We start from the raw sequence: 285,361 nt of genomic DNA on the forward strand, positions 1-285,361 counted from the left end.
GAGCCCCTTGCCAATTCCTCTTTCCTCTCAAGTACAATGGTCCCAAATACCTCTTTCCCCTATAAGTGCTGAACAAGTCTCAGTTCACTCACTATTTACACTTCCAAGTCCTCAATTTAGATTCAGCCCTGGCTCAGGTTTCAGCTCCTAGCTTTGGATTACTGGAGTTGCAGCAACTACGTGCTTGCTCTTAAAAAATTCCCATGAACAACTTTAACCCTCTTCTGCATAAGCAACCAATTCCTATCAGCATCTGTAACCCAATCCATCACAGAGTAAAATCTGCCTGTTCCTCTCACCCCTCACGCCCCAAATGTTCTTTCGACTTACAAATAGGAAACCGGGGAGAAAAGCAAGTGTCTATAAAACTGAAGCACACAAAAACAGAATGACAAGGTACTGCAGAACTCCAGATAATAAAAAGACTGGAAAGCAAAACCATTTTAAAAGATGAAATTTATTTAATTCTTACCCCATAGTATCAATAAAATGCTCTAGATTGGTTTTTTTGCCCTGATGTTTTTGTAAGCTAACCTCCACTTCACACAACCAATTAAAGTAAACTGAAACTGCAACCACTTTTAAAAAAAACAATCCTGAACAGGCAAAAATCAAAGGAGGGATATAAGAAATCTCTGAAGGCTTTAAGAAATAATTATGTCTGCACTGCTATGACATTTCTGAGCCTCTAGAACCCGAGGTAAACAGTTTCTTGGGCCACAGCTTGAGACAGATCTGCTATGCCTCATACTCCTGATCTTATCACATGCAAACAGGCATTCAAAGTTACTCTTCTTCCATGGATCTAGAGAAACCAGAAGTTCCCATGAGGCTGAAGTTGGTTCAGGAACAGACAACACATTTTACCTCATCCTTCTGCTGAAATGTATTTGGCACCTTGTGACCGAATTGTAATACCCTTACATTAATCAGTGGGAGAAAAATTGTGCACCTGGATGGTACAGAGGATTGGGGGTTGAGAATCGGGAAGGAGTGGAAAGGAATTGCCATGGATAATCAAATTACTCCCAGATTCTTGCATTTATATTCATAGACAAGAAGCAGCTATCCTTACCTTTTACAGGATATCCACTACATTTTGCACAACAGCAGCCATGGGGTAAGAACAAGATTGAGGTTCCAATGTATTTTAATGACACATTATGAAAATAAAAACTTTACTTCTACAAAAATTTGTTGCACACTTCAAACCTAATAAAATCATTTCAGGTGGACATTTTTCTACTTCATGTTTGCAAACAAGAATCAATGCCTACTAAGCCTTTTAAAGTCAAAAATTTAAGCCTATATAGGTTTATATACTTAATGCAATAATAATGTACAATACAAGAAGAGACACTCCTATGCATAGGTAAAAACACACACAAAAGCACAATAAAGAATTCTTAATATTTTGAAGCATTTCATTCTATTTTACAACAAATTCCAATCTATAGCAAAATACAATCCTCCACACAGAAATAACTTTGTCAGGTTCATGTATGGAAAATGAGAAGCATCTGTACAAGACCACATGGGAAGAACAAGAACTGTGACACTGTTCCATGGAAACTACATGAAATAGTGACAGAGTGAATTAAACCATGTACTTATATTTCTCCCATGGAAACCAAAGGGGCTTGAACAGACTTCAAACTGGTTGGATTAGACAATGTAGCAAATTAGTTACAACTAATTTCCATTAATTTTAAAATAACTAAGTTGAATACTAGTTTAAAATGGATCAGGCCCGTAGTATTTTATTTTTTAAAATGTTTCTGACGTGTCTTAGAGATCGAGCTATATAGTACACAAAACAAAAGGCAACCTTATAAAATATGCTCATTTGTAAGTTATGCCATACTGCCCTCTTCTGATACACACAGGATACGGTCTCTGAAAGAGAAAATGTGATACATTACTTTGTTTCTAGAAAGAAACATGATGCCCATTTAAAAGTTTAAAAATGCTACAGAAGAATAAAATATACGGAATGAAAGGGCAATGGGATTCAACTATATAGCATGCTGAGTCTTTTCAGCTTTCTTGTTATCCTTGGCTAGCAGGGGTTACAAGGACCTATTCTCTCTTGAGCTGTCAGATGTTGCCACAAACACCAACAAGGCAAAAGGCACAAAACTGACTAACGCACTCCTAGACAATGATGAAACTGACAAGCAGAGGGTCCTTATGAAGGACTGGACATCAGCACTCCTGGTAAAAGTGAAGGTATTTGCAGAGCTATTCGCTGAAAGCACAAATACTGCTTGGAGAGCACTGTAATTACGTCTGGATAACCAAGAATATGTCTGGAGAGATCGGATTATGAATGGAGCAAGGTTTAGAAGAAACTTCCTGTGAAGTCAGTATCTGTTTGAATTCAAGAGGCCACACTTAAGGTTTTATTTAGGTGGCAATGGAAAGCTTTCCCACTTGGTGAGCATGGGACTCTTTTATATCTATTGTGCGAGTGTGCCTTAGGAAGGATCCATCCAAAATGGAATAAATGAAAAAGGCTTGGGATATGGTGTTCTCTGAGTATTTAACAAAACATAGGAATGTGGTTAGAGGACAGGTTAAACATGATCAATTTGTTATCACCCAATAATGGGTCCAACAGTTAAAGTGGTTACGGCACGTGCTGTAGAGGGGGAAATCTTTGGGAAAAGACAGGAGTTAAACTCTACACAAATATGGAGCAGAGCCCCTAAGATAGTTGGATGGCATATTGTACGCCTCCTTCTGATAACTACTGCAGCCATTTGCCAAAAGGCCTAGGAGCTGCTCCTGGAGCATAGACGGCCACAAGATTGAGCAGGTCTCCTGCTTCAAATACCTGGGGGGTAGTCTTCCATTCTGGGGACTATGCTGCTGAAATTGCTCAGAGAAGCTCATCAGAAATTCTTAATTTTTAAAAAAACAAGAGGTGGTCATTATATACCAGCAGCACTTAAATTATTTGAAGCCAAGCCAATAGCACTACTTCTCTATGGTGCCCAGGTGGGTCCCTTTTCCAATTCTGCAACACTAGAACTTGTGCAATCCACATTTCTAAGGTCAGTCCTTCAAGTCCCAAAATGGGTCTCTAATGCTACTCTGAGACTAGAGACAGGCTTCACTAAAGTGGAGGCAAGAGTGTGGGTGACCATACTCAATTATTGGCTTAAGCTAGCTTTATTTTCCCGTGGCCTTGCCCCACTAACTATGAACGATGATTTTCAATCCACGTGGAAATAGGCAGTGGCAACTAAAATCTTTTATATATCAGCCTTTTTATGCTCTTCCACACCCATCCAATGCTCCTATCCCTTTTTAGTTTCTTTTAGCTGCTTCTAATTTCTTATAGACTTTTATATTCAACTTCTGTTTTAATACCTTTTACCTTTCCAAAACGCTTTTCAGATTTTAAATGACTGTATCCCACCCTTTTATGCTGGTTAATGATCGTAATAAAGATTTGGATTGTAAATACAATGAAGCTTAAGTTCACTAGTCCTCCCAATGCCTTCTTAGCCTACAACTCAGTCCACTAATGCTTGGCAGTAAGCTCAATTAAAACACAGCAGGAGTAAACATGCATAGGATTGCACTGTAAATGTCATAAATGAAACTATGTTGGTTTCAACGCTTCCATCATCGTCCACCATCACTAGCCAAGGAGGTCAGCTTTCTGGCTGTGCCCCAGTGGGCAGTCTGACATTGAGGGACTCCAAAAGCCAACAGCGGGTGGGGTTTACAAGCTTTATGCTGTCATAAACCATATCTTTATATTTCCAATTACTTCTGAAAAGAACCTCCATCATTTGAATTTCCCTATTTTTGATTTTACTTCAACCCACCCCCCTCAAAGTTCTCTATCGTATTGTTTTTAAATTGTATTTGTATTAGGTTAATTTATAGTAATTTATCACATTATAATTTGAATTCCATGGAAAGCTAATTGTAATGCACTATAAAAAATAATAGCAAGAAAATACAATTAAATATAATATAGCATCTAGCATAGTGCATTAGAATTGCTACAACTTGCAGAAAAATTGGTAAGTGGTCCACAAAGACCATCAGCAGTTTTCAAGTGGTCCATGGGGGAAAAGTTTGGGAACCACTGATGTAAATCAACCAGCACATATAAACACTGTTTTGGCTTATATTCACTGAAGTGAAATCATAAATGTTCACCTTTCTAAAGGCACTTTAGTCTGACTCTCAAATAATTTTCTGATTTATGAGATCCTTTTGGTAGCAGCGATCACTTTTGTAGCCAAGGCTTCTTCTTCTGTTTCTCTGGTTGCGCAAGGTGGCATTTTGGTTTCCTTCAAGACTCGGCACACTGATGCTCTTCCTCCTGGATTCAGAAGGGCCCATTGCAACATGGGTTTTCTTTTGCCCTTCCTTCATTGGCAAGAGCATTTGGTCCCCAGTCCCTTGCTTTGGATGAAGTGGCTCCACTTCTGGACAATGGGAGGTGGACTTTCGTTTCCGGGCTTTGCCAGCAGAACCCAGGATAGCTTGGCCTAGGACATTATCATCAGGCATCTGAATCCAGGCAAGCCCATCATTTTCCGCATCTTTAAGCAGTCTCATGCTACGTCTCACCCTTTTTTTATTACTTCTGGTTACACTCATGAAAGATTCCTCTATAGAACACTGTAAATTATCTAGGAGTTCAGAGTCATTTACTGTCCAAGGAGGCAGTTTGTTCACATTATCTCTAGGAACACTGGGGTTGTTTCCAGGTGTTTTAGACTCAAAATCCTCAACACTTGGGAAATAGCAGCTCTTCGGTTTCTCAGGAGAGCTCTTTTCAAGTGGGTTCCAAGGAAGAGTATCTTTCATATCATTTGTAGCCGTGTCAAGAAGCTGCGAGGATGAGCCAGATACATTATCAGGTAAAGCATCTTCCGTCACAAGATTGAGGCTGGAATGCAGACAGCTGTTGTCCTTACTACTACTATCTTGTATGTTAGGTTGGTTTTCTGCATTCAGGACACTAGAGCTGGAATTATCTAAGATAATAAAGTTTCAATTAGAAAAGAAAGTTGTTTCTGTTTTAATCATCAGGTGTAAGGCAAAGACATAATACCAAACGGCTAAAAATACATAAAGTATGGTTAAGGGATGGTTTGGCATGAGAAATCAGAGGCATGGTTTTGCACTGCCTCTGGAGGTGACTGCACAAAACCATGCAGTTCTAAACTATGGACAGCACAAACAGTAGCTCTGCATGATGTCTGAACAGTAAAGCGCTTTTCACAGGTCTTACTATTTTGAAGTCAGTGATAATGCATTTTGTTCTAATCTTCATGAAATGAAGTACTAACAAGATTTTTTTCAATGCGTTATTTCTATCATGCAACAGCAAGTTATCACTCTGCTTTGGAACACATTTTTAAAAGAAAAGGCTGACTAGCTTTTCAGGTACCTTTTAACTGAATAACTTTTAAAAGAAATGCCTGCAGCAAATGATATTATAGTTTTAAGTCTTGTTTATTCTGTTATATTTTGCGCCAAGAAAATCCTAAATAGGATTATCCTAAATAGAACCCAGTAAGGCAGACATGTCTGTACAATATAAATAATGTGATCCCATTGAAATCCCAAGATGAAATTTTGCAGGTAGCTCTTAGAAATATTAAGTAATCAACACAATTTTTGAACTTTTTAAACATATTTTTTAAAATTTTCAATTTTGTAACTTACATTTAAAATTTAAAGTAAGTCCATCATGTTACATATCATCCCAATCCAATCCATATCATATTAAAGCCCATGAAATTCTGAAGAGATTGGTGTTTTTAGTTTTGATGTATCTCAATTCTGGGCTGAGCTTTAAGGTTTTGTGTAGTTCGGTAAGGCCAAAGTTGTCATTTTTTTTACATTTCAAATCCTCATTAACTCACAAACAAGATGAGATAAAAAATAAAATTTTAGATTTAAATCAGTTCTGATCTTTCAACAAGTGTACAAAATACTAAGAAAATTAGATGACATGAGATAAAAAAGTTGGATCACTTGATATGGAATGACCCGAAAGTAAAATAGTGGCCAATTTGTGTAGGATTTATTTTTGGTCTTCCAAAAGACTTCCAACTTCTCTCCTGAAATATTCTCTTTGACCAATTTCTCTGCTTACCCTACCTCTTACTTAGCTGCTTTGATGCCACAGAAAAGGGCCAGGCTATTAAATGCTAAATGAGACTTAGATTCAAATGTCAAGGTCTGCTAGTAATTTTTGGCCTAGCCATTAAGAAGATTTTAAGTGACACCTTCAGCAGACTGAGCCGTTTCAAAACCTGCTGATAGAAACAAAAAACCCTGCTGTCAGCATGCAAAACTAATTAAAATGAACTCTAAATCAGCTACTAATTACAGAAAACAGAAAATCAAACAACAGTTTTACATACCGAAGATAGAAACTTCTGACTTTGGTGTGCTTTGATAAGATGATATAAAAGAGAAATCTTCTGTCATCTCCGGAATTGGGCTCAAGAGAGGTTTCTTTGAAACAGTTTGTCGCTCCCCATACAATGCTTTTTCCTTCTTTTTCCTTCTTCTCCTCTTTCCAAAAACCTTGCTTCTGACAGCCTGGTGATATTTAGAAGACACAATGGAACACTCCTTCTCCTGACAGATAATCATTCACCTTTAACTTTACCTTAAGGGACGTGGGTGGCGCTGTGGTCTAAACCCATGAGTCTCTTGGGCTTGCCAATCAGAAGGTCGGTAGTTTGAATCCCCGCAACGGGGTGAGCTCCCATTGCTCTGTCCCAGCTCCTGCCAACCTAGCAGTTTGAAAGCGGCGGGAAGGTAAATGGCGTTTCCGTGTGCTGCTCCAGTTTTGGGATTTGGTTGCGCCAGAAGCGGCTTAGTCATGCTGGCCACATGACCCGGAAAAAGTGTCTGAGGACAAATGCCAACTCCCTCAGCCTGTAAAGCGAGACGAGCACCGCAACCTCAGAGTCGTCTGCAACTGGACTTAAGTGTCAGTGGTGCTTTACCTTTTAGTGTACTAGTGACAATTACACTGAACGAGGGTCGACAACACAGCACCCATGAAAATCATTAATAACCCTGACACTGAAAATAAAATAAATAACTACCCTTGGAAAGTGAACAATAACATTTGAAAATTCTGCTAGAAACTAGGCTTCTAATTTTTTTGCTGGACCACATGTAGGCTGAGCAAACTCCCTTTCCAACATTAATCCTGATTGGATACCAGCTTCCCTCCCTTTCATTCAGGGCACAGGAGTGAAGAGGGGACAGTGGTGACAAAGTGCACAGTGGCTAAAACATTTTCTTATTTTCTTTGTGTGTGTAGGAGAATACTGAGAAACACTGAGTTCACGCCTTCACAGCTGGGCTAGGATTCCACCAATGCAAGGAATGCTGCTTATAGGACACACTTACAGTAAGTGGCTTAAAAGTCTGTTTTTAAAAACAAACAATCTGTAGCCTATTTTTAAAGCATATGGGAGCGGTTAGCTTTAAACCTGTGTAACTTACTGTTCTCTTTTCAGTCGATTTCGTTGCCGCTTCTGCCTTTTGGAATTTGGTGGATTTTGGGAGGGTTTTTTTTGTAGGGTTAAGAGCCATTTCTTCTGCTTTGTTGATAGACTGGAAGAGAAACACCAATTTTAAAAAGTCAAGAGGCTGCTATAGTACAAAAATTACATATGGTAAAGTGTATTTAAAAAATGCAAAGTAGTATTATGCAGCTACAAAACTTCAAAGAAAATTCTCATTTCACTGATAATTTTCTCTGCCAGTTTTTTTTTATTATGCAAGAGATATTAATTTATTACAAATTCTAAAAGTAACTAGCATGTACAAAATAGCTGATGGAAGACTGAAAAACGTTTCTGTGTAAATTCACAGGTGTGAGTATATCAAATCTAAACAAAGTATTTTACACATATTTCTCTATGTATACATTTCTAAACTGTTCAACATTAAAATATACCTGAGTGATGTATGATATACAACAAATTATGAAATCATCATGCAAATAATAAAAAAGCAATATATTCACTTACTGCAATGTTAGTTCTTAAGAAAGAGTAACTCTGTGCTGATAAAGGAATAAACCCACCTTCCTTTTAGCAGATGACCTGGTGGTTCTAGTGGAAGTTGCCTGGAATGCCGGATTACTATTTTTTGTTTCTAAAAATGAGAACAAGACTCAAATTACATCTGCAGGTTTGACACTATAGCTCAGCCACACTGATAGCTTGCTGCATATGCAGCAATGGGCTCCTTCCAAAAATTTTAACGAGTAATTCAAACCTTTTCCGTTAGAATCCTTCCAGTGCTCATGCATTTATTATACACAAGGACTATGTGCTTAGGCATTTATTTTCTACTGAAAATATCCCAAGTCTATATCAACACGGTAATATACACTCAGGAAGTGTTGCATTAAATATTGGTGGGTCAGAACTAACTGGTGATCTCCAGTGTTTATCAGACTCAAGAGCAGATCAAATGAAAACAATTAATTTCAGTGGATCCATTCTGAGTATGACTTAGTTGGATATTCCCAATAATCTGGCAGCCTCACATTGTTTTTTAGTTTACCATTTATTGTCAAGACTGTCATGGTGTGGAAAATGCTTCACCCTACTTGTGTCCCACACCCCTGTAAATGGAAACCTCACGAACCTATCAAATTACATAATTCCTTCACATAACAGTATTGCTCCTCTCCATGAGCCAGCAACATGGCATGAGGTTCATATTTAACATTCTGCTGTAACACAAAACCACAGAGTGGCAACTCTTAAATTTCAGTGGTAATGTGTAATACATGAATTAACTCATGATGGTGAATAATTCAACTGTAAGAATACAGGAACAGAACTTCACCTTCCAGATCAGAGTTTACAGCATATTCAGAAGTGGATACATCAGGTGATTGTTGAAGAAGCTCCTGTAATACAAAAGTAAAATTACAAACATGCTTTACAATAAAATGCAAATGTGTACAGTGTTAAATATGGCAAGAGAAGGGTTAATCCAGACAGATATCTGAACATTCCTGCTTCAAATATATAAAAATGGCACAACACAAAAAAAAGTGTGAAGCCAACTTACATCAAGATAATCAAAGTTTGGCTGGGACGAGGGCTGCTTGTCAGGACTTTTGATAGAACTTTTTTCTCTTGAACCTGATGCACTGAACATGGCTTCTCTTCGTCTACGTAACGGACGATCTACAGAAAGGTGTCAAATATGTCAGATTCTAGATCATTGCTGCATATCTTCATTTCAGCTATTGGTCCGGTACTTCTTTCTGTAATATTACTTGTACAAGATGAACGTTCAAGCTGTGTTGACAGATTCCTATATAGTTTCATGCAACCAAGTTCAATTCATGTCTAAGGACTTAGGAATAAGTTTGAGTTCATGGTAGAGGGGTGGGAAGAGAGAAAGCATTTCAAACCTATTTGCAGTGTTTCAAAGTTTTCGCAATCTGGGAGCACTTCACTTCCTTCCTCCGTTCTTTTATCAAGATGTCCCTATAAAAGAGTAGTGTTATCAATCTTCAGCTGCTGAATGGGTTTTCGTAGGTGGTCTGTTCTGTTTATGAAATCTAAACAAATGTTGACTTTCAAATATGTTTAGGTTTTCCCAATTTTAATGATTTTGCTACACACACAAAGCTTATACTACACAAATGATGGTCATATAACCAACCTTCATGTCTTCTGTGAACGTAGTTACTGGCGTTTTCTTCAAAGCAGAATGAAGAGAATTAGAAGGCAATTGTTCTTTTTGTATGGGGGTAATGGGTGGCTTGTTTCCATCAAATATTTCCAAGCTCTGTTTTTCTGCAAATCTAACTTTCTTACAGCTTTGATTAGATGTAGCATTGCTGCTTAATTCTGCACAGGTAGTTAAAAAAAAAAGTGGGGAGGAGATGAGTAAGCTACAAACTATTTGTATTGCTAAAATATATTCAATAATTCTACCGTGTACATGTGTATGTGGCCATGTGAAAAATTCTCTCTAGGATATACTAGTAGAACATTGGGCGTGAGGGAAAGAGAGCATGTTTCTTACAAATCTAGTAATATCACATTACTAGAGTCAACAGCAACACTGAAGTAGTATTTTCATGAAAGGCTATCCAACCCACACCAAAGGATCTTTCTTCACATCAGTGAAATTGACAAGTTTGATTTTGGTTCAGGGGGACGATATAGATCCAATTCTATGCTTGCCAGAAAGACTTTCCAAGGGGTGTGTGGCAGCATTAAGCCAATGATTTTTCAAGGCCTTCCTGTACTATGTACAGTATTGATAAAATATTGTGAGCATTTGTTATGTGCTAAAATTGCCTACAATTTTCTTGTGTACTTCCCTATTTTATAAAGGATTAAGCCTGCAATCCTTTACATGTAAGTGTCACTGAACTAAATGAGACTTTCTTTCCATGCATAAGGGAGCAAGGAAAGATAACTGATTTTTACTTTATCAAGAACCATCATATTTTTATTTTTATGTGAAAACAATACTTAGTGACTTGTGATTTTAGCTGGACTAATTTTAGTTTTCAACTACCAACACTGTATCAAACCATCACAAAACAGATGGGAATCTTATGTAAAAACACCCCTCAAGTGGCTTTTTGTTCCATATTTCAAAAGCTTCCCAAAATTTTTATAAAACCATCTATTTGATAAGCATAGTTGTTAAGCATCATTTCCTGGTAACGTACACTACTATCTTTCAAAACATCGCTTAATACACTTACTTGCATATTTGATCAGAAATAACAGTTTTAGATTACAATTTAAGAATTACATCCCACCCTTCTTTTTTAGGATTATGATTATTATTAATCAGGGCAGCTTAAAGTAAGCTATTAAACCTTCCACTGCACTATTGCTATTGTCTTGTACAATATATATCAAAGTTACGATTTTAGTTCTATTTTCAAACATCACATTCAAAAAGAAAACACTTACACGTTTTTGTTTTAATAAAGCCTTAATAACATGGATGTTAGTACTCACCACACACAGCCTTTGACTTATCTGGCGTTGCTTCCAAAGGGATGCATCCAGATTCCCTAGTATCTGCCTGCAAGACTGGAATAACCTAGGAACAGCAGGGGTTATTTGAAATGTCAATTTTTAAAGGACACATCACTTAGTTTACACAAGCCTCATAGTGTAAACTTGGTTTACCATGCCTCATACTTGGCATTGTTTAGGAATTCTAAGAAACCAAAATCAGGCTTCCTGTTCTGGTCTGTGGCAATGGCAACGCCCCTCCCACTTGTGGGAGAGATTCTGGCAGAGATGGAGGGGAGTAACCTGAGGCAGAGTTGCTTTCTGGACCCAGTCAAGGGTATCAAGAGGAAAGAAAAAAGTCGGAAAAAGGTTGAGAAACACTGTAGATGACCAAATACTGACAACATTCAAAAGCTTGGGATACAAGCCGCCCAGAGTGGCTGGGGAAACTCAGCCAGATGGGCGGGGTATAAATAATAATAATAACAATTATACATGCATACCAAAAAATGCTTTAGAAGGAAAATGGGGGTGAAATGGAGGTGGGACACAGACCATGGAGACTGCTGAGGCATCAACCAAACCACTGGTTTTGTCCAAGCATGAGCTAGTTTTCAGCAAAACACATCAAAAGCTGGAAGAGGAGTTATGGAGAAGGCATCATTACCTCCACTCCTGTGAAGAATAATGTGCCTTTTATCTAGCTTCAGTAGGGGAGAGGAGCCAGATCTTGCTGCTTTTGTGGAGTCCACAAAAGGAAAAATGCAGAATTTTCATGCTCTCTGGCAAAATTCCACATGAAAGAAACAGATTACAGCTGCTACAGCGGCAAAACCCATGAGACAGAGAAGGTTCCCCAAAATCCAGGGTCTCAGAAGCTTCTTCACAGCAAACAAAGAAAACTCTCTCTTTGGCTTTGAGAAGGTAAGAGACAATGCAATTTTTACAAAGCAGCTATCATCTTCTCTGCTCTGAGAAAAATTGTGGTAGAATGGTTTGGAAGAAAACAAGATCTTTTTCTGGCTGGTTTATATTGTGGCTTTCACCCCACCAGAAATTCCAAGTTCAGATAATTGGAATTGAAGCTATCAGTATACAAGTTGAAAAAGAACTTCAGAGATAAATGTTTCTAAAAACATCTGGACACTACTCCAAAATATTTTCTTCTCTTGTCAGTAGAAGTTCAAAGAAAATACTTACTTCCTAGTATTTTATGGGAAATATTGTGAATAGCCTGAGGCTCTTGATAGTGCTTTCAATTTTATTTATTTCGAACGAGAGACATAGCTAGAGAGGGAATTTAATGTCACCAGTTTCAACACACACACAAACAGAGAGAGAAAGAATACCTTAGAAACAGCAGTAGTGCTGATGAGATGTTTCTGTAATGAAGATACAGTACTGTCAACTTGAATATCAGCTGGGGTTCTTCCTCTACTGACAGATTTCCAGTGTCGATTTCCCTCAAAATCCTTACATTCTGATAGGCCCACTTTAGATTGCTCATGAAGACTTGTTTCAGTTTTCATAGCTGTATTTAATTCATTTATATTATTTATTTAAAAGCATTTCTTTACTGTTTTCCAGGTATATATCATATTTTTCCGTGTATAACACGCTCCCGTGTATAAGATGCCCCCTATTCTTGGGGACTCAAAATTAAGAAAATACACTCAGCACTATCTGTGTATAAGATGACCCCATTTTTTAAACATTAACATAAAAAACCCTAGTCTTATAAATGAAAAAGTACAGTAACCTCCCAAAGTGGTTTACAAGATTTCTGGCAGTTATTTCAAGCAGATGAGATAAAATATTGATGAAGACACTAGATACATCCTACTGAAAACTATCTAAAAAGTACCGTATTAGCCTGAATATAAACCTCATTTTTTTTCCAAATTCTGACCATGAAAAGCTAAAGTGTGACTTAAATTTGTGACCTTACAAAAATTGGCTTTTATGATATCGCTGCTGAAACACATACGGTAAAAAGGGGGGAAGCAATGTTTTCTTGCCGATTTGTGAGCTTGATACTGTTCATTTGCCATTTACGGGTGTGAGCGCCTGTGAAATTGTAGCAATTGAAGAGCAATTTGCGATTTTAGTGACTGTACAGTAACTTTTGCAGGCTTGCAAGATCAAAGGCTTAAATTGACTTGGAGTTACAATTACAGTGGTACCTCGGGCTAAGTACTTAATTCATTCTGGAGGCCCGTTCTTAACCTAAAACTGTTCTTAACCTGAAGCACCACTTTAGCTAATGGGGCCTCCTGCTGCTGCCACGCCGCCGGAGCACAATTTCTGTTCTCATCCTGAAGCAAATTTCTTAACCTGAAGCACTATTTCTGGGTTAGCAGAGTCTGTAACCTGAAGCGTATGTAACCGGAGGTACCACTGTATACCAACCACAGTGATTTTCAGCCTGTAACCCAATTTTAAGGGAGCGGCTTATATTCAGGTATTGTCTTTTTTTCTTTTTCCCCCTTTAATTTTTAAGGTGCGGCTTATTTGCAGGTGCGGCTTATATTCAGGCCAATATGGTATTCAGTTTGAATTACGGAATTTAAGTTGCTTTCTTGGACTTGTTTGTTACGTTCAATAGCAAATATACATAATATAGGCTGAGCTTCGATTTTCCTTACTTACAGCTGCCAGTTATATGGATTGCACTCTCCTTTGATTCCTCAAGTGGTTTAAAGGAAAACTGGAAGGCAGCTATCTTGTCCTTTAGCCAAGTGTTTCGACATTGAAGAGGACTAGCCTGTTCAAAGATACCAGAAAAAAATCCAAACAATTTCACCATAAAAACAAATGACTGTCTCACAGAACAGCCTTGCTTTTCTTCCATATCAATCATAAAGGAAATGTCAAGTTTAATTGCACCTAAAGTATATTTCCTACATTGATTACCAGTTCTGACAATCCAAAGGTTTTTATCATGTTGCACATGAAGTGTACTTTGCACATTGTTTTCATTGTACTTGTTTTATAATTTTTAAAGTGAATGTAAGTATTTTAAGAAATGGTTATTCAATTATGGCTTCCACCAGAAGAAGGGTGTGTGTGTCTTATTTGTAACCACCCATGCAATTTAACCCAATTTCCTCTGTCACCCCCTCTAAAAAAAACCAACAAAACTAATTTAGAAAGGCAAATCATAATTTAATTTTGTTGTGCTTCATTATATCTGACCTGGATATGGTCACTTTTTGTTCTCAGATTTTTAAAATCTCTTTGTTTAAACCCATAGGCCACAACAATTCAGTAACATACTTAAAAAATAATAAACATGATTTCCATACAGGAACACTGACCCTCCCTATGCATTAGTGCCTCCAAGACTCAAGGTGACAGTGAGGAGTCCAAGCTCAACTTGGACCTGGGAAGGAGGCAGAGGCAGGATGGGTGCTGAGCAAAAGTTTGAGCTGATTATCAAAGCTATACTTTTGGCCCCTGCTATGGGCATCCATCAAAACTCTATAGAACCCAGCACCCTCTTTGTTTGGTCCCAGAGGCAGCATCTACTTCACTGCTGTAAAGCAGACTTTAGAAATGGATGTACATTCTTTGCAAACATCTGCAATTAACTGCTTCCATGTCCACATTACAGATTACAACACACCTACCAGAGTATCTTGCTTCTTTATTCTCTTTTGGTGAGCAATGTATTGGATAAGAGAATTATTTTCTGGAGAACCCCGCACTCCAATCGTAGACCGCCGTCTAAATTTTTTTAACAGGTTTTCTGAGTCCCCTAAAACAAAATGCAATCTATATTGAACATTCAATGAATAGAGAAGGAAGCGCAAGTGTCAAGTCAGTGGTTCCCACATCTTTCTGTTCCATAGATAAAAATTGCTGAGGGTCTTGGCAGACAAATTCATCCCCCCCCCCCGCCTGTTGCAGTAATTTTAATTCCCTATCTTACTTGGTGTCTCTCAACAATATCATGTCAGGGCTGTTGAAGAGGAATGGCTTCTATTGCTTCAAGGGGTGGTCATTCAAGGGAGCACCATGCACCTGATTCTATGGAGAGGTAAGCCTCACCAAAATCAGTGGTAGACATGCATAGGGCTGCAGTCTCGGAAGCTTGATCCCACGCACTTAGATCAAAAGGTAGTCTGTATTTTATATGGTACTTACTTGCAAGCATTGTGGTTCACAGCCTGGAAAACTTTATTGGTTTTATCCCTACTTACCTGGTGTCTCTCAACAATACCACTCACATTGAGAATTTCCAGGCTGTTGAGGAGGAAAGGAGGCTTCTACTTCTAGGGTGGGGGACATTAAGGATGGAGGGAAGGAAAGGAAGCGTGACGGGTATTAAGAGGGGAATGACAGCACTTGTGATAGAAACGAAGGTCTGTCAAGCCCTCACTTGTCTGACTGGCTCCACACCTGGACAGACCCTTGGCATGCATGCACAAACAGCCAGAGATAGCACAGGAAAGGCCCTCAGAAATGACATCAAGAACATTGGCTACCTGCCTTCTGTATCTGGGTAAAATACAGCAAAAGGACAACAGAAATGCTGATTGCTTTGCTATATGGAAGAGAAACAACATATAGTGCATAGCCCAGGCTTAGATAACAATAGAGCAGCACAGCCACTGTCTCTTCAAAGACACGTCACCAGTATAAAGCTCACAAACCACTGCTTTGGGAACCTCTGCTCCAAGTCTTTCTAAGCAACAATGCCGGTGTACTGTACCTTCATTTCCAGAGCCGCTTAAAAGTTGAAGACTGCCTTCTTTACAAGTAAACGTCCTCTTTCAAAAAACAAAACAAAAAAACCCCCAATTTTCTTTATTTATATCTCTACCGAAAAAACAGTAGATAAAATAACACATTACAGAAAAAAATGCAAATTTTTACTGGCCTTGGCAGCCATAACAAAACCTGTCATTCTAGATTCATGTTGCTCTGACGCTGTTGAAATAAATAATAAAAAAATTGTCCAGTAGCACCTTATAGACCAACTAAGTTTGTTCAGGTATAAGCTTTCATGTGCATGCACACTTCTTCAGATTACCCTGTGATTATCACGGATACTGCTCTTTTTCTGAAGGGGAGGGCTCTTTCCTATGGTATCACCTTGTGTTTGGAGTACTTCCATAACTCTGTTGTGGGAGAAAATTTCAGTGCAATTACAGGAGTAGGTATCACCTGCAACTGGTAGTGGGAAAGGGGCTTGACCCTGCTCCAAGGTTTAGTGCGGAAGAGCAGCAAGAGAATCTTTGAGCACATTGGCTCAAATTATTTGTTAGAACATAGGAACCCAGCTAAATCATGCTCATCATGGCAGAGAAGGACGCCCACCGTGAGATAACAAGTTTGTTTATAGACTCCTGGCATGTGTGTGCATGCATGCATACACGCACAGTTCCAAAGAATTTTTGTGACAAATGACTGTCACCTGAACCTTTTCAGACCCAGTACCCATCCTTCAACCTAGACATGCATTTATGGATCATTTTTTTAAAGTTCTTACCTTATAACTGAATGGTAGCAGTGCTGCTGTTGCAACCAACCTTAGAGCAGGCCATGGCAAAAACTGGGTCCTGACCCACCAGAAGACGGCCAATGTCCTAACAATTCATGCCTACCATTTACATATTTCTTGTAGTGTAAATGATTCAGAATGCTACATGTACAAGGAACATTGCATAAAAATATTTCTGACCTCCTCAATCCTTACCTTTATTTTGTTTCGTAAATGACTTTGGTGTGATTCCAAAATCAGCTGCTGTAAGAGCAGAAAAGTCTACAGGAGGTGAAGCATAGCTGCTTGATATTCCATAAGTTGAATCAAAACCATTCTTGTTTGGTGTCAAATAGTCTGTATCCCCCAAGGTCGTGGGGTGATCCTCTACCAGATGGCTTCCTGCATTGCTGTACATGGTAGACATGTCTACTGTTAGAGCATCTGATGAACAACTGTCTGCCTTCTTTGTACTGTCAATGCAGTTTTCAAGCCCCAAATGTAGGTTGGTTTGCACATTAGAACATTCAGAAAGCACCTTCCTATTACTCCGAGTTTCCATTGGAAAAGTCTTTACGGCCTTTGATTTATAGGTGATGCAAATCATTCCGTTGCTGGGAACACAGCTTCTGTCTCCAAACCACAACTTCTGCACCAAGATACCATTGCAAAGCCGGAGCTCTCCTGTTTTTGAGACAAAAGCAAGATATTAGCCAATTCCATGCTGGAATGAGGACTCAAAATAGTGTCTGATGTGAGAGAGGGCTCAGAGACTGGGGTGGCGGATGAGATTCAGACCTTGATGAGGAATCCGATACAACAACAGATGTCTCTAGCAGAAAAGCCTCATTCAGTGCCCCAACCCAGCCAAACAAGTGCCTGTTTGCTTGCCCAATCCCAGGACTCTTAACTGCTTGTGAAGCACCTGCCCCACTCTTCAAAAGGAAGGCCTAGCTGTGAGTGTGCCATGTGTTGGATGCTTAGCCATGTATCTTACCTAGTATTTTATCTGCTAAATCTTGTAATATAGTTTGCCTTATGTAGCAATCTGATCTGAGCATTAAAGACTTTGGTAGAACAAGAACTGGAGTTCTTTGTCTGGTGGGTAGGGGTTCAGGATACAGATACATGCATGCCTCTTCAAAAGTCAGTCGAGAATTTAAGGCTTACCCCCCAACCAAATGTGAAAAGAATAGTGGCCTTTATAAATTACAGCTGTGAATATATGCACACTTCTCTGGGAGTAAGCCCCACTGAATGCATAGAGCTCAGAACTAAAACACACATTCAAAGCACACAATCACAATTCCACATGCATATTACTTACACAGAAATAAATCCCACTGACAATCATAAGGTTTACTTCAGAGTGAAGTAAACCTGCAGGCTTACTTTCCTGGGTGCAAACCCCATTTGAATACTGTGGTACTTACTTCAGAGTAATTACATACTAACCCTTCATCCCCAAGAAGTGTGGAAAGAAAACCAGCTTCTAATGCATCTGTTAAAAGCTGCAGTCCTGGGAGTAAGCCCCACTGAGTTTTCTGAATGCTTTAGTTCATATAATCCTAGGCAAGGCTTATAATACATAACTGCAACCCTTGAATTTTGTTTCTTTGTCAGTAAAATCTACTTAAGCTAATGGAAAAATATAGTTATAGATGGGGGGGCCACTAAACCCTAGAAATAAATGGTAGGATTTTGATGATTTGGGATGTGAAGGGAGAAATGCAAACTGAAGAGGAATTCCTGGGCTAGCCTAGACAAAACCTGGCCAAGCTAGGGCCATTAAGAAACAAAACACAGCCACTGAAAATGCAAGAGAACTGTCCCGTCCCCCGTCCCCCCAAAGTAAGTACAGAGACAGGGGTTTGGAAGGTTGCCAGGGTAACTGTGTGTTTGAGGTGACAGGAACAGGGAGCTTGGTAGCAAGGGGTTCTGGGAAGGAGAAAGAAGGTCTGGGATCCATATCTATGCAGGCTGGCTGCAGAGGTGATGCACTGCTGTGGGGTACCAGCCCCTCTTGAAATGACTGTGCTGTAAGATATGGACTCCCTTCATGCAGACCAAAGATGTAAATAGGTGAATAAACCATATTTCTTAAAGCTACAACAGTCTCTGCCTCAAACTAGGTCCAGAGGCTCTGGGTGAATGCCTAGAACCCCATGGGCTCTTGCCATCATGTGGCGGAGGCACATAACTTTTGTAACAGTATATTGTTGAATGCCACCCTAATCTCCAAGTAGTGCAAGATTCCAGGTGCTTACGCAGGATTTGATTTCCTCAGAATGAGGGACAGCGAAGACTGTGGTGTATTTTGGGTATATGGTTTATTTACGCACACAGGCAGCAACAATTTTGCATTTGAGTTCTGTTCCTAGCACCCACGTGCATCAACAGTGTGCATATAAGTGGAGCACAGAACAGTGTCTCCTGCCCCGTTCTTCTAGGTCCAAACGGACCCACCCATCACCAATCATGCCTCAGTTGGATGTGCCTAAAATGTTTGATGCCTGTACTGTATATACAACCTGAGCCTCCAATGGAGGGGCTGATAGCATTAACACCCTGAGAGGGTCTTGCTTCTCTCATAGCCTCAGCCTTGGATTCCAGCAGAAATCAGGCATGGTGTTGTGTCCCAGCCTTGCTTCTAGCTTCTACCTCCCACACACCTCAATTCTGGCCTTTACTCTTTCTAGCCACCAGCGAGTTGAGGTAGGGAGGCCTGCCCATTTGCTATCTGGCAAAGAGTAACTTCCTTTGTTACCTTAATAAACCATACTGGAGAGGGCCATTACCTCCCCAGGAAACGAGAATTGAATCCGTCCTGGATCCAGGAATCAGAAGGGGACTCGGACACACTGCCTGTCTCCCCACAGTCATAACCAGTGCTTTTCTTCTAGAAAATACGGCGCCGGTACTGCATACCACTGAGTACCCCCAGAAAGAAAGGGAAAGAAAGAAAGGGAAAACTGATCATAACTAGAACTATATATACATATACATACCATGTATCCGCCAAGAAGCAAAACTTCAGGACTATTTTGTTTCTGACCAGATCCCAGAGATCCACCAACCACAGCTTCGAATTAAAGAATCGGGAGCCAGGGAATTTTGTTTGTTGGGAGTCTGACAGGTCTCCTGCACAGAAATCAACTCCTGGTTCCCCCCTTTGCTTGGAGCTATATAATGGGGGGCGGAAAGTGGGGCGTAGAGAGGATCGTTTAGCTGCTGCCACTGAAACAATTTGGGAATGACACATCGACTGCAGTCACCCAGTAGATCCCGATCACCCCAGTAGATCTCGATCTTGCTCCCCACCCCGCCAAAATTCAAAACTACTCAAGGAGCTCCATTTGCAGCCCCATAGCAGAGACGCGTTGCTCCGGATTAATTAATTGGGAGAGTTAATAAGGGGCCCCTGCATTTCCCGGTCCCTTTACCTCCACTTCCCCTCAACTGCTGCCCAGTTCGAGGCAGGCCGAGCTGCCTCAGTGGCGCCTCAGCGGCTCCTCAACGACCGACCTGCTCTTGCCTCGCGCGCCCCATTCAAACCGGCGACCACGGCGAACGACGTATCCCTCCGCCGTCACCACACACTCTCCGCCTCCTTTTCTCTTCCGTCTCGGGTGGCAGCCGCGCTCCAGCCTCAGGCGAGAGGACGTAAGGAGCTGCCTGAGGGTCTCCTCAGCCACCGCAGGCCAGAAACCTTTCGCATCTCGGGAACTATTTTCTTCCCCCTCCCCTCCGCCGCGCGGCGGAAGCTTTAAACGTTTAGTAAAGTTAATGGTGGAAAACTAGGTACGGTCGTGTTTGCACACCACGTGGTACTAGCTTTGCCAATCGGAAGCCACGTTCGCATCTCTTGTATATGAAAAGCTAAAAATCCTGAGGCCTCCTGCTCAGGGCGTGGTGCCCCGCCCCTCTCGTCCTCTCCCGCCTTTGATAGGTTCCTCCTCGAGACTCCGCCCCGCTCGTTCTGAGGAGAGCAGCCGGGTGCCTTTGCTCAGACGAGAAGATCCGCCCATCGCGTCGGCTTTGGTTCCCATTGGGTGAAAGAAGGGGAAGACAGGGGAAAAAATTCAGAATGAGTGGCGTGGATTGGTGGGTGGGCGTGCCAGTTGGAGAAGTGCTGCTTCCGGGTTTGTCGCTGGGCTGGCAAGAAGTCCCGGGCGCGGCTTGAGGCGCCTCAGTCCCTGCGGGTGGGGGAGGCGATGAAGAGAGTCACCCTGTTTGTCAATGGCAGCCCCAGGAATGGAAAGGTGAGTGAGGGCCTTTTTCAGAAGGGGCTTGAATCATGAGGAGATTTACTTTAATTTCCACCATCCCAGTCAAGAGGCACATAAAGCGACAGAGCCAAGTCTCTGCTCCCAAGCAGCTTACAATCGAAAACAGGCAGTGAAGTTGCTAGATCTCAAGGTCTGATTAGAAGTTTACGGGTTTGGGGTCCCCTCCCCACTCTCCCTACTGTCCTATACCAGTTTACCTGGGAGTAAGCCCCGTTGCGACTCACTTCTATGGAGACTTTCAATTTTAGTCATCTGATTTATATGGCATCTTTTAGAAACGTTTCTAGGGCGAATTTACCCCCGCCCCGCCCCAAGATAATATACACAGATTAAAATTATACTGAACAGTAGCATTTATTTATTAAAAAATAATAATAGAGGTCACTGAGCAGGTAGATTCCAGCAGTGGGGTGCCACTTCTGAGAAGACATATTGGTGATCTTCTTTCTTAGAATGTCACACGGAATAAGTACTGTAAATCCTTTAAAAAAAAAAGTTAAGGAATTTATGCCCTGCCTATTTAACTATAAAAGCCTTAAAGCAAGAAGGCTCGCCATATATATTTACTGATTAAAATGAAATTAATCATGTAATTATATTCAATAAAATCAATCACCCAAGATTGATCAGCTTGGAAAACTGGCAACAACTCTGTTTGACCCAAATATTTAAAATGAGTATTTGTTTAAGCAAGGCACATGTGTATTAGAATGTAATTTTATTTTATAGTGTATATTTTTAAAACTCTGAATCTTATTTTGAAAAGAATTAGGCTATCTTGTTCTTGACATTTGATTTTATTGATAATATATACATAAATATATAATATACACATACACAAATTTATGTAAATTGTTTTGAGAATTTTATTATTTAAGGGATATCCAAATAAAATAAATGCAATAAATATATGTGGGAGAGACAAAGGAAAGAGTGGGTGGGTGGGTGGGTGGGTAGGAAGTAGATAATAATTACTATGGAAAAAACAAGCTGGCAGAACGGACTTTGCTGGGTTGTGGAAAGAGAGCAATAACGTTACCAGGTGAAAGTGCCTAGGGAAGCTGTTGGATTTGAGACTAATAAAAGCCCTGCTGGATCAGACCAAAGGCCCGTCTAGTCCAGCATCCTGTTTTGCACAGTGGCCACACAGATGCGTAGCAACCCCCACCAGCACCTGGAATGGAGAGATGACCCAAAGTTGCTGAGTTTCTTTTGGGAGATAGCCCTGCAGTCCCCGTCCCATGTCACGTCTCTGCCTCCAAAGGCTTGCACAGCTGTTTGTTGCAGCAGCCCTGGCTATAAGCACCTCCCTTTGGGGGCAGCTCAGAGACCAGGGATGGTAGTAGCAGCAGCTGACCGGAGGACTCTCAAGAGAGGAGGCTGAGGAAACACTCCACAAAGGAGGGTGTTCAAAAATGGGTGAGAAGGCTCTGCACCCTCTGCAGGCAAGGGGTGCCACAGAAAGAACTTGGTTGGTTGAAAACGTCTGCCCTAAAGCAAAAAGGTTTCACCTGGTACCTAAGAGTGAGTCAGAAATTAACAACAGCTTAATATATAATAATTTATTATTTAGACCCCACCCATTTGGCTGGGTTTCCCCAGCCACTCTGGGCGGCTCCCAACAGAATATTTAAAACACGATAAAACATCAAACATTAAGAACTTCCCTAAACAGGGCTTCCTTCAGTAGTGATTCTGGGTGGAGGGCAGGGATTTCTGCATTACCCCCAAGTGTGATGATGGGTTGCAAGTTGTGTACAAAACAAAAGGTCGAGTACCGGTAGCTTATTGCCCATCATAATTAAAAATAATAACACTAATAACATGACATCCTTCCAGTAATTACCGCCATCCTTTCTGAACTGGATGTATGCAAACAGCTGAATTTTCCAGTTTTCTTTTTTTCATGTTCGTAAATTTCACTCGGAGGTTTGTTTGTCTCTGAGACCTGTTCTTTAAAAAAAATCCTTGATAACTGTACATGTAAATTGGTTCTGAAGACATAGCCATTAGCTGTAGACATAGCCGTTAAAAGCTCTAGGTGGCTTTGGAATTTAGTGAAACATAGGTAAACATGGCATTCCAAAAATGGTTTTATTTATTGCCTTTGGAAATACTGAACAAGTTTAGAGATGGAGCAGATGAGTCATACAGGGCGGAAATTGTTATTTGAAGTAGTTGTCTGTGAAACTAGTAAATACAGTAAAAATGGACCTTGACTGTGTCTCATGGTTTGTAAGGGGAGAGCTAAACCACAAGTCAGTTAAGATGGCATGCTCAGCCAAACCTTGACTTAGCTAAGCATGGCTTGGTAGTAGAAAGGACCAGGGGGGAGCAAAGCAGCTGTGAGCTTTTCTCTGAGCCCACTTGCTTGCATGGTCTGGCAAAGGCATAGTTCGACTGACCATGTCATGTGAATCAGATCAGTCAGTTTTGAAGTTGTAACTTTTTTTGCAGGCAACTATACCCAAGAAAACCACATGCATAAAACGCTTGCTCTCTTAGTAAGCTAAAATTAGAATGCAGTGCCTTCATTCTTTTTGTTTAATGTTTTTAATACTGTATAAGGAAGTGTACACTATTGAATTGTATCTGGAAACATTTACAAATGTCTTCCTAAAAAAAGCTCAGGGTGTCCTGGCTTTTACTTTTTGAAATATATCAGTACTATAATACAAAGCGGACTTTGTTTTTGTTGTTTTGTCTTAAGCAGTGCAGAAAGTTTGGCTATTGAGCAGAGGCTCAGGTGACTTTGTACATGTTAAAACCTACAATGGCACACACTGTTTTGTTGACTAAACTGAAGACAACCATGGAAAACCTGGTCTATTTTAGGGTTTTGGGTGGGAAAGTCTAAAAAGCTTTCTAATTCAAAATATTCCAGAAAAGCCACTTTGCTGGCTTTCTGGCCGTCATACATCCACAGAGGGACAGAATAGAAATAGCAGCATTAAGCATAAATTTAGCAGGTGCTCTTCCTGTTGCTGTTTCTGCTCATAATCAACAACAGGCAGCCAAGCTCTGATTAGGAACAAGTACAGGAACCATAAATAACAAATTGTGTGTTTGGGGCAAAGCATCTTTCCCCCCTTTTCATTCACTGGAACCCCATGCACCTGTAGCTTGTGTTTTGTGAAGCTGCTGACTATTCAAGATCTTGTTTGAGTTATGAATGAAAACACATGACAGCTACATTTGAATGTGCCATAATTCAAATGGTGCTGAGGTTTCTGGCATTTCCCATCTATGTATGCTATTCAGGTTGGACAAGGAATGTAGGTTCATAAAACAAAAGTGGGGGCCCTAAAACATTAACCACTGTTGGGCTAAATACTCCCCTTCTCTTTTTATAGGTTGTGGCTGTTTATGGGACACTGTCTGATTTGCTGTCTGTAGCCAGTAATAAGCTTGGAATAAAAGCAACCAGCGTGTACAATGGGAGAGGTGGGCTCATTGACGACATTGCTTTGATAAGGTAAGTTGGGCCTGGATTTAACGTTCACATGATTGGAACTTTCTTGCAGAAACTAAAAGGAACCAACAGCTGCTTGGAGGGAAGGGGGTGACTGTCAACTGTCTGTAAGAATACAGTGACTTCATTGCACTGGAATGTGCCATTGCTTTCTGACCTTCCAAAAGTGGGGTAGCTGCTCATGAGGACCAGTTCAAAACTGCTGGCCAAACTACACCATGGTTTTGTGGAGCATGTTGTGGACTCCCTCCTTTTCCTTCCCTCCATTTCCTGGTTTGGAGGAATCGGAGTTTGTCGTAAAGAGCACAATCTGCCTGTAGACCAGAAATAAACATCCATTTTAAAACAGTTTTCAGTTCTAGTAGGGTGGTGAGCCAGGGTTTGTAGTAATCATAGTTTGCCTGATTCAGAGATTATTGTGGACTCTGATTCAGCGTTCGAAATTACCAGGCACTAAGTGCATTTTGCAACTGGATGGAGCTGTGCAGGCACTTAGCACCTCCACTTGCCTGGCTGCAGTCAGCTAGTCTGCCGGGCACTGCGGAAGCAAAAGACACCAGGTGATTTACCCAGCAGCAAACTGTGTCTCTTTATATATAATTATTAATATTTACTGTCAGACAAATCACCTGGTCTGCGGAGTAGTGTGGCAGCAAAAAAAAAAAAAAAAAGGCACACAGACATTTTTCACTCCTCTGATATAATTATTACCTTAAATAGTTATTGTTATATGTCGGTTTTGTCTGATTTCTTCAGAGGCTGGAATTAATTTGTTGGGAAATAGACCTCAAACAAATTCTCATTCAGATTTTCTTGCAAAAATCTGGATATATCTTGAACTTTCTCCAGTGCCCCCAGTTGTGACTGTTGTTGCATTTTTTTGGTGACTGGATCAAAATGAGGTGTACAAGTTTTGGATTGCAAAATTGAACACTTAACTGTTTACTGAAAGTTAACTTTTAGAAAATACATTCTGCTATCAGTTTTTGAAGACAATTGCAACAACTGTTCCATATTTGTCATTAACAAAATATTACTCTGCTCATAGAGTAATTGTGGATTGTATTGCACCAGTGACTATGACGTGGCTGGGTGTGCCCAAATAACTTTTCCTGTGAGCCCAGAAAGCCTTCCTTGTTTATGGGAAGTAGTTACTCAGAGACACATGCAAAGGAGAGGGAAGAGCATAACATACTTGAGGGCGGGATCAGAAGGGGGTGCCAGGTTTCTAAGAGAGGGTCTACACATTCAGAAAAGCATCATGGTGCAACCCCCTTAGGATAGGGCCCGAATGCAGGTAGGAAATAGCATGCCCAAATGCTCCCCTGCATCCCTGGTAGGTTAGCTCATGTGCACAGTGAGTTTTTGATGGAACACATTCAGACATGCAGTCTTCTGCCTGCATTCTGTAGTAACACAGTCTTAGAAGGGCTTAACCAAATTATTCATTCCTTTATTTCATAAAATTTATATACCATTTGATCGTAGAAAACCTCAAAGCAGTTTACAAAAAATATTATTACATAAAATTATCTCTAAAATATTTACAACCATACTTTAAAGCATGCATAATTTAAAACATGATGGTGATTGTTTTCCACCCTCAATTATTTACTGCCTCCCTGGCACCCAGCCAGTTATCCTGGAACAGTTCCTTAGCTTTTAACGCCCCTTAGTTTAAATTGAAAACCTTGGAGATTGCAGTTATGCTTCTGGTCACTATTGCCCTAAACCGAGTTATATACCGTCTCCTTGCACATGGAAACATTTGACACTCTTTCTCTCTTCCCATTTCAGGGATGATGATGTCCTCTTTGTATGTGAAGGGGAGCCGTTCATTGGTAAGAATCCAGAATTTTGCTCTGTTGCTTTTTGTCTTGTGAAATGAACAAGTTCACGACGGCACTAAAAGTGTTCATGTACATTCCGTGCTTACAGATCCCCAGAATGATGTAAACCCTCCTGAAGCATTAACAGGCTCTCACTCAGACTGGATAACTCTCAACGTTGGAGGGCGGTACTTCACAACTACCCGGTAAGAGCCTGTCACTTTGTTGCCACAAGGTTATTTATTTTTGCAAAATGCTTCAACGAACTCAATGAGTCAGCAGACAAAATCATTACCAACACTGCAGAAAATTACTCCATCCCACTAAAACACAGGCTCCAAATTCTAGCCAGTAACTATCGGCTCCAACCCTCTACAGTCGAATGCCCTTTTAAAGTAAATAAATTGTGCTTGTTGGTTTTCTAAATGATGATTTTGCTATTGGAGCAAAGGGAAGGAACGGCATAGGAAAAATAGGAAGGTCATTGGTCCATCTACCTCACGGTTGTCTACAAGGACTGGCAATGGCTCTCCAGGGCTTCAGCCCTCCCTGGGGATGTGGGGAATTGAATCTGTGGCACATGATGTGCAAAGCATAAGCTCATCCACTGAGCTCCTGCCCTCTTGCATAAGGTTTACAGTTAAAAGTACCAAACACAGAGGGAAATATCTCTGCAAAACAAAACAAAAATCTACGCAAAACCTGAACATCATTCTAAAAATCAAAGCCTTGAACTTATTTGTTAATACTTCTGCTTTTTCCCCCTAGGACCACATTAGTTAGTAAAGAACCTGATAGCATGCTGGCTCGCATGTTTAAAGATAAAGGTCAGTATGGACTAAAATTATTCTAAGTCAATCCCCCATTTTTTAGGCTTTGTTATGGGAGCCTCTCTCAAAGCAGACAAATAGTTTATCGAAAGGTGCATTGCACAGCTTCATTGGCAGCTGCCCCATTGCATGACAAGTTGGTTGTTTCTGCAAGCAAATAAGCTTTGTGTCTTGTTGTTGGATTATTGTTCATGTTTTGTGATTCTCCATTTTTGCTTCTTCCCTGTATGAGTGAGAAGAAGAACCTAAGAAGCCAGATTCAAGCCTGGCTTCCTCTAACAAATGAACTTGATTTTTTCCCTGTACAGCAACAGAAAAAGATGCCTAATTAATCAGTCTTACAATACAGAAGAATAATCAGGATTGCAATCTTAATTACGCTTTAAATCACCGGCATGAATTCAGGTTGGCAAGACAAAGGTTAATTGCCCACCTTGAGTCATTGTGACATCAATTGATTGACAAGTGGGCAGTCCCACCCACCCTTCAAAAATGGCCCACAGGGGCTGTTGGAGCTCAGGATCTGGCCCAGCAGGTGGATTCTGTTTCACACCCCTGTACTATAGGAAAGCTCAGAGCAGTATTTGAAGTTAGCCCAGGCGCCAGGTAGAGGGCCTTCTCGGTAGTAGCCCCCTCCCTGTGGAACACCCTCCCTTCAGATGTCAAGGAGATAAGCAACTATCTGACTTAGAAGACATCTGAAGGCAGTCCTGTCTTAGGAAAGCTTTTAAGGACTGGTGTTTTTACTATGTTGCTAGATATGTTGTAAGCCACCCAGAATGGCTGGGGAAACCCAGCCAGATGGGTGGGGTTTTATTCATTCATTCATTCATTCATTCATTCATTTATTTATTTATTTATTTATTTATTTATTTATTTATTTATTTATTTATTTATTTTGCAACTGGTGCAGGTCCCATTGTGACCCTGTGGAGAGCTCTGGATGCCAGGTTGGCAACTGGGGAAAGCAGAATGTCACTTAGAGAAGTGTCTGAAATATTTTCCTTGAAACTTGAATTACCGTATTTTTCGCCCTATAGGACGCACTTTTTCCCCTCCAAAAATGAAGGGGAAATGTGTGTGCGTCCTATGGGGCGAATGCAGGCTTCAGGAAGCTATCCGCAAGCCGTGGGAGAGCTGCACAACTTTGCGCAGCTCTCCCACGGCTTGGGGAGAGCTGCCCGCACCCCGAAGCTGAGCTCAGCGCCCCCCCCCCAGGCTTCGGGCTTAGTGCAGCTCTCTGCAAGCCGTGGGAGGGCTGCGCGAAGTCGCGCAGCTCTCCCACGGCTAGCGGAGAGCTTGCCTGCACCCAGAAGCTTGGGGTGCTCTGAGCTCAGCACACCCCAAGCTTCGGGATAGCTGCCCGATGCCCGGAGCACGGGGCGCACTGAAGCAGAGCGCCCCGCGCTTCGGGCAGACATCCGCTGCCTAGGGAGCCCTGCGGGAGTTCCCGCAGGGCTCCTTAGGCTGCGGATAGCAGCCTGTTGCCTGGAGCGCGGGGCGCGCTGATGCCGCGGCTGGGGGGGGGGAAATAATTTTTTTTCTTTATTCCCCCCCCCAAAAAAACCTAGGTGCATCCTTTGGGCCGGTGCATCCTATAGGGCGAAAAATGCGGTAGTTTTATTCTGGATTGTTTTATTTGATGTTTTAGTGTGTTGTAAACCGTGTTGTGATTTTTTCTTTAAAATATAAAGTGGTATAGAAATGGAATGATAATTAATAATAATAATAATAATAATAATATCACATCGGGCAAGGGGGAATGGCGCCGAGACATTCCATTGTGGCAACCATAGCCCAGGTTTAAGGTGCCGTTTGCCAATTAGATTATATAGTCAGAGACTTCTCTAGAACCCTTAGTCCAGAATTTGAACTCTGGTCTAGCTGAAAGGCCATGACTAATCTGTATCTCACCAATTCTCTTTTAAGTAGGATGGAACTGTTAGAACAGCCCCTATATTTGGTCTTTGGCTTGCTTTTTCCTTTATAACATTTTGAGTTGAAACTCTTAAGAGGACTTTTGAAAATTGCTCCCTCTCCCAAGCTGTCTGTTTTTAAATAACTTCCTTGAGCTAGTTCACAACTGGGTTATTACAATAATAAATCTGATTTTTGAAGGCTTTCTTTTTTTGTGCACTGAATTTTTGTGTGATATTTCCTGTTGGAAACAGATGCCTGGGGGAATAAGCGAGATCACAGGGGAGCCTTCCTAGTCGACCGTAGTCCTGAGTACTTTGAACCAATTTTGAACTTTCTGCGTCATGGACAGCTTATTGTAAATGAAGGCATTAATTTGTTAGGTATGTATTATTGGGGTACCAGCCATGTTATCATTTTCTTGTTGTTTGCTGCCGAACACTTGTTCTTAGATGAGCATAAAGAGGCTAGTGGATGGTGCTGTCAAAACACTAATTGTTTCTTAGTTTGGTTTTCCTTAGCAGGGGTGGGGAGGAGTGCATCCTGCAGACTTAAGAGCCAGACCTATATGGGATTCAGAAGATTGATTATTGAAGTATTAAAACAAAATGGAACAAAAATAAATTGCAGCTGAGAGAGGTGGACTCTAGCTTGGGACATATCCAACTAAGATCTACTCAGAGGAAATCCATTGAAATTAGTAGACCAAAGTTAGCTGTGTCTACCTATTGTTAGTGGGTCTACTCTCTGCAGGACTAGCATATTAGAATGCAAACATCTTGCCACTGAGAGAAGGGTTGCTTATCCTCTTTTCCCCTCACACTGTTTTCACACTCCAAATGCCGCTCCTGAAGCTGTTAAATCATTTGGGTGGGAGTGTGGAGGTCTCTTTCCCAGTGGTCTCCTGGCAGCTTTGGAGGAGAAAAGGAAGAAAGCCAATCTTCTTTCTTTCTTTTTTGAAGGAAAATAATGATAGAAAAAAGGGGTCAAGTCTTCTTCCCTGACCTAATTCAGGGCCACTTTGGTTAATTCTTAGCTTTAAAAAAGAGGAAACATGTCAGAATATATTATCGTAGAGCTCACACTTTACATCCTAGCTCTTAATTGATTGGAGCTAGAGAAACTATAACTAACACAGAATACATTCTCAGTATAGCATGTCAAAACTCCCCTTGGCTCAAGTGGGAGAAATACTTCACCCTAAATATATTTGTTGCTGTCAGCTTATTAAAGGCTGGAATAATCGCCGTTTTATTAATCAGAAGTGTGTGAGAGGAATTTGGGGACATTGCATCCTGTGCTCTTAAATTTTATTCACCTCTTTGCATCCCCCATGGAAAAAACAGTACTTGTTTTGGAAGCATACGCTTCCGAAATTGGATAACCATGGGGCCCTTTGGGCTGGAAATCTAATTCTCCTTTCCTCCGTCCCCAATTACATCCAATATAAGATGTGTACGACCGACAGTTTTATTGGTGTGTGCTGCTCATAGGAGAGAGTTTAAAACTTTTAAGCAACCTTGTTCTCTTGCCAAGAGAAGAGGTAACCTCAACGGGTATGAAGCTTAAACACACAGTCTGAGTTGCTGCAGTCACAGGACTGGACTGGGCCCTGTGCACACGTAATAGTCCAGTGCTTTGGCTGCAGAGAGACCTGAGTTCAAATCCTCCCCCAGCCATGAAGCTATTCTGTGCCATTATGAGCTCAACAGAAGAAAGGGGGATAGAATTGTGTATTCTAATAATAATAATAATAATAATTAATAATAATTAATAATGTTGATCTAATCAGGATTTCACCTAATCATAGTTAATGAACCTTTGCAGGATTTTGTGTGCTCGCTGTCACTCACTCACTCACACCCCAATGCTGCCCAGGTTTAACCCCTTATAATTTCAGTTAGTACTGATTAGAAATACTGTAGGGTTTTGGTTGTTTCTTTACCTTTTACTACTTATGACACTTCTTTTAAGAGTAATAGTTAAAATAACAACTTAAAAACACCTGCCCCACACCAATGGTGGTGGGTATGGGTGTTGTTTAAGTTAACGCTAACCGTGGTGTGTTGTGGACCAGTTTTGAAACTGTCTTCAAACCCATATTTCAAGCCCTGCTTAACTGCAACTATGGTTAATTCTCATAATGGTTAAAATGGGTAGAAACGTCTTCCCACTGGTGCGAGGGTTCCGTTACTGGATGCTGTGCAGTGTGCATGTTAGTGGGAGCCCAAGTGCTGATCAAGTGGGGAGTTGCTTGTCCTGACATAAGCTAGTTAGAGCATTCACTTTGGGGAAGAAGAATTTGTGCACAATCTTGTGACTGGCCCCGCAACCCCGTTTAAGGGAACAGGATGCTGAGCATGTCATTTCTGTGCAGCTTTTCACCATTGTCATTTTAGCTGTTTTTATTATACAACCTTGGTTGTTGAACGCCTTGGTACTCGTATGTTTTGGCTCCCGAACGACATGAACTTGGAAGTGAGTGTTCTGGTTTGCAACCATTCTTTGGAAGCCGAATGTCCAGTGAGGCTTCTGCAGCTTCCGATTGGCCGCAGGACCTTCCTGCAGCCAATCAGAAGCCACACCTTGGTTTCCGAATATTTTGGAAGTCGGATGGACTTCCAGAGTGGATTCCGTTTGACTTCTGAGGTACCACTGTATTGCATAGATTGTCTTGAGACATATATAGTGGTACCTCGGGTTACATACGCTTCAGATTACAGACTCCGCTAACCCAGAAATATTACCTTGGGTTAAGAACTTTGCTTCAGGATGAGAACAGAAATCGTGCAGTGGCAGCACAGCGGCAGCAGGAGGCCCCATTAGCTAAAGTGGTGCTTCAGGTTATGAACAGTTTCAGGTTAAGAACGGACCTCCAGAATGAATTAAGTTATTAACCTGAGATACCACTGTATGTGGAAGGTAATTAATTAAGAATAATGATAATTGTAATTTATAGCAAGGATACCGGTACATTCATGTTCTTTTCTCTTGTGCTAGGGGTCTTAGAAGAAGCCAGGTTTTTTGGGGTTGACTCACTCATTGAACACCTAGAAGCAGCTATTAAGGTAATTACAGTTTTTGCAACCACCTCATTTTCTTGCCCAATAAAAATGTCAGTGGGCTTTCTATTCATGTCTACTCAGAAGCAAGCGTTATAAAGGCTGGAAATTAACTGGAGCACATCTCACTGAAAACAACAGAAATTCTGGGTAGACACATAGGATTGCACTGTAAGGGGGGTTTATTAGAAAAATGTTGAAATAACTATGTGGTATGTTAGATTAATATAGACATTTTATTATTATTATTATTATTATTATTATTATTATTATTATTGTTGTTGTTGTTGTTATTATTATTGTTATTATTATTTCTCTTGGATTACAAAACAGCTGTAAAATAAATGTGCTAAATCACAATCCATATGCATCAGAAATTTTCTCCCAGTTCAGAATTTTTCCAAAATCCCAACATCACTGAAAACTCAACTAGTAGTTGAATGTCATTTCTTGCTGCTCTTCTTCTTTCCCTACAGAATTCACAACCAGCTGAAGATCATTCGCCAATCTCCCGAAAGGAATTTGTTAGGTTCCTACTTGCGACTTCAACCAAATCTGAGCTACGCTGTCAGGTATCAAGAACAAATATTGTTCTTTGTTAGTTAGGGTTATTCTATAGGTTATCATATAACTCCTAAGGCAAGGTGGGGGATCTGTTTCAGCCTGAGGGTCAGGGCCAGAACTGGCCTATCTTTTTGGGGACATTTCAGGCCAATGGGCAGAGCCCACCCACCCAGTTTAATGTGGTATGGTCTATTCTCCAACCACATTCTACTGAATGTGTAAAGGAAGGGTGTGACTACTACCTACCGTTCCGGTAACTTAACGAAACAAAAATAAAGAAATCATGATCCAGCCATATCCCACAATGAATTGGAATAATTTGATCTTTTACCAATGAAAATCCCTCTATAGAAAATCCCCCCATCTTTCTACAAAGCAGATAATTTGTCTGTTCTCTTGATCAGTATAATGCCAATACAGTCAACAATTACACAGAGTTGATGAATTCATGTTCAGTGATGCTCTTTTTTGTTCATGGCCATGCAACAGCCAGTATTGTTAACTCGGTAGTTCCAAAATTAAACCCCATCTCATCCCCACACACAGTCTGTGGCTTAAGGCTCCGGACACGTTTCTTAGCACCAGTGCTGCATCTACAGTGTGGGGGTACCACCATCCTCCCCAATGGGCTTCGTTGTAAGGGATTCTTGAGATCATGTAGGCAAAGTTTGTTGAGTGCTCTGAAGTGCTATACAGGCAGCAAGTCTTTCCCCCCTCCCTTCTCCCAATTTTTCAGGGTTTAAATTTCAGCGGGGCAGATCTCTCTCGTTTAGATCTCCGATATATCAACTTCAAGATGGCCAACTTGAGCCGATGCAACCTGGCCCATGCCAACCTGTGCTGTGCAAACCTTGAACGAGCAGATCTCTCTGGATCAGTTCTAGATGTGAGTGTTGTTTTGAGTGGGGCTGAAAACCAGCATACATTTGTCTTTAGAACAAAGTGGGTACATTTATGCAGCTGTCCTGATTAATTGAATAAGATTTCTTTAATAGCATGACAACTTTGCCCTGAGTCCAGGAGTGGCAGACCTCAGGCCTGGAGGCCAAATACAGCCCTCCAGTCCTTCCTAGCAAGCCCTTGGGACTCCTGCAGGCCACACTCCCTTCCCAGCCACACCCCTTGCCCAGTACTTCGTCCTATTTGCATGGCAAGAATGTGTCCTTGAGCTCTGATAATGCCTTGCCTGCCTGCCTGGAGAATAGAGAGGGATGTGTGAGTATGTATGGAATGGAAACTAGCCTAAGGATAACAGCTCCATTAGTTTTCCTGAAACCCTGGAGAGCTGTTGCCAGTCAGTATAGACCATAATGAGCTAGATGAACCGGTGGTCTGGCTTGATATAAGGGCAGCTTCCTAATTTCCTAGAATGCCCATCCTATACATTCTTCAGTACCTCTCTCCACCATCTGGATTCACCTGCAACAAAATACACAAGAGGCAGCGGAGCTGGAACAGAAGTGTCCTTGAACCATTGCTTGAAGAGAATTGCAGGGATTTTTACCCATCCACTGGGACAAGACCAAAACCAATGCTTTTGGAACACTAGAGGGTAGATGTAGGAAAGACTTTCGGAAAATAAGAGCATTGTGACAATTAAATAGGCTACCAATGGGGGCTGTGGAATTTCCATAAGCAAAGGCTGGTCAGGCATGTCTCAAACATAGAATATTCACATCTGGACCAGTTAATACGTTGCACATCTTCTGACTGATTCATTTTAGCTCTCCCTCTCTCTCTCCATCAGTGTGCCAACCTCCAAGGAGTAAAGATGCTTTGTTCTAACGCAGAAGGAGCATCCCTGAAAGGGTGCAATTTTGAGGACCCCTCTGGCCTTAAAGCTAACCTAGAAGGTAAAAACAAAAACTTGGTGCCTTTCCGTCTTTATATGACACATGCTGTAGTGACAGGGAAATACTGAAATGTCTTGGAGGATTACAGGCATCTCCCCACTTATGTGGGGGTTACATTCAGATGCCCTGCATGCATAAGTGAAATTGCATAATATGGGGAGCATTCTTTAAATGCCCTCTCTGACACTCTTCAATTCATACAAAAAATACTGTATCCAAGAGTATCCACAACTAGAATTGAAGCTCTGGGGCTGGCAGGAGGCTGGAGGACGCATGGGAAAGTGGCTGTGGCTGCTGCTGCCCTACCCTGCAAATCAGCTGTTAGGTGGGGAGGCTGAGCAATGTAAACAAATCACCACTGTGCCTCTGGCCTCTTTGGGGCTTCCTCCGCGCTCACTGACATCCTCTTTGGGCTCCAGGGAAAGCCTCCTCATGAGCCACAAGGACTCAGCTCTCCTGCCATTTCCAGGTTGAATTGTATTATTTAAATATTTCCCAGCTCCATGAGTATATGCAGTCACACGCAAGTCATTCATGTGTAAGTGTGGGAGGACGGGGCACCTGTACTAAAGCCAAAATGAGCTCATCTGCTGAACTTACAGTTATGGAGATATTACTCTTGGATAATTCTGAAGATGGATTGCTTCATAAGTGTGTTGGTTTGGAGTGGGGAGGCATAGACGATGACACCTCCATATTAGGCAGCTGACGATGGGAAAGAGCCTTGTCTGAGACCTTTAACCGCATTTCATTAACAAACCAGAGCATCAAGCTGCAGAACTAGTGTGGTTGTTCTCAATAAGAAGGTCAAGAGCAGGCGATGAGAATGAACTCGTTCACATTTTTAAGCTGGACTTAAAATGTTATTTCCTACTTCAGGTGCTAACTTGAAAGGAGTTGATATGGAAGGTAGTCAGATGACTGGAATAAATCTGAGAGTTGCAACTTTGAAAAATGCAAAGCTAAAGAACTGCAACCTGAGAGGAGCAACTCTTGCAGGAACTGACTTGGAGGTAAGTTACATTTTCAGCTTTTGATCAACAGCTGAGCATTTATAGGGTTTCTGTTAACACTTTTCACAAATCTCAGGTGGCTTTTCATTTAAAAGGGTTCTCGATGCTACTGAATACATTTTTGTATCTTTCCATGGCTAGCTACCTTTTGGTTCACTGTTGGCTCCAACAGCCTTGCATTTGTAATAAATTATCAAAAGTGTTTGCCCATGAAGGTGACTCAGAAACTACAACTAATCCAGAACGCGGCAGCTGTCAGACTGGTGACTGGGAACGGTCGATGGAACTATATAACACCGGTCCTGAAAAGCCTTTAAATGGCCTCAGCCCTGCATACCTGAAGGAGCATCTCCACCCCCATTGTTCAGCCCAGACACTGTGGTCCAGCTCTGAGGGCCTTCTGGTGGTTCCTTCACTGTGAGAAGTGAGGTTACAGGGAACCAAGCAGAGGGCCTTCTTGGCAGTGGCGCCCGCCCTGTGGCACACTCTCCCTTCAGATGTCAAGGAAATAAACAACTATCTGACTTTTAGAAGACATCTGAAGGCAACCCTGTATAGGGAAGTTTTTAAATGTTTAATTTTTTATTATGTTTTTATATATGTTGGAAACCACCCAGAGTGGCTGGGGCACAGATAGGTGGGGTGCAATTATTATTATTATTATTATTATTATTATTATTATTATTATTATTAATATTATTATTTTATTATATAAAAACACAATTAACAACTAAAAGGAGCATCCTCTTTAATATCAAAATAAACATTGCACATAAAAGGCAGCTACAAAACACAAAGAAAATTCACAAGCATAGTAAATGAATGTACAAAATATCCTCTGAGCATCAGGAAGTAAAATGCTGCAAATGGAAATCAACTAAGGTGAATAAATTCAACCTAACTTAACAAGATGGAAGCTGTTAGCTTTGCGTGTGCGTGTTTTAAACATATAAAAAGAGGAGACTTTAGTTTCCAACGTCTCTCTGCCATTTCAGAATTGTGACCTGTCGGGCTGTGACCTGCAAGAAGCCAATCTGAGAGGGTCAAACGTGAAAGGAGCCATCTTCGAAGAGATGCTGACACCGCTACACATGTCTCAGAGTGTCAGATAGGCTGTCCAGAAGAATGGGAGCTTCTTGCTGCAGATCACCTTCGTTCCACCCTTTATCCTTAATAACGTAGGAGCAACAATTCTTCCATGGCTTTGAGTTTCTCTGTGGTTGACTAAGGAACTGCCTCAGATCACACATATGTGGGAATTTCCCTTTCATAGAGGTAGAAGTAGCTGTTGAACCAAACCAGGAAAGTTGGAGGGCTTTGGAAGCAGAGATGTTGCTGTTTGCTCTGAATACGTTGGCACTTGTGCACCACCTCAATCACTCCAGAATGCATTTTAAGAGATTTGTTAATTTATTAAAGCACAATATATGCAATTTATATTTATTAAATGTCTAGTAGCAGTATGGATCATACACAGTAGCCAAAAAATGAAGTTTTGATTTGTTCATGTTGCATATTAAATAGCCCACTTGCCCCCTTTCAGGTACCACTTTTGTTATGACCAAATAGGTCCTTTTAATCTGTTTAGGTGTTTAGCATAAATAAGACCCAGTACACTCCAGGGAAGGTGCAAGTAAACCTCAGACAACAAATGTTGGATTTTCTCTGTAACATTGCTTTATTGATTAACAAACGTGACAAGACAGGGAACAAGCACTCAGTCATACACACATCCATACTCCCCACTCTACACTGGATTGATCAGACCCAGTAAGAGTCATGGGTGGCAAACGACAGCTGTCAATGCACACAACTGAGGCTGGAGGGCTTTGATATTTATACACCTTGTTCGTTCATCTGATGCCTGGCAACTCCTGATGCTTACACAACTCCTTGTTGTTGGCATGTTTTCGGCATCTCACATCCTTGTCCTTGGCATCGTCTCACAACTCTTATCTTATCTGACTGTTTTATAAAGCTGTGCATATACCAAGCCACCTTGTGCTGTTCCATTCCCGCACACACTGTTTTTGCCAAAACATCAAGATGTTTTCCACATTCCATTAGCACTTATACAACACAGTTCATGAGCAGTTCACTGACAGTTCAAAGACATTGCATCCATTTTGTGGTGGTGGTCCGCCTTTCAGGCCCACACAAACTATACCATTCGCTACACTTTCAAAGTCATCTTTGTAGAACGAGAATGGCTGCTAACTAGAGTATCTACGTGTAAGATAGGAGTGAATCCTGTGAGCTCAGATTAATTTATTCAGCCCCCATCCCTTAACTGAGAGTGGTGGGTGTAGCAAGAACTTCCTTCCATGGTGCAGACGCATTCATCAGTCACATTTGGAACCAGCAGCAGGTAGAGAAGTTGTGTGCTCTGGTCCGAACATCCCCTGCTGCTTATTATAGCACACTTAGAAATTGGATACACTCAGGGTAGAAGCTGTCAGCCCCAGATCCCAGAGGTTTATCCATTAGGAACCTGTTGATAATACGGTAGACCCATTAGTCCATCTATCTCTGTAATGTCTGCATATGTCGTATATGATACCAGGTGTGGGACAGATGGGTGTGGTTTGGAGAAAACTGCTTTGCCGTTCAAATTGGGACCAATGCTGGGCTGAATTTTGACCACAGGCCCAGCTGCTCCCCAGAGTTTCAGAGGGGATTGAACCTGGTACCTTTTGTAGGCAAACCATGTGCTCTGTCACTAGGCTATTACAAATGTAGCTGCTTCAAATGTTATGGAAGAAAGATAATTTACAATTCCCATCTGCCCCCAGCAGCAACTGAAGTGAGGCACGCAGGGTCTTCTTGTTCTCCACTATTGCTCCTAGAGGAGGGGTAGCCATTGCACTGCTCTCCAGATCTTTTGGACTAAAACTCTCATCATCCCTGACCAATGCCCATGCTGGCTGGGCCTAATGGGAGTTGAAATCTGCAACAGTTGGAGGCCAGCAGGTTGGCTTTCCCTGTGCGGCAGTTACATGTTCCAACTGTAACCTATGCAACTATCTAGCTCATTTATGAAAGTGGGGAGCTAAGGCATCTTCCTTTGCGGGTGACCAAAATAGCTCTGGTTAAACCAGCATGGCAAATGTTGCAGAGCCCTTTCTCCCTCCTCATTGAGCTACCTGGGCTGAGGGATGTTGTGGTCCAAAATACCTGGAGGACAGCAGGTTGGCAAAGTGTCTTGTACCGAGAAGGACATCATGGACTGTAGGCAGCATGAGTACTGAGCAATTCTTCCCACCAGCACGACTTTATCCCAATGAGACTTTGTTCCACTGTAATGACAATGCAAACACTTTTTCTCTGTATGTCTTTGTGTTTTCTGTACCTACAATTAGTACAGGCACATGTAGAAACTTTCAATACCAAATAAAAGCTGGGTGCCAGCAAAAATGGATACCTCAGATGCTGACTTCTATGCAACTCAAAAGACAGAAATCAAAGGGGTGGACGCTGCCCAAAGGAGGTGGTGATCAACAACATGCATCTTTCCCACCTCGGTGAGACTAAACAACTGTGCAGACTAGTCTTTGTATAATGAAGACGGCATGGTAGGAAGCCAGTTTTACACAGGCTCATTTATTCCGTGTGGGAATGCTTCTGTCCGCCATGTGATACAAATACTCACTTATATTCCTATATGCACACTTCTTCACAAGTGAAAATGTCATATGCTGTTTTCTGTCATGGTGACTGTCCCAGTAGGAAATAGCGTGTCTGAAACACCTGTAATGAATTTTAAGTTAATGTACCCACCCAAGCAAACAGACTCCAAGTGAACTCTGGTTTTAATGGTGAACTGGTTTCATGGATGAGGGTTTGAAGTTTCTCTTTAACATGATAATTTGAACCACATGCTGTAAGTGTAATGAAACCTTTGGCCTTCATTTTTGAAATTCATTTCCTTCTGCCGTTCACAAATAAAGTGCAACCACTCTTTGCTGTTTCACACAGTTGCAGTTTCAAGTTCAGTAGATTATTTGCTTCTCCTCAATTCCACTCTTAACCAGGGAAATTGGGACCTTCAGCCACCTGGATGAGGTATGACAGGTAGAGTGCAAGTACATTGATGTGGGGTTGGGGCACCATGAAATTCTACTCTAGGAACAGGAAGCAATATTCTTCTGTACCGATCTGGATTCTAAATCTAAGAACAGAAGTGGGGAACCTGGGCCCCTGCCCAGATGTTGCCATGCTTCAGTTCCCATCATCCCTGGCCTTGTTGACTGGGGCTGATGGGAGTTAGTGCCCATCAGCATCTGGAGACACACAAATGATTGAGAATATTGAAGAACACCAGAGGTGATTTCAACCAAATATTGGCACAGAGGTTGGAGCAGAGCTACTTCATAGAAAGTGATGCTTCTTTCAGGGTGCCAAGCCAAGGACTTCCACGTGGTCTTTCAGGTCTGAAGAAATCAGTTTAGCTTCTCCCCTCCAACCTTGTGTCTTAACGTGTTTGTATCAGACAGTAGCAGTAAGACGTCGTGCTGGAGAATTCTATTTTCCTAACTGTATAAATGATACTCATTTCGCTGAAGTCATATTTCTTGAGAAATCACAGCATGGTTCATTTGCATAGAAAAGACCTCCAGTGCTGCAGGTGAGGCACATCTGGCCTTGTCAGAGTGTGGATCACACACTGCTGTACAGCTGCACCAATAAAGAATATTCAAAGCTTGCAAGAGTCCTGCCTCTGAATTGGAAAAACGAACCATGCAATGTCATTAACACTGGGAATCTTGATTTGTTATCTAAGCAAGGGACATCTAGTGTGGCAAGGTAGAAAGCCATATGAATGTGCCTCTGGCTCATGTGCCCACCCCCTGGTACACATGCATGCACTCCTCCAGCACTGTTTGCTCATGCAATGCCACTGGCCCTGTTGCCTCTTCAGCTTCTGACACCTCCTCTTCTCAGTCTTTGTTGTCCCACCACCACTCCCCAGGCTCTGACCTTTCTTCTCTTGGTGGTTCCCCACCTGGTTCCTCCCACCGTTTCTTCATATCCAAACAGTCCATGACAAGTACTATTGTGCCAAAGTGGTTTTGCTTGGGATAGAGAATACAGAACAGAGGGGGGATTTTAAGGAATCTCTGAAATGATATACAAGAACCTGTGCGGAACATAGGAAGCTGCTTTATAGCATGTCAGACCATCTAGCTCAGAATTGTCTACAATGACTGGCAGCATCTCTCTCAAGGTTTCAGGCAGGAATCTTTGATCCGGGGACCTGCATGCAAAGCAGGTGCTCTAGGGCATAGGAAGCATTACAGCAGGCTTCCTCAACCTCGGCCTACAACTCCCATGATCCCTAGCTAACAGGACCAGTGGTCAGGGATGATGGGAATTGTCTCAAAACACCTGGAGGACCAAGTTTGAGGAAGCCTGCACTACAGGAAGGGGAAATTGGAGCCATACCATGTCCTGTCATGACTGCAAAAGTCCACTCACTTACTCAGCCAGTTTTTCAGTGTACACTGTGGCAATGATGACTTAATTTCACCTGCCTTGGAACATCCAGTCACCTTCCCCATTAACAATTGCTAATAAAAGTGCAGATCAGCTTGATTCCTGGCCATCTCTGCAGGAGGTTCACATTGTTCCTTACCTCCAAGGCTGTTGCAACCGAGGAGACAAAAGCACCTAACCTTTTTAATTATCCTTGATTATTTTTAGCTTTAGCAAATGCTTTAGTTCACTAATATGCAGGGGAAGTGGGGAAGAGAATGTGAATAACGTAACAGAAAGCTGTGTACACAGGAATGTATTCCATGTAAGCTCCTGTACACCATTTTTATACAGCTGTCTAATATTTGAGCAACCTTCTAATAGCTGAGGGTCAATAGAATCATCAGATACTGTTGTTGTTGTTGTTATATCCTGCCCAACTGGCTGGGTTGCTCCAGCTACTCCCCTTTCCCCCTCCCCTGCCCATTATAACTGCCACTCAGCAGCTTCTAGTCCTGAATAGATTCAGTTTGGATCGCATTTAATGTGAACTCAGCCAATTCATACTTCCTGAAAAAATGTGCAAACCAAAATACAGCTATCCTTCAAAATTTGATTTCTCTGAATTTCTCAATTCAATTCTCCAACCAAAAATTGTGTTAAACTTGTATATATGGAGAAAGTGTGAATGAATAGAGAGAGAGAGAGAGAGAGAGAGAGAGAGAGAGTGGTGAAAATTACACGCTGCTTTGCATTGCTTTCTTTGCAAAACACTGTACGTTAGGCAAAACTGCACACAAAAACCTACAGTGGTGTACACTAAGATGTTGAAGACTTTTTATGAATACTTTTTAAAAAGTGCTAACTCATGTGGAAATGTGCAGAACTGAATTTAAGATTGGAACAATGAGAAATTGAGAAAAACTTGTCTATAAAATTATAGTAATACCCTCCTTGAAATTAGGGAGATTATTAGCCCTGAGTGCTCACTGGAAGGACAGATCCTGAAGCTGAGGCTCCAATACTTTGGCCACCTCATGAGAAGAGAAGACTTCCTGGAAAAGACCCTGATGTTGGGAAAGATGGAGGGCGCAAGGAGAAGGGGACGACAGGATGAGATGGTTCGACGGTGTTCTCGAAGCTACCAACATGAGTTTGACGAAACTGCGGGAGGCAGTGGAAGACGACTAAATGACTAAACAACAAAAATGCTTAATTCTATAGTGATCTGCTGCTCAAAATACCCAGATTGAACTTTGTGTTGTTTTTAGCAGCAAAAGAGATTGATATTCAAGACCTGAATACGCCACCCTATGCTTTTTAGAGTTCACCAGTCTTCACTGTCACAGGCACTTGCAGTTCGGAAATCAGAAGCCAAATTACCGGTAAATCTAAAAGCTTGTTCCAAATAAGAATATTTCAAAGCCATTAAAATTAGACAAAAGATTTCAATTCCTCCCCGCCCTCCCTGAACATAGCAGAGTCACCTGGATCTTAATCTGCTTGTTTTTAATTTCCTCTTTCTAAAAAAGACCTGCTGCTACCTCTGAGGCTTTCAAAGGGAGGAAGATCAGCTGTGTTTATCCATCAGAGAGGAAGGCGCTCCAATTCCTTCCTTCCTTCCTCTCACTCATTATGACTTAAGACTGCAATTACAGTCAGCATGAGAGAGAGGGTTTGCGTGGTCACCTGGAGGAGATGCTTCAGTGGGGAAAATGGGCATCTATAAAAGGTGAGAAAGTACGACTCAAAGGAGGCGCTAGAGGCAAATGCTCTTCCTTTCCTTTCTTCTGCTGTCAATCAGGTAATGTACTTAAACAATAATTGTAGTGCATTTTGCATGCACAGGACTATTCTAGGTAGATTACTCCATTTTTAATTTAATTTTTATTTTGGATTTTTGCAGAACAGAGAAGATTGGGATGCTGTTTGCCAGTTCCTTCCTGTTGGTCATATCCTTGACAATCTGCTCTGCCCAGCACTGGTCCTACGGCCTTCAACCTGGAGGAAAAAGGGATGCTGAAAATCTGATAGAATCCTTCCAAGAGGTAAGCATGCTTCAGAAATGTGCGTTACCGGTTGAAGATAAGGTCAGGTCCTCTGTAACTGTTTTTGTGTGTGTGTGCATGTGTGCACATGTACAATGCTTCCAAAATAAACACGTAAATCAGAATTCCGCACCCAGGTCACAGAAATTCTGCAGTAACAAATAGCCAAATTCTGCAAGCTGAATAAGGCTACAGTCAGATACATACTTCTATGGGAGTAAATCCTATAGAATTCAGTGGGATTGTTTATAAGATGTCTACATATAATTTCTGGGTGGATTAGTATAGGATTGTGCTGTAAAATTATGCACCCCAAGAAAACTGCCATGCTTGTTTTTACCCAGCTGAAGCCAATAAAGCTTACTACTCAGTGGACATGCATAGGATTGTGCTGTTGATATATATTAGATCCATACTTTGTCATTGCTAGAGTACACCAACTGACATCAATGGGACTTGTCAGTCATGACTTATTAGTAGTGGTTAGAGTATTGGACTACAACCTAGCAGACCAGGATTCAAATTCTCACTTAATCATGAAGCTAAGTGGGTGACCTTGGGCCCAGGAGTGCCAACTTGGTCCTGTGGGTGCCTGGGGCCGTGGGTCCCATGCAGTGCCACCACTAGCTGCTTTTCCATCCCCTGAAGGTGGTGGCAAATAGAGAATGGTCCCCAGCAAAGAGCCCTAGAACTGCATGCTGTGATGCTCTGAGTCTCCCTGCCTGGGGCTCCTGCTAGCTGGGGATGATGAGAGTTGGAGTCCATCTGGATGGCCACAGGTTCCCCATCCTTGGAGCGGACAATACTGGCTCACACAGAGTCCAGGGCCCCCAACAAGAAAGCTCCCATGAGGTCCTGCTCCAGGAGATTGCCCCTCCCCATGTTCCATTCCATTCTTTTTCCTTTTCTGCGACACAGATCACAAACGAGCTGAGTAAACTTGGAAAGCGGCAGCATTTTTATTGTAATGTGCTGCGTCAGCGCCCAATATTCAGAAGCCTAAAAGCTGCCCTTGTAAGTATATTTCCCCCTCCTTTTCTCTCTTTCCCAGGGGTGCTGGCTGCTAGTACTGACAAACGATTTCTCTTGCTAGCTAATCCTAACACTAATAATGGGTTGTCTCCAGGGCTAGACATACTTAGAAGAGACTCAATGAAATTAATGGACACGGCTGAGTTCCATTGGGTTACATCCAATACTAGTCCTACTCAGAGTAGAGCCTTTGAAGTAAATGACCATGGTGACTTAGGTTCTTTCATTTCAATGGGTCTGTTCTAAGTAGAACATATTTGATTTCAACCCATTAATTCCAATGGGTCTACTTTGAGTAGAGCATATTTGGCTGCAACCCAATGCCAAAAAGCAATAAAACATAAATAAATGATGCAGCCTGGAGCTTAAAAGCCTGTCTCTATGTCATCTAGCCTGGTGAGAGGGCACCTCCCCTCTAATCCAGGCTCTTTGGAGTGCAGGAAACCAGTATCAGAAACTTTATTGTCCGTGAACTCTTGTTTTGCTTTGTATCTATGTACTTAAACCTTGATACTGAATTTGTATGTGTTGGTTTTTGTTATTTTTGAATTTACTGAATTTTCATTGTGGAAAAGTAGGCTATAAATAAACTTAATCCACCTATTCTGTAAATTTATACATTGCAGATCTTCCTAGTCTGCACAATGAACTTAAAAAAAATAAATTAAAGCATTTTTACTGTAATACAAATAATGCAATACAATAATCATGTAACAAGACAGGTAAACCTCAAAACAATTAAATAAAGGAAAACAGAGAAAACAGAGGAGGTAAAAGAAAGAAAAAGCACAGACAAGTTGACAAATAACCTAAAGGTTGGACAGGGGAGAAGGGATGGAGGGATATCTGGAGGAGCAGAATGCAACACTGCATTTTGAGTTTGTTGCTGAACAGTCTTTCCAGAGGCTCATACAAGATGATGAAAGAAGCTGTTTCTCTATGGCGTCATTGATGAGAGAAAGAAGAACCAAGCTGCAGCAAAAGCTTTGGCACAGTCTGTAGCAAGCTGGATGGCGTGATTCAGTTTCTCAAAGCAAAGCTGTGTACCAAAAGTGCCTATTAGCCCTCAAGGGTAAAGTCTGAGGCCAACAGCCCATTACTCCTACTGTAAATACAAGGTGTTTGTGGTAAGGGAGCCTAAGGGCACACTGGGTGCTTGCAAGTCTTATAAAATCTAGAAAACAAATAAGGTATCGACAGAGTGCTGGGCTATGATCTGGGAGACCAGGGTTCAAATCCCCAGTCAGCCATGAAGCTCCCTGGGTGACTTTGGGTGAGACACTGCCTCTCGGCCAAACCTACCTGACAGGGTCATTGTGGGGATTAAATGTGTGTGTGTGTACACCGCATGTACGCCACCTTGAACCCCTTGGAAGAAAAGGTGGTATAGAGATGAAATCAATTCAGTATATCCATTATAATGTGAGGCGGGGACTGCCTTATCTTTTAATATCTGTAGAGTGTTTAAAAATGATGTGTGTTGCCAGGCTACCTAGCCTAGTAAGTAGAGCAAGGAGCAGACAATAGGTTCTTTGGGGCATCCAGTAAATGGAGGCCGACAGGCTCTTAAACTAAGGTTACCAGACGTCCCCGTTTTCCGGGGACAGTCCCTGGATTTACAAATCAGTCCCCTGACAAATTCCTGTCATTCCTACTGAAGTTGAAGTGTGTTCCCGGATTCATTGAAAAAAAAAATCTGGTCACCTTATCTTAAAGGAACAGGCAGAAGCTTTTATTACTTTAAGCAGAAACAAGATGAGCACAATAAGCAATAAGCAAAATAAGCAGTCTAACGTCTATGTTCCATACTCACTAACAAGTGGCACTTAAGATACAAGATCAAAAGGATATTAGGGACATAACAGCGAAGGTGAAGTTCATGGTTCATCTCATTTGCTGCGGAGTCCCTGGGAGAGGCAGATTCTTCGCTCAGTTGACAGGACCGACGCTGACATTGACCGGTAGGACTTAGTGTGAAGACTCAGAAAACTGCTGTTTCCCAGCCCTTATATAGGGGCTTGTAAGCATGATCTAATAGCCAGTGTGCTCATTAAGTTCTGTCTTATCTCTTCAGTTGGCAGTGTGTCCACCCTCCCTCTATTCCCAGCAATGAATCAAAGTTAATTGTCAGTTCCAACTTGGCTGGGCCAAGAGGGACATGTCCACTAGTTGACTCCTCTTCTCAGTTTGGCTGTCTAGACCTTCTGATGGGTGCCATGTCTTAATTATTTTGACAGATGCAAGGTGTTAATCATATATAGCTTTGATTATATTGACATATTTATGGCTGCAGCTAGCTCATTATAACTGCTCATTATAAGTTATATATAACAAAGCTGCGTTGAAACCATGAAGCAACAGCCATATCTGGCCTGGCAATGCATGATGGTGATCTGAACATTTTTATAAGTTCCTTAAAAGAAAAGCAGTTGCAAACTTATTGTGTCACACAGGCACGTCTGACTGAAGGAGAGAATGGGCCAAAGAGTCTTCACCAAGAAAAGATGAAACCACCAAATCTGATGTGGGCTTCACTCTGTTGCAGAACATAAAGAAGTATCAAACCGGGGTCTTGGGAGTGGGGGAAAGCACACCTGCCAACATTAATGGAGCCACTGCATTGCTGAAACACCAATTAAAAACAAAAACAAAAACTTAATTGCTTGAAAATAGCCTCATATGTCACATTGTTTCACGCTGATAGGATGCAAAAAGAAAAGTGTGTTTTTGCTGGTTAGATTACTTTAACTATTGTAGCTTCCAAAAAAGCTAGATTTTCGGGGGGGGGGGGAAGCAATCCTGAACAGACTTTTGCAAACATACATAAAACTATTCCCTTTGCTTTTGTGTCTTATTGCTGTTTTGATCTAAGAGCCACACTCAGCAATGGGTGAGCGTTCTGGAATCTTATCTTCTCAGATTAAACACAACAAGCCAACCAAATCTGATAGAACTTGGTTGCCAAAACCTCTCAGCATCCTACTCACCCTTCTCTGACTTGCAAGTGATTCTGGTAATAATAATCTGGCATAAAAAGGAAGAAACAGCAACCCATGCAGAAGTAAAAGGGGGTGCTGCTAGGCCGTTTTTATTGTGTGCATGTGGGGGGGGGGAGAACAGTAGATGGGGCACGGAGGAGCAGAGGGTGCTTCCAGATAACCTGTTTATTGGGCACTCATACCTATTTTTTGTAGGGAAATTAGACAACTTTGGCTATTTATTGAGCATTCATTCTGATTTGTTGACAGTGAGGTTAGATGAAGCCAAAGCAGGTGTTCTCTTTCTCCCTTTCTTCCTGTCTCCTTCTAAGAAAATGTTCAATCTTTTGCAGAGGCAGGTTTGTTGCATATAACCTCTCAACCAGCAATAATTATGGAAACTGAATTTGCCAGTATGTGATTGAACCCCACCCTTAAAAAGTAAGTCTGGAAGCTGCCATAGACCATGCAGCTTTCAAACATATAAGGATACAATTTCTTCTGGAAAAATATATTATTTTCAGAACTGATGTGGAAAACTAATAACCTGCCCTGGGCTTGGGGATACTGTGGGGGGGGGGATCTACCTGTTAATGAGACATAGAATGGGATAGAATTCAGTGGAGTTCCAGCTTTGTTCCATCTAAGAACAAGATTGTTCCACCTTTCTTTTTACCTTCTGGAGGTCAGCAAGACCATTTTGCATGGATGTCAGGGCTGATTTGCCTGGCTGACTTTCCTCTCTTGCCTTTGGCATGCACTGCAAAGGGGGTGAAAGGACCAAGTGAAAAGCAATGCACTGGTTTCACCTGTGATTGCTTCCTCCTTCAAATGAATTCTGGAGCATGCCCCCTGACAGAGGACTGGCTCCACATGTCTATGTTTCCCACCATCCAACAAAAAGTACAAAGAAAAGAGAGGCAACACTTCAACATATAGATAATCATGGTTTTCTCTTTTAATATTTTCATTTACAGTTATAAAAATAAATAAGGCAGGTCAGTCTGGTGCAATAATTCCTGTACTGAAAATAAAGTTTTAACTGAACAATACTTCTACAGGTGTGATGATGTGGGGCGTGGTGGGTGGGCAAACAAAAATAGGAACGGCATTTAGCAGTCATTAACAAATCTGTGGGTGTACCCTTTGCACTATAAAACATCTCTCAAAGGAAGTCCTCTCAACTCAAGTTGCCTTCATACACACTGCTTAAATGGAATAACAATTTGCTGGTGTACATATAACTGTGCAGAGAGAGAAACCACCTTTAGCAATAACATGATCATTCTGCAGTGTGGAATGCAAGATGTGCCACCTGCTGCTTTCCCAAAGATTCCTTCCACTGCGTTAACACAGCAAAACCTAACTCACAGAAGATAATAAAACAGAGCCAACTCTGGCGTGCCCAAAACTCCAAGTGTATCCCTGGAGAGCACTGCCTATTTATTGATACCCTGCACTTATTCCACGATGGGCCTGGAGTACATTAGGTTCCCAGGTGGTCTTCAATTCAGACCCAAACTTGATGCAGCATCTTCAGAGCACAAGCCCTGCTTTATTCTTTTCATCATGTTCTATATCGCACATGAGAAGCTAGTCAGCAGGCAGTGCTGCAGTGAAACTGATGCAGGTGATGCATCAACACTGTTTTCTTTAGCTTGTATTTCTTTTTAGAGGGACGGAGATAGAGTGAATTGGTTCAATGGAGTAATGGTTTAATGGGTTCTTTGTTTTTAATGCTCTTAAAAACAAAGGAGCTATGTGGTTCCTAAAAGGAGAGAAGGAAAACAGGCACAACGGATAAAAGATTCCAAGTAAGTTCATGAGAATGCAGAGAAGAGGGCTGCATCTTTGAGTCTGGGCTACAGTTTGATAAGGACATGTTTTGTGTGCTGAAGACCCGAAATTCAATTCCCAGCATATCCAGTTAAGGTGGTGAGGGGGACACACACACACTCTGCTTTGATCTCTGGAGAGCCACTGTTGTTGCAGGCAAATACTGAGCTACAAAGACCAATTGACTGATTCAGTATAATGCAGTTTTGTGTGTGAAATGTTACAGTTTGGGATTAAGTATAGAATCCTGGGACTGAAAAAGATGCAGACTAAAAGTTGCCACAGAGGACAAACCTTAAACCATGAAAGGCAATATTGCACATTTAATGAAATAGAACCTTGCAGACAAAAAATGCTTTTCAAAGCTAGCAGTAAATTTCAGTTGGTGAAGGTGGCTCAGGACTCTGAGCTTTTTCTGCCTTGTCCAGGGAAGACAGCAGTCAATAGGATCCAGGTTTCCAATTCAAGAACTATATATATCTAGGCACATTAACACAGAGCTGGCGCCATCTGTCATGCACCCTAAAAGGGGAGTGAAACATGGCCAGGATGTCCCCAGGAAGATGCACCAAGCTTTCCCCATGGGGCTGGTGAGGGGGGCTCTTAAGACACTTCCATGTAACCAGCACAGCTGGAGCCTTATGCAGTGTGCCTTTGAAAACATCCAACACTTGCTTTGTGATGAGAATCTGCTATGAACCCTCCCATCCCCCAGCCAGCATATGCAATCTGTTTCCTGGAGGCACCTGGGCAGTAAAAGGAAGGCAGCCTTTATCTAAAGTCAGACAGAAGTTGGAGAAATTCGCTGGGAAAAGATTAGATGTGGCAAGCTCAGTCAGTGAGAAGAAGAAGATGCAAAAAGATTGCCACCTTATGGCCTTGGAAGGGTAACAGCTTTGCAGAATACACCAGCTGCATTTGCACCTGATGTGAGAAGCAGCCTGCTTCTACTTTAGGCACAGTAAAAAGAAAAGATCCAGTTATGCAAATGGATGCAGGTGCCCAATTTGCATATCAGGCATAAATCTTAATCTGGTGACTGAATAGAGAATCAGACTTACATGAGGCATTATACCTGGTCAAACCTCAAGCTCGGTTGGACAATTGGTCCATCTGGCCTTCGGCATCATCTATCCTGATTAACAGCTGAGTCTCAAGCAGCAATTCTTCCAGTCACCTTCCAAATATATTTTTAAAAAGCTGAAGAGATACTGCGGAGAAAACCTGGGACCTCATGCTTGCAAGGTGTGTGCTGTGCCACTGAGCTATGGCTCCTTTGCCCGGTTGCTGTGGCTCTTAAAAGAGGGAAGCTCCTTGGAGGAAAGGCGGGAAAACCAAAGGCAGAATGAAGGCTACATCTTGAAAAATGGAAAAATCATTATGTATAACCCTAAAGTCCCCACCTCAGCTGTGTAGCCACTTTTCCCAGGGTGGATACATGGACTTGAGCCACTGAGGCTGAAGCAAACGCAAAGTGGCTTTTTGTGTTTGTGGGGAGAGATGCTGAACACAGGACACCAAGTTAGTCTTTAGAAGCAGAGCATCTTAACTAACTGCTTCTGGTTTCTTGAACACACAATACAAAACTTAGGAATGAAAACTGATGCTGTAAGCACACAAGCACGCGCCACTCCTTCCCAATTTGGATCCAAAACCCAATCATCATGCTTTTAGTGTCTGGAGTGACATCTGACAGTTCCAATTTGTTAATTACATGGATGTGCCCCCTGATCAATCAAGGGCACGCATCTGTGGTCTTCTATCACAGACATTTTGAATTCTTACTCTTTCCTTAATTATTTTATACAATCTCTGCTTTGAAGGGCAAAGCGCAATCTTGGGCTTGACTATATGAGAAAGCCTTATGTCATATTCCTGGAAGTGGGAACTACACAGAGATCAATGCAACCAAATGATTAGGAGATCAGATTAAGGCTGCCCAAATGCACATAAAATAGAAAATGACCACTTACACCTTTGTTTACCCTGTGACTACAGGGTAAAGCTAAAGTGGACGAACATTAAAACTTTATTTGGACTTTCAATTCCTTCACACAATTAGAATTGCACAAGGGAGAAGAGAAGGGGGCTGATGACTGACCCTTCCCCCTCCAACCTGCCCTACGCTCACCCCAGTCAGTGCAAGGCGACCTCTGCCAGCAATGGGAAGAGGACTTACCCTCACTGCCATCTTCAGCATTTCCCTTTGGTTCTCTCCCCTGGAGACGACAAGGAGCAACAAGCTGTAAGCCATCTAGCCAGGTGAGAGGACCTCTTCCCTCCAAACTGTTTTTGCTAAGGCTCCTTGCAATGAAAGAAGACCTGCATAAGCAGGTAGGACTTTATTGTTGATTTTCTTTTTGCTCTGTACTTACTTGTTTACATCAACATTATTTCTTTTGTAATATTAAATTTATTCTGTGTTTGCTAAATTTATGGTTTTTGCCCTATTTTAATTTATTGATGTTTTGTAAACAGACTTCTCTCCTTCACCCCAATGCTTTGTTCTTGAACGTTTATTGCAAGCCACTTTGGGCAAAGCTCACTGTGGAAATGGAGCATGCAAATAAACTCAATCAATCTATCAATCAATCAATCAATCAATCAACCCCCACGTATTGGAAGAGCCTGCAGCGGAGAGCCTGCTATATCCTGTGTGATTTAGGATCTTGCTTGTCATGAATGGTCACCCTCCAGCACAGGATGTGAAAGAGAGAAGTGGTGTTAGCCAGCACCTACTCAACTCACCCTCTTGTAATTCTAGTTGCCTGGGGGAACGGAAAGTCTGAATATGACTAATCCAACAATTTGGATTAGTTCTGGAATATATCTGAGTCTCTCTCTCTCTCTCTCTCTCTCTCTCTCTCTCTCTCTCGGGTTAGGCGATGAGCCTCTGGTACAAAACAAGGAAACACGGAAGCATTATTTTACAAAATGCAAACAAAAAACCCATGAGTGTAAATACATTACAGGCCTAGACACGTGGCTATACATACACTTGCAGCTTAGCAAAGAGTTCAGTTGCTAACAGGTCTTCATTTACAAATCTTGCTTTGGGAGACCAGGAAGCACCATTGTCCACAATCTGTCCTCTGAATTCTCAAGGATAATTACATCTTCAAGCCAGTCTTAAAGGTAACAAGCTATTCGACAGAGGAACCAAAAAATGTACACCAACAATTTCGGTAAAAGTAAGAAAAGAAGTTGTAGTAGTGTACTTAACCGTTTGTGTGCAAAAACTGGATAAGTTAAGACAAAATGAGGAACTGACAGTATAAATGACAGCACTGGCAAAGTCCTGAGAGAAAGAAGTACTGAGAATTTCTGCTCTATACCAGAACTGTACATAGTGGAACAAAATGGGTCATGGGGATGGTGGCCTCTCTTCATCGACAAAAATCTTCTGAATAATATCCATGTACTTGACCAAGTAAAGCATCTAGGAAAGGTCACTTGAACTTGTGGAGCTTGTGTGGAAGGCTGCAGCTTGCTCTGTGGATACACCGTCTGTTCCAGCATCGTCTTTGCCTGGGTGCAGATGAACTCCTCATGAGAATCCATTGCAGCCTTGATGGACGTCAAAGGACGCCTTCCATGCTACAGTGCTTCCCTCTGGCTTTAAAGAGGATTAGACAAAGTCACGGAAGAGAAGGCTATAAGCGGCTGTGTTCTATCCTCCACTGCTGGAGGCAGCAGGATTCTTAAAACAGGTTGCAGGAAATCTCAGGGGGTGGGGAGAAGATGCTGTTGCACTCAGGTCCTGGCTGTGGGTTTCCCACAGGCAACTGGTTGGCCACTGTGAGAACAGGATGCTTTGGCCTGATACTGCAGGGAGCTTCTTATAATCTGTTTAAAGACCAACAATCACCAATAAAGTGCAGAACTCCACAAAGGAAAACAGCTTTAACACAGCTGCTGCCTTACAGGCATCAGAAGAAGAGGGTTGGAACAGACAGATCATTGGCCGGCTGAACCTGTCAAAGCTCAGAAGCAGGCTGAAGGCCAACATGTTAATGCTTGGAGCCTTGATGTGCCATTGGGAAAATCAGAAGCTTGGGAATCAAAGAGCAAATCACTGACACAGATTAAACGGCTTATTTTTGTATGGCTGAAGAGGGTGCAGCTGTTTGTCCGGAAAGAGAAGAAAAACATATACATGAAACAAGACAGCAGACATTTCATTCAACGGGGGGGGGGGTCTGGCCTGGAGTTTTCATTGCAGTCCTGGATCAGAAGAAATGACACTGGATTTCCTTGCTTTTGGAGGAGGAGGGGGAGGCCTGACTTCCCGCCTGTTGGGCAAAGGTGGAGCGACCTGTAACCACACAAACACACACACAGATTGGCAAGTAAACAACAAGCAAACCCATTCTCTGTATTGCTTCCCAAGGTTAATAGGACCCTGCTGGATGTCAGGAACTCCTGGATTTGCATGCAGCTGCCCCATGTGGTGAAATCATTGAACTGCAGCCAGCAGCCTTCTGGGTAAAGAGCCTTTGGGACTGACTCCACCCACCCAGTCTGGCCACTGGATCCTTCTAGGAAGGAAGCAGGGGGACCAACTTGAATAAAAAAGGGGGGGCAGATAAGCCCTGCCCCCACATAATCAATCACATGACAGAGTGCACCTACACCATTTGAATGGAAATGGCCATTAACTTTTTGGGGGGCCCACCCCCTCAAATATTTTATTGGGGGGGGAACCTAAGGGACCTCAGAGCCTCTAGGAGCTGGCTGCTATGGCAGGAAAGAATATCAAGGTCTTCCTGTTCCAGCTTCCTGTTCCAACTTGAGCTATGCTAAGATATTTGCCCAAACACACAAAGGGTTAAACTGTGGACACATGTCCCACCCCCAACTGCTCTTCAGTTCTTCATGCAAGCTGAGTTTCAAAAAGAGTTTTAAAGCATGTTCAATACAACACACTTAGAAAGGTCCCCTCAAACAGAAACCCTGGCTCATCAAGGTTTCCAGTCACAGGGAGAGGTTCCAAGTGTGTTCATTTAAATGTGCTTTAAAACTCTTTTGAGGCTTTGATGTTTATTGTGCACAAGGGTTTCAGGAGCAGCTAGTGCACCAGGAAGCATTGGGAGCTGGACCCTCCCCCATTTGACTGTTTGTGGGTTCAGGTAAATGACTATTGTCTGCACCGACCGATAGCAGCTTTCCAGGGTCTCAGGTCGAGGTTTTTCCTCATTACCTACTATCTCAGGAACTTGTGCTGCTTCAGATATTGTTAGGTTGCATCTCCCACCACACTGTCTGTTGGCATGCAAGGGGGATAAGGCTATCAATGGTTACTAGTCATGAAAGCTATATATTACCTCCAGGATCAGAGGCAGTTTGACTCTGGATACTAGTTGCTGTGGAATGTAAGAGCCCTGATGGGTTAGACCACAGGCCCCTCTGTCCAGCATCCTCTTCTCCCAGGGGCCAGCCAGATGCCCATATGGGCAGCCTGCAAACAGGTCCTGAGTGCAACAGCTCTTTCCTCACTTATGATTCCCAGCAACCGGTATCCTGATACCTGCTGCCTCTGAGGCCAGAGGGAGAACATGTCCTTCAGGAATTTGCCCAATCCACTTTTGCAGCTGCCCAAGGGGGTGGCTATCCCTACGTCTTATGGGAGCGAATTCTATAGCTGGACTGCACTGTGCAAAGATGTACTTCCTTTGGCCTGTCCTGAATCTTCCAACATTCAGCTTCACTGGATGTCTAACACTGGATGAAGAAGAGCAGAAGAAGAGGAGGGGTACTGCACAGGTGCCCTTGCTTGTGGATTTCCCAGAGGAATCTGGCTGGCCATAGTGAGAACAGAATCCTGGACTTGATCAGCACTAAACTGGCGGGGTGGGGGTGGGGGAGAGACTCAACCCAGGGCTGCAATTTTCAGCAGCAACCCCACATCTTTGCAACATTCAGTGCCCAGTGAGAGCAGATATTCCCTAGGCAAAAAAGAAAAAGAGAGAACTCTATACTACCATTCCCTTTCTGAGCAGAATATTTCCAGCCACTCTGGTGGTTCCAGGAAATGAGCCAATGGCCTAGCCAAAGACACCTTTTCATGCAGTACCACCCTAAGAAGCCCCTGGGGAAATCTGCACTGCTGCCACTATATCACATAACTCAATCCAAAGTATGTCACTTTCCATTTCCTTACCTCTGCGGAGTTCCTTGAGCTGCTGTTGCATTTGGGTGGAGGTGGGGGTGGAGTGCTCTGCAAGTTAAGAGTCGCTAATCCATCTGCCTGCAAAGAAGGAAAGCCTAGAGACAGAGAAAAGAACAAGACAGACGGGTTTAAAAAAAGGCAGTGGGCGAAAGACAGGAAACTGCCTTGTGCTTTTACACACACACACACACACACACACACACACACATACTTTAGCAGGTGATTCTGGACAGATGTGTCAATTTGGAATCCCACTTGCAATTCCCCAGCCCTAAATGTCTCAGAAGTTTTGTCTGTGCTCGTCAAATGAATTTAAGCGCATGTGAAAAATGCACACCTGGGACAATGGGAAAGGAAATCCAGAATGACACCAGAAATGTCCAGTGGGGGTTCCTTTCTCATTGGACTTCATCCCTCACAGTTTCCTGAACTCTAACACCTAGTGATGGAATGAGAATGTCATCCAAACTTCAGAAAGAAATTATGAACATCGTCTCAGTATTTGCAGCAGAGGGTAAATTGAATCAAGTCTGGGCTGGCCTTTTGAGTTTATGGTTCATTTTAAGAACCATGGGATTAGGAAGGGCTGGGTGGTCCCTCTTCTATTTAGCTTTGGAAGACCTAGGTTTGCTGGTGGGGGAGGAAGCAGTTTCTAGCCCTAGTGGCTAGAGAAACATGTTTGAATTTGTGATGGTAAGACCATTCCAAAGTGGTTCCCAGTGTTGAGCAACTTGGTCTGCAGACAGGGATGGGGGACATATGGCCCTCCATGTGTGGCTGGACTACAACTCCTATAATCTTGGACTACTGGCCATGCTGGCTGGAGCTGATGGAAGATGGAGTCCAACATCTTGGGGGCCACAGGTTCCCCATCTCTGGTACAAAGAGAAGAAATGTATAAACCCCTTGAGGGGGAAAACTCATTTTACCAACACTCTGCAAAATAAAACACAGATGTGATCTGCACAACGTACTTTGGGTTCTTGGCGTTTTGGGAGTAGTTGGCAGTGGGCTGAGAGGTGTGGCCTGCTGCAGTGATGAGCCCTGAAGTAGCGACAGTCTGCTCTCCCCCAGCTGGAGACTCTTTGGCCTTGGTGCTTTTCCTGATGCATTCTGCAGTGGCGGAAACAGACCAAACAAAAGAAATTGTTGAAGGTGCTGGTGGCGACACTATGGGCATCATGACGTTAGCTACTCCCTGTCAGGAAGGCTTTGCAATGGTCTAGGCAGGCTCAGTGCACAAAAACGGGCTACTGAGGGGCAATATATCTTCAATAGGCTAATGATTTGCAGCCTATTAATCAGTGATGGGGAAACCTTTTTAGCCCAAAGTCCACATTCCCTTCTGGGCAATGTGTCATTGGTGGGTGAGGTTCAGTGTCAAAAAGTTGGTGCGGCAACTTATTTAAATTTTTTCATTTGTAGGGTAGACTACAGTCTACACCAGTGTTTCTCAAATGTGGGTCTCCAGTTTTTGTTGGACAACAACTCCCATCATTCCTAGCTAGGAGAACCAATGGTCATGAATGACAAGTTTGAGAAACACTGGTCTAGCCATATTAAAGTGAGAAGTTTCTATACCCACCACTTTCCATCCTCTACTCAAGTAAGCAAGAAGGACTATCATAGTTCAAGGACACATTCCCATCAGGCAAAAGCACTTGAGTGGGACACAGAACAGGCCTGGTGAAGGAGTGGGGGTGATCCGGGGAGAGTCCTAAGGGCCAGACAGAAATGCCCCCACACCTGAAGTTGCCCACCTGCCATCCTACAGTATATTCACAGTAGACAGTAACAGGTCTTCAGAACATTCAAAGCCAGGCAACTGAGGAACTAGGAACAATGGAGCTATGGTCCTACAGATGTTTTTGGACTTCAACTCCCAGAGGCCCCAGCCAGCTTGACCCATGATCAGGGATGATGAGAGTTGTAGTCCGGCATCATCTGGAAGGGCCACAGGTTCTCCATCCTTGGACTGCACCAAAGGGGAGAAACACACAGAAACCACAACTGAGAAATTCAGTTGTGCTGTCCGGATGACTGAAGATCCAGTGCAAATACCAGTGGTGCAAATTAGGTTTCCATGATCATCCAGTTAGTGATTGTATCCACAGAAGTCTTGCCTGGGAGTTCAGTACATGCGATCAACCTCGTGAGAGGCAGGAAAGGTTCACTGCTACGCCCCAGGCCTCCCCAACACTATAAATGCATTTGGGAAGATGTCTTCAGCATGGCAGCCTGCCAACCAACAGGTTCTTCCTGTGAGTTGAGAGTCTGAGTGCTCAGGGTTCCAAGCTTACACTGGACAAATTACTTGCAATCCAGCAGGGTTTCCCACTATAAATACACCCCCCACAAAGTGCAGACAACACTGGAGAGGTTCTGGCTCAGCGTGACACTTTTCAGCATCACATGATGTTAAACCTGGGGTAAAGGCAAAATTACAGAGTATGACTTTTAACAAAAGTTTACATGGTTTTTCTTTTAACTCAGTGATATGACAGAGAGCAGCTCTGCGTGCTGTAGGAAGTAAGGAGTGGGTGTTCTTCATGGGTAACACATAAATGGCCAAAACTATATACTTCTAAGTGGGTACCACTTGTGCAGCTTCCCACATTTCCATGTGAAATTTCATCTTAATCTCAGAAGCTAGAAAGGCAGAGGTGTGATTCATTTGCACCTGCCTTTTGGGCACTTCCTGTCACACCTAAAAGCTACAGCCAGAGAGCTGGATTCTGATTGGGATTTGCACATCAGAGAGAAGGATGCTAACTTGTCCATCTCCCTGATGTACCAGAGTTCTGTGTGCAGAGATTTTTATTATTGTGCTTTTGTATGGAAGAACATTCAAGCATGCAAATTTCCCATCTGCAGTCTAAAGTGGTATAGTGCAATGTTAGTGAGAACTGATCCTGAGTTAAGACTGCTGAAATTGTAATGGCGCTGCTTGATACTTAAGAGTGGCATCTGAGCACAGGTCATGGTAATGTAATTTGCAGCCGTGTGCTCAGAGTGGCCAGCACAATGTAACCAAATGGAAAGCCCTCCTTAATGTGATCATCAAATCTTCCACTATCTGAGCCTCTCCCGGTTTTTAACCATGACATAAGCAGCATGCACAGCTAACAGAAAATGACAGAAGCTCCCAGGGGGAATTTCATCATAATTATCACTCATTTATTTACCATGTTGGAAGTCAGCTCAGCCTCTGGCTCCTTCTCTGCAATGACCTGAGATTTGCTGAGGCTCCAGTCCTTCCGCCTGAATTTATTAGTCCGGTTCTCGCCATCATCCTTGGCCGGGAGCTCCTCCATCCTGGAGGATGTCAAATTCCTCCTTTCCACCAGTGGTTCAAGAATAGATCTATAGCCCAAATAGGAAAAACAAGCACAAATTATCCCATCTCCTCTTGTCAGCCTGAGAAAACATCACAACTGTCCCCTGGAGACATGAAGCACTGGCAGTTTTGCCCTCCTACAGCCTAGACGGCAGATTTGCCAAAATTCCTTTCAAGGACAGAGGCTGTCCTTGCAACCACTTACAGCAAAAGTTGCTAATGTGGTGCCCATGGGTTTAATGGGACCCTTGAGGTCTTCCCCTGGTGCTACCTGACTCCCTGCCAATTCAATGCACTCTTTGTCACGAGGTGGCGAGAGGAAGGCAGCCCTGTTTAGGGAAGTTTTTAATATTTGATGTTTTATTGTATGTTTAACTTTTTGTTGGAAGCTGCCCAAGGTGGCTGGAGAAAATCAGCCAGATGGGCGTGGTATAAATAATAAATAATAATTAATATTTATCTATTTCTCCCTCTTAAAATATAGAACTGATAGACGAAGTTTGGAAGAGTGTAGCTCTTCCCTGCTTCCTTTTCCTTTGCTTTCCAATGCTCTAATTCTGTTGAATCCTACTTTAATGAAGATCCCTTGGGAAAGTGAATTGTGTGCGCGCACACTATATTCCCGCCCCCCGGGGGGCTGATCCTGGGGAAGGGGTGAAAGAAGTGACCAGAGAGGTGGTACCCATAGTAGTCCTAGAAAATCCAAATTTGCCCATGAGCCTAAACTTGTTGGTGAACCATGACTTAGTGTACTAAACAGCATCTCAAGTGTTCGTCTGTCAAAAGATAGGAGAACACTTATTTTATCCTCTTATGAGGTGGTTTCCTGGTCGTCTTAGATACCTTTTTGAGTTTCTTCCTTGAGGATAATAATAAATATATTACTAAATAGGTGAGTAAATATCTCACAATTGTTTATTCCAAGCTGTTCATTAATAAAATATTACAATTCTGAAGCTGTTAATTTTGTATTTTATCTATTGGTGGATTGACCCTAATAAATACTAGATTGGATTGATTTCCTACAAGTTCACTCACCCATCTGATCCTGGTCTGGAGGAAGTACTGTCTGATGAGGTAGAGGATGTTGATCCCACAGAGGAAGTCACAGAGGTAACCGAGAGCCTCCTCAAAGTGGAGGACATGATGTAGGGCAAAACCACTGACCCAGACCTGCTCTGCTTTCTCTCCGTCAGCGAAGAAGGCTGTGGTTGGAATATAAAGAGGAAAAGTGCTGATTGGGCTTTGGAAAGGAGGGAGGAAGGTGTCCTCCTGGCTCAGTGGCCTCTGAGGGGGAACTGGTTGCACTGCCCTAAATCTACCTCTGTTGGAAAAACAAGTCAAGTCCTAAGCACAGGAGAGAACTTAATTGCTCTTTTTGTGCTGGCTCCACTTGGGGCTAACTGGTATAAAAAGAGCTTTTAAACATTCTGCCTTGCTTGCCAGGCAAGACCTGCTCAGGCCGACTCTGGAATGCTCTTCAACTTCCTGCAAGACTTTGTCCAAGCATCTTGAGCCTTAGCTGCCCTGTGCTCCTGTAGGAGGAAGGGTGAAATATAAACATGGTAAGCAGCTCTGCTTGAAAGGTCAGCTCCATTGGGCCTCCTATTCCTTGACTGTCATTTGGTCACAGCTATTCCTTAGGCTGCCTCGGGGGAGAGATGAAAAGCACGGCCTCTTCCACCAGCATGACTGAAAGACCAGCTCAATCAAGCACTTCCTGTCCCTGAACTATTTCCATTCCAGCTGGTTATTATAAGAACAACTATTTGACTTTTCAACATTGATGTCTGAGTTTGGTTTTTCCCTTTTCACTCTCTGGCCCTTTCCCCTTGTGTTTCATGTCTTTTAGACGGAAAGCCTGCAGGCATGGGGTTGTCTTATTTTGACTGGTTGTGTGTTACCAGCCCTGCAAGCCTTTTTTGGCTAGAGAATGGGGTGCAAATTTTCTAAAAATAAATAGTTAATAAAAATAATAAAGAAATAAAATAATCCTGTTTTGGAATTACAGTGGTACCTCAGGTTACAGATGCTTCAGGTTACAGACTCTGCTAACCCAGAAATAGTACCTTGGGTTAAGAACTTTCCTTCAGGATGAGAACAGAAATCGTGTGGCGGTGCAGCGGCAGCAGGAGGCCCCATTGGCTAAAGCGGTGCTTCAGGTTAAGAACAGTTTCAGGTTAAGAACAGACCTCCGGAACGAATTAAGTTCTTAACCTGAGGTACCACTGTACAGCTTATTTGTACATCCCTCCAGGGGTAACTGAGCTATCTGGCTGAAGGCCTTTTAGCTGCACTTTTCTAGAACTAAATTAAAAACAAACTGGTAGCTAGGCACTGGGATGGTGACTGCTTTCCAGGCAGACAGGTTTAAAGGTTGCCTTAATAAAACAGGACGCAACAGTTACCAGAGTTATCACACCATAGAGCTTCTCCACTTTCTCCCTCAGCTCCTTGAAGCAGGAGGTCAGTCTGTCATGAAGAGGCTTCAGCTGTTCTGTCAGTTTCTTCCCATGAATCCGAATCCCTTCAGCCAGCAAAGGCATCTGAAAGAGGGAACCAAACGCATTGGATGCCCACATTTTGATGTCAGGAAGGCCACTCTCATTTCTCAGCCCATACCTTTAAGCATATACCAAGTCAGCCCATTAGACTGGCAGTGACTCTCTAAGGTCTTCTCCAGCCTTAGGAAGCCTGGGCTGTAGATCAGTGGTAGAACATCTGCTTTACATGCAGAAGGTCTCAAATTCAATTCTAGATGTCTGCAAGTGGGACAGGTGTCCTCAGCCTGAAATCTTGGGACAGCCAGTTCCAGGCAGTGTAGACAATCCTGAACCAGATGGCCTGACTCAGTCTAAGTCAGCTTCCTATGTTCCCAAGGTTCCAGGTTCAATCCCTGACATCTTCAGGTGGGGCTGGGAAAGAACTCTGTCTGAAACTTTGGAGAACCCCTACCAGTCAGTCCTGACCTGGGGTGAAGAACCTTTTTCTTATAAAGGGCCACTGATCTCCAGGGAGGACTGTGGAGCTTTCCCTCTCTTTGTGCCCCTACATCCCTTCTTTTAAAGCAATGACAAACATAGACAGCATCTTAAAAAGTAGAGACATCACCTTGCCAACAAAGGTCTGTATAGTAAAAGCTATGGTTTTCCCAGTAGTGATGTATGGAAGTGAAAACTGGACCATAATGAAGGCTGATCGCCGAAGAATTGATGCTTTTGAATTCTGGTGCTGGAGGAGACTCTTGAGAGTCCCATGGACTGCAAGAAGATCAAACCTATTCATTCTGAAGGAAATCAGCCCTGAGTGCTCACTGGAAGGACAGATCCTGAAGCTGAGTACTTTGGCCACCTCATGAGAAGAGAAGACTCCCTGGAAAAGACCCTGATGTTGGGAAAGATGGAGGGCACAAGGAGAAGGGGACGACAGAGGACGAGATGGTGGGACAGTGTTCTCAAAGCTACCAGCATGAGTTTGACCAAACTGCGGGAGGCAGTGGAAGACAGAAGTGCCTGGCATGCTCTGGTCCATGGGGTCACGAAGAGTCGGACACGACTAAACGACTAAACAACAACAACAACAATCCCTTCTTTTTATCTTACACACACACACACTTGCGCAAAGCAGAAGAGGAAGAGATTCCATGAAGGCCCAGACAACAAGTGTGTAGGAGAACCAAATTTTGCTTAGGACTGCATAAAATCAGGTCTAGGGGATTATGCAGCCCTTGGGCTGAAGAGACTCCATCCGATACATAGACAATACTGAGCTAGACAGACCAATGTCCATGACTTGCTATAAAGCAGCTCCCTAACTGCTTCCCAGCAGGTACCTGTAAAGCAATCAGTTGCTTGAGCAGTTCAATCTTATCTTGATCTTCAGGGTGTTCTTGAATATATTTCTCTGTGAAAAAGGCCTGAAGGGAGAAAAACAAAGAACAATTGAGATGTGAATCTTAATCTTTTTTCCTTGGTGTAAGGCAACAGGCTTTCAACCTTTTTGAGTCCATGGCTCCATTGACCAACTACATTCTTTCTGCAGCAACCCTGTGGGGAAACACGCTCCAAGCCTCAGAAGCCCGGTTATGTCACCCCTTGCCCCATACCTCTTAGAACACCCTCCCTGTGCAGTGTTCCCTCAGCCTCCTCTCCTCTCCCCTCTCATTGGGAGTCCTCTGGGCAGCACCCTTCCCCCTGCCCCAGAGAGAGCTGCCTCCTCATGCCACCCCACAGGGGCCTGGAAAGAGGATGCTGCATAAAGAAATAAGTTTCATGCCTTCATAGGGATCTCATCCCCAGTTATCACTAATAGAAAAGCATTAGTTTTTGGAAATGTAATTTAAGAATTCTTTTGAGCTCATCATAGACCATCTCCCAGTATCTTGGGGCATGTTTGCAGTGCGATCACATATGTATGAAAGTTCCCTCAACCTCCAAACATTTGCAATACAGTTTGGACCGACTTTTGTACATTTTAACAAGTATACTGGGCATCAAATACCACCTGTAAAGCCTTTTTTGTATATTTTCCTTTATCAAATAGCAAGCCAAAAAGTTGATATTTTTGTTCCATACTTTTGTCTCCCAAACTGAAATTTCAATGTTGTGTCCAATGTCTATAGCCCAGTGTCTCATTACGGCCTTGACCATTTCGTTTTTGGTTTCCCATTCTAGTAAAATTGTATAAAGTTTGGATATTATTATTATTAATTGTTTCCCAATTTCGTTTCCAAAGATTCTGATCCTCATTCCAAAAATCATTTTTCTTTATCTTTTCTGAAAACCTCATTTAATTGAAAATACTGAAACCAATCTGAGATCCAGTTTTATACCTCTTCTTTAATTAGTTCTATAGTGTCCTCTCTAAGCTCAAGGAGGTCCTTGTATGTACCTGTTCTTATTCATGTTTAATTTTTTTTAACTGCCACTGCCCCAATGGGGGATATCCACCGGGGGGGTCTTCCTTTCTAGGTGGTCTTCATATCTTGCCCAAACGCTGCATAGGTTCTTTCTTATCACGAGGTTGTGGAATCACTTGTACACTTTAGTTTAGCTATAATATAGGTAAGCAAGCCATCCATACACCATATCAAATCCTTCTAAGTCCACAGTATTTACGTTTTTCAGGTCCACCCAGTCTTTCATCCAATACAAGCAAACTGCCTCGTAGTACATTTTCAGGTCTGGGAGCCCAACCCCCTCTTATTTGCATCTATCAAGATTTTGCATTTGATCTGGGGCTTTCCCCCCTCCACTAGGTAAGTGCTTATTGCTATAACACAGAGCCTGAACACGGAGAGGCAGTCTGCAGACATGCTTAGAGAAATGTGTCCAGAGGAAGTGTGGTAACAACAGGGACCCTCGTGAATTTGCATTAGCAAAAGGATAGAAACTAGTTCTACTAGTGCCTTCTGTTGCTCCACCCATCAGTATATCCCTGCTTTTTTTTAACCCTCTTGATCCAGGGTTATTGCAAGCCAGTCTAGAACAAAGTCCAGGAAGATCTAAAGTGATCTCTCACAGAGATACCAGGGTCCCACAGCAAGAAGCAGCAGCTTAGCTCTTACTCCAAATGTACCCCTTTGAGTCCTCATAGATATGGGGAAAATTTGCAATTTTCTCCTAGATAGAACAGTAAAGTATAATGTTTTGGGGCAATGTTGTCAAGGGTAAAGCCTGGAAGATTCCACTGACTATAAACCCAAATTGGGGGCACGACAATGAACAATCCATCTTTAGACATGCATGTGATGAAAAAACTGCTTTTTGCTATCGTTTAATGGTGAGCAAGGAGGGTGATCTGCTCCAATGGTTGATTCCTTGTCCCCAACATTAAACAAAGGGTTTAGATTATGATGATTATGGCAGCCCACAAAAACCGCACTCCCTCCACAGAGCGAGCCGAGAATAGGAAACTGTGAGCAAACACCCTGACGACTTCCAGATGTGGCCACAGCATTTCAAAGCCTTAACGGCTTTTCCACTTCTGCAAATCTAACTTCCACGCCTAAAATAGAGTAGAGCCAGCTCAAAATACTCCTTGGTTGAAAATGGATTTTAATCCCATTTTAAGCATCTGAAGACTGTGTCTTGCAGCATTCGTATCAGAGGACATCTGTATTGAGCTGTACTGACTCCAGCACATTGTAACTAGAAATAGCTATAGCTCTCATTGGGGACTATGGACTTTCACAATCTATGCAGCATCATCACTGCGACTTTTGATCCCTACAGTGGCACCTTGGGTAACAAACACCTTGGGTGACAAACACTTTGGGTTACAGACTCCACTAACCCGGAAGTAGTACCTTGGATTAAGAACTTTACCTCAGGATGAGAACAGAAAAAGTGCACACTTTACCCTAGTATATGCATTTTTGTACTCATTGCCTGGAGATCTGCACTGCAAAAACTGAAAAAGTGCAAGTCAAAGGCAGCTATAATATAAGAGAGAACAGGAAAGTGCAAATTAGGTAAGTTTGCATTTGAATTTTAACTGAATTAAATTTCTTCACCGTCCTACCCATGACTAATCTCTACACCTTTCTACCTTCCATTATTTTTATGTCAAAATATTCAGAAAAACCTACAATACTCTATACTTATAGCCCACAAAGTTATTTTTATACTAAAGTATATGAGCTCTTTTGCTCTCCAAAGTGTAAATCTCATCCCTTGATTCTCACTCTAAGTTTTTTGGTAGTTTACACCATGGTCCCTTTCAAGTTAAATAGCTTTTTATCTTTTCTGTATTAATCTAATCATTCTCTCAATTTTCAGATGTTCAGGTTGTAAGTGCCATTACTTATATAGCCAGAGGGCAAAAGGTGAAGTAATCCCAAGGTGTGCAGAAACACACAAAAACGCTTTAGGAAAGGACTCTTAAAGGGGAGCAGAAGACAAACAACCCAAAGAGGACTAAAGATGCTCAGGAGCCACATAATGTTGTTTGTTAGGGGTGGGGGGTTTTTGGGGGGGGTGGCATTGCAAAATGTGGGGAGAATTGAATGCAGCAGCTAGAATTCTGAACGGCAACATTCTATACTGCAACATTGTTGTTGTTACCCACAATAAGTGTGCATAGAACAAAAATACTATTTCTTCTCTCGGTTTTTCTTCTTTCAATCAGACAGCGACATGGACAGATTCACCCATTCCTGCTGCAAGGAGTGGGCAATTTTGGTTTCTCTCACCTTCTCATTTTTTTAAATCTTAAATTCAGTTCCCCACATTTTCACACCTCTTTACTAGACAAATGAAAGCCTTTATGGAAAATGCACCAGCATTTTAATGCGAATTTCTTCTTGCATATTTGTATGCAATCTTCCCTGCTGCACATTTCTGCAAAGCCAATCCCTCTGGATTAATGTGCTTTTGTAGACATTAACTGGGTGAAGAACTGCAGTGCAAATTTGGGGAAAGTGCAAATTTTGAAGGATAGCTGTTTCAGTTTGTGCATTGTTTCAGAAACTGCAAGCTAGGTATGTTGGCTTTTAAATGCAAAATGCACTTCACACTAATCTCTACTCTGCAGCGACAGCTGACCTTCTCATAATTGGTGTATCCACCCATGACGGCCGGATCGACAATGCCATTCAAGAGCATAGAGAGAGGGTGAACGGGCAGGGTGCGGTCCCAGGCATGCTGCTGAACACAGTTGCTGATTTTCTCATTCGTCAGCTCCATCGTTTCAATGGCATTCTCCAAGGGACTTATTTCCTCCTGAGAAATGCAAATACAGGAGAATTAAGGCCACATCTAAAATGAACTCTTCAGTGCAGGTCAATGTGTGCCCAACTTTCCAGATCCATATAATACGCCATGACTTTTTCCTGAGTGATGTTGTCCACACTATGGACCATAACCGAACCTCTTTGACATGATACAGTGATCCATACGGGAAATCATCCCAAAGTAAAAACTGCAAAAATTATCACAAGAGGGCAGTATTTTCAAGCCCAGTCTTTGGCATGGGGTTTTTGTTTTGTTTTGCACTTGTCACAAAAGGTTTCAGTATCAGGAGAGGAAACATCTAATAATGTGAAACTTAGGCAGCATAGTTTCAGCTTACGGACTGTATCATCTCAGGAGGACATGCATGCACTGGGTCTTAAATGCGGTGGAAGGGCGGGACTCAGGGTTGACACCTTTCCCAGCCCAGTTCCCTCACTCAGAGTGGTAGCCAGAATGCCAGATTATGGAGATGTGAATTCAAGTCCCTTCTTAGACATGAAGCCCACAGCGTGATCTAGGGGCAGGCATGCTCTCTTTCTGCAATTCTCTTCTCTTTATCAGAGCCTACCTCACAGACTTGTTGCATTACTAAAAATGAGGGGGAAACCACTTTGAAGAGCAGTGCACAGGAGGTTCTGCTCCTAGTGCAGAGCTTTTTGCTGCATTCTGCAAGATATGGCTTTGACTTTGACCACTAATCCTATGAAATCCTAGGTACAAAAATTGAACAAAGGTCCTGCAGAATGTATTAGAAATCTGATGTGGCAATTCTCTGCAGGCCACCTTATTTCCCTCACTTATTGAGTAGGATGGAACAATTGATCCATCATGACCATGATAAACTTTATGTATACACAGAAGGCAGGGCTGACCCAAGACATTTTGGTACCTGAGGTGGGCCCTAAAATGGCACTCCTCCTCCCCATCAGAGAAGAAGGGGTAAGGGTAAGAAGATCTACATCAGGAGCAGGGGAAGAAAGACACTGGGATCTGCTGCCCCTGGGGATCCTGCTCCTTAGGCGGTCACCTCACTTTGCCTCATGGGTGGCCTGGCCCCTGATAGGGGAGATTAATTAAACATACAGCCAGGGAGAGGGGAGTTCCTTGTAATTTTCAGGGCAGCTGCCTAAGTTGCTGAGGACAATGACACAAACAGCAGGAACAAATGACAGGGGGCCTGATCTAGACCAAGACCACAGTGGGAGTGGGACAAAAGATTTAAGCCATCTAAATCACCATGCCAGGGTTCCCATTCAGATCCAACTCACTCACCCCTTTCTGTGCCTACAATTCACTTTCAAAACATCTGACTGCAATTGCCAACTGTGTGAATAGTTTGGCCCTCGGATGAAGAGGGATGAAGAGGGATGAAATCTTCCCTTCAGTTGCTGGTTGTGTCAACTGTCTATTCAGATCTTGAGTGCCAGGATGGCACAATGGCTTAGCTTTGGACTTGGTGCCTGGGAAACTAAGAGCCTGGGCCAGTCATTAAGCTTTCCATCCTTATCCACTTCACTTAATTGTCACAAAGAGGATGAAGGTGGGGAGAAATCATGTGTGCTACCCTGAACCCCATGAAGAGGAAGGATAAAAATGCAGTGAGGGGAAAAATTAACATGCATCCTCTCAAAAGCTCACCACTGCAACCTGTTTGACTTCAAACCACTTGAGGATTCCTGGGAAGGAATAGGCAGTTGTGTAGGTGGTCCTCTCAATCCACATAGTCTGGAAAAAAGCGAAAGTCAAAGTGGAGGCAGTTACAACTTCTAGCTGGGTTTTTTTGGAAAGGAATGTAGCTCAGGGGTAGAACATGCAGTTTGCATTCAAAGCACTCTAGGCTCAATCCCTGGCATCTCCAGGTGGGCTGGAAACCCTCTCCAAGGGTAGAGTCATTTGTAAGCACTGTGGACCTGGGGTGGACAACCTTTATTCTGTTGGGGGCTGTATGCTGGCTGTGAGTATGGCGAGAGGTGGGTCCAGGTATCCCTTCCCTTCCCTCCTCTCTGTGATATCCTTATTCTTCTCTTTCCCTCTCTCCCCATCCAGCAAACTGCTGGGGAAGGGACAGGTGGCTTTTGCCAGAGGTCTTTAGTTGATCACTTGCATAGGGCTTTGGAAGATGACATTAAGCTGAGAGCCACAGGCAAACCAGGGTTGCAGCTGGCCACCCCTGGCGAAGACAGCACTGAGCTAGATGGACTCAGCATGGTCTGCCACAGAATCACAAAATTTTAGAGTTGGAAGGGACTGTGAGGATCATCTAGTTCCACCCCTTGCAATGCAATGCTGAATATGCAGCTGTCTCACATGGGGACTGAACCTGCAACCTTAGCATTATCAGCACCATGCTCCACACTTTCGCTTGTCCCATGCCTAGAAACCATGAGTCCAAACTTCTTTTCCATTTGCCCCACCACTTCCCCTGAGAAAACCCAGAGTTTTCCTCAGAAAAACTGACAGACGTTTGTTCTGATTCAGCAGTAAACAGTGGGTTTTCCAGGGAAAGCAGTGGGGCAAGTGGAAGTGTGGATGAGAACTGCAAGGTAACAAAACCCAGAGAGAGAAGCAGAACCTCAAAGATTGCTCCAAAGGATGAAGGACTTACTGCAAATTCATTCTCAGGATCTTTTTCTCCTTTTCTGAATGGCCGGGAGTATCTGAATTGTTGCACTTCATTGGATCTATAGAAGCTAAAGCAGTAAACAAGCAGATCAGCTCAAATCAAACCACAAGCTGCATTTCCAGTCACCATCCAAAATCAGGAAGTCTGACACTATTATTTATTTTCATTATTGTAACAATTTATTTCTACATTATTATTCTGTTTATTTATATCCAGCCTTTTTCCGTGACAGGGACTCAAGACAGTTTACAGCATAAAATAAAAACAGTTAATGGCAACAACTTGGTACCAGGTTACCTCCAGTAACCTTATATACTCCTGCTGGGTCACTTCAATCATCATGAAGGACACTCTTAGCTGTGCCATATGCTCCAAAGTTTCACCTTATGTCCACTAAGATCAGGGTGTTTGCTGTGATAGCCACAGAGCAGGTCTGGATTAGCCCTAAAGCAGTGGTGCATTTGAACCAGGATTGGGGGAATGGAGGCATATAGCTCCACAGGTAAGAAGAGTTGGTGCAAGCTGGAGCTTTACACAGCATCACAATATGGCACGGGTCTTCTAAAACTGACACAACAGTAAGTATTGAGCTGTTGCTGTTCTTCAGAAAGAAATTCAAAGTACAGGCAAGCCAACCCATGACTGAAGTCCAGCAATAGTACTTGTTTCTAGATGTGCAGAAAGGGTTGATTAGTCAGGAGAAAGTGGTTACTTTAGAATCTGCTCTGGAACAGGCTTGTCCTTGTAGTTTGGTGGGAGGTTCATTACAGGTTTCACTATGAAGCACTGGACATCTGTGTGGTGTGCGTTAAGGACAAGAAATAAGAGGAAACATTTGCTGAGAGCAAGGGTGCGTAAAAATGATTGCTGCATTTTCAGCTGCTAATGTGTACATAGCCGAAGACTCCTACCTAACTCCTATCCCTACCCACTACTTTATATCCAGCTTAGTCTCTAACCAGACTCCCCACAAAAGATACACTGCTTAAGAGACGTTTTGATCTCTTCTGTGGGTGGAGCAGTGCTGCTCAGCTTCTCAGCATTTGGAAACTGGGTCAGTAATTTCAGGTTGAAGTCTTCCCTCCTTTCATATTCCTTGCCACGGTAGATGAAGATCTTGTTCTGTGACAAGGATCAGACAGGAAATACAGCAGTGCTATTAAAGTTGCTAGTCTGGACAAATTCCCATGGCTCTAAATTGAGAACAGAACATACCTGGCAAGCCAACAAAATGGACACAAACATAAGCAATACTGCAGAAGGTCCAGATTTAAAGGACTTATTGATTCTGGTTTCATAGTGCATGGTCTATTTCAGTTGCTCCAATTTAAAAGAAGGGACCTTGGATCCAGCCCCCATCCCTACATCACCACTGGAACGCTCCTTTTCAGGGTCCCTCCACCAGCTAATGGTATCAAAAAGCCACCAGTAGTAGATCTACATCTGCAGATGTATCTGCAGGCATAGCAGAAGCCTTTGTTGTGGACATGCCATTCCACTGGTGAAGTTCTTCTCTGTCAGGGAGATGCACCCCCTCAATTCCAGCTCCTTCCAGCCAGGGGACCTGAGGGTTAAGTCTGCTCTGCTCATTGTAATCTAGTTTGCAGTCAGCAATTCAGATATCTGACATATTTTAAAGGGTTATTATGGGTCCATCATTGGGACCCCCATATCATTCTTACCCGCAAAAAGGAGGGGAATCCATGGCCAAAATACCCAACAGCAAAATACTCTGGTTGGGGTCTCATTGCCTTCATGATGTTCTCATAGAATGTGGCCCGTTTTTTCTGTGTATTAAAAAGAAGAAGGGTGGGTGGGTGCTGTTATACAAAAAAGTAACCCGATCAAGGAAAAGTGTTCAACCACATTTCAAGTTTTAAAAGCCACAGCCCACAAAGCTGAAAAGATCACCTGCTCCTCTGTGAAGCTGCCTGTCTTAACATAATCACAGGGGCTACTGGCATGAACATTTAGGAGGGTGGCAACCAAGGTAAAGTTAACGGTATCCCAACTTTGAAATACTCTCCACTGGGTTGTCTGCCTGGCACCTAGTTTAACGACTTTGAGGTGCTAGGTTAAGGCATTTCATTCATTCACCCAACTTTTAGTGATTAAGAGGTATATGCTGCATGCTCTTCTGCTCTTTCTTATAAATTTATGGGATTAAAAAACACAAAAACCCAAACCCATCAGAACAGGTTAAGCAAATAGGACTAATTCTCAAAATGCCAGTTGCCAAAATGCACAATATTCACAGCAGGGGAGAGAAACCTCTGGTCCAGGGTACAAATTTGGCTCTCCAATACTCTTTGTCTGGTCCTTTGGACTTTCCCTGGGCCACACCCCTTTAGAGGTCTCACCCTCTTTCCAGATGTGTTTCACACCCTTCTTTAGTATTTTCCTTTGGCTGGAATGTATCCAAATGCCTCTTGCTATTGTGCAGCCCTCAGAGGCTTGCCCAGAAGGGAGCGTAGGTTTGCCATCCCTATGCTAAAGAATGCATAGGGATACGCACAAGCATTTTAGCTCTCTCTCTCTCTTAAAGCCTCAATTACACTGAAGCTTCCTGTGCCCTTAATCTGCAGCTGTTGTACTCAGTCAGGAGGACAAGAACTCTCCCAGATCTCCACCCCCCCCCAAAAAAAATAGCCCACAGCAATCCTCCCAACCCAGCAGAGGACAAAAACCCAGCCATCTTACCAAGAGATTGCCAAGGCCCTCATAATCGAAAACTTTGTTCTCATACATGTCAGCAAGTTCCTTGCTTAGCTGGATTGCTTTCTCCCACATCTTCAGGAAAGATTTTTTTTAAATGAGAAGAAATATCTATTAGCACAGATGATACCCAATGGACCAAACTTAATTCTGAGAAGTTAGGCTTCTAACAGATGCCAAGGATGCTAATAAGAACTAAAACCATAACACACACCTTTCTCACACTTAACCAAGTTAATGTGCATGTTCAACTAGTCATATCCAGCAGCTAAATTCTCTGCATGGAAGCAGAGGTTCATGATTAGCAGGCCAGAAGAAGGCAAATTATATGCTTTGGGTTTCCCAGTGATAAGAGTATGCAAAAGGAGCAGGAGCAACCAGCTCCCAGCTAAATTCTACTCAGAAATTAACAGATGCAAGTTTGCTCCCTCTAGCTCTTCTGGCTTCTGGGGTAGCCCACAAAGCCTCCGCAGGACAGCAGGGAGCCTTCATCCTGCTGCCCTGCAGAGGCTTCGCGGGCTACCCCAAAGCTGCTCAGGAGCTTGGCGGGGCTGGCGGGGGAAGCCCGGGTCCCAAAGAGCAGCGCAGCCTGTCCGCTTCTCCCAGAGCTTTTCGGGGCTGGCGGGGGAAGCCCGGGAGGTGGGAGTATTCCCCACCTCCTGCAAAAGCCCACAGGAGCCGTGAACCCTCTAAGGAGCGCACGGCTCCTGCGGGCTTTTCTACGAGGTGGGAGAAGGGACTGACGCGGCCAGTCAGTCCCTTCTCCCTCCTGGGGAAAAGCCCGCCAGAGCCGCACGGAGCTTGTGTGCAGCTCTTGGGGCTTTTCCTGCCTGCCTCCCCCCTGCATTCGCTCCATAAGACGCACACACATTTCCCCTGACTTTTTAGGAGGGAAAAGGTGCGTCTTATGGAGCAAAAAATACGGTAATTGTAATGGATCTACTCGGAAAAATATGGTAATTGTAATGGATCTACTCGGAGTATGACTACCATTGGATATAAGCCTCAAAGAGGATCTTACACAATTTTTAAATAGTCAGAACTGGTGAAACAGTCCACCACATAGATGAGCAACAATTCTCATTAAATTGCTCTTATAAATCCGGTAGCAGCTAAGAAGTTAAAGCTACATGCTATGTTGGGAGTTGGAGTTAAAAGGTGAGTCCTGGATTAGAAAATACTTAAGGCTTGGTTCAGACAAGCACCTAAACCACTCTCTCCTGCTGCTTTCCATACAAGACCTCTGCTTTCACTTTGGAGCAAACCAGAGTTTTGGAAACCCTGGTTTGTTCCAATTTTAGTCAAGTTAACAAGCCAGGATCTGAAAACATAGTTTGGCTAGACTAGTGATGGGAAGCCTCAGGTCATATGTGGATCCCCAGGTCCCTGTATCTGGGTCTCGTGACTCTCCCAGGCCAGGGGTGTACTGCGGGTTGCCAGTGCCCATGGCAAGGCAAGTATTGTGCCCAGTAAACCATGGCCAAGCACTACTGGGGCGCATGCTGGGGGAGTGAGGAGAGCAGTTGGATTGGAGCAGAGGCAGGCAGGTGGTTGGTGACCAAGTGGTGGCGGAGGGAGCTAGCAAGGAGTGGTGCCATAGCTCTGTATCTCTCTCTTGTTCCACAATCTGCTTTTCCTTCTCCCTCTCTTCTCTTTTTCTTCCCTCTTCCCCCTTCCCCCCATCCTGCTTCCCTTCTCTCGTTCTCCTCCTGGAAACGGCAGCCATAGTGGCTCAGATGGTTGGTGCTGGGGCTCGGAGCCACAGCCCAATGGGTAAACAGTAGAATGTAGAATGAACTGATGGGAGTGATGCTCGCGGAAACTGGGTGGCAGCAAGCTGCTGGGGGCGCGTGCAGTGACACAGATCTGGCACCAAGGAGATAAGGAAGCATGTGTGCATGTATCCCGGATGGACTGAGGGAACTAACGTCAGGGCAGCCTCAAGCCCTGCTCACCCTCAGGACCCGAGCTTGCTCTTTCTCCCTGTCTCCCTTCTCTTCCCCTTCTCCCTTCAGGCCCAGCCGCCTCCCCCACCCCTTTCCTCCCCACCCCTCTCAGAGGTGCAAGCCAAAGAGCCCTGCAAAGCTTTCAAGTCAGCTGCCTCAGCCTGTCTGCCTGCCCAGTCCCTTGGTTTGAGAAGGGTACAGCACTCATTGGTGGGGGACAGGACAGACGGAGAGAAGGAAAGCCTCGCTGTGGACATGGAGTTGCTGTCACCATTTGTACTGGAATGCTGCCATTTGAGCAAGAGGGAAAGAGAGCACGGCAGTGGTGGTTCCTCTCTCTCATCTCCCCCCCAGGCCTGGCACATCGTGCAGTGCACAAGGGCGAGCTGGCCCAACCCTGCCTCTTGGCTGGCCATGGGGTGGGAAGTGCATGGGCATCCCTGAGCTGGCCACAAGGAGAAGGGGGGCTGGGGTGCCTGGCTGTGCCTTCCCAGAATTTTGTGCCTGGCACAACTGTTCCCCCAGCTCCCTCCCCATGCTATGCCACTGTCAGGGCCACACGCCTCACTGGTCTGCTTCACACTCTATTGAAGAGGACTTTTTGCTTGGCTTGAATGTGTCCTGGAAGTATAAAAATTACTCTTGCTTGCCTAGGTGAAGAGGCCTTCTTCCACCTGCCTTGCCCCACCCTCCAGTCTCTGCTTCTCAATTTGTATTGTATTATTTTATGCACTGTGGCTTGCCGTTGTTTTATTGATTGTAGTTTAGAAATTATTTATTGAAATTGTTAAGAGTGAATTTCTGTTTAATTTTTATATGCTGATATTATTATTATATACTATTCTAGTGATTGTTGAATGTTACATTTTTTATGTAGGATGCTTATTTTAAAGTTATGTTTTATTATCACGTTTTTGTATTGCATTGATTGTTATAAGATGTACATTCCTTGTTTCTGCAGCTTGTAAACCGCCTTGAGTATTGTAAGATAGAAAGACGGTATACAAATTAAAAATGATGAGGATGATATATGTGTGCACATCTATCTATCTGGCTTTTGTGTGGTTTGCACACAAGAGGCAAGTCATATAAAGGTGAGAGTCACATCCATCATTCTGCACTTCTTGAGCCACACCCACCACGACCATGAGGCCAGTTAGAAAACTGTCCTGGAAATTGTCTGCCTCATCCTGCTGTGACAGACTCACCTTGCCTTTGTCAAAGAACACAATGATTTCTTGATAGAGTTTCTCTTTCAATTCCTGCTGCGAATAGACATAGTAACTGTCCCTCTGAAGCAGATGTGGAGCACATGGCTTATCAGACCACTAGGATAAAGGAAACAACAAATCAAAGAGTTAACATATTCATTCTGAGAAGGGTACCTGAGGGATGATATGACAGCATTCTTTAAAATACCAAGAGGTATGTCATACAAGGCTTGTTCAAAAGTTACACTGAACACAGGTACAAGCTGTTGCTACCAATGTACAACTGTTGTTGTTTTTTGTATGAAAGGGTGTACAGTTTATAAATTCAGCTGTTATGTATGCAGACGGTACACTTGCTGAATGTAATGCTTGAAGGAGTTGGATATGTTTAGCCTGGAAAAGAGGAGACTGAGAGGAGATATGATAGCCATCTTCAAATATCTCAAGGAAGAGGGAACAAGCTTGTTTTCTCCTGTTCTTGAGGGTAGGATTCATACCAATGACCTCAAGTTACAGGAAAGGAGATTCCAAATAACATACAGGAAAAGCTGACAGTAGGAGTTGTTCAACAGTGGAAGAGTCTCCCTGGGGAGCTAGTGGACTCTCCATTCCTTGGAGGTTTTAAAGCAGAGGTTGGATGGCCATCTGTCATGGATGCTTGAGCTGAGATTCTTGCATTGCAGGGGGTTGGACTAGATGACCCTTGGATTCCTTCCAACTCTACAATTCTATGGTTCTATGAATGTTGCATGTAAATAACTGTGCAAGTGTACAGCTCTACAGTTGTGTATACAGGTTGTACACTTGTTAAATAGGAGGGCAGAGTTCTTATTTGCTGCCCCAGAAAGCAGAACTAGATCTAAAGGGTTTAAATTACAGGACAGTAGACTTGAACATTAGAAGAACATTTTGGTGGTCGGAACACTTTGAGAATGGAAACAATTAATGGATGTCTTCAGCAGAGCTATTCGGGATGCTGAATCTCTGGATCTTCTGCACAGTGAAAGGGGCAAGGCTAGATGGTCAGCAAGATCTTGCCTAATTCTATCATTCTTCTTGGGAAGCAATTCCACAACATGATTCTTCTAAGCAATGAGAAGTTCTCTTCTGAAAGCTATAGATACAGCCATATCTCCAAAACATTCCATTCATTGACACACATCCCACATAGAAATCCCAGACAAGATGAGCAGTGAGTTTTGGGGAACTCACTACTTCAACAAGGAGGCAGGGTTCAATCTGCTATGGATTGGGTTACACTTCCCTTAAGGATCAGGTTTCCAGTTTAGGGTGCTTTTAAGATCTCACTATTACTTGAGGCACCCAGGTGTCTTTGGACAGAGGTAGCTGGATTATCCGTGCTAAAAACAATCCTGACTTGGCTACTGCTACGATGCCACCCTTTAGCACCTAAGACACTTACCTGGAGCAACTCTGCGTGAAGGAGAAGTGTGTATGCTGCCTCGGTGTAGTTTTCAGAGCCTGTGTGTAGGTCCCGGAGTTTATACAGGTATCTAGAAAGGGAGGAGAAAACAGATTATCATGGAATCACATGCACAGAAGATGTTCAAATATCATTTAACTCAGCCTGTTGATCTAAGGCAGAATTCTCTACACAATGATGCTTCATACCAAAAAGCAGTGAAGCCTAAAGGTAACATGGCCTACCTGATGTAGATATCCTCTCTCTTCTTTTCTTTATAGAAATTCTACAAAAGTAAAAAAGTATGGTTGTGAATAACTGAACTGATTTTTACAAATAAGAATAATGCAAACCAAAAGGTATATACCAGCACATTGACAGTGCAGCTCATGCGGTTTTCTTTACTCCCGTCATGCATGATGGCCCGGTAATCCAAGAGGTTTTCTAGCAGGCTGCTAACCAAGAGAGCAAACACTTCGCCTGAGCTTGAGAGGTATTTGTGCTTCCGACAGTGCTCCAGCAGGCTGCAGGGTCATGTGTGTGGTACAAGGGAAGTGGGAGACAAAGAGAGAGAAAATCAGTAGTTTATAATTAAGTTTTACAACAAATAAACAAAACATTATGGGTTCTATCCAATGTTGGTTATACCCTGAGTAGACCTCTTGAAATTAATAGAAATTGCTAACTTGGCTCCATTACTTCCAAGGGCCCAGTCTACTCTGAGTAGAGGTTAGTTGGATTCAACCCTATGTTGTGTTAGGGCCAAAGTTGCACTAGCGGAAGTCTGCAGCGGGGAGGCACTTTGCTAGAAGCCTTCCAGTCATGCAACTTTTGGATCCAATCAATTGAAGCACAAAAATAAAATGTCACATCTTGGTGGTACATTAGTATTGTTAATAATACCAATGGCAGACACCGCAACTGCAGAACATTTTCAAAAAATATCAATGAAAAAGCAGCTTTTAAAGCTCTTTAAAAGTTTTTTAAAATAATAATAAAACTTTTTTAAACATTCACAATCATTGATCTCAGGGTCTCCAGGAACAGTGCCTTTCAGCCATGAAATGCTGGGGTAAAAAGGGAAATATCTCCTGAAGGTTAATACCAAGAGAGACAGAGTCACCTCACCAGGGAGAAAAGGGGTTCTAGAAAGGCAAGCAAAAACACTCACACACTTACAGTTTCTCCAGCAAAATCTTGTATTGTTCATCCCCACGACCACCTTCAACTTCCTGATCCAGTTTTGTTATCAGCTCATTTTCAAACTACAAGTTGACAGACAAAAAAAGCAAAAACACGCACAGAGAGAATGATCGGTTGTTGTTCTACTGCAGGAGTGGACAGAGGATAGATTGAGATCTATTAGCAGATTACTGGGTGATTTGCAAGATATTGGCAAGGATTTCTGACTCCGAAATGTTTAACAATAGTAGCAGGAAAATGCCTTGTTTTCACCTCAATTAGGCAGCTGAAATAAAGAAAGCTAACTAGGACTGGACTTGTGTGTGAAAAAAGGCCTACGAGTTCAGTTCTGTTCAGGTGACGGTGAAGGGACCACTGACCATTAGGTCCAGTCGTGACTGACTTTGGGGTTGCAGTGCTCATCTTGCTTTATTGGCCAAGGGAGCCGGCGTACAGCTTCCGGGTCATGTGGCCCACATGACTAAGCTGCTTCTGGTGAACCAAAGCAGCGCACGGAAATGCCATTTATCTTCCCGCCGGAGCGGTACCTATTTATCTACTTGCACTTTGACGTGCTTTCGAACTGCTAGGTTGGCAGGAGCAGGGACCGAGCAACGGGAGCTCACCCTATCGCGGGGATTCGAACGGCTGACCTTCTGATCGGCAAGCCCTAGGCTCTGTGGTTTAACCCACAGCGCCACCCTAATCTGTTCAGGTACTGAAAACAAATATCTAGGCTTGGAATGTGGCTCAAAAGGCACCCTGTTCTTTACTTCCAACAGGATGCCAGATGCAACCTGACTCAGGTAGATTCTGGGTTCTAGTAGAAAATGAAGCAAATCTGACAAGCCAGAAATCTGCCAATCCTGTTCCAACGCACACTTTTGCAACTAACAAACAATGGCAAATATGGAAGGCATTTCTGAACTTCCTACATTAAAATAGGTTTGCCTAACAAGAATATTTCCAAATAATTCAATCAAAACACAAAATGATGCGTATTAAGGTATGTGTGATGCGAAACATTAACATTACAAAGAATAACTAATTCTGTTTTGTCTGTCTGTTATTATTATTCCCAATATAATTTCCAACCCATTTGCTTAAGCTCGTCTCTCTTTGCTCTGAAGTAGAACCACACATTTCCTGCTGGTCCCCATGCGACTTTAGACCAGGAAGATGAAGGTTAATGCTGGATCTGTGCCACAACTGAGGGTGAACTATGACACCATCATACAGAATAGACCCAATGATGTCATTCCAGTATGTTGCCAGGTATGCAAGGAGACCTAGAGCCTCTCAAAACATAAATGTCTGGAACACACCAAGATGAGAGTGGAGGAGGTCCTGCAGAGACCACAAGATGATCCCAGCCACCTAGTCTCTGCTGGGAGAGTTGGGCGCCCCTAAATACAATATCATCTACTCTTGCCAACAAGCTCACTGTGTAGCTTCTTTACACATATCAAACAAGTAAGGGGCTAAAGAAGTCAGAGTAGAGAGCACTGGGCTAGATAGACAAAATATTATGACCTGCTTTAGAGAACTTCCTATTTACTGAAATCCCTGCTAGGAACCTACAAGGGGAAACTCTTTCTTTCCTCTCCTCAATAATCCCACTTAGATCAACCTTCTGCTAGAAACCAGGCAGCCACCCAGTTGAGACAACCAGCTGAACCGTGGTTTGATGCTGGTTTGTTTATCAACTCTATCCTTTGTTCTAGAAACTCTGCTTCGAAGTGCCCAAATCCAAATTCTCAATTTTCCATTGCCTCCACCTTCCCTTATTTTGCCTCCCCCTTACAAGCTGGTCCATACCATATGGAAGTTTCTGCTCCCGCTGAAGTTAAATTCACATTGCATCATGTCAAAAAATATAGGGATGGTTGCTTTTCGCAATTCGGGCTCAGGTGTCAAGGTCACCTCCAGGATTGAGCCTACCATAGAGGGGATGAACTTGATCTTGTGAGGCCCTGAGAACAGAAAAAAGGGATTAGGGGCAAAGCAGATGGCTGCGTTGCCTGCTACAAGTCTCCAGGGCAAACATAGGCAGCTGCTTCCCAACCACTAATCGGCTCCTAGTCTTTCATATGCAAAACACACAATGGAAGCATCTGCTGCTTGACCACTCCCTTTCCACCTCCCCTAGTTCCTGCAGAGGACTCTAGGATTAAATTCTTCTCTGGCACAGATGCACAAGATGGGTGGGTGGGAGAAGGGGAAGGGGAAACACTAGGGGAAGCTGACCCCTGGAGACTGGATTACTTCTACAATTGCACTGATATCAGAATTAGTTAACTGGGCTTTATTTCAATTATTTGGAGAAGTGCTGCAACTGCTTTGTCTTCAGAAGGTCCCATGGTCAATCATTGGCACCCCCAGGTAGAGCTGGGAAGGGATTCCTGGCATGAAATCCTGGAGAGGATGCCAGTGTTATAATGATATGAGAAGAGCCTGCTGGATCAGGCCAATGGCCCATCTAGACCAGTATCCTGTTCTTACAGTGGCCAACCAGAGAAACCCTCAAAGCAGTATTGGAGCACAAGAGCCCTCTCCCTGCCTGTCATTTGCAACAACTAGTATTCAGAAGCATCGCTGCCTCTCAATTGTAGAGGCACAGCACAGCCATCCTGCTCTGTAGCCTTCAGCAGCCCTCTCCTCCATGAATTTGTCTAAACTGTCCATGTGGATAATACTGAAAAAACCTCTGCAAACTCTCTGCAGTTGGTCTCTGAGATTCTCACAGCTGCTTCCCCAGGTCCTTAGGTGGTGCATGAAACTTACCTAGATTGTACCACATGTCCCTTATTTTGAAGCCAATGTCCTTCCTCATGTCCCCATATCTACAAGGAAAGTGTGTGTGAAAGAGTGAAGGAAACATCCAGGGAAAATCAGTCAATTAATATATATTCAGAGAGCACATCATTCTCCTGCGCTGAGGAAAGCCATGCCATAGTATGTTGTCTGAACTCATGCTTGTGTTATAGCTCTCTCCAGACTACTACTATTAATAGACTTATTATTACTACCACTACCCCTCCCCTTCACAATAAGGCAGGTTACACCAGTATAAAAGACAGTTTTAAAAACAGTTTGAAACAAATTGCAATCACAGCTACAGTGGGGCCCAAAAATACATATTTGAAGTATCAAACGCCAGGGTGAAAAGGTATGTTGTTGGCATATGATGAAAGCTGTACAAGGAAGGTGCCAGGTGCACCTGTGAGGGGAGGGAATGCCACAATTGCCACATAGAATGGCTTCTCCTGGGTCACCACTGCCTAAACCTCTGAGGGCAGTAGAATTACCAAGAGGGGCCTCCTTCTGCTGATCTTAAGAGCCAAGAGGGTCTGCAGCGAAGTTTTTCAGACTGTAGTCAAGATTCTTCCTGTGGTTTTGGCTGGGCTAAGCCCCAAGCCCAGGTTTGGATGGCACACTAAGCCAAACTGTAACTAAGGGCAGCAGCAAAAGAACCATTGGAGGAGCAGAGTGGTCTTGATCTCACCAGGAACCCAAGCATATATATCAAAACATGCTTACACCAGTGTGGTATAGTGGTTAGAGTGTCGGACTAGGACCTGGAAGACCAGGGTTCAAAATATGCACCCCTCCACAAATCTCACTGCATGACCTTTGGCCAGTTAGTGCCTCTCAGCTTAAATTGGGCTTAAATGAAGACAGGGAGAACCATGTGCACCACCTCAAGCTCCTTGGAGAAAAAGCGAGGTCCAAAGCAACAAATACAATAACCAGGCCACATTCACTTTCCAGAAGTTGCTGGACTCTGATATCCATCAGCCCCTGCTATCACAGCCAATGGTCAGCATCGATGGGAAGGCTAATCCAGCAACATCAGGAAGGCCACATGTTTCCCTCCCTGCCATGAAGCACAGATCTTCAGCTTGTGGGCAATGAGCCCATTGCTAGGCTGTGCTCCTACTAAGTGTGATGCACCATGGTCTTGCTTTTACTTGTTGTTAAAAAAAGGGTGAGTAGAAAGAGAGCGGAAAGATTAAAGGAGAAACGCTCCACACATCTGATGGAGGCAGATTCTAAGGGATAAGCTTGATATGATGCCAAGAGTCTCACTTGATAGGGACAAAGAATAATTAATAGGAAAGGTGTGAGTGGTGGAGGGAGATATTTCCATTAGGACTGTGGTGCATGGGGTGTTTAATCTCTTCCTTGCCTGCTGTGGCTCTGAGACACCCGACTCCACCCTATATAGCTTTCCTGGCCACACCATCTAGTTATTCCCTGATATTTGAAAGCTCACCCTGCAATAATTAGATAATCTTAAAGTGTCACGAGACACTTTGCTGTATCTTGTATTGATTTTTTTTTTTTAAGCTAAAAGTGAACCCCAGGTAGCAGTTTGGAGTTAAAGGTAGGACTCCAGTTGTTGTTGGTCCCAACTCAGTCTCAGCTAGAATGGTCAATGGTCAGGCATGAAGGGAGGTGTTGCTCAGGAACATCTGGAGGACCCCAATCTGGTTGGGGAAGGTGGAGTTAATCAAATACCCCCCCACCCCCCCGTTTTTGGATCAATTCAGATATGTACTATCTGCAGACAAGCCATTTCTAAAAACAAACAAACACTGTTTTTACTTGTAAAAACTGCAAGTGGCAGGTGGCATTTTAGAAGAAATGTTACCCCTACTTCTACAAACACAGGAAGAGAATGCCTCTTCTAAGATGGCGCTTGCTTCAACATAGGCAGACACCAAAAGCAAAGTGAGCATGTGTTTTTTCTTCAAAACTATTGCAGTCATATGCAAATGTGTTGTTGTTGTTGTTTAGTCGTTTAGTCGTGTCTGCCTCTTCGTGACCCCATGGACCAGAGCACGCCAGGCACTTCTGTCTTCCACTGCCTCTCGCAGTTTGATCAAACTCATACTGGTAGCTTCGAGAACACCATCCAACCACCTCGTTCTCTGTCGTCCCCTTCTCCTTGTGCCCTCCATCTTTCCCAACATCAGGGTCTTTTCCAGGGAGTCTTCTCTTCTCATGAGGTGGCCAAAGTCTTGGAGCCTCAGCTTCAGGATCTGTCCTTCCAGTGAGCACTCAGGGCTGATTTCCTTAAGAATGCATACATTTGATCTTCTTGCAGTCCATGGGACTCTCAAGAGTCTCCTCCAGCACCATAAATGTAGACAGATTTAATCAGTGGTGGCTGGTTCATTAGAAGAAATGGGGCAGTGTCCCATCAACCTCAGCCTGTTCTCAGCCAGCCCCTTGCCCGAGTTCCTTCTGCCAACCAGGACAGCGGGTGGCCCTGCCTGGCAGCTTGCTCCTCATTCTCAGTTTTGCCCATTGTAAAACTCAGAAGGGAGGAGAATGGGGACAAAATGACACTGCCTGTCAGTGGCCCAGGCTCCACCTACTGTTGCTCTCCCTGTCCTAAAAGTCCTAGTGAGCACCGGTCACTGCTGGATTTAATTTTTAAAACTGATTTGATGAAGTAAGATTTGTGTATCCTGGATCCAGAGAGAGAGGAGTGGTAGAAAGAGGAAGGCAATTGCCATAAAGCCTGAAGACATGACTTGTGCTTATAAAAACCACAGCGGATGCACACTGGAGAGTGACAATTGGACAAAGCTCCCTAGGACATATTTGCCACACGTTTACAGATACATCTGTCTCCTTCAATACATGCAGCTGAAAGTGCAAAATGTGTCCCCAGTAAGTTCAACAGTGGGGAGAAACTCACATGAAAACTTACTTCTTGACTATCTTGCTCCGTTTAGCCTGGGAGAAGCTCTCCAACTGGAGAGATTCGTGGGTAAGAAAGGCCACTGCCAAGTGAAAGTAATTATTCCACAGCTGTGGAGGAGAGGAAGAACATGGTTGAAACACTGCACAGGACAGATGTCACAAGTCTCAGACCTTGAGCAGCGATGAGGAAACTGTCAGGGCAGCCATATGCCGCTTAAGCACAGCTCCCATCATTCCCAACCAGCGGTCATGCTGTTTGAGTATATTGGTTTATAGCTGGTTGCAAGTGTGCTGATAATGTAAGGACATGCTTGAGTGGAACTGAGCAGCATTTTAGTTGTAATTAAATTGTGTTTATTGTTGTGTTGGGGCTTGGAAATATAAAGGGATTGGCTTGTTCAGCTGAGTGATTGATTGGTGCAAGTTATTCTTTTCCTTTTGCCTAGTTGTTAATGGCATTATTTTAAAAAGTTGATATTTCAGTTGTTATTCTTTTGTGGATTTGTTATTTACATTGTGCTAAAATGTGGGACTTCCACTGTATTTCTTTAGAATCAATTCTCATGTATATTCAGAGGTGGATTTAGGGTAGTGCGACTGGTTTCCCCACACAGGGCGCAGGGGCCATGGGGCACCTTCCCGTCTCCTTCCTAAAGCCTAGTTAGCACTTACTCAGCTTTGGGAAAGAGGCAAGGGGGCTCTAGCACCCTGCCAGAGCCTCACACCTCCTTCCCAAAGCATGGTGCTTCCCTTAGTTTTGGAGAGGGGAGGGCTGGAGGGCATCAGATTTTGGCCTTGCACAGGGGGCCATATTACCAAGGTCCGGCCTTGTGTATATTGATTTTTTCCTGATGTTTACGAGGATACCCCATTTAGCTGTTATTTAGTTAAGAGTCAGTGTGGTGTAGTGGTTAGATTGCTGGACCTCTGAGAAAAGAGTTCAAATCTCCACTTGGTCATAAAGCTCACTAGGTGGCCTTGGACCAGTCGCTGTCTCTCAGCTTAACCTGCCACATGGGACTGTTCTGCTAATAATATGAGGAGGGGTGGAACCATGCACACCATCCTGAGCCCCTTGGAGGAAAGAAGGGGTATAAATGTAATAATAATAAATAAAATAATCATGGTTTTCCATTATGCAGACTTTTCCTGGTATTTTTTTATATTAGATCTTTAAATTTATGAAGTTTTAAAATAAGTTATATCCTGCTTTAAACACACACACACACACACACACACACACACAGATGTATATGCATAGAAACTGTCTAAATAAATACAATATAAAAATACACATTTTGCTATGTTTTTGAGCTGAAAACTGTATGACAAAAGTTAGAGGTATGAAATCAGAACTAGAATTGTAGAGTTGAAAGGGACCACAAGGGTCATCCAGTCCAGTGTTTCCCAACCTTGGGTATTCAGCTGTTTTCGGACTACAATTCCCATCATCCCTGACCACTTGCTAGCTAGGGATGATGGGAGACCCAAGGTTAGTCTAACTCCCTGCAATGCAGGAATCTTTTGCCCAATGTGGGGTTGAACCCACAACCCTAAAATTAGGGTACCAGCTGTTCAAAGTCATGTATTGGTCTGGGAGGTGTGAATTAGGTCAGTCCCATTTAAAGATCTGGACAAATAAAAGTTTTCCTCCATCCCTACCTTCAGTCAGGTGTTTCTTTCTGAGCCAAACAGCTAAATACCATCCAACCTTTCAACCTTGACACCTTTTTTTGATTGAGAATCCAATTTCAAATGGCCATCGCCAACATCTTTTACAAGAGGTGTTTGCAGGTTCAGACTTTTAGCATTCATGATCAAAGCAGGACTGCATTTCATCCTTACCTGTAGTTCAAAGCTTGCCTGATCGAGAAAGAAACGGTTGAGCACAGAGGTGTATTGGTTTATGGCTCGGAGGAAAATCCTGGAAAAGTAAATTCCGTACAGATGAGAAAATGTCAAAAAGAGAGGCTCAAATCTCTCGCCCATCCTGGTAAAAAAAATAATAGGTGGTGGCCCACATGGCACTTGCAAGATATTTGATGTGATTTGCCTCACACATTTTCCCAAGTAATGGTGTCAATCAGTCATTTTTATTTATTTATTAAAGGATTCATATACTCTTATAAAATATCAGTGTAGCATGCACACCCTGCTCACATTGCTCACCAACCCCACCTACCCCCCACCCTCCAGCTGAACATCTAACCCCCCTGCGGCAATTCCACCTCCACCACCAAGTGCTGCAAACCCCCTCTGCACACTCCATAATCACCATGGGTCAACTTGTAGTTTTTGTGTGAGGTAAAACTTTGATACCTGGGACACTCAGGCAGATGAACATGTAACAAAGATTTATTATGTAGAACAAAGCTGGAAAAACAAATGCTGTTTCAGGAGATAAAATTATTTCAGGGAACAGTTAACTTACTAATAATTATACCAAATCTAGTGGATACTACAGGCTTCTAAATAAGGTAGTAAATACAGCGGAGTGTGTAACCTGAAGCGTATGTAACCTGGAGCGTATGTAACCCGATGTACCACTGTACACAACTTCTTTTAAACTTCAGTTGCTTATTTTAAGTTATTACTCCTCAGATGTTACGGGTTTCTAGACTAGATGGTAAATACTCTGCATATTTCCAGTTATTTCACTTCAGTTTTTAACTTAGTTGTTGTGTAGATGTTACAGCGTAATACGTTGGTTCTTAAAGAAGGTGGAACTTTCTGTCTGTTTCCCAAACTCTTCTCACTCCCACTCCTGAGGTACCTCTAGAAGTATAACAGACCCAGGACCTCCCCCCCCCCCCTTGTGACTGGATTTCGATTCTTCTCTTCCTAGAAGATCTCTCCCCTCCTGACTGACATGAGACCCAAGGAGACGGTGTCCTCACAGCTTCTCCTCCCCCAACTCAGCCCCCCAGTTCACTCCTCTCTGAATACTCTCCCAAGACACCACACAATGTCTTCCTGTCTAAGTTATGAGGCTCCTTTCTCTAGCTGGAGATATTTTCCTCAGAGTGGCTGTCGCACACAGACCAGAACTGAACTATCCCTGACTCTCCTTCTCTCCCTCAATCCACCTCCCCATCTGAATCCTTTCTCAGAATCGGCTCCTTTTATTCTCCCTCCCAAAGCGCTGGCTCCACCCCCCTCTTGGTAGCCAATCAGAGAGAGGCTCCAGCCCTCTGGTGGAATTCTGAGGCACTGCATCACCAGACTCTGGTCTGGCTCAGCTGTCCGTCACCCCCCTTGCCAAGCCCCACCCACTCCCTTTTCACCTCACCCCCCATCCCACTGGCTCACAGCTCCTTCAAGCCCCACATATCCTCACAGCTCTTCTATGCCCCTCCATCCCTGTCTTATTCAAACCTCTGTGAGCGGCAAAATGGCGACATGTGGCAGAGATATATGAGAGTATTCTTAAGTTCAGGTTAAATCTTTAAGCATTTCTAACACGGCTTCTATGAATGTGAAAAAAGTCACAGCTTTATGCGCTGCGCTAAATGAATAAATTAAACCCCCATGTTCCCATCTTGGGGGGGGGAGGGGACACAACGTCTAAATCAAGTATGGGAACAGACTTTTTACCTGCTCTGTGTCATGGTCATGACCATCCAGTCATTTGCATAGACATTCTTGCCAATCAGATCCTTAAACATGATGAAGGTTTCCATCAAGAAATCCTATAAAGCAAGGAAAACAATTAAAAAGGGAGAAGGGAGTTATATAAGCCCAGAATCTATACCAGCGGGCAAATTCCTGTACATCTCAAAAGAATGGGGATGAGTCCAAATCCAGGAAATGACATCTTGATAGCAAATCTAGGGAAATATGTCCTGTAAATCTCTAGGTTTTATTCCACAGACCTGTCTTTCGGTCGAAAATAACCAAATTACTTTTTAATAGTAGTGACATGCTTGTTGTTATGATGGGCTGGTCAATGTGCAGGAAAAAGAGCTTGTGTACTTCAAGGGCCCCCAAGGAGATGCAGTGTGTGGGCTTTGTGGATACATTTATGTGTACTTAGGTAGTGGGGCCTGCAGCAAAATGTTGCAGCATGGAGTGCTTCTGTTCAGTATTCTGGTCAGCTGCCCATGCTCTTATACAGGATAGTCTATTTTATTTCTCAACCCCAAGGACCTCAGAACAGCCAGTCCCTCTCAGCCAAAACTACACAAGAGTGTTGTGAGGGTAAAGGGAATGGGACCCTATACACTACCCTCAGCCATTTGCCACAAAAGAAGATTTTTAAAAAGTCAAAGATTTTGCACTGCAAACTAAACTGGATTTCATGCCATTAGGAAAGGTGACTGTCTTCAAAATAAGTTCTGCTTAGAGTAGCCTCACTAAAACGAATGAACCTAAGTAAGTCACATCCATTAATTGCAAGGGGCCTGTTCTGAGTATGACTAACACTGGATACTACCCAGAGACTCCAACAGTGGTAGGGACACTCCCTGTAGTAAACTGTCAATTTTGAAATAAATCAAAAGACAGCTGGCTGCCTTTGCCTACTCCGTGCCAACACAGGAAGATCACAAAAAGTCTCCATTGCGTTCCTTAAGATCCCCAGAGCAAGGGCACACCAAGCAGGATGCCTGTAAAAAAGGGAGGGTTGTCTCCCAACACTGCCAAGCGCCACACATTTGCAAAGGTCACACAGCTGTGTTCCAGCATGCTCCCCTGGGCACCATCAACGCCAAACATGGGACCAGAAGGTGCCCGCCTCCTGCCAAGCAATTTCCCAATATTCCTTGGTCCGAGAACCAAGGAGGAAAGAGGAAATTGCCGCCCTTATCTGTGGCACTGCACATCTGGGGGTCAAAACTCTTCAGTCAGGTCAGAGTCAAACATCTGCACTGCCACTGGGAAATTGTGGTGCATTGGGGAAATGTTTGCTTGGTTTTAAAAATGCAGCAGAGGAAGACACAAGATTTACCCACCCTGGAAGAGTGGCAGATGAAGGTGATGGACTATATGGAACTGGCGGAAATGACTGGCAGAATCCGAGACCAGGGAGAAGAGTTGGTGGAAGAAGATTGGAAGAAATTTAAAGACTATCTACAGAAATATTGTAAAATTAATGAATGTTAAAATGATGATTGGATTGAATAGGGGGTATTAGCAACAAAGTTAATAAGAATATGCAAAAATGAATTGATAATGGATGAAAATATAGAGTTATAATATGTTAAGATATAGAGTTAAGATAAATGAAAGAGGGTAAGGATTTGCTGATTTGATTATGTAAATGGGAATACAAAAAGGGGAGGTGTGAGGAGGTCAAGGAAACAAGTTAATGAGCATAAAGTTATAAAAAATGGATTTGTTTTTAATTCTCTTTTACCTATTCGTTTTTGTATATTGTATTTTTATTTGTATTTTTTCTTTTTTATGTATTTTTTTTAGGTTTTCTTTTTTTTTGTTCTTTTCATATGTTCTTATTTGTATTTTGTAAACTGATGTTTTTGTTAAATTCCAATAAATATTATATTTAAAAAAAAATGCAGCGGAGGTGGGGCTGTGCATTGGTCCATAACAGGAGAACCTCAGCCAATTTCCCAGCCCTGACTCCTCTCCCCTCGGGTATGTGGGCATAGGCACTTGGGCAGGCACCATGCCAGGCCATTAGAGGAATGTCAGGCCTGTGTGCGCCTCCCTTAGATGTGTGCATCTAGCCAGCACAATCTGAGAGCTTATATTCCTTGACTGGAGAGAAGGACTGCATGGGAAGGCAAGAGGCCCCCACAAGCCCCTCACCCCCAATTCTCTCAAACAGCCTGGCATATGTATATGGAGTGAGCATGTGGGGGGTGGGAAGAGAAAGGTTCTACTAGGCCCTATAGCATAGGGATGTGTGTGTGAGGTGTGCATGCATGGGGGGGGGGCAATGCAGTTTCTACCTGACCTGATCAAGATATGATTCCTGACATCTTTAGAAATCTGAAGGGCTGTCATATGAAAGATGGAGCAAACTTGCTTTCTCCTGCTCTGGAGGGTAATAACTGAAGCAATGGATTTAAGTACAGGAAAGGTGATTCCGACTAAACATCAGGAAGAACTCTTTGACAGCAAGAGCTAGTTACAGATAGGTAGCCGTGTTGGTCTGCCATAGTCAAAACAAAAATTTTTTTTCCTTCCAGTAGCACCTTAAAGACCACGTGCATGCACACGAAAAGCTCATACCAAGAACTAACTTAGTTGGTCTTTAAGGTGCTACTGGAAGGAAAAAGGTATCTGAAGAAGTGTGCATGCACACGAAAGCTCATACCAAGAACTAACTTAGTTGGTCTTTAAGGTGCTACTGGAAGGAAACAATTTTTTTGTTTTGACAGCAAGAGCTGATTGACAGTGGAACGGACTCCCTCACTGGATGTTTTTAAGCAGGGGTTGGATGGCCCTCTGTCACGGATGCATTACCTGAGATTCCTGCATTGCAGCGGGTTGGTCTAGATGACCCTCAGGGTCCCTTCCAACTCTACAACTCTATGATTCTATGGTCATCCCTCCTCCCCAAGCTACACCATTCACAGGTTCTGAACTGCATCCTCCTCCAGTGCTTTTGCCTGGCTGGGAAAAGTCCTTGAACTGTGACAATGCTTTCTGCTTGCCTGGATGGAGGATGGGGAGTATTCAGTGCAGAAATCTTGCACTTTTGCAGCACTGCAATGTAGCCTACTGTTCAAAGTTAAGGGTCACACCAGCAGTTTTTTCCAGCCCCCTCCCCGGCTGCACTCACAACTGCATTCAGCCCCTGGAAAGCTGCCTATGAGAGAATGCAGCAACTCTGATGGAGAAAAGTTCCTTTGCATACAGGGTACCTGTGTGTGGCTGGACCGAGCACACAGTGTCTGCTGTCAACATGCAGATCAACTGAAGGCCAGTCAACACAGTATGTTAAAAACATGACTACGTCCAACGCGTTGGTTGGCTCATTTTTAAAGAGCAGCCCAACAATAAGGCTGTTGTCAGTGTTTGAGAGAGACACAGTGGCTGGGAACTGTTTCTATATATTCTATATAAACAAATGTAAGATATTCTGTTTTAATATCTTACATTTGTTAATTTTTTTGTTACTGTAGTCATGCTGATTTACCTTATGATTGGATCATGACATTGTTGTTCATTGGACCTGTTTAGATGATTTTCTATACTGTTTTTCTCTGCTTATTACTTTGTTCCCCACTCTAGTATTGAAAATATTTAGTAAAGTTCAAGCTATAAATACTGTAAATAAACAATAAATAAGCAAGACCATAGAGCCCAAGACAAGACACAGGGACCCTCATAAGGCGGTCATTCATTAAAAAGGTATATGGCTGGGACCAAAGCACTGCTACAGAACTGGAAAATGAAACTGTTTCAGAAGGATTAATGGGGATGGCTGCTTGCTAAGGGAAGTATTGCTAAGCCTTATCAAATCAATGCTTGATGTACAGAATTCCAGGAGACGCAGGGCACCACAGAGATAAGAATTAACAGACTAATAATGTTAACTCGAAGATGTGGGGAACCCATGTCTGGACTAGAAGGCCTACAAGTGAATGGTTGTTAATTTTACATAGGAATGAAATTTTCCCAGAGATTTAAAAAAACCCCACTGTGTGTATATTGACTTGGTTACTATTATTTTACTGTGTCCAAGCTTGATTTGGAGAGTCAGCAAAGTGCGTCTTGTCTTCCTGATAGAGTGAATTTCTTTCCCTGTCACATTGCCAGCAAAACAGCTTTTTTCAGAAAGCTGAGCTCAAAGCAACTAACAAAATCAAAAGTTAAAAGCAAGTGTAAAAATGATATTAGAATCTGCATAAAATGCTCAATAACATATAGAAAAGAATAGATCCAGTCCAGCCCCACTAAAAGATAAGCAGAAAAAGGAAGATCAAGAGGCCTGGGTGAATTCAAAGGAAGGTTAAGAGGCCTGGTGATGGTGACACTCATGCTTGCCTGGGGAGAGAATTCACAAAGAGGGAGCCACCACTGAGAAGGTCTGTTCTTGTGTTGTTACCCTCTGGGCCTCCCTTGGAGGTGGCACACAGATTAGGGCTTCAGCTTTTTAATGAAGGATCTGGGTTAATGTGAGGAGAGCCAATCCTTGGGGTACTTGGTTCCTGAGTTGCATAATGTTTTATAGGTCAAAGCCAGCTTTGAATTTGGCTCAGAAACTAAATGGTTGCTAGTGCTGACTTTAAAGGCAGCCCCACATAAAACACATTGCAGTAATCTAATCTGGAGGCTACCAGAATGCAGACAACAGAAATTAGGCTCATATAGGGTCACAGCTGAGCCATTAGTCAAAGTGGATGGAAAGCACTCCATACCACCAAAGCAATCTGAGTCCTAACTAACAGTAATCACGAAGTGCCCGTAGTACACACACACCTATTCCTTTGTAAGCTATTATTATTGTTTTTATTATTGCTAAAAATGGATTGTGAACGAAGTAGACTGGACCTGGTGCCCGCCAGATGTTTTGGACTCAAAACGTTTCTTTCGAAATGGCCAACATTTAGTGGCTTGAGTTCAACTTTCCCCAACCTGATCCTCTCCAGCTGGACTCCAACTGCCACCAGACCCAGCTAGCAGGGATGATGGGAGTTGGAGTCCAACTCATCTGGAGGGCACCAGGTTCCAGAAATCTGCTCTAGAATCATCACAGCTATTTAAGTCATGACTGGACACATGGCTGATTTAATGAACCATTCCCAGGTTCAAGACATGCCATGTATTGGCACTTCCAAAATGGTGACATCAATCAATGATCCTTCGGCCTTTCTTCAAAAGAAAATTGACCCAAGGAACTAAAGATTTATCACCTTGCTTAAGTGCAAAAGGATGAGCTAGACATTGGCCTCTCTGATCACTGATGAAAGACAGCTGCTTGGAAAAGGTAGCTCTGCAAAACTTGCTTGGAGAGAATTTCTTAATCTGTAGTCACAATCCTATGCACACTGGCGAGGGAATAAGTCCCACTGGACTCAGTGAGGTTTTCCTGCTCAGGAAAGATGGGCTTGTAGCCAACTGATTTCTACTCAGAGTAGACTCATTGAAATTAATGGCCTAACTGAACCAGATCTATTCATTTCAATGAGTCTACTCTGAGTAGGAAGGACTGGAATCGGATACAACCCATGGGTAGGATCTGGATGCTACGCTGTTGATTTTTGTCTGTTCACCTGATCAGCACATGTACACAAACACCACACAGCTCAAACATTCAGGAATTCCTGCTTCCTGCAGATGGCAACATTTCTCAGCAGATCTGGGGTGCTGGAATCAAAGGAACAACTGCCGAATGTTAACAGCTCCTCTTGACCAATATGCAATTGTTATAAATACCCATTAAGGAACCACCCGTGCCCCAACAGAACAAATGTAATCTGAGCTATTGCTAAAAGAAAGAGGCATATAAACATTTTAAGCAACTACGAACATTCCAAGAAGAAAAGTGACTAATGGAAACAGAGAGAGGTGTGGCAAGTGTGACAACCTAGGTGCAAATTTTGGTTGTCAATCAAGACTGAAGCCTTGCAGGGGGTCTTCAGCTGATGATGCAAGAAATGGCAGAAGGGGATTTAGGCTTTGCACCAGTAACCCTGCTCTGGCTAAATAAGGAACTACAGGGAGAAAAGCAACATCAGCCAAGGAAACCTCCTTCTATCAATGGTCAGCACAGGTCAGACATACTTGACCAGCGAATGAAGGCTTCTGGGCAAGATTTGCTTGCTAGTCTGAGCAACAGGGAGACCTGCTTTGGTTGAAGACTTGGTTGCAAATTAGTCTGCACACTCTGGCCAGGTCTGGAAGCAGGGCTATAAAAACAGTAATTCCAAAAGCGACTCTGCACTTGTCCTTGGTTGATTCCCCACCCTTCCCTTATTACTCCATTTTTTTAAAAATAAAATAAAATCCTAACCTGTGTGAGAATAATGGGTGGGTGACCTGGAATTAGAATCATAGAATCATTGAATTGGAAGGGACCCTGAGGATCATCTAGTCCAACCCCCACAATGCAGGAATATCCAGCTGTCCCTTACGGGGATCAAACCTGCAACCTTGGCTTTATCACCACCAGGCTCTATCCAACTGAGCTATGGACATGTTTGTCTGATACCTTTTATAATATTGAGATTTGTAACTGGATTTTGTTGGTAACATGACCCGTATATTGACTGTGGCAACTGTATGTTACTGCCACTGTGAGAAGTAATTTGCATCAAGTTACTTTTCTTTTTTGGGACGCAGGTCGTGCTGTGGGTTAAACCACAGAGCTTAGGGCTTGCCGATCAGAAGGTTGGCGGTTCGAATCCCCACGATGGGGCGAGCTCCCGTTGCTCGGTCCCTGCTCCTGCCAACCTAGCAGTCCGAAAGCACGTCAAAGTGCAAGTAGATAAATAGGTACTGCTCTGGCGGGAAGGTAAACGGCGTTTCCATGCGCTGCTCTGGTTCGCCAGAAGCGGCTTAGTCATGCTGGCCACATGAAGCTGTACGCCGGCTCCCTCGGCCAATAAAGCAAGATGAGCGCCACAAACCCAGAGTCGGCAACGACTAGACCTTACAGCTTGACTTGATGGCAAGTCCTGGGGCTACTAAAAAGATTTCAATTGTTAAGGTTATGTGAGATTAAGTATGAAACTGGCTTACAGTGTGGTATAGTAGTTGTTCATCGAGGACCAGGGTTCCAGTCCCTACTTAGCCATGATCTCACTGGCTCAGTCTCTCAGCCTAACCGACTGCATAGGGTTGTTGGAATGGTAAAATAGGGAGGTGGAGAACAGCATATACCACTTTGAGCTCCTTGGAAGAAAGGTGGGATATAAATTCAATGCTAAACAAATAAAAAGGGCGCCAACGAATTTTAAAAACTGGTTTCTTGGCCAAAATACTTATATATGGTATATACAGTCATGCTGGCTGTGTCTGATGGGAGTGGTAGTGCAAAACAGCTGGAGGGCACCATGTTGGGGAAGAGCGATATAAGGCAACTTTTAATAGTGCCTGATGGGAAAGTGAACCCAAACATTGCAGTTGACTTGAAGGGCAAATGTTGGGAGCCAAACTCATCAGATATATTTGTAAATGGTTGCAATAAAACCCTCCTCGGCAGCCTTTGAGTTTTCCCAAGTGAGCTTCCCACACGGTTTTCTAAGACCTTCTACACTAAAGGAGCTTTTGAGTAACTCGAGCTGAATGCGGAAATTCTGAAATGAAAACCTCAACAGACACAGCTTTTAAGATCTGAATGGCCTGGGGATTTGGTTGCAAACGGATCACATGGCCTGACAGTAATAAACACACAACTTCATTTTCTGGAAGCCAACCCCGATGGCTCAAAATCTGCCAGCTTCCCATCAGACCAAATAAAGTCAAAGCCCTTCGAGCTCTTGGCAGAGCTCCACGGTGTAAGAGACAGAACGCCACTCCCAGTTTCTCCCCCCCCCCCCACCCAGTGAACATAAACATATGCCAATCTCCAAACTGCTCTCCTTACTGGTTTTTCCATGCCACAGTGCTCAGGCCCTGAGCCAGCCAAAGACTGAATGAAAGATACCCCAAAGGATCAGGAGGCAGGAAAGGAAAGGAAGACCAGTATTAAACCAGAGAATGAAATCAGTCATATTTACGCAAAGCATTTTGCATAGTTTATTTTGTTTCTGCTAGTTGTGCAAGAGGGGCTAGGAACACAAGAAGCTGCCTCATGCAGGCTATTTGTCCATCTAGCTCAGTACTGTCTGTTCTGACTGGCAGCGTCTGTCTAAGGTCTTTCCAATCAGGGCTGAGTCTGGTACCTTCTGTTATTGCCGACCCCGTTCTAGGCCTTGAGAAATCTTATTCAGCTATGCCTCCTGGTTACTGCAATTTCAACAGGTGTGACTCACATACTTTCAAAGCATATTTACATAACTTTAATGGATTAGAAACCTGACTTTAATCTTTTTTCTATTTGTTTAAAGAAACCTGAGATTCTTAAGCAGTTAAACTCAACCAACCACCACACTGTGTATCTCTTAGAAAATATGCACCTCTGATCACAACTCAGGGCGCTGCACAAAGGAAAAGGACCCAGTTTTCAAAAGACAAAGATTAGAGACCCACTAGGCATGAGCTTCGTAACATCCTCCTCTCACATCAAAATGCAGTCAGACTTACAATAAGATCTTGTCTGGTTTTGAACGTGCTGATGTAGTGGGTATAATGGGAGTCATCCATTTGTCTCAGGATGGCCGTCATGCAGGCGACAAAGCTACCCTGCAAACAAAAACAAACCCTTTGTCAAATGAGCACATGTGAGCAGATGAAGTGACTGAAAACGGTATGAGGTTCTGCTTGTGGGCTTCACAAAAGTATCAAGTTGCTGGTTAAGATGGAGCTTTCATTTGATCCAGCAGAGCTCTTTTTAAGATGTGGAGCGATACAAGTCAGTTCTTAAAGCTGATTGGGGGGAAAGATGGGGTGGGGGAAGAAAATGCAAACCACTCACCACCCCAAACACTTGGTCAACATCGGCCTTCACCACCCTGGGGCCCTATGGATGTTTGGACTAGAATTCTCCATCAACTCTGGCCAGCACTGTGCTAGCAGGGGCTGATGAGAGTTGAAGCTCAAACGTCTGTATGGGGCCTGGCTGGTGAAGCTGCTCTGCAGACATATAGAACATCCCCAGCAGTTTCTGTTCTGCCAAGGCTTACTTTTGTAGCCACTTTTAGGTTTGTTGTTTTTTTTTCCAGCATGTGTTGTAACTTTGCTTCTTGAAAACTCAAAACTGTTGTCCAGGCCCCACAACTGTGTTATGAGAAGTTACCTGAGACATTTGGTCTCTTGGAAATCCAGCAACTTACTTAGTTTTGCGGGGTGTGGGGAGATAAGTATACATGGGAGGAATGCAGTTTACCTGGTACTGGGGCTGAATACCTGCGCTCAGATGTCTCAAAGAACAATGGTTTATCGTAATGGAAACAAGTGGACTCACCTGCTCCCCCAGCCTCCTTGGAGAAGGTCAGACAAACTGTTTAGTACTAAATATGGTTTGTTTGAAACAGCCAACTTCAACAATGGCTTGTGAGGTGTGTTTTTTTTTAAATAAAACAAAACATAGTTAAGATTAACCACAGTTTAGGGTTAAGCTGCAATGCAAGGACAGGTTTCTCTCCATGATAAACCACAGCTTATTGTGACATCTGAATGCAGCCGCCAGTTCCAGGCTCAGTATCATGGTTTAGCCACGGGGGCTATGACTCACATATGTCGCTCCCCCTGCCCTCTTCACATGCTCTGATTCTCTCACACAGTTAGTCTAAAAGAACTGTAACTTGTCACAAAACCTGAAATTGGTAAACTAAGCTTACCATGAACCATAGGTTTCCTCCTACCCAGGATTGGGAACCCATGTCAAACTATAGATTCCAATTCCGTTCTGGAACAACTGTGCTTTGTGCCGACCAATTTGCAGTTGCAATCGAAATTATTCAACCCTCATTGCAAATTGGGTTTATTACCAAAATTTACAGACTGTCAGCTGTTTGCAATGAGCAAATCAAACAAAAGCAATTCAAAAAGCTCAACATAACGGATGCTTCAAGTGGTTCCCCCAAATTCAGCTGAAAATGCAACTCTAGTCTCACTATTATTTAACCCCTTCATGGCAAACATCTTTAGTACTTAGCAGAGTAGCCTTTAGCTGCTATGACCTGCTGCAAACGAGACAGCGGCTTCCGGTAGCGTTCCTGAGGAATATGAGCCCATTCCTCATGAGCAATGGCCTCCAGTTCAGCAACATTCTTGGGTCTGCATGCTGGAACCACCTTCTTCAAATCCCACCAGAGATTTTTCTATGGGGCTCAAGTCAGGTGACTGTGATGGCTACTGTAGAACCTTCCAGGACTTCTTCTGCAACCAAGCCTTGCTGGAATTTGAGGGATGCTTGGGATCATTGTCCTGTTGGAAGGTCCAATGACACCCAAGCTTCAGCTTCCTCACAGATGGCATTACATTTCCTCCTAGGATTTCCTGACACTTCAATGAATCCATCCTGCCTTCCACATGCTGCAAGTTTCCAGTGCCAGAGGATGCAAAGCAGTGCCAGAGCATCATCGAGCCACCACCACGCTTCACCGAAGGCTGAGTGTTCTCTTCTGCATAGGCTTCATTCTTCTTCCTCCAGATATAGTGCTGATTCATGGGACAGAAATATTCCAATTTTGTTTCATTGCTCCACAGAACAGAAATTCTGTGGTTTCTGTGGCTTATTTATCTGATTTTGAGCATACTGGAGCCGACTTTTCTTGTGCTTTTGGGTCAGTGGTGGTGCACATCTTGGAAACTATCTGCATTTAGTACGCACCTCCCTGTGCTCACTGAAACCTCAGTGCCTGCTGCCATCAAATCTTGCTGCAGTTCTTTTGCAGTCACGTGAGGGTTTTTCCCAGCCTGCCTTCTCAGAAGTTTGGTTGCTGCCGCAGATAACTTCCTTTTTCTGCCTCATCCAAGTAGTGTAACCACTATTCCTTTAACTTTGAACTTGCAAACTATGCTTCCAACGGTGTCTCTAGGAACATTCAGTGCCTTTGCTATCTTCTTGTATCCTGCTCCTTGTTTGTGAAGGGCGATGATCTCTTCTCTTACCTTCTTGGACCATTCTCTTGACTTAGCCATATTTCTAACATGCAGCCAAATCTGACACTTAGCAAACCCCTAGCCACCTCAGGTATCTCACGTGTTCCAGCTCAAGCACATCAGGTATGCTTGAGAAAACACCTGTTGTATTTGTGCTGTTGTGAGAAATTCTATTTAGGGGGTTGAATAATAGTGAGACTGGAGAAGTCAGCATAAGTTGAATTTTCAGCTGAATTTGGAGAAACCACTTAAAGCATGCATTGTGTTGAACTATTTCAATTGCTTTTGTTTGATTTGCTCATTGCAAACATCTGAAAGTCTGCAAATTTTGATAATAAACCTGATTTGCAATGGGGTTGAATGATTTCAATTGCAACAATATATGCCACAGGAAACTCTACCAGAAAGGGAAGGAAGGTAGGGAGAGTGTGAGCCCAAGGTATGTTTGGCCATCACGTCTGAACCAGTGATGGCCAACATGCATGATTGCCATGGGTTCATCAGAAAAGGCCACTTCATGAGAGCACAGGTGTGGGCCAACCATCACTACATCACAACAGGACAGCCACACATTGAGTAAAAGGTCTGCCCAGAGGGTAGGCTCCAGACTGCTGAAGTTCCAAAACATGGAACGTGCACATCAAAACAAAAGAAAACAAAAGCCACAGAGTCAAGAGAACTGCTCTCACAATGTGAGGAGACTGTCTGCTCATTCCAATCACTGTCCGGTTTATTCTCCTCAGCAGGCGCTCCATAATCAGCTGGATGTGAGCTGCTGTGGGTCCCTGAGGATATTAAACAAGCACAAACTGTTTAGGCAGAATCTTGGCACAACACCTTCCACAGGGATTCTCCTTGCAGAGAAACAGACTGGCTGGACATTCATCACAAGAGGTTCTAGAGAAGTCTTCAGCCACCAGCAGAGATGGATGAATCAGACAATTTCATTCAGTTTCTCAATTTGAGATTTATTCATTCTTTTCAAAAGTCCTCATGAAAATTCATCAACAGTTTAGTGACAGTTTCTCCAAATATACACATTTTTTGCATGTGATTTTGCCCAATGCACACATATTTGCAAGCAAATCCTCCAAATGCAACACATTTCACATGTTATTCATTTCCACCAGTGTATGTACCAAGCATATGCACCTTCCCCTAACAGAAAAACTTTCACACAGGTTACTTGGTTGAAGAACTGTACTGCAAAATCCAGAGAAGTGCAAATTTCAAAGGACAGGTGTGCTTCGGTTCACACAGTGTTTTAGAAAGTGCAAATCAGGCAGATTCACATGAAAATCCTAACTGAGTATCTCCCACATCCCTAAGGGACAAGACAAACAACCTGTGCTCCTGTCCTCTTCTCTCTTATCCTCTCCTGTGACTTACCTGAAATGGGACTGAGGGAGAGTCCAGATCACACTGACAAAGGAAGTTAACTTTTTTTTAAAGCCACATCTACACTGTATATTTAAAACACTATTATATCACTTTACACAGCCATGGCCCTCTCACCCCAAAGAGTTCTGGGAAGACTAGTTTGTTAAGGGTGCCAAGAGTTGTTAGGAGACACCCTCCCCCATCACCCTCACAGAGCTACAGTTCCCAGAGTACTTTAACAATCAATCATTTTTCCCCAGGGAACTCTCGGAATTGTAGCTCTGAGAGGGGAATAGGGGTTTCCTAACATCTCTCAGCATCCTTAATGAACTACACTTCCAGCATTCTTTGGGGTAAGCCATAACTGTTAAAGTGATACAATAGCACTTTAAATATATAGTGCTGATGGGTCGGTCCTTGATTGCTATAGTTTAATCTCATTTTTCAAATTGTGCGTGTTGGCCTAATCCAGTGATGGGGAACCTCTTGCCCAGGGGCCTAAATTGGCCCACCAGATGACTTAAGCAAGATCCTGTTCCCTCTCCATAGTCTTGAGTTGACTTCTCTTCCCTGTGATCTTCTGCCCTTCCCTGCTGCACTGCTCAGCCATTCAGTGATTATAGCTAAGATGCATAGAAGAACCTGTTCTATTAAGCTGTGGGCTCCCTTCAGTATTGCTTTGGGACAACAGTCCTTCTTCTGAAAAATAAAGAAATCACAGTCATTCAGATACTCACCACCTCCTTCCGATCCAAAACCTCCAGAATATTGCTAAGGAGCTGTGAACAAGCTTCATGATCAGGTTTGTTGGAATTATCATCCAGCTGACCACTTAACTGGTCCACGAGCAGAGGCAGGAGAACATCTCGGCATTCTGTGAAACACAATAGGGAAATATAATAGAGGATCCACACATCAGGTGGTGTGTGTTTGAACTTATGAATGTATTAACTTTCCAGAAAAACATACACTTGTTGAGAAACAGAAAAGGGACCCATAAGGGTTATATCCCATCAACTTCTACTGATAATAGATCCATTTTAATTAAGTTAGTCTTGCCCATTAATTGAGCATTAACTTCAGTGGCTTAACTCGAGTATAACCAATGCTGGATGCAACCCTATGATAACATTAACCTGCTCCGAGTCCACTCCAGAAAGCCTAATAAATGCAAGACAATTTGATATAGTCCATTATGCATCACACCTCACCACACACATACCTTGACACTCATTATAAAAAGCCCCCCCAAAGCCCTCATGCTGGACAAATTACATTTCATTTTTTGATGGAGTTAAGCGCTTGGTAGATCAGGGAAATGCTGTGGATATAGTGTATCTTGATTTCAGCAAGGCTTTTGACAAAGTCCCCCATGACATTCTTGTGAAGAAACTGGTAAAATGTGGGTTGAATGAGGTAACATTTAGGTGGATTTGTAGCTGGCTGGCTGACCAAATGCCCAAAGTACTCATTAATGGTTCCTCGTCATCCTGGGGAAAAGTTGGCAAGTGGGGTGCTTCAGGGTTCTGTCCTGGGCCCGTTGTTGTTCAATGTCTTCATAAAAGACTTGGATTGAAGAACTGAGGGGATGCTCATCAAATCTGCAGATGACTCCAAACTGGGAGGGGTAGATAATGCTACAGAAGACAGAATCGGGATTCAAAATGACCTTAACATATTGGAAACATGGGGCCAAACTAACAATTTCAATAGGCACAAATGTAAGATTCTGTGGTTAAGTGGGAAGAACCAGATGCACAAATATAAGATGGGGAACACCTGGCTTACTAGCAGTACATGTGTAAAGGATCTTGGGGTCTTAGTGGACCACAAGCTTAACACAAGTTAACAGTGTGATGCAGCAGCAAAAAAGCTAGTGCTGCAACAACAGAAGTCTAGTGTCCAAATCAAGGGAAGTAATAGTGCCACTCTATTCTGCCTTGGTCAGACCACACTTGGAATACTGTGTCTAATTCTGGGCACCATAATTGATGAAGGATGTTGACAAGCTGGAATGTGTGCAGAGGAGGGCAACCAAGATGATCAAGGGTCTGGAAACTAAGCCTTATGAGGAGTGTTTGAAGGAGATGGGTATGTTTAGACTGGAAAAGAGGAGACTCAGAGAAGATATGATAGCCATCTATCTGTCAAATGGAAGATGGAGAAGCTTATTTTCTCCTGCTCTGGAGGGTGTAGGACTTGAACCAATGGATTCATGTTACAAGAAAGGAGAGTTCGACTAAACATCAGGAAGAACTTTCTGACAGTAAGAGCTGTTCAGCAGTGGAATGGTCTCTCTTGGCCCTCCTTCCTTGGAGGTTTATAACCAGAGGTTGGATAGCCATCTGTCATGGATGCCTTAGCCAAGATTCCTGCATAGCAGGGGGTTGGACTAGATGAACCTTGGGTTCCCTCCAACTCAACAATTCTATGATTCGATGAGATGTTTTAGACCACAAACCCCAACATCCCCATCCAGTATGGCCAATGGCTAACAGGATCTGGAGGGCATCAGATTGGGGAAGGCTGCTTTATAACAATTACATAACCAGTGCAATGCACCAGCATCTGCATAACTCAGCCCAGTTTTCACAAATTTCTACTCAGTGCCTTGAGCTGTTCTGCATAGGATCTGCTAGCTTTTGTGTAACTGCAATGTGTCAATATTTACCAAAGTGTGGTTTTGACTACTTGCCTACATTTCAGAACTTTATAGGTCTATTCTGTTTTTGATAGGCTAAGAGTTAATTCGTGATCTGAAATGGCTCTGAGTTTTGCAAAGCAATTGCTCAAACCAATAGGCTACTCACAAATCTGAGTTTACTCACAGAAGACTCAAAGGCAATATAGTTTCTATGAGCAAAAATTCCTGCAATTCCTGGCTAATGGAAACTGTCTCCATTATCACACGACTCATGCAAACAGACCACTGCCATGAGCCATTCATGTATCGCAGATGTGATTCATAACCTAATCATCAGTTAAAATAGAGCCTTCGTTAACAAAATAAGAAACCAGACCACCAAACTACACAGGATTCATTAATTCTGTATGAACAAAAAATCCAAACGGCAGAATATAAATGCTATGAATGTACCATTAAATATGAACAACAGAGCATTTTGAAATAAAACAATGTGTGACAAATTACTATTGTTTGCGAGAATATGAGTCAGGCTGCAACAGGGAATATTTTTCTTTTTCATCAATTTACCAGCACTGAACCATCAAAATGCTTTGTTTTCAGGCAAGCAAATAGATAAACTTTATTAGCTGGGAGGCATAATCCAGCATTGTGGTCTGCTCTGCAAGGCAAAGTAAATAGATGCAAGGTCATCCCAGGTGCTGCAAGGGAAAGGTTAATCTTGTTCCATTTAGATGTTATCAGGGAGAGGGCATTGCAACACCAAGGGCAATCAGATCACCAAGAAAAAACTCACTCTGTCCCCTAGTGTGGTTGGTGCCTATTGGGACTGGTGGGGCTTCAGAAGGCACAGAGCACAACAGAAGGTGGAGTCAGAGCCAATGACAGGAAGAGCCAGCCAAGGCCACATCTAAGGCTACATCTAAATGCATTCATCCTAACCCTTATTTGAGCATCTCAACACTGCATAACATGCCAACCAACTGAACATCAGGAATGAAAATGTATCAACAAAATGGCAAGAGGGCCGAAGGCAGGAGGGGAATCAGGTAGGGCAGGGAATACAAGGCTGTACTGTTTTACTGTCACAATGTGCAAACCCCAATAAACTATAGATAAAAAGTGCCACAATATCACATGGAGATCCTGGGGATTGAACCTTCTGCATGCAAAGCAGGTGCTCTACTTTCCCTCCAAGGAGTTCTGCAATGCTCCCTACATGAACTGGTCCCCTGGGTCTCAATGCGTTAGCCAAAAAACCCTAAAAACATCTTATGTGGCATCTATACTGTTGTCTCCAGAGCCAAGTTCTACATACCCAGGCTTTCCAGACAGATAGGGAGACACATAAATGCTTAGTGCTTTTCAGTATCTTTTGCACTGTTGTTATCTTCTACTATGAGCTTTAATCTGTTTTTATCCCCCCCCCCCGGCTTTATATTGTAAGTTTTATGTCCCTTTTTTACACCTCATGGTCTTTGTTTTTATTTGTGATATGCCCAGAAAACTGCATAGAAATGTTGCAGATAAAAATAAAGGAGTACCTGAAAACTGGGTGGGAAGTGAGAAAAAGAGACTCACCGGATTGACGGAATAGGTCACTGTCCACAACCTTCGTCATGCAGTTGAGCTTCTGTCTGACGAGCTGGTTATCTGGGATGCTTTGGATGAACTTGCTAAAGAGGACACTGAGAAGCAGAGGGGGGGGGGAACAGTTTTGGTCCCATTAACATTGTAAGCACTCCCTTCAGCTGCAGATTTGCTTATTTATTACAAGGATTTCTATCACATCCGTCAAACCTGGTGGTCTTGCATAAATGAAAATCAGAACACACAGTAAAGACAATTTTAAACCAACATACATGTAATAAAAGCAGCAAGATGGTCTCAGATTAAGATTTTTGTGTACTGTTTGTTTTGTTTTTAGAAAAATATTTAGACATTCTGACAAGTAACAGAAAATATTGTGATGCACAGATTTACAAAGAAAAAAGAATGCACATGGTTTTACATTTCCATTTTTTTTAAGGTACATGGTGTTTTTACAACGTCCTGGACAGTGTACATTATTCCGCATTTTTGCATGATTTTTTTGCCTCAGGGGGCTCCCTCTTTCAATAAAATCGTTATCAGCTCGTCTTCCCTCTCTTATCCTAATAATATTTGCCAATTTTACTATTTGGACACATTCACAGATTCTTATGTTCTAGCCATCTAGTGTACAGTTAATGCTAGTGCATTGTGTCTTCTATGTACCATTAAGCAGACCACCATCAGACCAGCAACAGTTAACCTAGAATGTTTGAACTGTTGAGCTGTATATATGGGAGTTGGGGGCACTTCTCCCCCTTCTTGGAGGGATGTTTCATTCTATACTTGGGGTTTCAAGAAGCTACTCTTTTGCTAAACCAAAAATTGACGTTTACGTTGGTCAGATTGACTGGCAACCTTGAAGGGTTTCTGCCTTCTCATTTAACATCAGGCTTGGCTAAGCTGCTTGAAACATCTGCTTTTAATGAATTTTCTATTCTTCTTCTTCTTTAATAAATTAATTACATTACATTAGTGCCCTTCATCCAAAGATCACAAAGCAGTTTACAATAGAATATCTGCTTATGGACATGTTTCACTTCTGTTTACTGTTAATTTGTGCTGGACATGCATAACATGGGATGTGTATATCCCACAATTTCTGCAATCACAGAATTCAGTAACCTCATATTCAGCTACCATTTCAAAAAATAAGATCACCCTTCTAGTCCTCAAGGTGGTGAAAACAGGCTTGCAAATATGTGATGCTTGGGGAAGCATCAGAAGGGAGAAGAGGGGAATGGGCTCTGCTGCCTTGCATAGCTCCTGCCCCTTTCTGATGACCACAAATGCAAAATTAGGCAGCATAAAGCCACACATGTAAAACTGCATCTATGTCACAGAGTACATTCAACCCATGGTGATTATGGTTGCTGAAGAGCTATAGCTTAGTGGTAAGTGCTTTGAACACAGAAGATTCCAGGTTCCATCTCCAGCATTTTCAGTGAGATAAGAAACCTGGGGAAAGCTGGATTAGATGGACCAATAGTCTGACTCACTACAAGAAAGCAAAGAGTGAATGAACAAGCAGGTGCTGCAACATTATGTTGCAGTGTATTGTCCTCCCCCTAAAAGGAGTGCTCAGGATTTTTCAGGATTCCACACAGCCATCCCACCAATTAAGGCACCCCACTATTTCCTACCTGTTCTGTTGCCCCCCCCCTTCAACATACACTTGCATGCCCAAGGGGCCATTTTGTTTCAGTGGGATTGTTTGTTTCCAGAGTGGCTGGAGCAACCCAGTCAGATGGGTGGGGTATGATAATGAGGAGGATTCCTTACTAATTTACTAAAACATGGGGGGACTGGACATGTCTTTTAAAACATTTCTTGTGCTTTTGCAAGCCTGCATCCTTTCACCGCAAATATGTGGATATCTCTTCCTTCTCAGGGGCACCATTTTAACTCTCCCATTGCCACTCACCACATGTGTTCACCATCGGCGGGAGGGAGTGTCTGAAGGCAAATCCCCAGGAGAATTCTATTCTGCATAATTCCAGCTACAGAGTGCTATGAAGCCAATCCTATAAGGGCTCATTAACAACAGAACAGGGCCAAAAACTGTTTCATCAACACACACACACACTCTTTGGTTTTTAGAAAGTCTCTTGACAACTTTGGTGGATTTTCCATCCAATAGATTTTTTTTTTTAAAAAAAATCCTATAATGCATGGCTATCACTTTGTCCATCTGCAACTACTAATCCATCTTGTTTGGCCGACAGCAGGAAGAGGAAAAGAGGAAAAGAAAATGTTTTATAGCTACCTGAGTTCAACAGGATCAAATACCAGTTTCACATCATTGATGATGTTTGGTAAATACTTCAAGGCAGCACCCTGCAAGATATAAGAAGGAAGTGGGGAAAGGCAGTTAATCCCTTCACTCTAAAAACTAGACACAGGAACACAGGAAGCTGCCCTACACTGAGTCTGACCACTGATCTATCTTGCTCACTTACCTACACAGACAGGCCCCTTTCCCCAAGTCCTACCTGCAGACGCCAGGGACAAAACCTGGAGCCTTCTTCACGCAAAGCAGATGCTCTAACCCTGAGCGACACCTCTTTCCCATTCTCCAGGTCTTAATGTGGACCACAAGGCAGTTTTCCCTATGCCACTACCCCTGATGTCATGCATGATGTCAGTTGCGGGCAAGTAAGGACAGCTCTGCAAATGTGCTCCCAACAAGTGTCTGCCAGCATTCTGAGAAGTGAGCATGCTCAGTTCTCATTCAGCTGTTTGGGGCCATGATGACGCCTTCTCTCTTGTGTAGAGATGGTGTCATTTTGGCTAAAGCAGCAGCGGCACTCTGGTGCCTCATCCCAGAAGCACCAAAACTGTGGCTGCCTCCATTTGATTTCCATGGGCAGCTCTCACTATTATCCCAGGAGGCATTTAAAAATCATTCCTCAGCGTGAACCAAGAAATAGCCTGCCTACACAATATAACTCATCCTCCTTTCCAGACATTCCACTCAGTTCCCCTTCTCTTACCTTGTTTCCAGGAACGCAATTCCATTACCCCTTCTACCCAGTTTCTAATTTTTCCCCTTTTTCATCGATCAGTTAGTATTCCATGGGCACTCAGCATGTTCAGTACTGCCAAGGCTGGCCTTTTTTTGGGGGGGAGTACCCCTTAAGTTTTTATTTCCTTAAACTTCTGAAAATGTCACATTTATTCAGAAGCTGCTGCTATCTTCCCTGTCCTGTGTGAATATTGCTCCATTTTGGCTCCACAAGCAATGCCACTTGATAAACCGAATCAGATCTTTACCTATAAAAGCCCTAAACAGTTTGGGACTTGTTTATGTACAGAAATGCCTCTACCCATGACGATCTGCTGGAGAGGCCATGCTGGTGGTTCCAAATGGAAAATAAATATGTGGGTTACTTAGACTGATGCCAACAGTGTATAGCTTCTGGTAGCAGCTGAAAAACAGCCTTTTTGTTCAGTTTTCTTTAGTAAAGTAGTCATAATGATCTGTATAGTGCAAATTCACTGATAATCGAACATCATATGTTTGATACAATCTGCCATTGCGTCTTGCAACAAAGAGTGGGATGTAAATTGAAAAAATGAATAAACATGTTTTCAAAATAGAGGGGAGGGGGGAGATAAACTGAATCAGAATACACCAGGGGTGGCTAACCTGTGGCCATCCAGATTTTGTTGGACTACAACTCCCATCATGATTGTCCATGCGCCATGCTGGCTGGGGCTGATGGGAGTTGCAGTTCAGCAACACTGGTATGGCCACAGGCGAGCCACTCCTGGAATGCAGGAACTGAAGCCCACGCCTGTTTCAGAGAATGGCAACAGACTCCGGCTAACCTTGATCTTGACAGCCTCCTCAAGAGGCCTGTCCATCAGGATGTTAAAAGAGAGGAACAACTTGCGGATGGCATTGTTAAACTCATCTCCATCTTCGCTTTTCCCGTAAAACCTAGAAGAGAGAGAAAGAAAATTGCCCTAATTATTCCATTGCGGATTATAGTTAAAAAATAACATTACAACAAAAGTGTCTCTTTCTATACATTATGTGCTTTTAGGCTGCAGACCTATGCAACCTTACATGACAGTAAGCCCCATTGAACACCACAGGATTTACTTCTGAGTAAACACGCAAACCACACACTGTGCTGTTAACTGTTAATTAGGATTACAGCCTAAGAGAAGCACAAGAGGGAAGTAGAAAAATATGATTCTATATTTAGTGTTGGTTTGAAGCAAAGAGCTTCTTATTTCCACTCACTTGACTGTGAACACAACTGGGCTTTCCTGAAATATGGCAATGATTCTCTGGAAATAAATTATGCAAAAATAACATGGGGAATTCCTGTAAGCTCAGCTGTGTTGTTCCAGAAAGAAATCACTGTGTGCTGTTCCTTGAACATTAAAACATAGAATCTCTTGGAATGATTACATTTCTTGATTAATAAATAGAGTATATACCAAGCAACTCAATTCTTCAGCAGCTATGACTTTATATGCTCAGAATAAAATCTTGAGCCTGAAATAGATGTTTGATGGCTGAGAACCTTTTTTGGTTTTTTTTGTTAGCAGGCCTCATGGCTGTGTAACTTATTTATTTTTTATTAAGGTGGGTTGGGGATGCTAAGCTCGCAGAGGTAACAAGCAGCCATTTTGAATGGTATGCAGTCATCCTAACTGAAGGCAATAGCAGAATCCAAATAGTAACAGGATAATAAGATCCTAATAATTACAGAGAGGCTAATAACGTGCCTAGGTGCACAGAGAGTCAGCGTGTTGTAGCAATTATATTGACTCTCCCCCTTGGACTCAGAATTGGAAGTGGCACCATGATGGTTTGGTTTTTTTAAAACATTTTACTGATGAAGTCAGTGCAGCATCCCCATACGGGTTCACAGGTTACAAGCAAGTAAAGCACAGCATAGCTAGGCTTAGCTAAGATGCTGTTCCAACACTTGACACACACACACCGCACTCTCCTTTTGAAGAGAAGGGCAGGCACAGCTGATTTACATAGTTGACACCTCAGGACTGAGCAAGCACACAGGGGCTGAGCATGCATGGCCTGCCCATCACAATCGCACAGCCCAACCTACTCACAGGGTTGTTGGTGAGGATAAAATGGGGAGAGGAAGATGCATTATTCCACCTCAAGCTCCTTGGAGGAAAGGTGGAGCACACATTTATGAATAAGTAAATAGTAGTAGCTGAACTGGAGAAGCACAAATTATGCCCATGTTTTCCAGTCATTAAGGGACACGGGTGGTGCTGTGGTCTAAACCACTGAGCCAAGGGCTTGCAGATCGGAAGGTTGGCAGTTTGAATTCCTGCGATGGGGTGAGCTCCCGTTGCTCGGTCCCAGCTCCTGCCAACCTAGCAGTTTGAAAGCATGCCAAAAAGTGCAAGTAGATAAATAGGTACCGCTACGGCAGGAAGGTAAACGGTGTTTCCATGCGCTGCTCTGGTTTGCCGGAAGTGGCTTAGTCATGCTGGCCACGTGACCCGGAAGCTGTCTGCGGACAAATGCCTGCTCCCTCGGCCTATAGAGCGAGATAAGTGCCGCAACCCCAGAGTCGTCTGCGACTGGACCTAATGGTTAGGGGTACCCTTACCTTTACCTTTCCAGCCATTGCTTACCCTAGGTACAGAACTCGCGATTGAACTATGAACCGGAACAGGTACTTCAAGGCTTTTAGAGCGGCAAAGAGCAATTCTGTCTTGCTGGAGTCATCCGCATTTCCAACGTAATAGTTTAGAACCTTGGTAAGTTTTCTGGGGCAAGAGAAAATAAGTAAGTGGGGGGCTATGTAGGGATGGACAGATCTGTCAGTTTAGGTTTCTCCCCCCCAAAAAAAATTTCTTAAATTCAGTTCTCTACATTTCTGCACTAATTTGTGCAGACCTTAAAAAAAAAGTCCCCATGACAATGTCCAGTCATTGCAATGCACTTTTTCCTCATAAATACAATTCTGCAAACATTCCCCTGTAATAAAATGCAAATTGCATTGCATTTCCACTGATAAAGGCATCTTCATGTGCACTTACTGCTAATATATACATTTTTGTACACATTGGTTGGGGAACTGCATTGCAAATCCCCATTCTTCTATCAGCCTCCAGGTGGCAAGTGAGTGTGAGAGTTTCACGTGGCCTTCCATTCACACACAGACTAGCTTAGTGTCAGCAATATTGCTGCATCAGGTGTCTTCAGGCCCTGGGTTGTGTCCAACACCATTCCTACTCAGAACAGACCACTGAGGTTAATGAAGCTAAGTCTTGACCATTAACTTCAATTGGTCTATTCTGAATAGAACTAGTATTGCTAAGCCACTGAGTAAGTAGTCTTATTTAGTCATTATATTCCCAACATGATTAAAACTGCATGTAGAAAGCATGAGGGGGGGCCACATATACTAGTGTCCTACCCCCCACTGTCCGTGGACTAGGGCCATGAAGACGCATAGGCTGTTCCTGTGAGCGGGAACCAATAGGCCAGGGGTGGGAATCCTTAGCCTTAGGGACTGAATGTGGCTCTCACTCCCCCCTACTTTACACTCCCCCCCCCCGCCGCCTGACTTAAATGTGACTTTGAACTCTAATAATGCCTTTTGCTTGTCTGGGTGAAGGCTAGAGAGGGATGTGTGTGAACAGGTGTGGGAAACCTTTGTCCCTCCCAATGTTGCTGAACTGCAACATCCATTCTCTTTGGAATTGGCCATGATGTCTGGAGCTGATGGGAGATGTGGTTCAGGAACATCCTTCCACCTGGTGCAGAGGACTATCCTATGTTTATTCCTCTGCCCAGTTTCACCTCTACCCCTGCTCATCACCGGCATGGGACTCTTCAAAACTTGTCCAGAAGGGAATGTGGCAAACAAGTGAACAAATAAATATTGAGGTCCCCAAGCCATTTCCTTCATATCAAGGACCCAACTGCAATATACATTTAAAGTAGTATCATGCCATTTTAAACAGCCATGGCTTTCAGAAAAGAATGCTGCTAAGTGTAGTTTGCTAAGAGAGTTATTAGGAGCTCCCTCTGTTCCACAGAGCTACAATTCCTAAGATTCCCTGGGAAGAGAAATTGATTGTTAAACCACCCTGGCAGCTGTAGCTCTATAAGAGGAATAGGGGGTCCCGTTAGAACTCTCAGCACCCTAAAACTATACTTCCCAAGATTCTTAGTTATGGCAGTTTCAAGTGGTATGATACTGATATACATGTACAGTGCAGATGGTGTCATGGATTTCCACCTGCCTCCAGTAGGCTAAATGCAATTATAACACCCACCCCCACTGAATGTACTAACACATGAGGTTGAAATTCATAACCCTCTTCTTCCAAATAAAGGCTCACTATGCTGGGTTATACATTAGGGACTATTTTTAAGCAGAACTCTTGCTACCTTAACGTGTCAAGAGCAGAGACAAACCACACAACTGGACCAAGTGACAAGCATGTAATACCGTATTTTTCACTCTATAGGACGCACTTTTCCCCCTTCAAAAATGAAGGGGAAATGTGTGTGCGTCCTATGGAGCGAAGACACCATAGCCCCGCAACCTTCTCCAGGCTGGAGAGGTGACACGCAGCTATGGCAGGAGCCTCTTTAGCCTCGTGCCATCTCTCCAGCTATGAGAGCGCGTGCGGGGCTAAAGAAGCCATAGCCCCGCGACCCTCTCCCAGCTGGAGAGGTGACGTGCGACTATGGCAGCAGCCTCTCCACTGCGCGCCTTTCCACTGCTCCCCAGCCTGCTCTTTGGGGCTGGTGGTGGGCTTCCTCCCGCCAGCCCCAAAGAGCAGGTTGAAAGGAACCTGAAGCCTGGAGACTGACCCCTCTCGCTCTCCAGGCTTCCAAGGTAGCCGCCTGAAGGCGACTGAACGCACCTTAAACGGCACCTTGTTTTAGAGGGGGAAAACAAGAGGGGGGAAATTCTCCCCCCTCTAAAACAAGGTGCATCCTATGGTGCGAAAAATACGGTAAGTCATCCCATGACAAAAATGCACAAGTCCGCAATGTAACAAAAGTGTATACTTACACATAGGCCAAGGTGGCACTGAAGTGTTTGTAAATGTAAGTTTCGAGTACTGGGTTAAAATGCTGGAATTTGATGTCTCCAATCAGTGAAATAATAAATACCTATTTAAAGAGGAAATATGCAAGATGTAAACACCATGACCTGGCTGGACTTTTGTTTTCAGTTTTCAACCATGTTGCGCTTTTGCAGCTAAAGCAGGAAGAACAGGAGGGACTGCCAACCTTCCTAAAAGGAAGGTTTTTAAACACCTGTCAAGGATTCTTTAGCAGTGATTCCTGCATTGCAGTGTGTTAGACTATATTACCCCTGAGGTCCCTTCCAACTCTACAATTCTATATAATTCTATACAATTCTATATAATGGGAGCATTTTAGAACAGGTGATCAATTCTTCTTTTTTCCCAGTCATGATCATGAGGGCTAGGAATCTCCTTTTAAAAAGTATTTAAATCCTAATAATTCTGTTGGGCATACAGGCTTATACAATAAACACCAGCTCAAAACAATTTACGGCCCTGAGCTACTGGTCATCTTCCTCATTAATTCTTATAATAAATTCACCCGCTCAGCAACAACTTCCTGAAGCTTGAAACCATAAAAGCTGTCATAAAAGTCTCTCAAATATTTGTTTTAGAAGGAGAAGAGACTCAGGAACCTGAACCCAAATCTAACTGGAAATAAAGCCTGTTCCGTTATGTAAAAAAAAAGGGGGGGATCCCTCCCAGCCTTTGGGCCATCCCAGGTGAGCCGAATTTGACAGATGGAAAGCCCTGCCCACTTGTCAATCACCGAATGTTACTATGATGTCAGGTGAAGCTGAGCTTTGAAGCCCTGGTTATTGGGGACTGTCCAAAATGGCCTGGTGGGCTTAAATGGGAAAGGCTGCTGGGCCAAGCCTGGCCTGCAGGCCAGAGACCACCCACACTCTAAAAATCATCATCATCATCATCATCATCATCATCAGCAGCAGCAACTCTCCATTTGGGGGCTGTTGTTTACACACCAGCCTGTCACTGGGAAGAAGCTGTAACCAGCCTGATCTGGAATTGTAACCAGCTTTCTTTTTGGTGACAGGGTTAATGAAGAGCTAAGGAGGGATAAATGGTCAGAACAACTTACTAGTGCATCAAAAACAAGGAAGTCATAGGTTTCATTGTCAGACATCTCCATCATTATGCTGAAAAGTGCATCAAGTGTATCTTGTAAGAACTAGAGATGGAGGAGAAACAGAAATGGGTTGTAATTAATAAGGCTCTTGTGTTATAGCTCCATTTCCTTTTATCTACAGGTCTTTTAGCAACAGAGTTTCTCAAAGTCATACAAATTAGCATGACAGGAAATGGTTCATTGCCAGAGTCCCTCCTTCTGCAAACAGGGAAGGGCACTATTCAAGCATGCTGGAAGAAATGGGCAAATCTAGGGCAAATCTACTGCTGCAGTTTTGAGGCTGGTCCTCAGCATGAAGTGTTAAGTCTATCCCACAATTCTGTATTTCAGCCCTGCAAACAGATATTTTTAAAAATTGAAAAATTCATAGTTGGGCAGTCGAGTATTTGTTTCTCTCAACACTGCACAAAACTGGATGATTTGATTATAAAATTGCAAAAAGACACATAGGCCTCATCTGCACTATGCCTTTAAAGTTCAATTATACCACTTTAAACATCCATGCCTACTCCTGCCTGAGAATCCTGGGGACTTATCGCCAGTTTTATATATTTTTTCCAGTTTTACGGGCGTTATGTACCACCTGTACATCATTTTATACATATTTTCCCTGAGTGTTGTACATGCCGAGAATCTCATACCTTTATTCCATAATGCCTGCCATTTATCAAACTCTATGTTATATCCGAAGTCCATTGCCCATCTCACTATTACCTCCTTTACTTCTTCATCCTTGGTGTCCCATTCAAGCAACAGGCTATACATTTTCGATAGGAGTTTTGTTTTGCTTTCTAGTATTTCAATCTGGAATCTAGATTTTTTCTCACTTATCCCATTTTTTTTATCCTCGGTCCATATAGAATTAATTTGGTGAAATTGGATCCAACCTGTCAATTTGTTCTTTATTTCTTCATATGGCCTAATCCTCCAACCGGTCTCTGTTTTTACTAATAAATCTTTGTAGGTCCATCTTTCTCCTTCGATGTTTGTTTTTTTTATTGTCAGGATATCAATTGGCGATAGCCACCAAGGAGTATTCTGTTCCAATAATTTTTTGTTTCTTTCCCACACCTCCAGCAGTGGCCCTCTAAAAATGTGGTTAGAAAATCCTTTATATATAAAACTGGTGATAAATCATGTTGGAAGTGTAAGATCAAGGAGGGCGATTTTTATCATATGTGGTGGTTGTGTGAGCCTATCAGAAAATTCTGGGAATCTATTTACAACGAACTAAAAAAAAATCTTTAAATATACCTTTATAAAAAAAAACCCCGAAGCCTTTTTGCTGGGGATAATTGGAGAGGAAATGAAAAAGGAAGATCAAACACTTTTTCAGTACGCGACAGTGGCTGCTAGAACTCTAATAGCGCAGAATTGGAAGACACCAAAAATCCCAACCATAATTGAGTGGCAATCCAAACTATTTGATTATTTAGAATTGGCAAAAATGACACAGAAAATAAGAAATCAAAAAGACATAAAGTTTAATAAAGAATGGAATAAATTTTTGGCATACATGGAAACAGAGGTAAAAAATCTAAAAATTACAGTTGGTGCGATATAACACTTGTGATGTAAAGAGTTTTTTGAGGAAAAGAAACTGCAGATAGAAAATTTTTATAACATATTCCGAAACCGAGATGAAGGGAAGTCAGTCAGTGTTGTGTGTTATGTAGTTAATGTAGTCAATTTGTTGTTGTCTTATGTCAGGAGATTTTTTTCCCCTTTTGTCCTTTTTATTATTATTTCTTTCTTTTATTTTTTTATGTATTCTTTTGTGTGTGTATGTGTTATGCATGTCTCTTTTGTTTGTTTTAATGTACGATGTCACAAAATGAATTAAAACCAATAAAAAAAGGGGGGGAGAGAATCCTGGGGACTTGTTATGGTTTCTGAAATTTGTTAGGAAACCCCTATTTTCCTAATAGAGCTACAATTGCCAGAGTTGACTGGGATAAGGGATTGACTGTTAAATCCCTCTGACAGTTGCTACTCTGTGAGTGGAATATGAGTTTTCTAACAATGCCAAACATCCTTAATGAATGACAATTCCCAGGATAGTTTAGTGGACACCAACAGCTGTTAAAGAGGTACTGTAGTGCTTTAAATGTATAGTGCAGATATGGTGATAGATGAAAACAGTATAAAACATAATATGGACACTAACCATGCTAACTGTGCTGCTGCTGTAGCAACACTATGACAGATTAAAATTATCAGCTCCCTGATCCAGCACATCAATGAGAACAAAATTTAAGCAGACATTCTGTTCCAATGAAACTCTCCGGATGATAAGATAGATGCATGCACAAATTGTTTGCAAGCCTGTATGATCAATCTTGTTATACCTTGACGATTTCTCCTCCTTCCACCTCCATCAGCTTCTTCAAGTTGTGTCCTATGTTTTGGGAGTTTGAACGCCAATTCAGCAACCCCAGTAGGTCAACTGGCAAGGACAAAATGAGGGTGGGGGAGTAAGATCACTATAAGCAATGCAGCTCATTTCCTTTAGTGGTCACGGTACAAGACAAATATGGAAGCAATGTTTTATTTCTGGCATCAAACGATATGAAAAACAACTTCTCTGCAGTTCTAGAGAACGCAGCACCTTGGCTGCATACTCTTTGGCATCCTGTTTCAACCTTAGTTTGCTCTGCCTGCCTCCCTGCTCATTTGCTGAACTGTCAGCAACCACATGATGGCAGATTTGATGTGTTTGATCAGCTTTGTTAGAAAGTGCTGGTGGGGAAATTTGAAAATTACAGCACAATTCTACACTTGTTTACACAGAAGTAAGCCCTACCGAGCCAGTTTTCAGCATCCTGTAAATCACAGCTTCAGTTATTTTGAAAAGCAAGTTTCTAATCCTTAAGGGCTGTGAAGATGGGCATGGAAGCAAATGGGCACTGCCAGGCAAAGTCTCAGAAGCCAGTAGGAAGGTCAAGCACATTTCCCAAAATTGGGGAAAATCTTCAGTGCACTGCAAGTGTGTTTTTTTTACTCCTCCCCACAACTGGAAAAAAGCAAAGTAACAGAGCAGAAAGCCAGCATAATTTACACCAGTGTAATTTATGCTTATTCCAAATTCTATTCAGGAGGAATTTGACTTGCACCACCCTCTTCATCTGCTTAAGTTCCACTGGATTGCTAGATCACATGGCTGAGCTGAAAGGGATTTGGAATAGGCGTAAGACTCTCCTGGCATCCCATCCCCCAGAACATGTGCTGGTGTGAATTACACCGACTTAAGATATGCCAGCTGAGCCCGGACTGAGGGGTTTACACTAGCATATCTTAGGTTCAGCTAGGCTGAGGAACATAGGCCAGTGTAACCTCGGCTAAGGCAGGAAAGCCTGGATTGTACCAGCAGTCAAACATACCATTCTGTGTCAGCTTTGTGGAGCAGATGAGAGTTGCAATCTGAAAGCTATCCTTGGTACTGTCTTTGGTTGGGGTAAAGTTGGCTACATGATGTTTGGCTGGAAGACCATCTCTGTCCTCCATCTCCACTTTGGTGCCAGGCAGAGTTAGGTAAAACTTAGCATCTTCCATTTTCTTGTTTTCTCCCTATGAATCACATAAAATATAACTTCAGACATCTACACTGCTGTAATATTAGCTACAAACCATCCAGATTCTATTCTTTCTTCCTATACATTGGTGAGCTAGTTAGGGCAAGAGAAAACTGGCTGGATTTGAACATCATGCTAAACCATAGTTAAGTGTTATAGGAATGATCGTAGCCTCTCCCCACCATAGACTTCCTCTCACCTCTCTCAGCTTAAACCGTAGTTTGTCACGTCCAAACCTATTGCATCATCTTGATTACTCTTTCCTTGAAACCAGCCATGTTAACAGGGGTCAAAGTTCAGGGTTTAGATGAAATGTTAATCTGTGATTAATCTAAATCAAGCCCTTCCAGTGCCCTCTTCAAATCCACATCTAAGAAGGAAGAAGCTCACGAGCCCAGGGTTCACCACAGCTCATTCTTGTCACACTAAACTATGGGTTAGTGTGTTGTCTGGACAGAGCCACTGTGTCAGGAAGAAATTCTGACAGGTTCACCAATATCACCGAGGTTTAAAAAGGAAAAAGAAAGGAGTACCTTGTAGACTATTAAGTTATGTCTGCCATCCTGCAGAGTGGTACCGTCCGCATTCATCAGCTTCACAAAAGCCATTCCAAAAGCTTTTTCTGATTTATCTCGCGCTGAAGCAGAAGGAAGGAAGGAGAACGTATTGCTTGCTGGTCTCAGATGAAGTACACCCAGAAGCCACTGCAAAGTGCTGGACTGACCTGGGAGACCCAGGCTCAAATCCCCTCAGTCAGGAAGCTCACTGGGTGACCTTCCTCTCAGCCTAACCTATTTCACAGGGTTATCGTGGGGATTAAATGGGACCAGTATCTTGAGCTCCTTGGAGAAAAATGTGGTATATCAATGCAGATAGTATAAGGACTTTTCTGTGCAACCCCCCCCCCCGGCTGAATCATGTCAATTCCAATAATAATCATTACAGTAATAACCATCTCAACGTTTATATTGAGTTGAAACAATTAAAATTTCAGCAGTTTTTTCTGGGGCAGCGGAGGATGGCAATTTTTAGGCAATTTTAATGATTTCAAGAGGAGGTGGTAAAATTCACCACCAATATGGGTGAGGGGAAGGATACCTTTAGCAGCAGCAATGATGGCAAAAGTTCCCACCTTGGTGGCCCAGTTACCATTTTCTTCTCCTAAATGCCCCATCATTCAGGGCATATTGGGGAATTACCCCACAGGAGTGGTGGTTTTTTTTAATTCATGAAGTCATCACTGCTTAGGGTGGGCCACCCTGCCATAAACCTGAAAAATTTCACACTCCCCCACCCCAGATAAAAGATATGTTAAATCCTTCCTGATTTGGAAAGGGGAGGCATCAGAAAAAGGCTGATCAGGCCTATTCCACGTCCTGGTTCCCCATTAGAGCGTGCACACTGCAAGCCACTTCTTTCTTTTACACCAACCTCAATGGGTTCAAGGGACATTTTTACCCTTCTGTGTTTAAGAGACAGCAGGGGCGCCATGGGGCGGGCAAGGGACCACCAACATTTTCAAGGAGGGGCCGGGCCCCCTCAATATTGTGTGGCGATATGTGCACATCACTCGCGCCTACCGTGTGACGTGTCCGGGTCACTCGTGCATGCTGCGTGACACGCCCACGTCACACATTCAAGCTGTGTGGCGTGTTGCATGGCCAGCACACATAACATGAGCACATCGCTGGGCGTGCACGTGTGACATGAGCATGTTGCATAGCGCTGGCCCCCTTAATCGGGGAAGGAAGCCCGCATGCCTGAGGGACAGGCAGTTGCTCATCTCCCAAGTACTCACATTCCTGTGATGATCGGTGACGAAATGTAAACCTTAAGTGGTAGCGGCTGACCTCTTTTATTTCTATGGACACCTGCATGAATGACAGCTTGTTATAAAATATGCACATCAGAAACCAAGTTTACAGAACAAATATGGGATTCCTCTGTCCATTAAAAGGATTTACTGATTCCACCTGCAAACCTTCCCATTCATTGTGACCCCCACCTTAGGGTATTTGGGAATACCCAACAAGATTGACAGGAGGATTCCATAAAACTAGCAATTTATTGCTGATTGAAACCCTCTACCCATATGTTTTTAAGTAAGATATAATGTAGCCTAGTTTACTTGGCCAAACTCACGTCATTAATCACAGTCTCTGTAACGCCATCTAGGATTAGCTTTTTCTTCCATTACAAAACATTTTAGACATCAATGGAAATAAATATTATTTTAAGGGGGGGATTGGTCTGTTATTTCCATCTTAAACATAAACACTATGATTTAAAAACACATTATGCAAATTCTAAGTCTTGAAATGTGTATAAAGATTGAGTTTAAGTTTCCTTGGCAAGATGTTTTATTCAACCACATTCAGAATCTGCATTCTGCTTTTAGTCAAGAATGGACAGCACAGAGTATTATTTAAGTTCAGTTCCAAGCAAAAGTGACACCTGCTCTTTAAGAATCTTAACCATTGGGATTTACACACCATATTCCCCACTCTGAAGACAAAATATACAAATTTCACTTTTAGACTTCTTTCATACTTGGGATTTCTAGGTGGTATGGGCAATACCTGCCACAAATCATTGCTGCATTGAGTGCTCCTGTTCTGAGTTCTAGCTGGCCAGCCATTTTCTTTTCTGGGATATGAGGTCAACCTTCTGATGCTGGCCTTGCTGCAGCTCAACTAGGTGGGTCTGAGTCAGGAAAGGCTCTGTGGATTGCAGAGTGCCACACTGGCCATTGTAGCCAATGTGGCACTCCTGCTGGTATATCTGCCTACTCCTGGCCAGGTATGCTGCAGCAATACCAATGTCTTGAGGGTGACTCCTGGCTCCACCCCACCAACCCAGCATTTACTGCTGCAAAGCTTGTGGCTTCCCAAGCCTGCCCATGCCTTTCTCTTATGACTAGGTGGTGCCAATTTGGCTACCCAAAGGACCACACACAGGGAACTGAGTTCATTTTTAGCAGTGAATTACAAGTTTGCAGCTCAGGGAAAGAACTCTAGCAATGGTGCACAATCTCACCTTGACAGTTTCATACCAGCAAGGCTGCTTGACTTGGTAGTAGACAACTGATTTGTATTCAGAGATACCTTCATAACCAGCACCTGGATGGATAGCTTTCTTTGGATGACACGAGAAACAAATTAAAAAGCAGAACCAAATCAAAGAATGTGACAATCTTTGAAGGGAATGACCATTTTTAACCCTGGATATAAGGAAACTCTTCACTACATGCAGATGATTTGCACAGACAGGTGAAATGCTTCAGGGACAGTGAAGGGTCCTAAACATACCATGAAGAAGTGATGGAAGCCTTGGCACCAGCTTTTTCTGTGTGCCACGTGTTTTGAACTACAACTCCCATAATACCTGACCATTGTCCATGCTGGTTGGGGCTGATTGAAGTTGGAGCCCCAGCACCACAAATTTCCCATCCCTGATTCAGTTGACAAGACTCCCCCTCCATGAATTTGTTTAATCCTTTCTTGTTGTAACCACCACCACATCTCATAGCAGCAAATCCCGTAAGTTAATTACGCACTGTTTGAAACTGCATTTTCAACTGGGGAAAGGCTGTAGCTCAGTGGCAGAGCACCTGCTTTCATGCAGAAGGTCTCAAGTTCAATCACCAGTTAGGACTAGGAGAGACTCTTCTGCCTGGAACCCTGAAGAGTCACTATCAGTCACGGGAGACACTAGTGACATAGATGGACCAATGGCCTAAGGCAGCTTCCTAGTGGGCAAACTTTCCACAGGCAAAAGCCTCTCATTTGATCACTCTTCACAGCTGATTAGGGGGAGAAATAGTACAGGTTTTAATCATGATTCTGCCTCCCACCTACCAAGCCCCTTCCTACCTCCAAGAGATTGCCATCTTCATCATGCACAGACATAGTGACCTCGACATTCTTGGGGGTCTTCTTCTTCCCTTTGTCAAATTCCCCATGCATCAGGGTCACATAGATATCATTCCGAACTTCACCTGCAACCACCAAGGCTATAGTAAAGTTTCTTTGTCCAGGTTGGAAGTTAGAACAAAGTCTGATATGTGAAATTCAACAGCAAATGATTCTTCTTGTCTGGAGGGCATCTGCCCATGGTTACACTTTTAGAAACCAGATGAAATCCCCTGCCCACACATGACCGTGTCTATCATGGGCAGGGAACCTCAGGCTTGGAAGCAGAATGCGGCCCTCTAGACCACTCTGTCTGGCCCTCATGACTCTCTCCAAGACACACCCCTCCGAAGCCTTGCTCTGCACTCTTTCTGAGATAGTCCATTCCAGTGTCAAAAAGTTCTTCCTAACGTTTAGCCAGAAAACAGCTGCAATTTCCATCATTATCAAGCAATAGCCACGCTGGTTGGAGCTGATAGGAGTTGGAGTCCAACAACATTTTGTAAAATTTTAAATTTTATAAATTTTGTACACAGTATTGTGTATTTTATTATTGTGAGCCACTTTGAGGCTTTAATAATAATAATAATAATAATAATAATAATAATAATAATAATAATAATATCTGGGGCGCACAGATTCCCTTCCACTGCCATAAGTCAATTGATCCTCTTATTTCATAACTGCTCTGTTTTCTTGGAAGCTATCACCATTAACATGGAACTACACACACCAGGCAATATAATCTCTGGGAATCCCATTTTGCGGGCCACAGCCGTAGATCTGTCAATAAGATGAGAAAAGTCCTTCTGAACCTGAGCTAAATCACCAGGCAGCAGTTTCAGAGAAACCCAGAGGCCTATGGAAGAAAAGAAACATTAACATACAAATACCATTGGGGAAGGTTGCAATCTGAGCAGACTGGATGATGATGATGATGATGATGATGATGATGATGATGATGATAATAATAATAATAATAATGATGATGATGATGATGATAATAATGATAATACAGTGGTACCTCGCAAGACGAAATTAATTCGTTCCGCGAGATTTTTCTTCTTGCGAGTTTTTTGTCTTGCGAAGCACGGTTTCCCATAGGAATGCATTGAAAATCAATTAATGCGTTCCTATGGAAACCGCTTGCCGGGCTGGCTGTGCGGAGAAGGGCTTTTCTCCTCACCGCAAGCCTTCAGGACAGGTCCAGGAACAGAGGGGAAGGCGCGCAGCGCTTCTCCTGTGTTCCCGGGGCTTGCAGTGGGAGGAGGGTTTTTCCTCCCCACCGCCAACATTCAGAACAGCATGCTGTTCTGAATGTTGGCGGTGGGGAGGAAAACCCTCCTCCCACCGCAAGTCTTCAAGACAGGTCCGGGAACAGAGGAGAAGCGCTGCGCGCCTTCCCCTCTGTTCCCGGACCTGTCCTGAAGGCTTGCGGTGGGAGGAGGGCTTTCCTCCCCACCGCCAACATTCAGAACAGCATGTTGGCGGTGGGGAGGAAAAACCCTCCTTCCACCGCAAGCCCCGGGAACAGAGGAGAAGCGCTGCGCGCCTTCTCCTCTGTTCCCGGACCTCCCACCGCAAGCCTTCAGGACAGGTCCGGGAACAGAGGAGAAGGTGCGCTGCGCTTCCCCGCTGTCCCCGGAGATTTCCCTATGGGCTTTCGTCTTGCGAAGCAAGCCCATAGGGGAATTCGTCTTGCGAAGCCGCTAAAAATCGGAAAACCCTTTCGTCTTGCGGGTTTTTCGTTTAGCGAGGCATTCGTCTTGCGGGGCACCACTGTAATAATAATAATAAATCATTACTTTCATTGCATGTGGTGGGAAATAGTAAAAATTATACATAGGTCCCATCCCATTCTTTGTGCTTAAAAAAAACCCATTTTCACTTCTTTTGTGTACCTTGCCCTTTGTGATTCACTTCCTTGCCAGCAATGACTTTGTTGAAGACAGACGTGAGAGGCTCATTCTCTCCAATCACATGAGAGGTTATTAAAGGTGCCATGATTAACTGCCGCTGTCTGATGTACGTTTCCATGGCAATCCTGAGAATGGGATGGGAAACAGAAGTTAACTTCCAGCTGCTTCCCAGCACCCTCTGTGTTATAAACAAGACAGGACTCTTCGGGGCAGGGAGTTGTTAACGTTTTTTCCCTTTGCCACAATAACTTTCGGTAGAATGTCCAGGGGCCGCATGCCAGGAGTGGGTGTCGCCACCAATGCTCTCACACGCATGCACCCAGCGCCCTCTCATCAGCTGAGGGAGTAGAATGCCACTCCCACCCCACTCATCAAACGATGGTGGCCCCCAGCACTCTGCCCACCTTTTCCTTTTGGCCTCCACCCTCAAAGTCGGTGGAGTCTATGACAGAGTTGTAGAGTTGGAAGGGACCCTGAGGGCCAGCCAGTGCAACCCGCTGCAGGGCAGGAGTCTCAACACATGGTCTCTCACCTAATTTGAAACCATATTGGACCCTGCTTAGCTTTGCAAATGTGCTAGCTACAAATTGAGGAGAGGCAGAAAGGTGCTCTTGTGGGGGCTAGCCATGCCCTGGGACCTTGGCGCTTTTCCGAATACATATGTAATGCAAATTCAGTGAAGATCCTTGGCCAAATGTTAAGAGTCATTAGCAGGGTTTCCTCTTCCTCTCTTCCTTTCAACTGATCTATATGGCAACAGCTGGGACAGGTCCAAAGTCTTTTCAACAGAACTTCAGACTTACACACACAATAAGCTGGCACACACAAAACAGCAGAGGTTTCAGGTGTTGTTGGATTTCAACTCCCATCAGCCCTAGCAGTCAGCACAATCACGGTCAGAACTGGTGGGAGTTATAGTCCAACAACATCTGGAGGGCCACACGTTCTCCATTCCTATTTTAAGGGATTGGGACCAGCTATTTAGAATCATCTCCCTCTTCCCACAAGAGGATTTCCCCCCTCAGCTTAGCCCACACTTAAAGGGTTTTTTGCCACTGACGTCTGCCATGCCAACAACGAACATGTTCTCCACTCAACTGTGATTCATAACTCATACCTTAAACCCAATTTCTTCAAGACTAAGAGAGGCTCAGAGTTTTGTCTGTGCTGGACCCCAAAGCTGATGTTTTTACCAGGCATGTTTGGTCTATTCTAGGAGAAAACTCTGTTATACACATAAACTAATTGCAACATTTGAGTTATTTTATTCACAATGCTTTACTGTGTTGAACTCTGGAGCAGATAGTAATGATGAAAGCAATAAATATAGTAAGACTGAATATGGTTGAGTGCCTACCTCTCGAATCCACAGCCAGGAAAGCCATTTGTTTGATTAATGATTTCTGAAATACTTTTCAAAGTACAAAGAGGGTTGCCAGCCATTTTATTCTATTGAAATGCTAACTTTTAATCAAGGCCATCTATATATAGCTTGCAAGTTAAAATGCTGAAGCAATACACATTTGTCAATGTTAGCAGAAATTCTGCATAAAATGATGCCAACTCTGCCTGTGGATCCTGTGTTCAAAGAAAGTGTACCTGTGCATGCAAACTGCAGGTAAACAAGCCTTAAGAGAGATCTATTGTCTCCTTGCCCTGTTTATGGGCTTCTCAGGCTGGTCACTGTAGGGAGAGGGATGCAAGACTAGGTGAGCCATTGGTCTGATCCAGCAAAGTATTTATTGTGCCTTTAAATGTGCACAGATCTGCTGAATGCAAACACAAACAATGAATCTCCATAAAATGTTGCTTTCAGAACCTTTCCCCAATACTTACTGCTGAAAGGGAATAAAATGTTGCTTCTCTTCATCATCCACCTTTCCATGGATGATGTCAGTAACGTCCATCACTAGGATAAGACAGAAGTTAACCAATTACATCACCATAATAAAAGGGGCTTCAATGAAGAACTCACTAACAGTAGAAGATTATTTCATGTCAAGCCATTTAAGATTATTTTATGTCAAGCCTACTGCCCTCCAGCTGTTTGGGACAACAATTGCCATCAGCCAAAATATTGGAGTTGAGTAAAAGCAACTTGAATTAGAAAGGCTAACTGTTCAGCAGGCCTGGACCACAAGTAACCACATATAATGGGTGTCTACAGAAGAGTCTACAGAAGTCCACTTTTGTTGCCTGACTGGGACAGCGAAAGTGATTGTGTGGTGGGTGTTGTCCCATTCCAGGCGAGCCAGAATATGTAACCACATATTCTGTGGTTCTGGGAGCATATTCATATTCTGGGAGTGACATACTGGCTATGGCACAAGTTGAGAAGGCATGGAATGGAGCATGCAGGTGTATCTGTAATGAAAGAAGGCTTGCGGGAACTTACCTGTTTATATTGTTTTGATCCTGGCCCTTAAATTATGGAATTCACTCCCACAAGAGGTAGTGATGGCCACCAATGTGGATGGTTTTAGAAGAGGATTAGCCAAATTCATGAAGTTTAAGGCTATTAGCGACTACTAGTGATGATGGCCATGTTCTAACTCAACTATCAGAGGCAGTACAGGTAGTGTTTGACTAAGTTTTACTTAGTCCATTGATTTCAATGGGTTTTCTCAGAGCAAAACTTGGTTACCTACCACCTCTGAATACCAGACACTGGGAATCACAAATGGGGAGAGTGCAGTTACACTCAGGTCCTGCTTGTGGGCTTGCCAGAAGCATCTGGTTGGCCACTGTAAGAACAGGAGACTGGAACAGATGCACTTTTGCACCCAATTGTGCTGGGCTCTTAGGATGTTCAAAGAAGCTCATCCTTGACACTCACTGGGTGACTATCGGTCTCTTTCAACCAACCCTTCCTTTCTCACCAGGTTGTTGTGAAAGTAAACTGGGAAGGCTTGAGCTCCTTGGAGAAAAGGTACAGTATAAAATGTAACAGATTTAAACACTAGCTCTCAGTCCACAGAGAATCAAACAGGTGCCAATCATCCCTCACTGCCACTCACCAAACTTTCTAAAATCAACTCATTTTTGTTTCTTTAGCTGGGTGAAATGGAGCCACCTGAAAGGGATGTGAAATTGTGCTGTGACAGAGCTGGGAAACCACTGCTTCCTTGCAAGCTGACTGCTTCTGGATTGGAGCCCCAACAGCCGGGAACAGTAAGACACTTCTCTCATACATTTCTCAACCCGTTCATTTAACAAAATGAGGAGCTGGTGTTACTAGGAGTGTTAAAATACAGAGCAAATATGGCAATAACATTTTTAGTACATCACTTAAACCACAAGCTCACTGAACGTGAAATCTTCTTCAGGTTCTGAGCCAACCATCACAACTTTAAGGAGAGATCATAGCTAGGAACACAGAATGCTGCCTTACACCGAGTCAGACCACTGGTCCATCTAGTTCAGTATTGTCTACACTGACTATCAGCAGCTCTCCAGAGTTTCCAACAGGGATGTTTCTTCACCCCACCTGAATGCTGAACCTGGAACATTTTGCATGCAGTGCACATCAGAGGACCAGATGGTGGTGACACAGAAAGGAGGAGGGCCACCATTAAATGGGCCTGCTTTTTATATGGAAAGCCATTTCTTATGTTTGTAACATTTGTAACTTAAGTGTCATTTTAGCCTACTTTAATATTGCCTCACATCCCCAAGGAATGGAAGGAGATGGGTTCACAAAAAGACTTGAAAAATAGGTGGGCCAAGGGGCCATGGCGGAGAGGACCTGCAGGGAACTGAAAACCCATCCCTGAAATGGCTCAGGTCCTACATGACTTTGGAGATTTCATCATAGGTTGCCCCTGGCTTACCATGTTTTTCTGTATATTCATAAGGACTAGAAATTTGCTTTTGTAATGAACAAGCCACTACAAAAGTGGCTCTGAAAAATATTATACTTCATAATGAGACTTCATGCTCATCTACTAATCCCACATATCTGTCCGATAGACACAAGTTCTGCTTACAGCCTATAATAAGGGATGGACAAATCTGTCAAATATTGGTTTCACATTTTCCTAAACTTAAATTCAGTTTGCTTCATTTCCACACAAGCTTTTGATTTTTTTTTGTATGCTTTTGCACACATATTCCTCCCAACATAATTTTTTTTGCAAACAATTTCCCCTAACAATTATGTGTGTGCATTCCTTTTGGTACACATTATTTACATTAGAGAACTGCACTACATTATTCAGAGAAGCGCAAATTTCAAAAGATAGCTACACTTCAGTTTGCATATTGATTCAGGAAGTGTTGATTTAATTTCTCGCACATCCCAACTTCTCATTAGGGACAAAGTCAGAATTTGAGCTCACGCCTTGGACTATTGCCCTACCCGTTTCATCCATTTTTTATAGGACTGCCTTGCAAATCCAGTGGTACTTCGGTTTATGAACTTAATCTGTTCCAGAAGTCCGTTCTTAAACCGAAACCGTTCATAAACCGAGGCGCGCTTTCCCTAAGGAGGCCTCCCGCCGCCGGTGCCCTTCCACTGTTTGGATTCTGTTCTTAGACCGAGGTAAAGTTTGCAAACCAGGACACTACTTCTGGTTTTGCGGAGTTCGTAAACCGAATTATTCGTAAACAGAACTGTTCTCAAACCAAGGTACCACTGTAAGATCTTTTGCGCTACTATGGGCCACCATACCTGCCACTCCAAAGGGTCTCCGGAGTCCACAGGTGTGTTTCTTGCCCTCTTTGAGCTCCATGTGGCCCACTCTCACAATCTGGCACACCAAGCTGATTCGAGGCCGGATCAGGTCAGAACTGCTCAGGTCCTAAAAGGGCAACAGAAGTCATTACAGAAGGGAAAGACAGTCAAAATCACCTCAGACTAGATTGTGAGTGAGAGGGCGGAAAGGAACATGGCTTTGTCAATCAACCATCCAAAATCCCAGAAATAGGGATAGGACTCTCCTCCGGCCACACACCCTCCTGAGCCACACCCCTCAAAAGCCCCGCTTTGCACCTCCTGGAGTCTTTTTGCTTGCCTGGAATTTGTCTTTCTAAAAACAACAACCACATATTTAATATCAAAACAAATCATAACAATACATTTCCCACAAAATCAAGAAGTACACTACCACTTTGTCCACTGCCATAATACCACAGAATGATCATTCCAATCCTCAATCCCCCTCACTGTCGATTTGGTTCACCAAATGCCCTCAGTTGACACCTAACTAATGATCTGGTTTACTAGACATCTCTGGTAACGCTTTCTGAATATATGGTGCCCAGATATTTGTTAGACCACCTTCTACCATACCAATCTGCTAATGCACTGAGATTGTTATTGTCTTTGTCTGAAGTGGTCTCTGGAGAGAGAGAGCCTTTTCTGTGGTAGCCCCTGCCCCTTGGAATGCACTCCTCAAGGGGACCTGCCTACATACTTCTTTACTATCATTTAGGCACTAGGGGGGGAATATTTTAAGATTTTAAGAACAGCTAAAGTAAACATCCCTTTGACTCTGGATTTTCACCATCTGTTTAAGTCAGCTGTTGCTGTTTTAGTTTGTCATTCTAATTTGTTGTGTTAGTTTGTAAGCTTAATGGTTGGTTGGTTGGTTGGTTGGTTACTTACAAATTGTACTTTTGTTTCTTACTAGCCATACTGGGGGTGTAGCTCTATGTTGACGGTACAGAATATAAAATACGTAAATAAATAAGTAAAATTTGCACAAATGTACATATGAGAAAAATGCAATGGGAAAAACATATCTTCTTTGTTTTCATATGATGGGCACAGACATTGCAGCCTCCTTGACTTAGAAGAGGCATCCCTTCTTCTCTCAACCACAGAGGAAGGAACGCTGTCATTGCACATTAACTACTTACATTAAAACTAATTTCCAAAAAGTAAAATTCTGCCATCACTTGAAATTTGGGGGGCTTTCTAAAAAGCTGAAAGTGTTTTAATGGATCCATCTGCAAGAATAAATTGCCACAACACTGCAGCCCTAATGAAAATAAATTGATATAGTGTTATCAGTGTACATGGTACTCTATAGAGTAACAAAACCAAAAAGAAAAGTTAAAAAGCAAGGAAGGAAAGTAATGTTGGTGATACTCAGAATACACCCACCAAAATTAATGGAAATTGGGTGAATTCATTTCAATGGGCTTACTCTGAGTAGAACTTGGGATACAACTTGCAGGTTCCTTTCTCCAAAGTGTTTAAAAACTAAATTCTGATAGTAGGGAGGAAAGGACAGCAAATTCCTACTGGGCTGCACCCTTAGTAAGGTTATAAGTATTTGATACTACAGCTAGGTCAGTCATGTTCCAAGACTTGCTACACCAGGTAAAAGGATCCTGCAGACACTAACTCCTCCAGGTGAGAGATCAAATCAAAGTGGTTGAGATGAACTTATAACACAACCCTCCACCACTTCCTTGTTCTGCAGAAAACCTCTCTACTACTCGCCAGGAAGCGAGAGCCAATAATTAACCATTCCACCACTAAATGATGACATCATACTTCCATCTAATGCAAACCTGCCACTGACAGGGAAGTAGAACAGAGTTATTTCTAGTTTTGAGATTGATGATCCAAGACTGGAAACCAATGCATATAAAATCAGCCTGCATAAAAAACCTCTCACTGTTTAGAGCTTCCGTGTTATGTTATAGTCTGGGATTCTGGGCAAGTTGATGGAGAAAAGAAGTTCTGTAAATATGTAAGGTAAAGGTAAAGGGACCCCTAACCGTTAGGTCCAGTCAAGGAAGACTCTGGGGTTGCGGCGCTCATCTCGCTTTACTGGCCGAGGGAGCCGGCGTATAGCTTCCAGGTCATGTGGCCAGCATGACTAAGCCGCTTCTGGCGAACCAGAACAGCACACGGAAATGCCATTTACCTTCCCGCCGGAGTGGTACCTATTTATCTACTTGCACTCTGAAATGCTTTCAAACTGCTAGGTTGGCAGGAGCAGGGACCAAGCAACGGGAGCTTACCCCATCGCGGGGATTCGAACTGCCAACCTTCTGATTGGCAAGCCCTAGGCTCTGTGGTTTAGACCACAGTGCCACCCGTAAGAGCAGTCTCCAGATGCCTCTACAAATACATGCCTGCCTTGCTAGCATAAATCATGCAAGCTGTCTCTTCCCATTGTCATGCCTCTTGACTCCTGACACAGGAAAATAAGCTACAATCCTTATTTCTGATTCTTCAATAAAAACACCACCCCTTTTCAAACTCTTATTTCTGTAGCAGAGGCTAGAAACTTAAACAAAAAGATACAAATATATGGGACGTGAATTCTATATACTGGCCTGGCTCGTACATAATGCCAAGACAGGGTTTATTAAGCCATGGCTTATTTGGTTGTCCAAACCTGGCTCAGAAGCTTAATCATGGTTTATATTACCATGAACAAACCATGTTTGCAAGCCATGATTTGTTGCTGACTCCACCAAAAGATGGTCACCACAGTTTATCAAAATGCACTCTTTAGGCCTGTCGATGCTTCAGAGATCATAGCATCTTCTACGTTTCCATCACAAAGTTGAAGTATGTCCCATTGTCAATGGAACAGAGAGTGTTGATATGGGACAGGACTGAAATTATGGAATTTTATTCCCAGGAAGATACATCTCTTTTATTATTTTTTCAGGATCCAAGCAGGCATGATTGAATTTCCAATGGTATTTCAGTTGCAATAATTTTGTACTTATTGAAAACATTCCTGTTTCATTTTTGGTTTCATTTTCCTCATTGGGATTTTTCACTTTTAAGCCACATCTTAAATAAACTGAACAAACAGGCAAAGGGCTTACAATTACTATTTTAAAATCAAAGCAGGCAAGACTTGCCTAAGTCACCAGCGATTTTAAGGGTTTAGGGCAGCCTTACAAGGCACTTGTAATTCAGGTTTCACAGTTGTTCTTTGGTCAGAAGCTACAGAACCAAAGTAATGCCTGAAAATCCTGCAAAATCAGCAGAGCTTAAGTAATGAAGGCGAGCCAGCATGTCAAAATGACCTTTAAAAAATAAAAACTTGTTTGGCTTTGTATTGTGTTTGCCAGATGGCTTAACAATCTGCATTTAAACAGCAACCAGTCTGATGGCCTCCACTGCTTCCTGCAATGATGTAAAGGCCTATCACAACAAAAGTAATAAAGCAACAGTTATAAGAAGAGTGCCACAAATAACTTAGCTGCAGGCAGGGCAGGGAAGAACAAACTTTCTCAAGCGTAGAGCAACAGGATTTACCGTAAAGACGGCTTGAAGGTTATTAAGTTTTTCAATTTCCTTTGGCATTCCATTACTTCCCCAACGAACCAGGTAGTTTTCACTACAAAAAATAAATAAAACACACATTGTTATAGCTAGGCTAGGTTAATTAGGTCACATCATCATACTTGATTATGCTAATTAAATCATGAATCACTTTGTCCAATGGCAAAAAAGAAAAAAGAAAAGTACAGAACTTCAGAGAGAAGCAACTGTTGCGTCCAGGTGAAACAAACTTTCAGGTGCTTTGGCATTTCACAGAAAGAAAAACCAGGCAATGATTTTGCTCAGAGTGTTAGGTCAGACACAGGGCACTTGTGGCCCTCCTGATGTTCTTGGACTGCAACTCCCATCATCACTGACCACTGGACATGCTGATGGGAGTTGGAGCCCATCATCTTGTGGGAGGCCCCAGGTTCTCCATCTAAAGGATCTGCCATATCAGGAGGCAGATGAAGGCAGAAGAGTGGAAACCTAACCCACCAGGAATTTTCCCTGCGCAACCCCACCAAAATTAATGAAGTTGCCCAGCGGTTGGACATATGCATGGGATGGCATACCATGATGAGACAATGGACAGTTCCATTTCAGACACCAAGTGAGGGAACATTTCCAGTGCTCAGGCTAAAAGGCACCAGCCATGCACCAAAGAGATTTGGGGGAAACCTCAAAGGTTCATTTCTCTTCTTGTCAGAAACAGCAGGAGGGTGGAAGCAAGCAGAGTTGAATTTTGCCAGTATGTTCACCTGCCAATTCAGTTGTGAAGGTAGCCTCAATGTGTGGGTAAATGATGTTTTATGAACCTTAATTTATATGCTAGCCAGAGCATAAGCAACAACAAACAAATGTTTTTCATTATAAGAACAAGCAGATACAAGTCTGGACTCACATACACCCCATCCCTCCCTCCCTTGCAAGCAGGGGGTGAAGAAGAAAGTTTCTGTGTGTGGTTTTGCCCAATTATGAGAAACACTGGTTAGGATATCCTGGCTTGTGAACAAACTATGGTTTGCAAAAGCCACAGTTTATTCTATTTGGGTGAATAGCAAATAGAAGCTTCACATCTCCCCCGCTCACATGTGAAGAGGAAGGGAAGGGAGAAACGGAGACCAACTTCTAAGAACTATTCTACTGATGCCTAAGTCTGTATCACACTCTTTCTTTTAGTGGCATTCTTTTTCTTGTTTAGAAGAAAGCTTCAGAGTAACCACATACCTAATGAACTTGGATTGGTCGGGATCATAGAGGCTCATAAGCAGCTCCGCATCCTCACCGATATTGCAGACAAAGTTCTTGAAATTGACATAAAGACTGTACGTGTGGGTTGTGTTGAAAATAGACTGTCCCCGCAGGTCTACATTCTGCTGCAAAGACTTGATGGAAAGAAGAGATGAACAAGAAAGTGAAACTTTAGAAGGAAGAGGACTGAGCATATGCCACAGCCAATCTGTCTTGAAAACTATCTATTTTCTCAGCCCGCATCCAAATAAGACTGTTATAGATAGAGTGGAAACCTAACCCACCAGTTCCCTGCGCAACCCCACCAAAATTAATGAAGTTGCACAGCGGTTGGACATATGCATGGGATAGCATATGGGATAGACAGCAAAACTGAGAGTGGCATTTATGTAGAACAAGGACTGCAATTAACTGATTAATTGGTTAGATCCTAGGGGCTTTTCACAACCACAGGACAAGCTTTTTCCATGACAGAGGACAGCATTATCTGGTAAAATCTGTCTTGCAGATGTTAGCGATGTAAGAGTCCTGTTCTTCAAACATTCACTTAGGTTAGTCTTCCCCAATCTTGTGCCCTCCAGATGTTTTAGACTACAACTCACATCACCCTTGGCCACTGGCCACTCTGCCTGGGGCTGATGGGAGCTGTAGTTCAACAACACCTGGAGGGAACTAGGTTGGGGAAGGCTGCCTTATGGCAGTTTTTCCTTGTTGCTTTGCCAGGGGTCGGGTAGCTACTATGAATCTGAATCTGTCCCCATTCAGATTGGCTCAGAAAGTGATTTGAATTTTTCCTGGTTTGCAGGCAGAACTAGGAACATGTCCAAATTAATCCAATACAAGCAGGAGAGAGATCACCCATGTCTAATCTTAATAGGATGCTGAAATTATTCATTGACCTGATACTGTAATGCTGGAAAGGCAGCACACGCCATATTTGCTCACTTAAACCAAAAGCGCGCTCGTAGTGCTCTCTGCCAAGACACCCCTGCATCTCATTTGTGTCACAGTTGCGTATACCTTTTCCTCTTGGATCCTTTCATCTATTCGTTTGGATGCCGTCTCGTGTGCCTTAAAGAGCGCAATTGTGCTGGTAGCATCTGGATCCAGGATGTTGCCATTATCGTCCCGTACCACCAAGTCCAGCCCCAAGATCCTTGCAGGAAAACAAGCAGTCAATGGTAAGTAAGGGAGATGGATTAACAAGGGAACTCATAGGAACCTGAACCTGAGGTGAGGAATGTGGTCTGCAGGCCTCTCTATCTGGCTCACGGGACTCTCCTGAGGCTAGGCCCCTCCCAAGGATGTCCCCCTCGTTCCCCCTGCTCTGTACTCCCTTCAAGTGTTTTTGCCTTGCTGGAATGTATCCTGGATGCTGTCTCTTGCTTGCTGAGAAGGAGGATTGAGTGATGTTTGGGAGGGGGGCAGTGTAAGCAAATCAACTTTACACAGATGGTGTCCCTAGCGAAGAGAAGCCCTAACACTCTCTGAGGAAACTGAACCAAAACAGTGTATAAATTTAAGGAGAAAGGAGCAGAGCGCTTGTCTTTCTGACTTCAGGCATTGTACATAGCAGGTTCATTATTGGTGGACAGGTGGATGGGCAGGACCTCCCCACAAACAGCAGAGAGAGAGAAAGGAGGGTGCAGCCCCATAACCGATGGAGAAACCTGAAGTGGTAGCAGTGCCGCACATGAAAAGCAGTGGCAAGGAGGCAGTGATGGGCCATCAGCAGCTGCCTGGTCATGCCACTGGACCTTGCAGCAGACATAAGAACCTAGATATATTGCCAGGGGTGGCTGGTGCCCCTTGGGACTGGTGGGGCAGAAGGCAGAGAGGCCAACAGTAGGTGAAGCCGGAGTCAATGACTGGTTACAAGTAAGAGGGCAGGCAAGTGGGGGCAGGCCAAGGTAGGTGAGGCCATGCCCATTCACTCAAATGGACTAGCTTCCAATGCATATTGCTTCCTCCACTTCCCCAAGGTCATCCAAAACTTCTAACATGCCAGCATGGCAGCAGAGGAGTGTAACATGAAAGCGGGGAGGGGGAAACTAAGTGAAGGTATCCCAAGCTGATGGAAAGGAGGAAAGACCTTTTGCATCTTGCTACAGCATGAAGTTCTGCATCCAGCTATGCTGCAATGCAGCAGAACACAGTAAGCAATGTGGCGCACACAGGCACATGTGTGCTTGCAGAGGACTTCCCTGGTGCCAAGAGGGTCACCTCCACCCACTGAAAGTAGGCTCAAAAGAAGCATCCCACAGCGGTCAATAGAACAGGCTGCAGTGTGTGCTCAGTTGTGTTGTACGTGGTGCCCACAGCAGCTTCTGCTGCTTGCCAGCGCGCCCCAGAAGGTTGGTGACCAGACTAAGTAAAAGGGAACAAAAAATGAACAACTATTGCAGAGCAGGTAGAATTAGTGAGGTCCATGGCTGAACCACAAGACACAATCAATTAAGGTTCTTTGGCACTGTCTGAGCACCTACTCAAAATTATGACATTTCCCCAATAAAGTTAATTTTTTAGCTTCTTGCTTTCAAGTGGCTTCTTAATTAGTGTATCTGAAAGAGAGCTGACATGATCAATGAGCCATGGAAGCAACCTACAGACAGGACAGAATGTCCAAAGCTTCCTTCAGCTGCAAAGAGAAGGTTACCAATTAACATGCTGAGTGTGCAACGTCTGTCGTGCGTCTCGGGCTCAAACAAGATGCAACAGTGGCAGATATATTTGTCTAAACCGCAACTGAACCAATCGTGTATAGGAAACTGCAACATACTGTGCTGGACCCTTGGTCCATCAGGCTCAGAATTGTTTGCCGTGATTAGCAGCGCCTCTCCAGGGTGTCAGCCAGGAATCCCTCCCAGCCCTATGTCTACAGAGCCTGGTGATCAAACCTCCATCTTTTGCATGCAGCATAGGAGCTGTACAGTTCTTCCCCATGTAAAGATATCGACAGATAAATAGACAGACAGATAGAAGTTTGTGTGTGTGAATCCTGTAGCCCCTCCCCATGCAAAGAGGCCTGCAGAGAAGCAGAAGAAACGTCCTTAAGGCTCAGCCACACTTCCTTTGTCCCCTGTGGTAAACAGCAGGTTTTCTTGGGGAAAGCAGCGAGGAAAAAGAAAAACCTATTGGACCCATGCCTAGAAAGCAGGGGACAAGTGGAAGAAAATACAGGAAAAATGGAAGTGTGGATGAGCCCTTATGCCGAGTCAGACCACTGGGACATCCTGTCCTGAACTGCCTGCCTTGACCGACAGAGGCTCTCCAGCACTTCAGGCCCTTCCTGGAGATTCCAGGGATTAAACCTGGGACCTTCTGCCTACAAGGCAGATGCTTTGCCACCAAGCGGTGGCTCTTCCCAGGCAACGGAACCTGTCTCATTCCTCCACCAACCTCCCCGTACTGCAGACATTTCCTGTCTCTGCCACTCTCACTTCTAGTACTAGAGTTTCAGAAAGAGAGAGAGAGAGAGAGAGAAATATCTGAGGTGGGGGGAACAGATTGGGGGTTGAGTGGTGACCATGGGGGAGATTCTGCCCCCCACCCACACTGCTTTGCTCTGAAAAGAACACACAACACAAAAATCAGTGCCAATACCCTGCCCTAGAAATGAAGGGGCAAATCAAAGTCTTAAAAAACTGACCAGACTACACAGAGCCCTAGCTAGGTGACCTTGAGCCCCCGGCAGAACTGTCCAGATTGCACCCCCTAGCCATGAAAAATAGAGAAAAACAGGGCCCCCGCATATCATATAAAGACCCTCCATTTAAAACTTTTTTTATGAGGCAATAATCAATATTTTTATTTATAGACATATTTATAGACATATTTTAAAGCCAATTTTGCATTCCCCCTCGCCTCCACCCCTGGCGGGGGCCTCCTTCACCACCCCCTAGCTACAGCCCTGTCTTAGGGAGAGCTCATAATACTAAAACTCACTTCTGCATGGTACCCTCCTGGTTTTTGCTAATTGCTGCTAAACCTTTGGAAGTGGGTTGCACTATTTAAGAAATTTCTGATTTTGATTGTGCCTCCCTTGCAAGTTCCTGCTTTCAGGACTTTTAATCGGGGGTGGGGTAGGATTCAACAGCAGAGCTGGAAGCATGTGTGTGTGTGTGTGTGTGTGTGTGTATGAGAGAGTGTGTGAGAGAGAGAGAGAGAGAGAGAGAGAGAGAGAGAGAGAGAGATCTCCAGCCCTTTTTGGCTAGGTATAATAATATTTTGCACCACAGCAGTAAATCAATAAATCAATAAATAAACACACAGAAGTTGCATGGCACATGCTACACATATATGCTGCACACACACATATGCTACACACACATAAAAGACAGGCCAAAACATCGCCATAGAACAGAGCTTAAAATATTCAGCCCCTGTTCTTAAGGCTAGGGCTTAGCATACAAACAAAGCTGTGTTCATTTCCTGGCTGTGCTGCTCATCACAGAATCGAGTGTGAAATCAGGTTGCCTGGACATTTCAGCTACAAGAGAATTTTAGAAGAATGCAAATTCTTTAGAAGACTCAAACCTGAGACTCCCCCCCCCCCGAGGTATGCTCCTTCCCCTACTACCTCCTCTGCTCTGAATCGCTGAATGACTTGCATTCAAAAAGTATGGGGGGGGAGCGAAATGGAGAAAATTAAAAATGGCACCTTTACTGCAGAAAGGACACAGTTTGGCATGTCCAAACAAAACATTATTATCAAGGGTTATCCTATTTCAAAAAGATGCTTCTTGTGCAAACACAATATCCTAAGCATGCTTCATCACAAGGAACACCAATGGACAGAGTGACTCCTGAGAGCCATACATAACCAATCCACTGTCCACATTCAGATCCCTTGCTAGGAGACAGGACTGAAGCATCACCTACCTGTTGCCATAATCTATTTTGGCTGTGACTTTCTTCTTGAGTTCAGCCAGCTCATCTTTGGGAAGGGTGCCGGAGAGGATCTGGGACCGCCATTCAATTAGGCTATAGGTCATCTGCTGCACTTGGCGAAAGAGAGACTTCTTGTTCTCCTAAAGCAGACAGAAGGAGAGAAAAGGGGATTGGAAGAAATGATACTGGAGACAGGGCCTTTGCAATGGTGGCACCACATCTCAAGTGATGTACATTTGGCTGCATCAGTGCTAGCTTTCAAATGGGCCTTGAAAACTCATTTACTTTTTAGTCAAGATACTGAACTTAATTTCCAAGCATTGACCATTTGTATTACTGCTGTTTATTCTCTCTCAAGTTGCTTATACTAGCTTTATAGCAGTGTACTGCTGCATTGTGAAGTGTTATAAACGTCTGTATTAAATGACGGAATTACATGGAATGGGGTGTTAATAGTTCTGAATTTTATCTTTTGTATATAAGCTGCCTTGGGAGGGTTTTAAGACACCAGAGACACCAAACAAACAAACAAGAACAATCCTAACTGCCTGTTGCTGCTTGCTGGAGAGGGTCAGAATATTGGCACTGAAAAGCACTGCTGAAAAGCTGGGTGAGTGGGAAGTGTAGAACTCTGCAACCTGGAGTACCAGAGATGAACAGAAATGGCTATGGACATGCTGAATCCAGATGTGCTTTATTCCCACGATGGGTCTACTCTGGTCCTCTCAGCTACATCTGGCACAGATTATCCCCCTCCCTCCCACCCCCACAATTGCTTTCAGTTAGGGAGATGAAAAATTAACCTGCCAGGTAGAAAAACTCATGGAAATCATCCATCCATGTTATTTCAATAAAGAAAAGGAGAAGACAGTGAATTTACTGTTAATGGTTGCAATCAGGGGAAATTTAAAACCCTGGCTTGGAGGCTAAAAAATGAGCCATGGGTTTTGAGCACGCCATCAACTTAAGATACCAGCTACAGCCACCTGGACCCAGGAATCTTCTCAACCATAGCTCAGATTAACGCAGAATGAATTCATTAACAAAGCTGACTTTGCTGGCAAATTTGTCAGTTGGGGTTTGTTTCAGTTTCTCATTTTTCCAACCTTAAATTCAGTTCTCCACATTTGCACATCACTTTGTGAACTTTTTTTTAAAAAAAACTCCTCACAAAAATTCATCGACATGTTACTGAAAATTTTCTCCTAATATGCACATTATTTTTTTAAAAAAAACAGTTGACTTATTTTTAATGTATGTTTTTATGGAATTTTTAATGAATGTTTTAGATTGCCCTCTGTAAACTGCTTAGAGCATGGATAGGCAAACTAAGGCCTGGGTTGGGGGGCAGATCCAGCCCAATCGCCTTCTAAATCCAGCCCAGGCACTGTCCAGGAATCAGCGTGTTTTTACATGAGTGGAATGTGTCCTTTTATTTAAAATGCATCTCTGGGTTATTGGTGGGGCATAGGAATTTGTTCTCCCCCCCCAAAAAAATATAGTCTGGCCCCCCCACAAGGTCTGAGGGACAGTGGACCGGCCCCCTGCTGAAAAAGTTTGCTAACCCCTGGCTTAGAGGGGCTTTGTGTTTGTTTGTTTTTGTTTATTGAGTAGGCGGCATGCAAATTTTGTAAAAAGTTTAACAACAGTTATACCCTCCTCCCCTACGTGCAGCCCCAGTCCAATATGAGTTCCTTGCTGTAGCTTTCAGAAGAAGAAAAATTGCATGGTGAGCTCAAGTTCCCAGATCTCCCATGTAACCTCACATTAGGTCTTTAGGAAAGAAATTCTTATTTATTTATTTATTTATTTATTTATTTATTTATTTAAAGCATTTATAAACTAGACTTGATCATATTAGACACCAGCGCCCTGTACAATTTGAAATCAATTCAATAAACCACACAAAGAAAAATAAATGCAGCAAAAGGAACCTCTTCCCACTGCACAAGAATGATGCCTCACTTGTCTCTCATTGGGGAAATCATGCCTGGTTCTGTAAGGCTTACGCATAATCAAGGTCAAGTGGAAGGAGGAAAGAAAGAGACCAATTTAAGGACCATTTGTCTTTCTAATGACTGTGTCCCAGAGGACACATTGTGCAGCATACACTAATTAGTCACTAGGGAAAAACAGACCACTCAGTGTTTTAAATACCCACTTCACACACAAAATTTGCTATGTTTCCCTTGGCAATGCTTACGAAGGGGTGAACCTGTCAATTTCAGCTTCTCATTTTTCTAATCTCAAATGTTTCAGATCTCCATGTTTCTGCATCAGTTTGGAAGTCCTCATAAAAATCCATCAGCATTGTTGTGTGACTTTATCCAAATATGCACATTTTAGTAAATGACATTGCCAAATATAATGCATTTCTGTATGTTATTTTCATAAGATATCTACTTTTTACATACTTTACCTAGCACATGCATTAATTACACATTAATTGGTTGAAGAATTCAAAGAATCATAGTTGGAAGGGACCCCAAGGGTCATCTAGTCCAACCTCCTGCAACGAAGGAATCTTTTTTGCCCAATCTCAAACCAACAACCTTGAGATTATAGTCTCATGTTCTTCTACAGTAGGTCTTGCCCCTGCGAAGCAGTTGCTGAGACTAAAGGTCTTCCCATAGCTGCCTGCGTCCCCTCCTTTCCCAGGTCTTTCCCAAGCAATCTGAGACAGTGTTGGCATGTCTACCTTTGCTCCTCCCATTTAATGACTCTCCCGGTTCTGGAAGTCCAGGGAGGAGGGCAGCTTTTTGCAGTAAGAGAGGGAGACACCCTTGACTCCTCAGCAGCCTGACTCGTCTCTGCTTCTTGACCTCCCTCCTCCTCTCCTGCTTCAGTTTCTGCCTCTGATTCTGGACTGCCTCTGATTCTCTGCCACAGACTCTTATTTCTCACTAAGCTCTGTTACGTCTTCAGTGTCCGACACCTCCTCCTCTTCCCAGTCTTCTCCCTCTTCTCCCTCTGACCACTCATTGTCATCCCAACACCAATCACCAGGCCCTGAGCCTTCTTCCCTTGCGGGTTCCTCAGCTGGTTGCTCCCACCGTTTTCTGCATCCAACCAGAACAAGAGTGTTGGCCTCCAACAACATTTGGGGACCCAAGGTTGCACAAAGCTGCTCAAGGCACCACAAGACCCAGAGGGCCACTACCACCATACAAATATATATATACCCTTTGGGTGCCCAAAGAGTCCACTGATGGAAACTTATTCCATAATACTTTGGTTGGTCTTTAAGATGCCACAAGACACTTTGTTGTTTCTGAAAGCCCAGCTTCATGGCAGACAAGAGCCACTACCCCAAGTGATTTGAAGCAAGTAATATGGGGCACTTTCACTTATCTGTGGTTTACTTCCTTCTTCTTATTCCTGTTGTGGGCAAAACACAAACCAGGAGAGGAAAAAACTAATCCACAATACAGATACTTTTTTCTTTCTTTTCAAATTTCTGGCTAGGATGGTCATTCATGGTTTTTGCAGGGAAGTTTACATTAGACACATTTCAGGGAGCTCTGAATGGGTTCCTGCCAGACAGGATATAAAAATACAAGGTGGTTTCTAAGGTGCCTAATCCTTGCATTTAAAATAATCCCCCATTGAGAAAGCCATTCTGTTGAACAAAAACACTGCCAGGTTGGGCCTCAGAGGGGTAGGAATGTTTGCAGATCTTTAAAATGTTTAGAGTCTAGACCATGGGTAGGCAAACTAAGGCCCAGGGGCTGGATCCGTGCCAATCGCTTTCTAAATCCGGCCCGCGGATGGTCCGGGAATCAGAATTACAAGAGTAGAATGTGTCCTTTTATTTAAAATGCATCTCTGAGTTATTTATGGGACATAGGAATTCGTTCAATATATATTTTTCCCAAAATACAGTCTGCCCCCCCCAACAAGGTCTGAGGGACAGTGGACCGGCCCCCTGCTGAAAAAGTTTGCTGACCCCTGGTCTAGACTCTAGAACAAGATATTATGGTTTTAGGGCAGTGGTTCCCAAATAGGGGTCTGGGAACCCTTGGAGTCCACAGAACAAACACAGGGGCTCTGCAGCCACATCTCTTGACTCCCAACCCCCCACTAAATTTTTGTCATTTTTGCATGGTAATTTCACAAATTTTATGGTCTGTTTTAGTGCTGTGCAATTTTTCAATATATTGGCCAAAATTGGTTTTGAAATCACACCATCATAACGATTTTGACCAGGCAATATGCAGCAATATATCGCTCCTCGCATGAGGGAAAGCAGGGCAGCCGATTTGAAGGTACCACCAATATTGCAGTACGGTTTCAGCTGATAACGCTGCTGAGCTGAGCTGCCTTCCCTCACACTGAGGGAAAACAAGGCAGCCGATTGGGAGGTGCCACCTTCCCCTCATGGCGATGGAGAACAGGGCAGCTGATCTCCCTCATGTCAGGACACCATGCCACTACCTTCCCCTGGCCCTGAGGCGGAGCTTTTCTCAGCCCGCAGGAAAGCAGCAGCAGCCACAGAGGACGCGCAATCGTCGCTGGCTGCCACCGCTGGCTGCCCCACTGATGGTGGCTTGATGCACCCCACATCCCTACCCCCTCCCACTCAAACCATGCGGTGGGGGTGACGTTGCTTCCGCCCCTTCCCTCCCCCTATCTCTGTAACTCCTTCTTTCCTGATCCCCATGTCTGACACGACACACCCCACCCATGCGATTGTCAAGACTGCGCCTTCCCTCATCCGCATGCCTGATTAGGGGCTGTCATGGGCCAGGAGTCACCTTCATCTGCTGAGCAGCAGCCTGAAGAAGCAGAAGGCGAAGTGACTCAGCTGGTTGGCTGGCTTCTCCCTCCACTGCCACGGCTGGCAGAACAGGACGACGACAGGGGCTAGCCCACATTTTGTTCAAAAAATTCATTGGCAGAGGTAACTACCATAAAGTTATCAAAACTTTCAAAAGCAGAGGGTCCATGGCTTGGCTTTTGGAAAACAGGGGTTCTTCAGTAATTAGCTAGTTGGGAACCACTGCTTTAGGGGAATAAAGAAAGATTGGAGGCTAAGAGTAGCAAATGCAATTGAAAACAGTAAGTCACAAGCAACATATGCCTTTCTGGGTTTTGGGGTTTTTTTAAGTCCCTAGAGTGGAGGTGAACAAAAGACAAATCATGATCCATTGGTGAACCACTGGATAATGGGAAGAGACCCCTGTTCAATGGAAGAACACAAGTTTTGCATGCAAGTTCAATCCCCAGCATCTCCAGTTAAAAGTCTGCTGCTTTGTCAAATCACCCGATGTCATTATGACAACTTTAATTGGGCTGGCTTAACTGATCGGGGCGAAAGCAAGCCCACCTGGCTGCACTTGGGACTTCCCAATGGGAAACTCTCTTGTACAGCCAATCCCAGGAGGGCTCACTTTTAGCTCTCACTTGTCCCACACCTGATGTCACACGTGGAATGGCCTGGCGGCCAAATTCAGACACCTGCCAGACCTAATTTGGCCCATGAGTCAGGGCTCCCCCACACCTGCCAAAAACCTCAATGCCCAAGAAGGAGAAGAGAATCGCAACTCACCACATACAGCCTGTGCCAGATCACAGCCCATTCCCTCAAAGTGGAAGTGAGTTCCTGGACCAAAGGCAGCTCACTAGGAATTACTGTCTCATGTTGTCTGCAGAAGGCGGGTGGGGAAGAAATATTTGAATGATTACCGAAAAGGTAATGGCCATTAGATCATTTAATATTCTGTCTATAGAGTCTCTACTGGGGTTAGGAAATCAGAGAAAACTTATTCACGTACGTAGCTCACATCCACATCGTACATTTAAAGTGCATTGCTTCCCCAGAGAATCCTGGGAACTGTAGTTTTTTAAGGGTGCTGGGCACTGCTGAACTATGGTTCACAGGATTCTTTGGTGGAAGCCATGTGCCTTAAAATGTGGTGTGGATGTGATAAAAGGTTAGGCAAGCAAGCAAGGCACAACATGGAGACAGCTTAAGGAAGCGCTGCAGAAAACCAGAAGAGCAGGCACTTTGCATGCTAAGGGTTGTGGGTTCAATCCTTGGCATCCCCAAGTAGTGATAGGAAAGGCTCCTGCCTGAAACCCTAGAGAGCCCCTGCCAGGAAGTGTTGACAGTGGCTGCCTTTGCATGTGACAATAAGCCAGTTTTTTGTTTTTTGTGGCTTACCACCAACGAGTAACATGGTCATGCATACTGTCCAATTCCTGCTTCACTCTTCTCCTGATATAAGCAGGACAACAAGCCAGAGACCCAAAATGGTCCACAAGCCAAAATCAAAGCCAAAATTTAAGGTTGATGTGGAATCATGTCTTTCTTGGGGAGAAACAAACCATGAGCCCTGCTTCCGATGTAACGAGAAGCCAAGGCTTCCTGCTTGTGCCAGGAGAAGGAGCAAAGCAGGGGCAATTGGGCAGCATGTATACCAGCATGCTGCTCATTTATGCTGAACCATGGTAAGCTCCAGCAGCAGCCTAGAGACAACTGTGGCTGTCGTGCACCAGGCAGCATTCAATTCAATGAAATTCATTGCATCCTCACGCCATCCAGGCCTGCTGAGAGAAGCTGGTAATGAAATAATAGCCAGCACTTCCTTATTAGAAGTAATACTAAAGAAACTGGTCAGATCCTCTCAAAGGTTCCTCTCCAATAAAAACTGTAAGAGCTGCACAGTATGATATTATCTTATACAGTATGATGTTATATATACCCACACACTTTGTTTTTCCTGTTTTCTACATTCCCCTCCCTATTTTCCTAGGAGAATATTTTTACTGCTGTTTTTAATTGGATTTGCAAGGTTGACAATGTTAAATAGTATTTAATAAAATAAACCAAACCAAACCACGATAAGCCAGAAACCCTGGTTTATTGTTGCATGCAGACGTTGCCAACAAATATTGAGTCAGAATGACCACTGGTTCGACTTGGTATAATACAATTTTCTACATACTCAGTAATTAGGGTTTTGAGGAAATTTTCCTAAGCAGAGTAGGACAATATGAATCGAAAATTTTTCTGATGCTCTAGGGAGTGATCTAATTTAGCATGTATAATTTAGCATGTTTAGTTTACTTGTCTGTAGTCAACTGAGGGCTCATCCACCCTTCATCATTGTCCCATGATTTTCAGACACGGGTCTGAGGGAAAGTGGCAGGACAAAAGAAAAACTTCTCAGAACTATGCCTGGAAATCATGGGACAAATGGAAGTATTGGATGAGCCCTGAGCTTAAAATCTTTGAAACTGCCGCACTTGCTTAGTAATCAATCAATTGGCAATCAATTCACTGTTACTAATGAACTGATGAAATGGAAAATTTTCTGCCCCACATCACTGTCTTTTCATTATGCCTCAAGCTACACAATGTGGCTTTTTTACACAAAAGCCTGCCATCGCCACAGGACAGTGTGCTTTCTCCCTGCCGCCATTTTAGGAATTGATCATGTTTCTAGATCTCACAGAAAAAAAAGCCTTGGTGACCTACCCGCCATCTTGCACAGTTGCCTCTTTCAGATGGATGTACGTTGATGGAAAGATGCCCTGAGACAAAGGCAAAAGAATCGTTTTATCAAAAGGGCAAAGAGTTATTCAATCACTGAGTGGCAGAAGAAAAAGCAGTCACCATCACAAACAGGCATAGCAGAGGTTCGGGAACATAAATGTAACAATTCTCTACCATCAAAATAAGTACTCAATTGCACCAACATCTTGGAATTGGTGCATATTCTACAAGTAGTAATTAATAATGTGATAAAATGATAAATCAATCTATTATTATTATTAACATTTAAAGTGCCTAGATTTATTAACTGCTGCTCACATTTTAATAACCAAGACAAGGCTTGCAATCCAAAAGACCCAACACAAAAGGGGGAGAAATAGGGAAGGGAAGGGAAGGGAAAACAGGCACCCACATATCCTAACCCTATCTACTCCAACCATATCTATTCCAAATTAAATCCCACTTAATTCAGTAGGGTTTACTCCCAGGTAAACAGGTTTGGGATTGCAGCCTCTGGGTTGTATCCAATGCTAATTCTACTTAGAGAAGACCCAGAAGTTTATGGACATGACTAACTTAGGTTCTTTAACTTCAAGGGGTTATATGCAACTAAACCCTACTTAGAATAGACCCACTGAAATGAAAGAACCTAAGTTAGACATAACTTCAATATGTCTACTGAGAAGGAGTAGCATTGAACACCATCCAATGGGTCTACTCTGAGTAAAACTTACTTGGCTAATACAGTGGTGCCTCGCAAGACGAAATTAATCCGTTCCGCGAGTCTCTTCGTCTTGTGGTTTTTTCGTCTTGCGAAGCACGGCTATTAGCGGCTTAGCGGCTATTAGCGGCTTAGCGGCTATTAACGGCTTAGTGGCTTAGCGGCTATTAATGGCTTAGCGGCTATTAACGGCTTAGCGGCTTTAAGAAAAAGGAAACAAACTCGCAAGCCCATAGGGAAATTTGTCTTGCGGAACGACTCAAAAAACGGAAAACCCTTTCGTCTAGCGAGTTTTTCGTCTTGCGAGGCATTCGTCTTGCGGGGCACCACTGTACCTGAAGACACTAGTTCTTATTTCCAAGTGAGTGCAAGACTACAAACCTTCATCAATTAATTTTGAAAGCTGAGTTTACTCTTACACTCTAAAAGTACATCCTCTCATATGCATTACTGAACCATGCCTGCAGTGTTAAGCTAGAAAGGTCTCCAATCGTCAGGCAGCAGCGTTAACAAGTGGGACCTACAACAGAAAGTAGTGCTCCTTTTCAGTGTTTTAGTTAGTCAGTCATGCCCACCTTCACAAGATTCCATCTCATTCCCCCCTCCCCCTATTTTTCATCTGCTTCCCAAATATTCAGCACTCTGTGGTCACTGAACATGCTCAGTCCCTGATTGGGCTACTTTTGAGGGTTCCCAAAAGTGGTTTTTTAAAAATTATTCTAAATATTTTTTCTACTTTTGGAAGGCTTGGAGCTCCACTGCCGATACCTCCACCTACTAATTTGTGCCCCTTGAACAAGGGTGGTGCAACTTAGGCTAAGGTATGGCATTCATACCCTGTCAAGAGACTGACTGGATGCTGAGGAGTGGGCACTGGGAGAAGGGGGTTGGAGACTGGCTTGGAAGAAGGGACGAGGGAACTTGGGGAGCCTGTGACAGCTGGGAGATGAGAATCAGAGGCAGGAGAAGTTGCAGGATTGGAGAGTGAAGAGCAAGAGACAGAAGAGATAGAAGAGCAGAAAGTCACATGTGCCTGCTTGCGCATGCTTAGAATGGGGAGATACATAAGCCAAGGTTGGGGGCAGGGCCTCTGTTGCATTACTGAGTTTATACCTATGGGAGACATTAGTGTAATTTTGACATGAAGAGTTGATTCCTCTTTTTGGACATTCCTTGCCTATCAGTACACCCTGAACATTGGAACTAGATGAATTATACAAATAAATGTGCTGGTTTGGAGGGGGTGGGGGAAAGAAGCACCTTCCCCATAAAAGTGCTATGGAATTTATGCTCAAACTTCTTCCAGACCTCACTCCTGCATAGATAATAATACAGGTGTCCCAGAGGGAATAAGTATTTTCCAAAGTGGTTAGAACAGTAATAAACATCTAAGTTACCCCTCCTTCCCCCCCTTCTCTTAATTAACTTGGCCTTCAATTTATTTTCAATTTTTTTGCCAGTGTTCTGGTCAATGCAATCACAGATAAAGGAATCTCTCCAGTGACTACATAACATCTCCAGATCGATAGTCAATTGCTGAGTTGTGTTTTTTAAAACTTCTTTGGAAGGAAGCACTACTAGATATTCCCCCCCCCACCCAAAAAAATCACCTTCAAACTCAATGGCACCAGGAAATGAGTAACACGTCCATTCCACCACAAAGGGATTTTTAAACAGCTTGTTTGGGTTGGGTTGGGGAAAAGCACCAGACCTGGGCCAAAGCTATACATGCAAGAGAATGAACGGACCAAAACATTTCATTTTTTTAAAAGCAAAATGCTTCTCTGTGTTCAAAAACAGCAAAAAATATATACAAGAAGACCTAGAACAGCAAAGGGAGGGGTGAGATCTCAACCTCCTTCTCATCATCACTAGTTTGCAAATTGCTAAAACTGTACAAAAAGGAACATGCATGTCTCACAACAAATGTAACTGATCTGTAGAAAACACAACCTGTAAAGAGAGATAATACACATACTTTTGTAAACAATTTTTTTTAAAAAAATAGAATTATTAAAATAAATAAATAAAGGAGCATGCATCCCTTGGAACCTGAAGGGGCACTGCTCATTTTATTGCTGCAGGATTCCTCCCACCACGTTCTGTTAACAGCTAGATCCCTTTGTTTATGTCAAAAATTCACATAAATGTATCCGAGGCTACAGGAGAATTCCTAATTTACAGGATTTATGAGAAGGGGTTCCAATCTTACTACAACTACTGGAGAAAAACACATCTAGGAATCCCACAGGAGTAGCCAACATGGTGCCCTTAAAATGTGCCCATTATCCCTGGCCACTGGCCATGCTGGCTGGCGCTGATGGAAGTTGCTCTACTCTAGGGGTGCATAACTTATGGCCCTCTGGTCCCAACTCCCATGAGCCCCAGACAACATGGCCAAAGTTCAGGGATGACAGGAGTAGTAATCCAAAAACATCTAGAAGGCATTTTGGCCAATGTTGTGCAGCAACAGCTGTAGGACAGCTCTGCTGCAACAGGAAATTTTCCCAAAGTGGTAACTCAGTGTGCCACAAAATGGGCTGGCACAATCCTGAGAATTATTAGGGAAGGGAATATGAGCGTAGGAAGGAATATTATGCCTCCGTAGAAATTCTGTTCCCTGGGAAAGGTGCTGCATAAGGTTAAGACCACCCACTCCTAAAAGGTCTCAGAATTTCATACACAGATGCTGAGGTCTGAGTCACCTCTTTGGAGGGAGATTCAGTGGAAGCCCATCTCTCTGAAATGCTACAAAAAGCTGGGCTGAGAATATGACTCCACTGACTGAGCTGCCACAGATTAGGCTTGCTCTTGATATGCATATTTAAGACAATTCAGTGGAGTTTTGTTCTGAGAATGAAGCTTCAGACTTGGGGAAAAAGGCACTGAAGGCAGCCAACTTTGCTTCTTGATGTCTCATGATGCCCTGGTTTGGATTCTTACAGCCAAATCCTACGCATGTTTAAGTAAAGGTAAAGGGACCCCTGACCATTAGGTCCAGTTGTGAATGACTCTGGGGTTGCAGCAGTAATCTCGCTTAATTGGCCGAGGGAGCCGGCGTACAGCTTCCGGGTCATGTGGCCAGCATGACTAAGCCGCTTCTGGCAAACAGCAGCGCACGGAAACACCGTTTACTTTCCCGCCAGAGAAATCCCACCAAGTTCAATAAGCCTTACTCCTGAGTAAGCACACGTAGGATTGCAGCCCTTGTCTCTAGATGCTCTCTCTATATATGTATGTTTGTGTGTTTTAATTATTCTTATTTAAATGTACAGTGCATAGTTTAACAATGGAGCTCACCCCCATAGCAGGCAGGTCACCAACTTAGACGGAGTTAAACGGTTAGACAAGCTCATGAGGACAGTGCTATCAATGGCTCTGCAAGCAGGAGGCAGGAAGGCTTCCAAATACCAAGTTGCTGGAAGACTACAGGAGTGGAGAGGGCTTTTGTGCTCAGACCCTGCTTGAATGTTTCCCATAAGTATCTGGCAGACCACTACGCAAACAGGCTGCAGGACCAGATGAGCCATTGGCCTGATCTTATGTTCTTATTTATTGCCACTGCAAGCTGCTCTGAGAGCCACTTACAGACGTAAGAACCACCTGCTGGACCAGGCCAAAAATACACCTAGTCCTGCATCCTGTTCTCACAGTGGCCAATTTATTGGAATACTTATTGGAAGCCAGTATTGCTCTTTGTTTTTCCATAAATGTTATGTTAGACAGTGAATGAATGAATGAATTTTATTATTACGGTCACAGACCAGTTCCGGCTCACTTACAATATCAGAAAAATCATAAAGCACAACAGGAATACATTGAATTGCAATTGGGTTTAACAGAGACAATTCAGATATAACAGCAGTTAAAAATATACATTAAATCTTGATCACTAAAATATAACCTAAAATTGTCATTTAAAACCTTAATCATTTTGGTAGTACAGCCTGTTGCCTAAGTTTTATGGCAGCCGCACAGAATTTGACCACCCTTAGCGTATGTTAGACAGTATAATGTGTGTGTGTGTGTGTGTGTGTGAGTGTGTCAGTGTCACTTGGAGACCTTTGGGTGCAGTGCTCTCTCCAGCTGCAATTACCACCAATTGGTTTTCAGAGATATGCCACCTTCAGCAGTGGATTGAGGACACAGACATCGTGGCTAGCACAAGCAGTCCTCATTTTGCGCAGGGGTTATATTCTGGACCCACACATCCATCAGTGGAGCACACATAGGCCTGCTCCGTCCTGTTCTCCCCCTTTTCATGACCTCTTTATGATATTTTGGGGCTACTTCCGGGTTCAGCGCCGTGTGCATGATCGCAAGTGATTCAGATACACCTATATCAGTCGTCGCCTGTATATACTGATCAACTTTATAAGTCAATGAATTTGTCTAATCCTCTTCTTAGACACTTGTTTGGTAGAAAAGCAGCAGCATACCAAAAAAAAATAGCTAAATATATGCACAAACTCAGTGCAATTCTCAACAACAGGTTACCTTTTAAAGCAGGGATGGGCAACCTTTTTTCTTTCGAGGGCTACATTCCCTCTGTGAAAACCAGTCAGGGGCCACATACCAATGGTTGTGATGGTGGGGAGTAAAGACTAAGGTGGGTGGTACTACTCTCTCTTCCTTTTATTTCACTCCTTTTCTCACTCTTTTCCCCATTCCTAGCTACTGCATTAAATTAGCCCAAGGGCCACATGAAACTGGCCAAGGGCCAGTGGCAGCCCTAAGGCCACAGGTTACACCTCCCTGCTTTAAAAGAAGAGTTTTCATTTCTTCCACCATTCCTACTTCCTGATACTCTCTGCAATTTACTGTCAGGTGTCAGTTATAAGACCTTTTAAGCATTTGATTTTTGTGGAACTAATTGCTTACCATCCATTAACAGCTCAGACGCCAACAGCATTAAGCACAAATCCCACAGGAAGGAAGCCTTCCCAGACGATAAATGATTTGTGAACTGAAGATCTGAGAAGCACAGAAAGCTTAATCCTACAGCCACTCACTAGTTTTAAGTTTGATGTTTGCCAATAATTTCCATACAAGAGGCCCAGGGACACTGCATTTCGCAGAGAATGTCAATAAGCAAACAGTTCCAAAGCAGTTGAAGGCATTGATTATCCCACTTTGACACAGTGGACACACTCCAAGATAGAGAAGCTATCTTGTCAAATGCTGGCCTGCTTTTCATGGAAATTCAAGGGATCCTTTCCAGCCCATACACAGTTTGGATGCAAATCTTAGAAAATGGAATTTTAAAGCAGAAAGCTGTCCCACAATAAAAGACTGCTCCTTTTGCAATCTGGCAACTGAAAAACAAAGACCCAGTACATTGGGTTGTACCCAGTGCTAGTCCTACTCAAAGCAGACCTACTGGAATTAATAGACAGGTCTAACTTAGGTACATTAAATTTCTATTCTGACTCATTTGTTGAGTAGAACCATTGTCAAGAAGCCAAAAAGTTAAGCTGAGCAAGTTTATGAAAGCAAGAAATATGTGTTCATTCGCAAGTTGCAGAAGAGAGGGGTTAGTACTCTAGAAAAGACATGGGCAAGTTCCATCATCTCTGAACCATTGAACTTGCTGGCTGGGACTGATGGGAGGTAGAGTCAAACAGCATCTGAAGGGGCAAAGGTACCTGTCATAAATGATCACCATGTACCAACCACTGACTGCTAGGGACGAACAGATCAATTTCTTTCCAATCTGTTCTGCCCTGTTTCTTCATTAATCTTCAGGTATCTTTTTTTTTTTTTAAATCCATATAAACATTTCTATTTTTAAATACATATGAAAATTTTGTCTTAAGGTAAGCACTTCTAAGCACATTGGGTTGTAGCCAATGTTAAATATACTCAGAACACACCAAATGAAATTAATACATATGGTTAATGTAGGTCCATTAATTTCAGTGAGTCTACTCTGAGCATAAGCTAGTTGAATACAACCTATTTTATCTTAAAATCTGCAAGTCCTTCCCTCCATCATTTTGGTATGATGTTGAGCCGAGAATTCTATTGCAAAATTCGGAGAAGTGTGAAATCAGACAGAAAACTATGTTCCATAGTTACATTGGGAATTAAGTTGATTCCCTTCCAATGTGAACCAAGCAACATTCTTCTTCATCCCTACTGGCTGCACAGGTTTGGTTTTAACATTTTTCAGCTGCAAAAGCAAACAATGCTATCTTACAGGTTATACATTTATCCAACTAGGCCAGCAAGTCTGTGAAAGCCTGATGGTATTTTTTCTTTATCTCCTCATACAGAGTGTATCATAGCCTATAATGAATTATATCTTCAATTACATTTTGCTGGCATACACACAACCACCCATTTACTGAAATTGTATCTACCACCAAAATACCCACTGGCACGAACTGAAAATGCAATTATGCAAAAGCTTTCCTCAAGGAGCAGAATTCAAGATCTTGGAATGCTGTTGATTGTTGCGATTCCTTTAAAAAATGTTGACATGGCTGCATGACATGGATGTTCTGCATGGCAACCACATCTAACTCTTTTTAGTCAAGAAAACTGGGTACCGTGAATAAGTGGAAAGCAGGAACGTGGAAGCAGGGCCCACTCCAGACCAACATAACTTCAATTGGTATGCCCTGACAAACTGCCCAGAGAATTTTCTGTATGCCTGTCCAACTGTTTTTCTGCAGGATCCCAAAAACATGCATGCAGAGCTTAAATGCATACGATCTATTCAGGAGACCAACCAGACAACCGTAAGATGCGGGCGCGGCCCACTGTGTGATCCCACTACATTGCATCCACCCGAAAAGAGCCTTTGTTTCTAATCAAAGGTTTGGAAGTCGGGGTGGACTCCAAGCAACATATCTGCAGTTTGTTCATCATGAAGTAACAAGGTTTTGCTTTGCTTAATCCAACAATGTGAGATTGTTCCATCACAGACTTAATTTATTCTGCATAATCTGTTTTGCTTCTCTGAGTCTTGAAGGCAGCTGAAGAGCTACGTGCGGCTCTGACATTCCACCCACTAACCACTGCAAATTGTGCTTCGCTGCGTCCTGCCTCCTTCCAGATTCCACCCAGTGCCTCCCACAGAATCTGAAGCCTACTTTTGAAACAAGTGGGGGCTTTTAAATAACACTGAAATTGGGCACCCTAATTCTCACAATGCTCATTTCACCACCCAGTATCAAATATTCATGTTTTTGCTATACGGCTACAAAGCAGAAGAGCCCCCACCACTCAGGAAATATTTATTGACCATTGTCATCAAAGTTTGGAAGATATTAGAGAGAAAGGTGACAAAACTTTTACTAAGAGCATTTTCACAACAGATCTGATGCATTTCAATATAAACACATAACTGAATGGGGAAAGATGAAGTACCTTTTTGGATTTATTCCGAAGAGTGTATCCTCTGTACCAATCTGCCAAGAAGAAGGAGACAAAGAAGAAGAAAGATAGAAAATGTGCTTTTATCATCAGAAATCAAATGTTCAAATATAAATGATCTTTATATATAGTGGTCGTCAAACTCCCCTCCCCCCAGACCACTTGAAAATGGCTGAGGGTCTTGGCAGACTACGTAATGATTTTTCTGCCTGTTTAGGAATTGTAATGTGCTGTGCATGGGCTCTCGTTAGCTTCCTTTACTCTTTCTTGATGCTTCCTTCATTCCCATGTACAGTGGTGCCTCGCAAGACGAAATTAATCCGTTCCGCGAGTCTCTTCGTCTTGCGGTTTTTTCGTCTTGCGAAGCACGGCTATTAACGGCTTAGCGGCTTTAAGAAAAAGGAAACAAACTCGCAAGAACTCGCAAGATGTTTCGTCTTACGAAGCAAGCCCATAGGGAAATTCGTCTTGCGGAACGACTCAAAAAATGGAAAACCCTTTCGTCTAGCAAGTTTTTCGTCTTGCGAGGCATTCGTCTTGCGGGGCACCACTGTATTGACTCTCAGTTCCTTTCAAATGCCTTGACTAGCTCTCTTCCCCACTTGTGACCATCTCTCACCATGCCTTCCTCTTCCAGGGACCAGACGAATAAAGCTCATGGACTACTGGTGGTCTGTAGACCACTCTTTGGGATCCTCTCATGGTACAAATCAATATATTGTTACTTGCAAGTAAGCCCTGCCATGTTCAATGGAGCTCATCCCAGGGAATCATGTATAGGGCCACAGCCTTAAGCAACACAAAATAGGTTGCAATCCTGCCTACTCAAAAGTTAGCATCACTGGGGTCAATAGGGCTTACTTCCAAGTAGTTGTATACAGTGGACTTCTCCAACCTGGTGCTCTCCCAGTGATGCTGGACTACAAACAACCAGGGATGATGGGAGTTGTAGTCCAACAACCTGGGCTCCAAGATGGGAAAAGCTGGTGTACAGGACTGAAACCCTAAATGGCACAAGACAGCTGCAATGCTAGACATATCTGCCTCAGAAGCAGGCCCAGCTGAGTTCAGTGAGACCTACTCGCAGGGAAGGATGTTTACAAGATTACAGGCTAATGGTTCAATTCACAGAGGTGAATCAGAAAAAGCTATCAGCGTGGATTTACTAGACATTATTGAAACTCAAATAGATTAGTCAGGGCCTCTTGAAATAAATGAAATCCTCACTGAATTGAACAATGCCATAGGATCACTAGCTTGTTCAAACAGAACCAGCTCACATAAATTATTTTGTTGCTGCTGTTATTTCTAATTATTTTTGTGATTGCTATTATTTTAAATAATAGTTTTTAAGCATTTGTGGAAAACTCTTTTGCTACAGAAAACCTAATAAGGGGTACAGTCAATACTGCACATCAGTAGGGTCAGGCGAAGTTAGAAATGAATGGAAATAAAATTCAATGAAGAAGTCTCTGGGGTACATGTGTGATGTGCATAAATTGAACTAAAATAATATCCACATAGCTAATATGGCATTACATGTGGTGACCCATAACCAAATGTCAAACCGTATCTGTAGCCTAGAATAGAAAGGAAAAATAAATCTGTTTAAGAATACTAATTTTTAAAATCTTTTTTGGAGGGAAAAGAAAAGACACATTCAATTTCCCAGAAAAACAGCGATTTATGTTCTCTCTCCCTCTCTCTTCCCCGCTTGCAAGGTCATCTAATGCTTTGGGCCCTTCTGCATTTCAAATCTTCTACAAAAACACTCCTCTTAAATACACCCATCAGCAACATAATCTCTTTTGACACAAAGGCTCTGTCTCCCTATCTCCAGTGTCAAGGTCAACGCAAAGTGAAAAGAAACCAATTGTCTTGCTGAAGTGCTAAGCAAGCAGCTGGTTTTCCTTGCTAGCATTACCAAAGGAGCTTTGTGTCAGGATGTTTCAGTTTACTGCTGCTAATGGTGATGACGGATGTAGAACGAAACCCTTTCCACTGAGCAAGGCGTCACAGGTACAATCCCCAGCAGGGTTTGGAGAGACCTTGGTCTGAAACCCTGGAGAGCGGCTGCCAATCAGTTTGTAGACAATACTGATGCAGGCAATACAATACAGTGTTGACCACACGAGCCATGGTGACCATGCTACAACTCCACTGCTGGAGGCAGTATCAGTTTCTGAATATCAGCTGCTGGAAACTGCATGTGGAGAGAGTACTGTTGCAATCAGGTCCTGCTTTCAGATGTCCAATGGGCATCTGGCTGACCACTGTGAGAACATGATCTCAGACTAAATGGGCCATTGGCCTGATCCAGCAGGCTCTTCTTATCTTCTTATGATGGATCAATGGCCTGTCTCAGCATAAGCCAGCTTCCTAAATTCCATCCCTGACATCTCAACTAGGGCTGCAAAAGACCCTTTTCTGAAATCCTACAGGACCACTACCAGTCATTGTAGACAACACTGAACTGAGGCACCAACAGACTCTGTATAAGGCCGTTTCCTATGTTCCCATATTCCCATATCTGAACAAACATGGCTGATCTAATATTTTTCAATCTACTTTGGAGCTTACCAAGCACATTTTTTGGAACTAACATAGCAAATCATTTGTATATGCATCAGCCTTTGGGCTTCTTTTTTGCTAGTTTTTAGGGCATTTTCCCAAAGATTTAACTCTTAAATTTGGAGTAAACAGAGAAGGAATATAATCGGGAACCCTCCCATCCTATCCCAGCAATCCAGCGCCTGCTTACCTTCATACATCTCCAGGATGTGAACTGTATCACCAACCTGCAAGGACAGCTCGACATCTTGGACGGCATCATAATTGTAGATGGCTGAGAAAAGGGGGGGGGGACAGAACCAAACAGTAAATAATTGAGATCAGGGCTGGCGTCTGTATCCAACATCCTAAGGCTGTTGCCAGGGGAAGTGCTACAAGCCACTATTTAAAAAATTCTCACCCTGTGGCGCTTCAGGGTATTGTGGAAATTTTTAGAGGGCCACCCCTCAACGTACACTGAAAGTTAGCTATGGCTGTTCCTGGACCATATTTATTTAAAAGGATTTCTTAACTGCTTACTGTAAAAACAACAACAACACACAACCTATGCAATATAGAAAAATGATATAAAAACAAATGGGTCCCTTCAGATTTGTGTCTTATTGCAGGGGTCTTTCTTATGCAACAATAATAGTGCAGTTATTCTGCTTTAGTCTGTCCTGTGATTTTTCTCTCAATGCTACCACATGATTGCTGTCCAGAGAAACGACAGCACAACAAGAATGAAATAAACATAAACCAGAATATTTGTGGTATTAAATAAATACAGGACTTTGGAAGGATATTCACTGACTGGGAATGAAGCAGTGGCACGACTCCCAAAAACTTTTATTGGAAGAGGGATTGCATATGACTATCCTGATAGCCATCATGAGCACAAATCATCATGAATGTGCAATAAGAAGCATAATGGGTCGTCTCCAAAGCTAGTTCTACTCAGATGTGGCTAAGTTACGTCCATTAACTTTATGGGTTTATTCTGAGTAACACTTAGTTTGATACAATCTTCTGAAAACTGAAAAGCAGCATTATAAAACCAGGGACAGGGAGAAACAGGAATTCAGAAATATCAGGATTCAGTCTTGTGGGTCAGAGAAGGCATAAACAAACAGAGAGATGAATTCACAAGGCATTGGAAGCAACTAATAGATGATGCTTCATATAATGTAGGTATTTTTGTTTGTTCTGATATTCTAGAAGCTTGTAAGTGTATACAGTGATACCTCCGGTTACGAACTTAATTCATTCCAGAGGTCCGTTCTTAACCCAAAACCATTCTTAACCTGAGGCGCGCTTTCGCTGGCGCGCGACTTCCGCTTGCATCCTGGGGCAAAGTTCACAACCAGGAGCATCTACTTCTGGGTTAGCATAGCTCGTTACCCAAAGCATTCATAAGGCGGACGGTACATAATCCGAGGTTCCACTGTATATGTTTGAGCAGTGTTTTATTGTATTTTCTTCACATACTTGTTGGTACATTGCCCTGGACTCATCTCAAGGGAGAGAAAGAAATAAGAAATAAAGAATAATCCCACCTGGTGGATACTAGGGAGAAAGCCCCCTGAAGTCTGGTGCCAGCCCTGATTTGAGCTAAGAACAAAGCAAGGAGACAGAGGGTTGCACTCAACCAAGTTTTACTCAAGAGTAGACTCTTTGAAATTAATGGACATGACTAAGCTAGGCTCATTCATTTCAGTAGGTCGAACTCTGAGAGAAACTTAGTTGAACACCACCCAGAGCATTTAATCCAGGGCACACAGCTGTTTGTAATCCATCAGGAGTCTAATGAACTCCCCAGATGTTTCCAAGACCTGCTACCGAGAGAAAAAGGAAAACGTTCTGCTGTGAAATAAAACTGGCCTTTTTTAAAAAAGGCTCAAGTGAGCATTTTTGCTCTTAGAGTTGTTATTGTAGGAGGGATTTAAAAGAAAAAAGAAAAATCAGCCTAAAGAGGTAACAGAGTAATTTTTAAAGCCTTGAAAGACCAGGCACAATCATGAAGCTAAGACTTTGGGCCAGAACCATCTCTCAATCTAGCCACCCTAGACATGTTGTTGGGGTGTGTGTGTGTGTGCGCACACACACACACACACACACACACACACTCCCTCAGCCAGCCATGAAAATCATAAGGCCAGTTACACACACTCTCTCTCTCTTAGTCTCACAGGCTTGTTGACAGGATCAAAGTTATGAGTAAGCAATGCATGTGAGGTCCTTGGAGAAGACAGGCCAACGCTCTGACTCTACAAGAGGCAGCTTCCTATCTAGTTCCGTGTTGTCTGCACACTGACTGGCAGTTGCTCTCCAAGGAACAGTCCCAGCACTACAAGGAGATGCCAGAGACTGAACCGGGACCTTCTGCATGCAAAGGAGATGCTCTACCACTGAGCCCCTTGGAGACAAGGCAACACTCGCCAAGTTCAAGCCCCTCCTTGGGCACCAACTCGGTGAGCAAACTCGGTCAGGCCAGTTTTTTCCAGCATTCTTGGGGGAAGCCAAGCGCTTTGCACGCCTGGTGTGGGTGTCCCCCCCACTCCGCATGCATAAAGCAGGAATCAGATTGTACAGAAATAACTCTGACTGGCCTCTCCTCATCAGCCAGGCTTTGACGATGATATATCCCCATGGGAGAAGAATAAAAGCACATGCTTCTGAGGACATTTATGCACCAATCTACAAGAACCAGGTGCATTTATATTGAGGTATATTACTTCCTGGCGTTGAGCCAATATAAACAAATGGACTGTGGTTTACCACATAGGAAACAATACACTCAAGTTTCCTTTCAAATATGGCAACAAACAAGCGGCTTGGATTCTGTCCGCTGGACGGGGCCTGGGTCAAAATGCAGTTATTTTAAGTTTCTACATATGCTAGCCTTTAAACACACTCCCATTTACTCTATGACCCAACATTGGTCTTAAAGCGGTTTATACAGGGCATTAGCCACAACCTGTATCTATCTTGTTGTTTCTTATTAAATACTGCATTTTGCATTTTGATGCACTTTCCCCGAAACCAGCTTCAATCCAAATTAAGAAAAATAACGGCCTAACTGTGTTTTTAGCTAGTAATACACACCCTGTTTCCTTCCATTCATTTTTATGCCTCATAGAATCATAGAGTCATGCATGTGTCTAAAATAACTCCAGTGTTAACAGAATTGTGTAGAATTGCTATCATTTATTATTTTCCCTTCCTTGGTTCTGGATATGCTCAGGGCAGATTCACACGGGAACACAAACAGTGGGGATCGATAAAAGTCATTTAAAAAAAATATCCAAAAATATATAATAAAAGATAGCTGCACAAGTACAGATGGTTCCCAACCCATTTCAAGGAGACCCTTTTATCAAGAAAAATGTCTGTAAAAACAATAGAGAATGACAGTCTAAACAGATACTGGCCTGGTTCACATGTCACATGGTAAGAAGCCAGCTGGCTGCAGAGGTGGGGAAGCTCAGCTCCGGGGCTGACTCCAGCCCTCGCCACTTGACCCATGGGACTTTGCGCAGGTTTTGGCCCCACCCCAGGCCAAATCCTGCCCTGGGTGTGCCTCAAACCCTCCTTGCATGGTGTTGCCTGGCTGGTAAGGCCTCTTGCTTACCTGAATGGAGGCGTGTGTGTGTGTGTGTGAACACAGAGAAACCTCTTGTTTTTCGCATCGCTGGAATGTAGGCTACGGTATAAAAAGGCACGAGGCATATTCGTTGTTCTGTCTATTTTTGTCCCTGGCCACAACCATGCCTTGCCTCTGCATTGGCATATGCCCCCCCAACAAGCCCCCATCAGTACACTAGCTGGGGCTGAAGGGAGTTCTAGTTCAAAACCTCTGGAGGGCACCAGCTGGTGAAGCCTGAGAAAAGCAGTGGCTACTCATCTGCACCAGGAACAGCTCATAAAAAAGTCCCCTGAACTGAACAATGTCCTAATGGCCAGTTTTACAGGAATAAAATTATTGGGTTTTTTAATCTGCATATAACACCACATCCATTATTTCATTGCCCACCCTGCTCTCGTTTCAGCAGTGCATGCATAACTCCTTTCTGGTTAATGAAAAGCTGTGAATCTCAGAGGTTGTCATGTCCACTTTGAATTGCCCCCCAAAAGCTACATGTTGAAACACAAAAGAAGTTAGATATCTCTTCAAATGTAGCACTTCCTAGTAGGAAACCCTGACAGGGAAGACATGTGGTTTTAATCAAGGCCGAGTTTCTGCAAATCCAGCAGAAAGGAAAGGAAAGGAAAGGAAAAGATGTTAACCTGAAAAGAGACTTAGTGGGGACTGGTGCTCCCTGGAACGGGCTGGGCAGCAGGTAAGGAGGGTGACAATAGGCAGAGCCAGAGTCCACTATGGGCTGAGTCAACAAATTCTGGCTTTGCCACAATCCTCCTCCCTGCTAAGTTCTGCAAGGGTTAAGAAAAGACTTGTAAAATGGGGCTGGTTGGAAGCAAGAAGGCGGGCAGGTGGGGAGTGGCTCAGGGCAGACTGAGATTGATTGATTGATTGATTGATTGAGTTTACTTAAACGCTGCTTTTCCACAATGATCTGTGCCTGAAGCAGCTTACAGAAAACATTCAAAACATCAAAATATGGGGCTTTGGAGATTCAAATATAAAGTACAGAACATGTCAGTAAATTGAAAAATGACAAAAAGATCACAACAACAACAATCTAGGCTTAAAGCCTAGAGTTAAAAAACAATAACCTTTCTGGTGCTGGTCTTCCTGCTCTCCAAGGATCTGTAAATGGTCAGGCCCCATTTGCCCTAACAGACCAGCCTCCACTGAAAAAACAGACCCCCCCCCGCCATCTGTACGATCCATTTAAAAGCACTATGATACCATTTTACACAGCCATGGGTTCTCACAAAGAATCCCGGGAAGTGTAGTTTGATAAAGGTGCTGAGAACCATTAGAAAACCCCTATTCCCCCGAGAAAGCTACAATTCCCAGAGCTATTTAACAATCAATCCCTCGTCCCAGAGTACTCTGGGAACTGTAGTTCTGAGAAAGGGACAAAGGGGTCTCCCAACAACTCTCAGCATCCTTAGCAAACTACAATTCCCAGCATTCTTTGGCTGAAGCCATGGCTGTTTAAAGTGGCAGGATGCTGCTTTAAATGTATGGTGTGGATGTGGCTTTGTAACACTGAACTGGCTGTATGGAAGAAACCAGGCAGGTGGAGGCTGGATGAGGGCAGACTGAAATTGGTGGGGCACTGCCGCCCCATTTGCCCTAATGGATGAGCCTCCCCTGAGACGGGATTCAAAAGAGATACCCTCTGCAGAGATCAGATATGATCCAAGATATTGGCTATTTCAGAGGAGAGAAAGCTTAAGGGAAAGGCTCAGGTACTACAGCAACTTCTTTTGCTCAGCATGTGTTCAGACACACCCTTTTCCAACTCTGGGATATGGAACCTTTGACACGCCAGATATCGGGGGTCAATGGTCGTGGACGCTGGAAGATGCATTCCAGCAATATCTGGAGGGCCACATTCGTCGTTGCCCCCCCCCCCGCCCCCGTTCTAGAGATGTTCACACATTGCACTCAACAAGAGCACACAAACAGTTGCACTGTGCAACTATGGAATTGTAATGTTCAGCGAGTGCACAGTCTGTGTACCCAACACCTGAGCTGTACAAATCAAAAAGTCCACAGTCACACAAATGCTTGGGCATCTGTAGAGGCAACTGTGCCTGTTTCCAGTGTAATGTGTGAACAATCCATGTACAGTGGTTCCCCGCAAGACGAATGCCTCGCAAGATGGAAAACTCGCTAGACGAAAGGGTTTTCTGTTTTTGAGCTGCTTCGCAAGATGAATTTCCCTATGGGCTTGCTTCGCAAGACGAAAACGTCTTGCAAGTTTGTTTCCCTTTTCTTAACACCATTAATACAGTTGCGACTTGACTTCGAGGAGCAACTCATAGAACGCAGTGTACATAGTAGCCTTTTTTGAGGTTTTTAAAGACTTTGGTGATTTTTGAAGCTTTTCCAAAACTTCTTTTGCAGCCATTTGGTAAGTAAAGCTTTTAAAACTTTTTGGGGGGGTTTTGGATTTTGGGTTGGGGTGTTTGGAATTCAAGGACTTGGTGTTGGGGAGGGGTTTGCAAGAATCTGGAAGCTTGTGTGGTTTTTTCTGCATTTTTATGATTTTCTGTGACCATTGGGCCACTCTGCTGTTTTTATAAAAAAATTCTGGATTTGAATTTTTGTGTGCTGGGTGGCTGGGGGAACAGTTGGGGAGGGGTTTGCAACAGTTGGGGAGGGGGTGGGGGAGCTTTTCAGGCGATGCTTCGAGGTGACTGATTGCACCACCATCACCCTGCGGGAATTCTGGAAGGACCACTTCAACATCGTCACCTGCTTGAAGATGATCACCACGGCCTGGAACGGGATCAGCCAGAGAAATTTGAATTGCGCTTGGCGCAGCCTGTGGCCGGACTGTGTGGCACCAAGTGACTCTGATGCACCAGAGTCAACAGTGGTGCAGGACATTGTTGCCTTGGGGAGGACCATGGGCCTGGAGGTCACAGAGGAGGACATCAGCGAGCTGGTGGAGGAGCACGACCACGAGCTGACCACCCAGGAGCTGGTCGAACTGCAGGCAGAGGCTGCGCAGGAGCAGGCCTCGCTGGAAGAGGAGGAAGCAACTGAGGAACGGATGTCCTCCAAAGAACTAAGGGACATTTGCCTGAAGTGGAAGGATATGCAGGCTTTTGCACAGCGGCACCACCCTGACAAGCACGTGGCACATGACCTTGTGAACACTTTTGATACGAGGGTCATGTCGCCTTTCAGTGAGGTGCTGAAAAGGCGGATGAAGCAGCAGACCATGGACAGGTTCTTCAGCAAGAAGCAAAGAGTGGAAGAGGAACCTTCTTCGAGTTGTCCCCCAGAGTCTTAGAAAATGTACTGTACACTTTGTTGATTTTTAAATGTTTTTCTGTCATGTTTAGAAACTTAATTTATTGTTCCTTCAATTTTTGAAATGCTCTTTACAGTATGTGTGACTTTAAAGAGCACTTAATAAACTCTTGTACCAAATTTGGCTTTGTTTGGACTTTTTTTGACCATAGGAACGCATTAATTGATTTTCAATGCATTCCTATGGGAAACCGTGATTCGCAAGACGAAAAATTCACTAGATGAAAAAATTCGCGGAACGAATTAATTTCGTCTTGCGAGGCACCACTGTACATCCCTCACCCCAATCCATTATTTTGCACCCAGCAAACCTCAGGTTCCCAGTAAAACACAAACAAATTAGCAGAACTAGCAGGCCAGTAGCTTGCCTACCCCTAAAAATCAGTTCACTTGTAAAACAGAGGAAGATTCCACATTCCAAAAGTCACTATCTGTGAGCAAACAAAACATAGTTTTGATGCAAGTCATTACTGGGGCAGAACACAAAGCAGTGAAGTTTCATCCATTTGATTGTTCCATGAGAACAGAGAGTCACTGTATATAAAATCCTTAAGGCAGCTAGTAGCATGCAAGTTTATGAAAAACAAATTGCCAGGATTTTTCCCCCTGGGAGCTTTTACTACTGGTGTCTGGTACACACCAGTCTCTTGGCAAGTTCAGAGCTCTCTTCAGGTATTAACACTGCATGATGTTTTATGTGCATTACATCAGCTCTCTTGATTTTGTGTGTGAGAGAGAACAGAATTAAAAATGAAGTTTGGGTATTTAAGATCACATTTTTCTTGCACCAAATAATAATAATCATAATAATCATAATAATCATAATTTGTTCTACCTATGGAATTCAGACAGTTTTCAATAAAAAAGTCAAAACACAACAACTAAATTCAATAGTCACCAACAAAAACTGAAAATAAAAAAAAACACCTGCAGCAGCATATACAACAAAACTATTCATTAAAAACCAGGGAAAGTTTTTAAAGCATCCTTAAAATCCTGACCTGATGGCACCAGATGCATCTTTCTCTCTGAAGGAAATTCCATAAGATAGGAGCCACCACTGAGAAGGCCCTATCTCTAGCACCTGTCAGCCAAAACTGATCTTAGAAATGGTCACACAAGTAAGATCTCTGAAGCTGACTTCAAAACATGGGCCAGTGAATATGGGTGCTGACTGCCCTTCATATGGGCTTAGGCATCTTGCCCAGACTAGAAACATATGATTCAACTAAAAAGGTGTTACTGAACCTAAGGACACTCGGCCAGTGACAGAAGTGAGATATGAACCAGGAAGACCCCCCCCCCCCGTTTAAAAACCTCACACCTGCCACTCATTCAGTGAGCCACAGGGTTAGGCAAGAAGCTAGCCCAGGAGTAAGCAATGTGACAACTCATAGCCAGTATGACCTATGGTCAGGGAAGACAGAAGTTGTGGTGCAAGAATATCAAGCGGGCACCACCTTGGCTATCCCTGTGCAACCCTCTCAGCCTTAAGCCACATCCACACCATATATTTAAAGCACATTTATATCACTTTAAAAGCCATGGTTTCCATCTAAGAATCCTCACAGGGCTACAATTCCCAGCACCCTTAAAATACAGTTCTCAGGATTCTCTGGGGAAAGGCCTGTGCTTTAAATGTATGGTAAGGATGTGAAGCGGGTGGCGCTGTGGTCTAAACCACTGAGCCTTGGGCTTGCCGATCGGAAGGTAGGCAGTTCGAATCCCCGCGACGGGGTGAGCTCCCGTTGCTCGGTCCCTGCTCCTGCCAACCTAGCAGTTCGAAAGCATGTCAAAGTGCAGGTAGATAAATAGGTACTGCTCTGGCGGGAAGGTAAACGGCATTTCCATGCGCTGCTCTGGTTCGCCAGAAGCAGCTTAGTCATGCTGGCCACATGACCTGGAAAAACTGTCTGCGGACAAAAGTTGGCTCCCTCGGCCAGTAAAGCGAGATGAGAGCTGCAACCCTAGAGTCGTTTGCGACTGGACTTAACTGTCAGGGGTCCTTTACTTTTTTAAGGATGTGACCTAGGCTTTCAACTGCAATATGGGGATAATTTTGAATGCTGAAAGGATAACAGACTGCCTAAACCTAGCACCGCTGTGTGTTAGAAATGTCCACCTGGGAATTTCTGGTTCATATCTGAGCCACTGTGTTACGCCAGCTCTCCGTTCCACATTTCCCTTAAAGAAAATGCTGTGCACAACTTATTTGGGAGCCTAGATGATTTAATGGGGGGGGGGCTGAGAAACTGGACACTCCCCAAACCTACCAACCCACAATCTTCTTTTTATTCACTTGTTTAGCTTGCAATTTGGGAGCTGGGAGCTGCTTTAAGTACATATACAGATTGTAGAATATATAGGCTTTGTGGAATTCCCTGATAGGGAAGGTCAAAGGGACAAACACTGCAGCTGGCCAGCAGTAAAAATTTATGACCTACAGCAACCACTGGGATTGCACAAGGTAAAGGGAGCCAAGGGGCACAGGTAGATTCCTCAGTGGGGTTGAATCAAGGAGGGTCAGTTACCTCTGGCTACATCCAGAGTTTTTAATTTGCAAAGAGGAGAGGCACAGGCATAGGGAATCTTTAGCCCTCCAGATGTTGTAGGACTACAACTCCCATCACCCTAGCAAGCATGGCCAATGGCCAGAAGAAGGTGGCAATTGGTCCCAGTATCTGGAGGGCCAAAGGTTGCCCACACCTGGTGTAAGGTGTTGTAAGTCAACTCAAAATAAGACTGCTCAGTGCTCTGGTTTAAGGCTTTGGCTCAGAGGTAGGGCATCTGCCTCACATGCGTAAGATCCTAAATTCAATCCCTGGCTTCTCCAGGTACAGCTGGGAGAGACCTGTTGGAAATTCTGGAGATACACTGCCAGTCAAAGCCAAAAATACTGAGCTCAATAATCTGACTAAGGTCTCATTCACACCATACATTTAAAGCACTGTGATGGATACCATGGTCGGTGGTATCGAGAGCTGCTGAGAGGTTGCACTCCTAGAAAGTCTTGCAAGATTGTGCTTGGTACGCATGAACACACACACACAAACATCTTTTGGAGCCAGTGAGGCTGTAGGGTATTGGTCTCTCTATTTATGGTGACAACCTTCCCAATGCCTTCCTTAGAGTAGTCCCTAGAGTTGTCCACCTTGCTCCATCTTTATGTTTTAGGTAAACAGAATAAAATAATTCATGAGAAACAAAATAATTTCATAAAGAAACCACAACAGAACAAGTGGGACCTGCACAAGTGTGGGGTGTTGCAGGATTATTGTCAGCCAACCAGCCACACCCTCTTTCAGGAAACTGAATTCCACCCCACCAGCTGGCAGTCAGCATTCCATGGCCACTGAGCATGCTCAGTCCTCATAAGGCAGCTTAGGCTTCCCTCCTCCTTAGTTTTTCCATGCAGAAACTGGAGAGTAAAACATCAGAACACCATTCATGGTGCAGAGGCTTCTGGAAATAAAAGCATTCTGGCCAGGCATCAGAAGTACAGCAGGCACAATGTGATGCCTCTGATGGAAGGGAGACCCAGAGCTGGGTTCACCGCACTGAAGGCGCCATTCTTTGTTGACATGAGTTGTGCTTCTGGTCCATGGAGGACCACCAAGAGTGCTGCCCCAGATAATTATGGTGGTCAGCCTGGGACATACCAAATAAGGTGGTCCTTAAAGTATATTTGCGAATGGAGGCATGGTATCTTATTTAGAAAAGGGTTACTCCCATTTAGAAGGGGTGGGGAATAAAAGCATGTCAGATTTGAAAATGCCTCTATTGTACTTCTGGCACTTTTTGAAGGTTCCGTGTGATTGTGTCTTTAAAAATGGACACTTGCACATTCTCCAGGTTCCACAGAAAAACAGCCCTGTGACACTTTGAAGCTTATCAGATTTCATTTTTTTGTGGGCATGGGGCTCACATTGGTGGAGTGTTACCCTGATGGGGCAGTGTGAAGTGTGTCTGCACAAGGAACTCCTTTCCATCCCCATTCTCACCTGGTTTTCTATCCACCAGCCCTCAACAGTCAGACAGCATTCCGTGCCCACTGAGCATGCCCAGTTCTCATTCAGCTCTTCTAGATTCCTTTGTCCCCCATAAGTTCCTCCATCATACCCCAGCGTTCTGCCAAACTTTGGTTTCCCTCCAAGGTGGCATTTCCATCTTGTGCATGGATGGGGCCATTTGGCTACTTAGAGAACTGGGATCGCTGTTGGTTGATTATGATACATAGATAAAAAGAGGAAAACCTATAGACCAGGGGTCAGCAACCTTTTTCAGCTGTGGGCCGGTCCACCATCCCTCAGACCATGTGGTGGGCCAGACTATATTTTGAAAAAAATATATGAATGAATTCCTATGCCCCACGAATAACCCAGAGATGCATTTTAAATAAAAGGACACATTCTACTCATGTAAAAACATGCTGATTCCCGGGGACTGTCTGCAGGCCGGATTGAGAAGGTGATTGGGCTGCATTCGGCCCCCAGACCTTAGGTTTCCTACACCTGCTATAGACTGTGGGGGCTAAAAGGACACAAAATGCAAGCAGCGCTGAATGGCTATGATATTTCTGTGCAAAGTTTGGATGCATATGAGATGAGAACAGTGACTATTCACCAACAGCCATAACTAGGGATATCACAATCTTCCTAGCTTTATTTCTGATTTATTGGGAAGCCAAGCAATCTGTCCAAATGTACACAAAGCAGTTAAATGTCAGCCTCATCCACTGCTTAATTTCAGCTCCCTTCATGTGCTGGGAACATTATTCAAAATTGCATGGCTTTGTATGTGTGTGTTGTCTTATTTTGTGTCTGACAAATAACCCCTTAGAAGGCTCCCTAGGTCTGGGGCACAGTATCCAAAAACTTTCCTCTGAAGATCAAAAGGCCTTTGTTACCAGCAAAGGACCATCTCCTTGGGCAATTCCTTTGGGGTTGTTTTTCTCTGCACTTCCCCCCTCCCCCAAAGAAAGTCACTCTTGTTTTGGCTGGAGCTTGGCAATGGCCTGCATAGCAACCCTTTTTCCCAAAGTGGTGTTCAAATGCCAGCTTTAACTACATGGCTGAAAAGTGCATAATTCCCCCTGCCATACAGCAGTTCGTGACTCCTTTGCTTGAAAGATGTAATGAGGTTTGAGCTGCTGAGTGAGAAGGCCATCAATGCAGCCCATTGTTCTGAGAAGAAAGCCCTGGACAGTTCTCTCTCTCTTTCTCTCTCAGGGGTTCAAGCCAAAATGCCAGTGGAGAGGCAGGGAGGCTTGCTCAGAAAGGAACTCTTATCACCCTTTGCTTGAAAACTCGGATGGGGTGGCGGCTGTGTGTGAACCAAGTGCAAATAGGCTGCACGGTTTGGATGCATTTTACATTGGCACACCAGCCCATTTTTGTTCTTTTTTCTTTGCTTTAGCCCATGTAGAACAAAACCAACAGCTTTATGTCTCGTTATGTTGTTCTACTTCCAGATGTTTGACCATGTGGCTCACTGTTTTCTTTTTTCTTTTTCTTTTTTTTGCTCGTGGCCCAAAGCACCTAAAATGGGGGGAGGGGTAAACTGGGTGTTTTTATTTTGATTACGTATTTTGTGTTTTATATTATGATTTTATCCTGTGAACTGCCCTGAGACCTGTCATGTTCTTCCATTAGCCTGGATAGGTCAGTTGGTTAGAGCACCGTGCTGCTAACGCCAAGGTTGCAGGTTCGATCCCGGTATGCGACAGCTGCATATTCCTGCATTGCTGGGGGTTGAACTAGATCAGGCATCCCCAAACTCGGCCCTCCAGATGTTTTGGGACTACAACTCCCATCATCCCTAGCTAACAGGACCAGTGGTCAGGGATGATGGGAATTGTAGTCCCAAAACAGCTGAAGGGCTGAGTTTGGGGATGCCTGAACTAGATGGTCCTCAGGGTCCCTTCCAATGCTACAATTCTATGAATCTATTATTCCTCCATCGTAAGAACATAAGAAACGTCTCCTGGATCAGGACAATGGTCCATCTAGTCCATCATCTTGTTCTCACGGTGGCCAAACAAATGCCCATGGGAAACCAGCAAACAGGACCTGAGTGAAAAAACACTCTCCCCTTCTGTTTTTTTTAGCAGCTGGTATTCAGATCGTGAAGCTGAGGCTCCAATACTTTGGCCACCTCATGAGAAGAGAAGACTCCCTGGAAAAGACCCTGATGTTGGGAAAGATGGAGGGCACAAGGAGAAGGGGACGACAGAGGACGAGATGGTGGGACAGTGTTCTCGAAGCTACAAACATGAGGGAGGCAGTGGAAGACAGGAGTGCCTGGCGTGCTCTGGTCCAGGGGGTCATGAAGAGTTGGACACGACTAAACGACTAAACAACAACAACAACAATTCAGAAGCATTCCAGTCTCCAACTATAGAGGCAGAGCAGAGCCATCTTGGCTCCTCCTCCGTGTATTTCTCTAGTCCTCTTTTCAAGCTACCTAGGTTGGTGGCCCTCACTGCCTCCTGTGGGAGCAAAATCCATCATTTAACTATGTGCTGTGTGAAGAAGTAATGCCTGCTTTGGGGGATACCACAGCTGGCACTCCCCATGAAGAGGAAACTTTCAAGCATGATCTAGGCTTTCAGTATCTATTTGAAGTGCCAAGTTAGTGGACGGTTGTGGGATCTATCCAGCCATCCACAAACGTGCTCAGTGGCAGCCAGAATCTCTTTTTTAAGTGGTGAACACACTTGTAGGCCCATGCATTCCCGCACGCCACATGCAAACTATGCTTGCAGCCTGCTCCAAGGACCAATCAAAGGGAACTTCTGAAATCCTGCTTGTTCTACCTCTTTTTTTCAATGCACATTTTAAGCAGCACCGTTCCTCAAACAAAAAAGACCCTTATTTGCTATACCCTTCCCTCCTCCTCATAGCTATGCCAGTGGCAGGAGGGTGGGAGGGGAGAAGCCAAAAAGAGAACTCATTGTCCAGGAGAAAAACAGGCTCCAAGGAGAAGCAGACAATAGCTATTGTAACTTGTGGGTCAACGTGATAGAGTGGTCAAGTGTTGGACTTGAACGGGGGAAATCTCTCCTTTTTTTGAGATGAAGTTCACATTTAGCCATGACTTCTAATGTGTGGCCTTGTCAAGTCATTGACCTCACAGAAGTATACGGCTGGGTAGGAAATTTGATTCAGTTTGGATTGAAAACCAGCTTAATTTGCAGTTTCCCAAACAATGGGAGAACTGAAATGCAGCCAACCTTTCCATTCCACGCTTCTTCAAATTTTGCAGTGCGGTTCCCTAACCAGATGACACAGGAGTCACCTCCAGGGGCCAAGGTCCCTTCGGCCCCCCAATAAAATATTTGAGCCAGCCCCCCCCCAAGTTAAGGGTAATTCCCATTCAAATAGGGTGCATGTGCCATGTCGTGTGATCAATTATATCATATTTTATTCAAGTTGGCACCTCTGCCAGATGATATGCGCAAAAATGCATTCTATACTTGGGGAAGGTGTGCATATAAATACAAACAAAAATGCATTATATTAGGCAAAAATGCGTACAAATTAGGAGAAATTCACAACAAAATGCTGATGAACGTTGATGAAGGTGATATTAAAAATGCAATCTGATGTGGAGAAGTGAATTAAAAAACTATAAAATAAGAAACTGAGAGAAATGGAAATTGAGAGATTCACCCATCCCAGCTGAAGTGGGATATAACATATATATTTAAACTAACAAATTTATGCTTAACGTCTACTGAATTTGTAGTTCACATATATTAATTACAACTTTCCACTTTTGTATAATTTAATATATGCTGAATTCAAATTTAATATATACTGATTTTGATGCATTTCTACTTTCTTAAGGGTTTTTCAACGAATAAATAAGATATTTAAAATAAATTTTAAAAATAAAACATCATTGATTATTTTAAGTAGGTTGTACCAAACAAGAGTCATGCTCAGAATAGACTCACTAAAATTAATAAACCTGGCTAAGCTAGGATCATTAGTTTCAATAGGTCTACTATGGGAAGAACTTAGTTGGCTGGAATCAATAATTTTTACGCAAAACATCAAAATCAGCACATATCAAATTCAAATTAAGTAGAAATTAAATATGAGATCATTATTAAATATTGGTTAAATACACATTAAATCATAGAATTATAGGGTTGGCAGGAACCCTGAGGGCCATCTAGTCGATTGCCCTACAATTCAGGAATCTCAGCTAAAGTATCCATGGCAGATGGCCATCCATCCTCTGCTTAAAAACCTCCAAGGAAGGAGAGTCCAGAACCTCACGAGGAAAACCGCTCCATTGTCAAACAGCTCCTACTGTCAGAAATTTCTTCCTGATGTTAAGTTAGAATCTCCTTTCTCATAACTCGAATTCTTTGGTTTCGGGTCCCACCCTCCGGAGCAGGAGAGGACAAGCTTCCTCCATCTTCCATTCCTACCAACTTGAGGACTGTGCTAGCTCACATGCAGTAGCTGCATATTGAAGATATATCTCCCTCCCTTCCCCACCGTCCCATAAGAAGATTGGTGCTTCAACTCAGAATGCTGATCTCCCATCAGCTACAAGTTGAGGAAATACCCAGTTGTAGCCTCAGTCGACATGGTGCCCTCCAGAAGTTTAGAACAGGCACAGGCAAACTCAGCCCTCCAGATGTTTTGGGACTACAGTTCCCATCATCCCTGACTACTGGTCCTGTTAGCTAGGGATCGTGGGAGTTGTAGTCCCAAAACATCTGGAGGGCAGAGTTTGCCTATGCCTGGTTTAGAATGACAACTCCTGTAGTCTCAAGCATCTGGAGGGAACTAAGTTGATGGAGTGTGCCCTATTGGATATGCTATTGCACCTAGACATACACACTTCACAAGGTTCGTGGCTGGTTTCACTCAGTTTAAGGCGGCATTTTTAACTATTATATCAACATTACTAACCTATATTGGGTTTTATGTCCATTAACCCATCATCCTCCCAAACCCTGGGAGATTATTCACTCAGCATATTTCCAAAATTTATCAGACACTTATAATTTCTCCACAACAGAAAAATAGGCCTGAAACTTCTGTGAATCTATCCTCCCACAACAGTGCCTTCCAGGTTCTTCTTTTCAGCCTACAACTCCCATCACCGCTCACCACTGACCATGCTGGCTGGGGCCAATGGGAGTTGCAGTCCCACGCACACAAAACCCCAGAGCATGCTGGGAAGCTTCAGTCTCCCTAGTGTAGCCTGTCTTCTTCTGAAATACACCAGCTGAGGGAAGGCTGCTTTATTATCCTAAATTCATTTTATGAAACTTTCTTATGGCCTTAGTGCATTTTTAAATATATTTCGAATATTTTAAAAAAATAAAAAAGGAGGAGGAAACCAGTTACCATCTATAACACCTGCATTTTACACCTTAAGAAGGGGCACAACTAACGCTGCCTAACAAAGTTGTTACTGGAAAACTATGCAGTGCACTCTCAAAATGCAAAGTCAACTGTGAAGGGGAAAATATCCTGCAGCAAAAAAAGGAGAAATACCTAGTTTCACAAGCCTTGATTAAGGGACAGTTCTGCTTTTGTACCAGTTAGCACAAAGAGGAGGGGGAATCAAAAAGGCTGTCTCAGCTCAGTACTTTTTTATATATATTAAAAAAGTGCTACAGGTTAATATCCGACTGCCAGCAATGCTACATTTTGAAGGTTTGCCCAGAAATGGGATATGAGGTCCTCATGCTGTTCCATAATCATGTATTGCACTTATGTAGGACTGCCAACCAGTCAGAACTTTACAGAGCCAGGAGGGAGTTGAGCCCTTGCTCCACATGCCATAAAAGGAGAATGTAAAGCTTGAGAAAAATGTGCACAGTTTTAAAAACAAAAAGTGGGCAATCATCATCTGTGCATGCCTGGGGTGCACAAATTTTGGCTTACCTTGCGCCTTCAAAATGCAGCGCAAGGCCAGGAACTGCTCTCACCTCTAGCCAAGATCAGGCTGGGAATTGTTCCTACAAACATAGGAAACTGCTCTATACAGAGTCAGAAGCCACTGGTTCACCTAGCTCAGCATTTTCTGCACTGTCTGCCAATGGCTCTGAGGCATTTCAGGCAGGATTCTTCCCCAGTCCTATCCAGAGATGTCGGGGATTGAACCTGGAACCTTTTGCATGCAGAGAAGTGTTGGGTTCTGCGTTGCTCAGAGGGCCTCAGAAGGACAACACAACCGTCTAAGATCATAAGGAAGTTTGGAGCTGGTCACACTTGCTGGGAGGAAGAATGGTACACTTGCCACAACTAATGGAATTGTAAACCTTTATGCATGGTCTTGATAAGGAATGTGAAATCCATGGTCGGCATGGTCAATGGTCAGGCATGGTGCGAACTCCAAATGCTCTTGGACACAAAACCCTCAGTACCTGGGGTGGGCATCTACAATTCCTACCTGTGCGCTTCCTAATTTAAATTAATGCACACAAAACCCCAGAGCATGCTGGGAAGTTTCAGCCCGCTTCAGAGAGGACACACAGAGCAAGGCCCCTGAGCCTGGACTATCTCCACGTCTGAGGGAGCCAACAGCAAACTGCCCTCTAGAGACCACCTTCTATGACACTGCCCCCCAGAGCTGCTTCTTTATCCATAAAGAAGTGTCAAGGATCAGTCCTCCAGTGGATCTGCCATTTTTAATTCTCCACATTGCCCCAACTTCAATAAGGGGCATTGTGGGATATTAAAATGGTGGCTCCGAGTTCTTTCCTGGTGGCAGGCCACTGTTTAAATTTCCCACAATGTCCCTAGGTGATACTTCATGAGCCAACTGCTCACCACTTATTGTAACAGAGCTGTGGTTATAGGGCAGGCATTTGATGTGGGCCCTGTTGAGATGCTGGGGCCCGGGCAACTGCTTCAGGATGCTGTGTGCTGGTGCTCTGCTGGGAGCAGCCCAGATTTCAGGTATCTGGAGGAAGGCAGAGAAGCCTTCACCAGAACTTCCTTGAACACTTCAAATTAGTTAGCGCTGGGCCAAAACAGGGAAGGGGCCCATTTTGTGAATCCTCTTAAAGGGCCATCACAATCTTGAAGTGTTGCTTCAAATAAAATAACCTGCAGCCCAGCATCCTTCTCCGTGACTTAGCAAGCACTTGACCAAGGAAGGAGAGGAGATTGTACTGTGCAATGTTTGGAGTTAAAAATTATTTTTTGAACATAATATTATTGGCACCAAACTTCAACACAGCACTATTTTACACCACCAGCAGCCCATCCCTTTCGGCCTGTGTGCCTCGAGTCAAGTCCAGAGCATTAGGAAGAACCACTTGATCACTCGTTTTAGTACAGATGGGGCACACAACTCAACATGCAGCAGCAGCAGCAGCTGGCGCATGGCTCCTTTCATAGAGGAAGAGAAATTGGTCGCCACTTGATTAACACTGAGGAAGGAACCAGAGGCAAGAAACTGAACCAGTTTTTCACATACATAGCAGGCAATTTTGAATGTAGGAAGATGCTTCATATTGGGTCAGACCATTGGTCCATCTACTCAGTACTGTCTCAGTACTGATTGGTGGCAGCTGTCCAGGATTTCACACAGGAGTCTCTCCCAGCCTGACCTGCAGATACAGGACTGAGCCTTGGACTTTCTGCAGGCAAAGCAGATGCTGTACCACCAAACTACGGCTCCCCCCACCCCACATTGATCCAACAACTGAAGATCTTCATTTTTGCAAGCACTGCAGGAAAAAAATTAGAATGAATTTAGCCTTTTCTGTTTGCAATTACACAAGCAAAAACAAAACAAAACAAAATCACACCTTTTTGGGGAAAAACCACTTCCATTTGGGAGATGTAACGGATTTTCCCAAATGCGGTTGTACCTTGGAAGTCAAACAGAAGCCGTTCTGGAAGTCCGTTTGACTTCTGAAACATTCATCTTCCAAAGTGAGGTTTCTGATTAGCAGCAGAAAGCTCCTGCAGCCAATCAGAAACTGCAGAAGCCCTGTCGGACATTCAGCTTCCAAAAGAACATTTGAAAACCAGAACACTCACTTCTGGTTTTTGATCATTTGGGAGCCAGAACATTCGACTCCGCAGGCATTCGGGAACCGAGGTACAACTGTCCGTATACAGCACATACCTAAGTGGTGAGTTACAACACGGATCTTTTCAGATAAAAGGCCCGTTGAGTTGAACTTACTCTCATGCCTTAATTATATGGAAGGTTTCTCACACATATTTGCTTATTTTGATCTTTATTCTTCTCCTGGTCATCCACACAATTATGAGGGGCAAGGAGAGTGTGGAAAGAGGGAACATTTCTTTCCCCCTCCCTAAGAATGCGTAACTGGCCTCTGCTGAATGGATTAACACAGGGAGAGTCAATGTCGTGCCCTCCAAATATTCTTGGACTACACAAACTATCATCCCTGAACACTGGCCACACTGGCTGGGGCTGATGGGAGCTTGGAATCCAGCAATTTCTGGAGGGCCAGGTTGGCTATCCCTGAATTAATGAAAGAGCTTAGCACTTTGCATGCACAAGGTTTCAATCCCTCCCATCCTCAGGAAAAAGCTGGGAAACTGCTGCCTGAAACCCTGGATGTCAGCTGCCAGAGTGTACAATACTGGGCTAAATGGACCAGCAGTCTGACTCAGCATGAGACAGCTTCCTCTGTTCCTAAATACAGCAGAGATGCCCAACTTGGTGCCCTCCAGGAGCTTTTGGGACTAGAGCTCCCATCAGCCCCAGGCAGCATGGTCAATGTTCAAGACTGAAGAGAGTTTGAGTCCAACAACTTATGGAGGGTGCCACATTGACTACCCTGATTTCACAGAAATGCAGGACAAGGAGGCACCACAAAGGGGACTTCAGAAAGGGCGTTAGTGGAAGAGCCAATATCCAGCAGCCCAGGAGCTTATAAAGCAGTCTTTCCGGGATGAGACACAAGGAAGAAACAAAATCAGATCATACAGGAATTGAAACAGGGAGGGGATACTGAAGCACATTGCCAGGAGTTCCCAGGGTACTTTCAGTTCTCTGTGGGCTGCTCTGAGTGGTGATCTATCAGAACCTCAGCTTGGGACATCTTCTTGGCAGTAAAGTGCTCTCAAGGTCTAGACTGGACCTACCCACTCCAGTTGGCTATTGGGTCCTCCTGGGCAGGAAAGGCTCTAAAATACTTCTTGTTTGGGCAACAAGGTCTTCCTGGCTCTGGTGTGTTTCTGTCCCTCCTTCAGCTCTGACACCATTTCTGGCTCCTAGTTCTCTGACTGCTGTTTACAGGCTCATCCCTAACATGCAGAAATGAGGTAGATAACAGCAAGTCAATGAAGACACTAAAGTACAGATTCTGAATATTCCAAACTCCTAATTTCTATAGCCAACACGTACAGCAGCCAATTCATTAAGGATGAGATCCAAGCACACGCTCAACATTGTCTCTCTCCGGATGGAGCTGGATTCTGCCTCCAGAGGGCTCCTGTGTCATTTGCTTCTAAAAAGACAGGCAGAGGCTATTTGCTTAGGGACCCCACCCCACCTAAGGCACTGACTTGCTTCACTTAAGATTTAAAAAACAAAAGAGGCTTTCATCTACGTTATCACTCTTTTGAAGCAAGTAAACACAAGTCAGCCTTGTATTCTCCTGTGAGATGGCACTACGTGGAGGCAAGTGCATGGAAACCCATGCAGGTGATTTAGGTGGACTAGTGGAAGAGGAGCAGAGTCTCTGGTCTGTGCACAGCATAGAAATGCAGTGAGCTACTGCAGGATGGGAATGTATGGAGTGCTAGGGGAGGGGTAGTACCTCTGGTGGGGGACACGTTGTGCTCCTTCCGGGGCAGTTTAGCCACCTTTGGTCCCCACCCTCCATTCAGCTCTCACCTGTGGCTCCTAGAAGCTGTCAGCATGCAACAGTGGCTACACCCTGGGAATGGCTTAGACTGGCTGGCTAAACCAGGAGAGTAGCTGATGGCTCTCAAACCCTTCCCCTGAATGTGAAGACAGGCTCCAGCAGATTGAGTGGACTAGACCAATAGTATGTCCAACGGTCAAGAAAGCAGTTTCTGCATGTAGTATAGAAGGAAGTGTGGGGCAGATGGAGCTCATCCACCTGAGAAGATAGTCCATCTAGGAGAAGGAAAACTGACTCTAAACCTATGCTGCCTTGTGGTATATCTTTGGGAAAAGAAAAGGCTAAACCCTTCACAAATCCAGAGTGGAGTCCCTAAGGCAGTTGGGTAGCACCTTTTACACCTCCTTCCAGCAACTCCTTCAGCTAAGCGGGTGGCAAACGCATTGATTTCCTTTCCTTTGGACCACATTAGCGAGGCGGAGAGAGGGGTCTTGTCATCTGGGCAGCCCAGGACTTTCATACACACTGCCCAGGCTTGTGCACCAGAGAAGTCACTTTGGTGCTGCTAATGCAGTGGTTTGACTTCACCCCTGGAGCCTCAATCCATTGTCTCTCAAGACAGATGGATGCCAACAGCTGCAGGAGGGAAGATGCTCTCTGTCCCTCTTCTGACAGCCTCGAGGAAAGAAATCAAATGCAGGCTGGGAACTTTGTGGATTTTCTTTTTAAGAATAGGAACACTGCCGGTAAAAATACAATGTCACAGCTAGCACCCCACACCCCAAAAAACCACCACACGATCGGGTGCCATGAACCATTCATCTAACCTGCCTCACATTTCCCACCCAAAATTCTCCCGCGTGGAATTTCCAGTAATTGCCACCACTGCTTCATGCGTGGGGAACCTTTAGCTGTTGTGAATCTGAACATGGCAGGCTGCTTAAAGGTGGTGAGGTGCAACCCACAAAAGTGACTGATTATTTAAGGAAGGTGCTGGCTATCATTAGGTCAAAGTTTCTGAACTTAACAATAAACTTCCTTATTCAAATTACACAGCTCTGATCCCAAGAATTCATAGGCAATAAAATCTACGTAGACACTGGAGCTCAGCAAGAGAATTATCTATAGAACAGCAGCGGTTAGTGCCCTTTGCGACTGGAAGGCAGAAAGCAGGAATGCCGACAGAAGGTGAAGCCAGGCAGAGCCACCCCCTGACAATAAGGAAGCAGGCAAGGAAGAAAACAGGCACGTGGGGGAAGGCTAAGGCGCAGAGTTCCAGTCACCCTAATAAGAGCTGCCTCCAGTGCTACAGAGGTGGTGGCGGCTGATGATGATGTTAAAACTTGTATACCGCCCTTCATCCGAAGAGCTCAGAGCAGTTCACAGCATAAGAATTCAAGATTTAAACACAAAATACATAATAAAAACACAAACATGTTAAGCTGCCAAACGCCTGGCTGAAGAGGAACGTTTTCGCCTGAAGGCACCAGGTGAACCTCCTTGGGAAGAGCGTTCCACAAATGAGGAGCCACCGCAGAAAAGGTCCATAATTGTGTTGCCACCTTCCAGACTTCTCATGGAGGAGGCACCCAAAGAAGCACCTCAGATGATGACTGCAGGGTCCAGGTAGGCTTATATGGGGAAAGGCTGGTGGATGCTGTCACCCAGAACATCTGGAGGGCATCAGGTTGGCAAAGGCTGCCTTAGACAATATTCTACTTCTCCTGCTAATGCACATTCCCTCCACTCTCCTGTCTTGCATCAATGAGGCAACTACGGCACTCTCTATACTGAACACAACACAGGAACCAAGTACAAAAAAGGGGACCTGTCACAAAACATTGTAGTGTGGCACACTGCTCTTCAGTATACCTGCCCACTTGGTTCCCTGGCCCCCACCTCAGTTTCCATCCCCTCCTGCCTACAGTTAGGGCATTTCTGCACTTACCATAGAATCACAGAAATGTGGATTTGGAGGGGATCCCAAGGGTCATCTAGTCCAAACCTTTCAGTGCAGGAATCCCAGCTAAAGCATCCCTGACAGGTGGCCTCCCAACCACTGTTTAGAAACCTCCAGCGAAGTAGACTCCAACGCCTTCTGAGAGTCCATTTATCCACCCTTTATGGTGGCATGGTCAAATGCCACTTGTATTAGACAGAGTGAGTGTGGGGTTTTCCTTTCGACACTAATGGCAGGTTGTTCTCCAGTTTGACTAATGTTCCATAGATGTAGGCAGACTCTACGCGCATTCATGTCTTGTAGTCAGTAATGTGCAGAGGGGTAGCCCTTTTGCAGCTTTAAAGAAAAATGCAATGCCTATCAGCCGGAATTCTAATCTTGTGGGAGTATGGGAGATTAGAAGAAGTTCTGCATGTTTGCCTGAGCTATGGCAAACCTGGTTCTGTGGTGAAATTCTATCTGCATCTAATGACTGCTGTTATGGGCAGGACTTGGGTCAGTGCCATTGTGTCTCTCCATCTGCCATCTCTCTCCTCTGAACTGAGCTCACAAACTGACAGCTGGCACCAGTCAGGGGAAGTGGCACAAAACAGATGTCTCTCACACCACACCCACCAACCCCCAACCCCTCCACACAGAAACCGGAAGCATGTTACTACACATGTCACCCAAATGAAAAGATTGAGGATTCATTCCAAAGATATCACAAAGTGTGGAGGGTTTTTTTGCAATAAAATTAAAAAGTGGAGGTTTCTTTTTTAAAGTATTCCAGAACACTAGCTGAATAACTATGGTGTCATGCAGCAGAAAGCCCCCCCCAAAAAAATAATAATAATCCAGAAAAGAACAGTCACTTTACTACTATTAATGGTGGCATACTATAGCCAAGCCCACTTGCTGGCTCATCACCTTGTCGTGGTGAGTGGCCCTGCATGTTCCGATGACCCTTGTGAGCGAAGCCGTCGGGAATCTCGTGCTCCCAGCAGGGTCACCCAAGGCGGTAAGGTCAAAGGGAAGTGGCTAGACAAAGAATGATCCAAGAAGTCCTCAACAGCAGAACAGGCGGATGATAACAAGCAGTGTGTTACAACGGCTGTGAAGGCGGGTGAAGGCTGCAGCAGATAGGAATCTACCGGTTTGTCGTGACTGCTTCATGCCATCGGAACAGAGCCCTACTGCGAAGACTGTGCGTTGGTCAGCGTGCACTGATCTACACACATAAAACAAATTCACGCACAGGCATCTTCCAAAAACCCAACCCAAATTATGGACTCGTTGTTAAAACCCTGTTTATGGAAGACGATCTTACTTGGCTACGAGTGATCGCCAAAGAAGAAGAAGACTATAGCCATGGTCTGCCTTCACTGGGGTGTTGGGGGCATTTATTGACTGCCCTTGAGAGTTCTTTTTCCTGCTGTCGCCAATGGAAGCTAAGGCAGTTAAAAAGTTAAATATGGAGTCTAAATGGCCAAGATATTGGGAAATTCTGGAAAAGGAAGGGGACAGACTGAGATTGCAGAGTTTTGAGAAACTAAAAGGGAAAGTGAGAGATTGGTTGCACTATCATCAAATAAATGAAGTGTTTAAAATGGACAGCAAAATTGGCTTCCAGGTGGAAAAATCAAAATTGGAGACTGAACTGTTAGAATCCAGCACTAGAAATTTGTCAAAAATGTATAATTTGCTGCTGAAATGGAATACACAGGAGGAAACGGTTAAATCAAGTATGATTAAATGGGCTCAGGACATTGGTCATAACATTATGTTTGCTGATTGGGAGAAGTTGTGGACCACCGGGATGAAATTTACGGCATGTAATGCCTTAAGAGAGAATATTATGAAGATGATCTATAGGTGGTACATAACCCCAGTCAAGCTTGCAAAGATTTACCATTTGCCTGATAATAAATGTTGGAAATGTAAGGAAAAGGAAGGCACATTCTTTCACCTCTGGTGGACGTGCCCGAAGATTAAGGCATTCTGGGAAATGATCTATAATGAACTGAAAAAGGTATTTAAATATACCTTCCCTAAGAAACCAGAGGCCTTTCTCTTGGGTATTGTCGGCCAAGGGGTGTTAAAGACGGATATAACTTTCTTTATGTATGCTACAACAGCAGCAAGAATACTCATTGCAAAGTACTGGAAGACACAAGATCTACCCACTCTGGAAGAATGGCAGATGAAGGTGATTGACTACATGGGCCTGGCAGAAATGACGAGCAGAATCCGAAACCAGGGAAGAGAAGCAGCGGAAGAAGAATGGAAAAAATTTAAGGACTATTTAAAGAAATACTACAAAACTAATGAAAGTTAGAATGATGTTGGACTAGAAAATAATTTGGTTACTATTAGTAATGGATAAGATAAGGAGAATAAGGAAGATTAAACTAAATTAAAATAAGGGAAGATTTGCTGAATAATTGATTAGAAATTGGAATACAGAAAAGGGAGGCATGAGGAAGTCGGAGAAGAAAGGTATAAGAAAGTAAGATCTGAAATTGTACTTGTTTTTGTTTTTGTTTGTTTGTTTGTTGTGTTTATTGTATTGTATTGTTATGTTTTTGTGGTTATAAAAAAAAATTCTTTAATAAAAATTATATATAAAAAAAAGAGAGTTCTTTTTCCTAAAGATTGCTTGTAGTTCAACAAATCATCGGGTCACCCACCCCCAGAGTGGTTCTGTTTCTCTCTTGTGTGGATGTGATGCTGCTTGGACTCCATAAGCAACTGTACTCACTGCTTGAAGTCCAGAATTAGAAGGAATGAATGACACTTCCACTGGAGAGGCATCTGACCACTCTGGACCTGCTAGAGCACGAGGCCCTGTGCAGCATTAGTACCACCTGTTCCAAATATATTGGTAGTTATATTACCCTAAGGGAGGGAGCAAAGGATACACTGGGGGTAAGAATGTCAGAAAGTTCTACTGAAATGGGAAAGTGTACTGTAAATTCAAGGGATGTGGGTGGCGCTGTGGGTAAAACCTCAGCGCCTAGGACTTGCTGATTGCATGGTCGGCGGTTCGAATCCCCACGGCAGGGTGAGCTCCCGTCTTTCGGTCCCAGCTCCTGCCCACCTAGCAGTTTGAAAGCACCCCTAAGTGCAAGTAGATAAATAGGTACCGCTTTATAGCGGGAAGGTAAACAGCGTTTCCGTGTGCTGCGCTGGTGCCAGCTCGCCAGAGCAGTTTCGTCACACTGGCCACGTGACCCGGAAGTGTCTCCGGACAGCGCTGGCCCCCGGCCTCTTAAGTGAGATGGGCGCACAACCCTAGAGTCGGACACGACTGGCCCGTACGGGCAGGGGTACCTTTACCTTTTTACTGTAAATTCAATTAGCTCATATGCCCATCTGCAAACAGGAACAGTAATCAGGCAGGTAAATAACTGTTATTGGCTGTCATTCTCCACCCCTATGGGCTCCCCCAGTCTGCAATACACTGTTGGTCTTTTTTTCAGGATACTACTGATGAAGCTTCTCTCACACACCTGCCCTTGAAGGGAATGATATAGAATCACATCATAGTGTGATTAATTACATTATCAGATTTGGCCACAGCAAACAGAAAGCTGAATAACACTATTTTTGAAGAACCTGAATTGCGGTGGAATGGAAATGGTGCTGCATGCGACTGAAACAGGATGGAACAGAAAACAATGCCGGAGTACACCTCTAACTGCTGAAACTCCGCTGCCAATCTTGCTATGGCTAGTAGGCCCAGTTCCAAGTCCCAGTATCACCATTGCTGTCCAATGTCCATTCCTCGTCCTGATTTATAGTGCAGATGGAATACATGATGTGTGGAAACAGTATTCACGGGGCTATCTTGAGATTCCAAAGAAATTGCCTTTCCATTGTTCCAGGAGGGATGCCTTCTCCCACCTGTGCTCTTAGGTGACCATTCCCTCCTTGTTACAGGTGAAGTGGGCAACAATCAAAGAGGAGGTTCATGGAACACTCTCTCAAGGAGGCTTGCCTGGCACTAACATTCCCAACTGGTAAATACATTTTTATTCCGGCACTCTTACGGAGGATTATATGCAAACTGAAGATCTCATTCTTAGTTGCTTTTTTGAGATTACTGGGAAATTATAAGTCTGCATCCCAGAAGAAGCAGAGAAGGCAGTTAAGGCCGGCAGCCTGTAAGAAAACCAAGGCTGAAACGGCATGCTTGGGTTAGTAAAATTATAGGAAGAGTGTGTATGTTATTTTAAAGCAATGCAGACGAGTTTATTTTAGGGCATCCATCATTATGTAATCAGGAGACTGAATAAACCATCAACCCAAAAATAAAATGGCATAGGTGCCTCACAATATATCAGAAGGAAATGTGTCTTTGGCCCAATGGCAATATCTGCCCCCCCCCCCAAGCATTCAAGCATGGATTCAAGCATGGATTTTAGTTCTGATCATGATAGACAAGGAAGAGTTATACTTCCTTTTTCTGAAAGCTTTGCTTCAGAAAAATATCCCCTCAGCCAACCCTGTGCCCCTGTGCAGTATCTACATGCTAACATGTAGTTTAGTCCAAATGGACAGCATGAAAAACAGATCTTTGTTTGCAGCATGTATGCAGTCATGTCACACTGTCACATTAGAGAACTATATTATTTCCCCCTAAACAGCAAATTACCCAGATGTACTTGGTAGCAGCAGGCTGTTCTATCTTGAATACTGGGTAGATGTGCAATTATTGCTTGAACAAAACTGAGGCTACAATCCTATATGCTCATTAAACTGGGAGTAAACCCCACTCAGTGAGTGGAGCTGTGGGTTAAACCACAGAGCCTAGGACTTGCCGATCAGAAGGTCGGCGGTTCAAATCCCCACGACGGGGTGAGCTCCCGCTGCTCGGTCCCTGCTCCTGCCAACCTAGCAATTCGTCAAAGTGCAAGTAGATAAATAGGTACCACTCCAGCGGGAAGGTAAACGGCGTTTCCGTGCGCTGCTCTGGGTCAAGGGTCCCTTTACCTTTACCTTTTAAGCCCCACTCAAATCATTGGGGCTTACTTTTGAACAGACATGTACCACATTGCACTGTAAGACATTTATGCTTCTAAATTTAATAACTATAACCAGTATCATGATATAGGCTAAATCACTGGGTTTTGAACAGTGGGTTAGGATCTGCTATCAGGCTGTGGCCTAAAGTGGGCTACAACAGTCGCACTACCAGCACAAAAATACATGGGGGGTGAGGAAGATAAGAAACAGGTTCCCAAATTCATGTTTGGGTTAAAGTGGGTGCTAAGTCAAAACATTTTATGTTCAAAGTGAAAAGGAAAGAAAAAACATTACACATTTTCAAATTTGTTTCATCTACATGAAACCACTGAGACCTCCGGGTATAGGGCGGTATATAAATTCTGTTGTTGTTGTTGTTGACAATCTAAATAAAGCCTAGAGAATAAATTAATGTACTAAAAACAGAGAACAGTCCCTCTGGTGTTCTGTGCCAAACAAATCATTTAGAATTAATTGTGTGATGAGTATATTTGATCACAAAAACTCTGTGAAGTTTTATGAGAGCTGATTGCATGAGACAGTACAATCCAATTTAACTGCATATTGCCCAATACAGTACTTGGGCTACACACTGCCAAATCCCTGGAGGCCACCAGCCCACAAATGCACAGAGACCTTTGCAAACTCAAACCAACAGCAATGAAACAAGAGTTTAGGGCACGAGGCTCACTGGTCATAATTCTAATGGGGACAATATCAATTGCAGCATTGCATTTAAACAAAATTAACACCTTCACATACACTTAACCTGTTCTGCAGTAACGTTATAAAAATGTCCAGGCAAGAGGTTTTCCCACTTCCATTGCTAAAATGAATGTCCTTGGCTCTGCTTGCATCCTTCTTCACCTACATTACTCTGCAGCTAGCCATATTCCTTGTCCTTGAGAAACAAAGAAAATACTTAAAATACTTTATTGCCTGCTCCCACTGCTTAAAGAGCAATCTATTTTAAAAGTCATATATCAAGTTTACTCTCCAGTATTTTATCAGTGGTTTGATGTGTCAATTCTATTTCAAAGCCTGGAAAATCAGAAAGTGGCATGTAGTTCACCAGTCAAGTAAATCCTTACCCCCCACACACAAACATCACCGCCCCCCCAGTTACTAGCCCTCATGAGGGGAAGATCCAGGTTCATACCTAGAAAGCTTATACTTAGTTGAGCTTTAAGATGCTACTGGAACATCTTTCAATACAGTCATACCTCAGGATATATACGCTGCAGCTTAAATATTTTTGGGTTGCGCTCCGTGGCGCCCCAGAAGTAACAGAGCGTGTTACTTCCGGGTTTCGCAGCTCGCGCATGCGCAGACGCTCAAAATGACATCACGCGCATGCGCGGAAGTGGCGAGACGCGACCCACGCACGCGCAGACATGCAGTCGCATCTTACGTTCGCTTCAGGATGCAAACGGGGCTCCGGAACAGACTCCATTCGCATCCAGAGGTACCACTGTATTTTTTTAAAAAAATTTCATCATTGTTATTTATTACGACAGACCAAAACGGCTACATTACCGGAATCCTTTTCAGATGGTTATGTGCATTCCTGCACTGACTTCAAAATGTGCTTATTTGTTTATAAAAATATTTATATCCCTCCATATTGTAATAAATATATCACAGCAGTTTACAACAATATCAAAACATAAAACCAAACAATAAAATCATAAAGATAAAAACAAGTTAAGAGCAAAATAAATTAAGAGCAATCATCAACAGACAATTGTGGGGGATTGCCTGCACAGGCCTGGTGGAAGAGAAAAGTTTACAGCAAGTGTTTCAAAGTTGGTACAGAAAGTGCCTGCTGAATCTCTAGTGGCAGGGTGTTCCACAGGACTGGGCTGATGACACTGAAGGCTCTGTTTCTCATTGTTGTCAAACGGGACTCACCACCTCTGGGAATAACTAAAGATGCTCCTGCAGATGAACTTAGTGATCAAGCTAGAATATACCGGTAATCCCTGAGGCTTCCTGGACCCAAGTAGTTCAGGACTTTGTAAAGCAATACAAGAACCTTGAACCTGCCTGAGTAGCAGATGCTAAGCTACCCCTGCTGATGGGGGGGCGGGGGCTGGTTATTCTGCTGAGTGGGACTCCAGACCTCTGCCCCAAAGTCCGTCCTGCCAGCACCCACCGCTGGTCCTAAGACTCCTACAACAGTAGTTTCAGCAACTCGTACTTGCAACTCACATGCCCCCCCCCCAGTGAAGTTACATCCATACAACAAAGTCATCTCTTCCAAATGAGTCATCTTCAACTACAGAAAAAACAAAGTTCAGCATGTGCAGCCTTAACACACCCATTGGAAGGAGGTGGGGCAGTCGCATTTAGATAAGACAATGTTGCATGTCATATGTATGTTGTAAACAAGTTAGGAACTGATACCAAGTCAATAACACCCACATGCCAACCCTCTGGAATTGACAAGGGTTCAAAGAAAACGAAACTTCTTTGTTCATCAGCCTGGAAGCCTGGGTGCTGTTGGACAAACTGCTGGAAAAGCAAATTTAACTGCAGGGCTTAACCATTTGCTTTCCTATGCATTTGGAACCACAAGTGACCCCAAATGAGCATAAAGACAGGTCAACCTTTTCTCTCCAGCCAACGCCACTACTAATAGCCTGATGCAATGTTCAACCATGTTTCAAACCTTCCTTCCACAGCATTTTTTTAAATGAATGTTTTACTAAAAGGGCACTGGGGTTAGTTAGACCCCAATTAAAGTAAATAACAGGGCAGGGAGACATGGCGTATCCCAGGAAGTGTGGTATAAATGCCCACAACATACTGAAAATGTTTTAACAGCACAATAGGCTGCTTTATGCTTATGCTACAATTAACTGCTCAGTACTTTTGGATTTTATTATTTTTGCATCCAGCGAGTTTTGAGCTGAAAGAAAAAGGAAGGTCTCTCAGACCCCACAGGAATTTACACCACAAAGGATTACAGAACCCAGATAACATCACAGTGCCCCAGGAGGTGCTAATGAACTCCCCATGATGCACCGTAATCCTTCTCAATTTCAGTTATTGACATTCAACATACATATTATCGAATACTTCTTTTTGCAAAGGTACCCTGTAATCAAATTGCAAACATAGGAAGCTACCTTATACCAAGTCAGACAGTTGTTCCATCTAGCTCAGTATTGTCTACACAGACTAGCAGCAGCTCTCTAGGGTTTTGAGCGGGGGAGGGGAGCATCTGCAGCCCTAGCTGGAGATGCTGTGGACCTTCTGCATGCAGGACACATGCTCTTCCTTTAGGCTACAGCCCTTCCAATTAATAAAATGCTTTTTACCAGCATAGCAGCTTTATGTAGAGGCTATCTGAGCATCTCTCTTGGAAAAGGCTCCATCCCTAGAAGTATGAACTTATAAACAAGCTTGGGAAGGGCTATTTGTGTTGCTCCTGGTTTCTGGAGGCTCTTTGTATCTGCAAGGAACTTGGGCAAGTGTATGTATGATTTTCAATTCTCCATGGTCTTCATTTTACATTCTGTCCTGAAAAACAGATGTACACACACACCACAAAACACCCCAGACTTCTCTAGCCCTGTCTGCGTCTGAAGGGTGCACATGTGCAGAATTTTATGTGTGCCTCTAAATTACACAGAAGTAGATCCTCAAGGGCATTTCCTTCTGGGGAACCTTCCAATGCCAGCGGTGGATGGCAAAAGCGGACAGAGAAACAAATGTGAATTTCACATTTTTAAAGTAGGCTAATTTTCACTCTCACTCAGACTGTTCTGTCCTCCAGCAAGACAAGCATCCATTCCAGGCAGGCAGAAACACACAACAAGAGTTCAAAGTGGAACCAGCGAGATATAAGACCTGGGGAGGGTGCTTTGGACGAGAGCCTTGGCGGCCAGATAGAGGGGGTGAGGGCCACATCTGGCCCCTGGGCCTGAGGTTCTCCAATCCTGCCATGTCAACCTTTGGTTTCTCCCTCTGAGCTTTTTAAAAGGAAATGCACCAAGTGTCAGGCACATATACCCTTCGGACTCGACCCAAGGCACTTTCAAATGTGCTTATTCTGTACTCTTGATATCTGTGCCGAAGTACAAAATAAAACGTAGGATGCTGCTTTACACCAGGCCATGTTCTTTGTCTGTCCAGGCCAGCACTGCCATCTGACTGACAATGGATCTCCAGGGTCTGAGGCAGAGGTTGGATGGCCATCCGTCATGAATGATCGAGCTGAGATCCCTGCATTGCAGGGGGCTGGACTAACTGACCAACTCTACGATTCTATACATTATGCTCTTAGCAAGGATGCATGCCTTCGAATTAATCACAATGCCTGCAGCATCCACGAATGTGTGAAATCCCACAAATATGCCACACTTTCCAGTGGAAACAGCTTATAGATTCAACATTATATCATCTGGTGATAACTCATCAAGTGATATGGGATGCTCCTAGACTGTTAATATTTTGCAAGTGTGATTCAATTGCATATCAGCAAATTAGGGCTGTGCTATTAAAGTGAATATGGTGCAATTGTGCAGCAAACCCACTTCAAAAAACAAAACAAAACCCGAAACTGGGTTTTTTGTGGGGAAAGAAAACTGATGTGGGAATAGACTGGAAACTGTGGGAAACAGTGTTGTCAGGAGACATCATATAACCCACCAACAAAATGAAACAAAAGCCAAATGGAGGGTGGGGGACCCCAAAATTGATTATATCTGGGCATGCTCAGTGGCCAAAGAATGGAAACTGATTGTGGGGCAGGAGTGTGGGGAAAGAGAGAATTGCATGAGGTGCCTGGACCACTGAAAAGCAGCACGGCATGCTGCAACATTTTGTTGCAGGTCCCACTTCTTCTTTGTCAATGAAGATGCTGGAGACTGAACTTGGGAGGTTCTGTAGTAGATGCAAAGGATGCCCGTAGCCTACCTCAGACTGATAGAGGAGACCACTGCGATGGGGGGACACCAAGCTGCATTAAGGAAGAAGAGACCACACATGGGGAAGTGAGTTATGTGTACATGAAAACATCCATGTATGTATGACTAATGTGAGAAGAGGAACTCGTAGATCAAGATGTGGGAGAACCCAAAGATTCCACAAAAGAGGGTCAGAAGCGTGTCTGTGAAGGCAAAAGGAAGGGAAGTGCTTTTTTAAAAATGTTTTATAAAACATTAGTGTGGGGCCATGCAGACTGCCACTAGAATAAAGAATGCTAGGATGCTCAGTCAAGGCACGAAGGATTAGAAGCAGCCTGTTCAGTCCATTATATCCACTTTGAGGAAGTACAGTGGTACCTCGGGTTAAGAACTTAATTTGTTCTGGAGGTCTGTTCTTAACATGAAACTGTTCTTAACCTGAAGCACCACTTTAGCTAATGGGGCCTCCCACTGCCGCCGTGCCGCTGGTGTGCGATTTCTGTTCTCATCCTGAAACAAAGTTCTTAACCCGAGGTAATATTTCTGGGTTAGCGGAGTCTGTAACCTGAAGCATATGTAACCTGAAGTGTATGTAACCCGAGGTACCACTATATTCCAAGCAGCTTCTGAATCGAAAAATTAAATACATCTAGAGAAGTTAGAAAGAGTAACATCATGGAGGTCTGCACACTATAGCTGTGTTCAGGTGACTGCCTAAATACACAAATTGTGTATCGCAGGTTGGTGGGGCAGACGTGCACACACAACCCCCAGCCCAATGTGCCCAGACACATTACCTCAGACCTTCAGCCCTCAACCTCTCCCCATGCTGAGATATTTTTCTTGCGCCCCTCCACTTGCTCAGGGACCAGAGTTTGCATAGTCCAGCAAACGTCTGGACACATCTTGTCCACATATGTGCTTGTACAAGTTGGTGTCCTGCAACAGAATTCAACATTCTGAGACCCTGTGGCCCTTTTTCTTCTTCTTAAAGTTTCTAGTTCTTATGGCTGAAGAGATAAGCTTGATAATGTGCAGGCTGGGCCTGGAGAAATATCAGGAACTATAAGGAGAGATGAGCATGAATCACGCCGGTCAGGACATGAAATGTTTTGCATTCTGCACAGTTTGTTGCCCTGACCATAACGGCAGCCACAAGCACAGAGACTTATGCCAAACAAGCATATATGTGAGGAGATGTGCATCAGTTGCTCAGATTACACAGCCCATAGCTTTCCTGGGCACTGAGTAGGCCTGGGCAATGTACTAATACATCACCCAGGACTGGTATGATGGCCAGAGTGCAATAGCAGCTTCACCCGGTGCCATACTGCGAGTGAAGCTGCCAGCGCTCCCGAGTATCTCTGCGCCCAGTGGCAGGGACAAGTAACTCTGGCCCGGGCTTGAAATTGAGTGGATGGGTGAAGGAGTGTGGAGAATCAGGCGGGGGGGGGGATGAAGGAGTGGTGAGATCAGCTGGATGCACACCAGAGCTCAGAGGAGAAATCGGAGGGGAAGGGGCTGGGGGCTGGGGAGGCTAGTGAGCAATGCAAAGCAGGGAGGCAGCACTTATCCTTGCCCGTGTGTGTGTGTGTGTGTGTGTGTGTGTGTGTGTTGCATCCCCATCTCACAGAGTTTGGCTGGTGATCCATCCCAATGATCTGCTCTGCCACTGACATGTGCAATTCGGGCCCAACCAAGTAAGAAGCAAAGAGAGGCAACAGATCTTTTGCCTGCAGGGAAGCCAAGTGCAATCCTGTACCGAGGAACTGGTCTTGCAGAGCAAGGATGCACAACAGCACTTTTCTAACCGTAAGTCCTACTGAATTCAATGGGGCTTACTCCCAGGTCAGAGAGTACAATTGCAGCCTGAGTACGGTTCCAGCTCATGCCACTTTCACCAGCCCTAAGTGATCAGCCCTAAGTATGTTCTGTCCTTTTTCTACATTATCTGCACAAAAGTTTGCATTTAAATACATATTTTGAATATATTGTATTTCAAAACATTGGGTTGTGTCAAACACTAATCATTCCAGGAGCAAACCCACTAAATTCAACGGACTTGGCTAATTTACGGTTTACTCTAAGTAGAAGTTGGTTGGATACAACCAACTATGTCAAAATAATAAAACACCTCAATGTGTCTCATTGTATTTTATCTTACAGGCCACATTCTTAAAAACATTATACGGTTTATAGTTTTGAGACAAGAACTGCAGCACACCGCTCAGAACAGTGCAGAATCAGACAGACTGCTATGTTCTAATCTGGGCATTAGTACAATTTGTATCGCAAAGATCAAATTCCTCCAGTGTCCCCAGCAGAGAGAGAAGGTAAAGTCCAGGGGTTTCCAAAGCACAACATCTCACAGCATCACAGGGGTAGGAAGACACTGGAATCTTGCTTGGAGTTCAAGTGGGCAGTTAAGGAATTTCACTCTTCTGTTCCACCAGAAAGAGAGAGAGAGCCAGCAATCAAGGACAACCAACAAGGACCCCTTGACTCAAGTTGATTTCTTGCCTTTCTCTTCTCAATGAGAACCTGAACATATTCAGAGTCCTTGGCTGGATCAAGATGGGTGGCCCATCTAGACCAGCATTCAATTTCCGGCAATGGCCACCCAAACACTTTTGCGAAGCCCATAAGCAGAACATGAAGGCAACACACCTACTTGCTATAGTTCACCACATGATATTCAGAGGTACACTGCCTCTGTCCTTGGAGGTTCTGCTTAGCTTCCATGGACAATAGCCACTGATAGACTTGCCCGCTATGAATTCGTCTAACTCCCAATCAAAGGCATCAAACTGAATGCCCTACATTGTTCATAAAGATTTATTTCTTTATGCCTCAAAGTTCCAGCAACATTGCAAGTCCATCTATTGCCTACATTCAGGTTGTGAGCACTGCTGGTTATATAGCCAAAATGGTACTATTCACACACAAAAGAGGGAGGCTTCAGTAGACTTCAGGGAACCCAGAAGGTTTGTACAAGTAAAAAAGAAAAACTTATAAGAGGGAGAGGTAACTGTGCAGTATTACATTTACTTAATACAGTCATACCTTGGATCCCAAACGCCTTGGAACTCAGACATTTTGAATCCCGAATACCGCAAACTCGGAAGTGACTGTTCCGGTTTGCAAATGTTCTTTTGGAAGCCGAATGTCCGTCAGGGCTTCCGTGGCTTCTCCTGCAGCCAATCAGAAGCTGCGCTTTGGTTTTCGAACGTTTTGGAAGTTGAACGGACTTCCGGAATGGATTCCATTTGACTTCCAAGGTACGACTGTACTAAAGTACTTTAAAGGAGCAAGGAGAGGAAGTCAGGGAGGGCAATGGAAGGGAATACTGTAAACTGGAATACTGAATAGGGAGACCTTCACGCTGCAATATTTTGTTGCAGCTCCTTCTTGTCTTTTTCTTTTCTTTTAAACTCACTTATGAATCTTCCCTCCTGTCAATGTTTCTGCCCACCCTTCTGCAACCTGGTGCCTGCCAGACGTTTAGGACCACAACTCCCAGCCTTGCTGGCTGGGGCTGGCGGGAGCTGTAGAAGAGAACACCTAAAAGGCACCAGGATGGGGAAGGCTCCTTCAGCCTCTCCTTCTAGGTAAGGCGCTCCAACTCACAGGTCTGTTTTGCTTGCCCTTTTCTTCAGCTTTCCCAGCTCAAAGACATCCTTTCTGAGATAAGGCGGCCAGAACAGAACTGAAAAGAAAACCATTTATAAAACGGTTTGGGGAACCTCTAGCCTAGGTGTTGATTGGTAACTAGGCCTCAAACCTAATGTTTTTATGACTTCACTCATATCAAAATGGGTTGGGCCATCCATACTGCATGGGGGCCGGGGAGCTCCTTGCCAAGTGCCACCCTGGATTTCTGCCCTGATGGCACTCTGGTGGGGGCTTAAAAGGCAAAAAAGGGGGAGTCAAAGGAAAACACAGTGCTGGGAGCATGGAATAAAACTGAAAGTTGAAACGAAAGGATGCCATTTTGCAGTGGCGTGAGAGCAGCAATCTTTGGGGGAAGATTGGAAGAGGCATTGGGGAAGAGGTTGCATTTTTATTCCAGCTTTCCACAGAACATCAAGGAACCATACATAACTCTCCCCCTCACCCTTTTACAATTATTACAACAACCCTGTGAGGCAGACCAGGCCAGCTTCACCTAGCAAGCTTTGTGGCCAGGACAGCATTTGAACACAAGTCTCTCCAGTCTAAATCCAGTGCTCTAACCCCCAAGACCCAGCGAACATGAACAGGACTTGATTTTGGTCAGGACTCCGCTTAGTCCCACCACCTGTTTTCAGTTAAGCACTCTGCACGAGAACATGTGAAGTGTCTCTGAGCACATACAAAGCGCCTCACTGAGCAACCTCAACCAACTCTTACACCATTGAGAATAGAGGAAAACACTTCTGGGTCACAATGGATTTTTCTTAAGGCTCTCCAGATGCTGTTGGACTGCAACTCCCATCAGTCCCAGCCAGCACAGGGATGATGGGAGTTGGAGTCCAACAACATGTGGAGTGTCACAGGCATTAGTCTTCACCGGGCACAAAAGACCCACCACTAGGCATCACAGTCTGACCGAGGGTTAGTCACAAGAGCACATAAATCTATTGTACAAATCAGTATTTCCCCAGTTGTTGCTGGACTACAACTCCCATCATCCCTAGCTAGGACCAGTGGTCAGGGATGGTGGGGGCGCAGGTTAGTCCAACATCAGCTGGAGACTCAAGTTTGAGAAGCACTGGTATAAATAGAGAAATAAAGAAATGGTCACACAGGTGGACATCTACTTTTAATGAGGGGGCTGGTGCAGTGCCAATTTTGTTGTGATTGTAAGTTTCTAAGAAATTTTGTGAGTGTGTATTTATACATGTGCTGTATACATTTTTAACTCTATTAATGTTTAATTGTTTTTAATGAGTTCTCCCTTATGTTTTTAGCTGCTCTTATTTTATCTGTAAGCTGCTTTGAGGGAAAAGGTAATAAAATAATAATAATAATAATAATAATAATAATAATAATAATAATAATAGTAATAATAATAATAATAATAATAATAATGCAAATCCCAGATCTGAAAAAGGTTGCTGGGTGACTGTTCCAAGCAGTGCCATTTTTCTAGAAAAAGAGGTGCTGGAACTCACCATGAACGCCTCCCTTGTTCTCTTATAATGGCAACAGGGCCAACCTGAGAGGAGCCAGAACTGAGTTCTGGTGAGTTCCGGTTGGAAAAAAGCCCTGGTTCCAAGACAGTTTAACTTGGAAAGGATGACTTCTATGGAAAAGCCCCATAAGCAGACCATTAGCAGCGAGGGCCAGAGTGACCTTTGTCAGAACATGCAGCCTTACGCCCCCCCCCCCCCCGTCAATTCACACAGAGCAAAGCTTCCTTATTCCACATTTACAACCCTCCGCAGCCTGCAGCGTGAATCAGAGGTCCCTTTGGGTGTGGAGCAGAGGGAATCCACCCGCCTCCCTCTCCCCATCCAGGCGGGATGACAGATCAGAAAAAGGTGTTAATGGGTAACCAATCAGCTTAAAGGATCTTGAATGCTCTCCTCCAGAAACTTTCAAAGAAGAAGGGGGGGTGGAGACGGGAGAGAGAAGGAAGAAGAAAGATTTATTCCTCCCGAGTTATAGAGCTGCGGTGGAGTTAACGTTTCCCCAAACGCGCTGCAATCCTACACACGCTCCCTCCGGGAGTAAGGCCCATTGAACTGAATGGGTGGTGTTTTTGAGCCGACCCGCGCAGCCAAATGTAACCATTCACACAATCTAGGGTGTTATCTGATCTAAGACGGGGGTGGGAGGCAGCTCTGCCATAGGATGGACTTTATCCAGGGCGAGGAGAGCGGGGAATAGTGCTAGGAAGGAAACTCAGCAAGCAAGCAGAGGGTTAATTCAGAAGATGCTGGGCGCGTCCCCACGACCCGGGCCAAGGAAGAAGAGGCAGACGGCACGCGTGTTGTTGCACGTGGGAACCGCAAGTCCAGTAAGGGGCGGGGGTGGGGGGAGAGGAATCCCTCTGCCTGCGATCACTCACCGACGCCGTACTTCTCGCGCTTGGTGGGGATCCAGCGGGCCATGCCGGGGCTGGGAGGGATCCCCTCCCCGCTCGCTCGCTCGCTCTCTGCCTCTTCCGCGCTCGGTGCTTCCAGCCCGCAGGCGGCTCCAAGTCAGCCCCCTCCGGCCTGCGCGGCTCCCGGCTCCGCCGCCGCCGCCGCCATGCTCAGCTCAGGGGCGGGATCCGGCCCGCGGCGCTGCCCTCTCCGCCGCTGCACTGCCCGCCCGGCGCCGCCGTCGACGGAGGAACTTTCCTGCGCTGCTCCGCCCGGGCGGCCCGAGGGTGCAGCAGCAGCGCCGCCGCCGAGTCAGAGCGCAGGGGCGGGAACTCGCCTCCGCCGGGAGGGATCACCTGCTCCGCCCTGCTGCCCGCCACGGGGAAGGGCGGGCGGGCAGCCTCCACCCCCGGGGGGGGGCTTCCTCGGGATCCCAGTCCTGGGGACCAGCATCCCGGCACTCAGCTTCGCAAGTGGACTTACTCCCAGGACAGCGCTGGGGAGGAGAGCAGCCTTACCTGCATCCCGGCAAAGGCTGCGGTTCCAGGACTTCCAAGGAAGGGAGTTTGCCTTCTCGTGCAAATGGCAGGGGGGCAAAGGGCGAAAGCCCCCTCCCACCGCCTCGGTCCCCATCTGGATCAGCCTGACTTCGATTCACTTTTAAAAGAAAAAGGGGGGGAAACCTCATTCATGCAGCCGCTCATGACTTGGATGGGGTCGTGTCTAGTTTGGCAGCTGTGTGTTATATGCCTTCAGCTCTGACCCAACTTACTTGGGAATAAGCCCCATGGAACTCAGTGGGGCTCACTTCTGAGTAGACCTCTACAATGCCATGATTGCATGAATAGATAAGGGTGGGATTGCACTGTAACCCTCTGCCTGTGTGGGGTAGTTTTGCTTATTCATTCCTTTTATTTGTGCCCACAGCGGCTTGCAACAAAGAGGAATGCATTTCAAACACTACAAAAAACAAGAATGTGTTTCAAACAAACATTACAAAAACAATCTTATAATAACATGGCAATGCAATAGCAACACAACATACAAAAAGCCATATTCCAATACATATACAACAAGATTACATAAACAGCATGCAGTATCCAATAGTAAAAATAACAAGGGAGCATCACAGTTTCACATTCGTCCTACAAATACTCACAGTCTTTCTTAGACAAAGGATTTTAGCTGGAAAAGCTCTCACAGAGCAGCTTGCAAATCGACAGAAATAATGCAGCCCCTTCCCTCAGGCTTACAGTATAAAAAGACCCAACAAGTAAGGAAAAATGGGTGAGGAGGGAAAAGGAAAACAAGCAAACTGTGAAGGGACGAAAGGCCTAGCCTTGCTGGTGAGAGCAGGAGAGAGAAAGAATGATAGTTCTGTGTGGTCTACTGCTTCTTTTCCTCTTCTAAAGAGAAGAAAATCCAGCCATAATAATAATAATAATAATAATAATAATAATAATAATAATAATAATAATTAATAGTACCCCACCCATCTGACTGAGTTGCCCCAGCTTTCCTCATTTCAGCTGCCTAGGCTAAAGAAGTCATTTTGCAGTTGCAATTTTTAAACAATTGGGAGTCGGAAATCCTTACTGATCTACTGCCAATCACCTAAATATCTACCTGATCTAATTTCTGCACAGCGATTGATATGCACAATCCAACTGTTAAGCTGAGAGGCACAAATTCGAGAGAATAGATTCTTAGAAACCATATACCTTCTAAATAAATGAATTAGAGGGTGGAGGAGCATTTGATTTTAGCAACATGATACTTGGCCTAGGAGAGCAACATATTTTACACTCTCTTCAGTATATTTTGCAATCAGTGGTGGGTTTCTGGCTCTGTGGCAGTGAGGGTGCTATCAGGCGATTGCCCTAAAAAAGCTTTTTTTACCTCTTGAAATATGGCAACGCTATCAATCTCCTGATAGCCCCTCCGCTGCCCCCAAATCAGGATCCACCCTATTTTTTGTGACTGGTTTTTTTTGTTAGTTTTAAAACTATGTTAGACTGTATTTTAAACTGTTATAACCTACCCGGGACCTCAGGGTGAAGGGCAGGTAATAAAATAAGTATGATGATGATGATACAACCCAACAAATATCTGGTAAAAGAAGGAGGAAAAAGAAATGGGATCCCAAATGCATGTTTGGGTTAAAGGCAGGTTTTGGGTCACAGATAGGGGTGAGAAATTCATTCAGTTTGCATTTAAAGGCGGACTCATCAAATTTTCAAAACAATGCAAACTGAGACATGGCTCAAAATCTACACTTCTCCAAATTTTGTAATGCAGTTCTGCAGCCAAGTATAATGCTTAAAGGAAAAGGTAAAGGGACCCCTGACCGTAAGGTCCAGTCGCGGACGACTTTGGGGTTGTGGCACTCATCTCGCTTTATTGGCCGAGGGAGCCACCGTACAGCTTCCAGGTCATGTGGCCAGCAGGACTAAGCCGCTTCTGGCGAACCAGAGTTGTGATGGAAACGACGTTTACCTTCCCACCGGAGTGGTACCTACTTATCTACATGCACTTTGACGTGCTTTTGAACTGCTAGGTTGGCAGGAGCAGGGACAGAGCAATGGGAGCTCACCCCGTCGCGGGGATTCGAACTGCCGACCTTCTAATTGGCAAGTCCTAGGCTCTGTGGTTTAACCCACAGCGCCACCCGCGTCCCATGTATAATGCTTACAAAAATGCATAAGCTAGGGGAAGGTGTGCAGAACAACACCTATAGTTCTGAAAATAGCATACAAAAATTCATTATATGGTGGAAAGTTGCTTGCTGAAATTGTATATTAGTCCAAACTGCACACAGAAATATGTGGTGAAATGCACACTAAACTGCTGGTGTATTTTCATGATGATTTGCTTTTTTGTTTTTGGAAAAAAACAGATTGTTACCGAAATGTGAAGAACAGAATTTAAGACTGGAACATTAAGAAGCTTGGACAACTGAAATTCACATCCCAAGAGATGCGTCCATCCCTTGCGATCCCTGCCTTGCTAGCGATGAATAAACATGGACCAGCACTTTAAAGAGGAGGGAAATGCTTTACCCAGGAGGACCCATGATGACGACATTCAAGTCATGCCCTAAAATGCTTTCGCCAGCCTTTCTTGCTGCCTGGTGCCGCTCTGTTTCCAGGCAGGGTTTTAAAGAAATGACGGGAAAGCCAAGACTTCCTCACAACCAGCAGAAGCTTCCATATCCCTCTCACTAAGCTGAACATAGTTGTGCATTTTAGTGAATACAAGTAGAACCTGTAACAAAATGTTGCAGTGTGGAATGTTCCTGTTCAGGGTTACAGCCAGCCTGTCCCAGTCTTCCTCCTGCATTCTTTCCTGTTTTCTTTTAATTCTTGCTGTCAGCGAGCATGATGTGCCCACTGAGCATGCTCAGTTGTCCTTGGGCTGGAAGAGTCAAACAAATGATTGTTCCTCTACAGCCTAATGGTACATTCCAGAATTCTCCTGCCTCCTGCCTCCTCCTGCTTATCTTGTAGCTCGCTCCTAAACTTAATCAAGACATGTAGAATCAAATTCAAGACACGATCAAGTGCTAGAATCCTGCGATAAAGTTGTACCACTTCAGGCTGCAGGTGAGGGATGCCAGTTTTGAATGCTACTCAAGAACAATAAAAACCTCCCTTCACATTATAAATAGACACACTAGGCAGGGGACACGCTCCAGCTTAGCTCATTCCTTGCTGTGCTACATTTCTCCTTGCAGAGAAGCTTTCAAGAATGAGCTTCCTAACCTCTGCAGCGTCCACATTACCAGGATTTGGCCCCAACTCTATTTCACTGCATAAGTAGATCTGGCCTTCCTTCTGAAGAAACGCTCTTAGGATTCTTTCAACAAATATGCACTGCACCTTTAAAGGTAGGAGTGCTAACCAACACCTGGTCAGCAGTGTTGGGAAAATGCAGCTCACGGGTTCCTTGCATGCACAAGGTGTTAGTCACCCTGTTCTGGCTGGGATCCTGCAATGATACGCCCAGTTTCTATTCAAACAGGCCAACGTTTTGCTGCAATTCTGCCTTATGCTTCTTCTCCAAAGCTGCCCTGAGCACACTTTGTGTGCTGGCTGGCTGTACTTGAGTCAAATATACATAAAAGGCTTTCTTTAAAAAGCCAAAAACAAAATGCAGCATGTCCAGACCAGTGGAGTTTAATGAAGAGTTCAAAATAGGTTGTAATTCCTATGTTCCATCCCTTACTCCTTTGCCAGAGCAAAGTAGGCCGACCAATGAGAAGGACTCTGGCATTGTGTGGTGCTGTTCTCCAGCCAAACAAGGGATACAAAAATGCCTATGGGGAAGAGCGCATTCGTAAAGGTCAGCATAAATCACCAATGCTAGAGATCTGCACTGGTTGCCAATTTGCTACTGAGCCAAGTTCAAGGTGTTTCTTAATAACTTGGGACCAGTTTACCTATGAGATCGCCTTGCCCTGTACAGTGGTACCTCGGGTTACATACACTTCAGGTTTCAGACTCCACTAACCCAGAAATAGTGCTTCAGGTTAAGAACTTTGCTTCAGGTTGAGAACAGAAATCGTGCTCCAGCGGCACGGCAGCAGCAGCAGGAGGCCCCATTATCTAAAGTGGTGCTTCAGGTTAAGAACAGTTTCAGGTTAAGTATGGACCTCCGGAACGAATTAAGTTCTTAACCCAAAGTACCACTGTATTTGCCCACTCAACCACTGTGATCAGTGGAATTGGCACTACTACGAGTGTCACATAATCCCTGCTCCTCATTTGTAAGTGCTCCATCATTTATTGTGGCAGCCCTTACACTTTGGAACTCCCCGCCTATTGATACCAAGCAGGCACCGTCACTGTATTCTTTTGGTGCCTGCTGGAAAGATTTTTGTTTAAACAAGCCTACCTAGATATTTAGAAAGTTGATGTGAGTTTTAATTTGTTTCAATCTGTGGTTGTGTTAACACTTTTTGTAGACTTTAAATTACTGCTGCAAATTATTGCTGTAGTGATAATTTTTATAGTTTTATCTTTTTTTGTAAATGGTTTTGAGTTGTCATCCTCCCCCCCGCCCAATCGAGCAGTGTATACATTTTATGAGATAAATAAAAAAGGGAAGGGAAATGCTTGCAAAATTTGCACAGACCTGAGAAAATTTGCAGGGAAGCCATGAATTTTAAAGTGGCATGATAGTGCTTTTGCGGGGGGTGGTGTCTGGATTGGACCCGCCAGCTGGAATAAATTCCCCACTCCAGTTTAAAAGTGTTCAAGCAAATGGAAAGGCAACTCAGCAGAAAGTAATTTAAAACAAGCAAACAGCTATAGCAGTTGTTCTTTTGTAATGAGCATTTTAGAACCATAGACTCGAAAGGCGGTAGGGAGTCTGTCTTCAAAAAGACCAAACATCAAAAGCAAAGCCACACACTTTGCTAGAAAATAAATACAAAAGGAGAGTGTTATAATAAAAGTAATCAGTAGATTATGATTTTGTTAGGTCACATCCAGAACTGTACCTTTGACACACATTCAGATCTTTCTCCAAACTGCAGTTGCCAAGATTCTTTTTTTTTAAAAAGATATTTATTGAGATTTTCCACCTTAATACATTAAAAAATCAAAAAAGAAAAAACAAAAAAGTTAAAAACACATAAAGTTTACAATCCGTATTTTCAATAACATATTTCCCTGACTTCCCCACACCTCCCCTTCTTATATTCCAATTCAAATTGTTAGTTCAAGAAGTTCTTATCCCCAATTTTTGACCTTTTTATATTTAATTCATTTTAGAAAAACCAATTTTAACTTATAAACATCAATATTTGTACATCAGTGCTCATTCTTAAAACTTTTTTCTAAAGTTGACCCAAATTCCCTTCCACGAATTCCCCAATTTTCATACTAATAACAAAACAAAATAAAAAAACAGATTATAATTGTACACCCTTTGGATTCCCAAACCCCACCCCACCCTTTCCCGGTTTCGATCCCCAACAAATGTCCATCAGTCTTAGTCTACTATCAGCCTGGAGACCTCACGTCCGAGGCTCTTAATTCTCTCTCAATTCCTCTCTGCCGGTTTTTTTGGTAGTCCTTAGTATTAAACACCAGATCTCGGAGAAGCTCTGTCCCAATAGGGTCCATGTTTCTTCCAGCCGGACCTCCATACTTAAAAGTGGAGCCCGAATCTTGTTTCTTACTCCTTTTAAGTCCAAATGTCCCGAAAGCTCCAACTTCCACCTTAATCAAATTTGTAATCCATAGGTCTTCAGATCTCCACATAAGGAGATCTCTCCATTCTTCAATCTCCAATTCAGACCAGATTTTCATCATCCAGTACTTATTTTCCTTTGTAACCATCATGTCAGGCCTCTGGCTCTCCTTTGTCATCTGCAACATTACATCTCCTCCTTCCTTTTCCTCAGAAACAACATACCGTATTTTTTGCTCGATAACACGCACCTGACCATAACACGCACATAGTTTTTAGAGGAGGAAAACAAGAAAAAAAAATTCTGAATGAAACAGTGGATGTATCATTTTTGTGCTTCATGCTGCGGCCACAGACATGTGATTTGACGGTGAGTTTGGGGTAGCCCAATGCAAAGATCCTGAGGATCCATGTGGATCCATGCTTTGTAACCACGTTTTTGCACCATTGCAGCCCCAGGCAACAGTGGGTGCGTGATTTTTTTGGTGCAGGCTGTAGCCATGGACATGCTATGTGATCTGATGGTGAATTTGGGGTGACCCAATGCAAAGATCCTGAGGATCCATGTGGATCCATGCTTTGTAACCACGTTTTTGCACCATTGCAGCCCCAGGCAACAGTGGGTGCGTGATTTTTTTGGTGCAGGCTGTAGCCATGGACATGCTATGTGATCTGATGGTGAATTTGGGGTGACCCAATGCAAAGATCCTGAGGATCCATGTGGATCCATGCTTTGTAACCATGTTTTTGCACCATTGCAGCCCCAGGCAACAGTGGGTGCGTGATTTTTTTGGTGCAGGCTGTAGCCATGGACATGCTATGTGATCTGATGGTGAACTTGGGGTGACCCAATGCAAAGATCCTGAGGATCCATGTGGATCCATGCTTTGTAACCACGTTTTTGCACCATTGCAGCCCCAGGCAACAGTGGGTGCGTGATTTTTTTGGTGCAGGCTGTAGCCATGGACATGCTATGTGATCTGATGGTGAACTTGGGGTGACCCAATGCAAAGATCCTGAGGATCCATGTGGATCCATGCTTTGTAACCACGTTTTTGTACCATTGCCGCCCCAGGCAACAGTGGGTGCGTGATTTTTTTGGTGCAGGCTGTAGCCATGGACATGCTATGTGATCTGATGGTGAATTTGGGGTGACCCAATGCAAAGATCCTGAGGATCCATGTGGATCCGTGCTTTGTAACCATGTTTTTGCACCATTGCAGCCCTGTTTTTGCATCAGATCATTGCTATGTTATCTGATGGTGAATTTGGGGTGACTCAATGCAAAGATCCTGAGGATCCATGTGGATCCGTGACTGGAACCACGTTTTAAGTAGGGAGGGAAGGAAAAACATAGAAGCGACAAGGAGAGGGGTGTGCAGAGAAGCAGCTGGCTAAGAATGCAGGAGAGGGGTTTTACCGGAGGGAGGAAAGGAAGGCAAAAGTCCCCCCCCCACACAAGCCAACCAGCTCGCTCTCTCTCTCCCCCCCCCAACCTGCATGTTGCCTTCGAGTCCCAGACGCACGGAGAGGAATTAGAAGGACGCTCTGCTGCTTTCCACTCTGCTTGCCTGGAGGGGAGGGGTTTTCTCTGCTCTTTGTTCCGTTTGAGCAAACACAGTAAGGAAACAGAAGCGGGTGGGCAGTAAGACCCTGAGGCAGAGCTTCCTCCTTTCAAGGCTTCCCTTCTCCGGACGATTTGATATTTGCCTGATTTTTGCCTTCACTCGCGCTTGTCAGCTCCAGGGACCACACATTCGCTCAATAACACGCACAGACATTTCCCCTTACTTTTTAGGAGAAAAAATCTGCGTGTAATAGAGGGAAAAATACGGTATATCTCTTTCTCCACACTCTCAAATCTCTCAAGTTTCTCTTCTTGTCCAGCTGCATGAACTTCCTGAGTCAAATCCTTATCAAATTCAATGAATTTGTTTACTGTTAAGTCCAGAGTTGCAACATTGGTAGCCAAAACATCAATTTGGCCTTGTAACTTTCCCAAGAGAAGAAAAACTCTGTCCAATTTAGCTTGAATTTTTCCTCCTTCAGCCATTCTTGTAATGTCCCAAAACCCCCTCTAGAGGGATTTTGGTTACTTAATCTTCCTTCCAGTTCAAATCCAAAAATCAAGTTAGTTTGTATCAGTTCTTCCTTGTTTTCAACAAAATATAACCAAATTGTAACAAATATATCCAGCAGAGACAGCAGAAACAAAGTTCTCTTTTTCCTTCTTGACAGCTAATTTGACAGCTGTCAAACTCTTCTATATCTCCTCAACAGGCTCTCTCGCGGATCACTCCCGGGTCCGGGGGGGTGGTACTCTCAAAATTAGCTCTTATCCTCCAGTAAAATTACTTATACTGCCAAATCGTGAAATTAATGTCTTTTACCCAATAAAGAAGAAGAAGTTCTCTCGACCTTAGTTAACTAGTCCTTGCTTTAAATTATTTACAAGACGGGGAGACGGACTTCCTGTTTGCACCTTCCCCAATCGTGCCTAATTCAAAAAAAAATTTTCTTTGCAAATCCAATTTCTGTACTACTCACGGGTTGTTGCTTTTAAAGTCCAATTGTTCACAAGAAGAAGTCAGCGCTCTCCGACCATGGCATGCGGCTTCACTCCGCATGAGAAGCAGTCGACTCTCAGCACCGCGCCGCTCGCCCGTCCCCCGTTCCGAAGCCTTTAAAAAGGCTCCTTCGCGGGTTGGGGGGGCGCAAATGGTGCCCGCCGAGTCACCAGGTTCACAGGCTTCAGCGCCTGTGATTTCTGAGGGTCCCCGTGTCGCCGCAGCGGCAAGACCCAAATCCGGAGCTCGGAGGGAATCCGCCATTAGTCGATGGTGCTAACCCGGAAGTCCCTGCGGTTGCCAAGATTCTTTGGGGGAAACTACAACTGTTCCAATTGTCCCTATTTTCCAGGGACAGTTCTGAAATTACAAAAGCCACCCCAGCTTCTGATTTGATGCTGGAATGCCCCTGTTTCCCCTTCCAGTGCTGCCACCACTGAACTGGAGGAGGAGGAGGAACCAGTGCTTGTTCTCAGTGGTGGCAGTGGCGGCTGTGCAGGAGCCCCATGTTGCCTCTCCACGGCCACTGCTGCCGGCCTCCTCCCTTGGGCAGCAGCTGAGGAGGAGGAGGGGCCACTGCTGCCACCGAGACCCAGCCTCAGCCTCACGTGACGCACCGGCTCTGGGGGGCAGGCAGGGCAGGGCTGCCCTGGGCAGGAAGGAAGGCGGAGCAGAGCACAAACCAAGGCTTTGTGCACCCACATCTAAGCTTGCCCCTTTCTAAAATGTATTTGTTGGTGTGTGTTTTTGTAAATCTACCAAAGAAGAAAATGAAATCAGAATCAATGGGTTTTCTCCGGGTGGTGGAGGGGTTGTGTGCTGTGTCCTGCTGGTGCAGCCGTGTGGGAAATGCTCAAGGGGTGTGTGACAAAAATGTGGGGTCGAGGAGGGTCAGTTGCAGGAGTGGGGAGTGAGAAATGTCCCTATTTTCATTTGAGGAATGTTGTAGAGTATGCTATAATTACATTGTGATTTTACAAGGGGGTCACATCCTTCCAGAGCACAGCGTAAGAATGAGCAAGAAGCTGCAAAGCCAGACTCCTGTAAGCACAAAGTATTAGTGGAAGTCAGTGCTAAATAAAGTGACCATTCTGCGTCACAACATAATTTAATTTATTTCTATATTGCCCTTCCTCCCATGGGAACCCAGGGCAATGCTCTGCATAAAAATACAATCTATGCAATAAAAACATTCTTTAAAAATACATTTCTAAAGCTAAAATCACAAAGCAATACAAACTGCTGAAATTTCAGTTGACATCCATGCCCCAAAGGCAAACAAATATGTCTCCAATTTGTGTCTGAACACCGTCATTTTTTTAGACATGAAGATGCACTGCCTCACCTGTGAGGAGAACCTGTGGTCCTCCAGACTAACTCCCACCAGTTCCAGTCAGTATGGTCAATGGCCAAGGATAATGAGAGTAAAGTCCAGCAACGTCTAGAGGGCACCAGCTTGGGGAAGCCTACTATATAATCTTGGTGTTCATCCCTAGATATGTGGAATGTCGGGATTCCACATCCTTATCACATGTTCAGCTGTTAACCAAACAAATATTTTCTCTCTCTTTTTAAATGCACAAAATAAGCCAATTTATGACCAGTGGAACTTGCAATAATTTTTTGGGCAGCCTGAGGAGTGGCAGAAGAGATGAATCTCATGCCCCCTTGTGGCTGCACCAGAGAGTGCAGAAACTACTAACAACCCAAATATTCTGAAGGACAGTTAACTGACAAAGTGATCCCTAGTCCATGGAAGCTTGCCCTGTAGCCAACGTATCATCAACCTTCAGTGAACTCTGGTGGATTTTTCCAACTCTATTCATTTCATTCTTATGAAACATGGAATCACAAAAGCTTTATTAGCAGAGGTGGATTAATTATCTCAAAAGCTGAGCTGCTAAGAACATTGGTGGTAGAGGCAACCATGCCAAGGTTAAATTGCAGCTGGAGTTCTTTGCAAGCAGGCCTGGTGCCAGCTTGCGGCACCCTTGAGCAGCTGTTGGGATCTTAGTGCCCTGGCCGGGCCCTAGGAGAGTCAGAGGCCGCAGCTCAGTGGAAGAGCCCCTGCTTTGCATGCGCAAGGTCCCCGGGTCGATCCCCAGCATCTCCATGTAGAGAGAGAATATATACCATTAGTTCACCGAGCTCGGTATTAAGTACCCATAAAGCTCAGTTTAAGGCTGCTTCCTATGTTACCAATGCTGACCCCCTTAAAAAAAACATTTCCAGTGCTCCCAGTGAGTTCTGGGCAGGTGGAGCTGAGGGATTCACATTTAAATCCCCATCCCAAACCCCTGACTTATCACTCAGAGGCATTGTGGGAAATACAAATAGTAGTTTGCTCAGATTCAGCTGGTGATGCTCAGCTCTGCTCACTGGCACCCACCGACATAGGAGGGGAGCTGCCCCCACCCCAAATATGAAGGGGAGCCTGCTTACAGTCACACTTTGGAATGATACACGTGCAAATGAATGTGGGAAGCATGTTACATTATTTCTGTGAACTGGGGTTTGGCTTCCGACCCTGAGTCAAATTGTTTTCCAAAGTGTGAAATCACAGTTAAAACCTAATCTTGTGGTTGGTGCACAACCCTAACACAAATGGGTCCTTATGCAGGGGGCTTCCATGAAATGTTGATGAGAAAATACTGGTGGGTATGTTGCACCCATAGCAGCAGATGATTAGGCAACTGAGGATGCAATTCCAACCCCACTTGCTTGAGATCAAGTCCCATTGAATTCAATACGATTTACCTCCAAGCAGAAGCAGTCAGGCTTGCACTGTAAATCGTGACAAACAATGTCTCTGTTTTTCTGCAGAATTGCTCTGCACAGCTACAGAGGGTCTGAATATGAGTCAGAGATTATAGTTCCTCTCTCTCCCTAGTGAAGACAAATGCCTGATCATACGACAAGCTATGCAAGTGTTGAATTATCTGTGGGCTCCCGTCATTCTTCATGCCTGAAGCAGCAAGGCAGCAGCAGCATGTCATAAAGAGCCAAATTCTGCAACGAAGTGGCAGTTCCCTGCCCACATTTCCTCCTTTATTCCTTTCTGTATCTACATCCCACCCTTGAAGAGTTATGACTTTAGTCCAGGCTTGCAGGAAAATAAAGCTTTATTTCATAATAAGGATGAACGTGGCCTGAATATAAATGCATGGAAATACAGAAGCTCCATTAAGTGATGCCATCATGGGATATGATTTAAAATACCAACCAAACAGGTCCAGATGAAGAATGTTTTGTGACACAAACTTCAGGTTCTAAGTTTTTGAGGCCAAGTATTACCTTCTAAGGAGGTAGAGGTGTTAGGAACCTTGAGTGGATCTAAACACAGGAAAGAAACGCTATAAATAAGTCAGAAATTAGATCGTTTTAACAAAATAAAAAACTTGCTATGAGAAATGTCCTTTTAAACCATTCCTGCTCTCTGGCGCCATCTGGTGTTGCATGTTTAAAACGGATTTGATTCGTTGTCTCTTTACTAATGTAGCTGAATCCCAGGACGAAATAGGCACCTTAAAGGCTCACCCTCCTCAACCTAATTGCACTCGCCAATACAACTTAGTCTTTGTTTCAGCTTTATTCATTACTACAAACTCATCTTGCTGCCCTGTGCAAAAGCAGGGCAGGCAGATATTCAACAGGTAGAATTCTCATCACTGCAGTTTCCATCTTAGGAAACACTTAAGATATGGGTGACAGGAGGGTCTTTTTAAGGCCAAGGGCCACATCCAGTTACAGCTGCAACTTTTCAACCAACGACTGCAACTATACCTCTTTTGCATTGGTGCGTTTGGCAGCAGTGACAGTGGTCAGCTGCAGGGAAAGGGAAGCTGGAGTTAGACTCCAGTTCCATCTGACCCATCCAGCATGGCCAGTGGTTGGGGCTCATAGGTGTTGTAGTCCAACATCTGGAGTGTCACAGCTTTCCATCCCTAATTTGCTGTGATAGCAAATATCTCCATGGCATTAATTAATTAGCATTTATTTATTATTTGTTATATGTATTTAATGACCTAACCTTCATTAAACAATCTCAGAGTGGGGTACATACAAAATCAATATAACATCTGAAAACATAAACTGTCAGTTCAAAACACAAATTAAAACTGATAAATTAAAAAAGCAATTAACAACAGCAGTTAACTTGGAGGGGGGAGGTTACTCATTTCATGTTTATCCTCTACCCCCAAAGTCACAGCTGCTTGAAACTGACCCAAAAGTTGGCAGTGCTCTACAGGGTTCAGGTTTATCACCACTGCAGCTGTTAAAAGTTGTTGCCAAAAGTGTTTCTGCCTCATATTTGATTTAGAGGTCAGGCTTATCCCTCATGAAAGAGTTATTGTTATCCTCAAAATATGTTGGGATTGGCTATAAAAAGACATTGGAAGAAGGCTATGTAGCCGTTTTCTTTCTCTTCTATTCTCCATCATCTCCCTTTGAGTGTTGCTAACCATTTTAAAAAGTTTATATATCTATAAACTGACCTGGGAAAGGGAAAGAGCTGTATGACTTGACCTTAGAGATGTCACAGGTACTAGCCAATAGCCCAGAGGGAACTCACAACACAACATAAGAAGAGCCTACTGGATCAGGCCAATGGCCTGATCCAATGTCCTGCCTCAGTGTGAAGCCTGCAAGCAGGACTTGTCTGCCATAGTGCTCCCCCCCTGCAGTTTCCAGCAACTGGTAGTCTGAAGAAAACTGCCTCCAACAGTGGAGGCAGAACACAGCCATCAGGTGAGCAATGGAAACATTATCTTTGGGGCAGTTGGTGGTGATGGGCTGCATTTCTTCCCATCAGCAATATACTGAAGACTGCATCTATTCATTTTTGGATGTGGGCAAAAATCAATAATCCAAGAAAGATGTATTTTTTTCTCTCTTACCCTCATTGGATGAGCTAAAACCAATTTTCTAAAAAGGCCCTCATTTTACAGGGGTGGAAGCAACATGGAGAACAAGACATCAGTATTGACTTAGCCAACCGCATTTATCTAATAAATGCCCTCATTATAAAACGTATATTTATTTACTTCTTGTTTATGCTGCTTCCTTATTGCCTTCATCTCTCTTTGGGGGGATGAGCCTTCTATTGATTGCACATTGAACCTCTTGGCCATCTTTGCAGAGCTCTATAAAGTCAACAGCCCTTCTTGCCAAAGTCTAAACAGAAACAGATGCATTGGAAACTTCTCAAGAGACATAGCTGTAGAACATGGGTAGTCAAACTAAGGCCTGGGGGCCGGATCCAGCCCTATCGCCTTCTAAATTCAGCCCGCGGATGGTCCGGGAATCAGTGTGTTTTTACATGAGTAGAATGTGTCCTTTTATTTTAAATGCACCTCTGGGTTATTTGTGGGGCCTGCCTGGTGTTTTTACATGAGTAGAATGTGTGCTTTGATTTAAAATGCATCTCTGAGTTATTTGTGGGGCATAGGAATTCGTTCATATATTTCCCCCAAAAAATATAGTCCGGCCCCCCACAAGGTCTGAGGGACAGTGGCCCCCTGCTGAAAAAGTTTGTTGACCCCTGCTGTAGAATCAGTGTCTTTTACCTACCAAGAGTACAAGTTAAGAAGTGGAAATGTCCACTCTCGGGCTTAACCAATGCTCCTTTGTCAAGTCTCCATTATAACAGTGCTGGCTTTACCTTCATAACTTGGGACCAGAGTACACAGAGCTTCACACATCTCCACATGTGCCTGTCCATGTACAGTTGTTACCTCGGAAGTTGAACGGAATCCATTCTGGAAATCTGTTCGACTTCCAAAATGTTCAGAAACCAAAGTGCAGCTAATGATTGGCTGCAGGAACCTATGACTGTACTCAGATCCTCATCAGATTTGGCTTCCTCCATCATCTGTGGCTAGCAGGTTTTGCAAGTTTGTAAAGAAAAGCTTGTTGTAAACAGCACCAATTGGTTAGCATCTGAGAAGTTGGATAGAAACTCCCATCCTTCTACCCCCAAAGGACTCTTGCAAATTTTTCAAATACAGTAAAGATAAGAATGAACATATCAATGAATTGATTGTTATTATTATTATTTATTTGAAAGATAGAAAATCACCATGCACCATGGATTGAAGGGAAGATTACCGGTAATTTCTGATCCAACATTCACTTGATAGAATGTATGTATGTCAGGAAGAGTTGCCAACTTTTGAACTAGACCCTGCATCTGCCCCTTTAGCAGTCACTTGATCTGGAGTAATTAGCAGGTGATAACATTTAGCTCTAAGCCATGAAAAGCTTCTCTTAGACTTAAAGGGATAAGAAGGCCAGGCTAGCAACCCCCCCCCCCCCATCTTTCTGATAGCTTGCCAATCCTACTGTCAAGGAGATTTCAAAGCCAGGCCCTACTGCCAAAATGCAGGGGACAATAAACGCATTGTTAGAAGCCACACCAGGCTTCTTAAAATGAATAATATGACACATCAGTTGGAGCTGTTTTTCTAAAGCTTATAGCAGTGCAGGATGTGTGTGCAATTTTCATTAGAATTACGGCTGAGGAAGGAAGGTTTAACTTTCCCTCCCTGCATGTTGCAGTCCCTGTCCCTATTATTAAATTGTAAAACAAACCCGGCAAAATGTTCTAATGATGCAGCATCACGTGTAGTTTGATGGGAAATGGCTCAGTGGGAGAGCATCTGCTTTGCATGCAGAAGCTCCTAGCTTCAGTCTCCTGCACCTCCAGGTAGAGATGGAGAGCAGCTGCCAGTGAGTGTGGGAAGTACTGATCTAGATGGATCAGTGGTCCATAAGGCATTTTTCTATTGCTGTTGGTTGGGGGTGGTGGTGTTAGGCTGTATGCTGGAGTCCCTTCTAATTTCTGGATCCAGCAAGGGTTAACATCTAATGGAGGACTCAATTGTTGAAATAGCCAGGTCAGCTTCTTGGTGAGATAATGGGCCCTAAGTATGGGTAACAAAGGAAGTGGCTTTGTGTCAGAAGGCAATGGGTGGGCCCCCTCCCTTATTGAGAAAGACCAAAGCCAGAGTTGGATGTGAGAGAGAGCTGTGTTAGAAGCAGGTAGTAAGCAGAAGCCTGAGAATGAGATACAAGCTTGGTTTCTGCTTCAATCCAAGGCTGTGGCCGTGGGAGAAGCAAGACTTTCTGGGGTGTTAATGCTGTAAGCCTCTCCATCATAAGCTCAGGTTGTACTGTATATATATGTAAATAAACCATATATCCTAAAGACACTGCAGTCTCCGCTGTCCCTCATTCTGAGGAAACCAAAGCCTAGGAAGCCTGGAATCTCTCAACTGCTTGAAGATAGAGTTGCATGCCACCCCAATGTTCCTATGACCCTCAAGCCATGGGTGAACAATGGTTTTCAAAGTTTATGCCTTAAGGAATCTCTTTCTGTACTGAGTCATCTTCCACAGAAACCCCAGTGATTTGGGATAATTCTGGGTCATGATTATTATTGATTGATTGATTGAATTTATATACCACCCAATACCCGGAGGTCTCATGGGGTAGATTGGCCAACTTACAACCTCCATATGTTTTTGGTCTACAACTCTATCATGCCATGGTGGCTGGGGTGAAGGAGGTCAAAGTCCAGCAACATCTGGAGATCCACACCCCTATTTCATGGAGTGCACCCGATTCCTGCATAACATTGCATAGGCCTACTGAGTCACACAGATGCTTCACACGAATTAGGTTGTTTATTCATTTAGGTATGATGCTTTTGAATTTTGGTTTTGGAGGAGACTCTTGAGAGTCCCACGGACTGCAAGAAGATCAAACCTCTCCATTCTTAAGGAAATCAGCCCTGAGTGCTCACTGGAAGGACAGATCCTGAAGCTGAGGCTCCAATACTTTGGCCACCTCATGAGAAGAGAAGGCTCCCTGGAAAAGACCTTGGTGTTGGGAAATATTGAGGGCACAAGGAGAAGGGGAAGACAGAGGATGAGATGGTTGGACAGTGTTCTCAAAGCTACCAATATGAGTTTGACCAAACTGCGGGAGGCAGTGGAAGACAGGAGTGCCTGGCGTGCTCTGGTCCATGGGGTCCCAAGAGTTGGACATGACTAAATAACTAAACAACAACAAATGAATGGGAAATAGAACAAAAGGGGGCCTGTTTGGTTCAATTTCCATTTATCCCCCAAAATGTACAAGGGGGCAATTCTGAGTATCAAGAGAAATTAAATATCAATCAACAAAAGTGTAAAACAAATGAGCCATTCAGCAATTAATAATAAAATCAGAGAATCATGAAGTTGAAAGGGACCCTGAGATTCATCTAGTCCAACCCCCTGCAATGCAGAAACAGGCAGTTGTCCCATATGGGGATCAAACCTGCAACTGTGGCACTATCAGCACCATGCTCTAACCCAGGCTTCCTCAACCTTGGCCCTCCAGATGTTTTGAGACTACAGTTCTCATCATCCCTGACCACTGGTCCTGCTAGCTAGGAAACATGGGAGTTGTAGGCCAAAAACATCTGGAGGACCGAGGTTGAGGAAGCCTGCTCTAACCCACTGAGCTATCCAGACAGACAGAATCATAAAATGGAAGGGAAATTATTGTATGGGGGCTGAGTATGCAACCTAGAAGACATTCAATGCTATCCTGTGGCTGCATTTTACAAGGCAAAATTGGCAGTGGCGTGCAAGCTCTTTTTAAATGGGTAACACCTGTCTGCATCCTCAGATTCATTTTTTAAAACAACCTGGAAAAGTCTTTTCTCTCCTAGGCTGATCCTGAACTGCTTTCCCTGATAGTTCAGTTGGTCAGGGCAGGGGTCAGCAGACTTTTTCAGCAGGGGGCCGGTCTACTGTCCCTCAGACCTTGTGGGGGGACGACTATATTTTGAAGAGAGAAAACAATGATGCAAGAGCAGCAGGAGCCCCAGTGGCTGCTTACCTGTGTATTGCAAGCAGCAGGGGCTGGCAGTGAAGATGGTGGCAGCGGCAGCAGCAGCAGCAGCGGAGGGATGATGAAAGGGCTCTGGAGAGGGGCTGCTTAAAATGGCAGCTGCTCGAGCGCTGCTGCTGCTGCTGGCACCAACAAAGCCCAACCCCCTTCCTCCTCTAGGCAGGGCAGGGAGAAGCCAGGAGGAGGGAGGGAGGAGGCGCCACCGCCGTGTGAGGGAGAGGGAGGGAGAGGGAAAGAACGTGTGTGCTGGCAATCCATGCAGCGATTCCCAGACCGTACGCGGGCCGGATCCAGAAGGCATTTGGGCCTGATCCAGCCCACAGACCTTAGTTTGCCAACTCATGGGTTAGAGCAAAGTGCGCCTGATAATGTCAAGGTCAATCCCCTTATGGGCCACCTGCATATTCCTGCATTGCAGGGAGCAGGATTAGATGCCCCCCTTCCAACTCTATGATTCTATGGTTAGAGCATGGCTTTTAGAAACGGACTCCCCCCTCATCATGCTACCACTGACGAGGGAGAGGCCTCAGCAAGCCAGCCAGCATAAAGGTCACATGAATTGAACAACAACAACAAAATGTTGCAGCGTGGAGTGGTTCAGCTCAGGATTCCAGTTTTGCTCCATTCAATTCTTCCTTCCCTCACTGCAATTCCATTTCCCCTGGTGTTACCATGTGCCCTATTGTATAATTTGAAAGGCTGTGGTTGGAGGGCAAACCTCTATTTGAAAGAGTTCTTAGTTTATAGGGTTGACTGGTCTAGGGCCACTTTAATGTAAAGAGCCATAAGAGAGAAGGAGGGCATTGAAGCTGCACCTCCACAGTTAACAACACTCACAAAGCAGACTGAGGTCTGTGTCCAGGGTTAGTCATTCCCAGAGTAGACAGACCGAAATGAATGACCCAAAGATAGTCATGTCCATTAACTTCAGCAAGTCTACTTGGATTAAAACCAGCACTGGATGCAGCTCATTGTTTCTATTTATTTTTTTTTATAAATATTTATTGGAATTTTCAAAAAATAAAGAAAAAACAAAAAAAAACAATTAAAAACACATAAAATTTACATTTCTTACTGTCAATGACCGATTTCCTTGACTTCCCCACACCTCCCCTTCTTGTATTCCAGTTCTAATTTTTAGCTCAGCAAGTTCTTGTCCCCAAACTTTACCTTATTTTCTTTAATTCATTTTAGTTAACCAATTTTAACTTATAAACCTCAATCTTTATACATCAGTACTTATTCTTAAAAATCTTTTTCTAAGGTCGGCCCCAATTCCCTTCCACGAATTCCCCATTTTTATGTTAGTGGCAAAACAAAATTAAATGAAACAGAATATAATTGTACACCCTTTGGATTCCCAAAGCCCCCCCCCTTTCCCGGTTTCGAACCCCAACAAAAGTCCATCAGTCCATCTGCTGTCAGCCTGGCGACCTCACGTCCGAGGCTCTTAATTCTCTTTCAATTCCTCTCTGCCGGTTTTTTTGATAGTCCTTTATATTGAACTCCAAATCTTGAAGAAGCTCTGTCCCAGTAAGGTCCATGTTTCTTCCAGCCAGGCCTCCATATTTAAAAGTGGAGCCAAAATCTTGTTTCTTACTTCTCTTAAGTCCAAATGTCCCAAAAGCTCCAGTTTCCACTTTAGCCAGGTTTGTATTCCATAGGTCTTCAGATCTCCACATAGGGAGATCTCTCCATTCTCCATTCTTCAATTCAAACCAGATTTTCATCATCCTGATCTTATTTTCCTTTATATCCATCTTAACCGGCCTCTGGCTCTCCTCAATCATCTGTGGCATTATAGCTCCTCCTTCTTTTTCCTTCAAATCATCATGTTCCTCTTTCATCACATTCTCAGATTTCTCAGATATCTTTTCTTGTTCAGCTGCTAAAATTTTTAGTTCAACTGCAAAACTTTCCTGTTCAGCTGCAAAGACTTGAGTCAAGTCCCTCCCAGGCTCAGTAACTTTATTTACTGTTCCATTCAATATTGTAACATTTGTAGCCAAAACATCACTCTGTTCCTGCAACTTTCCCAAGAGAAAAAAAGTCCTCTCCAGTTCAGCCAGTGTTTTTCCACTTACAGCCATTTTTGTAATGTCCTAAACCCCCTCTAGAGGGATTCTGGTTTCTTAGTATCTTCCAGTTCCAACCCAAAAGTCAAGTTAGCCTTTTCTTCTTTATTTTTAACAATTTGTTACCAAATTGTAACGAATATAACCAGCAAAGACAACAGAAACAAAGTTCTCCTTATTTCCCAACTTTGACAGCTAGTTTGACAGCTGTCAAAGTCTTTATGTCTCTTCCGCAGGCTCTCTCACCGATCGCTCCCGGGTCTTGGGGGAGGGGTGAATTCCGCTCTCAATATTAGCTCTTATCCTCCAGCACAATCACTTATATTGCCAAAACGTGGAGTTAATTGCTTTTATCCACAAAAGAGAAAGGTATTCTCTCAACCTTAGTATAAAATCCTTACTTTAAGATGTTTACAAGGCGGGTAGGCGGACTTCCTCTTTACACCTTACCCGGTCGTGCCTAATTCCCAAAAAAATTTCCCTTTTAAGTCCAATTTCTGTATTACTCACGGGTTGTTACTTTTAGTCCAAATGTTCAGAGAAAGAAGTCAGCGCTCTCCGTCCATGGCATGCGGCTTCACTCAGTAGGGGAAGCAGTCGACTCACAGCACCGCACCGTTCTCCGTCCCCCGTTCTGGAGCCTTTAAAAAGGCTCCTTCGCGGGTCGGGGGGGCGCAAATGGTGCCCGCCGAGTCACCAGGTCCACAGGCTTCAGCGCCTGTGGTTTCTGAGGGTCCCCGCGTCGCTGCGGCGGCAGGACCCGACCCCTACTAAGCCGATTCCCTCCGGAGCTCGGAGGGAATCCGCCATTAGGCGATGGCGCTAACCCGGAAGTCCGCAGCTCATTGTTTCTAAGTCCCACCCACCCCCCGCCTTTAGGGTCAATCTACACATTGAGAAATATCACATGGGACAAGCATCCCTATAGTGGGACTGTACCACTTTAGACTGCAAGTGAAAGGATAATTACATTTTTGAAAGCTCATCTGTATATTTGTGCTGTGTAAATGCATATACATAGAAGAAGTCCTGGGAAAATAAATGGAATAGTAGGAGACATTGGACATGAAACCTCCACAGCCAGCCTTCAGAGGCAGCTGTCAACTGATGACTAGTCAAGCCTCAAAGTCCCAGCCTGGTCACAAGTCCCTGAGAAATAAAACTTACTCATGCAGAAAGTCCTACAGAATTTCTCCCAGTGTTATCAGTATGGTCCAAAGGGAAGGAAATCTGCTCAAAAATACATACATACCACATTACTTTTTCAGCTGGCTTTTGAAGGCAAATAGTTGCATACAGTTAACCCTAGATGGCACTGTGAGATAACTCTGGACCAGTCATGATCATACAAAACTGAGAAGGGTCCGGTGGCTCCATAAATGAGGAATCGCAAATCCACTTTACTAGACTGCAGATTGCTAGCAGCTCCCTGGACTACTGACCTTTGCTCACTAACCACAGGCACAGATTTAATGGCATTTGTCAAATGGGCTTGATCTCTTTGCTCAATTTGCCTTATATCCCAGATGTACCTTCAGAAACCACAAACCACGACCCCTGCAAAAATGGCTGAGTCATTAAAAGCAGGCCTCATTGGGTGAATCAGTAAAAAAAGAAATACTGGGTTTTTATGGGAGAATGTAATCTCTTAGCAATATATCAGAGACCAGGATTTGTTCCAAATGTTAGGATTCTGCACCGATCCTGTGGGGGGGGGGAGAGAGAGGTGAAGGAGAATGCCTCTAAGCATGTACAGAGTGTCTCTTCCTTACTTGCTGATTCTCCTGTCACCAAGAGCAGAGCTTCCTGGCTAATACTGTATTAGACTCTCAACTTTCCATCAGCTCCTGTTCTTTTATCAGCAAAAGTTGCTGCGTAGGGGAATCTGAGCTGGAAAAGAATGGCAAGGAAGAAGATTAAGGAGAAACATGCCTCATTTAGGGAAAAGAGATTTACAAAAATGTGTATATTAGGCAAAATACCATACTTAAAAATAATCATATCTTGATCTGATATAGAAATGTGGAGAGCAGAGACTGGAAAACTGACAAACTGAGAGGAACTGAAATTGACAGATCTGGCTGACCTTACTCCTCAGCTGGGAAAGGTTAGGTTCTGCTTTTAAACTCTGGAAGTCAAATTTTGGCTGAGGAATATGCCCCCCTCTTGCCCCTCAAAAATCCAGTCATGCTGTGATCCCTAAAGCTAATCCCTTTTATCGTGCCTGGAATTTGAAAGAAAGAACCGATCACTAAATCTGAGACTGGAAAACTCTTCCTTTTTTTACCAAATCTTACAGAGAGAAATCTGAGTGCAGGCTGTTGTCTTTGTCACATGCTTGAACAGCTATGCTGTTTCTTTTCTGCAGTGTCAAAGTGAATAATGCAGACACAAGTTAGGTTAGAACAACTGCATTCAGCTACTAGAAAATGAGAGTGACAAGCTTTCTTATGCTCAGACAAAACCTTTTGGGAAGATCCACAATCCTTTTATCTCTATCATACAATAAGTAAAGGCCCTTAAGAAAACCCCAAAATCCAATTGCAGAGATAACACCTTTATCAGACCACAAAGACATCAAGACAGGTGAAGAGATTTGCGTGTACTACCAAAAGTTAGCATTCTGGTTCAGGTTTTGATCCTCATTCAGATGTTCAGAGGCGAGTGCAGACAAACGAGCACCATCTAGGACTGTGCCCCAACACCGACGGAATCCCAGATCTAGGACCAAGCAGGGGCCATTGGGGTTGACCAGGGATTCAGTCACATTAGGTCAAGGCAGGGCTGCTATTCCTTCTCTTCTTGGTCACTTTGATGCTCAAGGAAAGGCACTGTTCCTGCTGTATTTTCTGAGCCAAAGGAAGGCCTTTCTTTTCCCACAAACCTCTTAAGTGGAGATATTTATTCTTATCTGCACTGAATTTGAATAGTTCTTACACATTTAACTGTTTTTGTTGTTAATGAGTTTGAGACATTTTGTCTGAGTGATGGAATTTTTATTTTTTTAAAAAAAGTTTCAGATCCTGAATTTGTATTAAGCTTTTTAGATAGGAAGCCTGTGTCATTTTTAATATTTGTTTAGTGCCTAGAAAATTGTGAACATAATACAGGCAATGATGCTGCTGATTAGAATTCTGCTTCCTTTTACATTTCCATTGTCTCACTTCACAAACGCCTCGGGTTACAAACACCTCGGGTTACAAACGCTTCAGGTTACAGACTCCGCTAACCTGGAAGTAGTACCTCGGGTTAAGAACTTTACCTCAGGATGAGAACAGAAATTGCATGGTGGCAGCCGGAGGCCCCATTAGCTAAAGTGGTACCTCAGGTTAAGAACAGTTTCAGGTTAAGAATGGACCCCTGGAACGAATTAAGTTCGTAACCCGAGGTACCACTGCATATAGGCTACTTGGGAGTAAGCCGTGTTGAACTCGGTGGTTCTTGCCTCAAAGCAGAGATGTATGGGTTTGCACTTTGAAGAGTTTCTGCTTTTAAGGGTTCTGCAAGACACACACCAAAAGTTACCAAAAACGTCACCCCAAAGGTATAGTTTTGCATTTGCTTCTTGTCAGTAGATATATATATAGAGAGAGAGAGAGAGAGAGGGAGAGAAAGAAAAAAAGAGAATCCTAACAGCAAGGACTACTTAAGGTATTGATCAATCAGTTAGCATAACAATTTCTTGTGTCTTTTGCAATTCCCAAGCAACCTCTGCAAATGAAGAGACATTTGCATGGGGAGATCTGCTCCAGACCCCTGATTTAGCAACAGCCCCACCAGGATGAGCTGCAAAGTGTTTCTGATGATTACTGTGCATTATCTTTGAATCCCACTGTCTCTTCAAGGTGCAGATAAGGGCAATGATCAAGGGCACTGGAACACCTTCTATGCAGTGGTGGAGCTTCATGCTCTGGGGGGGGGGAGAGCAGGTGGGGGCGGGGCTGGCACGTGTACTGGGGGCATGGCATGCCACCTGCGGGGGAGTGGTGCCCAGCACAGATAGGGGGGCAGCCGCAATGGCACCCCATTGTGCGCTCCCCTCGCACTCCTCTTCCTCCGCCATTGCTTCTATGAAGGATGGATAAAATGTATGGGACTTTTTGGGTTTCTTCAAAAGATAGCAAGTGAGGGCATGACAGAGCTCTTTAGAATTATGCATGATGTAGAAAAACAAGAGGAGGTTTTTCCCCTTTTAAAAATAAATCACCTAATTCTAGCACCCTGAGATATAAACAGGCAGTATATTCAAGGCAGACAGAAGTCAGAAGGACGTAATGAGCATCTGCTGAATCAGACCAGCAGCCTTTTCTCACAGTGCACAATCAGATGCCCATGGGAAGCCCATGATGAGGACATGAGTGCAATAGTGCTCCCCAGCAATTGGTCTTCAGAAGCAAACTGCCTCTGATAATGAAGGAAATATATAAAAATATCAACTCAGAGTCATTGATAAGCTTCTCCTGTATAAATTTTAGAGATGTCCATGTTGATGGCCATCCTGTGTAAGGAACTTGCCTGTCTTCCTGACTCTCCCAAAGCTCAGCTTCACAGGATGTCCCTAGGTTCTAATATTATTAAGCCAGAGACAGATTTAATTGTCTTCAATGAAGACCCCCCGATGGTCCCAGCAATTCAGATAACACTGTCGATGCATGTTAGCGGGTTTGGCCAGGGAGTGCCGGGTACAAATCCTCATCTGTTCATAAAGCTCGCTTGGGTGACCTTGGACCAGTCGCTGCCATTCAGGCTCATCTACCTTGTTATTGTGGGGATTAAATTGAGGAGGCGAAGAATCACCTATGTCACCTTGTGCTCCTTGGAGAAAAAAGGTGGGATGCAAAGGCAATGAATGAATGAATGAATGAATAAATATTTCCTAATGGAGCCTCTAAGTTTAAAAGCAGGCTGCCATTGCCATTGTCAAAAATAGAATGCTGGGCTAGATAGGCCTTTGGTTTAAACCAGTATGGCTCATGAACCTGAGGTGAAGTACAATTTAATTTAATTTAATTTAATTTAATTCAGGGGGTGCCATGACACTCTCTTCCACTGTTGAAAAGCTAGCAGGCCAGGACAAGAGAGACCTGTTTTCAAATTCCCGTTCAACAAAGAAGTTTACTTGGGTGACCTTGGACCTAGTGGAGGCTGATCTATAAGGACAAGCAGAGAACTGTCCTGCCACCCTCAGTCTCCCTTTGGCCAGCCCCCCAATACGTGCCTTCTTACTTGCAACCAATCCTCAGTGTCACCCCTTGTAGAACTCAGAAGGTGGAAGCAAAAGTAGAATTCGCTGACTGCCCCTTCTTTGCTCTGGGCTTGACATGCCATTGGCTCTGGTGTCTCCTCCCTTGGCCTCCTTGCTTTCTACCCTACTAGGGGCCAGACATCACTGTTTGGGTCAGTAGTTGTGAAGATGATGATGTGGGAGGATGGGGAACGTTTCACCAAGGGAGGGGCTGGCTGCCCTCAGCAGAAACAGAAAGGTGAGCTATCACTTTATTAAAATGCAGTTGCTGTCAGTTAAGTATCTCCCAGCAATGCAACACCTTCCTCCCCTTCTTCTGTTGCTCTAAAGATCTGTGCTTCTCTGAGCTCAGGTACCTGCTTCCAGTCTTTTTAAAAACAGTTAGCTGGTCTGAGAAAGTATTGTTCCAGTTGGTGCAGAGAGAGTTAACGGAAGATCAAGGTCTGAGGGGGGATGTAAAACCTCATTGCAGCACAGACTGCAGTAACTGGATTGGCCACACCCTGTTTAAGATGCAGCCCTCGGCTCCTGCCCTTCAGACAGACCTCACCCCCTTTGCTCTAGTGCTGTCTCCCCACTTCATTTCTGGAAACATAAATTCATCTCAGTCTTTCTCTGCGTCTCTCTCTTTCTCTCTGACTCAGAAAGTGGGGGAGGGAAAAGCTGACATCATTTTGGTGCAATGTCTGGGCTTACAGCATTGGCTTGGGTGGGGCTGGTTGGAATAAAGATAGGGGATTCTAGCTGCAAGGCAAAATCCTTTCTAAAGAGAACAAGTATCAGCTGACCTGTTATCTGCTGCAGTCGTACAAGAGTGTCAAGCATGGCTCTTTTTATTAATTGCTGCAAGCTCTGTGAACACTAGCTGAGCCACCAAGGGTCACCTGAAACAAGCTGCAGAAGACCACCCTCGTCAGGGCACTGCTCTATACTGGCCACCCACAAGCAAAGCAGCCTGTGGCTAGTTGAATTCACACATGTGTTTATGCAGAGGTGGTTTTAGGGTAGTGCAACTGGTTCAGCCGCACTGGGCGCCGTGCTACAGGGGACACTACAACAGTGCTGTAGAATGGAGAGCATGAGGTGAGGAGCACCAGTTTTTAGTGTCACACAGGGTACCACTGATATTTGAGAGACCAAAGCCCACCACTGGTTTAGGAGTATGGAAACATTGGGATTTGCCTGCTACCAAGTCAGATCATTGGTCCATGTAGCTCAGTATTGCCTTTTCTGACTGGCAGCAGCAGCTCTCCAGACTTTCATGCCAGGGTGTCTCCCAGCCCTACCTGGAGATGCCAGGATTGAACCTGGGACCTTCTGTGTGCCATACAGATGCTCATGGTACTTATTCATGTTGTCTCCCTTTGAGATTTCTTTTAGATCAGCCTTTCCCCAAGCTGATGCCCTCCAGACAGTGCTAGAAACTGAGATATGGAAGCTAGGAGCTAAATGGCACCTTAAAACTAGGTAGGTCATGGACACAACAACAGAATGTAGGCACATTTTTTAATATAACAAGAATACAAAGCTGAAAAGGAATGAACTGTAGCTAAAATCTTATTTTCATTTTTCACATTAGCTCTCATCTGAAGATTGCAAAAAACAAGCCAGGCTTCCCTGCCTGCCCCCCTAATATTCTTAAGAGGGTCTCTTCTCCAGTCTTCAGAGAGTACCTGGAAGTGGAGGTGCAGAAAAGGTCCTCCTTTCCTTCTACTCTGCATTTTTAATCTGAAATCTTTGGTGTAGAACTGCACACAGAGCTCAGAAACTGCTCAGCTAATGAAATTCATGCACCTAGAACAATGGGAGTTTCAAAAGCTGCCTCCAAATATTTTGGACTATTGGAAGGCACCAGCTTAGATCAGCACTGGACAGCACTCCTGTAATTCTGAAAGTTGCAGGGAAGGGTTAAGCTTCTCACAGGAGCATAGCGAGACTGAGTCAGATTGTTGGTCCATCTAGTTCAGTATTGCCTGCATGGACTGGCAGCAGCTCTCCAAGGGGTCAGGCAGGAGTCTTTTCAGGCCTGACCTGGAGATGCCAAGAGCTGAACTTGGGACCTTCGGCATGCAAAGCAGATGCTCCACAGCTGAGCTACAGCCTTTGCCTCTCACAGCAGTGAGAGAAGTGGTGTCTGCAGAAGCTTTAATTTTCTGTGTAATTATTAGGAAAGAAAATGCTTTAGGGTGGAGTGTTCCAGGTCACTGTGCTACCCAGTCACCCATCCCCCTTTCCAGGGTATTCCACTCAGTTCCTCCTCCCCTCTCAGTTTCCTGGGTATTTCCCACTGCTCCAGGGCGCCATTGGGAATCTGAGTGGCCGCTCCCTGCTGCTGGATTGCAGTGTTGCTGTTGCCTGTTGCAACCACCATCAGGTAAAACTTCCCAAGGCCCGCCTGTGTAGGAAGGGCTCTACCAAAAAGGCTGAGTGCTCAACTAAAACTGGAGTTGGGACTTCTCCTAAATCGTGACTGGATTTAGGATGGTGCAAATGCACCTGGGCCCATGGTTCAAGTCTGAGCTTGAGCTTTTTCCTTCTTCTTCTTCTTCTTCTTCTTCTTCTTCTTCTTCTTCTTCTTCTTCTTCTTCACCTCTACACCTATTAGAAGGAAAGTCATAATGCACAATGTATTTTCTATTTGTTTATTCAGGTTGCCAAAATGTTTTTCTTTGTGTTTCGCTGAGAGTTCTGAATCTGCACTTGATCAGAGTATTTCTGGTAGTCCATGTAATATGTATAGAATAATGTAAAAAAAAAAAATTTCTCAGTCTTTTTTTTTTTTTGCGCATTAAATTTTTATTGATATTAATATTATATACATATAAACCTATACAAAATCCAACATAAAAATTACACATAATATGACAAATCCATAAATCCTAAATATAGCTCTAGGCTCTGCCGAGCCTTGGACTCCCCTCCACTCCTTTGGTAAGACTCTAACAAATTCTATCAACACATATTTTGTCTTTTCTAAGATCTAACCCATTACTGTTGAAGTTGTTCCAGTCCCGCCAGTGTCTTTTATAATTTGATTCCAATGTACGTCGCATATTTAACCCAATTGTCATGAAATTTCTGTTCATCTTGATCTCTTATTCTTCCCGTTATTCTAGCAAGCTCGGCATAGTTTATCAATTTGACCTGCCAATCGCTTATATTTGGTATAACCTCCGTTTTCCAATTTTGCGCTAACATGATTCTTGCGGCTGTAGTAGCATATAGGAATAGTACCTTATCCTCTTTTTTAATTTCTTTATCCATCATTCCTAGCAGAAAAGCTTCAGGCTTTTTGGGAAACGTGTATCTAAAGATTTTTTTAAGTTCATTGTAAATCGATTCCCAAAATCCTTTTACTTTAGTACATAGCCACCACATGTGGTAGAAATCACCATCCACCCTTCCACATTTCCAACATCTCTTATTCTTTAACCTATACATCTTAGCCAACTTCACTGGCGTGAGGTACCACCTATATATCATTTTCCAGATGTTTTCCTTTAATATCGTACATGCCGTAAACTTCATGTTAACATTCCACAATCCCTGCCATCTCTCAAATTCGATGTTATAACCAATATCTATAGCCCATTTAATCATGGTCTCCTTCACCTCCTCATCTTTTGTATACCACTCTAATAAGATATCATAAATTCTTGACAATGTTTTGTTCTTACTTTCCACAACTTCCACATTAAACTTAGATTTTTTATCTTCAAATCCTAATTTCTTTTTATCTTCTTTCAACAAATTATTTACCTGGTGGTATTGCAACCACCCGGTAAGTAAGTTTTTAATCTCTTCATATGGTCTAAGTTTTATGCCTTGATCCGTTTTTCTTGTAAGTTCTTCATATGTGGCATTCTTTCCTTCCATATTAATCTTTTTGACCGTTAGCACCTCTACTGGTGAAATCCACCAGGGTGTCTTCCTTTCCAGTAAATTTTTATTTCTTTCCCATGCTTGAAATAATGGTCCTCTAAAGATATGATTTAGAAAGCCTCTATGCACTTTCACCTTTTCGTACCACAGGTACGAGTGCCACCCGTACCTGTTGTCAAAGCCTTCCAAATCCAAGATGTCTCTATTTTCTAACCTTATCCAATCTTTCAGCCACAATAGACATGCCGCCTCATAATACAAACTTAAATCCGGCAGGGAGAAGCCCCCTCTTTCTTTCCTGTCTACCAATATTTTCATTTTTATTCGTGGCCTCTTCCCCTGCCAGATATATCTCGCCAGAGCTCTTTGCCATTCTTTGCACTGTTTTAAGCCTTTAAGTACCGGAATGGTTTGAAATAAAAATAGCATCCTAGGCAGAACATTCAATTTAATAACCGCGATCCTCCCCATAAAGGATAACCTCATCCTCTCCCAAATCTCAAGGTCTTTCTTAATGTTCTTCCAAGTGACCTCGTAGTTATCTTTATATAAGTTAATATTTTTAGCCGAGATCCACACTCCGAGGTACTTCACCTTCTTTGCTGTCATAATTCCTGTTTTTTGTTCTAAATCCACAATAACTTCTTTGGTTACATTTTTTATCAGCATTTTAGTCTTATTCTTATTTATCTTAAGACCTGAAACAGCACCGAACTCTTCAAATATTTGCAGGGCTTCTTTTACGCTATACTTTGGATTTTCTAATGTTAGTACAATATCATCAGCAAAAGCTTTAATTTTATGTTCTTTGGTTCCAACTTTAACTCCAATAACCTCTGCTGTGTCCCTCAACCTTTTAGTAAATACTTCCAATACTGAGATAAATAGCAGAGGGGACAAGGGGCAACCTTGTCTGGTCCCTTTCGCTATATCAAAAAATTCTGACGTAGTATTATTAATTACCAGTTTTGCCCTTTGCTCATGATAAATAGCCTCTATGCCTTTTCTAAATCTTTCTCCCATCCCCGTCCTTTTCAAGTTTTCCATCAGAAAGCACCATGAAATATTATCGAATGCCTTCTCGGCATCAATGAATATTAAAGCCGCCTGTTTGTCTATTCTGGTTTCCAAATATTCAATGATGTTTATCACATTTCTGACATTATCCTTTAAATGTCTCCCTGGAAGGAAGCCCGTTTGGTCTTTGTGAATTCTATTGTTTAATACTCTTTTTAATCTCTCTGCCAATATATCCGCAAATAATTTATAGTCATTATTTAGTAACGATATCGGCCTATAGTTCTTCACTTCTAGAATATCCACATCTTTCTTAGGAATTAATGTAATATAAGCTTCCTTCCAGGTATTCGGAATCCTCCCTTCTTTTAGAACATTATTCATCACTTCACATAGAGTTGGGCATAGTTGATCACTTAATGTTTTATAATACTTTGCTGATATACCATCTGGCCCCGGTGCCTTCCCGATTTTCATCTTTTTTATTGCTTTCTTTATCTCGTCTTCCGAAATCATCTGGTCTAATAACTCTTTTTCTTCAGGGACAATCTGCTGTAGATGGTGCTCTTCCAAATACCGTTCTATTTCATAATCTGTCTCCTTTCCTCTTTTATATAAATCTTTATAATACTTCTGAAATATCCTCTTTATCTCTTTTGGCTCTTCTACAATCCTTTCTCCATCCCTTATTTTACAGATCGTATTTTGTTTTTTCCTTTCTCTTATTTGCCACGCCAGGTATTTTCCTATTTTATTGGCTGATTCAAAGTCCTTTTGCTTCATCCTTTTAATTTTCCACTCAATCTCCTGATCAACTATCATAGCAAATTGGGATTGCAGTATCTTTAATTTTTGTAATATTGTCTCCTCACCTGGTTTAATAACTAATTGTCTTTCATTTTCCATAAGCTGAGTTAGAATCTCCTCTTTCTTTTTCTCTTTTTCTTTTCTTAAGTAGCAATTTTTTTGGATGAGGAAGCCCCTCATAACAGCTTTTCCTGCATCCCAAACCGTCTCTAAAGCTGTTTCATTATTAAGATTCCACTTAAAGTATTCTTCAATTGTTTCTTTTGCTTCTCTTACTATCTTTTGGTTATTAAATATATATTCGTTCATTCTCCATCTAGCTGCTCTAACGTCTTTACCCTTTATCTCTATAAATACCGGGTTATGGTCAGATAAAGTTTGTGGGAGAATATCAGATTTAGTTAAACTCTGTATCAATTCCTTTGAAATCCAGATGTTATCTATTCTCCCCCAACTCTTATTTGGATTTGAGAAAAAGGTGTATTGTTTTGTAGTGGGATTTTTAAACCGCCAGGCATCAATTAACCCCATATTATCAACCAAATCAAAAAACGTTCGAGGTAACTTGCCTTCCTTTATCTCTTGCTTCTTTGTTGACCTATCCAAATTTGGAGACACCACTCCGTTAAAATCACCCATCAATATCATTTTTTGGTCCATCCACTCTAATAACTTATTTCCTAATTCAGAAAAGAATGCTGATTTTTTATCATTCGGAGCATATATTCCGGCGACAATTATTTTTATTCCTTGAAATACAATCTGTACTACTATCATTCTCCCTTCTTCATCTTTATACAGTAATTTTGGGTCGAGTTTTTCTTTTATATATAGTACCACACCTCTTTTCTTAACCTTGTCTGATGCTGCAAAATCTAGCCCTAATTTCTTATTACTCAGGATTCTCATATGCTTTCTTGTTACGTGAGTCTCTTGTAAACAGATTAGGTCGAGGTTCTTTTTTGACAATATATGTGTAATCTGATTCCTCTTATTTTTATTGTTAAGCCCATTAACATTCCAAGAAAGTATTTTTAACGCCATCGGTTATATACAATTAGTAGCTTCTCAAATCTAAGTTGGGGCTACTGTTCTGTGTCTTCCCTCTCCTCCCCTTCTCCTTCTCCTTCTTCCGTTGAAATTATCTCTGTCTCTTCCTCTTCACTCCCCCCGCCCCCTCCCCCCTCCCCTGGTCGCTCCCCCGCCTCCTCCCCCCCGGCCATCCTTCCAAGTTCTTTCTCGTATCTTCTTGCAAATTTTTCAAGTTCTAAGGAACTGGACAGTTTGAATCTTTTATCCTTAAAATAGAATGAAATACCCTCCGGAAATTCCCATCTATATAAGATCCCCTTTTTCTTCAATTGATTGGTTAGTTTTTTATACACCTCCCTCCTTCGAAGAAATCTCGCAGGTATCTCTTTAAATATGATGATTGGGTTTCCTCCGATGCATAACCTTTTGCTATAATTCTGTTTCAATATTTCATTCCTCATTTCTAACGCGTTGAACATGACTATTACATCTCCTGGCAATTTTTTCCCCTTGGCCTTAGCTGATTTTGTTTTTATCCGAAAAATATTTGCTAACGAATATCTTATTTCTTCTTCCTTCCTGTCTAACCAAATTGCCAACTCTTTAACCATTTTAGACCTTATATTCTCATTTGGCTCCTCTGGAATTCCTCTAAGTTTCAGATTATACTGATTCTGTCTCATCTGAATCATAGCCATGCTGTCCAACAATTCTTCCTGTACCTTGCCAATCTCCTTAACTTCTACTTTAACCATGTCCAGTTCCTTTTTACTGTCTTTCGTGTCCTTTTGTACCCTTTTCACAGAATCCTCAATGACTTTGGTTCTTACCGATAAATCTTTAACTTTTCCTGTCAATTCTCCCACCACCCCCTCTAATCTCTTATCCAATGTATCCTGCACTTCCATTAATTTTCTCTCAATATATTGTTCATTATGTTTAAATTCTTTCCTTATTTCAGCCATCAAGCTATCATAATCTCTAATTTCTTTCCCCTCCTTCCCCTCTTCTTGTCTAGATGGCCTCCTTTCTACTGGAGTTCCCACCCCTTTTTTCATTTTGTATATCAGGTTGTATTAGTTAATTATTAAGAACTCCTCCCCCCAATAGTCACTGTAGTAAACTGCTAGATTCCTCTGTTCCTCCCGTTGGTTTTCCTGTGCAATTTCCTTTCTTCCCACACGGTGGCGCCTCTTATTCCTTTTCTCTTCTGTAAGACTCCTTAAACAAGAAGTCTCTCTCCACTCAGAGTCAAGCAGTTAATCTCGTTAAATATTAATGGTCACACTATTCGAGGAAAATGGGGGTGGCAAGTAGAACACATTGAAAAGAAATGGAGAGTAGACAAAGATTTAAAGGAAAGTAGTCACCAAATTCACCGAGGTAAATAAATAAAGTCACATAATAGTTTTCTTAACCTCTGCGAAAAGTATGGGGTGGGTCTCAGCCCAAGAACAAACCAAGCGAGGCCGAATAAAGGTGCGCTCCCCGATAAGAGAGACTTCCGTATAAAATTCCCGATCTCTTTCCACTACAATTCAGTCTGCAGGGTAGCGTCCGTCTTCGCCCACTTCTTCCTTAAAGCGGAAGAGGGCAGGGAGGGAAATGGCAGTACACACGCCCACTGCAATCTCACCTTCCTCAAGCTTAATTTCTCCAAGCCATTCGCCTTTCTCCCCCACCTCGCCGGAGAAAAAAGAGAGAAAAAAGGGCGCTGCCTCTCAACGTCTCCCCCTCCTCCGCCACTGTCCAAGCGGGAACAAAGAGAAGAGTGGAAGTCAATATTTAAATACTAATTAACTCAGTCCCCATTCCAGTACACCAGGCAAAAAACCAAATGTAAAAAAAGGGAAAAAACACCGGAGGAAAACCGCCAACGTATCACAAGCCGTTCGCTGACACAGCACTCTCCGACCAAGTAGGACAGAAATGTTCCTTTCACTTCACTCTAATCCAAAAAATATTTTCAGTCTTACGTTGCCTCAGACTTCTTGTAATTAAACTTTGTATCTGAGGTCTCTCCTCTACTCCCACTTAGCGGCAACTTTCTTACTTTCTCTCTCCAACAGTCATCTGCTATACTCCATTTTACTCTTACCGCCGGAGTGAATTCCTTCTCCTTCTCCCCCACACCGTCTTTTTCGGCTGGGTTCTTCAATTAGACTTTCTATCTGTTCTCTATTTGAAAGTTTTAGCTATTTCCCAGCTTTTTCTTTTACTGTTGTCGGAGGTTCGCCGCTTCTCACGCGGAGCCTGAGGCTTCACAACACGGAGTCTGTTGCTTCCCCTTCCTGCCGCAGCTCCAAACCTGTTAAACGCCGACAATACAGGCGAGCCCGGGCAGCGTCGCTGGGTACTTGTCCCCCCAGAATAATCCTCCTGAGGTTTCGGGGTTCACGGAGCCTTCGTGACCCCTCTAGACCTCCGTGTTGTTCGAGACCCCCCGGAGGGCAACCTCGCGCTCCTTCCCGTGTCCGCGGCGTCCCGGAAGTCAGCAGCCCAGATGCAGCATTTTAAGTGCAGACCAGTGCAGCCATTCTTGAAAAAGGAAGAGCTTACATTTTTGCTTTTTCCCAGAGAACTCTTCTAATTTCATTCTGGCTATGTAAGCTTATTTGTACAAACCATCTTTTCTCCTGGTTTCCTTGGAAGGCTCTATCAGATGTTCAAAAGTTAGCCTGGACGAGCAAGGGCGGCGGCGGCAGCCACAGCAGCTCCTGCTTTCCCTCAGCCGCCACAGGCTCTTTTTTCCTCCTCTGGCCGCTGTTCTTCGAAGCCAACGCGGCGGCGGTGGTGGCGGCTTTCCCTGGCCTGCCCCTGACACCGGCAACTCCTGCTCGTACGGTACCTTCCGGGGCCCAGGTCGCTCCGGCGCGCCAATATTTCTCAGTCTTTAAGATATCTCAAAATGTATTTTCTGGTATCTTCTTTCATGCATTCATTTTTGAGGGAAAGGGGACCTATTCTGGGAACTGCATCAGGGTCCCCAACCACTTCAGCCTGGCCTTGTCCTCAATGGAGTCTACACAGTGGCAGCTCAGACCATGTTAGTCCATACAATTGGAGTATGGATGTCCATTTTGCTAGGGCCAAAATAATTTTAAGCCTTGCTGTGCCACTCAGACACCAGTTCTTCCCTTCATCTATCTTCCCATCAAAGTGCTAGCCCTGCTAAGATTATTTTACTGTAATTTCCCATTACAAAAGAAACAAAACCCTTCAAAATACATTTCTGGTTCCCTTGTGGGAGTGCTGCTAACTGATTCAAAGCCAGAGTCCTTTTGTGCCTTAAGGAATACCTTTTTAAATTTTCTCCAACTGATTTATATCCAGGATAAACATATGCAGCCACACAGCTGCTACAGATGTTGCCTCTATGAATCTAATCTGTCATCTGTTTGAAAAAGCAAAAAAGTGATTAGCTGCATGCTATCTATACCCTCTAATTTTATTATTCTCCCCCACCCCTTTTGCTAGCAACAGTAATAATCAGCCTACAATTTATGAAGCTCAAGGGGGGGGCGGGGAGTCTAATGGAATAATGTATCCAGCACACCAGTGCTGCAAATCAAATTGGGCCCTTCTGCTAATCATTGTGGATTCCCTTATTATACAAAAACTAGGCTTACCAGAAAGATTGCAGATAACATCTTACTGGAAATTAATGAGATAAAGAGCTCAAAATGCAGCCCTTGCTGAAAGCGGAGTTTGGATGATAAATTACTGTGTCAAGTAAGTAACAGCAATAGAAATCATATATTTTCTCTCCTCTTTATGAATGTTTCTGCAACACATTGTAAATAAAATATTGAATCAGGTGCAGCTGTACTGAAGCAACAGGAAAAAGCTACTTATGCCTGTGAGCCTAGACTCAGGACTTGGAAGCATGGAATTAAGGTCTAACACAGGCTTCCTCAAACTCGGCCCTCCAGATGTTTTTGGCCTACAACTCCCATGATCCCTAGCTAGCAGGACCAGTGGACAGGGGTGATGGGAATTGTAGTCTCAAAACATCTGAGGAAGCATGGTCTAACAGTTAGCTCTCTCTCTCTCTCTCTCTCTCTCTCTCTCTCTCTGTGTGTGTGTGTGAGAGAGAGAGAGAGAGAGAGAGAGAGAGAGACAGGCAGGCAGGCAGGCAGGCAGACACAGAGACAGAGACAGAGACAGAGAGAGATTTAAGACTAGTAAAAAGAAAAACTGAGAGACTGCCCACCCCTCTTATAAAGCCTTCACCAGCCTGCCTTTCCCCCCAAACTCCAGGTAGGACTGAGAAATATTCCTTACCTTAAACCCTGGAGAGCCACTCCCAGTCAGGGTAGTCGGTACTCACCTAGGTGGACAGTGGCCTGACTTGCTATAAAGCATCTTCCTATGTTCCTAATGGGGACGCGGGTGGCGCTGTGGTCTAAACCACAGAGCCTAGGGCTTGCTGATCAGAAGGGTGGCGGTTCGAATCCCTGCGATGGGATGAGCTCCCATTGCTCAATCCCTGCTCCTGCCAACTTAGCAGTTCGAAAGCATGTCAAAGTGCAAGTAGATAAATAGGTACCACTCCGGCAGGAAGGTAAATGGCATTTTCGTGTGCTGCTCTGGTTCACCAGAGGTGGCTTAGTCATGCTGGCCACATGACCCGGAAGCTATACGCCGGCTCCCTTGGCCAATAAAGCGAGATGAGTGGCCACAACCCCAGAGTTGTCCGCAACTGGACTTAACAGCCAGGGGTCTATTTACCCTTTACCTTTATGTTCATAATAGAGCAGATGGGTTTTGGTTGGGATGGACTGCCTGCTCAGCCCACGAAGGGCACATGGAGAAGTTCACAGCTCAGTCTTATCTATTTCACTGCATTCGTAACCATGTCTACTCAGAAATTCCATGAGTTACTCTCAAGTAAGTGGGCTTAGGATCAGGGATGTACCTAGGGGTTGGCCAGGGTGTGCCCCCCCACACCAAGAGCTCAGGCCCCCAAATCACCTCAGAGCCTGCCTGTCCATCTCCACACCCGGAGGCCAGTTCTCTGTTGCTCTGGGTGGCTGCACAAGGGAGGGAGGGAGGGAGGAAGGCAGGCAGGCAGGCAGGCAGGCAGGCAGGCAGGCAGGCAGGCAAACAGATCAATGGAGGAGGAGGAAAGACAGAGTAGAGTAGATCTGGCCCTTATGGCCATAGAGGAAGTCACTAGCAGAGTGCAAAATTCATCGAAAAGCAACCTTTTGCGTTTCTGGTCTATGGTCTCTCTCTGCTTTGGAGGTGCAGATACAGCTCCTTGCCAACGGCTCAAGGGAGCCTCTGCTTAGGATTGCAGACTCTGGCAACTATTGCCTCTTTCTGCTGATGCATCTCACCTCACCCCACCCCACAATGTCGTATCAGGGCCTCTGAAGCTGAAAAGCGCAGACTCATGCTGCTGCTCCCATTCTCCAAGGCTGCAGGAATGAGAGGAAGTTGGTGGTATACATAATTCATGGCTGTTGCCAGGCAAAGCAGAGGATCTGCAAGATTAGAGTCATCTCTTTCACCCCTTCTATTTTGAAGCGTGTATTTTGCCTTGAAACAAAGCAGAGGCGTCTGACACCAGGTTCCTGCAAAGGCCTCCTAATTACAGGCAGTGGGATCATGAGAAAAGGATGGGGAAAGAGGCAGGGAGGTTTCAAAAGCCTTCCTGCTGCTCCTACAGCTTTGAATTAATTCAAAGTCAGAGGACCATCCTGGTGATATGAAAACAAACATGCAGACTCCAGCAGGGACCTTCTTTTATCTTCCTGGATGACAGTCCCATATTCTGCTCAACTTGTTCATTGCATTTGAAAACGCTATGCAGCAGTTAAAGCAATAGTGGCTAAGTTAGTTATAATTCTGCTTTACATTGTGACTGTAGACACACTGTACATTTAAAGCACTCTGCAAAGTATTCTGGGATCTGTAGCTTCTTAAAAGTGCTGGGAACTGTAGCTCTGTGTGAATAAACTACAGTTCCCAGGACTTTTTTTGGTAGGGTGTGCTTTAAATGTATTGGGTGTATGCAGTCTTTTTCATTCTCATGGTGTTCAGGGCTGGCCTTACCATGAGGTTGAACAATGGTGGGGCATCTCTAGCTCACAGGCTCAATAGCTCTCCTCCTTTGGCTCATGAGGCTATTTTGGCCAAGCGACAGCCATCTGCCCTACACCAAACATCATATATGAAATTGGGGGGGGCACACGTAAATAAATAGTTGAACAGAAGGGAGTTGCAGGTCATCAAGACTAGACTAGCTGTGCCAACAATCTGCTGATCACCTGAGCTTGCAAAGTGTGGAGCACAACACTTTGCAAGCCCCAGTGATCATCAGGACTTCCTGAACACGTGCAAATGCAGGCAAGCTTTATTCCTCTGCATAAGTGAGTGGCAGCTATTCTCTGATCTGGGAGGAAGGAAAAGGGTGCAGGGTTATTTTTTTGCAGATATTGTCACTGTGGGTGCTAATTTACAGCTGCCACATGTCCGGGAAAATCCATTTAAAAAAGCTCAACAACTTTTCTGTCCAGATTTTGAAATACGGCAACCCTAGGTAAATCTACCTCTGGTGTTCCCACTGTCTGCGGCAAGGAAGGGAGCAGGCTTTGGCGGAGAACGAAAGGTTTTAAAACCTCACAAGTCTGCATGCCTTTTCATCCAGCGTACAGCAGATAGCTGAATTTCATGTTATCAATTTATAGCACCCACAAATGCTGTTAGCATTGCGTAGTGTCTGAGTGCTGGGAAATTGCACCAGTGCATTAATAGAGCCTATGAATCTTTTGCCATTAGCTAACAGGCAGGCTTTTCTTTGGCTCTTGGTTCTGCAACGAAGGGAGCATTAAAATTTTGGCTTGTCTTACATGTTGCTATTTATCACTTCTGTTGTAAAATGCAGAAATAAACCTCAAGGACTCGATTTGGGAGCAACTGGTGGTGCTTACCTGACCTCCTGTCAGCAGTTTGCATTGCACCAAGCTTACCAGAGCCTCTCCCCATTTCACCCTGGTAAGCTGAAGCAACCCCAGTGATGGGAGGGGTGGTAAATAATGTAGCCCCACCCTAATGATTCAGTTCTGACACCTCATTTCCCTCTGTTTCTAATATTCAGGCTGGAAGTGCCATTGTTTACGTAGCCAAAATGGCACCATCCTCACACAAGATGATGGTATGAACAGGCTTCGGGTAGTATGTGGTTTGCAGAAGTACAAAAAAACCCCCATATGTGGGGCAGGGGTAAACTGAAAGGAAGAAACTGTGAAAAACAATCAAATATGGACTGAGCATGCTCAGTGGCTACAGAATGCTGTCTGACTGCTGGAAGCAGGAATGAAATGGGAGTATCGTGGGAAAAGGCTTCGACAGGTGCCTGGCTGGAATTCAGAACAGGAGCCATCCACACTGCAACATTTTGTTGAAGGTTCTACTTGTAAACCTGAAAAATAACATCACTCCACCAATAGCCCTACAGTTCTGTGACAGGTTTAGGGGTCCCCAACAGTGAATTTCCAGACCTTGAACTATGAGAAACAATTCGGTTGTTAAATTGCTTTTCAGCAAAGCCATAGCAGTTAAACTGGTATAAAGCCACTTCATGCTTTTCGTGTGCAGACACATCCTCCTTCACAAATACCAAGAGAGGAATCAGCACTGAGACTTGAATGGAGTCAGGGTGCTTGGTCTTTAAACTTTTTTTTTTAAAAAAAATAAACACACACACACATGCATATAGAAAGAAAGGAAAGGAAAGAATGCAAAAAAGTCAGTCAATGTCTCTTCTAAACCCACCTCTCTATGTTCTACCCACATCATGTAGCTCTATCCCTAATGTTACCCACCCAGGCAAAAATATCTGCAAAATCAGAGATGGGGAACCTTTGGCCCCCTAGAAGAGGGGTAGACAACCTAAGACCCGGGGCCGGATGTGGCCCAATCGCCTTCTCCATCTGGCTCGTGGACGGTCCGGGAATCAGCATGTTTTTACATGAGTAGAATGTGTGCTTTTATTTAAAATGCATCTCTGGGTTATTTGTGGGGCATAGGAATTCGTTCTTTTTTTGCCCCCAAAATATAGTCCAGCCTCCCAAAAGGTCTGAGGGACAGTGGCTGAAAAAGGTTGCTGACCCCTGCCCTCAAGCTTCCTGGACTTGAGTGACCACCATGTCCCCCCGCACATCCTGGGGAGGCCAGCCTCTCACACGTTCTCTCCGGTGTGGATTCTCATGTGCGCCTGGAGGTTTGAACCCTGGCTGACGTTCTTTCTGCCGCCTGAGCACTTGCAGGGCTCAGTCTGGAGGCTGTGCAATGAAATGCAATTGAATTTGCCTGGATATATGCTACAAAAGAGCATGCTTTCTTGCCTGCATTCCTCTCCAGCATCCATCAAGACTTAGCATTTCCATTTGTTTCCTTCTTGCCGTTCTTTACTATTCATTCTGTAATGCATGTGAGATGCCAGCTTATTATCCTCCTTTAAAGAGCTGATTTGTGCAGTCTGTCTTTGACAGTGAAGCCCCATCGTCAATCAAGCATGCATGAAATGATGAAGATTTCAGAGGCCAACAACAGCAGTCTGCTACTTGTATTTTTTGGTTTTTTAAAAAATCCTATTGGGAAATATCATTCTGGGACAACGAGATTGTGTAAGATCCATAGGGCTTTTATGGATTTGTGTTTCTATCTGGTTATTAAGCAGCAAGTATGGTGCTGTGGGTTAAACCACAGAGCCTAGGACTTGCTGATCGGAAGGTCGGCGGTTCGAATCCCCGCGACAGGGTGAGCTCCCGTTGCTCAGTCCCTGCTCCTGCCCACCTAGCAGTTTGAAAGCACGTCAGAGTGCAAGTAGATAAATAGGTACCGCTCCGGCAGGAAGGTAAACGGCATTTCCGTGCGCTGCTCTGGTTTGCCAGAAGCGGCTTAGTCATGCTGGCCACATGACCCGGAAGCTGTACACTGGCTCCCTCGGCCAATAAAGCGAGATGAGCGCCACAACCCCAGAGTCGGTCACAACTGGACCTAATGGTCAGGGGTCCCTTTACCTTTATATAATAGGCATATTGCAGATGGCACTAAAGTGGGTGAGGCAGCTGATACTTTAGAACAGGCATGGGGAACCTTTGGCCTTCTTGGTGTTGATAGACTACAGCTCCCATCATTGTTGACCACTGGCCATGCTGGCTGAGGCAGATGGGAATTGCTCACTCACTGGATCATCACTTTGTCATGGTGAGTGGGCTTGCACATTCCTACGATGCTTGTGATGTCTGATGTTTTACTATATTTTAATAATTTGTTGGAAGCCACCCCAAGTGGCTGGGGAAACCCAGTCAGATGGGTGGGGTATAAATAGTATATTATTATTATTATTATTATTATTATTATTATTATTATTATTATTATTATTACAGTGGTACCTTGATTTATGAACTTAATCCGTTCCGCAAGTCCGGTCTTAAACCAAAACCATTCTTAAACCGAGGCGCGCTTTCCCTAATGAGGCCTCCTGCTGCCGGTGCCTTTCCACCATTCAGATTCCGTTCTTAGACCGAGGTAAAGTTTGCAAACCAGGACACTACTTCCGGGTTTGCGGAGTTCGTAAACCGAATTGTTCGTAAACAGGACTGTTCTTAAACTGAGGTACCACTGTATTATTGTTGTTGTTGTTGTTGCTGCTGCTGTGTGTGAAGCCATCAGGAGTCTCGTACTCCCAGTGGGGTCACCCAAGGTGGCAAGGTCAAGGAGGAGGAGCTCAGCAAGAGCAGCTTTCTCCCAACTGAAGCGCAAAGTATTTGAGGACGGGGAAATTTGCAGGGAAACCAAATTGCTTGTTCACGAAGCTATTGTACTACCAGCTTTTCTGTACGCTGGTGAAACATGGACCACTTATAAACGCCATTTCCAACTCCCTGAAAGATTCCATCAATGGTGACTCTGGAAAAAATTACATATCACTTGGGAAGACAAGCAAACTAATGTCAGTGTACTGGAAGCAGCAAAGATCACTAGTGTTGAAGCAATGATTCTTCAACATCAACTTTGTTGGACTCGTCATGTTGTTCAGATGCCTGATTATCGTCTTCTAAAGCAACTACTCTATTCCAAACTTAAGAATGGAAACCGTAATGCCGGCAGACAACAAAAGAGGTTTAAAGACGCTCTTAAGGCAAATCTTTAAAAAAGCATTATGAGCCTGGATAATTGGGAAACACTGGCCTACGAGCGCTGCAACTGGAGTAAAGCCATCATGGACTTTGAAGAACCACGAACTCAGGACGGACGGGAGAAATGACTAAGAGGAAGGCACATTTGGCAAATCCTCATTGTGATCAATTCCCACTCGGAAACCTATGTCTCCACTGTGGAAGGACATGTGGATCCAGAATTAGCCTTCACAGTCACTTACGAATACACCATCAAGGCCATATTTATGGACGACAATCTTACTTGGCTACGAATGATTGCCAAAGAAAAAGAATATGGGAACTGGAGTCCAACAAGATCTGGAGGGCACCAGTTTCCCCAGTACTGGTTTAGAACAAAAATATTTTTTTTAAAGAAAGAAATTGGGGAACCCCTAGCAAAGCTAGTGAGAACATCTAGATTTTGACGGAACCTTAGGGAGGGGAACCCCTTCCAGATGACTTGAGCTGGTCCACAGGTTGCCTTGAAAGGTGGTGGCCTTTCCTTTGTTAGAGGTTTCTAAGCAGGAGCTGGAATGGCTACCTCCCAAGGATGCTGGAGTAGTGAGCTACTTGCATTGGCTGGGCTAACTTGGTTGTGCTAGATGATCTTTGAGGTCCCTTCCAATTCTATCTTTTTATAGGGCCCACCAGATACTACTCAGGCTGCAACCAGGAATTCAAAAATTCCGCTTACTGGGCAGAGCCCAAGGATACAACATAGGAAGCTGCTGATTAGCAGGCCACACTATTCTTAAATCTAGTCCAAAGTTAAATCTACTCTGACTGGTAAGAGCTCTCTTCTAGGGACTCAGGTAGAGGTATTTTCTGTCACCTGCTACCTCATGTGTTCTACACTGTGACGTCCTTCTAGCAGACTACAAGTGCACACACTGTGTTTCTTGCCTGGTGTCTTCAGCGGTAGCCTTGTAACTGAGACAGACAATTGGTCCATCTGTCTCAGTACAGCCTACTCTGACTGGCAACAGCTCTTTCCCAGTTCTACTTGGAGAAGCTGGGAACTGAGCCTAGGAGCTTCTGCATGCAAGGCAGCTGTACCACCACAGAGTGCTTCCCCTTCTTCAGATGGCCTAAGAAACAGAGTCAAGCCAAGCTACCCTTTGTACTTGGAAGGTCGCAGGAACAAAGGAAACTGTTGTATTCTGAGTCAGACCACTGGTCCATCTAGCTTAGTATTGTCTACACTGACCAGCAGCAGCTCTCTTGGGTTTCAGCTCTACGTGGAGATGCTGGGGTGTGAACCTGGGTCCTTCGATGCACAGCAGCAGATGCTCTACCACTAAGCTACAGTGGCAGGCTCCTGGCTCCCTCCCTTTTCTCCTCCAGCTAGACTGATGGGCCTTGGCACTTTGATGAACCTCATTGAGATCTCTCTGCAGGCGCCTTCCCAGAGGAAGAAGAGGTTAATGTGAACGTCTCTGCTTGTGCCGTGTGGAGGAGCAGGCTTGTTTTATTGCTGCCTATTCCTCCACAAGCAAGAAATCACTGCCTCCCCCCTCTTCCTCCCTACTCACCCTGCCCTCAGTCCAATCCCCTTTTCCAGGAACTTTCTGCTTCATGCTGCTTAGCTGTTGCTGATTCAATGCCCAGGAGGAGGAAATTACTGCGGCACACACAGCTCTATTCATCAAATGGGATTGCTGTCGCCCTAGAGGGAAAAGGAGATCCATGAAATGGAGGGAAAGGATGGGGGGTGTACTTAGCCACAGCAATTATCCCGCCCCCTCCCCTAAAGGTGTTGGATAATGGCGACCTGCAAGCAGACAGGCAGAAAGAAGTGGGGAGGGAGAAATGACCCTGGTGGTGGAGGAACAGGAGATGCAGGCTGGGAAGGCAGAAGTCTGAGCTTCAGTATCTGCCTTCAGCTGAGCTGGGATCAGAAGCCGGAGAGGGAGGTGAGCGGGAGGCGCTGATGCTGCAGGAATGACTCAGCATCTGCGGCAAGTTGGAGGGTGCAATGGAGAGACAGAAATCAGGCCAGTGCCCTTCTCTCGGGTCTCACACCACCCGGCTTTCTTTGAGCCAGAGGAGGCTTAATTCCTGCCAAGGGTCAGCTCTAGAATCTGTGCCCAGTGCCAGGGCAACCTTTCTGGAACACACAGAGAATTGGGTGATGCCTCTGAGCACAAGCAGAGAGCATGTCATACATTTGAACATACATAATTTTATTTCCATGCTGCTTTTTCACAGTTTAAACTACAGTGCACTCAAGGCAGCTTACAACATGAAAAACATACACAACTGCAACATGACAAAAGTAGTCATGAACAATAAATAAAACACCTAAAAATATGCAACCAAACTGAAAAAAATTCCTCATAAATCAAAACAATATCTAAAAGAAAGGAACAAAAAATACCCTACAGCAACAACCTCCTGCCCAAACAAAAAACCCCAAACAGCAGCCCACTTTGTTCCTGCAGGTTTGGGGAATCTCAGATATGAGTGTGGCTGTGGCTCTTCAGATCTCTCTCTTCTCCCCAGGTGACACCCCTCACTGCCTCTGCTTTTGGTTGGCTGAAATGCACTTTTAAATTCTGATAATGACTCTTGGTTGCCTAGATGGAAGACAGTGAGGGGCAGGGCCAGCCCACACTTGAGGCAAAGGCAAAGTGAGGCAACTGCCTCAGGTGGCAGGATTTACAGGGGTGTCAGATTTGGCTTGCAAGGAATGCATTACCTGCCACAGTGGCAGTAGCCGTGGCAGGCACACTTCCTTGAGGCTAGATCTGCTGTCTTGTCTGCAGCATCCCCTCTCTGCAGTGCTGCCTCCACAGAGGCCTCTCGGTTCCCTTAGCCCCCCTGTTCCCAATGTTGATATTTATTCTTCCCCGTGTTCCTGATACAGATACTTACTCCCCTCTTCTTCCTTGGTGATGGAGAGCCCAATTTGCAGTCCGCCTCAGGTGCCAAAATGTCAAGCCCTGGAGAGGGGTGGGTGGGTGTAGAAACTAGTCAACTTAACTAAGGTAAAATTAACATCTACTGGAGTCTTCTGGAAATGGGCCAGTAAGGGCCTGAGGAGAGGAGGTGTGTCTTGGAAAGAGTCTTGGGAGGCAGATAGAAGCACGGAGGACCATATTCAGAACTTCAGCCTGTGGTCTCACATCCCTGATATAGAGAAAACCATGAACATTTTTAATCCTCTATTTCTGAACTACTGGAAGAAGATGCTGGGGACAGGAGCAGTCAACGGGCACAGAATATCAGGGCAAGTCCCGCCCTGGTTGATCTGCTGACACTCTTTGGCAGAGTGAGCAAGCAACATATCTGACTGCAGAGCACATAAAGCAGAAAGAAATTCTCTGGAACTGAAGAAGGGTTTGGAGGTTGGTTATGTCCCTTGCAGTGGGGTGTGTGATTGCCAGCTTTAAAAACAGTCCGTGTCCCTTTAAACAGCAGCCAGCTCTGCAGCAATGAACAGCCAGGAAGTCAGATGCTGATTTCCACAGATCACACTTCTGTGAAAAGCATCGGAGCAAGATTTTTTTTCACTTGGCCAATTAGCAACTCTAGTAGTGAACAGAGGTGTGACCTGTGAGCATATGGATATCTGTTTGGATTTCCCATTCCTTGCGCACAACACCTGTGCTGCTGAACCCTTGGGAGATCTGTCTAGCAGGGAGAAGAATTCTCTTCCCCTGCCCTTCCCAAGGAAAGAAAGGAGGATGGGGAGGGGGAGAATGAGAGAACTGGAGATCAGGACAGACTGGCTGCTTGTCTGTCCCTCCCCATTGCAGTAAGTGGGCTCCTGGCCAGAGCAGTCAGGGACACGGGCAGGCTCCTCCTCTATGCGGGATTCTGCCCCCATCCCTCCCCCAGCCTGCTTGCTGGCTGCTGCTGCTGCTGCAGTGTCCAAACTCTGCCAGTGGCTGTGCTTCCGGCAGCTGAAGCAGCAAACTGCTGCTGACTCCTGGCCTGGAACATCAAGCCAGGTGGAGGCCCTTCCTATATGATGATCACCACCACTATTACTGCTACTAATGCAATGCCATTTTATACACGTATGCACAAGCCTACTCATGTGTAAGCCCCCAGGGAGCTCAATGTGACTTACTCCCAGGTAACTAAGTATAGGTTCACAGCCCTATTTTAACTTCAGTTTACCCCAGCTTGGAAACACCAAGCCAGAGGGACATCATCATCATCATCATCACCATCATTACTACTACAACTATGTATTTTTGTTACATTTATAGGCAGCCCTGAAATAATATTTTTTAACTGAATGGTGGCATTGTTCACCAGCAACCCAAGCAAAATAGGAGCATGGAACGCTGCATTGTACTGAGTCAGGCAAACCACTGGTCCATCTAGCTCTCTGCCAGCGTTTGCCAACCAGGTGCCCTCCAGATGTATTGGACTACAAGTCTTGTCAGTCACAGCAGCACAGCTGTTACCTGAAACTTCTGGCAAAGGCTGCATTGCTGTGACCGGCAGTATCTCCCCAGCATTTCAGAGAAGGGTCTTTCTTAGCTCCTACTGATTATATTCTTCCCCAGCAAAGATACATAACACAAACCACATGTGTCCCCCTCAAAAAGGCCCACCAGGGTCTTTACGGCGGCAGGAGCCTCCACCTCCCTGCAGAAACACCCCTTCCCCTCTCTCTTTCTTTTCCTCTCCCTCCCACAACCAGAACTGACTACTGTCCATGGCCATCTCCCTTGCATCCACTCTATATAGGATGCTGTTATTTCTCTCTCACAGGATCTCCGCTCCTTCCACCTGCTACTCCTGCTTCAACTGGCTGCAGCCTCTGCCTTTTGCCAGCTTGCCGAAACTGCAGAGGAGGATGGCCAAGTCACTGGCAGGAGGCGCTGTTGAAGCAGAAAGCCAGAGAAAGGGAGGCTGTGCTTGGCTTTCCTTACAGACAACAGCTCAGGGATGAGTGGCAATTAAGCTTTGCTGAGACCACACAATTACTGCCTTTTACACTTATTTATTTGTTATTTTATTTGTTACATTTCTCTATGGCCCCTCAATTAAGTCTTCTGGGCTGTTTGCAAACACATTTTAAAAATGCAAAATGCAATCCAACTACAATGTAGCTACTATATAAATCAACTAGGTACATTACAGCATAACAAGCAGCCCAAACCAACTGCTGTATATGCAGTACAAATCAGCACACTCACACACAGGCACCCAAAAGCCAGCATATATTTAGCAGCATAAAAACAATTAGATCCAGCATAAAAAAGGATGCATTAAAATTTTTTTTAAAAATCACCAAAATTATATGCCTGCTGTAAATTACAAGACCTGGAAGACAAAGTCTTTACCTGGAGTCTGCACTGAAGGCAGCAGATAAACCAGGTGGGTTAACAGATATTTCCAGTACTTTTTTTTCAGATGGAACTTGCTGGAACTCAGTTCTGGCCCTTCTCAGGTGGGCGCCATTGCCATTATAAGAGAATTCATGATGAATTTCAGCACCTCTTTTTCTAGAAAAATAGCACTGGATGTTTCCCTTCTCTTCCCCTGCATTAAAATATAAAATTAACAAAAAATTTAAAGTAGCAGGTAAAAGCAACATAAAAAGTGAGTCAACATAAAACCTGAGCCTTTTATATGTTTTATGTGTCCAGTTTTATGGATGGGGATTTTATGGTTTATTTTCTAAATTATGCCAATAAAGGCTGAATGAATGAGCATAAAAACTCATCCACAAAAGTAAAACAATAAAGAGAGATCACCTGGTGCAAAAAGAATAAGTACCGCAAGGTGAGCCATTCCATAAACAGGGCTGCACACCTAGAAGACTCACGTCACATATTTCACTGGACAAGGACATCCGGAGCAAGTGGTGTGGTTTTCTTTTTTTATAATGAACTGGAAAACATTCCAGGGCAAATTAAGGTAATATGCATGGAATAATTGGCATCAGAAGATTTTCAAGCTGTATTGGATCATTTTCTGGTGCCATGGAGAGTGATCCAATATAGTGTGCTTATTTTACTTGCCTTTAATAAAACAAGGTAAAAACTTTGAAATTTTCTAGCTGGCCTAATGGGACATTGGCAACTGGCATTTATTAGTACTTTAGGAAGCTGCCTTCTATTGAGTTGAACCACTGGTACATCCAGCTCAGCATTGTCTACATCATGGGTAGGCAAACTAAGGTCCGGGGGCCAGATCTGGCCCAATCGCCACCTAAATCTGGCCTACGGACAGTCCAGGAATCAGCGTGTTTTTACATGAGTAGAATGTGCCCTTTAAAATGCATCTCTTGGTTATTTGTGAGGCATAGGAATTCATTCATTTCTCCCCCTCTTCAAAATATAGTCTGGGCCCCCACAAGGTCTGCGGGACAGTGGATTGGCCCCCTGCTGAAAAAGGTTGCTGACCCCTGGTCTACATTGACTGGCAGTGGCTCTCCAGGAAAAGGTGCCACATCTTCCGTACTTGAAAGCAAGAAAAAAGTGATGAGCGCTGGGGCAACAAATACTAATTTCATATATATGGAAATGGGGTCTAAACTGGTGGTGACCGAGCAGGAGCGAGATCTTGGGGTTGTAGCGGAGAACTCTATTAAGGATCTCCTGAGCTCTTATATTGCAGCTCAGACACTAAAGTCATCTGGAGGAGCACTGATAGTTGTCCCCCATGTTACAGAGGCCTGCCTGGCCTCAGCCAGAAGTTGGGCATTTAGCATCACTGGTCCCATGCTGTAGTAGAACACTCATTCAGCAGGCATCCTTGCTTTGGACTTTTAGCATCTCTTGAAGAATTTTTTGTTTTCATGTCAACAGACTTTAAACTTTTCTTAAGTCACCAATGACTGTTTTAAAGGTGTTTTTAGTTGCGGTGCACTGTGCCGATGCTTGCACGAATGAGGCACATAAATACTTTTATAAATAAATGCATAAATAATCAAATGCACAAACCTATTCATAGCTTTTGGAGCGGAACTTCAGTTCAAAGGCAGCCCTGGTACTTCCTGATCCCATAAGTCTCATGGGGTTGGTTTATTAAATTTTCAAGCAGCAATCATAGATAGACAGCATAGTTAGTGTGATTACCAATCTAGCTGTAGAAATCCCAGGCTTTATAATGAGCACTTATCTCGCCACCCAGGCCCCATAAGTGCATCATAATGTACACATTCATATGCTGTAGGGCCTGGCGCTTCCATCTCAGTTCCGACAAGCTAGACATCTAGGAAGAAACTGATGATCCCCGAGATGCCTTAGGTAGGATAAATTGTTGTCCTGGAGTGGTTTTTCTTTTTCCTTCCTCCCCCACTGCCCCAGTCTATTGCTGTTCAGCAGAAAGCAGACTGTCACTTAGAAGATAATGATTATTGCCATCTGCTCACTGGTGACAAGATCCTGTTGAGATGCTGGAGTAATTAAAGCCAACAAGTGACTGACTTGGCAAGTTCCTAGGTGCAGTCCAAGACCCATCAGCAATGAAAACAGGATGTTTATGGAGATCGTGTGTGGGTTTCTCCCACCCCCTCAAATAGTTATATCAGGGATAGCCAATGTGAGGCCATCAAGATTTTTTTCTCCCCCGCCTCCATTTTAGCCTCACAACAAATTTATGAGAGAGGCTGGAGCGAGAGAAAATGAACAAGGCAAAGTCACCCAAGCACTTTACAAGAACTTCAACCCTACAAAGGCCCATCCAGTATCTTGCTTTTGCAGAGGCCAACCAGATTCCTGGGGCAAGCCTACAGACAGACCTTGAGTGCAACTCATTCCCCTCCTCCTCTGTTTTGGGTTCTACAGAGACAGCGCTGAGACAATGGAGGAAGGCACTTACAGCTGGTGCCACTCTTGGATGGGTTGTAAGTAAGAAGCAGACTGGTAGTAAGTGTGGGATGTAAAACTGCAGTCAAGTACAACATCCCTACAGTGGACATGTTAGGGGATGTTTTGTACCACTCAGGAAAGGACTTCCTGTTTCGTCCTGAGCTGAGACAGACTTGAAGAGGGTGTGTGTTGTACTAGCATGAAGGAGCACACGGCCTCCATGTTCTGATTAGTGTGTGTGTTCTCCATTGTGTATGTTGCTGTGTGTTTGGAAAAGTGACTGCTTAGTCACAGTCACTTGGGGCTAACTTCTTTATGGACTAGTTCTAGTTGTTATGTAAACTAAGTCTGCCTTCAGGGATATGTCTGTGAACCTGAATGAATCTGTGAGTAAACTACTTTTATATTAATGTTAATCAGATTCTTGTGTTTATTCTTTTAAAGAGGGATTAGAAGGGATTTTTCCAGGAAGGAATCTTTAATAGTAAGACTCAGATGAGTCAGCAACATCTAATCGCTGCCTAATTTAAAAATGGGGATGTTTGGAACTCTGCTAGAATATGGAACTTGCTAGCGCAAGTTAGGAAATATATCATTAAATGATATATCCTCTCCTGCCTCTCAAATAATCCACGCAGGAGAAGCAGACTGGTGAAGACTGACTGAGGGAAGGCTGAGCTTGGTGAGGCCGGGGCCAGAACCCTCTGGCTGGCTACTGTGGAAAATAGGATGCTGAACTAGATCGAGGTTGCTAACTTTTTCCTGAGGGCCACATCCACTCTTGGCCAACCTCCAGGGGCCACATACAAGTGGTAGACATAGCTAAAAGTGGGTGGGAGGAGGAGGAGGAGGAAGCTGACAGTCCATGCCACCCTCTGGACTACTTGTGAGTAAGAGGACAGCAGGCAGGTGCAGCCTTAAGGCAGACTGCAGTTGGTTGGGCAGTGCCCCATGTGCCCTAATAGACCTGCATCTGCAATAAAGCAATTTTGATATATCATATGTTGATTGCATCAAGATTAGTTTTGCATGATTGTTTATGGAGGCACACATTTGCTCCTGCATATTGTTGAAATACCACACCAAAATCGTTTTGATGCAAGATTACTTTTCTGTAGTATTTCACTGATGCACACACAGACATTATCAATGGGGAAAGGGAAGATATGAAGGAACTGAAGGGAATGAATGCTGCAGCAAATTATTATTATTATTTCAATTTATATACCACCCTTTATCAAAATTCAGAGGAGTGCAATGCCCAGAGTTTAATGACATTACTTCAGGCAGCACAAATCAGGTCAGCTTGCTTTGGAATTGACAGAAAACTAATTCTTCAAGCATTCAGGTCCCAGCTATGATTTGTAGCTTGTTCTCCTGGAACTCCCTAGAAAATGAACTTGCACACCATCCTACTTTCGTCTTCCATGAATGTCAGCCCAATGCTGGGTCAGCAGTTCTACTAAGGCTACTTGGCAGACAGCTTGTGGTTCAAGCTGATGCTCAGATGTCTTTGCAAAGCTGGCAATGAAACCAGCATCCTGCCTGTCTGATACAGCTCTCCAATTTTCTAAAGTGTTTGCTGATTTTGTTACGCAGGGGATCTGGTGGGAATTGATGGGCAGGAGCATCAGTGTTGAATGAATAATTGATGTGTTGCTCAGTTTAGGAGCTGTGCTGCCCTTCACGCGGGGCAATGGGAGCCTTTTTCTACTGCAGGCTAATCATTTTGTTGGTTTATTTATTACTTGCTGCTGTACAGTCATACCTCTGGTTGCGAACGTGATCCGTGCGGGAGGCATGTTCGCAACCCGCAGCGTTCGTAACCCAAGGTATGACTGTATTTGCTGCCAAGTTGCACTGAAGCAAGTCATGGTCAACAATATTCAATGAGTTCCACTAGGACAAAAATAGGCATTATTTCTCCAGTGTCCAACACAGCACAGGAGTGTCTGCTTTCTAGTCATGCTCTATCAAGTCCATGCTGCTGTGAAATAGTGCTGTGAAGGAGCAGAATTTGTGGCTTGTGATCAAGCAAAGGAGGGAAATACTATTCAGAGTGGGAAATCCAGGATTCCCATTCTTTTATTGTCCCATTATTATTTTATCTTGTGTGTGTATGCACAGCCTTTCTTCCAAGGAACCCAGCGATTTCCCTCCCTCCACATTTTGTCCTAGTAACAAAAGACAAAGGGCAGGCTGTGAGGTAGCCTAAGATACTGTGATAAGCACAAGAAAACCCACAAACATCTTCAGAGCTGAGTGGAGATTTGAAGGTGGATCTCCCTGGTCATAGCTTGACATTCTGGGCTAAAGTCAAAGAGTTCAAGAGAAGCAGAGAAGGGGGTGCTGGATACTGAGCCCCCCATGCCACTTTCATTGGAAAAGGGGTGTGGTTTAAGAAGCTCGGTTGCCCGCCCCTTCCCATTGTGCCCCACCCCTTTCCCTGCAAGGGTTCAGGTGAGTGCAAAACGCCTTGGGGCGCAGCAAGTTTTTTGGGGGGGGGCTGGGGGAGGATGCAATGCCAGTGGGATGATGGAGGGGGAGATAGCAGGCAGGGAAGCTGCTGGGCAGGTGGGGGAGGGAGAGAGACCCCCCCCAAATGAAGGGAGGTGGGTGTGCAGCTGAGGTGTCCCCCCATTTCGAGTATTCCGAATAGCAATCTGGATACTATAAACACATGCAGAAATACAAACGTTTCCTAAATTTCAGCTGGGTTTCCTGCATTCCAGGGGGCTGGACAACCTATTTCTTAATAGGTTTAATTGGGTTTGATGCTTTCTCTCGGCATGTCATTCCCTGAACAGCTTCCTGTGCAAAGACAAGGCTTGCTTTCATTGCTCTGTTCATTTGTACATTTGACTAGTGTTGTGTGGAGGGAAATGCAGCCCCTGGGCTGAAAAATGTCCCCCTCCTGTGTTTGAAATTCTAGAATAAGAAACTGCCTCTTTCCCCTGCCATGTCTGTTTGTGACATCACAGGAGACCATGCATAGACAGGGTTGGGGAAACTAGGCCTCAAGGGGGCATTTATTAATAAATGATGACTGAGGAGCCCCTCCTTGTGACACATGCCACCCTCAGAAACCCTCCTTGGCACCCACCAAGGCCCCCTGACCCTCCCATTTTAAAAAAGTTTTCCCAAAATCTGTTAGTTTTTACAGTGCTGCAAGACTGTTTGTTTGGGCAGTTGAGGGATTGGTATTATTTATTTATTTTGGCCTTTTTGAGAGGTAAATAAACTGGTTCCTTTGACTTAAGGCCTCTGAATCCTTTTAAATAAAGTGATCTGGACAAAATAGGTGAATTAGGAAACATTTTTATTATACACACTTGCAAGTGGGGTAACCCAAGATCAGGCACATCTTCATCAGGAAAAACACAGCTTATAAAGTCACCTGTCCAGCCGCAAGTCCCTCCTTCCACGCGTGCCAGTTTACAGAAGTATCGCGTCCGCCTCCTTAACATTTTACCATCCCACTTCCCATGTTAATCATAATACAATACAATACAATACAATACAATACAAATACCTTTATTGGCATTTCAAGTTAAGACATTTCAAAATGGCATGAGATACAAAGTCTTTTTTCTTCCTGTTTCTTTTTCCCCAGAGATTTGAATGGGGAAATCCTTTTGATTCCTCAATCATAAGAGGCAGTGGGGTGAGGGAGGCCAGGGCCACATCCACACCATTTAAAGCGCTATGAAGCCGCTTTAAACATTCATGGCTTCTTCCCCCAAAGAATCTGGGAGCTATAGTTTGAAAAGGGTGGTGAGAGTTGTTAGGAGACCCCGTTCCCTAACCCTACCCCTGACGCTAACCCTAACCCTAACTCTAACCCTAATGCTAACCCTTAACCCTTAACTAGAGCTACAATTCCCAGAGTTCCCTGGCCAGAAGGGAACCCTACTCCTACTCCTCCCCCTCCCCTACCCTGACGCTAATCCTAACTCTAACCCTAATGCTAACCCTTAACCCTTAACCAGAGCTACAGTTCCCAGAGTTCCCTACCCCTACCCCATTCCCAACCCTAACAACACTCTAACCCTAACTCTAACCCTGTCCCTAATCCTTAACCACCCTAACAACTCCCCGTCCCCTTAACCACCTACAGTTCCCAGAATCCCTGAGGGGAAGCCATTCCTGTTCAAAGCGTCTTCATAGCACTTCCAATGGACTAATGTGGCCTAATGTTCCCTCCCTCTTTTTCTTCTCTCTCCCCACTGCCCCATCACTTGCAATGCAGCAGATGTCCGCCTGCAGTCTCCCTTCAAAGCTCCTTCTCTCAGGTCTGGCCACGACCTTGTCCATTGCTCACTGCCAGTATTTCAAGTTCATTTCTCTGATGTAAATAGGGACGTCCTGCGGTTCTCTTCATGCCTTTGAAGGCTGGACTTGGGGAAAACCTCACCGGCTCCGGACATCCCTGTAAGGCAAAGGCAAACAGGTGAGTGGAATGGCCCCCATCCGACAGCGTCCTCCCAGACTCCTCCTCTGTTTGGCTGACTGTTAACAAACAAGGCTTCCAAACCAGTTTGCATCCATCTCAGCTAGTGGATGCCTCACAGCATCCACTAGCCTGAATGCAAACTCTTCTGATAGCCATCCACCAGCTGCAGCCTCGCCAGGTCCATTGCCAGACATCAACCAGCTTCAGAGCTGAATATCAGTCGCCTTCAAGTAGCGATCCCACCAGCAAGTAAACTTCTCCTTGCTCCACAGCATCCCAGCACCGAGCGATTGCCTCCTTCCGCTTGCCAGCTTGCCACCACGGGGCAGGAGACCACCCAGGGCTGAGTGCCACCGAGCTGCCCATTTCTCTCTGGGGAGGGCAACTGCTGAGGCTTGCGCCTTGGCCACATTTATACCAGCTCAGCTGCCAAATGTTTTTGTGACATCACAGTCAACCCATAGACAATGGCAGCAGCTGGGGAGGCATCACCCCCCCCAGCCCTCACAAAGGTGAGCGCAGCTTAGCAGCCAACCCCCCCCCCCCCAAGTTGTGCCCATATCTGTGAAGGCCACACTGGAAACCCAAGGGGGCAGGAGGGGGACATTTTTCAGTCCAGTGGCTGCATTTCCCCACACACAACACTAGTCAAATGCACAAATGAACAGAGCAATGAAAGCAACCCTTATCTTTGCACAGGAAGCTGTTCAGGGAATGACATGCAGAGAGAAAGTTAGCATCTCAGGAAAAAAGCACTTTTTCATCAATCAATCAATCAATCAATCAATCATTTATTGTATTTGACATAAACCATTACAAAAGCACCAAACCCAGTGACCCAAAATATAGCTCCCAGATTCTTTGGGGGAAGAAGCCAGGTGGATGCCATGTGAACTCAGCGATGTATCAAGTGATGGCTACATACTGCCTCCAGGTTCAAAGGCGGCATATTTCTGTATATCAGTTCCTGAGAATCACGAGGGCTGTTGTGGTCAGATTCTGCTTGCAGTTTTTGCACAAGCATCTGTGAGAACGAGATGCTGAACTTGGGACACTGGCCTGATCCAGGCAGCTTTCTTATGTTACAAAGGAAGACTTCCAAGAGAATACTTTTAATCTCGCACTCCAAGAAATGCTGCAAGTTTCAGAAAGTCACATAATGCACTCCAAAATCTGAAATTTTGAAACCATTCCAGCACTGTGGCATTTTGCTTTTTCTCCGCATCTCTTATCTGAACTATGTTCTGGTAGTTTCTTTGAGTATCTTTTTTCCAATTTATTTTTATTTGGTAACCATTTCTCCCTTTCTGAGGAAGGAACAAAAACATTCCAAGTTCTCAGTGTCCCTGACTTAAGAGTCTGACTCCTCTGTCCTGCCTACCAAGCGCTCACTGGCTGGTGTGCCTTTCCACAGTAGCGGGATCAGAAGAGGACCGTTTCATTGGCAGAAGCCTAAGCAGCCACGAGCTTGCTATTCAGACACAAAGATTTTGTTTTAGTCATTTATTCTTATTTTTAATTACTTGGCACCACAGGCAGCTCTCTCCAAAAATGGCAAAGGCTACAATCCCACCTACATGGGAGGAAGTCCCACTGAATTCAGTAGGACTGACTTCAAAGTAGACATAGGTGCAACAGTGCTGCAAGGTTCTCTCCTTCCTTCTCCTGCAACATAAAATATGGGCATGTACCCCAATAAATTCTCTTTATGCTGAAGATCAGCAAAACTATGCAAATCCTGCTATTTTCCAAGCCAAGCTACACTTGAAATCCCTGCTTCCCTGCTCTCTAATAAATGCATTTCAGAAAAAAAAGAACACGAGCATGCTTATTTTTAACTGAGGATTTCACATCAGGCAAAGCTGCATGGTCTGTACCCTAAGGCTACAGTGTTGTGCTTAGCTGTCTGGCATAAGTCCTAATGACTACTGAAAGACCGAGGCTGCAATCCTATACCTGCTTACTAATAAGGTGCAGTGCAGCTAGTATGCAGAACCAGTCATACAGCATAAAGCGTAACCGCTCTACCCAACTGTTGGCACAAGGTGCTCACCAAATTTAATGCCACCAGAAGAGGACACTTCTTTTATAATGTGGGATGTAAAAAAGTCCACCGTACCACAAGTATAGTCATACCTCGGGTTAAATGTGCTTCAGGTTGAGCGCTTTCGGGTTGCGCTACGTGGCGACCCGGAAGTAATGGAACACGTTACTTCTGGGTTTTGCCGCTCGCGCATGCGCAGATGGTCAAAATGACAGAAGCGGCAAATTGCAACGCGCATGCGCAGACGCGGGTTGCATTCGCTTCTGGATGCGACTGGGGCTCTGGAACGGATCCCGTTCGTATCCAGAGGTACCACTGTATTTGTAAAAGCCCTTTAAAGCCAGTTATCATTACATAAATGCAAGGGCAGCTTCTCCCTGTGTGGCAAGTTTGTGAGGCAGTGCTGGACGGAACTCGATGCTGGCAACCCAATCCTACACTTTCTCCATGACAGGCTCCTGCTAGACTTTGTGCTTTCTGCACACACAGTTCATTGGCTTTACTTTCTTCCAAAATACCCTTTTAGCTATGCTGTACCGCTCATTGCAATGCCTCGGTTACAACTCGGCTGAGTAATGGCAATGCTTATATGGTTGTTTTTCTTGCTCTAAAGCTAAGAAGATGACGCTGATGTTTTACTGTGGTTTAATAATTTGTTGAAAGCCACCCAGAGTGGCTGGGGCAATCTAGTCAGATGGGACACATATTATTATTATTATTATTATTATTATTATTATTATTATTATTATTCTACCTCTGCAGCACAGCAGGCCATATTTTATTCAGGTGGTGCTTTAAGATGGCAACACTTAAAGAAATGGTGAAAGGTCTACCGCTCTTAACCACTACACCACACTGGAAGCAGCTCCCAGGCTCTGCAAGGCCCAGAAAGCTAAATAATCCATCTCTGACCTGGAGGAATCCAGTCTTTTCTAAACCACCTTTGGAGGGGGGGGAGGGGACATTGCCCTAAAAAACAGCTGTATCCTAACCCCTTAGACCAAAGCCTGTTCACTCATTTATCTGTGCCTATTATTTATTGACAAGTTTTATATTACTTATTGTATGTTAGGTTTATCTCTCCACCTGCTGCAGGGTGATTTAGGAGTGTTGCTGTTGCTTAAAAAATAAAACAAAATTCGTTGCAACCTGCTTTGCTCTTTATAGCATAGCTAAAAATAAAACAGAATTTTGTTGCTACCCTTTGCATAACTAAAAAATAAAAGAGGATTTGTTGCAATCTGTTTTCTTTCCTCGCATAATTAAAAAGTAAAGGGGAATTTGTTGCAATCTGGTTCCCCCTTTGCATTCTTAAAAAAGCAAAAGAGGATTTGAATTCTGACAACTGCAGTTTGTGAAGGGTGCTGGGAATTGTAGCTCTGTGGTGGGTAAACTACACTTCTCAGGATACTTTGAAGGAAAGAATGAGGTGGCCTGTATGGTTCTCCAACCCAGCTTATATCCTCTCAACAACCACCCTGTGAGGTAGGCTAGGCTGAGACGCAGTGATTGGCCCAAGGTCTCCCTGTGACTGGATCTGAACCCAGGTCTCCCAGGTCCAACGCAGGAGCCCCAGCCCCACCTTGACTTGTGCTTCATACCTTTTGCTAGGCTTCAGAAGTCCAGAACCTGTAATTAGCTCTGGTTCCACTTGCTGCTGGACTCCCTGCCATCCATCCCACCAGTCCCAATGGGCACTATCTGCCACTGTACTTTCCTGAAGTGATGGTGGACTCTCCTTCATTTGAGGCTGCTGCATTTTCTACATCAAACAGAAGGCTGGACTAGATGTCCAAAAGGCTCCTTCCAGCTCTATGGTTCTCTGGGGTTATGAGTGCATGCAGGGGAGGGCAGAGATGGGGGACTGGTAGCTTTCAAGGTGTTGGACTACAAGTTCCATCATTGGCTGTACTGGCTGGGCCTGATGAGAACTGGGAGTCCAACAGCATCTAGAAGGCTGCAGATCCCCCACGCCTGGTGTTGGGGAATGTCCTATATGGAAAAATAATTTTAGAATGAAGAGCCCAACTAAAATGTTTGAGAAATACTGGTATGATGGGCTCCTTTGGAATTCTGATCTGAAGGGTAAATAGGAATCACAAACCTGCCCATTATCTGTCCATAGTGTTTCTATTAAAGGGCTGTTTCTGCCTGTCCTTATAATCAGAAGATTAGGGTGGTCTATGAATCAGGAAATTAATATTATGATGCTGAACAATGAGAATTGGCTTGAGCTGTAAAGAAATGGCAGATGCTCTGCTGCATTGTCTGGACAAAAGCCAATAGAAGACTCAAAGGCAATGGACAAAGCAAATCTTTCATATATTCATGTGCACTATAATGCAGCCCATGCAAAGAGGTGTCATGCAGATTCATCAAAATTGATGGGTTATATCACTGACTTCAATGGGGCATGGACTGAATCTATGAGTTTTACAAGCATTTCCCCACCCAATATGTTCTAATCTGGGAGAAGAGCTGTAGCTCAGTGGTAGAGAATCGGGTGGTCCCAAACTCAATCCCTGGCATCTCTAAGAAGGACTGGAAGAGACCTCGGTCTGAAATCATGAAGACCTTTGCTAGTCAGTGAAGACGGAGGGAGGGGAGCTTCAGGCCTGCAGGGCAAATGCAGTATCTTCAGGCATCTCTGTCTGATGCCTGAATATGCTGCATACTCTCTCTCAAAAGGCTACTGTAATGGCCTGGGTCTCTCCCACACAAGCGAGACGACTCCGCCAGTTAATTATTTCAGATTCATTAGTCAAATCAAAAGGTTGGAGCTCAGCTAATCTCAGTCATCCTCAGAAAGCACAGTTGCCCCCCTTTTCCCCCAACAGGAAAACCCCCACCTTCTCTTCCTGTCCTTTTCGTGCTACTCGGTCAATCTTGTGATCCTACGAGATTTTGGAGAGGGCACTCCCTGTATTCCTGTGTCTGTATCACTGTCTGAGCTGACAAGTTGCATTCTTTCACTCTGGCTCTCTCTTTCATTTTCCCTGCGTCCAGAGATCAAGTTGCGGCTGCTCCCTGCTGCTTCTCCCTTCCCTCTGCATTCCACTCTTGCCTGCTCTCTCTCTATGCCTGAGTTCTCATTCCCTGTCAGTGAAGGAACAGAGCTGACAGCTACATATCATCTCTCAAAAGTCTCATCCCAAAGTGGCCCAGAGTAACACCCCAAACATTTTTGCCTGGCTGGGATGTGCCTTCAAACCCTGAAAATGCCTCTGGCTTGTCTGGATGAAGAGGGTGCTTGAGTGTAGCAACTAGCTTCCTGTATGAAGGTAAAATTATATGCTTGCTCTGTCCACTTTTGCATCTGGCTTCCATCACCACTGGCATATTTGTCCAGAAAGGAATGTGGTCCCTGGGCTGAAGAATGCCTGTCCCCCCCCTACAGACAGTACTGTCATTTAAGGCCAGCAAACAATCTCCTCCCAGGAATTCCATCAATGAATGTGGAGGAGGAGGAGGATGTGACGGGGCCTTCATAACAATAGAAATATTGTTATGAAGAAGTTCTTTGTCTTTGCCGAGGCTTGTAGTGAGCATTGATAAACCTGTGACTTGGTACACACACCTCCTGGAATTTCATTTGTGTGCTGTGTGGATGCAAAGTAAGGGAGCTGATTTCTGATGTCATGAACCCTCCTCAAAGCCACTCTAGGGGCTTGGAGGAACCCCAGTACATATCTTGGGGTGGTGGAGTGTGGAGGGGAGGGGAGGGGATGACCCGTTGTGGAAACTGAAACTATTGTGCTGATGTGATGCGTTACTGATAACTGCTTTGGATACAACTCTGTGCACCTTGAGGGGATCATCATTTACAGCTCTGCCTCAAGCAGCAGAACAGATGTTCAAGTTGTGCCTCCACATATGCTCAACCTGTGTATTTGTGAACATATGTAAATGTTACAAAGTACCAACACCTCTCCTGTGACCGCCTTCCAAGGAAGCCAAACTTCAGTAGGTGCAGAGCCCCTGGAACTTCTCACTGTTCAGAGAAGTGGTGTGAGCATAGCTATATAAACTGAAGCCCTTCCATAGCACAAACGCCATGCAAATTGAGCCACTGGGTCATGTTCAGACTTCTGTATGGATGGATCCTCTTAACAAAGAAAATTATTTCTGTGGTGGAAGCTTGTTTTTTGTTTTTTTTAATAATATTTATTGCTTTTCCAACAATTTAAACAAAACAAAATAAACAATACAATCCAATACAAAACCACTACATAATATAACATAAAAACACTACATAACACTAACACATTAGACTAACAGAACTAAATAAAAACAATTTAAAACACACCAAACAATTTCATTATCTTATCTTTCATTCACTTATTTCAGCGACCTCCTCACACCTCCCTTTTTGTATTCTACTTCTATTAATTGTTTCAGCAATTCCTTTCCATCTTCCTCTGTTTTCTATCCTATAATTATCTTAACATTTCTAACCTTATTTTACTCTAATAATCTAGTTATACTTAATTCCTTATCACATTTCTACTAAAGCCATATCACTTCATTTCCACCTTTTTCTACCATTCATTAATTTTACAATATTTCTGCAAATAGTCTTTAAATTTCTTCCAATCTTCTTCCACCAACTCTTCTCCCTGGTCTCTGATTCTGCCAGCCATTTCCGCCAGTTCCATATAGTCCATCAACTTCATCTGCCATTCTTCCCGGGTGGGTAAATCTTGTGTCTTCCAATACTTTGCGATGAGAATTCTTGCTGCTGTTGTTGCATACATAAAAAAAGTTCTATCCTTCTTTGGCACCAATTGGCCGACCATGCCCAGGAGAAAGGCCTCTGGTTTCTTCAGGAAGGTATACTTAAATACCTTTTTCATTTCATTATAAATCATCTCCCAGAATGTCTTAATCCTTGGGCATGTCCACCAAAGGTGAAAGAATGTACCTTCAGTCTCATTACATTTCCAACATTTATTATCGGGCAGATGATAAATTTTTGCAAGCTTGACTGGTGTCATGTACCACCTATAAATCATTTTCATTAAATTTTCTCTTAGGGCATTACATGCCGTGAATTTCATACCAGTGGTCCATAACTGTTCCCAGTCAGCCATCATTATGTTATGACCAACGTCTTGTGCCCATTTAATCATAGCTGATTTTACCGTTTCATCCTGAGTGTTCCATTTCAACAGCAAGTTATACATTCTTGACAAATTCTTAATTTTTGAATCTAACAGTTCTGTTTCCAATTTTGATTTCTCCACCTGGAAACCAACTTTTTTGTCCAAATTGTATGCCTCCATTATTTGGTAATAATGGAGCCAATCTCACACTTTATTTTCCAATTTTCAAAACTCTGCAATTTTATTCTGTCATCTGTGGTGGAAGCTTGTTTTGCTGCTCAGCCACATCAATGGAACACCAGCCTCAGAACTACACCTGTGACATTTATAGTCCTAACTGCCCTCTGCCTGGCTCTCTCTCTCTGTGTAATTAAAGCTTTCATTTTTACTGCTGGAGCTGGTCCAATGCAGCAATCCTGTTTTGTGCCAAAGCTCAATAGCTGGAGGAATGCAGAGACCCATGTATTGATGAAATCTTAATGCTGATCTCAGCGCCATTTTACTGCACTGACCAAGGAATGAATTTGCCCAATCAATCCAAGGAAACCTGACCAGAAATTAGCCTAAACTGAGGAATGTTGCACCATTGACATGTACTAGAAATGTCATTAAAAGATTGCCACCCATAATTACGTTACCCTACAAAGGGGGTCTGGAAATACGACGGTCCTCTTTAGCCAAAATAAAGACAGCAGCGTCGTGGAAAGATCAGCTTTATTGCTTTCTGCAGTAAGAAAGAAAGATGTCCCAGTGGATAATTCCAAAAGCTGGGGTGGGGATACAAGAATTAAAGGCGTCTGTATAGCATTCTGAATGCATTTTGCCCTTGTGCCCATATAATTTCTGCAATATTATTAGTTACAGCAATGTGTGAACAGCTCATGGGCTTTCTACCTGACCTTCCAATTGGACACCTCATGTTTGGAGATGTTTTCTACCTAAAACTCTCTAAATCCCTACCAAAATCTTATCAAGGTGTCTTCCTCAATCATCTTCCAGCTGGCTCTGGTCATCCTAATTGACTCATACCAACCTCTGCTGGTATGCAATACCTAAACTCTGTTACTGGGGCCCTATGAGAGCTCTGTGCTCTCTCCACTTGCCACTTATGGTGCTGCTTTGGCGAACTGAAAAAACAACAACAAACCAACCTATGGTCACGTAAAGCATCCTCAATAAACACATGAGACGTAACCGGCATCCTAGGATTACTATAACTTTAGATCCAAAAATTGTTTACAATAATGTATGAGCTTGTATTAATGTTTACATGTATATCATCTGAACATGCATTAAGTTTGCTTTATTTTTGCTATGCCATATGGGTCACTTTAAAAAGGATTTAGTATTCTGTATCTGTGGATTGTCAACACCTGTAACCCAATCAATACTGTGCTTGTCCATATAACCCTACTTTGTGACAGTTGCTGCTTACCACAGCTACTACTATGCCATAAGATCCACTCTCTTGTAATATCACATATGGTATGTACAGTTATTTATTGTTTGATATTATTTTTGCTGTAAAATGTGTGAGATCGTGATATTGTATTTATTTGCATTACTTAGTGCTTTAACTACTGATGAAGCCCAGAACGGCAAAATAAGGCCAATATTCCAGAAATCCTTGTCCAGAATCTGTGAAAGGATTTTGTGGAACTGCAACAACCTTTCATGTGGATTGTTTGGACTTTATGAACAGACAGGTGGAATAGACACCATTACATGGATGGACCTTATGGATGAACTGACGATAGAATGATCTGATCCACTGGGTCTTCTGCTTTGTTCGTTTGTTGAACTTTATGAGTTACTTCTGTTGAAATTTACAATTTGATACAATGAATAGTATACCTTATTTATCTAAGAACACAGCCGGTTACGTCTCATGTGATTATTGGCTAACTGAAAAGCAAAAGAATACAGAGAAGCATACAGTACAGAAAGGCACATTCTAAATTGGGCAGAGGGGCTACAATTATTCAGCATTAATGGGTGGATGATGGGTGACATGGTCTGTACCCTAAGGCTACAGTGTTGTGCTTAGCTATTTGGCATAAGTCCTCATGACTACTGAAAGACTGAGGCTGCAATCCTATAGCTGCTTACTAATAAGGCGCAGTGCAGCTAGTATGCAGAACCAGTATAGGATTGAAATTATTTGACGGTTGGATTAGGACTGGGTAGATCTGGGTTCAAATCCCCACACAGTCCTAAAGCCTGCTGGGTGACCTTGGGCTATTTCTCAGCCTAACCTGTCTCAGAAGATTATTGCAAGGATAAAAGTCCAGGGGGAGAAAACATGCATGTTGCATTGAACTTCTTAGAGGAAAGGTGGGATATAAATGCAGTCTTTCTGTGATCTAAGATCTGCCTTATTTTGTGTCTTAGGTGGGTTCTTCTCCATCTGCTGAAATGAAGAAATCCATGTTGTACACGAGACTGAAAAGACTGCAAATAATTAATTTTCCTTGTTAAAAAATGGCGAGAGGTAGTACTGCAGCTGAGGAAATGGAAAGCAGGGAACTGTAATAATAATTCAAAAATGGGCATGGCATTTTCAAAGAAAGGAGCCCAACTCCTATTGAAAATCCACAAATCCACAATCCCTTTTACAAACACCAGTCACCTCCTTTAAGAGTGACAACCTGTCTTTGCCCTGAGACATCTCTTGCATTGCTGGTATATGGCCATGCATGTTTTAAAGGCCTTTCTGCATTTCTGCAGAGTCATAAGAAGCAGAACTAAACGCTGGTGCTGCAGATGTAAATGCAGCAAGCCTTTGTGCTTATTCAGAGTTTACTTTCTGCAGATGCATTTGCCATTCAGTTCCTGCCTACAGAGAATCAGGTCTGTGTGAACTGCCAACACCTAGATCAAAAATGAATGTGCAATTTACACAGCATTCTTAAATGGGTGGGGCAGCTGTAATGTGGAGGAACCACAGTGCTAGAGCTTGCACTTTTGCACGCTTGTTTTGCACACATGTAGCAAGTGGATTGGGCAGGACATTGGTGGGGAATTTTTTTGAGACTGAGAGCCACATTCTCTAGTAGACAACCTTCCAGGAGCTGCATGCCAGTGGTGGGTGGGGCTAAAGGAAAAAGTGGGTGGAGGTACAGATGTGAACAGTAGCAGGGCTGGACCCAGGATCTATAATGCCTCAGCAAGGAGTTACTTCATTCCCTACCCAGTCAGCTTTGCAGGGCCACCAGAGGCTTTACAGGGTCTGGTGCAGGTGTGATGCTGCTGTTTCCCCTTTGAAGGACCTGTGTGTGTGTACACAAAGCTAGGGGCCACATGCCATAATTATTGCATACATGAATTACAAATTCTCACTTGCAGTTTCTTCTTGCCCTGGGATCAAACAGAAACTTTGGTGAAAGATTACCCAGAACAGCTATTTAATTTACATAAACATTTATTCCAATTTTCATTGTATGCTCTCTGCATAGATAGATAAAACTTTATTCACATTAGCCAATGGCCATAGCAACAGTAAAACATTACAGTGTACACAGAAAGGGAAATTTGATATAAGAGCACAATTTAAAGTCCTGAATCAGCTGTCAGTTAGTGGCCCTTATTCTGATTGCCCCTGCTATGAACCTAGCAACCTTTGCTGTTATCTGCTCATTTTGATCTGATAGAAGAAAGGACATTGTGGCAGTGGTTGAGCGCCCTGGGATGGTCAGTACGAGTGGGGTGATGATCTTGTTCCTCAGGTCTTTGTAGAGAGTACAAGACAGGAGGACGTGTGCCGCTGTTTTGGTGCTACCATCTCCACAAGGGCAAAGACGTTTCTCAGGTGGGATCTTTTGGAATCAACCCTCAAGTACCGCAGATGGCAAAGCATCCAGTCTTGCAAGTGTAAAAGCACGTCTGTATTTTGGGATAATAAGTTTGTGCAGATATGGGGCCAGAGAATAAAAAATGAACATACCAAGGGCAGAATTTCCTTATAGTGGCCAGGTTGTTCTGATGCTCAATATCTTTTAGACGTTGACCAATTAGACTGTTTGCTTTAGCTGGGCCCATAGTGAGTAGGTGTTGTGGGGATAGGCCACAAGAGTGAAGTTTTTGATACACGGTTTTAAGCCAGGCACTTTTATGGGAGTCTTGAAGTAACAGGGATAGTAAACCGGGGGGATTTGAATTTAGGTGGAGCCAGAAATTAAGATTTATTTGCCAAGTCCATACTTCTACTGAAAGGAGACTTGCCTCCAGTCTCAATGATGCGTTTGGGACGCATGGCGGTACAGAAAAAATCTGCCTTAGAAACTTTGATTGAACAGCTTCCAAAGTGCTGAGGTGGTTACCAGTCCAAATCTGAGCCCCGTATAGTAGCTGTGCTAGGGGTTTAGCTTGGAAGACTTCTAGGGCTGATGGTATATGTTTGCTACCCTTTGTATGGAAAAAACGAGTCAAAGTCTTGGCACTTTGGGATGCTTTTTCATTTGCACATTTTTGGTGTGCTCCCCATGACCCTGTGGACTGGAAGATAAGGCCTAAATATTTGAAAGCTTTGACCTGTTCGATTGGCTGATTGTCCATACGTCAACTGTGGGGCCTATATTTTCTTGAGAAAACCATAACTTTGGCTTTCTGATAGGATCAAACAGAAAGATGTGCTTCATTTTTTCTCATGTAGGAGTAGGGTTGCCATATTTCAGGTGGTAAAAATCTGGACACAAAAAGCCGTTGAGCTTTTTCAGGGCAATTGCCTGATAGCCCCTCCACTGCTTCTGAGCCCAGGTCGCCCACACCAGAGCTGGAGCCAGAGTAAGAGCCTGAAACCAGAGTCCCCCCAATCTTTCTTTAAAAAACTCAAAATCCAGGACATTTGCTTTAAAATGTAAAATCCCCCCCCCCCGATGGGTATGTATGACCCCCAAAAGAGGACATGTCCAGGAATTCCCGGACGCATGGCAACCCTAAGGGAATATGGTATCAGGTTGCACTTCTGCAGATTCAACTCTCTTCTGGTGGAGCTTCCTTCTGCTGCTGCTGCTGGCCTTTCTCCAATACTCAACTCAGGAAGAGGATCTCTCTTAAGGCCTGGCCTCACACCACTTCAGTGCTTTCACCTGTGGCAAATGCCTTGAAAGTTACTCTCTGGTAGTGGCAGCCTCTTGCCAGGAAATCTTAGATGGCATTCATGCACCACTGGTGGCCACAGGAACTGAGGTGGGAGGGGCTGGCTTTGTGCAGGCCTGGGGCAAATTGCCCCAGTTGCCTACTGCCAGCCAGACCAGCAGCCCTTCAGCTTTGCCATGTTACAAAGTTGTATGGCTTATGCAAGATTGCAAAACATGGCAGTGTAACAGGCAATTTAATCTTTATTGGTTTTAAATATTAAATCCATTCACTACAAAAAGAACCAAAGAAAAAACAAATCACATCTAATACAAAAAAGGTACATATAAAATAAAGTTCTTCCATACGTTGAGACTTCCATCATTCTCAGTATAGGTCCTTTGTTTCCTTGTTGACTGCATATTGTATGGCCTTTGACTTATCATAAATTATCTATAAACTTTGTAGCATATAACATTGCAGAAGTTAATCAAAGCATGTCAAAGAATTCATATATGAACAATATTCATTTAAATATAATCTGTATATATCCCATTCTTTGTTAAACTTTTGGTTTGTCTGGTTCCTAATTTTTCCTGTCATCTTTGCCAATTCTACATAAACAAATAATTTTTCCTGCCACTACATTTTAGTTGGTGTTTTGTCTCCCTTCCGCCATTTGGCTATCAGCATTCTTATGGCCATGGTTGCATACATGACTACCTTCCTCAGTTCCTTTGGAATATCTGCAACCATGATGCCGAAAAGGAAGGCTTCCATTTTTTTGATGAAAGTCAGTTTAAACATTTTTTTAGCTAATTATAAAAGTTTTTTTTTTTACCTTTTTACACTTCCACCACATGTGGTATATTGTTCCCTCAGATTTTTTACATTTCCAGCAAAGGTTTGAACTGGTTTTACACATTTTCGCCAGCTTGCTGTGTGTAATGTACCATTGATAAAACATCTTCATATAATTTTCTTTTAAAGTATAGCAAGCCATGAACTTCAAAGTTTCTTTCTCCAAAGTTTTCCCCAGGCTGCCATCTTTATATTGTAACCAAGATGTTTAGACCACTGCCTCACCACTTTCCTCCTCCTTCACCTCCCAATCCAACAGGAGCCTATACATTCTGGAGAGTAGTTTGTCCTTGCTTTGTAGTAAGTCTTTCTCAAGTTTCGAAATTTCAGTAGCAAACCCTTTTCTTTTGTCTAATTTGAACATGCCATTCAGTTGATGGAACTGTAACCTGTCTGTTAAATGATTTCAGCAGCAAGAATACTAATTGCAAAAGAACTGGAAAAGTGAAACAGTACCAACAAAAAAAGAGTGGCAAGAGAGATTATTTGATTGCCTTGAGTTGGCAAAAATGAGGGATGCAATTAGGAGACAGTCTAAAGAAAAAAAATCAAAAAGAGTGGAGAAAGTACAGAGGTTATTTAAAAACAACAACAGTGCCCTCAAATTAAAATCTGGACTTGCTTTGTATAATTTTTGCAAAACAAAATACGGTTTACAAATACAACATATGGCGAAGGGTGGAAAAGATGAAATGAGAAAGAAAGTTTATCAAGTTTAAAATCAGGAGGAGGAAGGAAGTCTATTAGAATAGAATAAGAACTAAAGACTGGATAACATAGTATGTGTGCAGATACTTGCGGATTTATGGATATATGTTTATCATTTATTTTGTGTTTTCTTTTGTTTGTTTTCTAAGTGTCGTGTGTGTATGTGCTGTAATAATAAGTTAATAAAAAGCATTTACAAAAAATAAAATAAAATAAATGATTTTGTATTTCTTCATTTTTTTTCCAATTTCAACTGACCTTCTTCTTCCTGAAGTAATTCTTTATATGTTGCCCATTTTTTCCTCATATTCTTTTTCTTTAACGAAATTGCCTCTAATGGTGATAGCCACAAAGGTGTTTTTTGCTCCAGCAAGTTTTTGTATTTATCCCACACCTCATACTTATTACGAGGTTTAAAAAACCTCTATGCACTTTGACTTTTTGATAACATAAATATGCGTGCCCACTGAATCTGTTGTCAAAGCCCTCAAGATCCAACAAATCTGTATTTTGTAACATCATCCATTCCCGTATCCAACAGATGCAGGACGCTTCGTAATATAACTTCGTCTGGCAGAGAGAAACCACCTCTGTCTTTGATGTCTATAAACAGTTTATGTTTAATTATGGTCCCCCCTCCCCCAGATAAACTCTCAAAGGATGACTCTCATTCTTTATTATCTTCAGCATACACACAAAATGGCTCCTGCTCCTGCCTGAGCTCCCACACGCCCTCCTCAGCTGAAAGACATAGGCCCTCTGTTGCAGTGGTGTAATCAATCTTAAAGGGACACCATCACCATATACTACCGTCTCCCAGATTGAAGCTTCTTCTTTAGTCTTCACCTCTTGCTGCTTTTTCTTTTTAACTTTGAAAATTAAAACAGAGCTGCAGTAACCATGTACCCAAGCCTAGCAGCTGCCTTGTTTGCCAACTAACTATGTAGCACAAGTGAGGCTGATACCACCATACCATCTACATGGTGGTGTGGTATGGTGTATACATCAGTGCCTTGACTGGGGTATTTGTGAAAATGTCTTCTAAAAAGCAGTCAGAATAGAAAGTGCAAAGCACAGCAACAGTTGTAGGAAGAGAGATAGTATGAAGAAGTTCCTTCAGCCTCCTGAAGGAGTCAGTTCTTCAAGTTGTGATAGTGCAAGTGTGGAAATGCTCAGTGAGAACAGTGTAGGTGATTCAGTTTCTATTAATGTAGAAGACTGTGAGAGCTCTGTCTCCAATGAGAGCCCTGCTGAAATAGTAAAACTGAAGGAGTCCCAACCTACAGTACTACACCTTGCAATGGTCCTTCTAATTATGCATTATGGCCAAAAGGAACACATCGTACATTTGTAGATTTAGTGGTTTCCAATGGACTGAGTGAAATCAAGGATATTGCTTTTTCTCTAGAGGACAACAGACATTGTTTCTTGAAAGCTTTTGCTGAAAGGGTTTGAGGCAATGGTGAGATGACATGCTGAAAAGGCACTGGCTTATCAATTCTAAGAGTATCAGCATATCTTTTTTGCTTCTGCTGCAAAACATTTTAACTCCTGAATGGCATTCTAAAACAGCACGTAAAGTCACCCAAGCATTTCACAGCATACTGCAAGCAGATAGAAACAGAATCTAGGTTGAGACTGAGCAAGTGTTTTGATGCAGAACATTGGTCAGTTATAAACCAAGAAATTCAGCATTGGAGGGTCATGCTCAGATCCGTAGTGAATATTAGGCCGTTCATGGTGGCACACAGCTTGGCATTCTAGGAGTGTTTGGACAAGCTGCTCACAGAGCGAAAATTTCCTGGGGTGTGTAGAGCTGCTTCACAAGTATGATGAGGTAATGGGAGAGCATTTGTGATGTGTATATTCAAAGGAGTGTAGCGATTACCACTGGAAAAACCATGTAGAATGAACTGATATCCCTTATGCCCAAGGAAGTGTTAAGAGGACATACAAAACAGGTTGGACAAAGCTAAATATTCCTCTGTAATATAGGATTGAATGTGCGATGAAAGTCATTCTAAGACAATGCCATTCACAGTGAGATTTGTTGACAAAGATGGAGGAAAGAGTTGTGTAAAATAATGCTTCATAGGACTCAGGACAGTTCAACTGGAACTCTTGTTGAAAACACTTAGGAACAACAACATTAACAGTAAGAACTGCTACAGCCAAGCTTATGATAATGGTGCCACCATGAAGCGTAGAAGAAAAGATGTCCATGCAAGACTACATACACTGAACTAATGAATTTCAGATGCATCCTCCTCATCAAAGGATTCTATTAACCATTTTGGCATACTGTAGTGCATCTTGGTGCTATTATTTGTTCAGTGGTGGCAGATGCTAGAAGACAATGTGCCCAACCTCACAATGAAGCCCTGAGTAGCACTTTCCAAAAAAGTCGCCTAGAAAACATGAAGACTATTTGATATCAAACAAAAGAAGTTCATGATGTTCTGATGGAAGTAGCAGAGTTGCTTCATGACATTGCTAAAAAATCTTGATCCTTCAGCTACTTTGCTATGGTTGCACAAGCCAAAGCTAAACAAAAACCACATGTGACACAGAAGAACTCTCACAAGTTTTACCTTTAGTATTTTTTTGCTTTGTAGCATTTCCTATATTTTGGTACCCTTTCTTTATTTCAGAATACAAATTTTTACTCTTTAAAAATAATAAATAAAAGTTGTAAGTAAAAGAAGTATCCAGCTGGTTTCTTACAGTTTATAGCTTTATTTTATTATTGTTATATATATAGTGCTTATAATTTTTATAGTATTTGAAGTGCTAGCCGCTTACCACCTTGCCTCAAAGGAAAATGGCGTCCACTGATTTTTACCCAGCACAAATAACATCAAAATGGAAATTAAAGACAACAACAACAAAGATAATGGAAGGAATATCATTTTTGTAGTTAGTATCCAAAGAAACTTTAGAAACTTGGGAAAATACAGGTTACATTTTAAATGTTTTAAAATAGTTTTTAATCTGTGGCAATTATTATTATTATTATTATTATTATTATTATTATTATTATTATTATTACTGTGTTGGGGGTGAGATAAACGTTTAGTTGGGGTTAGGAATTATTTTAGTATAACTGTAATATTTATTTTACTTTTTGTTTCTACTGTTGCATTGGTTTATTGTATAGTCTGTATAACATATTCTGTTCTGTTCCCATTGCTCAGCCCAGACACTAAGGTCCAGCTCCGAGGGCCTTCTGGCAGTTCCCTCACTGCAAGAAGCGAGGTTACAAGGAATCAGGCAGAGGGCCTTCTTGGTGGTGGTGCCCACCCTGTGGAATGCCCTCCCATCAGATGTCAAGGAAATAAGCAACTATCTTACTTTTAAAAGACATCTGAAGGCAGTCCTGTTTAGGGAAGTTGTTAATGTCTAACGTTTTACCATTTTTTATGTGCTGCAAGCCACCCAGCCAGATGGGAAGGGTATTATTATTATTATTATTATTATTATTATTATTATTATTATTAATAATAATAATAATGACACCCTAGCTCACTGCAGACAGTACACTGAGCTCAGCTTGGTGACCATCCAGCTTGTGTATCCCTGTATGGTTAGGGGCATACCTAAGGGTTGGTTAGGTTGGCACCTGCCTGGGGTGTGTGTATTTGTGCGTGCACCAAAAACCATGCCTCTCCACTCTTGCTTGGAGTGACTAGAAGCCCACCTGCCCACATGCTCCCCAGTCCACTCCTCCACTGCTCTGGGTGGCTTGGCAAGGCATACAGACTCCTCTGCCAAAGGTGCAAGTGATTTTAGGGGGGTTTACCAACACAGCTCCTTGCCAAGGGCAAAATGGTGCCTAGGAACACCTCTGTGTAGAGTAGGCTACATTCCACACAAAAGGAAGACATTTCTGGGAAGCAAGTTATCAAAATTCTGGGAAGCAAGTTATCAAAATTCAAGGACACATTTCACCCAGGCAGAAGCACTCAATGAGGCTTAGTGAGGGGTGTGGCTTATGGGGTGGGGGTGTGAGTTCTGGAAGGCCAGGCTATAGTTCAGCCCACCTGGGGTAGCTGCTGACAGAAAAGACTCCTGGCTGCTGTGGATCTTAGAGGCACTGCCCAATCAGAGGAGACAATATTGAACTGGTCTGATCTGGTATAAGGCAGATTCTTATACAGTGGTACCTCGGCTTAAGTACTTAATTCGTTCCGGAGGTCTGTACTTAACCTGAAACTGTTCTTTTTTTTAAAAAAAAAAGATATTTATTCAGAGTTTCAAAAGTACAAGAAAAAGGACAAAAAATAAGAAAAAAAGGAACAAATACATCACACACAAAAAAAGAAAAAAAGAAAAAAAGAAAAGAAAAAAAGACAAATCCCATATTACATCTTTTCATTTGCTTAATTCTTTGACCTCCTCACACCTCCCTTTTCGTATTCTAATTTAATTCATTATTTCAGCAAATTCTTTCCGTCTTTCTCAATTCTTATTTAGATAGTCTAACCTATTAGTTAACTCAACAAATCCTTTCCATCTTTTGACATATTCTGTTATTCAATTTACCTTGATTTATTTAACCTTGTCTTACCATAAAAAGAAAACCTTAATGTTCAAAATTTAAAACATAATTATGCATAACTCCTTATATCCTTTCTACTAAAGCCAGATAATTCCATTCCAACATTTTCCCTAATATTTCATTAGTTTTACACTAATTCCAAAAATAAAAAGAAAATTTTCCTTTTATAGGCTTTTTAAAAAAAATTTTTTATCCAACGTCCCTTCTTCCTGGTCTCGGGTTATGTCAGTCCTTACTGTCCATTCCATCCAGTCCATCAACCTGGTGATCTTATGTCCGAGGCCCTTAAGTCTCTTCTATGCCTCTTCTGCAGATTTTCTTCTTGTTGTTTATGCTTACACTTTTCCTTATCGTTTGTTGGTTTCTTTCTTAATTTCTTCCCTTTCTCCTTGAGGAGTAGGTCTCTGGGGGATTCCAACCGATAGTTATATCCATCTTCCTTCATCAGACTAGCCCATTCCCCACAGTCCCACTCCCCACCATCAACATTGTAATCCAAAAAGTAACTATCCAAAAAATAGTTGTCAGCATATTTCCAAGTCCCCCCAAAGTTAAGAGCCTCCTTAACTCCAGGCTCTCCCAGGCCCACTCCAAATTCAATCTTCCAAAACAGCGGCTTATGCTCCTGCAGGGCTTCGGATCTCTCCATTTGTGTTGCTTGGGGTACGATCGCAGCCTCCTCCATCTTCATCTGCCCTTGCACTTGCCCAGTCGAACCAATTTCCTGAGTTGGTCGCTGCATAATTTCTATGTTTCCTGTTAATCCATATTCACTGGCTACAGCAGTCATCAAGTCCAACTTCTCCTTCATCAAACCCGTCTTCTCATGCAACTGCTCCAGCAAAGCATTTGTCTTGCAAAAAGCAGACACCAAAACTTCCTCCCCACACATTTCTATTCAAGGTCAAACGGCTGGTCCCACGATCCCAATCTCGCAGCTGTGAGGTCTCCAAGTAAACTGCAGCAACAAATTGACAAGCTCCCTCTAGGGGACACAATTTCTATTTGTATCCATCTTTTTGAAACATGTCCAACAAAAGAAAGTTACTTTCAATTTTCAATTTTCAAATACTTTGTTTCTTTAAAATGCAGAAGGCAGCATTGAAGTCAGTTTGGATCTCTTTTTTAACTATCTGTCAAAATGCTCCACGTACAATCAATGGACGTCTCCAGCAATTTCTGTCCCGACACCCCGTTCCCAGGTTTGAGACGATGGAAACTTATTTTCCTTTACTCCCTCTCCTGCAGGCTTAAACAGTCAGATTCCCCCCCCCCCTTTTCACCTGCTTCCAAGGGGGTTTTATTAGTTGTAAATGCAGGAAATTCCAACCTTTAAGACAACTTTCCAGACTATTAGATTGTAAGGTTTTTGCTTCAGTCTATTTACAAAAAGTGGGAGGCGGACTTCCTGTTTTGAACCTTCCCGCTTCGGAGCCTAATTCAAGTATTTCTTGATCCAATTTTCCATTTTTACTCACGGGTACTTGTTTAGAGTTCAATTGTCAACAGGAAAAAGTCAGTGCTCTCTGGCGATGGCTGTGCGGCTTCCCTCCGTGAAAATAGCAATCAGTTCGCAGCACCGCGCTGCTCACCCCACTTCGCTCCGGAGCCCCAAATTGGGGTTCCCCGCGAGTAGGGGAGGCGCTCCTGGTGCTCTGCCAAACCCCATGTTCCCAGGCTTCCTCCGCCTGGGATTTCTTGCGGGTCCCCACCTTCGCCGCGGTGGGCAGACCCAATTTCCACGGAGCCCGTTCCCCCGATCGGAGGAACTCCGCCATTCGCCAATGGCGCTAACCCAGAAGTTCAACCTGAAACTGATCTTAACCTGAAGCACCACTTTAGCTAATGGGGCCTCCTGTTGCTGCTGCGCCGCCGGAGCACAATTTCTGTTCTCATCCTGAAGCAAAGTTCTTAACCTGAAGCACTATTTCTGGGTTAGGGGAGTCTGTGACCTGAAGCGTATGTAACCTGAGGTACCACTGTATTGTGTTTTGTTTTGTTTTGTTTTGTTTTAGAGATCTGGATCTCTGATGACGTTGTGTCTTTTAGGCTTGACTGGCATTGCTCAGCGGTGGGACTGAGAAGACTCAAGTTTGAATCCTCACTCAGTCACGAAGCTCATAAGATGGTGCCACTATTAATTGGACCTGCCTCAAAGGGTGTTGTGAGAGGAGGGGGCAGAGATACTTAGCAGAAAGTTGGGAGAAAGGAAGCAAATAAATACCTTAGAGGCATGTATGTTTAAAAACGACATCCTGCCATGCTGTGGCACAGAGAACCAACTCTGGGGCTTAGCTCTAGCTCAGATTAAGGCATGGTGAACATTGTTATTGTTGTTGCTGTTTTGTTAATTAATACAATGTGTATCCCACCCTTCATCTGAAGATCACAGGGCGGTTCACAAGATAAAAATGCAAAATGAGAACACAAAATGCAGCAGGGCGAGGAGTGGACTGGTGTTACATGATCAAACCTCATTCCAGTCACATTCAAAGGCAGCCCCATATATAATGCATTACAGTAATTTAACCTAGAGTTTACCAGAGTGTATGCAGCAGAAGCCAGACTATCCCTACCCAGATAAAGTTGCTACTAGCAGATGCTAGTGCAAGGCACTCTGAGCCACTGAAGACTCTTGTGCCTCCAGTGACAGCGGTAGACCCAGAAGTACGCCCAAACTGTGCACAGGCTGAACTCCACCTATCCAGTCAAAGGAGCCATACACTAACAATGCTTCAGTCTTATCTGGAATCAGCTGCAATTTATTGGCTCTAATCCAGCTCACCACGGGAAATGAATGCTGGTCTAGCTAATTCACTGCCATACCTGCCACTGTAAAGGAGAATTAGGGTTAAATGCACCTGAGTGGGGGCGGGGAAGCAGGCAGGGAGTAGTAGTATCAGAAACATGCCTAACTGTAGATTTATATAAAGTAGCTGCATTCACACAGCACTTTATTCCAATTTCCTGATGTTAATTTATATGTGAGCTTTCATACGAATTAAAGCCACTTCCAGAATACAGCAGAATATAGAACATAACATGGAAATGAGCACTAAACTTTACCTGTATTCCACTATATTTCTGGAAGTGGCTTTTGCATTGTGTGAAAGCTCAGATATATTGTGGAAATTAACAGTTACAGAAATATCTGGGAAAGGAATAAGCCGCCCTACGAATGCAACTCTTGTCACACTGACCATTCAACTGTGTCCCTTTCCTAACATTTCCGACCATGGGATTTAGCTTTTTCACTGCTGCATATTGACCTGGCCATTTTCATCAAGCTATCAACATAAAAATATAATAATGAGAACAGAAACCCAGAGTTTTAATCCTTACGTGGCCAAAATGGCACCACTCACGGACAAGGGGGAACCTCTACATTTTGTATAAGTGCAGAACATCATTCCGGGGAAGACGATTCCCACCCCCACCCCAAAAAAAAAAAAAACACCGTAGCGAGGCGAAGCCTGAGCCTGCAGAGTCGGTTCATAAGGCTAACTGTTTGGGTCTAATAAGGGGCGGGGGGGGGAGGAAAGTCCAGGGAAAGGGCGTGGCTGCCTAGAACCCTCGACAGTCGTGCTCTGCACTGCAACACTTCATTGCAGGTAATAGTAACAGTGAAATTATATCTTTAAAGAAAGAGCACGACAAAAGACGTGACGGGTTGCGAACTAGGCGTGGCTAAAAGGGAAGGGGGTGGGCCGAGTCGTTCCACGGGAAATACTCGGGGCCCCTGCGCTGGGAAGGCCGGAAAAGGCAAGGGGCGGCTGGCTGGCCGAGGAAAGGCTCCGCCTGCCCGCCTTCCCTTTGCGCAGAGAGCCTCGCTCTGCTCCTTTGGCACCCAGTCCTTCGAGCTGTCGTAGCTGCGTCAGAGCCTCCCGGCGGTATAAATAGGAGCGAGCGTGAGCAGCAGTCCGCAGAGCAGCCTCTCCCTTTCTGTTAGACGGCGGCATCTTCTTCTCTTCCTCCCCTTCTCGCAGCGCCCGAGCGGCAGCCGACACCATGAGCACCTACGGCTACGAGACTTACTTCCCGTCGTACAAGCGGCGCTACGTGGACAGCTCCCGGGTGCACCTGTCCAGCGCTCGGAGCAGCAGCGGCGGCGGCTATGGGGTGGCTCGCTCCACTTACTCGAGCCTCTCGGCGCCCGTCTCGTCGGTGTCGGTGCGCCGGAGCTATACGTCGTCGTCCTCCTCCCTGCTGCCCTCGGTGGACAGCCTGGACCTGACCCAGGTGGCGGCGATCAGCAACGACCTGAAGACCATCCGGAGTCAGGAGAAGGCTCAGCTGCAGGACCTGAACGACCGCTTCGCCTGCTTCATCGAGCGCGTCCACGAACTGGAGCAGCAGAACAAGGTGCTGGAAGCCGAGCTGCTGGTGCTGCGGCAGAAGCACTCCGAGCCGTCGAGGTTCCGCGCGCTTTACGAGCAAGAGATCCGCGAGCTGCGCCTGGCCACCGAGGAGGCCACCCACGAGAAGCAGGCGCTGCAGGGCGAGCGCGAGAGCCTGGAGGAGACCCTGCGGGCCATGCAGGCGCGCTACGAGGAGGAGATCCTCAGCCGCGAGGACGCCGAGGCCCGCCTCCTGGAGGTGCGCAAAGGCGCCGACGAGGCGGCGCTGGCCCGCGCCGAGCTGGAGAAGCGCATCGACAGCCTCCTCGACGAGCTGGCTTTCCTCAAGAAGGTGCACGAGGAAGAGCTGGCCGAGCTCCAGGCCCAGATCCAGTACGCTCACCTCTCCGTCGAGATGGACGTCTCGGCCAAGCCGGACCTCTCCTCCGCCCTGCGCGACATCCGCGCCCAGTACGAGAAGCTGGCGGCCCGCAACATGCAGAACGCCGAAGAGTGGTTCCGCAGCCGCTTCACCGTCCTCACCGAGAGCGCCGCCAAGAACACCGACGCCGTCCGCGCCGCCAAGGACGAGGTCTCCGAGAGCCGGCGCCTCCTCAAGGCCAAGACGCTGGAGATTGAAGCCACCCGTGGCATGAACGAAGCCCTCGAGAAGCAGCTGCAGGAGCTGGAGGAAAAGCAGAACGCCGACATCGCCTCCCTCCAGGTGGGTCTTTATCCTTTTATTACACGGACACCCCCACCATTCTTCCAAGGCAAAGCGCTGGCGACTGGTCCAGGTCACCCACTGATGGCTTAATGGCTGAGTGCTGGGGATTTGTAGGTCCTGGTGGCACTCCCGACCCAGGGATGGGGAGCCTGTGCTCTTCCAGAGCCCACCAGCTTCGCTGTCCGGGGCTGATGAGAAGTGGAGGGCAACAACCTCTGGAGGGCCGCAGGTTTCCAATCCCTGGCTCTTAGGATGCTGGTGGAGTTTTTGTTGAGCGCATTTCATTTGCAACCAGACAGAAGGGAGGAGAGAGCATGGATGAGAGGAGCCAACCCAAGACACTTTTTTTTTTGCTGTCCAAGGCCCTGCAGCAAATGGTGTCCTTCTCTCCCCTCTCCCGGAAGGAAATGAAGTGCAACTGCAGACCTATAGCCACTGAGTAGATCTGCATTGGAGTGCATGTTTGATAACTATCAGTTTGCTGCCCTTTCATGACACCTCAAAATCAGCTGCCTGGGGCAACTACCTTACTGCCTCATGGTAGCAGCCACCCACCCCACCCTGCCCATGGTATCCTCTCCTCTGCAGCTGAGTGGGGAGAAGCTACCGTTGGCATCCCCCCCCCCGGTTCTGTTTCCTTTGCATGAATGAGTGTCTCCATGCTTTATGCAGCCATGAGTGTGCATATGCCTCCCCGCCCCCAAGATGGGTGACAGGATTTTTATTAGAGAAAAAAGCACAGGGGGAAAAGGTTAACTTTCCCTTCTCCAGCATAGACACACTGCTTTCAGACTTTGAAAAGCACAGTTGTGTGTGTCTTTCAACACCTTTGTACTTTGGCTTGGGCAGCTGCTATCCAATGATAGGGTCCAAGGTGGGTGTAAGGATGTGCAGCTCTCATCCAGACATTTTCTGTTTGCCAGAGGAGTCAGTGGGTGTGTCTGCAGCAGACATTTCTGCTGCACAAGGCAGACCCACTCTGACTTGACAGACTTCTTAAGCACTGACTGGGAAGCCACTTCCGATGCCATCAATGGCACTTACTTCCAGGTGGCATCTTCTCATTTAAGGTAGAGTGTTTGGGACCCCTGAGACACAAGCTTGAAGTGAGTCAACCCCAGAACTTGTTCAGCTAGAAAATGCATAGAAATAGCCCAGTGCTCTTAATAACAGTCCATGTGGCATGTGTTCTTGCTAATGAATAGGTATTAGCATGGTTTCTCTCCCTACTCCCCATCCCCAATTTTTATTTTCCAAGCAATTTTGTATTGTGGCATTTCCCTCTTTCACTCTCTCTCTCTCTCTCTATTTAGTCAGATTGAGACTGAACTGTATGATTGGGCAGGAAAAAATGATGTCTCTCCATGTGTGGCATGAGGTTGCCAACTATCTACTTTGCACCCCCATTTTTCTCTCCCGTGCAAGTATGTAATTTGACTATGAATCTTCAGTAAATTCTGCTGAAACCAATGGAGGGTGGTCTAGAACCCCACCCTAATCCACAGCTCAAGATGCTTGGGATTTAGCCTATTATAATGCAAAGTGGAAAGAAGTTTGCTTGGGTACATGGTTTTAATGGACTATGCTTCCAGAAAAGTGGTTTTAGAAAACATTGGCCAACCTCATGGATTTCCATGAGATTTATCTGTGCAGTCCCACAAGCACTCACTTGGGAGTTGGGCTATGTCATAGTAAACACAAATGTCATATATCTGTTTAAATTCTGCTTAGATTGTGAACTAGGCTGCTTGTTTGGGTCTTTAATAGGTTCTGAGAAAGTGGTGGCGGCAAATAACAGTCAGTCTCATCACAACACCCTTTGAATCAAATATGTGCCCTTTATCAGGTTACCACATGACACATCTAAGGAGAAGGAAACTGGTCCTTTCCACCACATATCACAGTAGGCATTATTATGTATTATCTGTCACTTTTGCCCATAGATGCACCACCAGGCAAATCTTGCTGAGTTTGTAAAAGTCACCCATCAAATGGCAATGTCCCCTTTATCCATCACCCCTTGATAACTTGCTTCTCAATCAGTCCATGTTAGATGTTTGAGACATTTTGGGATACACACAAGTTCAATACTGCCATGATTAAAGTGTTTAAGTTGGCTAAAATCCATGCATTCCATTTAATTAATACATTTGGAGAATGTAATTCTTGTCTCTTGTCCTAGACAAAGAGCTAGGTTTTCTGATCCCAACAAAACGTGGCAGCAGCCTCCAAGTAGGTAATGGTGCAATGCACCAACATCTGCTGGAGGATGCACCAACATCCGCCTCCACTTCTGCCCCACCCAGTTTAACCTGGGAGCTGTCCAGCACACCAGGTCCTGAAACCAATGCCTGCTTGCTGCAATACAAGATTCCTAGCCATGTAACAATGTTATCTAGCCTTTTTATTCTTAAGTTCTAAGGCACCAGCTGTATCACCACACACCACACAAACCTATCTAGATTTAAGCCAACTTATTCCCTGGGGTCTTTAATATTTAAAGGGAACTAAATAATCTTTGTAGCATCATATGACTGGACGTTGAGTCTAATCTAGTCCCTTAATTCTAATCTAGTCCCTCGTGATAAAGCATAATTCAGAATCAAAATCTTAAATCTAGATTCCAATTTATCTAGTTCAATTCATTTTTAAACTAGGCTGTATGGGAGGTTTTGGAGTTGGTAGAGATTTTAAAAATGCAATTTCTTTTTACACTAAGACCTAAATTCAGGGTCACCCCATAATTTATTGAACAAAGTTTGGTAAGAACAAGAGCAAATGAACTTAAACCCTTGTAATGCATCTGACTTAAATTTTCTTCTGTTTTAATTCTTGTTACTTTGTGGTGCCTTGCAAAAAAAAAAAAAAAGATAAATGGACAGTGCTAAGAATACATTAAATAGTAAGTTCCATTGTTGTTGTTTTTAAATGGAAAGTTCTCAAAATGAAAAAGAGGGGGGAAACCGCCTTTCAAAACTGATATGGAAATGATATGGAAAAACTGATATGAAACTCCTCACTTTGGCAACTACACAATATATTCCCAGTTCAATATATTCCTGCATTGCAGGGGGTTGGACTAGATGACCATTGAGGTACCTTCCAACTCTACAATTCTATGATTCTATCTATGATTCAATGATATCTGCAGGGATAGAGAGAGAGAAAAATCTGTTATAAAATGCTCCCTGTTATAAAACAAAGAATTAGAAATACTCCAGTTAATTCAGATAAATAACTGTTACAATTTAATAGGCAGCACAAACTATAAACTGATTAAGCTTCAGCTTTTGGATCAAAACTATACATACTATACAATCCTAAGCATACTTACTCAGAAGTAAGTCCCATCACATCCTTTGTCTCATTATAAGCAACGTAGTTAAAACTAGCATAAAACCAAATGTTCCAGTTTCACTGGACTTAGCATTATAGTCAACAGCTAAAATCAAATGCATGCTATTAACAATGCATAGTTAAAGTACTATTCAGTTGCATGAATATAATTTTAATTCCGGGTGTTTGCTTGTATGTGTGATTCTTCATAAGGAGTACATTAAAATAAATGATGTTTCTTTGTTTATGCCATGCCTATTTGTTATTATGCTGGAAGACTGAACTAAAAAGCTGATATACAATGAACAGGAAACTGTGTTAATTCTTCATGACTTTCATTAGCAAGATCATGCTGAAAAATTCAAAAGATACAGTGAGAATTAATAATAAGCGCAGGAAAAAAAGAACTACCGGGAGCTCATTATGCATTAAACAACCCTCTAAATGTAGCCTTTGAGGACTGCAAATGGAATACGTTCTTGTCAATTTGACCTACAATTTAGTAAAATAGCAGCAGCTGAATTTAAGATTGACTGTTTCTGGAGTTTGATCTGATGAAACAAGTTCCAGAATCATAGCCATATTACTCTGTTGCTGCAAAACCAGTCTTTTTGCACAATATAAAGACCAACACTTTTATTATGGCACAAGCTTTTGAGGACTCAAATCCACTTCACCAGATGCACTGCCTAGCCCTCGGGTTCCCACCATGGCATCCATGGGCACCGCATCAATCTCAGATAATCCTTGGTACTCGACAAGGTTCCAGGCCCCTCTGAAGTTTTAAGCTTTTTTTTTTAGTGGATTTTTGTTTTGGTTGCTTGGAGAAAGTGTGCCTATTTTGGGATGTATTGCCTGTTTCTTTCTATCTCTGATTTCTTTGGGTTTGAGGGAGGGGGGAGGTTTTGAGCACCACCAATTTTTCTTCTTTGAAACAGGCATCTTGCGAGCCTCTTAGATGTGCCCCCAGATCCAAAAAGGTTGGGAACACTTCATCTAGCCCATGAAATCTGATGCGGCAATGTTTCTTAGTCTTTAAGGGGCTGCAAGAGTGCAAACTTACCTATATCAGCAGTGAGTCAATGGGACGTTCTCCTAAGTTTGTAGCCTTAGTTGGTTTTTGAATGAGACCAGCATTATAAGCACATTTTCTCCAATCTACAGCAAGTAAAGTAAAGAAAGCAAAGGGAATAGGTGTGTCTTGGGCTTCTGTGGATTGTGCCCATTATGTAGAAGCAAGTTCTGTTAGGACAGGTTGGGTATAAACTGGCTTTCTTTAAATCTTAAGTCAGTTTAACAAATTTTGTGGACCAGGTTTCTAGCCCCATACTTAACCATGGATAACGCCAACAAATTCAGTAGTGAAAAAAAAAAGGTTTTAGGCTGTGAACACATAGAGCACTTAAAATAGCCCCCCCCCCGAATTCTGAGAACTGTTGTTTACCAGAGCTACAGTTCCTACCATCCCACCATCATTAGCAAACTATAGTTCCCAGGAATCTTGCAGGAGGTGTATTTTAAATATATGACATGTATTCAGCATTATACATAGGGCATACAGAATATACCGGCTTAGATGAAATACAACCCTATTTTTCAAACTCTCCTGAAAGTTGTTTGGTTTTTTTTAATTTGTGGAAATGCAAACAAGCTTGTGATGGGTTACATGAAAAAAAGTTAGAAGTTTCAGATACATTTTGAAATTTCAAGCATTACAAAGTGACTGGACCACTGAATGTGAGGAACAGTCTCCTTTGTCAAGGAAGAAATGGTGGCATTTCTCTGAATTTTACAAGAATGAATCAGTTTGTGCTCTTACCTCTTTCCTTGCTCCCAACAGGATACAGTCAGCAAATTAGAAAATGAACTGAGAACTACAAAGAGTGAAATGGCTAGGTATCTGAAGGAGTATCAGGATCTTCTCAATGTGAAAATGGCTCTGGACATTGAAATTGCAGCATACAGGTAATCTCAGAAAAATGTTCAGCAGTCAGATTTATTTATCCCTCCTTCTAAAAATAAATAAATATTTTTTATTTTTATTTTTGTGTTGAAGTCTGTGGTCCTAATTCACCTTTTTATTTAAGTGCTTTCAGCTGAAATTGGTGGTGGTCTTTACACACGCAATGTTTGACAACAGGAGTGCAATATTTTGTTCAGTTTCTCTGCTTCAGCTAGTTCCCAAATAAATAATTTTAACTGATCTCTAACATATGATTTCACTGAAAACTTAGAATTAACACTTCTATTGGAATTTGGCAAGCAGTATAGCTGTGATCTGCATTGGTCTTTCACAGACCAGTGAAGATTTAAAAATTGACAAAGCTTCTAAATAGATTTCATGGCCAGACTTCATGGCCATTGAAAGTACATTAAACTTTGAAGGCAGCCTCACCACCATCTAGTGAGGGTGATCCCATGTGAAAATGAACATCTGAGTGTTAGTCCTCAGCTGACACGAATCATGAAACCTGCCCCCAAAGGATGCCACATACAGCCCTGGTCATCTGCAGTTTCTTTGAGCAGATGAAGACTCTGTCTCAAATAAATGGTTGCTCAGCTTTGATGGAGATGATCATGCATAGCTCCTCAACAGATGGCACCAGATGGAGAAGATGGGAGCCTCCTGACTCTCAGACAGGTTCTGGGAGTAGTTGGAAGGCACCCAAAGGGTGCATTTTGGAAACTGAAGCTCAGCAGATTATATAAATTTTATAAAATTATAGTTTCAGACAAATAGAAGATCAGGCCATGCCCTCAATGTCACAAACTAAAAAGACAAGGGAAGGTGAGTAGAAGGCAAAAAGGAGAGAATAGAGATCTGTTTGATGATGTCAGAAGAGTGTGGCAAGCTTGAAATGGGTTCTTCTATGCCCCTGGGTCCAGACTGCTTTCTTTCTGAGAGCAGAAGCCATCTCCTCAGGGCTGCTTCTTTGGTTTGTGCATGTAAATATGATTGATTTGTGTCTCTGTGTGGGCGTGCGTGCATTTTACTCACTCATGGTAAATCCATTGACATGATATCATTGTCTAATAGCAATCTTCTTTAATAAATTTCCGTCTTGGTTTCGATTATGCCGATTGCCTGATGCTCATGTGCTTCTTCCTCCCCCTCCCCCAGGAAACTTCTGGAAGGTGAAGAGACCCGGCTTAGTTTCACCAGCGTTGGAAGCATTAGCAGTGGTTATACGCAGAGCGGCTCCACCTTTGGAAGGTCAGCCTACAGCGGTTTGCAGAGCAGTTCCTACTTGATGTCCGCCCGCTCCTTCCCTGCCTATTACTCCAGCCATGTGCAAGAAGAACAGATTGAAGTGGAGGAGACGATTGAAGCATCCAAAGTAGAAGAGGCCAAAGAGTCTCCCCCTTCAGAAGGAGAGGAAGAGGAGAAAGAAGAAGGGGAAGGAGAGGGAGAGGGAGAAGGGGAAGGAGAGGAAGAAGGTACAGTTGCTGTTTTCTCCCTTCCCTAACAAAAAGAGCAAAATTTGAAATTTTAATGAGTTCACATATTTTGAAATGGCTGAACTTTTAAATTCAGGGATGTTTTAGCCCCAAATTATGACACTTATAGCTGAATTATGTCATTCATTTCCTATTATTAAGGTGCAGCTTTTTATAAAAATCACACACACAGCTTTATTGTGGTACATAGACCCAAAATACACAGTACAACAATAGTATATATCAACAGTTATTAAGGTGTAAGATTGGCCTTGCTAGCCAGTAGAAGAGCTTTAGCTTGTAGATATTGATTTCTGATTTTTATTAAAAAAACAACACCACTTTTGCCGATATGAAAAACATAGTATGCTATGTAAGGATTTATTTATTTAATTTAATTTTAAAAAACACTAGTGAGTTAATCTCAGAAGTCTGCACATTTGAAGTTTCTTATGTGGATTTGCTTTGGTTCCATTTACTGCAATGAGATGGTGTCCATTATGGAGCAGAGTGCTGTTGGTTCCAGTGTATTATTTATTCCATTTAAACAGAGCTATTTGCAGAATCAAAGAATCCAAGATTAGCTAAAATCAGAAAAATAATTTTTAAAATCTATTTTAAAGACTTCAGAAACAGGGCTGGCCCAATATGTTCTGCTACTTCTTCCCCATCATGGTGCATAGTATCCCTGGGCATGCACAGAAACTGGTTTAAAGGAACCTTCTCATTCAGATTAATAAGTAGAGCAAACATAGGGTTGTAGCCAATGCTAGTCCTATTCAGAGTGGATGCACTGAAATTAATGAACCTCACTTCCACTGGATATCTGACTAATCCAAAAAGCTCTTCATAAACTTTGACTTATTTTCAAGAAGCACTGTCTTGAAAGCACCCACCTTCTGGACAAAATAGAGTTTCCCCTTGTTGGAATTTAAACCCATCCTCTTTGTACTAATCCAAAAGTAAGAGCTGTTCCACAGTGGAACAAACTCCTTCTGAAGTTGGTGCACTCTCCTTCCTTAGAGGTTTTTAAGCAGAGGTTGGATGGCCACCTGTCATGGATGCTTTAGCTGAGATTCCTGCATTGTAGGAGCTTGAACTACTTGACCCTTGGGGTCCTTTCCAACTGTACAATTCTATAATTCTATAATTCTGTGTCTGTGGACTTCAGTGGGTCTGTTTGGAGCAGAATCAGCATTGGCTACAACCCATAATCTACTATGCTACTTGCCTGCTCTTCTCATATAATCAAAGAGATGAGGCCAGGGCACAGCTGAACGTTGGCTCTGAGGCATGGCATCCCCCCTCCCCTTTCACACACACACCCTTTCCCTGCATTTACCCATGAGAAATTACTTGTGTTGCCTGAACTATCCATGTTGGGAAGGCCCGGGAAGTGAGGGGGGCAGCTGCTGTCCTTGCCTTCTGCCCCCTTCTTTGCCTTCTCATGTTGAGAAATGCATTACCATGAAATGCTGTCAAGCAGGGCTTACTCCTGGTCTTCTCCAAGTGACTCTAGAACAGCATCCATTGCCAACTCTGCCTACTTCATGCTGCAGTGAGCCATTCAATCTTTTTGTTTTGTTGTACCTTTTCTTCCAGGAGCCACGGAAGAAGAATCTAAAGAGGGTGAAGGAGAAGAGGAAGAAGGCGAAGGCGAAGGCGAGGAAGGAGGAGAAGAAGAGGGAGGAGAAGAAGAGGCCGCTGAGGAAGCAGATGAGGGAGAGAAAAAGGAAGGCGAAGATGAACAAGAGGATGCTGGTGAAGAAGAAGCCCCTAAAGAGAAGAAGAAGGATTGATATAGACTTGGATGTAGGTTTCCCAGATAGTTTAAGTGACTGAGCTAAAATTGCTGTGCCATGTATTTAAATCCCCCTACTGTTCTTAGGTTTAAAGAAGTTAATTGTCTCTATGCCTCTGTTTCCCCCTCCCCTTTCAATGCAAAGGAACCCTAACGCTTGCCATGTGTCCCACTGGCTGCTACCAAACTAAGCATGGTGTCTTCTAATGAGTCCCAGAGCAACGTGCAATTTGACTGATTCAAACCCAAGTAGATACCTACGTATATTAAAATTCAAATCAAATTTTAAAAAAGCAGGGAAGCCAGTAGGGAAGGGGGGGGAAATATATATATGTCAAAGCTACTTTCAAAGTTGTTCTGGAAACCTTGGATGGTGACTAACAATAATAACAACAATGAAGTCTGTGAAATCAAGCTAGTCAATAAAGTTAAAGCAAAGCTGCATACACAATTTTTTGTTGTGTGTCTTCAATGTTTCCCATTCATGATTTACTGCAAAAAGTTTACAGCCAGTTCTATAAACGATTGGAAGTAAGACTCATCATGTTTTGTAGGGCTTACTCCCACGTAATCCCTTGTCTGATTGCTACATTTGAAACTAAACGCATTGATGGTGAAGAAACCAATGCTAAATGGTGAAATCCATCCATTTCAGTGATGGCAACCCCACCCGGTATGCTCCTGGGCATCTTCAGGAAGCAAGGCTGTGAGAAGCTTTGCTTGAGCATCTCATTTATTGCCTGAAGAGCTTCCACGTGCAACAGTGAGCAACTTTAAGCCTGCCTCTGATGGATAATAATTGTTGGAGCCAAGATAATGAAACAAAAAGAGTGTGAAGAGGATGTGTTGGGATAACATTGAAAGTGATTCCTCTCAAAAGCTTTGCAGAGTAGAGTAGAGTAGAGTAGAGTAGAATAGAATAGAATAGAATAGAATAGAATAGAATAGAATAGAATAGAATAGTGAAAAGGGAAATCATACCTCTGGTGTCCTCATTAAGAATAGGCAGGCAGGAAATCATCACACATTTCCCCTGGAATAATCCCAATCAGATGTGGAGGACATAACACCCTTCAACTCAAGAGTGGGGGACTTGTAGCCCTCCAAACATTATTGGACTACCATTATTCCTAACCATTGACTTTGCTGATTGCTGGAGCTTATGGGAGTCCAACAACATCTGGAGGGTCATATCCCTCCTTAACATCTAAGGAACCATTCACTAGCACAGCCCGTGTAATTCCCAGTTCAATGGATCATGTAAATTAAATGGGTTAATCTTGGCCCAGCACAAACAGCATCTTGTGGTATCTTTCAAGCTAACAGTTATTGTGGCAGAAGAATGGCCCACATCACCTGATGCATTGTAAATTTCACTGTAAAGAGTGGCATCACAGGATACAGAGAAGGAGTGAGTTGCACACTGAAATGAAACAAAGGAGCAGTGTCTGGACTGGGTTGCAAAACTAGAGTTGCAAAACTGCTAGCGCTGTGCTGAAATTTCATAGCATTTGCATCCCAAGAGGGGCTTGTCTTCCCAGCAGCACAACAGTGGATTCAGAGGCACCCTAAGCCCCATCCCTGTGTCTTTGTAATAGACTTCTCCAGCCAGCCAGCGTGGCTGCTGCCCTTCAGTCCCCACATGGAATTCCGCCCACTCCCCCCCTTCCCAGTAGCACTTGCAGAAAACCAGTCCTGTTTCAAAAGGACACCTTTCTTCATGTGGTAACAACACACCACTGTGTTACCCCTGGCCACCCCCTTCTCAATTCTTCTACTTTTGTCCACTTCCACAAGCCAGGGGAAGGAGAGTATTTGCATGGCTCAGTACTTAGTGCCCCTTGTGTTGCTAATGGTATCACTATCAGTGATCTCCTGAACAGGAGAACTGGTCCAGCCTGTATTTTGCGCTGGCCTGGTATCTTCCTTTCATACTCCAAAAATCAGCTAAATTCTACCCCTTTACTAAATTTATGGTTAAGGGGAGACTACCCCACCCCACGTATGGGACGCGGGTGGCGCTGTGGGTAAAACCTCAGCGCCTAGGACTTGCCGATTGCATGGTCGGCGGTTCGAATCCCTGTGGCTGGGTGCGCTCCCATCGTTCAGTCCCAGCGCCTGCCAACCTAGCAGTTCGAAAGCATCCCCGGGTGCAAGTAGATAAATAGGGACCGCTTACCAGCGGGAAGGTAAACGGCGTTCCGTGTGCTGCTCTGGTGCCGGTTCGCCGGAGCAGCTTCGTCACGCTGGCCACGTGACCCGGAAGTGTCTGCGGACAGCGCTGGCTCCCAGCCTCTAGAGTGAGATGAGCGCACAACCCTAGAGTCTGTCAAGACTGGCCTGTACGGGCAGGGGTACCTTTACCTTTACCTTTACCCCACCCCCCAAAAAACTCTAACAATAATTACCTCCTTCGTAGTCTTGTAGTAGCCAAGACATGGAGAACATTTGACCCTCCAGATGTTGCTGAACTACAACTCCCATCAGCCCCAAGAAGTGTGGCCAATGGCCATGGATGATAGGAACTGTGATTCATCAGCATCTGGAGGGCCAAAAGTGCCCAACACTTGGGTTAATTTGATGTAGTCTGATAAAGGTATATGAAACCAGGTATCTCCAATCTTTTCAGATCCAGGACCCACTTTCCACCCAAACATCCATTTGGGGACCCATTTCTTAATCTTTTACCATCTGCTTGTATGGTGGTCATTCTCCTGTTGCAGCCCACCTTGGTTCAGGTTGTGATCCAGTAAGTGGATTGGATAGATTTTAATGAGGAGAGGATATTTTATTTATTAATTATCCTTTCTCTTTTCACAAGTGTGAGAATGCAAGGACCTACAGTAATTCAGCAGAGTTAAAAATCACCACTGTGTATAGCTTATATTTAGAAGCTATTTGGGACAAGGTTGCACAACTTTCTACAACAATTATGATATCCAAGGATGCTTAGGCAGACTTGGATCATCTTCTCCCTCTTAACAAAGAAATTACTCAGACTGTTTAAGTAAACAGGAAAAATACAAGGTTTACTCACATCATAGTCTTGCTCAGATTCAACAATTACAGCGATGAAAATCAGACAGGCAATAATTCTTAAAAGTTACAAAAGTGCATAGTCCAGTTCCAAATGGAGTGCACTCCCCGGAGAGCTTAGCAGACATCCTACCCCATTGCAGGTAAGAAGAGTGCGGTGACAGGATGAAGAAGTAAAGGTTAAGTTTCTATTGTTTCCATTTCCACCAGGCAAGTTTGGGCATATGGGATCTTAGAGTCCCCTGTTCATGACTATCTAGCAATCATGCATTTGTGATTTGTCTGCAGATCCTCCTAGAGGTCCCAATCCACTAGCTGAAGAGCTGTGTCTTCACCCACATGTAGGGAACTGTTGTTGCTGTTTATAGCTGGTGAGAGCCACAGTCCCTCAGAGGGCAACCTAAGAGGGCTCACTTATTAATTATGGGTGGGGTCTCTCTCTCTTTCACTGCACTGCACTGGACTGCACTGTTTGTTTTGCCAGATGTTTAAATTGCTTGTTGCAGAGGACTTTTGAAACTAGGCTGCATGAAGCCCTACTCCTAGGGCCACAGATTAATCACACTTGTGTCAACTTTTGAAATAGGTGATTGGATTTATGCCAAGGGTTTATTAATGTGTGTGCAAGCACTCAGAGTAGGAATTTGAAAGAAAGGCACTCTGCACATGCCTAGTCACTCATTTTGTTGGAGTAGTAATACCTTGAGCATAGCCAGGATTTATTTTAGGGGGGCAGGCATGGGGGGGGGGCAGAACCAAGTTATCTGCAACACAGTTGAGCAGTTGGTCATTTCTACTTATTTGATTTTGGGGAGCAGCTCCCCTCCCACCCACCTGGCTATGCCCATGATTAAGACACCAATTTAGGGGTTTCCTTGCTCATTTTTCAAAAATAAATAATAAAACCAATTTAGGTCTGAACTAAAACGTGGGTGGCACTGTGGTGTAAACCACTGAGCCTTGGGCTTGCCAATTGGAAGGTTGGCGGTTCAAATCCCTGTGACGGGGTGAGCTCCTGTTGTTCAGTCCCAGCTCCTGCCAAACTAGCAGTTTGAAAGCACGTCAAAGTGCAAGTAGATAAATAGGTACCACTCTGGCGGGAAGGTAAAAAGCATTTCCATGTGCTGCTCTGGTTTCGCCATATGACCTGGAAAAACTCTGCGGACAAACGTCGGTTCCCTCAGCCAGTAAAGCAAGATGAGAGCTGTAACCCCAGAGTCGTTCACTTTACTGTGTGTGAATCATACATACATATGCATTCTGTTGTACATCTGAAAAACACTTTCCACCATGCAGTACATTAGCATAGGACCAAATTGTTATGGTAATTAATTTATCATGTTGGGTGGGAGAAGCATGATCCCTCACCTTCAGCACTGAGCAGAATTCTACCTCCTTAGTGTTACTGCCTCATTCTGAGTAAAGGGTGATTGACATAGACATAACTGGTGCACCTAAATCAGCTTCTAATGATGCTGGCGTTACAGCCAGGAAGACGATGGACTGCTTGGAATGGAAGCCTGCAAAACTGCTCTCCTTTTAGTGAGTGGAAAAGTCAAGGTGAAATGCACAAATAAACAGCAGGGAAAGAAATGAGAGTGCTATAATAAAACCTCTGATTATCTAATGGGAACACATCTTGTTCAAAAACTTCAACTTTACGGCACTTTAAATAAATTTGAGGTGGCATAAGCTTTTGTGCATGTCGAGTCCACTTCATCAAATGCATGAAAGCTTATGCATAAGTTTTAGATTTGTTAATCTTTAAGGTACTGCAGGACTCACTGTTATTTTTGCTGCAACAGACAGACTAACTTTCCCACTGGATCCTGCTCAGATATTTTTTGGATCCTTTTCTTTTCCATTACTAGTATTTAATTGGTTTAGAAGCAGTGGTGTCCAAACTTTTTTCAAAGAGGGCCAGATTTGATGAAGTGAAGGGCCACCAGGGCCGCCCAAAGGGCCACCCAAAGTTGTTGACCTTTTTTTAGGATTGAAGTTGGGGCTGGATTTAACTGACCAGTGGGCCAGATTAGGCCCCCGAAAAGGACTTTGGACATGCCTGGTTTGAAGAAACAGTAAAAGTACAAGAGAAACATATATCAGCAAATGACTCTAGGGTTTTAGAAAGTAGGGTTACGACTGCAGCCTAAGTCATTGAATATCCCAAGAATAAGGTAACGTTCAGGATGGTGGTTATAAACAAATTAATACAGAACACATAAACTTTTGAATTTAACATTAACTTTAAAAGATTGAGAAACAGAGGTTAGCCTTGGGCTATAAACAATTGATTCTACAGAAATCAATAAATGACATCCAATTTGCATTAAAATTATTCAAGTTTTGCTTTCTCTCCCCACCTCTTAGTCTTTGCAGAATTCATTAATTTTGCCATAAATGCTGAGCTCAGCTCCACATCCAATCTATTCTAGTAGGGATGACATCTCCAATAGTTTAAGAACTGCAGTATCTTGGGTGCTTTTACTGTATATGCTGCTAGATCTCTGTGAATTGTTCAATGAAGCCATCACTATTCCAAATGGAAGTAAAGATCAAGGGATCTCAAGGGATATGGGGGGCATTGTTCCACCATCACTTTTTCAAACATCTTGTAAAACACAGGAGTGTATCCAATTAACAATTACTTAGACATAAGTTAGTCACGGTCAATAATTTCAATGAGTCTTCTCTAAATGGACCTAGCATTGGATGCAACCCACATCTTTTGGTTAAGGCTTTCTCTGACCCATAAAATTGCATCCTGTTAAATACCTGCGTTTTAATCCAGTTTTACTGAATTTTTATGGGATATATGGGATATTGCTGCATACAGTTTAATAGCTTTTTTTATATAAAAAAAACCCAAACTGGTTTAGAAAGGCTGTTAAGTAAATCAATAAAAGTGTGTTAGAAAGAGCGAAAGTTCTTTTGTCCTTGCCGGTCGGGTTTTTGTTTCTTAAAGGAAAAATGACTGAAGTTCTGATGGGCTGCGGTAGAGTCCCTAAACTGCTCATGAATACAGACTGCGCTCCAGCAGACAATTGGGGGGAGGGCTTACTTTCTGAAGCTCAGGGAAATCCAGCAGCCACAGAGCACCGCCGCCGCTCCTTTCGCAAACCTGCGTCTCCGTGGGACGTCCCTGCTGGTTTCGCTAGGAACAGTCACCTCGTCGGTCTCGTGGCTCAATCTCCGAGCTTCGCTTTGACGCATTGCAGTAAAGGAGAGCCGCGTACCAGGCAATTGGAGGGCGGAGGAGGTGGGGGACAGGGGGGAAGAAAAGAAAAGAACCGAGACAACTTTTGCTGGCGTTTTACATCCTGCCCAGCAAAGACAGAGATACAGAGACAGACAAAGTAACTCC

The 285,361-nt window shown here is 43.7% G+C and overlaps 4 protein-coding genes across 15 annotated transcripts; 2 read left to right on the plus strand and 2 right to left on the minus strand.

The window, feature by feature from the left end:
* Positions 1–1,132: 1,132 nt before the first annotated feature.
* CDCA2 (cell division cycle associated 2) lies at positions 1,133–20,205 on the minus strand. 7 transcript variants are annotated; one of them, XM_053366514.1, is made up of 16 exons: positions 20,029–20,205; positions 19,559–19,685; positions 16,720–17,187; positions 14,648–14,775; positions 13,668–13,782; positions 12,368–12,549; positions 11,019–11,103; positions 9,697–9,884; positions 9,443–9,518; positions 9,094–9,212; positions 8,866–8,929; positions 8,093–8,163; positions 7,507–7,617; positions 6,405–6,585; positions 4,180–5,006; positions 1,133–1,896 (listed from the first exon to the last, which is right to left on the minus strand). In XM_053366514.1, exons 3-15 carry the CDS (start codon positions 17,108–17,110, stop codon positions 4,207–4,209), a joined length of 2,511 nt encoding a protein of 836 aa, XP_053222489.1. In that variant the 5' UTR covers positions 17,111–17,187; positions 19,559–19,685; positions 20,029–20,205; the 3' UTR covers positions 1,133–1,896; positions 4,180–4,206. The 7 variants fall into 7 exon arrangements, with proteins under 7 accessions (XP_053222489.1, XP_053222484.1, XP_053222485.1 ...); XM_053366509.1 differs by having other exon boundaries at positions 19,512–19,685; XM_053366510.1 differs by having other exon boundaries at positions 19,512–19,685; positions 19,947–20,032.
* Positions 20,206–20,640: 435 nt separating this feature from the next.
* KCTD9 (potassium channel tetramerization domain containing 9) lies at positions 20,641–36,869 on the plus strand. 3 transcript variants are annotated; one of them, XM_053366521.1, is made up of 12 exons: positions 20,642–20,765; positions 24,146–24,267; positions 26,062–26,105; positions 26,203–26,299; positions 26,862–26,920; positions 29,095–29,223; positions 31,841–31,908; positions 32,379–32,474; positions 33,203–33,352; positions 34,214–34,319; positions 35,199–35,332; positions 36,328–36,869. In XM_053366521.1, the coding sequence occupies exons 1-12, from the start codon at positions 20,718–20,720 to the stop codon at positions 36,442–36,444; spliced, it is 1,170 nt and encodes a 389-aa protein (XP_053222496.1). In that variant the 5' UTR covers positions 20,642–20,717; the 3' UTR covers positions 36,445–36,869. The 3 variants fall into 3 exon arrangements, with proteins under 3 accessions (XP_053222498.1, XP_053222496.1, XP_053222497.1); XM_053366523.1 differs by lacking the exon at positions 33,203–33,352 and having other exon boundaries at positions 20,641–20,765; XM_053366522.1 differs by lacking the exon at positions 29,095–29,223.
* A 10,927-nt stretch (positions 36,870–47,796) lies between these two features.
* Positions 47,797–193,139, minus strand: DOCK5 (dedicator of cytokinesis 5). 4 transcript variants are annotated; one of them, XM_053366504.1, is made up of 52 exons: positions 192,831–193,135; positions 154,327–154,410; positions 151,560–151,600; positions 143,447–143,502; positions 141,515–141,611; positions 135,958–136,106; positions 132,097–132,232; positions 131,053–131,210; positions 129,817–129,898; positions 126,253–126,382; positions 123,420–123,492; positions 121,566–121,708; positions 120,398–120,523; positions 119,626–119,750; positions 118,790–118,888; positions 117,552–117,624; positions 116,287–116,390; positions 115,562–115,748; positions 114,530–114,627; positions 112,134–112,223; positions 111,016–111,116; positions 108,614–108,748; positions 106,817–106,928; positions 105,252–105,322; positions 102,977–103,083; positions 99,489–99,625; positions 98,061–98,156; positions 94,909–95,007; positions 86,347–86,441; positions 84,598–84,676; positions 82,760–82,860; positions 79,822–79,880; positions 78,856–79,010; positions 77,035–77,120; positions 76,223–76,379; positions 76,101–76,141; positions 75,856–75,946; positions 74,430–74,549; positions 71,261–71,350; positions 70,243–70,347; positions 69,541–69,682; positions 69,273–69,354; positions 68,543–68,627; positions 67,576–67,662; positions 65,749–65,925; positions 62,037–62,120; positions 60,613–60,750; positions 59,243–59,409; positions 58,053–58,230; positions 55,842–55,980; positions 54,859–54,962; positions 47,797–53,013 (listed from the first exon to the last, which is right to left on the minus strand). In XM_053366504.1, the coding sequence occupies exons 1-52, from the start codon at positions 192,871–192,873 to the stop codon at positions 52,912–52,914; spliced, it is 5,616 nt and encodes a 1,871-aa protein (XP_053222479.1). In that variant the 5' UTR covers positions 192,874–193,135; the 3' UTR covers positions 47,797–52,911. The 4 variants fall into 4 exon arrangements, with proteins under 4 accessions (XP_053222479.1, XP_053222480.1, XP_053222481.1 ...); XM_053366505.1 differs by lacking the exons at positions 123,420–123,492; positions 126,253–126,382; positions 129,817–129,898; ... (6 more) ...; positions 154,327–154,410; positions 192,831–193,135 and adding an exon at positions 122,701–123,393; XM_053366506.1 differs by lacking the exons at positions 47,797–53,013; positions 54,859–54,962; positions 55,842–55,980; ... (12 more) ...; positions 75,856–75,946; positions 76,101–76,141 and having other exon boundaries at positions 76,302–76,379; positions 77,027–77,120; positions 192,831–193,139.
* A 75,920-nt stretch (positions 193,140–269,059) lies between these two features.
* NEFL (neurofilament light chain) lies at positions 269,060–279,412 on the plus strand. The gene is made up of 4 exons (XM_053366519.1): positions 269,060–270,383; positions 275,563–275,687; positions 276,844–277,160; positions 278,763–279,412. The coding sequence occupies exons 1-4, from the start codon at positions 269,331–269,333 to the stop codon at positions 278,957–278,959; spliced, it is 1,692 nt and encodes a 563-aa protein (XP_053222494.1). The 5' UTR covers positions 269,060–269,330; the 3' UTR covers positions 278,960–279,412.
* Positions 279,413–285,361: the final 5,949 nt, after the last annotated feature.

The sequence above is a fragment of the Podarcis raffonei genome, chromosome 15 (assembly GCF_027172205.1).
Source record: "Podarcis raffonei isolate rPodRaf1 chromosome 15, rPodRaf1.pri, whole genome shotgun sequence".
NCBI lineage: Eukaryota > Metazoa > Chordata > Lepidosauria > Squamata > Lacertidae > Podarcis > Podarcis raffonei.

Bases quoted from the DNA above. Each gene is read 5' to 3' on its own strand.
- NEFL (XM_053366519.1), top strand. From the start codon at position 269,331: ATGAGCACCTACGGCTACGAGACTTACTTCCCGTCGTACAAGCGGCGC. The intron at 275,688-276,843 runs GTAATCTCAGAA...CCCCTCCCCCAG, and splicing joins ATTGAAATTGCAGCATACAG to GAAACTTCTGGAAGGTGAAG. The intron at 277,161-278,762 runs GTACAGTTGCTG...CTTTTCTTCCAG, and splicing joins AGGGGAAGGAGAGGAAGAAG to GAGCCACGGAAGAAGAATCT.
- KCTD9 (XM_053366521.1), top strand. From the start codon at position 20,718: ATGAAGAGAGTCACCCTGTTTGTCAATGGCAGCCCCAGGAATGGAAAG. The intron at 24,268-26,061 runs GTAAGTTGGGCC...TTCCCATTTCAG, and splicing joins GACGACATTGCTTTGATAAG to GGATGATGATGTCCTCTTTG. The intron at 29,224-31,840 runs GTATGTATTATT...CTCTTGTGCTAG, and splicing joins TGAAGGCATTAATTTGTTAG to GGGTCTTAGAAGAAGCCAGG.
- DOCK5 (XM_053366504.1), bottom strand. From the start codon at position 192,873: ATGGCCCGCTGGATCCCCACCAAGCGCGAGAAGTACGGCGTCG. The intron at 103,084-105,251 runs GTAGCTATAAAA...TCTGCTTCTCAG, and splicing joins TTTGATCCTGTTGAACTCAG to TGTCCTCTTTAGCAAGTTCA. The intron at 76,380-77,034 runs GTAAGTGTGTGA...ATGACCCTGCAG, and splicing joins AAGATTTTGCTGGAGAAACT to CCTGCTGGAGCACTGTCGGA.
- CDCA2 (XM_053366515.1), bottom strand. From the start codon at position 17,110: ATGATTTGCATCACCTATAAATCAAAGGCCGTAAAGACTTTTCCAATG. The intron at 14,776-16,719 runs GTAAGGATTGAG...ATTTTGTTTTAG, and splicing joins ATTTACGAAACAAAATAAAG to GGGACTCAGAAAACCTGTTA. The intron at 7,618-8,092 runs GTGGGTTTATTC...TTTCTCTTCCAG, and splicing joins GGTCATCTGCTAAAAGGAAG to TCTATCAACAAAGCAGAAGA.